This window comes from Homo sapiens, chromosome 10 (assembly GCF_000001405.40).
Source record: "Homo sapiens chromosome 10, GRCh38.p14 Primary Assembly".
NCBI lineage: Eukaryota > Metazoa > Chordata > Mammalia > Primates > Hominidae > Homo > Homo sapiens.
In genome coordinates, this window is record NC_000010.11 from 89804342 (window position 1) to 90092699 (window position 288358).

At 38.7% G+C, this 288358-nt stretch overlaps 4 long non-coding RNA genes and 2 pseudogenes across 5 annotated transcripts, besides 8 other annotated features; 3 read left to right on the forward strand and 3 right to left on the reverse strand.

Annotated features, from left to right (window-relative positions):
- Nucleotides 1–19178: 19178 nt before the first annotated feature.
- Nucleotides 19179–26480, reverse strand: LOC105378424 (uncharacterized). The gene is made up of 3 exons (XR_946196.3): nt 25691–26480; nt 20842–20981; nt 19179–19425 (listed from the first exon to the last, which is right to left on the reverse strand). It is a non-coding gene; the product is annotated as an uncharacterized LOC105378424 (long non-coding RNA).
- Nucleotides 25152–36520, forward strand: LINC00865 (long intergenic non-protein coding RNA 865). The gene is made up of 4 exons (NR_038382.1): nt 25152–25404; nt 25629–25963; nt 30860–30916; nt 32877–36520. It is a non-coding gene; the product is annotated as a long intergenic non-protein coding RNA 865 (long non-coding RNA).
- Nucleotides 33535–33594: a silencer, noted in NCBI's record as "silent region_2597". NCBI's record gives its function as "represses an Ori minimal core promoter by ATAC-STARR-seq in GM12878 lymphoblastoid cells {active_cell/tissue: GM12878}" and the evidence as "EXISTENCE:reporter gene assay evidence [ECO:0000049][PMID:35858748]".
- Nucleotides 34435–35000, reverse strand: MARK2P16 (MARK2 pseudogene 16; annotated as a pseudogene).
- Nucleotides 36521–49564: 13044 nt separating the features above from the next.
- LINC01374 (long intergenic non-protein coding RNA 1374) lies at nt 49565–110615 on the forward strand. Of its 2 annotated transcripts, none has more exons than NR_149080.1 (2): nt 49565–49666; nt 110295–110615. It is a non-coding gene; the product is annotated as a long intergenic non-protein coding RNA 1374 (long non-coding RNA). The 2 variants fall into 2 exon arrangements; NR_149079.1 differs by lacking the exon at nt 49565–49666 and adding an exon at nt 83793–83946.
- Nucleotides 68891–68960: a silencer, noted in NCBI's record as "silent region_2598". NCBI's record gives its function as "represses an Ori minimal core promoter by ATAC-STARR-seq in GM12878 lymphoblastoid cells {active_cell/tissue: GM12878}" and the evidence as "EXISTENCE:reporter gene assay evidence [ECO:0000049][PMID:35858748]".
- Nucleotides 110616–111147: 532 nt separating the features above from the next.
- On the reverse strand, nt 111148–153032 carry LINC01375 (long intergenic non-protein coding RNA 1375). Its single transcript, NR_110655.1, has 4 exons — nt 152808–153032; nt 151874–152096; nt 151534–151662; nt 111148–112430 (listed from the first exon to the last, which is right to left on the reverse strand). It is a non-coding gene; the product is annotated as a long intergenic non-protein coding RNA 1375 (long non-coding RNA).
- Nucleotides 116620–117819: an enhancer, noted in NCBI's record as "P300/CBP strongly-dependent group 1 enhancer chr10:91680718-91681917 (GRCh37/hg19 assembly coordinates)". NCBI's record gives its function as "activates an origin of replication core promoter dependent on BRD2, BRD4, P300/CBP, MED14 and CDK7 cofactors, with strong dependence on P300/CBP, by STARR-seq in HCT116 cells {active_cell/tissue: HCT116}" and the evidence as "EXISTENCE:reporter gene assay evidence [ECO:0000049][PMID:35650434]".
- On the forward strand, nt 174321–174827 carry SNRPD2P1 (small nuclear ribonucleoprotein D2 pseudogene 1; annotated as a pseudogene).
- Nucleotides 243156–243305: an enhancer, noted in NCBI's record as "active region_3753". NCBI's record gives its function as "activates an Ori minimal core promoter by ATAC-STARR-seq in GM12878 lymphoblastoid cells {active_cell/tissue: GM12878}" and the evidence as "EXISTENCE:reporter gene assay evidence [ECO:0000049][PMID:35858748]".
- Nucleotides 247183–247232: an enhancer, noted in NCBI's record as "active region_3754". NCBI's record gives its function as "activates an Ori minimal core promoter by ATAC-STARR-seq in GM12878 lymphoblastoid cells {active_cell/tissue: GM12878}" and the evidence as "EXISTENCE:reporter gene assay evidence [ECO:0000049][PMID:35858748]".
- Nucleotides 276691–277474: an enhancer, noted in NCBI's record as "OCT4-NANOG-H3K27ac hESC enhancer chr10:91840789-91841572 (GRCh37/hg19 assembly coordinates)". NCBI's record gives its function as "activates a minimal SCP1, AML or CMV promoter by ChIP-STARR-seq in naive H9 embryonic stem cells {active_cell/tissue: H9 hESC(naive)}" and the evidence as "EXISTENCE:reporter gene assay evidence [ECO:0000049][PMID:30033119]".
- Nucleotides 281991–282670: an enhancer, noted in NCBI's record as "OCT4-NANOG-H3K27ac hESC enhancer chr10:91846089-91846768 (GRCh37/hg19 assembly coordinates)". NCBI's record gives its function as "activates a minimal SCP1, AML or CMV promoter by ChIP-STARR-seq in naive H9 embryonic stem cells {active_cell/tissue: H9 hESC(naive)}" and the evidence as "EXISTENCE:reporter gene assay evidence [ECO:0000049][PMID:30033119]".
- Nucleotides 283051–283140: a silencer, noted in NCBI's record as "silent region_2599". NCBI's record gives its function as "represses an Ori minimal core promoter by ATAC-STARR-seq in GM12878 lymphoblastoid cells {active_cell/tissue: GM12878}" and the evidence as "EXISTENCE:reporter gene assay evidence [ECO:0000049][PMID:35858748]".

Sequence of the window (288358 nt, forward strand, 5' to 3'; positions counted from 1 at the left end):
AAATGCAGTATCTGTGAAGCACAATAAAGCAATGCACAATAAAACAAGATATACCTGTATATGTATACACACACATACAGACACTATTTATTAAGAATGTATTCATCCTTAAAAAAGAAGGAAATCTTGTCATTTGTGACAACATGGATGAACTTGAAGGACATTATACTAAGTGAAATAAGCCAGACACAAAAAGACAAATATCATATGATCTCACTTATAAGTGAAATATAAAAAAGTTGAACTCTTACAGTTACAGAGTAGAATGGTGGGTTACAAGGGCAGGCGATGGAGCAGAGGGGATTGGGGAAATGTTGGTCAAAGGATACAAAATTTCAGGTATGCAGGATGAATAAATTCTAAAGACCTATATACAGTGTGGTGACTATACTTAATAATATTGTATTGTGTCCTTGAAATTTCCTAAGAGAGTAGATAATTGTTTTCACTAGAAAAAAAGAAGAAAGGTAACTATGTGAGATGATGGATATGTTAATTAGCTTGGTTGTAGTAAACTTCGCTATGTTTTTGTGTATCAAAACATCATATTGTGCACCTTAAATAAGTACATGTACAATTTTAATTTTCCAATTATACCTCAATAGAGCTGAAAAAAATTTAAAAATTTTTATTTTTTCATGTATTACAAAATAATATATTAATTATAGAAATTTAAATATATATTAATTTTTTAAAAAGTAAAAGAAAGTAATCTGTAATCCTACCTCACCAGGGGGGCAGAAGAGAAGTAAAACATTTAAGGTATATCCTCTTGAAACTTTTCCTATACCTGAATATGTATTTTTTCCTTCAACAAAAATAGAAGCAAATGTACATACCAGTTTGCAGCTTACATTTTAATTTAACAATAAATAGTGATTATTTTTCCATTTTATTACATGTATTCCCACATAGTCTTTAATAACTATGTACTCTTCCATCATAGAGATGTACTATATAGTTTATTTACCCCGCCACATTTTTTGGTCATCTAGGTTTCCCAGGTTTACCCTATTAAAAACAACCCTCTACTGAACAGCATTAGAGCCACAGATTAACACACATCAGTGCTTTTCCCCTTAGAGTTAATTAATAGAGAAAATCTTTACATTTATTTATGAACCCACTTTTATAGCCAGGCTTTACTCTGTGTTTTGTTCAATGTTTCTCATGCTAAAACTAATCAATTCCTTGTTCTCTCCCTGTTAACCATCTAAGACCTGCTTTATCTCCATGGCAGTCCCGCTTTTCTCACTTTTAAACCACAGCTGTGCTAGCAGATTTTACTTGACGAATATGACTCATTTTTTCAATTCTATACGTGAAAGGAAAGAAGAGCTATTCATTCCTTTCTCTTTCCTATGTTAGTGTTACTTCAGTCTCTCTCTTAAGAGCAGAAGAGGATGAAACTAACCTCAGCATCACAGCACTTCATGGAGGTTGAAACCTCTGCAATCACTATATAACTGACTATACACCCACACACACACACCCCCCACAGAGACTCTCACACAGTCACATACAGAACTAAAGGAAGGAGAAAAGACTGAGAAAATGTCTGTGTGATGATTGTTACTATTTACATGGCCCAATCCCACTCACACTCACACCTCAGCTCCACTCACACCCCAGCTCCAAGTTGCCAATGATGCTTCCATATGGAGTTGAGTCTAGATCAAGCCCTATGAGGAGGCTAGTTCCTGTCTCTGGCTGTGAGAAGAAAGCTGGGCACTGAGCAGTGTCACTTCAGGAAGTCTCAAGGCTCATTTTATGTTATGATGTAAAAATTCTTTAGTGGAGGAAGAAGAAACTGAATTTTCAGAATGGACTCTGTGAAACCCTAGGATTCTACCTCATTATCTCAGGGGTTATTCTTTGTGGAGAGCAGCAGGCAATGATGCCTGAGGGAAATTGAGCTGGATCATCTTTTCTGCGGGCTAGAAAAGAAGGTATGAAGAGTGCCAGGAGGAAGCGAGGGGCCTTCTGAGGTGAGCACAGGCCTCTAGTCTCTCTCTCCTTTTCCCTTTTCTGAGGGGATCAGGGGACCTGGACCTGGCAGGGGCCCAAGGGAATCTGCCACGAGGCTGTGCATGAATTTGGAGGTTTGGATTGATTCTGCCTGGCACCTGGAACCTTGTGAGTACTGAGCATGGAGGACTGCAGAGGGGTGCACTTGAGAAGATGCAAGAGGGAGAAAAGGGAACAACTGCATCTCCACTGCAGCCCATAGTGGAGACACATGAGCTTGTGTCAGTCCCAGAATGAGCTGTAAAGTGAGTAGAGAGTGGGGACTGTCTTGTCCCGTTACCACTGCCAGAGGCCTGTGCTGTCCGTGGGGCAAGCCGGGATACTCTGACTTTGATAGGGGAGGAAACAGGGCTGCCTCTGGAGGTCATCCATGACAGCTCGTTGAGTGAGAGACAATTAGCAGAGGAACAAACAAGAATCTGATGAATAATGCTCTATCACCTCCGTGCCTCCAGATATTTGGATTTTTCTCCACAACACTATAGACTCGTGGCACTGTAGTGAAGTATAAGGTTTCCTGGACGTTTATAAACAAATGGTTAGGGCTCAGGTGGGTCAAGTGGAAAACTTGGGACTGCATGGTGACTCATAACAAGGATGACAATACTGAAGAAAATGACATTTAAACTTGAAATGATAGAAGGAGAATTACTAGGCTGGGCAGAGTTTTCCACATTGGCTTATATTTAGTTTTGTCATTGCTAAGAATGAACGAGTACTTGTAAAAGAGAAATCAAAATATTTATAAAAATAAAGTGAATGTTATGCTTGCATGTAGACTATTTATGATTATCCAAGTCACATCTGCTATTCTATTTTTTGGATGATAAATGGTGCCCAAAAAAGGAGAGTGATTTCTTTTATAGAAGGGTGGTTTATTCAAGGATTTAGTGTTACTGAGCAGCAGAGTTGTTTCTGGAACTTATTTACTCATTCACTCCATCAGTGCCTTCAGTGGGCAGCCACCAGGAACACACCTGAAGCCAAACAGAATTGGATTTATTGACTTACAGTGAGGGAGAATGAACACCATGGAGAAACACGGCAGAGGAAAGAAATGCTGTAGAGTGGACTTAACAGGTATTGGGCTTGTGAGTGATTTGAGGCAAGTTCAAGGGAGTGGGGCTTTGCTCTTAATTGGATGCTATCTGAAATAAGACATTGCTGTCAAAGACAGCAGATGATGTAGCTCAGGAAACAACTTACAGATCAAATATACTTTGAGGCATCTTCTGCTAACACAAGCAATCAGCTTGAATCAAATACACCCAAGTTAAAAAGAACAGCAGATAATTTACAGCAGATGTAATTTGATGTCATGGTTTCTCCTCATTTTGGGAGGAGAGGCTGGGATGCATTTTAGAAATTTGAACAATGTTTAAATTAAGAATTAGGTTTGACATCTAGCCTCCAACCTTAATATGTCATCACAGAGAGTAAACTATCCAAAACCAAGAGATCCAAACTACTTGTTTTTCCTCTATTTTGCCAATGGAGATGTTTTCTGCCTTTCTTCTCCATGGCCCTTAAAATATAAAAACCTGACAATCTCTGCTCCCTATCAGATTATAGAGTCCAGGACCTAGCCTGCACTGAAAAGAGACTGTTGAAATAAAGGGCTTGTACTTACATTTTATTTTTATTATAATCATGGTTATAATTAAGATTTAGGTTTTTTGGCCAGGCGCAGTGGCTGGTGCCTGCAATCCCAGCACTTTGGGAGGTCGAGGTGGGTGTATCGCTTGAGCCCAGGAGTTTGAGTCCAGCCTGGGCAACATAGTGAGACCTTGTCTTGACCAGACATTTTAAAAGTTAGCCAGACTTCGCGGTGTGCGCCCGTGGTTCCAGCTACTCAGGAGGCTGAGGTGGGAGGATCACCTAAACCTGAGGGGAAGGCTGCAGTGAGCCAGGATCACCCCATTGCACGCCAGCCTGGGTGACAGAGAGACATGTTCTCAAAAAAAAGGTTTATGTTTTCTACTGGGGATAGTAAGAGGGCACGCAGGGCTCCTCTTGGAAAGGCCATTTGCACTATACCTCAGCTCTATGGGGAAGAGGAATACGAAACATCGCAAGAGGACATGGAGACTTTTTCCAGGTTCCTTAGTTGGTATTTGAGTTTGGCTGGAGGAGAATGAGCTCCTTGGAGGCGATGTTAGTAAACCCTAAGTTTCAGAGTTGGAGGACCAAAAGCCTGCCATACAGAAAAACTAGGGAAAGCTTGTGGATGTGGTGTTTTGTGGGTTGGTATAGGCTTATTCCTGGGTAAGCTCTAGGACCCCAGTGAACAATATATAGCTTGAGAACCACAGGCAGACCAACCTACTTCTCCATACATCAGTCAGTTTATAAAGAAGCACCCTTTCTTCATAAGCCTTATTTATCAAAAGCAGGGGAATAATGGGTGGGGGACTCTTTAAGGAAATAACCTCAGGTGCCAAGGAAATATTTCAGAACCCCCTGGAAATGCCCAGCAGCCGAAATAGCTAGGAGGGCAGCTGGGACTGATGAGAGGAGCCTGGCATTGGCAAGAGGAAGATTGCCCATGAGAAAGGCAGTATTGAGTCCCTACCAGAGTCAGAAACCAGCAGGATAAAAATGAGCTGCTTCTGGGAGACAAAGTGGAGAGAGTGCCTGCATGCTGTCCAGCTGTCTGAGAATCCAGATGCTGCTCAGAGGAAGTGAGAGATCCTGAGAGTTCCTGTGACTGAGACTGGGTTTTAAAGATATACCCCCTTTCCTGCTTCATGTTAATTAAACTGAACATGAGCAAGGTGCTGGGACCCTGTGGGGAGACTCAGAGCATGCCCGGTGGAGGAGAAGCTGTTGCTTAGTCAGTGCAGACTGTTTCTAGGGGTTGGAGCTCTGCTCACATCTTTTAACTGTGTAGCCTTGAATGCTCTGCGCATTGAGTTCCTCATTTGTAAAAAGGAATTGTACATTCCTTCTTTCTAGGTTTGATTTGAGGATGAAGGGAGATTGGGCTTTTAAAATAGCTATGACAGGTCCTAACGCATAGATGGTTCTCAATGAATATTGGTTCATTTCTTCTTGCCTGAGCAGAAAGTGACACTTTCTCACTAGGCAACCATCAAGAATGGGGAATTGGACTCAACTTGGAGGGGAAGGGATTTCACACATAACCTTTTATAAAATACTTGCTGTAACACAGATTACAGGGAACAGAGCAGTTCTTTGCAGGAGGCCTACTATTTGGATCAGCTACAACCTTTCAAGCCACAGGACTGAAGACACATTATTCTTAATTATCTAAAGCCAGAAAAAGAAAGAGCTGATTGAGTTAATGGACAATGCTTAGGAATGTGGACACTGGTTTATTAATTATTCTCTACCTCCAAACAGCATTAGAGTCATGTATAACTTAGCATTTCTAAGTCATTGCAGTCAGTCAGTTAAATTGACAAGAGACTTTCAAATTTTATTTAATAGCCTTGTGACTGTTCTTGTTTCCATGGATCTGGGTGGAAGTTGGATGGATGAACACAAAGAAAGCTTAGAAATGATTGAGTAGAAGAAACCAGACCTCTAGGAAGGATTAACGATTTTTGTTTTTGGCCCTGATCCACTATTCTAACATCAAATACACAGCTGTTTATTGAAAGCCACGCTTCTTGCTAGGATGACACGCTCATTCTGGTCCACCTGGAGTTTTCCTGGAGTTGGCATTGAAAGTCCAAAGTTGCAGTAAATCTCTCTGTTTCAGACTCACGGGGATAGTTGGCTGCCCTACTGGAAAGGGCCAAGACAAATTGTAAAGGAAGACACAACTTTGATGAACTCTGGAGCTACAAGCCAGGGACAAGGCTGAGGGAAGCCCAGGTAAGGGTTTAGATAGCAGAAGTGGATCTCCAGAGTCACAAAGTAGAAATCTTCAATTATTGGAGAAATCCAGAAGATGGAGAGGTCACTTAGGCCACTTTCAATAACCAATAAGCAAAATATTCAAATGCCACAAAAACACATAAACAATCAAACAAAATTCATTCCCCATCCTAAGTTTAAATGTGGACTAGGATCAAAGATCTCCCTTGGGACTGGTGGCAGAGTAAATAAATTACCCTCTAAGGAACCAATCTGCAGAGCAGTATTCATCAAAATTACCTGGAGTGTTTATTAAATAATTTTCTGTAACTCACCCCAATCTACCAAACATGATTGCTAGAGGAGAGGACTGGGAATATGTCCTTTTAAAAGGCATCTTGGGTGACTCTAATGTGAAATTTTTTGCTCTAGGATGGTGATCCTCAAACACTTTTGATTATTGAGCCCTAGCAGTAAAAAATTTAAAAAAAGATCTTTAACATATGTATATGTACTTATCTATCTATCTATCTACCTATCTATCTATCTATCATCTATCTATCTATCTATCTATCTGTCTATCTATCTATCTATCTATATTACTCTTACTCACCCTTTAGGTTTTTCATTTAACACCTTTTAGACATGGTAAAATCTGCTTGGTTTATCTTACCGTACTTTGAATCTTTCTTTTCAGAATACACTCCAATCTGCTAGACTGGAGTTTCCTGAGGGCAAGGACTGTGTCTGTTTCATTTACCTTTGTATTCATAACAGCAAAATGCTTGGCCCAATAAAATATTGGTGTGAATTGAATTTAGGATTCCTCTTTAAATGACAGGTAGCTTGTTGTCTGGGGCAGTCCTGGTTAATGCTGGCATTGTTTGTCCAAACTGTTTCACGTTTCCATGGAAACAGAACCAGCAGTTCATGTAGGCACCACTACCTGTCAGTGCCAGGTACCCAAAGAGAGTTTAAAATCCCATTTCCTGGTCTCCAGTTGGTTTTCTCCTGCAGTGCCAGAACTTCTGCTGCAGGCGAAAGGACCCTCCATTGAAAGAGCAGCGGGAGCTGTCACTAAGAGGCTTTCAATCTAGACAAGTAAGAAGAAAAGGAGTGGAGCAGCTTCATGCATCAAACAATACCTCCCCTCAGGTGGCATGATCTTGGGGGAAGCCTCTTTGGACAGGGAGGGAGAGAACAAATCCACTTCATGCTCCCTGGGGCCTTATTGTTGAGTTCCAGCGATTGTTAACATCAATTATGCTGTAACTACTTAATAGCACCTTTGAAAACAGGGATTGCTGGCTTTGGAAAAACCCTGGAGCTTTCTTTATCTCCTGTTGGTGGAAAAGATCAACACTAAAATTAAGATTATAAGTCCAGGAGCAGTTTCATGGTTATATAACTGCTTCCAGGCATGAGAGGTAGATGCTGTACACATTTTAGGTAAATTGAAAAGCTGTGGGATGTTGCAGCTGAAGAGATCCTCAAGATTGTGACCCCCAGTCTGCATCATGGAGGCAGGTGTTGTGAAATGACCAAGCTAATTTCCTCATGTACAACTGTTAGGTCCTTTTTGGGAAATGTCTGTCGTCTCTAAGGATTAGAGGCTGGTGAAGGTTATGGGCCTTCTGCTCACAACTTTCTACTAGGTTATGATGGAAGTAAGTTTCAGGCCAAATTTTGCCATATATAGTGACATTTAGTAGCAAGCAGGCCCCCAGATGATCAGCTCTGATCTTTGAGGTTCTCTGACTATATTTGGTATGCAAGGTCCATGAGAGGAAAATGTGGCAATGTGTAGCTAATGTTATTTTTTTAAAAATTTTTTAATTTGTAACTTGCATAGTTATTTTTTGAAAAATAAAAATTATATGTATTTATTATGTGTAATATGATGTTTTCAAACATGTATATATTGTGGAATGGCTAAATCAGACTAATTAACATATGCATTACATCCACAGACGTCATTTTTAAATGGTGAGAATACTTAAATCTACTGTCTTAGCAATTTTCAAGAATATAATACATTGTTATTAACTATAGTCTCCATGTATATGATAGATCTCTTGAACTTATTCCTCCTAACTGCAATTTTGTACCCTTTGACCAATATATTCCCAATCAAACCCTCCCTTTCCTCAATAACCACCATTCTGTTCTCTCCTTCTTTTTTAGATTCCACATGTAAGTGAGATAATGTATTTATCTCTCTATTCCTAGCTTATTTCACTTAACATGATGTCCTCAGGTTCACCTATGTTGTTGCAAATGACTGGATTTCTTTCTTTTTAAAGGCTGAATTCCATTGTGTATATGTACCACGTTTTCTTTATCCATTTATTTATTAATGGGCATTTAGGTTGAATCCATATCTTGGCTATTATGAATAGTGCTGCAATGAACATGGGAGTACAGATATCTCTCTGATGTATTGATTTCATATTCCATGGATATATACCCAGTAGTGGGATTGCTGGATCATACTATTAGTACTATTTTTAATTGTTTGAGGAACGTTCATACTAGTTTCCATAATTGCTGTATCAATTTACATTCCCACCAACAGCACAAAGGGTTCCCTTTTCTCCACATCCTCACCAACGCTTGTTATCTTTTGTCTTATTGATATTAGCCATTTTAACAGGTGTGAGATCATATTTCATTGTGGTTTTTAATTTGTATTTTGCGATGATTAGTGATGTTGAGTACCTTTTCATACACCATTGGCCATTGGACATTTGTATGTCTTTGTTTAAGAAATGTTTATTCAGTTCCTTTACCTACTTTTAGCCAGTTGTTTCCTTGCTATTGAGTTCCTTATGTATTTTGTATATTAACCCCTTATCAGATATATGGTTTGCAATTTTTTCCCCCATTTTATAGGTTGTCTTTTCATGCTGTTGATTGTTTCCTTGGATGTGCAGAAGCATTTTACTTTGACGAAATTCCATTTGTCATTTTCACTTTTGTTGGCTGTTTGTTGGGGGTCATATCCAAAAAATCACTGCCAAAGCCAGTGTCTTAGAGGTGCCTATGTTTTCTTCCAGTAGTTTTACAATTTTAGGTCTTATGTTTGAGTCTGCAATCCATTTTGAGTTGATTTTTGTATATGGTGTGAGATAAGGGTCTAATTTTATTCTCTGCTTGTGGATATCTAGTTGTCCCAACGTCATTTATTGAAGAGACGGTCTTTTCCCCATTGTGTGTTCTTGGTACCTTTGTCAAAAATAAATTGTCTGTAAATGGGTGGATTCAGCTAACCTTATAGTTGGATAGAGACAGCAAGAATCCCCTGAATCAGTAGCTGTTCTGTCTGCAGTCAAGCATGGGGCACATTCCAAAAGATACAGACTAGTGCTCGTGCTAGATTTTTGGTTTTATCCTACTTGTGCAAAGAACAGAAAGAGCCTTTAAATACTTTAGCCAATGCACACATCTTGAAGACCATTTATCTCACTAGTGAAAAACCATTGCTGATGTAGGGTCTCAGAAAACGAAACCCCAAAATGAAGACCTCAGAAGCAGCTCTCTCTGACCTCCTGCCCACCTGTCTCTGGCCTCTCATTCTCCCCCGAGGCTAACCATAGAAACTAGAATCCCTCTTCCTTAAGGTGGGTCATAGAAACCAGAACTCTTTGCCCCCAAAGCCAGCCATAAAACCTAAAAATATTGCTCTAACTTCCTTCCTGTATTTTTGTATAAAAATTGGCATAGAGAAATCATCTGAACTACCTTGTTTGCCTGTGGGTCATAAGACCCCCATTCCAGAAAGGGTTCTACCCCACACCCAGAAGGGAGGAATGCTGTACAGAGAGGCCATGAAGCATGTAAACAGACAGGTCTTGCTGGGTTTCCCTGCTCAGTTTTCTAGCATTAGATTATACTCTCTTTGTTCAATCATAATTTCTACCTGCTGTCTGTACTTTGTCGAACCTAAGCATAAAAATGGAAAGTTACTTTGTATCTTTGGGTCTCCTTTCTGAAGGCTATTGTGTCACATAAAATTATAATCAAATAATGGTATGTCTTTCCTCTCATTAATCTCCATTCGTCAGTGATTTTCAGAGAAACTTCACAGGGCAAAGGGGAAGTTTTCTCTTGGCCCTTGCACTAACATTCATCATGTTCTTTATCCCAGGCTATGGGAGAGTGAGGCAGAAGAGCATGACAAGCCAAAGCTGTCTTGTTACGCAGATAAAAATCTCTCTTGTAATCTTGGAGCTGCCCTCAGATGGAATAGACAGAGTCACTGTTTCTCTGTCAGACCTTTAAAAGTGTCAGACCTTCTGAGTTAATCTTCACTAGACCTAGATAAGGGAGATGAAAGGGGCCTCAGAGAAAGCCTGTTTGCTTCTGCTGTTTGTTTCACTAATGTAGATTTTCTCTGCAGATCTTTGAACAGGACAGCTGTTCAAAGCTGTTCCTGTGGCCTGCAGCCTCTCTGACTAGCTATCTAAAAATATGCCAAAGAAGTATATTTTGAGGTAAAATAGTCTGATTTCCTTCGCTGGGATACATTGGGAGAACCCCTTTTTCAAAAATTTCCAGCCACGGACAAGCCACGGATGCTTGAAGTTCCACTGAAGGTAGCTCATTCTTCTGGTCTAGCTTTATTATCAAGCGCAGTCCACTTCAAAAACAAATCAGTGAATAAAATTGAGGCAAAGTGGGGAGAGAGCTCCACAAAGGTGGTCACCTCAAGGGAATTGGAAGGAGAAATTTTTGAAGGGAGTAACAGAAGATGGTTTTTAAACATTTTTGCAGTATTATCTTACCGAAAATTTAACTTCAACCTAGAGAAATCTATAACATCCGACTTTTGCCCACGCACTGGTGTATCCAGTCTACCTTTGTACCTATAGGCCTGTGAATGATGCTCAGCTCCTGGCGGTGGAGAGTCAGTGGCTTCTCCAAAGCTATTCTCAAGCTCCTTGAATCTGCTGATCAGGGTCACAGCACTTCTTGGGTAGGAGCCCATGCCTTGGCTTTTCTGATATGTGGAGGCAGTGAGTACTCCTCTGCAGGGCTGCTATGCTGCTCAGCCCCAGGGACCATGCCCTCTACAGTGCTCAAGGGCTTAAGAGGATGCTGTGCACTTAGAATACACCTGGACGCTGCCCCTCCCTTCCCTGGGAGCTGTTCCTGGCCAGGTTGACACCCTTCTCTTTTCTTTCAAAGGCTGCTTGAACTTTCCTCTCCTCTAGCCACTGGGTGTGTTTCCTGCATAGTCAGGAGTGTGTGGAGAGGCCTGTGCTGTCATAGCTTTCTCTCTCTGTCTCTTTTTTTTTTTGTCACCCAGGCTGGAGTGTAGTGGTGCAACTGTAGTTCACTATGCAGCCTTGAACTCCTGGCTCAAGCGATCCTCCCACCTCAGCCTCAGGAGTAGCTAGTGCACCACCATGCCCCACCATGCCTGGCTAATTTTTAAATTTTTCTGTAGAGAAGGGGTCTCCCTATGTTGCCCAGGCTGGTCTCAAACTCCTGGCCTCAGATGATCCTCCTGCCTTGGCCTCCTAAAAGTGCTAGGAGTATAGGCGTGAGCCACTGTGCCCAGCCCTGTCTTAGCTCTCTTGATCCCTGAAGTGGGGTTTCTTTCTGAACCCCAGGGACACCGTCCAAAGCTGTTTGAGGGGCCAGACTGGGCAAGAATCAAAAAAACAACACATTCTATTCAGGAAAACCCTCTCTGGAGCAGCTTGTTTTCCTCTACCTGGTAAACTTTTACTTATCCTTCATGACCCAGCTCAGGTGTTACCTTCCTCATGACATTTTTGACATTTCCACTGGCAGGGTTACAAGGCGAGGATCGTTCTGTTTTTTTCCGGGCATCCTTAGTGCACTGCTCGTTCTCTATAGAAGGAATAGTCACACTTATTGGTCACATCCTCTGTGTCAGGCATCTTCCCGGTGCTTACATGCATAATCTCATTTCATCAACTCCAGAATGCTCTGAGGTGATGTGATTTTTCAGGTGAGGACACAGCCTCAGGAAGGTCAGTTTGTCTGAGGTTACCCAGCCAGTAAGCAGTAGATCTAGGATTCAAACCCAAGCTAATCTGACTCCAGAAGACACAGACTGCTTTTTCTCTGTGCTACATGGACCCACTGTGGCTTCTGCATCACTCTACATTGTAACCTAGTAGTTGCAGTCAACACAAGACCAGATCTCTGAGGTTAGAAACCATGTTCACTATCTTTGAATCTCCAGAACTTAGCTTGCTGCTTGACCCACACAGAAGACACTGAGTAAATGCCCAAAGTGTCACTAATTAGGAATTCAACTGCATTAAGCGAATACCCAAGGGAAGGGTGTAGTCTGAGAGGGCCTACTAGTCTTCATTGAGTGTGGGATGACTTTCGTGTTGCTAAATCCAACTGCCAATGCTTCATCTCAACTTATTTGACCCATTTGCATTTAGAAACATTGATGGTTCCCTCCTCTTAATACTTTCTCTACTTGAAGTGTGCATGCCTTTTTTTGCCTCCTTCCTTGTCACTTCTTTGCCGACTTGCTGGCCCCATCTTCTCCCCTGTCCTACTGCTGGAGGGCCCTGGGCCCTGTCCTTGGTCGTCTCCTTGCTTGCTCACTCACTTGGGGATTTCAGTTTACCTTATGCCTTTAATAAACACCATTTGTCTGGCCAGCTGCGGTGGCTCACGCCTGTAATCCCAGCATTTTGGGAGGTCGAGGCAGGCAGATCATGAGGTCAGGAGATGGAGACCATCCAGGCTAACACGGTGAAACCCCGTCTCTACTAAAAATACAAAAAAATAGCCAGGTGTGGTGGTGGGTGTCTGTAGTCCCAGCTACTCGGGAGGCTGAGGTAGGAGAATGGCATGAACCCAGGAGGCGGAGCTTGCAGTGAGCTGAGATTGCCCCACTGCACTCTAGCCTGGGTGACAGAGCGAGACTCCATCTCAAAAACAAACAAACAAAAAACAACAAAAACAAAACAAAACAAAACAAAAACCCCACCATTTGTCTATAGAATTTATGTTTCCAGCCCCAATGTCTTTCCTGAATCGTGACACATATAACCAACTGCCTGGTACACATCTCCCCTCAGATGTCTAATAGCCATCTCAGTTACAACATGTTCAAAGCTGAATTTCTGATTCCACCTCCTGCTCCCTGCCCCTAGCCCCGGACAAAGAAAAACTGCTCCTTTGCTGACTCCCCAATTCCTGCAGTCTTTCTCAACTCTACTCTTTCTTCTGCACCTCTCATCTAATTCACTAGGAAATGCTAAAGAATCTGATCACTTCCCATTACTTCTCTGCCGCTAAGCTGCAATTATCTCTCACACGGGTTAGGAGAAGTTAGTTTTCTAAATGTTCTCCCCTTAGCTCACCACTCAAAACTCCATAAAGTTTTCTGAACACAGTAGCAAGAGTGATCTTTTAAAATATAAGTCAGAGCATGTTGTTTCTCTGTTCAAAATCCAGTTACACTAAAAGTAAAAGCTAAGGGGCTTACAATGGCCCACTGACACCCATCCTCATTGTTCTCCTTACCTCCCTGACCTCATCTTCTAGTGTCCCCATCTCTTTCCCAGCTACACGGGCCTCTCGCTTCTTCCCCAGTGCCAGTAGTGCCCTGGCCGTGAGTCTTTACCCTCACCATATCCTTTGCATTTCTTTACACCCAACATGTATACCTGGCCCAATCTCCCACCTTCTTTGTAACTTTTCTAGAATGTTACTTTCTCAATAAGGCTTACTGGGACCACCCACTTAATTTTGCCAACTACCTTCACACCTGCATTAATCCGTTTTCATGCTGCTGATAAAGACATACTCAAGATTGTGTAATTTATAAAGAAAAAGAGGTTTGATGGACCCACAGTTCCACGTGGCTGGGGAGGCCTCACAATCATGGCAGAAGGTGAAAGGCACATCTTACATGGTGGCAGGGAAGAGAGAGAATATGTGCAGGGGAACTCCCCTTTATAAAACCATCAGATCTTGTAAGACTTATTCACTGTCACAAGAATAGCATGGGAAAGACGTGATCTTATGATTCAATTACCTCCCATAGGGTCCCTCAAATGACACGTGGGAATTATCAGAGCTACAATTCAAGATGAGATTTAGATGGGGACACAGCCAAACCATATCATTCTGCCCTGGCCCCTCCCAAATCTCATGTCCTCGCATTTCAAAACCAATTATGCCTTCCCAACAGTCCCCCAAAGTCTTAACACATTTCAGCATTAACTCAAAAGTCCAAAGTCTCATCTGAGACAAGGCAAGTCCCTTCCACTTATGAGCCTGTAACATCAACAGCAAGTTAGTTACTTCCTAGATACAAGGGGGTACAGGCATTGGGTAAATATAGCTGTTCCAAATGGGAGAAACTGGCCAAAATGAAGTGGTTACTGGCCCCATGCAGATCTGAAATACAGCAGGGCAGTCAAATCTTAAAGCTCCAAAATGATCTCCTTTGACTCCATGTCTCACATCCAGGTCATGCTGATGCAAGAGGTGGACTTCCATAGTCTTGGGCACCTCTGCCCTCGTGGCTTTGCAGGTTATAGCCTCCCTCCTGGCTGCTTTCACAGGCTGATGTTGTCTGCAACTTTTCCCTGGGCATGGTGCAAGCTGTTGATGGATCTACCATTCTTGGGTCTGAAGGACCGTGGCCCTCTTCTCACAGCTCCACTAGACAGTGCCCCACTGGGGATTCTGTGTGGGGGCTCCAACCCCACATTTCTTTTCTGCACTGCCCTAGCAAAGGTTCTCCGTGAGGGCCCCACCCTGCAGCAAACTTCTGCCTTGGCATCTAGGCATTTCCATACATCTTCTGAAATCAGGCGGAAGTTCCCAAACTTCAATTCTTGACTTCTGTGTGCCCACAGGCTCAACACCACATGGAAGCTGCCAAGGCTTGGGGCTTTCACCCTCTGAAGGCCATGGCCCCTTTTAGCCATGGCTAGAGCAGCTTGGATGCAGGGCACCAAGTCCCTAGGCTGCACACAGCAGGGGGTCCTCGGCCTGGCCCCCAAAACCATTTTTTCCTCCTAGGCCTCTGGACCTGTGATGGGAAGGGCTGCCACAAAGGTGTCTGACATGCCCTGGAGACATTTTCCCCATTGTCTTGGTGATTAACATTTGGCTCCTCGTTACTTATGCAAATTTCTGCAGCTGGCTTGAATTTCTCCTCAGAAAATTTTTTTTTTTTCTATCACATCATCAGGCTGCAACTTTTCCAAACTTTTATGCTCTGTGTTTCTTTTAAAACTGAATGCTTTAAATAGCACCCAAATCACCTCTTGAATTCTTTGCCACTTAGAAATTTCTTCCACCAGATACCCTAAATTATCTCTCTTAAATTCAAAGTTCCACAGATCTCTAGGGCAGGGGCAAAATTCCACCAGTCTCTTTGATAAAACATAGCAAGAGTTACCTTTACTCCAGTTCTCAACAAGTTCCTCACCTCCATCTGAGACCACCTCAGCCTAGATTTCATTGACTATATCATTATCAGCATTTTGGTCAAAGCCATTCAACAAGTCTCTAGGAAGTTCCAAACTTTCCCACATTTTCCTGTCTTCTTCTGAGCCCTCCAAACTGTTCCAACCTCTGCCTGTTACCCAGTTCCAAAGTCACTTCCACATTTTGGGGTATCTTTACAGCAGTACCCCACTACCTGGTACCAATTTACTGTATTAGTCTGTTCTCATGCTGCTAATAGAGACATACCACAGACTGGGTAATTTATAAAGGGAAGAGGCTTAATTCGCTCACAGTTCCATGTGGCTGGGGAGGCCTCAAAATCATGGCAGAAGGTGAAAGGCACATCTTACGTGGCGTCAGGGAAGAGAGAGAATTTGTGCAGGGGAACTCTTCTTTACATAATTATCAGATCTCGTGAGACTTATTCACTGTCATGAGAACAGCAAGGGAAAGACCTGACCCCATGATTCAATTACCTCCCACTGGGTCCCTCCCACAACATGTGGAAATTATGGAAGCTACAATTCAAGATGAGATTTGAGTGGGGACACTGCCAAGCCATATCAACACCCCACCTTTAATCTCCCTTGCTTTTTGTTTTTTGTTTTTTCCAGAACACCTAAATATTTTTAACATATATCATTTCATGGCTCCTATTTCAAGTGGGGTGGTTACTGGGGATAGTCATTCACTTATACATTCATTCATTCACACATTTTTTCAAATATGTAGTAGGTACCTACTAGTCAGGCTCTAGTGATATAGAGATGAATACATTGTGATTCCTATCATAAAAAATGTTTTATTCTGGTTGTTAAGAAGTATATAAACAGGCCATGGGTGGTGGCTCATTCCTGTAATCCCAGCACTTTGGGAGGCTAAGGCAGGAGGATAACTTGAGCCCAGGAGTTTGAGATCAGCCTCGGCAACATAGTGAGACTCCATCTCTACAAAAACTAATAAAAGAATCAGGCAGGCATGGTGGCCTATGCCTATAGTCCAGCTACTTGGGAGGCTGAGGTGGGAGGATCACTTAAGCCTAGGAGGTCAAGGCTGCAATGAGCCATGATCACGCCACTGTACTCCAGCCTGGCAGCCAGGGTGACAGATCCTGTCTCTCTTAAAAAAAAAAAAAAAAGAAAAAGAAAAGTGTGTGGTCTGGGTGCGGTGGCTCATGCCTGTAATCCCAGCACTTTGGGAGGCTGAGGCAGGGGATCACATGAAGCCAGGAGTTCAAGACCACCTGGTCAATGTGGCAAAACCCCATCTCTAGTAAAAATACAAAAATTAGCCAGGTGTGGTGGTGCCTGCCTGTAGTCCCAGCTGCTTGGGAGGGTGAGGCAGGAGAATCACTTGAACCTGAGAGGTGGAGGTAGCAGTGAGCTGAGATCACATCACTGTACATCAGCCTGGGCGACAGAGTGAGACCTTGTTTAAAAAACAAACAAACAAACAAACAAACAAACAAAAAACTCTGAACAGGTAATTAGAGTCTGAGAAGTTTCCATTGTAGTGGAGATAGCAGAAAAGGCTCTGTACAAGAGTAGCTCTTGAGTATTCCTTAGTGAATACTGAAGAATTAACGAACACCAAATTTAGCACAGGTAGAAACTGAGCCAAAGAGTGTTTGTTTCCATTCATGTATATTAAAAGTCTTAAGTTCATGCAAAGCCTCCCAAAGTTTCTATAAAACAATGCTTGAAACCTCATTCCAAAAGAGGCAACATTCTTAAATGGACATATCTTCATGCTGAAGTCTTCAGAATTCTGAAACCTCATCTACTAAACTAAAAGCTGACATTATTTGAAATAAATACTCTTGTTGAAACTTGGGTTTGAAATATTCTGTTGCATCCCAGATCTGTTGATCATCTGTTGTGCCTGAATTTCTGTAGGGACAATATTTAACCTTTGTGTTAAGTGGTTCTTAAATGGCACTGTGAGGAGGGTAGTGTCACATCAGCACACTACAAAGTGCCTCTGTATCCCCGGTGACATTTTGTTCTTTGTGAGACCTCTGAAGTATTGCTTAATGGCAATTGTTGTCATCATAGGATGGGTAAAGGTATCTTGTCACAGATTTAGAACTGGCTTAGAGACAGGAAACAAAGTGAATCAGTAGAAATGCACATTTGTTTGGAAGGAAAAGGGTAAACACAGTGGGGTTCCTCAGGGATTGGTCTGGCTCAATCTTATTTAAAACATTTATAAATGATCCAGAGAAGGGCTCACACAGTGAAATCTCCAAAGTCTGCAGCTAATGCTGAACTACTCTGGATATGGAAAAGCTAAGTGGATGAGTACCAATGCAGGGAAAATTTAGGAGGCTGTTCTAATATGTAGGAAAGCAGTAAACATAGACTTTTATTTTTTTTTAGAAGAGTTTCACTCTGTCACCCAGGCTGGAGTGCAATGGCGCAGTCTTTACTCACTGCAACCTCCACCTCCCGGGTTCAAGTGATTCTGATTCCTCAGTCTCCCAAGTAGCTAGAAATACAGGCACGTGCCACCACTCCTGGCTAATTTTTGTATTTTTAGTAGAGACGGGGTTTTACCATGTTGGCCAGGCTGGTCTCGAACTCCTGACCTCAGGTGATCTGCTGCCTGGGCATCCCAAAGTGCTGGGATTACAGGCATGAGTCACTGTGCCTGGACGACATGGACCTCTTAAGTGTGGACATGTGCAGTGTAATGCATTTAGAACAGAAAAATTCAAAATATTTTAAAAGGATGATTCTAAAATATGACACAGGAAAAAGACTCCAGGGTGGAGCAAATCTGCCGTCACAGAGATTCGCCAATGTAATTGTTTTCTCCGTGAAGACAGAAAACCATGATAATCAGTATGACATTAGATTTTCCAAAACTTCAGCTCTTGGCCATGCATTCATTAAATTCATATAATTGAATTAAATTAAATTCATATAATTTATATGTTTATTAAATTAAACTCATATAATTAAAATTTATATAACTAAATAAATATATAATATAAGTAAGTTCATATAATTTATATGTTTGGAGAGCACCTACTATACAGGACAGCTTGGGCACTGTGATAGATACTGAAGAAGCCTCCAAGGGACATGACCTGAGAAGTAGGCAGTGAGAGTGATGGGAGGAGACAAGTGAGGGTCTTTGACATTTGGGAACCTAGCGGTCAGCCTGGAGTGAGAAGTGGGCAAGGATCTCAGACACTCCTGGGAGCAGCTGCCACCAGGAAACTTCTAGTGATTGTGTCCAGGGAAAGGTTGCCTTTTCTGTTTATTCTAAACCATTTTATCCAGCTAGAAGTGCCTATCATGCTATTGCGTGTTCTTAGTCTCTGTGCTTTATGCTTTACATATTTAATTTGGATAATGTTGCACTTTATCTGAGCCTTGTGTTTCTGGAAAGCAGCACCTGTTGAGAATTTTGCCCATTCTTTTGTATCCCGGGAAATGGTTAACTGCAAAAGAATACCTTGTCCTCGCATCTTGCCAAGGTAGGAACTGTCTCCATCCCTCCTCATGATTCAAGGATAGCTTCTTTGTCTACCCAACTCTATAAAAGCCCAGAACCCCTTCCCTTTCTTTCACAAAATGAACATTCTCCTCATTGCAACAGCCTAAATAAAATCATCTCCTTAATTGTCTGGTGAATTTTGTTTTTCACAATTTCAAGTAATCAATTATAATAGAATATTTATTTGATCACTTATACTTTGTGCTTTTGCCATCAGGCACTGTGCTGGGCTGCAGATGTAAAGCACTGAGCAAGGCAGACTCTCTCCCGGCCCCCCAGCTCACAGGCTAGTAGGAGCATCAGATGATCAAACAAGGAATTATGAAACAGTGGATTGACTGTTGTGATAGGTATACAGGTGAAGTAAATGAATTACTGATTGTAAAAAAAAAAAAGAATTTAACCCAGTATTGAAAAATGCAGTGTTTGAGTTGCCGTTAAATGTTTCTTTGACGTACATCTTGAAATACAGAAATTGCTTTTATTGAGGAACAATAGGACTCATTATATAAGGGCCTGACTCAGCTGTGGGGAGGCTGGGCCATGCTTCTGTTCTGGCTGCTCAGAGGACTCCCAGAATGGCTGGAAAATGGTCACATGGATTCCCTGGTTGAAGGTAGAAAAGGGAAGAATATGACTGACACATAAACCTGAGTTTATCTGAATTTTTGATGTTTGGCACAGGGCACTACGAACTTGCTAATGGTCTATTGAGAAGACAAAATTGCAAGCCAAGGCCTTGGAACAAGAAAGCATTAGAAATATTTTCTTCGATCCTATTTTGTCTGGTGGATTACCATGGCAATGGGCTACTGGGAAGAGACAGTTAGTTCTACTAACACATTATTTTGTATGTGAAAACTTTGCTCAGAATGGTATTTGGTCTAGGACTTTGCCTGACTTCCATAGTGTGGGGAACTTAGTGTTTGAATAACATTGCCTAACAGATTCTGGTGTTCAAGTGTTTTCTAAATTTTAAAACCTTACCTCAGGACCTTGAAATAGGCAATGATATGTGGAGATACAGATCCTGGCTGCTATGAGCACATAAAAATAATAAATATGTTTAAATAATAATGCTTTAAAATAATAACAAATATTTTTTATTATTAAGATGATGAATAAAAATGATTAATATAAAAGTGATCAATTGTAAAAATTCAGAGAAAATAAATAACAAGAATGAAATAGTATTTATTAGTATCTCCTCCCTAACAAGGTAGTTATTATTTTACCCTCATTTTACACATGAATCAGCTAATACTAAGGTTCACCACTCAGGTCCGTTTGACTGCAAAACTCACACTCTGCTATATTGTTTCCAATTCTTGACTGTCATATGAATTCTGGTCACTGCCTTGAAACTGACTACTATAAAAGAGAAGTTGCCCCAAACCTGGTGTGGGAAGGAATCTTTTTACATGATGTAATTTGCAACCTCATTCTGAGAAGAAATTAACATTCCTGACAAAATGCTTAAGTAATATTCTGGAAAACATTAATGGACCAAAGTCTTGTTCTAGGAAACCAGTCACCTATCTACCCCACTGAATGACATTCAACAATCTAGTGGCTTTTAACAAACATTCTCTTCTTTTTGTATTTTCCTATCAAATGTTCTTATGAAGAATGTATTAATATTTCTGATTGGCTTACTGGAGGCCTTTGTCCTTGAAGCAAGATTGTAACAAACTTTGACAGTGCCCATAACTAAAATGTCTGAAGGGTTTTTGTGAACACTCTAGACTGGTGTATTTGCTGTGGAATCAAACTTTCTTATCAATCCAGTGGATGTGGATCCCCTCACCTGCCTACTGCTTACCAACCTCCTCCCTGCTTCTTCGTCATTTCTTCCACCCCTCAGTATTTCTGTTCCTTGTTGATCTGGACTGGAGACATTGAGATGGCCTAGGCCCACCCAGTTGGAGCCCTGTTTTGGAGTATCTTTTTCCTTAGATGGTTGTGAGTCACTTCTCAAAGGCCAAGTGGAATTTTTCAGGAAAAATATCATGGGAAGGATACCTCATGAGGATAAGCTTAACTGTCCAAGATTTATCCTGAAGAGAGGGAAGGATGCACTGGGAGATAAACACCTGGCTGTTTTAAAAGGTCATTCATTCACAGTCTGATCTGGCTATCAATAGAGACCGTTTCACTGAATCCTGGAACACAAGAGAGAGTAGTTAGTTACCTTTGCAGCTTAAGAATGCTTAAGCCAAGTAAGAGAAAATACCACTTCCTCTGGTGGACAGTAAGTCAAGGGAAATATTATGAGTTTAAAAATGTTTTTATATATTCACAAATAAAAGAACCATGATTAAGAGACTCTGAAATGCTTGGAGAAACACTGTTCTTGTTAACATTATAGTTAGGGGCAAATCACCTCCCAAATGAATTGTTGAAGATGCTATTGGCCTGAATGGACCATTGATCCAATCCAGAAAATTATCATTTCTTTTTGTTTTGGCTGGAAGGCTTAGCTTTTAACATTTTGACAACAATTATAGAGAAAGAGCAATATTGCTTATTTAGCATCCTGCTGAATTTCCTTATTGTAGAATTTTCATCTAGAGTTTGGGTAACTCTAAAATGCTTCAGAGGTATTAACAACATTGCAGTCTTCACCAAGTGAGGAAAACCTACAAAAAATGTGTGTGTAGGTGCAATGAAAAATTTTCAAGTCAATGTAAATGTGTTATAAGAGTGGAGAACCTGGAATTTTTAGAAGTAACTCAGCCCTAATACTTTCTGTCAAAATATAGAAGGCCACAGCTTTAGAAAATAAATACAAAACCTCAAACTTCTGTCCCTTTGAAGAATAAGAAAATATGAAACATAAAAATAAAATATCTGGAAAATACAGAGACATTTTGTTTTGCATCTTCATTTTCTTATTATTGACAAATTGAAAATTCCTGTTTTGTATTAAGCACAATGTTTGCTGTCATAAAACGTTTAAGCAGTGTGATCTGGGTTTATTTTTTGGAGTTGCCATCAGGGAGGACAGATTGCTTTTTTAAAAGTTACATTTCATTTTTTAAACCTTGAGCTAAAAAGCCTTTGGAGAATTGGGGGCACTGTCAGTGAGGTGCCTAACTCCTAGGGAATAGAAATAGAATGGCCTGGATGAAATATTTTTGTAAACTTCTCAAAATTCAAAAGTGTAACTATATGAATTTACTTTCTATTTAGTCCAGTGGATAAAAAGTGAAAGTTTGCCTTAAGGTTCAGAGTCTTGTGCTAAATTTGTTCAAAATTTCATGTGAAATAGTTACCAAATGGATACTTCCACCACACTTATCTACTTATGGTATCTGGTATTAAAAATAAAACCAAAGGAAGAAAAAGGCTGCTAATAATGGCAATGAAAACAGCTCATTCATTGGCTTTATTCCTTAGGCAAGGATTTCCAGAGCACCTTGATAGGTCTTAAGGATGTCAGATAGTGGGCATAGAGTGATGAGGAAGACAGGCACCATCCTTACCCTCATGGAGACTCTAGTTTAGTAGGAGAGGCAGGCCAAATGTGCAAAGGCCTGCAGGAGGCAGGAAAGGGACCTAAATTTGTGAAATGGTGTGAATTGATGGGAAGTGTGACAAACCAAAAAGAGAATGCACTGATTAAAGCTTTTCAAAAGAAATACTGTGTGGACCATGGAATGCATCTGTAAGCAGATTAGTCCTACATACCATTTGAAACCTCTACATTAAAGGAATAATTGCACAAATAACCATGCTAACCATGCAGGAAATAAGGACTATAAGGCATAATCCAAGATGTCATGAGAAAGTATAGTCATGATTCCTGACTATAATTCCTGAGGAAGTTGCATTTTACCAGAGACCCGAAAGATTTGATTAGTAGACTTAGTAGGCAGTAGGGACTGGAGACAGAAGATTTAAGGTGAATCTAACAGTAGAGGGCACAGGATATCTGAAACTTCCATGTGATTGGAGCCCAGTGAGTGAGGGGGGGAAGCAGCGAGGGATGAGCTGAAGTTTTAGGAGCCAGACAATGTAAGATTGAATAGGCTATGTTGAGAATTTAAACTTACTCTAAAACTAATGGGAATTTCTTAAAGGATTGTAAAAAAAAGGGAGGATTCGATCATATATATATATATATATATATATACACACATATATATGTATATATACATATATATGTATATATACGTATATATACATATATATATTACAAGCATGTTCTTATTGAGGTGTGGAGAATTCAGCAGAGGAAGAGGTCAAGGTGGGATGTGGATAGAACAGTTAGGAAGCTGTTGCAGCAGTTCAGGTGAAATGGACTGGGCTTTGGTCAGGTGGTTGGCCATTGAAATACAGAGACATTTTATCATTTGGGATTTGGAGTAGCTGTAACTGAAACTCCAAATTACAGTGGCTTGGACAGATATTTATTCCTCTCTCGCATAACTGAAATCTGTACATAGCCTAGAATTCAATTGGTGGCTCCACCATTCTTAGGGACCAGATTCCTTCCATTTTGTCAATACGTGACTTCAACCTCCTCATTGACGGTGGCTGCTTTAATTCCAGTCATGTTGTTTTCATCCCAGACAACGTGAATGATGAAGGGAGGAAAAAAGATACATCCCTTTCCTGTAAGAGAATTTCTAGAAATTATACGTGATGCTTGCAGTTACAGCTCATTGGAAAGCACTCAGTAGCATGGCCCCATGTGATTACAATGGAAGATAGACAATAAAATGTTTACTCTAGGTTACTACAGGTCTAGTTGAAAATCAGGACGTCTATGACTAAGGTTGAAAGGAACAGAAAACGTTGATAAATAGCCAACATCTGTAATACAAGTAGATAAAGTTGAGACTTGTTTTGGAAATAAAGTTAGCAGGATTTGATAACTGATTTAATGGGGGTTGGGTGAGGACAAGAGAAGGAACAAATCTCATTTCTACTTTTCTGAGACAATCAATGGTAGTACCTTTTTGGAAATGAAAAAAATGAAAAAAGGGGCAGGTTTAGGGCAAAGAACAAAAATTAATTAGCTGTTGGGAGCTTCCTCAAAATTATAGAGGGAGCAATTTATCAATTTTTTGTTGTTGTTCCATTCTAGAGATGTTTTATGCCCATATAGGAATGTGGGTGTGCATACCTGATATGTGTGTATACACACATATTTTATTTTTACAAAAATGGTAGGGTTTAATTATACCATTATATACCTAAAATCCTTTACTTGATATATATTGGGGATCTTTCCATATAATTGCATGAAGAAGTGCCTTACTATTTTTAATCATCACAGAGTATTTCATTGTATGGCTTTGCCATAATTTATTTAACCAGTTCTTATCTGTACATTTGTTTCTGTTTTTTTCAGATTATAAAAAATGCTGCAATGAATGTCTACACTTTAAAGTAAAATTGTTGGGTTTAGGGGCACATTATTGAAAATTTTGGCTTGCGTATTTTTTTCATAGAGGTGTCAGCAATTTCTACTCCCACTGGCAATATATCGGGATGCCTGTTTTCCTTTACTCTTGTCAACTCAATGTGTCAAGCTTTCTGATGGTTAAAATAATATTAGATTTTTGTTTTAATTTGCTTTTTCTTAGCAGAAATGAAATAAAACACTTCACATGTTTAAAATGTTTTATTTCTTTTTCTAAACATGTCCTCATTTTTGCTATTGGATTCTTATTTTCTTATTTAATTGAAGGAACTGGTTATACGTTAGATTATCTGTTTTGCAAATATTTTCCTGTTTATCCTTTTTTGTCCTCATAGTAAATTTCTTTCTATAAATTCAACTTATTTACTATGAATAGCTTCTTGTTATTAAGTAGGTTTAATACAGTTACCACGTTGGTTTGCATGCTTTAAACTTTATTCTCCTCTGTAAAATACATCATTTTACAGAAATGAGCTCATACTGAATATATCTTTTAGGTTTCTGCTTTTATTCTCACTTAATAATAAAAATCTTTCTAAGTCATTCATTGTTTTAACAAATTATTTTTAATTGTTTCATACATTATTCTGTCATTTGGAGTTAACAATAATTTACTCAAGCAACCCTCCCGCTGTTGCATAATTAGGTTATTTTCATTTAAAAAAAAACCGATATAAGCTACAGCCATGGTAGTTTCACTATGATAAAGTCCTCAAAGTAAAATTTGGAGGTCATTGTGCAAAAGTACTCTCCTTGTGCTTCAATGCTTCCCGCAGCTAGACCAAGCTCCGCGGGCAGGAGCTGGAGTCCAAGCTAGGGGAAAGAAGGACCTTCCGGGCCCATAAGGCGGGAGGCAAGGAGGGCCCCTGGGCAGCCCCGCGCTTGCGCGCCAATCACGGCCGTTATGGATTTCGATACGTTACCAAACGGTCTCCTACAAAGGCAGAAACCGTTTAAATATTTCAGAAGGATTGATTTTCATTTTGCAAATATAATACTGGTTCATTTTCTTTCTCTTCCTCCATCCATTCTACTATTGAACATAAAACGTGTCAATAGTATTGTAGTTCAGCATGTATCTCAGGATATTAAAAGGGCAGTGTGACTCAGCTAGAAAAGGATGAACTTTCCCCAAAGATAAAGTGACCTATGCGGTAAGTCCTACGGGACTTCATATCCTCATTGGAGAGAGGTTTAGGGTGTTTCTAGTTGTAGCAGGGTTAGTTGCACCTTAGGTTGAAGCAAGATTTTGCTACTGGAAATTAAATATGGTAAAAGGAGGTGCTCTCGGCCGCCAATTTGACAAGGGATGGACCGTGCTGGTTTTGTATCAACTGGCCTAAGCTAGAACTTCATTTCCATTATGTCTCCATATCAGGTTTGGCCAAAAGATATATCTATGCCAGATTTGGGAAGCAGAAGTGAAAGAGTAACCGTTACTCTGTGTAGCTGGTGCGGAAGGAGAGAAGTGTAGATGTACTGCTTGTGGGCTCTAGCTTGTCCTCGCCTGCCTCTGTCTTGACTCCAGCTGGTGTCCTTTTCTGCCTGCCTTGCTGACCAACAGCAGCCCCAAACCCACAGTCAATGCAGAGGCAACAGCCTTCCATGCACTTCTTCGCCAGCTCCTGTTGTGGTCTCACTCTTGCAACTGGATGTTCCCAGTTCTCTATATGTAACCTGTGACTTTTCCTTCACTTGACTACTTCAGGAGAGGTGAATAGAGACTTTTCTCCAATTCTCCACCTTCCAACGGTGGCCTTACTTCCCCGTCTCCTCCCACTATTGTGCAAGGTCTAATTTTTTAATCCTTAGACTATAAACTCTGTGGAGGTAGCCACCTGTTTAGTTTACAGCTATAGTCCCAGCGCCTGGCACCCAGAAGACACTCATTAAATGTTTGAAGAATTATTAAAGCCCCCAATAATTGATAGCCCTTATTATTTATCCAGTACTTAGATTCTCAAATATGAAACACGAACAACTTGGTTTCATTATCTGGCTTAAAAAGCTTATCAGGGAAAAAGTTTTTAAAAATATATTTTGGGCAGCATTTGAGTCATTTCCCGCACCCCCAAACCTATGTCAGTCGATAGGAAGTCTGAAATTGCCTTGAGTTCTGTAGGCAGGACACTTCAGTGGGCTGAAAAGTGTTGGGCTTATACCTCACTGCTCACTGCTCATCATAACTCTTCCCCTCTTTGCTTGGATTTTTTTTCTTAAATATGCCATGGTCAGCAAAATTTTTATTTCCTTTCTTCTGTAAAGTGACTTCTTTAAAAACCCTAATTATCTTATACTACCTAAGTTTTAAATTGTCTGAGAGAAATATTTTCTTTTTGTTTTACCTAAGAGTGTCTTTTCAATTTTCTTTTATTATCTTTTCAAAACCATATCACTCAACCATCTACAGCTTAGTGTGCAGCATTGTGGTATGAATATGTGGCTGGAAAGTCAGGGATTTAAAAGAACTATGAAATATATATTTTGACTTTTGGGGATAATTTTCTGGGAACAGATTTTTAAATACCTCAAGCCTTTTTTATATACTAATATCCTACCAAATATATGCCATTTTAGCAGCTCATAATAGTTATTAATAAAATATTATGGTTGTTATTCTATTGTTTAACTCTTCCCCCATGTCTTCTCATGAAAAGCTCATATACATAATGTATATTGTATTCTTCCATACTGACTATAACATATTGACTGTTCCTGACCCTTCTGTTTAACCAGTTTTAGCATTTTTCACTTTCCTCATTTTCAGTCATTCTTCTCTTTTTGAAGTATTCCCTGTTCACTTCCATCAGGTTGGAATTTCACTTTGGCCTCACAGTCTACTCAATCTCTTTAATGTCCCATGAGCACATCTTTCATGGCATCTAAGTAGGCTACCATGTAATTCAATCATTTTTCACACTTCTTAAATGTTAAAAAAATTAATACATAAACACTTAGAAAAGTAGAAAATTCTTCATTTAATTATATTAACTCTCAACAATCCTTAAAGTTCTTTAATTGTAAATTTCATTAAGGTAACTTAGGTTCTTGTTCATAAAGTCAAAAAGTTGTATGTCATGTAATGCAAATTACACCATTATCCACTCTTCTCCATCTCTGATTCTCACTCTCCAAAGGCAACAACTTTCATCTCTTTTAACTGTTTTTTTTTCTATTGTTTACTGTCACAAGCCTATAATATACCTCTCATACTATTTATTTTTCAGTTTGGTTCTTATCTATTGCCTTTCTTCTACAAAAGATGAGGAGTTGGCTGTCTTACAACTGGGCATGTAGCTTCTTCTTTCATTTCTTAATCTTGCAATATCATATTTTTAAAAATCTTATCAGTGTTTAGTGTTTATTTTGACAATGTAAATATTATTCACAGATGAACTTGTAGTGTATTAGGTTTACTTCTTTTTTGTAGACCTTTGCTTTTGTTTTTCCTTGACTATGCATTGCCTTGATTTTTGTTTAGTTAGTTTTCTAAGTAGTTATTATCAGTTCATTCTGCCAAATTCTGACAAGTCTTAAGTGCCTTTTGATACATTCAAATGAAACTATCCAGTTTCTTTTATTTTCCTTTTTTTCCTGGAGGCCACGGTCCTAGGTACATTGCCTTCATGAGCTCCTTCCTCCATAAAAAATAAAAATTATTTTACAGCCACGTTGGTATAAAGGTAAATATGATCAGGGTGGATTTATTATCATATAGTCACTGTTATTATATTAATTTTATCTCCTAATTTTAAAGGAAATTAAAATGACGACATTTTTGTAAATTCCTAACAGCGTCATGGGCCCTCAAGCACTATGCCTACTCAGCCTAATGGATGAGTCGGCCCTACGGAAGGCATTCTTTGCTTCTGAACCCCTCTTTTCTCCTGTTCCAATCTGGACTACTTATTCTGTAGGCCCTGAGATGTTTTCTTACTGTTATCCTGACAATTCAATTTTTTTCTCTCATATATTGGATCCCCTATTTCTGTGAATATGTGGCTGGTTTTCTTTCTGGTAGTACGCCTTCATTTTGATAGAGTGCATCTTTCAGAAGGCTCTGCTATAGCATGTCTGGAGGTAAATATGAGGCCTTGCATGTGAGATAAATGTTTCAATCTACTCTCATAATTGGTTGTATAGAGGAAGAGTAATCATTTTCTTCAACAGTAAGTTCTTAGTTGAAATGAACTTCTGTAATACAAGACAGATCAACAAGAGAAAAACAGAAGTGTATTAACATGTGTATTTCATACATACACCAGAGACACCCAGGGAATGAGTAGTTCTCAGAATTGGCTTTGAATTCTGGCTGATATAGCATCTTCAATAATGAACAGCAAATTTCTGGAGAGGTAAAGGAAAAGAACTTTAGGAGTGGCAACTTGTGGGAAGGCAAATGCATAGCAAATAAAGGCTAGCTAGTAATGTTTGTTAATGGAGATTTCCCTGGTATCATCTCCAGGTGGTAACAGTTTAAAGTTGTCTTATGTGGTTATCTTTTGGTCTCCCTGGTAGAAGGGAGGCAGAATACTTTTAGTTTTTGTATGTCCTGCTTTTAGGCAAATAGAGGGATGGCAGAGAGCTTCTCTGCATCTGCTTCTTCTTAATTACCTGCAGCTCAATAATCCTTTATATTTTGGAGTAGCACAACAGATAGTTTGGCTGGATATAGAATTCTGGGTTGAAAATTATTCACCTCCTAGATTTTTTAAAACTGCGTACATCATATATGTTCATTGTAAAGAATGAAAAACATATAGAAAGAAGAAAATAAACCAAGCCTGAATGCTGCACCCTAAATTAGCCATCAATATTCTGGGATCCTTATCGATAAGGGGGTCAAATAGTCTGTTTGGAATGTACCCTGTCACTTGCTCCCTGGTTTTCAGAACAGTCTTACTGCCTTTAGGGCGACTCTGGTCCTAAAGTCCAGAGCTTTGCTGAATTGACATCTCTGGAGAATAAACCAGTTTACTGCCAGTGGGGAGTGGATATGGACTGCTAAGTATTGAGACTTCCAGTTCCCCTATTTTTCATCTTACCTGTTCCACCATTGGGCACATGCCACCTCCAATTCAGGGCTTTTGAGGGATTTGCAGCAGAAACTACTCTGTTTATATTTCTGCCACTGCTGGCTTAGGTTTTCGCTTTCTCATCTTTGCTAAAAACTGCTAATAAAACATCTGCATTGTTGCTTCCAAAATTGTATTGCTGTTGTCTCTTTGCCACTTCTATTCATTCTGTGGTTTGACCTTTTAAATTAATATCTTTAGGATCCTTATAGTGAGCTATGGGAGGGAGTAAAGGTATATGTCCATGTTCATTTTCTGATGATTAGTGGGAAGTGTCTCATAACATTCTTGTATACATTTATTTTTTATTTTTTTGAGATGGAGTCTGACTGTCACCCAGGCTGGAGTGCAGTGGCCCAATCTCTGCTCACTGCAACCTCTGCCTCCCGGGTGCAGGCAATTCTCATCCCTCAGTCTCCTGAGTAGCTAGAATTACATGGACACCACCCTGCCCAGCTAATTTTTGTATCTTTAGTAGAGATGTGTTTCTCCATGTTGGCCAGGCTTGTCTCAAACTCCTGACCTCATATACCTTGACCTCCCAACATGCTGGGACTATAGGCTTGAGCCACCGTGTCTGGCCTTATATACATTTTTATACACTATTTTAGTGCTCTAGAATCCTTAGGGCAAAGTAACTATGTGTGTGGTATGTCTGTGTTAAGGATAAGATGGTATCAGCCCTAGAGTCTGATGCATAGTTGAGCCTTAATTTTATGCTATTACTATATTTATTTAATCAAAAACTTATCTTCCTTACTCCTTTTCCTCACATATAAGTAGCTTAAGTGTTAAAATATATTCTTTCTTCACACAATGACATTAAATCTATGTCAAAACAATTACCTTTCCAGGAACAAATAGAACCTGTCTTGCTTGGAACTTAAAAATAATTTTTCAAAATCCAGCAGAACATCTCTCCTTTTTGTAAAGCATGATTATGTCCTACCTACACACATTAGGAGAAACTATACCTTAAAAATATAGAAAATTTATGTTGGGGTGTGGCGATTCATGCCTGTAATCCCAGCACTTTGGGAGGCCTAGGCGGGCAGATCACTTGAAGCCAGGAGTTCAAGATCCACTGACTAACATCATGAAACCCCATCTCTACCAAAAATACAAAAATTAGCTGGGCGTGGTGGCACATGCCTGTAATCCTAGCTACTTGGGAGGCTGAGGCATGAGAATCACTTGAATCTGGGAGGTGGAGGTTGCAGTGAGCCAAGATCATGCCATTGTACTCTAGCCTGGGTGATAGAGCAAGACTGTATCTCAAAAAAAAAAAAAAGAAACAAACAAACAACAACAACAAAAAACAAAAAAACTGTATATATAGAAATTTAAAATATAAAAATTTATCATAGCTGTAGACATAAAAGTTATAAAAATAAATCTACAATCATTTCAGTTTTTATTAACTCATTTACTTCTGATACTAATTAAAAATCTCTCATATAAGTCCATTTATAAGTCCAAATAGAATAAACAAATGTTAAGTATCAATAATATTTAAATTTTTTTTTTATTCCAGACTCTGTTGGGTACAAGTGACACAGAAAGTCATCTCAAACTAGCTGAAACACAAAAGGTAATTTATTTGTTTCAATACCTGGAAATTCCAAGAGTTTTTTTTAGCTCTAGTTATAGCTGGATCAAGATGAGTGTCAAATGATATAATGATATTGTCAGTGTTTGAGTGTCTTATCTATCATGTGTCTATCCATACATATCTATACCTACATATATACATATATCACACACGTTTTATAAAAAATTTATCATGTCGACAATAATATTTAAACAAATACCCAAATAAATATTAATCATTGAGTTTTCTCAGAAGGCTAAATCACTTACAAACAAAATGGAACATTTTTATATTTTTATAATTTCCTTCTGGTACTGTGGATCACAGCCACAGAAGGAAATCAGTCTAGTAATATTATAGATAGGACATTCACTGGTCCCAATCTGATTTACATTTTCTTATGGACATTTGTGAATTTTTAGCTCTGCTTAGCATCTAAAATCCAGTGTATGTTTGGAATCTTTTTCAACATTATTAGCCATAGTGTGGAGGAGAGACTGCCTCACCCAATGGGAGATGAAAATGCCAAACTCTTGCTTGCCTAGACTCCCTTGGAGCTAGGACATGACCAAGTGAGGTACATTCCACTAATCAGATTCAGCCATGGAAGCAGGAACCAGTAACTCAAAGAAGCAGGGACTGAGAGCCTCCATTCAGACTGAATTCCTAGTGCAGCTGTGGCAGCAGAGCTAGAGGCAGTGTCACAGTGCAGTAGTGGAGGGGTTGGTGGTGCAGGCTGTAGAGTCTTTTGCTTGTTAGTGTTGGTAGGGATGTCAACATTAGGTGAGCTGTGTCATGTCTTGGTGAGCCTGTGTTTCATAGAACCTGGCTCTTCATACATGCTGGCAATGTAATCCACCCAATATCATTATCACAAACACCTTTCCCATTGAAATTAACCTGAGTTGGTTTCTGTTGCTTGCAGCTGATGAATGGATGACCTTCTCTTCCTCTATGTCATCTCCTTTAGTTATGTATTTATTAACTTAAATCTCATATTACTCTCTTTGGCCTCTGCTACCTGAATCTTCTGGTATCAGCTGAAGAGGGAGTCTGGGAGGCACAGAACTGGAAGTAAGGCCATACTGGGCCTGGGAGGCAGAGAGAGTCCTACTGGAGGGCCCTCAGAAAGTGAATTCAGCAGGCACCAGCCTCCAGCCACAGGGTCCTATGCCCACACTTGCTTCCACAAGCCTGGTCCAGGCCACCATCATGTCGCCTGGACCATGGCCGTATTTCCTAGGGTCTGCCTACTCCTGTCCTTGTCCCTGTAAACACTTTATCAAACACAGGGATATTGTTAAAACATAATCAGATCATGTCAATTCTCTGTGAAAACCTCATTCTCTCAGAGTAAAAGTCCTTATAGAAGCCTAAAGGCCATACATGGTACCCGCTTCCTCCGAAAAATCGCATTCTCTTTATTACGCCTTCGATCCCTAGGAGAACCTAAGTTCAAGAGGAGATGCTGGGCAGGGAGGGGCCAGCCACTTGCTAGGGTGCCCCAGCCCCTGTCTGCTTCAAGAGCCAAGTCATTTTCTCCTGGACCCCTCTGAGCTGAAGACAGGAAGAGCCGGGGGAGGGGGATCTCTTGGTCTGCGCCTCAGTTTCTCAAGAACAGCAACAGCAGAAAAATAAATTGAGAGATGAAGGGGCTACCACCATCCAAGTGGCCACAACCATCCACTCCCATGCCGGCCTGGAGTTAGCAGACGGGCGCCACTTTGCTCTGCTTGTCCCACGCCCATGGAGGGGGGACACCGTCCGGAAGTGAAGGCCAGGAAAACAGAGGGGAGAGACAGCGGGGTGGGGTGGGAGCAGTCGCTGCTGTGAACTCGCTGGAGCCCAGACTCACGCAACTAAGGGGCAGCAGTGGGAAGAGAAACGGAGGGGTGGTGGGGGAGCTGGCGCTCTGAACGCCTGTTCCTTCTGTTCAGACTAGTCTTTGTTTATTTTGCAGCGCAGGAAGGCGGAAGGGAAGGCGGAGACCGGCAAGAGAGGGGAGAAGGCCCGGGGAAGACGCTCGGGACCAAGATGCGGGGCCCGGGTGCGAGCAGCTGAACCTCTCGGCCCCCAGGCGTGGTGACCTGGGTGGCGACGCTCGTGGAGGCCGAGGAGCTTCTGGACCGGCGCTTCGGGGGACCAAGTGGAGAGGCTGCTGGAGTTGTCGCCTGAGTCCTCCCTTAGTTCTTCGCGCCGGCCTCGCCCACGGCTCCGGGTCCCAGCCGCCACTGCAGTCTCCGCAGCACCGAGCGGGGCTCCACCGACTCGCGACCTCCAGCCTCCGCCTCAAGGGCAGGGAGCGCGGCTGGGTCTCTGGAAAGCCATTTTTAAATCACTGCCTCTGCTGCCCCCATGTGAGGTCGGAGTGTCCTCCCCCGTCTTTGCTTTCAGGTTCTTTCAGGTTCCTTTGGGCAAACCCGCAGCTAAGAGTCCAGCTTGTGAACTTGAACCTGAACTTGCTGAAGAAGCTCCCGGCGGCCCCCTGCTGTCTGCGGCCTTTGTTTGAGGGAGAGGCTGGGGTCACCCGGTTGGGCCGCATTTCCGGGGCCGTCACCTGTCGGGCTGCCAGGCCGCGCGTACCTTGTCCCATCGGGGGCTCTGCTCTGCCCCCTGCGCTGATGACGCGGGTGGAAGGGAGGTATCAGGGGCACTCTGGGGAGCTGTACCTGGCGGGCACCCCCCAGCTGCTCTCCGTGGGGTACGACACCGAGACCTGGTTGGGCTGCAAGGAGACCGACTGGGATTCCCGGGCTGGTGGCCGGGGAGACGAAGGCGGGGGGTGAGAGGCAGGAACCCAGGAGGCCCCAGGCCCAGCGCTGTGGGGCTGCTGTTGTCGTTCTGCGTGGAGGTCTGGCCAAACTGGCTTTTGCCCCGAGTGAGGAATTCCTGCTCTTTTTTGGTTTTGGTAAGAGGTCGCTATTCACAGAGGGGGCGGGGTTCGTCCCCTCCAGGCGAGTACGGGGCTGGCGGGCGCAGTGCTGCCTTTCTGCTCTGTCTCTTGATCCCGCTTAGGATCTTTGTGGCTCCTCTGAGTCTTCTTAGAGAGGCCGTGAAAGATGGGAAAGGCAGGTTGCTGAAACGCTGCTGCTCGGGGCTGGCAGAGACCCTGGTATAGGGAAGGCGCACCACTGTGGGTCAGATCAGCTGACAGTGGGGGTTTTAGGTGATGGGGTAACCTTACAGTTCGGATCTCTTAGAACCCAGAAGCAGGTAGGCGATCGCTGCTTCATCACACTTCACAGGGAGTCCTGGATCTTTCCTGTCCGTAACCCATGGACGCCATGATTCAGTATGGCGGAGGTCCGGGGCTTAAGTTCCTGTTCATGCTTCCTAATCATTCATGGATCCATCACAATGTGCTCTGAAGGGCCTCTCTTGCTGGGATTGAGAAGGATACATTTTTTGAGCAGGTTTTTATACTCAATGGACATGTAGAAGGGAATATATTCTACTCAGTTCCCCTCCTGCAGCTCCTTGAAATTCTGTCCATCAAAAGCAGGGATCTGCTGACCAGAGGTGACTGCCACAGAAGGTATCCAGTTTGTAAAAGCTGAATTTGTTGCTGAAGCCAGAATTTGCAATCTTGATGTTTGTGTTAACATCCAAGAGCGTGTTTTCTGCCTTTAAATCTCTGTGGACAATACGTTTCTGGTGACAGCTTGCACAGCAGACACTTTTGGTAGAATTTGCTTCAGTCCTTTTTTTTTCTTTCCTGCTGCCATGAGCAGGTATTCACAAACTTCTCCTCCTGGCTAGTGTGCTTCATGACAAAGCAAAGAGATTCCTCAATATCGATCACAGCAAATGTTTCACTATGTTGGGGTGATCCGAGCCTTCATGGTTCCTACTTTGTGGATGGTGTCTGGAGGAGATCTGCTGAGTCTCATCAATGAACTTCACAGCTGCTGCTTTCCCAGTTAAGAGGTCCCAGGCCAACCTTACCTTAGCCAGGTTGCCCTTGACGATGGTCTCAAGGATCCTAGCTGCCAGTAAGGGTCCCTTCTCAGCAGAGATGGCTGAGAGGCCCTGTGGCATGTGAGACTTACTGCTGGGCTTGGAGTCAAGGTGTCCCAGGTCAGCTTAATTTCGGGAAAAACTGGTAAGACGCTTGGTTCAAATCACTTGAAAAGAAAATCACTTGCATAGTTCACCTGAAGAATGGATCTCTATAATGGAATTAAAGCACAATGCTGGACAAAAAGTAAGAAAAAGCAACAAACTGAAAGGAAAAATTGAGTAAAAAGAATAAAGAACTAGAACTGGCAACCTCAGCCAAGCCAGGGAATTACATACATCTTGGAATTCCAAAGCAATGCTTCCTTATGAGGGCATAGGAAGAAATAAATCTAATAACAAGGCTGGGATTAATTCACGTGGTTTTCTCACATTTTGGTCTCAAGAACTTTTTACTCTAAAACTAATTATTGAGGACCCCAAAGAGCTTTTTATGTGGGTTATAGTTATCAGTATTTACTTTATTGGAAATTAAAACCTGTAGGATGTTTCAGTGGTCTTTTCTAGTTTGAAGGGTTTAATAATTTTTGGCTTTTAAAGAGCCCATAATCAATTAAAATATTTTATTTTCCTTTAAATTGTAAATGATTGGTGTCATAATGATGCTACAACTTAACTGGCATTACAATACTATACAAATACGTTCTATTGTATAAGTCACAATAAGGTACATTATTAACTCTATAACATTTAGGGGAAGATAGCTGTTATCATATTATTTAAAGTTTTGCCTAGTTTCTTTGTAGTAGACTTATCTTTTCCAGGAGCCAGAGAACCCGCTATATCAGTTTCAGTATCTTTAAATGTAGAGATTGCAGCTGTGTGTTGAGAAAGCACGTTTCACTTAGCATGGGATGGGGACTTCGAGGTACTGGATATGTCACTGGCACCTCAGGGGAGGAAACCAAGATGCCCCTATATGATTTTAAACATGGTTTATTAAAGCGTGATACAGAAAAGTGCACAAATTGTCCACCTACAGCTTGGTGACTGTTCACAAATTGAACTCATCTAACTAGCCTCCAGAATAAGAAACAGGCCTTTACACACCCCCACCAGCCTCCCAATCCCCTTTTCAGTCACCTTCTCTGCAGTGATAACCACTATTCTATATTCTGACAGCATAGTTTCACTTGTTTTTTAACTTCACATAAATGGGATCAGACAGTATTGAATCCTTTGTGTCTGCTTCCTTCACTCAATATTTTCCTGAGATTTTTCTATATTGTTTATTCTAAATGCCCATTGTACGACTGTAACACAATTTGTTTATCCATTTTACTGTTCTTGGGCATTTGGGTAGTTCTCACTGTGGATGCTAAGAAGAGTGTTGCTATAAACATTCAGGTCTTTTGGTAAGCATATACCTGGCTTTCTGTTGGCTATTTATACCTAGAAATAGAGTTGCTGGCTTATAAGGTATGCATATTTTTAGTTTTAGTAGACATTGCAGTTTGTACCAATTCACCCACCCACCAATGTGAATATCTAATATTGCCTGCCTGTCTGTACGTGTGTACTGGTATAGCATTGTGGTTTTAATTTGCATTTTCCAGTGCCTAATGAAATAAAGCACCTTTTAATATGCTTATTGGACATATTTTTTTTCTGTGTTGTGCCTATTCAGTATTTTGCCCATTTTTCTGTTGGGTTGCTGGTATTGTTCTTATTGGTTTATGGGTATTCTTTAAATATTTTAAGTATTCTTTATTTGATATGTCCCTGTATTTCCTCTCTCCTCCCTCATCCCTGTTAACTCTCTGATGTCACTTCCTGCTATTTTACCCATGGATCGTCCCTTTCTAGCTACTAGAGTTCTTATTCCTTGAACATGCCAGCCATATTCCTACTCCAGGGCTCTGCACTAGCTCCAACTTATGCCTGGAATGTTCTTTTCCACGGTCCACATACACAAAATTAGAAATATAAATACATAGGATATTAGTATAAAGGCCCTTCTTTGGGTATCTATCATCCGACACCAATAATTATCAACATTTTGCAATCTTATCCATAAATACTTCAGTATTCACCTTTAATAGATAAATATCTTTTTTAAACACAGACACCATGCCATCATCATATCTAACAATAGTACTGTATAAGACCAGTCCATATTCAAATTTCCCAGTTATCTCAAAGACGTCTTGTTACAGTTAACATGTTTGAGTAAAGGTGTAAACAAGTTGTACATGTTGCTTTTTTTTCTATAGCAATATCACCATTCAAAATACTGTATATTTTACTTATTAAATTTGCCTTAAAATTTTTTTATATTATTTTTGTTTTAGGTTCAGGGGGTACCTGCGCGTGTTTATTACATGGATATGTTGTATAATGGTGGGGTTTGGACTTCTAATGCACCCACCACTCAAATAGAGAATTTTTCAACCTTCACCCCTCTCTCACTCTCCCTGCTTTTGTAGTCTGTGTCTATTATTTCCATCTTTTATGTCCGTATGTGCCCATTGTTTAGCTCCAACTAATAAGTGAGAACATGTGATATTTGGCTTTCTGTTTCTGAGTTACTTCTCTTAGGATAATGGCCTCCAGTTCCACCCATGTTGCTGCAAAAGGCATGACTTTATTCTTTTTTAAAGCTGCATTATATTCCATGGTGGATATGTACCACATTTTCTTCAATCTGTTGATGGACACTTAGGTTGATTCCATGACTTTTCTATTGTGAAAAATGCTGTGATAAACATATACTTGCAGTTATTTTCTTATATATGTATTTTTTTTTTGAGACAGAGTTTCGCTCTTGTTGCCCAGGCTGGAGTGCAATGGCTCGATCTCAGCTCACCGCAAACTTCGCCTCCTAGGTTCAAGCGATTCTCCTGCCTTAGCCTCCCCAGTAGCTGGGATTACAGGCATGCACCACCACACCGGCTAATTTTGTATTTTTTAGTAGAGATGGGGTTTCTCCATGTTGGTCAGGCTGGTCTCGAACTCCCGACCTCAGGTGATCCACCCGCCTTAGCCTCCCAAAGTGCTGGGATTACAGGTGTGAGCCCCTGCACCTGGTGGCAGTTATCTTTTTTATGTAATGATTTCTTTTGGGTGGATACTCAGTAGTGGAATTACTGGGTCAAATGGTAGTTATATGTTTAGTTCTTTGAGAAATCGTCATACTGTTTTCCATAGAGGTTTTACTAATTTGCGTTCTCAACCAGAGTGTGTAAGTGTTCTCTTTTCTCCACATCCACACCAACATCTACTATTTTTTGACTTTTCAATAATAGCCATTTTGACTCGTGTAAGATGATGTCTCATTGTGGTTTTAATTTGCATTTCTCTGATGATTAGTGATGTTGAACATTTCTTCATATATTTGTTGGTTGCATGTATGTCTTCGAGAAATGTCTGTTCTTGTCCTTTGGCCACTTTTTGATAGGGTCATTTTTTTTTCTTGTAGAGGGGTCTGAGTTTCTTGTAGAGGCTGGATACTAGTCCTTTGTTGGAGCCATAATTTGCAAATTTTTCTCCTATTCTGTGGGTTATCTGTTTAATCTTTTTTTTTTCTATGCAGAAGCTTTTTAGTTTAGTTAAGCCCCATTTATCTGTTTTTGTTTTTGTTGCATTTGCTTTTGAGGCCTTAGTCATACATTCTTTGCCTAGGCCAGTGTCCAAAAGAGTATTTATTTTCTAGGTTTTCTTCTAGGATTTTTATAGTTCCAAGTCTTACATTTAAGTCTTTAGTTCATTTTGAGTAATTTTGTAGAAAATGAGAGATAGGAGTCCAATTTCATTATTTTGCATATGGCTAGCCAGTTTTCCCAGCACCTTTTATGGAATAGGGTGCCCTTTTCCCATTGCTTATTTTTGTTTACTTTGTCAAAGGTCAGCTGGTTGTGGGTATGTGGCTTTATTTCTGGTTCTCTATTTTGTTTCATTGATCTATGTGTCTATTTTTATACTAGTACCATGCTGTTTTGGTTACTACAGCCTTGTAGTATGATTTGAAGTCAGGTAATGTGATACCTCCAGCTTTTTTCTTTTGCTTAGGATTGCTTTGCTAATCTGGCTCTTTCCTGGTTCTGTATGAGTGTTAGAATTGTTTTTTCTTTTTCTGTGAAAAATGACGTTGGTAATTTGATAGGAACTGTACTGAACCACAGATTGCTTTGGGCAATAAATTATTGCCATATTAAAGATATTGATTCTTCACAATTCATGAGCATGGAATATTTTTCTTTTCTTTTTCTTTTTTTTTGAAACAGGGTCTCACTTTGTTAACCAGGCTGGAGTGCAGTGGCACAATCATAGCTCACTGAAGCCTCAACCTCCCAGACTCAAGCAATCCTCCTGCCTCAGCCTCCTAGGTAGCTGGGATTACAAGTGTTAGCCACCATGGCTGGCTAATTTTTAATTTTTTTGTAGAAACAAGGTCTCTCTATGTTGCCCACGTTGGTCTCAACCTCCTGGGCTCAATGGATCCTCCTGTCTTGGCCTCCCAAGGTGTTGGGATTACTGGCACGAGCCACTGTGCCCAGATGGGATGTTTTTCTGTTTGTGTCGTCTATGGTTTCTTTTATTGGTGTTTTGTATTTCTCCTTGTAGGAATCTTTAACCTCTCTGGTTAAATATATTCCTAGGTATTTAATTTTAGTTTTATTATATGTAGCTATCGTAAATGGAATTGAATTCTTGATTTGGTTTTCAGCTTGAGTGTTATTGGGGTATATAAATGCTACTGATTTTTGTACATTGGTTTTGTATTCTGAAACTTTACTGAACTTTACTGAAGTCATTTATTATGTCTAGGAGTATTTTTAAGGAATCTTTAGGGTTTTCTAGGTATAGGATCATGTCATCAGTGAAAAGAGATAATCTGACTTTTATTTTTTTTTCAGTTTGGATGCCTTTTATTTCTTTCTCTTGCCTGATTGTTCTGGCTAGGTCTTCCAGTACTATGTTGAATAGGAGAGGTGAGAGTAGACAGGCTTGTTCAGTTTCAGGTCATAGGGGAAATGCTTTTGGCTTTTCTCCTTTCAGTATGATGTTGGCCATGGGTTTGTAATGTGTGGCTTTTATTATTTGGAGGTATGTTCCTTCAATGTCTAGTTATATCATGAAGGGATGTTGGATTTTTATCAGATGCTTTTTCTGCATTTATTGAGATATGTTTTTTGTTCTTAATTTTCTTTATATGGTGAAACACATTTATTGATTTACATATGATTTACATATGTTGAACCATCCTTGCATCCCTGGAATAAAAACCACTGATCACTGTAATGAGATGAACAGGGTACCTCAGTTAGGAATGCAGAAATCATCCACCTTCTGCGTTGGTCTCACTGGGAGGTGCAGACTTGGGCTGTTCCTATTTGGCCATCTTGCCAGATCTCTCCCCCAATTCCCTGATTCTGTCAACAAAGACCCTGTGCTCAGATGGGAAGTGCCTTGTTTAAGGTTACACAAACATAACTTGAGCTTTAAGTAAGTGTGAGCCTTAGGAGAGGAGAGAGGAGAGAGGAAAGAGGAGAGAGGCCGGGTTTGGCAGGGGTGGTGGAGTGACTGTGGGAGAAGGCAAACACAATTTATGAAACAGAGTGTGTGTCATAGATTCAGGGAAGGAAGCAGGCCATTTATCTGAGGTGGATGGTTTGTGTAATGGAGTTAGCTGTGAGATGAGATGGGTAAGAGGTTGGGGCCAGATTATGGAAAGCCTATGTATGAAATGAGGAGCCATTGAAAATGTTTGAAAGGAATGCTAGGAGATCACAAGAAATAATAACTGAGAATTACAGCTGATCCTGAGGTTGCTCAGAGGTTTGCTCAGAGGTTGCTCAGAGGCTTTCATTCTACTTTAACCATAACTTAACAATAAAAAATACATTTTACACTGAATCAGCACATGCACACACACACACGCACACACACACAGAAACTTAAGCTTGACAAGACAAGGATTAACCTATGTGTGCTATACTCTATTTTCCACTTCATTCCACTAAACTCTAAGCCTCCCTTTTTTGGAGACTGAATTTATCCGGGGGAGGGGACTGGTGGACGGCATCCTAAGTGAAAGGCGTAGCGTGACAAACTCCGGGAGCTTTGAGGGCAAAGTGTGATCTGGGTAGGTTTCCAGATTTAGTAAATAAAAATAGAGAACACTCAGTTCAATTTGAATTTCAGATAAACAATATTCCATAGCTTGGGAAGAGCAAGACATTCTGTGTGGCTGGAACACAGGTGGGTGTGAGAAAATGGCAGAGGCGAGTCTGGCGTGTATTGGGATCATGTTGTGAATGCTTATGAGAGAATAACCATCTTTTCTGTAGCCTCTTGCTCATATTGAAGGATAATTTGAGAATAATTATTGAATGCTTGAAAAGAAATTTAAAAAATACACACAGAAAATATGTAACCCTTGAGTCCTTAGCTCATTAACAATAAAGGTGGAATCCTCGTGTGTGGGTGGAATGATTATTAATTATTAACCATTGCATCTGAGTAATTCTTTCTTTTATCCTGATGATTTTGTTTCTAAGATGCCTTTGTCCAGGTGTTTAGTTGAGAAGGGGGAATGAGCACATTTTGCCACATATACTTCTTATTATATTCCAGCCTGAAGCAAGAATTTAAGTTATTAACAGTAATGGAATTAATAACGTGTGTGTGATCAACTAAGCAAGTCTTTGCTCTGTTTAAGTAGTTTTCCAGATGTCATCAATGCAGGTTGTCTGTATTTCATCCTCTCTTCCCTGTTTGTGGACCCTGATCTTCACTATATCATAGACATGGCTCCTGGCAAGCCAGGGAAGCCACCTGACCCAAGCTGAACCAGACAGAATTCAGTCTCATTTGTGGTTTTACTGGTAACTCAGGAGCTCATGGTAGCCATGGGTTTTTTTTTTTTTTTGCCATATGCAAAATCAAAGAAAGCCAGTCAACACTATGGAATTCACTGAAGAAGCAATTCAGTGAAGGTGGGGGAGAGTATATGCACTTGTATTAGAGGAAAAGCATGCTAGAATTAGAGAATGAAAAGTGAAGACAAGCAAAGAAGGGAGAGAGAGAGAGTGACAAGAGGGGGGTGAAAAGGAGGCAAAAGGAAGGAGGGAGGAGGAAGGGGAAAAGGAGAAGGGAGAAGGAGGGAGGAAGGCTGAGAGCCAAGCCCTACTAGTTGTGCAATCCCTGGGTTCATTACTCTCCTAAAGTGACTTGGTTGCATTCTATCTGGTTTGTGAGATGACCTTTCACCTTCTGATGAATTGCCTTTATGCTTAGGATCACTACAGTGGGCTCTGTTACTTAAAACAAGAGTACTAATTAATAAATCAGATCACTGAAGTCATATTGACCCACTGTGATTGCTATGGTTTGGTGGTGATTATGAGAAGGGTATTTACTCAGCAGGTAGAACTTGGCCATAGAACTCCTTCATGGCAAATAGGAAGAAGCATGGCTTTTGTTAAACTGAGCACATACATTGCTGAGCATAACACAAACTACCCTGGTGCATAGTTTCCCTTTTCCATCTAGAGCTTGTTCTGGATTTGTTCTGGGAAAAGCCTATGGGTTTAATTTGGAGCTGGTTTATTTCAGTCAGTTGGGGAGTTGTTTTGTGGTACTTTTAACACTACTCAAACAAATGTTTCCCAAGGTGAATTCTCTGTTCAATGAAACTAGCAGTTACACAGTGGAAAAAAGAAAGAAGGTGGTTCTGTGGTCAGGCCATGTTTGGGTTAACTGCTTTGTAGTACCTCTCAAAGCCTTTACTATGCTAGTTTGCATTGTAAATTTCTAAGAGGCAAAGAGTTGATGTAGCATTTCCTGAGTTCACTTGACCACAAAGCGGGATATGTCACTGGACTAGTGTCTCCCAGGACACACTGGGGATAAGATAGATAGCTGAGCACATATGAGTGGATGGCCACCACTCCAGTGTGCAGGACTGACAGTGAGAAGGACCTGTCCAGTAGCTGCCTCTTACACATTGACCTTGATTTTAAGGTGACAAGAAAATGATCTGACTGCCAGTGATTCTCCAATACTCTTGACATTTCTAAAGAACAGGTTATTAAAAAAACATCTAACACTAAAAGGGAAGCTTGGCTCAGTTTATATTCAGATCAAAGAGACTATGGACAAGGGATCTGTGGAGAAAATTCAGGCAGTCTGTGAACTTGAATGGGAATAAAAATTGCATCTTTATTTTCATTAACTTCAGGCTGAAATTTAGCATTTCCTTCAGTTATTAATGTAGCAACAGACCCCATAGTTTGAGCAGCACCCATTATTTGTCAGTAATAGAAATCTCAAATGTATTCACATTACATCACAGTTCCTGCAAGTTTCTCTAAATATTTATGCTTCTTGTTACTTTGAAATTATAGTTAGGCCTACCACTAGGTCTTGTTACTCTTCTTCTTATTTTTTTGGATGTGGAGATGAGGTCTTGCTATGTTGTCCAGTCTGGTCTTGAACTCCTGGCCTCAAGCAATTCTTCTGCCTCAGCCTCCTTAGTAGTTGAGTTTATAAGCAAAAGCCACCATACCTGGCCAAACAAAATGTTTTTGATGATGGCCACACATTAAACACGGCGCCTGGCCCATGATAGTGCTTAATGAATATTAACTGATGTTGTTAATCAGTTAATCACGACCATCATCATCGAACTAAGCTCCCATATTTGTTGAGTGTCTTAATTTAGACCCAACATCAGGATATGAGGCAAAGTAGGCATTTTAAAAATAAATACTAGTGAAACTAGATAGAATTATCTTCCTTGTCACTTCTTTTGGGTATTAATTATATATCAGAAAATTTCAGGGCTGGGTGTGGTAGCTCATGCCTTTAATCCCAGCACTTTGGGAGGTTGAGGCATGAGGATCACTTGAGCCCAGGAGTTTGAGACCAGCCTGGGCAACACAGTGAGACTCTATCTCTTCAAAAAAAAAAAAAAAATTAGAGAAGCATGGTGGCACATGCCTATAGTCCCAGCTGCTTAGGAAGTTAAGGTGGGAGGATCTTTTGAGCCTGGAAAGTCAAGGGTACAGCAAGCCATGATCATGCCACTGCACTCCAGCCTGGGGGACACAGTGTGGCCCTGTCTTAAAAAAAAAAAAAAGAAAGTAAAGAAAATCTCAGGGCTTTATAAAAACCATTAATTTGTTTATTAATTTATGCATTCACTTGTCAAATATTTACCTGCTAGATACTCTATCTTGGTCTATTTCTTCAGGTGACTTATGCGGGGTTTGAGTGGAGGTGCAGGGGCCAGTAAATGGGAAGAAGTCTTTATAATCTGTTTGTTTAATCTTCATCTCTCCCAGTCCTCTCTGTTTACTCCATAAAATTAAAAGAAATGCTGCCATCTGTTTCTAGCACTGTGCTCTGTGCCTCAGGATGCTTAGAGAAGCTTAAAAACAGTTCAGGTGGCAAGGCGCAGTGGCTCACACCTGTAATCCCAGCACTTTGGGAGGCCAAGGCAGGTGGATCACGAGGTCAGGAAATCAAGACCATCCTGGCCAACATGGTGAAACCCTGTTTCTATTAAGAAACACACAAATTAGCTGGGCTTGGTGGTGCGTGCCTGTAGTCCCAGCTACTCGGGAGGCTGAGGCAGGAAAATCGCTTGAACCCAGGAGGCGAAGGTTGCAGTGAGCCGAGATTGCACCACTGCCTTCCAGCCTGGTGACAGAGCGAGACTCCATCTCAAAAAAACAAAAATAAAAACAAAAACAAAACAAAAACCCAGCACAGGCACTGTTTACAGTGTGCTTTTCACTTACCTCAAGAGACAGAGGTATCCTCTCTTTCAGGTTATTTGGGGGATCTAAGTGCCTTTGGTATAATCTTCCTTGTGCTGGTTGAAAGAGAAAGTGGAGGATCAGGTTAGGTGAGAATATATTCTCCAGGGTTTAGTAGAAAATACATTCTGTAGGGTGTAGGTCCTGAAAGATATGCTCCATTCCTAACCTCTACGCCACATGCCTGTGAATGTGACCTTATTTGGAAATAGTCTTTGCAGATATAATTAAGGTAAGGATCTTGAGATGAGATCATCCTGGATTTAGGGTGAGTCCTAAATCCAATGACATTGTCATTATGACAGAAAAGAAGACAAAGGGACCTAGGGAAGGAGGTCATCTGAAGGTGGAGGCAGAAAGTAGAGTAGTGCAGCCACAAGCCAAGGAACCCCAGGAGCCATCAGAAGCTGGAAGAAGCAAGGAAGGACTCTTCCCTGGAACCTCTGGAGGGAGAGTAGTCCTGATGAAACTTTAATTTTGGACATCTGGACTCTAGAATTTGAAAAGAATAAATTTCTACTATGTTTGTGGTAATAATTAGGAAACTAGTACATTTTCCTCAGTCAGCAACGAAGAGACAATACCAGTGCTCAGCCAATCTGATGCTTTGCAAGACAAACATTCAGTCAGAAGCAGCATCATCACGTTTTCTACTGATCCAGAGTCCAGCCCAAATCCTTTTGAGCTTCTTTTACCTACTTCTTCTAGCTTTCTTACCCCTTTTTTTCTACTTTTATGGTAGAGTCAAAGGCACCAAAATGCATTCAGAGGGTTGTGTCAATGAGTCGATCTTATTGGAGTGACAATTTCTATCTGATTTGATGCTGTATAAACAAATTTCCTTCCTACTGTGACAGCTTAGGAAGCTGGAATCTGGGGGGAGATCCATGCGATGTCAAGTCAAGAGTTGGAGATGGAAATAATTCATATAAGAGAAAAGTCAGTGTATGTGTGTGTGCACCTGTGTGTGTGTGCACCTGTGTGTATGTGTGTGTGTCTAGGAAAGAGGCAGGGTGGTGGCTTAAGAACCTAAGCTGTGCTAAGCTGTCTCTGACTCCACTAGGTTATGGGGGTATTCAAGGACAGTGTTGGTATCTGGCATTTAATCTGATTTTGTGAATCCTACAGAATTTTTAATGTTAGAAAAGAGAATTTTGTTCCCAGAAAAACATGTAGTTGAGAATTCATACAAACTTTTCTGTTTTCTGGGAACATGTGCAGTGTTTAACCTACACTAAAGAAACTAGTGTGTTTCACTGGGTCCCTGAAACGTACAGGGATAGTGTTTGGAGTGATAGCCTTTTGACACAAACTTTCGTGCCTTTGTCTCTGCTCAGGGTGGTAGTGGGTGGTCACAGATGGTGGCTGACTTTCTTTAGAACTAGGGAGGGAGACCCCTTCTTTCTCTGGGCATTATTCTACTTTCACTCCGGAGAATCTCACCCCTCCTTGTTCAGATCATTTTCCCTTACTGGCAGGAGAAAGGGGACTTTGATATGCAGCAGTTCAAGAAAGGAGGGCTTTCCATGGAGGGCATATTTCTGGGTTGCTCTGCTGCATGGAGTGGTGCCTTCCTGGGAGCCATTTATAGAAATGACTGGAAACCTCTTAGGAAGGAATTTAAGATAAGAAAGGAGAGAATGGGGGAACACAAATTTGGTCCAAGGAAAATGGCTCAGTGTGAAACGGGAGGGGTGGCTTTTGCACTGCCTTCCTACTGTTCCTAGAAACTTGTGCCAGAATCTTGAGTAGTGGAGATGGAAAGAAAAATACGTTGAAGCTCTTCTGTCACCGTAGTTTCCATATGTAGGAACTCAGCTACATTCAGAGGGTCAATGCAAAGCCCACATCCCTGGGGAGCAGAGAAGGCTGGCCAAGGCCCAGAGCAGCAGACAGCATGGAGCAGGGCGGGAGCCTGCTCCACAGAAGCAGGTGGAGCAGGGAGGAGAAATCCTACTGCACTCCAGGGGCCTCCCAGGGATATTTGGGAGGTGGGGTGGGCCAGGGCAGGGCTAGATTCTGCTATTGTGGGTGGGAAGCAGATCCAGGGAATCAGGGTTTTGTTTGTCTTACCTGTTTCTGTTATGGTGACCTTGATTTTGTATCTAGGCTGGAGAGACCTGGGAAACACTGGTTACATAGGATTATAAAGCCTGTCACATCACAGGGAGGGGAACATCACACACCAGCGCCTGTTGCCGGGTGTGGGGCTAGGGGAGGGATAGCATTAGGAGAAATATCTAATGTAGATGACAGGTTGATAGGTGCAGCAAACCACCATGGCACGTGTACACCTGTGTAACAAACCTGCACGTTCTGCACGTGTATCCCAGAACTTAAAGTATAATTACAAAAAAAAAAAAAAAAAAGAAAACACCTATCACATTTACTGAAAGCCTGTCATTGCTGGTACCCATTGAAAAACAACAAGCTCACTTTAAAAAGTCAGTAAGTCAATGAAAAGAACTTATGAGACTTGTGATTTAGTGAAATTGATTAATAAAAACAATTTACATAGATGTGAATAATAAACTTGAATCATGAAATAAATATTCAGAGTTAGGTCCCATTAAGGGCATCATTTTCTTTCTTCTATTCCCATGATAAACTTGCTGTCTTATGGCCAAAAGCTGCACCTGTAGCGACAAGATGGTTTGGTCCCACCCACCTGTGCTGCCTGGAACAGCTCAGTGATGAGGATGGGTAATGCTGGTAGACCAGAGTAGACTCAGTTCAGCCTCCTTCCTAATTCTTCGAGCCAAGGTAGTGCTCCAGAGAGCTTCCAGGAAATGTGAGTCTCTGTGGCCTTCTTTACTCTCGATCTCTCTCACCCATCTCAGATCTATTAGTCAGGAGGTTTCCAATATCTAGGGACATTTCAACATCTCCACTCAGGCCTCTACTGACCCTACGGCTGCTAACTTCCTGGAGCAGCTGAGAATACTGAAGATCAAGGACTCTCTCCTGGTGGCCTTTAATTGTGAGGAAATATCCTGCCTTTTTAATCCAGTCCTGCAGATACTGAGTTCCTCTGTGCTAGGCAGAGGAACCGAGGACTCCAACACGTATACCCTTAGGGGTATTGGGAAGATAAAATTTACACTGAAATCAAAAAGGACAGAAGAAAAAAACAGGAAGAACAGTGTCATGTGATGGCTAAGAGCTTGGGCTCTGGAGTCAAAGAAATTATATTCAAATCTTAGTTCCCAAAGAAACTTCGGAAAAGGTATCTTAACTTCATTATGCCTCTAATTTCTTATGTATGAAATGGCAGTCATAACAATATGACTGGTGTCATGGCACCTGGTTGACCCCATGCTTATGTAAAGGCACTGCCAGCCCAGTGGGTCCTAGGCACTTGTAGGGACCTAGTGAAGCCCAAGGAAGGAGCTTCAGAAAAGCACAGTTTCCCTGTGGTGAGGCACTGGGGCCTGGCCCTTCACCTGCCTGTGTCTGCTCCTAGGTTGATGTGAGGATGAAAGAGCTAAGTCATGAAAAGCATCCAGACAATAAGCACAGCAAGCACAGAAAAAACTCTCAGAAATGGTGCTGTTATTATTACCAATAGCAATAAGGCCCAGACTCCTGAGGATGGACAGTAGTTCCTGTGGGGATTTACTAGCAGCAGGAGATTTAGGGGAGCAAGAGGCTACTGGAGTGGATGTACCATTGGGCAGACAAACTGTGAGATGGCCTTGAAGATGCCATCAGGACATCACCAAGTGACTGGCCCTGGAACCGTGGGAGGCAACCTTCATTAAAGGAGTATGGGTTGAGTCCTGCAGCCAGACGAGAGTGGAAGATTTTTCAGTGTGCTGGTTTAAGGGCACGTGAAGTCTGGAGAAAGCCAGGCCCAAAGCCCAGAAAGGTCAGGGGGTGTTTGGGGAATGGTAAGTAAATTCCCTCCAATCCCAAGTTGGAGCAGAGAGACAAATGCGACAGAAGGGTTGATGCAAACTGTAAGATTGAAGACAGCAGTCTTAGGAGACTTTGGTGAGGGAAAAGAAAGCTAAGAGAAGAGAAGAGAAGGGCACTCCCTAGAGGCCAACAGGGAGCACAGGAAGGAAGCTCCCTGGACAATGGGGAGACGACAGAGGTCTTCCCAAAGCAGGACTCACCAGGTGAACTATTTGATATGGGTTGGCTCTGTGTCCCCACCCAAATCTCATCTCGAATTGTAATCCCCATGTATAGAGGGAGGGACCGGGCGGGAGATGATTGGATCATGGGGGTGGTTTCCCCCATGCTGTTCTCCTGACAGGGAGTTCTCATAAGAAATGGTTTTAAAAAGTCAGTTTCCCTTGAGCTCTTTCTCCTGCTGCCTTGTGAGGAAGGTGCCTGCTTTCCCTTCACCTTCTGCCATGATTGCAAGTGTCCTGTATCCTCCCGGCCATGTGGAACTGTGAGTCAATTAAATCTATTTTCTTTATAAATCACCCAGTCTCAGGTATTCTTTAGAACAGTGTGACATCGGACTAAAACACTATTTCTCCCAGCCCGAATGCTGGAGTGGGTGTATATGCAACTGATATCCCCAGTAACTGCGGGCTCCCTTTGGCTGCTAAGTGAATGGCAGGGAGGCTTGAGGCTGCGCTGTTCACTTTAGGAAACAGCGAGGTGTCTGAGCTAGGGAATCCTAAAAAGGATTACTGTCACAAATTGAATTGAAATTTAAGAAACACACAAACTGAAACAAGACCTTTTAATTTGTAGCCCCAAACAGGCAAACTGCTCTGTTGAAACAATTAAGCAGCTGTGATGAGGAGGGGCAGCAATACACAGCAGCTGCCCGGATTTCCAAGGAGGTTACAGAGAGTTCACGGACTTAGAACCACTCTAGCTCACCTGGCTCCACGTGGCGACTCAAGGCTCTGCACCCTTCCGGCCGCTAAGACAAGGCCTCAGACACGGGGTTCTGCCCTGTCTACTGTCAGCAGAGCCAAGCTGAGAAGGATGGGCACGAGAAAAGGTAATTGGCTTTAAAGGGTGGGGATGCAGGTGACCTTCGCAAGGGCAGCTTTTGCTGACCCTATAGGAGCAGGGGACGCACTCACCAGGCCGCGCCACTAGGGGACGCGGGGCAGACTCCCGGCCCTTCCTGAGCCCGGCTGTGGTGGGCGGCCCGCCCTTCACCCTCACAAGGTAGGGCTCTCACCAACACCATTTCCATTGTGTTTTTTATTTGTAAAGGAATACACGGAAAATTGGGTAACTACAGAAAACCACAAAGAAAAAAAAATTCCAGTCCCTAAGCGCTGGAATTCCTCTAACAGCCTTTTGGTGTGTAATGAGTGTTTCATCTTTTAATTTTTTAATTAAAAAAAATGTTTTTTAGAGTAACAGCTGGTATCAGAATTCCTTTTTGGGTGAAATTCCTTTTTTTCCCCCCTTTTTTCTTTTTGATAAAGATAAGCTGATACATTTTCTGGCTTTAGGATGGGACAATATACTGTCCCTTGGTACAGGAAGAAAAGGAGGGATGGGGCTGGGTGTCCTCTGGAAAAAGGGAGTCAGAGGTGGCTGGTGACACAGAGGAGGCATTTGTGGCATTTCATGGTGGATATTTTTGGGGTGCTGTGAAGAGGCATTAATGTTGAGTCTAGGTCAATGCAAGTAGCATAAATGTGTCAAGGAAGCAGGAGCTCAGGAGGAGGTGAGCACTGAAACCCGTGGGAAACTGCAGAAATCTTGGGGCAGGGTTTGGGATTTCCTAAACTGTGGCGAAATTATGGGAGTGAATCCACTATACCTGGAAATTTGGGGAAGGGAAGTCATCCCCCTGGGTTGTAAGTGTTCATGCTATAAATTTATTATTGGATTCATATTGGTATTTTATATATAAACTGCATATATATATATGCAATTTTTATCGTGTTATAATCTTTGCTGTATTTATGTATGTGTGTGTATATATATATATATTTCTTTTTTTTATCTTTTCTTCTTCTTTTCTTTCTTTCTTTCTTTTTTTTTTTTTGAGACTGGGTCTCTTGCTTTATTGCCCAGGCTAGAGTACAGTGGTGTGATCACAGCTCATGGCAGCCTCGACGTCCTTAGCTCAAGTGATCCTCCCACCTCCACCCCCCAGAGTAGCTGGGACTACGGGTGGACACCACTATGCCAGACTAATTTTTAATTTTTTTTTTTTTGTAGAGATGTGGTCTCATTATGTTACCCAGGCTAGTTCCTTATATTCTCAGAGAACATATGCATGTGCGTATATGTAAAAATATGTATGAAATTAAAAATACTTACTTAAACATTGTAATATTTTGTCATTTAGATGAAATGCTAATCCCTAAATTTGGATGTTGAGAGTGTTTCCATGTAAGTTACTATCAAAGAAAACTTCCCTTACCTGTTTTGAATTCAGGGGGACTGAACATTCACTTCAAAAATAACTTCCAGGCACATCGTTGACTGTTCTCGCATTGTGCTGGGCTTTTTAGTTGTGTGTTTCCATTTCCTCCATTACAAAGGGAACTCCATGAACTCAAGACACTTCTTATTTCATCTTCGCAGCATAGTGTCAAACATCTTATATGAGTTCAGTGCGTGTTTTTAAATAAACACGAGATTTTGAGTCAATGGGCAGACATATGCACCTGGTGAGGCAGTATTCTAAGCTGACAGTTAACTCTACACCCCACACTGCTCAGGGGAGCCCCGAGGGAGGGCTGTGTTCATGGTTCCTGCATCCAGGTAGCTGGATTTACACAGATTATTTTCTTGTTTGACACCTAATGGGTTTTTCCAATAATATTTTGTATTGCCCATAGTTCTGTTTTCTGAAGCTGAAAGTGAGTATGGGGAGGAGTGGAGGAGATGGGAGAAGGAAGGAGAAGGATCAAGCTCAAGCTGCCCACTGGCCTGCCTTGATATCCTATTATTATTTCAACTTTAGCAAGGTAGACACTTTAAGAATCAAATTTCAGTTCCAAAAAGAACGCTAGAGAAAAATGTGAGAACAAATACTTATGTCTTCCTGTTTTGAATTTGAATGGATACACAGTTTCACCTAGACTTTGAGTTTGTTGGCTTTGTTATTTCTAACATTTCAGATACCTGTAGATTTGAGCAGTTAACTGAAAAAAAGCCTCCTTTTTATTGGCAGTTGAGAAGAGAACTATCTTCCAGAACTAACAGATTCTTTGGGAAATAAGTGTTTCCTTTGCTTTTTTAAAAAGCAAATGTCTTCTGCTTTCTAATGTCTTCTGTTAAGAAAAGGTGAGTCCTGGTATATGTGTCAGGGCAGTCTCAATGGCAAGCACAATAAATGGAATGGCCCTAGGCAAAGTAATTCCTTTCTGTCTTCCTGGCCGACTTGCTGAGGATAATGCAATATATACAGTAAGCTCAGAGGAAAGGGAAACTACAGGTGCTTTTCAGAAATTTTCTTTCATCCCAAGTTGGCCTTTTCCAATTTTTTTTTTCTCTTTCACCTTTTAATGACTTTAACAAAATTTCAGTGAGTTAAGATACTCAAGACCAAATCAAAAGCATGGGCTCTTATACTTTCAACAAAATAAAAATGCAAACGTCAAGAACTCAGGAATAAATGATGTCTTCAACACAAACACATGTTCATCAGAGTACCTTATCAGATTAGCTCCGTGTGTCTTAGACATACTACCCACCCTATGAAGGAGTTTCCCGGATCATGCTTTGATAGGTGACTCAGGGTTTCTTCTCATATCTGCTTCCAACTTATCTCTCTAGCTCCAAACAGTTACATGCATCATGAAGTTGAGCCAAATGGAAGGATCTCTGGTCCCGAAATAAAGTCGCCATCCTTATTTTTGTATTGCTGTGTAAGTCTTTGGAAATCTCCAGCAGTGCTCCCGTCTTTAAGAATATTCCAGGCATTCCTCAATGAGTTCTTGAGATGGGCCTCTGCAGCAGTCTTCTAGACATTCATGCCTCCAAGAATTTCTTATGTGCACTTTTCATTTAAATCCTTACAACTCTGCACCATTTAATAAACCCTAGCAGGCGTTTTGCCACCAAAACTTTGTTTTCAATTTTAGTTTAAGCTGTTTTAAAATTTTATTCTTGGCCAACATTTTTGGGTTTCAGAACATCTGGATGAAATGTAATAAAGAGTCAGCTAATCTTTCCCACGTTGGCCCACCTAGTGCCAAAGAAGTCTGAAGTTTTTTCATTTTCCTAGATTTAGTTAGAATTTTATATTTTTCTCTTTAGTGTGAATTCATTTATCTTGTTTTCATTGCTCCAGTCAAACCTGTATCTTAGCAACTATTTTAGAAGCATTTTTCAGTAGAAGATGTTTTTGTGGGAAGGTAGAGATAACTATATCTTTCTCAGAGCATAAAAAATGTATAGCTACAGGCTCACTCACATGGTGATCATAAATTTCATGGCAGAAACTCACTGACATCTCCATAATATTATTAATCATGATAAAGTAGAAGTCAGGATAAGGCAAGTCTCTTCTAAGGATGCTCAGGTTATGGTTTACTGAAAAAATCCCACTGCATTATATGGCAGTCTCAGCCTTGGAAGCCTCGTGTCTAAATATTGCCTTATATTACAAGGAGCTTTCCACAAATGCAGGACTGTGGCATGAAAAACATTCTGAAAAATAACAACTCCCTTAACTTAAAAAAGAACCTCATCTACATTGTATGTGTCATGTAAACACAGACTTCCTTTGATAGTTACATGTCTGATTATTCTTATTAGTGCTAAATCATAGCTCTCTCAATTTCTTCCTTAGATTTAATGCTAATTTATTCCTCTTCAAGCTGTCAGCTTTGTCCTTTTCTGTCTTCAGTGAAACTGGCTCATGGCTAACTACCATTGTTTATGTGGTATTCTTTTATGGCTTGAAAATTTATAGTCACTTTCTACTCCTCTAACTGAAACAATTCCTATTCTTTTAATCTCTCCTTGGAAAGCCTGTTTAATTTCTGTTTTTGTTGCTCTCCTGTGGATCTTCTTTGAGTTCTCTAGATTTTGATACACTTTGTGTTGAACAGAGAAGTTTAGCAAAGATTGTTTCTCATTGTTCCAAGGTAGATTACTTGATGATACCCTGATGGGGAACTGATAGGTGACACTGCATGGGAAATTCCTTTGAGAACCCTAAAGTACCCCCAAATGAAAGAGAAGATTACTGCTTGGTTGTACATCTTGGGCAGTGTCTTTATTTCTGGAAGTAGAGTTTAAATATTTTTTTCTCTGTTCGGTCACTCATTCATTTTTTCAACAATAACCTTTTTTTTTTTTAATCAAATTTGAAGTGCTGGACAAAGCATTGAAAGTTTAGCAATATCTGTCTGTGGTAGATTTACTTGCTATTTCAGTTTTTATTCTCTAGTAAGAAAAATATGAATATAAGGAAATGTCCTCAGTTTGATAAAAAGCATCTATGAAAAGCCTACATCTGCCATTGTACTTAATAATGAATAGCTGAACACTTTTCCACTGAGACTGGGGACAAGGCAAGGATGTCTGCTCTCATCATCTTTTTTTCCTATACTGTCCTGGAGGTCTTAGCCAGTGTAATAAGGCACAAAAGGCATTCAGATTGGAAAAGAAGTAAAACTGGCTTTGTTCACATTTGGTGTGATTGTCTGCAATGAAAATTTTAAGGAATCTACCGAAAGTGAAAAAAAAAGTGAAAAATTGAACCAGTAAGTGAATGTAGCTAGGCCTCATGGTTCAAGATCATGATGCGTTTAATTGTACTTCTATATACTAGCAATGAACAACTGGAAAATAACCTTTAAAAACCACAACATTTGTAACAGCATAAAAAAGTACTGTAGGACAAATTTAATGAGAACTATGTAAGAGCCTTCTGCTAAAAAGTAAGAAATATTATAGAAAGACTTAAAGAAGGCCTAAATAAATGAAGAGATATTATAGCATGTTCATGAATCATAAAACACAATATTATTAAGATGTCCATTCTCCCCAAATTGATCAATGCAATCTCAATCAAAATATCAAGACTTTTCTTTTTAGAAATTAACAAGCTGACCTAAAAAATTATGTAGATATACAAAAGACCTAGCATAAACAAATTTTGAAAGATAACAGAAAAAAGTTATTTTAAAATTTACCATAAAGCTTACAGTAATCAAGACACTGTAATATTGATGTAGGGATAGGCAAATAAATCATGGAATGGATAGAAACCAGAAATAGACCTACATTAATATAGTCAACTAATTTCTGAATTACCAAAAGAATTAAATGGAAAATAGTGCTGGAAGAAATGACTATCTTTCAAGAAAACCAAAATGAACCTTGCTTCCTACCTCACTTATACCATCCACAAAAATTATTTCAAAATGGATCATAGGCCTAAATATGAAAACCAAATCTTTAAATTTCTAGAAGTAAACATAGGAGAAAATCTTCATGACTTGTGTTGACAAATATTTTCTAGAAAAGAAAAGTCACAGAAAGCAGAATCCAAAAAGGGCAAAATTGATAAAAATTGGACTTCAGAAAAATTTAAAACTTCTCTTTATCAAAAGACATCAATAATAGGAATAGATATGTCATTAACAGGGGAGAAAATAGTAAAAAATATTTAGTAAAAATCTTCTTTTGGGAATATATAAAGAACTTATACTTCTCAATATTAAAAAAAATAAAAACAACCCTCCCAAACTGCAAAAGTCTTGGCCAGAAAATTCATAGTAAAAAATATACAATGACCCATAAACACATGAAAAATTCTCAAATTATTAATCATCAAGGAAATAAAAATTAAAACCCCAATGGGGTATCACTACACATGTAATAGAGTGGCAGAAAGGAGAAACTGATGATGCCAATGTAATTAAGAGTGTGAAGCAACTGAAACTCTCAGTGTTGCTTGTGGAACCTTGAAATTGCATAACCTCCTTGGAAAAAGTGTGTCAGTTTCTTATAAAGTTAAGCATATACCTATCCTTCGGCTCTCCAAGGCATTTACCAAAATAAATGGGAGCACAAGGCAACAGAAATGCTTACAGAAGAATGTTTATAGTTGCTTTATTCATACTAAAAAAGTGTTAGCAACACAAATATTCTTCAAACAATAAGAAGAAATTGCAATATAATCATACAATGGAGTACTATTCAGCAATAAAAATGAAGGAGCTATTGATACATGTGACAACATAGACCTAGTGATAAATGTTTAACTAGCTTTAAATATATTGTTGATAACTTTAAAAAGTCCTTATTTGTAGTGTTTGCTGATTTCCATGGTGTAGTAACTCACACTGGCCCATTTCAACCTACCTATGAAACGTGGAATTGGAAAGAGGTGCTCAGTAGCATACCACTATACAGATAAAATGGTTGTAAGTAACTTCAAGAGAATATGTAATAAAATGTAGGAAATACTTAGGAAATAATGTCCTTTGATTATTATTTTTGTTTTTAAAATGTCATTTAATTGTAAGTTTATATAATTTAATTTTTGATGATAGTTTTTTTAACAACCAGCTCTCAGAGTTTCTGAAAATTTAGCATTCAGCTCTTGTGAACTGGTATGAGCCACTGGAAGAGTCTCACATAGTATGCTAAGTAAAAAAAAATGGTCACTAAAGAGTAAATACTGTATGATTTTGTTTACATGAAGCTCTATAGCAGGCAAAATGAATCTGTGGAGACAGAAATGCAGACTATTAGTTGTCTTTTGGCTTAGGGTAGGGGATGAGACCAGTTGGGGAGAGATATGAGGAAACTTTCTGGGGTGTTGGAAAAGTTTTGTCTTGATAGAGATGTATGTTTTTTAGCAGATGTTTTTGAGCTGCACACTTAAGTTTAGTGGATTTCTCTGCATGTAAACTCTATCCGAATAACAAAGAAAAGGAAAGTGAAACCAGCCATAGCAACAATAAGTTAATGAAACGGGGCCAATGTGTACACACACACACACACACACACACACACACACACACACACACACACAGACACACACTATCAGGCAAGCCAAAAGGGAAAACTGATCATGAGCAAAGAATATTGAGGTGTGAAAAAGTCCAAAATATTTGGTAAATCCTATTGGTTCTGTATGTCTGGAGCATAAGGTTTACTGAAGAGATGGCTAGAAAGGTAGGTTAGGGCCTGATCAGCAATAAATTTACATAGTGATCCATGATTGGGCCCCTGCTATCATGGTAAAGGACTAGATAGGAAATATGTTAGGCTTTGCAGGTCACATACAGACTCTGTCACATATTCTTTTTCTTTTTTCTCCTCCTCCTCTTCCTCTTCTTCCTTCTCCTTCCCCTTCTCCTTCTCTCTCTCCTTTTCCCTACTCCTCCTCTTCCCCCTCCTCCTCCTCTTCCCTCTCCTCTTCCTCTTCTTCCTCCTCCTCCTCCTCTTCCACTCCTCCTCCTCCTCTTCTCCCTCTTCCTCCTCCTCTTCCCCCTCCTCCTCCTCTTCCCCCTCCTCCTCCTTTTCCTCCTCTTCCTCCTTCCTCCTCCTCCTCCCCCTCCTTCTTCTTTCTTCTTCTGCCTTTCTTTTTTTCTTCTTTTTCCTCTTCTTCACAACTCTTTAAAAATATAAAGGCTATACTTAGTTCAAGGGCTATAGAGGAACGGTGGGCCAGATTTGGTCTGCACACTGCAGTTTGCCGACCCCTGTGCTATACTAAGCACTCTTGATGTATAAAAGAGGTCCCTCTAACCAGAACCAATACACAAGGGCTACAAGAGATATTTGGTGTGTTACAAACTGTTTTGAGAGCACACAGAAGATGAGAGTGACTCATTCCTCCTGGGGGATGTCTTCTCAGAAGAGGTGGCATTTGTGTTGGGTTTTGGAGGATGAGAAACAGTTCACAGGGAGAAAAGCAAGTTATAGAAAGAGCTGTGCCTAGCAAGAGTAAGGCTCTGGCATTTGGTAGTCATGTTATGTGGGGTAATGCTTGGCTGGTTCTGAGTTTATCTTTAGGATAGGTATTATTATAGCTATCCTTTTAACTTGGGAAGAAGTGCAGTGAAAGTTAAAAAAACGAAACAGAGCCCTACTTGAAAAAGTTTAAAGTGCCTTAAAATGTGATTGTTACCTCAGACTCTTCATCTTGCATGAGCTGGGATGACTCATGCCACTTATGTGTGCACAGTAATTGCTGAGATTACTGGGCTTATGGCAGGGTGTTTGGGGCCTAATTCTCAGCTCTCAAGAGGGGATGAAAGTGAGTCAGGAACAGACTTTGACTCCTTTTTAATTGTTATGTGAGTCATTTGCATATTAATCTAAAGCCTAATTTGTTCAGCTCCCTGCTTCTTAAAAGTACATGCCAAATGACTGTTTGGTGCTTTTTAGGGACAGTATCAGGGTCTGTTCCCAGGCATTGGGAGTTGAGAGAGGGAAAAGTTGAAATAGGACAAAATATAAACAACTAAGATAGAGTTTTTTTTCAATAGGCTGGAGGACCTCGTAGTAGCATCTCTGGGTGTGCTGTCCCCTTATCATTTCACAATGCCTGACATTCCAACACAATGGATTCAAGTCCTTCTTTTTAATTTTTATTTATTTGTTTAATTTCAATAGTTTTGGGGGTACAGGTGGCTTTTGGTTACGTGGATAAGTTCTTTAGTGATGATTTCTGAGGTTTTTCATGCACCCATCACCTGAGCAGTGAACACTGTACCCAATATGTAGTCTTTTATCCCTCACCCTCCTCCATCCTTCCCTGCCAAATCCTCAAAGTCCATTATATCCTTCTTATGCCATTGCCTCCTCATAGCTTAGCTCCCACTTTTAAGTGAGAACATATGGTATTTGGTTTTCCATTCCTGAGTTACATTACTTGGAATAAGGGCCTTCAACTCCATCCAAGTTGCTGCAAAGGCCATAGTTCCATTCAATTTTAAGGCTGAGTAGTATTCCATGGTGCATATATACCACATTTGTTTATCCACTCATTGGTTGATGGGCATTTACATTGGGTCCATATTTTGCAATTGCGAGTTATGCTGCTGTAAACATGTGTGTGCATGTGTCTTTTTCATATAATGACTTCTTTTCCTTTGGGTAGATATCCAGTAGTGGGACTGCTGGGTCGAATGGCAGCTCTACTTTCATTTCCTTAAGGAATCTCCATACTATTTTCCATAGTGGTTATACTCATTACATTCCCACCAGCAGTGTGAAAGTGTTCCCTTTTCTCTGCATCCATGCCAATATCTATTATTTTTTGATATCTAAATTATGACTATTCTTGCAGGTGTAAGGTGGTATCTCATTGTGGTTTTAATTTGTCTTTCCCTGATAATTAGTGATGTTGAGCATTTTTTCATATTTTTCTTGGCCATTTGTATATCTTCTTTTGAGAATTGTCTACTCATGTCCTTTGCCCACTATTTGATGGGATTATTATTATTTTTTCTTGCAGATTTGTTTGAGTTCCTTGTAGGTTCTGGATATTAGTTCTTAGTTAGATATATAGTTTGCAAATGTTTTCTCCTACTCTGTGGATTGTTTTTTTCACTCTGCTGGTTATTTCTTTTGCTGTGCAGAAGGCTTTTAAATCAAGTCGTTCTTTAAAATGAAAATAGCTTTTGAGGGGAAAGGGGTGGGAAGTGGGACACCATACACTAGTTTTTGGTCAGAAAAATGATTTAGTGTATCAGTTCCAGTAAACAATGATGGTGTAGACATTGGATACTGAGCAGATTACCTGAGTCCAAATTCTTTGTGCAAATTCTTTAGCCTTTATGTTTCTCCATTTATTATACTGACATGAGGATAATGATGATGCTATCTAGTAGTTGCCATTAGGATGTAATGCACAACAATATGTCAGGAACATAGTGTAGTGCCTGCCTGGTAGTAATAAATGTTAGCTATTATTATTATTTCTCATTAATGTCAAGTGGCAATGGAGGGATAATTTTATAGCTGGAGCTGAGAGTGGCGAGAGGGAAAAGTTGAGATAGGACTAAATATAAACATCTAAGTTACAGTTTTTGTGTTTTTTTTCCCACAGGCTAGACCTAGCATCACTGGGCATGCTATTTCTTACTGTGTGCCAGTGTTTCAGACCAGAATGATAGATGCCTCCTTCACCCCTCTCTGGACTAATGGGCGATAAAGATTTTGTAATGAGACATGGAGAGATTGTTCTGTTTCCTACCTACTGCATCTGGTGTTTGCTTAGTTGACTGTCTTTTTTTCTCCAGGCAGTAAGTTACTTGAGGACACGGACTTTGTTGTATCAATCTTTTAAATATTACCACTAGCACAGAACCACTGAGAATATATTTATTTCTAAATAAAATATTCCTTGAATGAACAAATAAATAAATCTTCATATTTAATTCTTGAGGAAATCAGTTGTCTATATGTGTAGGCAGATATATTTAGATATTTATGTTCACAGCTAAATTTTTAAATAATCAAGATGATGCTAAATTCTATGTGCAAACTTGAGCAGATTCCAGAAATACTTACTCTGTTACTGGTCAGTGAAATTCACTTCTCCTTCAATTCTAGAGAAAACAAAAATCCCAAGCAAAATGATACAAGCCATTTAAACTCTCAAAAGTCTCAAAAAGTAGAAATGTTACCCACTGGAGCATAAGATGAACCAATTGAGGATGAGGATTTGAGAAATAAAATGTTTCATTTTTATCGACAGCGAGCCAGTATGATATTAAGACAAAAGACAGCCCTTGATGAAAGAGGCAGTCAATTCTATCTTTGAGAATTCAGTTTTAAAAAAACCAGATTAACTGGTGATTTTCCTGAAGTGACCTGTCAATTTGTTCCGATAGGTTAATTTGGTAGAATCAGCCTCAGATTGGTTTTTCAGCGTGTACCTTAATTGTATTACTTTTCAGCAAAATATTTCTGTCAATCAGAAAATGTTTTTAGAATTAACCTGCTTGCAACGCTGAGGTCAAGGAGAGCGGATCCCAAGGACAGCAGGGATCTCTATATATTGTGCACTAGGGAGAGAGCACCCTATGTGGAAATGTGGGGCTTGAAAATTCAGGGACCATGTTGGGCAGTAAGTTCATATTGATATATTTTCTTTTAGGAGAAGTCCTGGTACATCTGGAAGTGTAAAAAGTCATCAGTTCTAGTCTTGGCTCCCCCAGTTTCTTTATTTTGAAGGTTTATGACCTGAGGCAAGACACATCTTCCTATATCACTTTCCTTGACTAGAAAGTGTAAGAGCTGACACGGGAGACCTTATTTAGCCCCAACCTTATGTGAGTATACAAATTATACTCCCAAATCCGTTCCTGAGACATTGGGAGCTTTTAATGGTTTCAGGGATGTTTACAAAGTCAGAGCTATTTAATGTTTTCAGGAGCAGAGCTGTTTCCAATCCAGGGGCTATCTAAGGTGCTGTATAAAACATCTAGCCTTGGGGATGGGGGAGCAGCCAGGAGACTCGGTAAAGATGCATGAGGGTAGATTAGAAGTCTTTCCCCTAGCTGTGGTGGGCCCATTCTGAGGTGACTATGTTAATGTTTATGCTGAGGAAAACCTATACCCAGAAGATAGTGAGAAGCAGGGAATGTTTTTTTTTTGTGTGTGGGGGGAGGGGGCTGAGTGGTAGAAGACTCTGGAAAGATTTCTGCTTGAGTGAAAGAGAGATACACAGATAGATCTCAGCCTGGGCCATAAGCACCTATTCAGTACCTAGTTTGTCATCAACACTCTGGATATATTTGATATCTGTCTAGAACAGATGAGGTTCCTGCTTTCATGGAGCCTGTACCCTGGGACGTGCAAAGGACCATGGGAGCACATAGGAGGGACATCTAACACAGGTTTAGGGAGCTTGGGAAGTTTTCTAGAGAAAGAGATGTTTAAGCAGAAACTAAAAATCATACAGGTAAGGAAAGTGAAGGAAATGTTTAAGGCAGTGCAACCAACATGCACAAAGGCCTGGAGGTGAGAGACAGCAGGACATGTTCAAGGATCTGAAAGTAGTTCAATATGGCTGAGGGTGGGAAAGGGGCAGAGAGGGAATGGGGGAGAGACCACTGAAGTGAGATTCTAGAGGCCTTCTCTAAGCCATGTGAAGGAATTTGGTCTTTAATTTAAATGCAGTGGGAGCTTCTGAGTGACTTCAAGCAGAACAGTGACCTGATCAGATGTGTGTTTAGAAAGATCCTCCTAGCTATAGAGTGGAGAAAGGGTTTTGGGGGTGGGAGGCAGGGGAAGTCTAGAGATGGGGAAAGGTAGGAGAGAGGAGTAGAAACTTTTGGAATCTAGGTGAAAGAGAATAGTGGTTTGGATTATGATGGTGGCATGAGATTGGAGAGAAGTGATAGATTCAAGAAATGTTTAGGAGGTAGACTAGGCAGAATTCAATGAATCATGTGATGTGAAAAGTAAGGGAAGGAAAATAATTCAGGATGGTGTCCAAAGTCTCTGTTTTGGACATCTGGGTGATGATGTTCCATTCTTTCTGATTTGTACGTGACATTGCAGTGGATGTGGCTGCCTGCTCTATGCTGGCTGTCAGAAACTCCAGCCCTAGACCTCTCACCTGGCTTCCTGTCCTCCCTTCTTCATCTTCATTGGGAAAGTGCTTTTGTGGGAAGGGTAGTGAAGCCAACCTGGCTTTCAAAGGCTGTAAGGTTGTTAGAGAAAGGCCATCCATTTTGACCTACTTCTCCCTCTGGGACATGATAAACGCTATTGCTACAAGAGGTTTTTTTTTTTTGTTTTTTTTGTTTTTTTTGATAAAAATCTTTCTAGAGATGATGAATCCCCATGGGAACTGGACCACTGAAGCAGTCTCTTATTTGGTTTTCTCACTTTTTTTCAAGCAATCAGCTTGTTGCCAGAGGGCTCTCCTCAAGTCACTCTGTTTTATGGTCTCCATTAGTTCACATTTCTGTTTTTAGCAAAATATCCTATAAATACCTCGGGGGTGGGAGTCAAAGAGGTTAAAGATGGATCTTTCACCGGCAATAATTCTTTTTTTTTTTAACTTTTTAAGTTTAAATTATCATGGGTACATAGTAGGTGTATATGTATATAGGTTACATGAGATATTTTGATCCAGGCATCCAATGCATAATAATCACATCAGGGTAAATAGAGTATCACCTCAAGCATTTATCTTTTGTGTTTCAGACAGTCCAATTATACTCTTAGTTACATAAAAATGTACAATTAAAATTTTTCTTTTTTCTTTTTTTTAACTATACTCACCCTGTTGTGCTAGCAACTACTAGGTCTTATTTATTATTTCTAACTTTTTTTTTTAGCCATTAACTATTTCCCTATCCCCTTGCCCACCCTGACTACACTTTTCAGCCTGTGGTGTCCATCCTTCTGCTCTTTTTAGCTACCACAGAGAAGTGAGAACATCCAGCAGTGGATTTATGAATTATTAGAAGGTACCTCCATGGGTACCTGTTCTCCAATCCACTGTTGATTCCAGGCAAAAATGCTCTTGGAAAAAGATCTTGCATCAAGTGTGAACTTGAACATGTTCCTTTTGCAAGGGGTGCTTTTATTATGTATTTTACTTGACAATGGAAGTATTTGCTCCTAGCTTAAGGGATCTCTCTCTTTTGGCAGGTTAGAAAACAATTTTTTTTTTTACTTTTTGTTTATTTTGGGTCTTTCTTTTTTATTATAATTATGCAAGAAATATCCATTTAATGTTGGGAAAGTGGAGAAGAGTTAAGTAAAAAGAAGAAAAAATGTAAAAATCACCTGTAATCCTACCTCTTAGAGGTAATAACTATTAACAATGAGCACGTGTCCTTGAGTCTTGTTTCTAAGTACATATTTTTTTCAGAGGCTTTTCTGAACCCCAGTATGCAGCTGTCTCCTGGGCTGGAACTAAGCTTAGTGTGGACTGCAACCATGTTCATCTTATTCACTGTCTGAAACCTGGCACCTAGCATAGATCCTGGCACATCAGAATTGTCAAGACAGTATTTGTAGAATAAATGAATTTGTGTATTTATGTTTGCATGTTGGTTTTTAGTTCACGGTTCCTGCAGTTTCCAGCTTGGGTCATATGATACTCCTCACCTTTGAGTCAGCAGGGAGGAGAAAGGGTGTTCACTCTGCAGTCAGAGGTGGTATGATAATTTTCACAGCGTAGCTTTACCAACTTGAGAGCCTGGTAAGTTCTCAATTAACACATGTTGAGGTACCTAGTGCACAGATTCTTTTGGAATTGCTTGTGCAGCTGAGAAGCTAATAAACATCTCTTTCTTAGGGAATTAGCCTTCTCTCTATTTCCTCCATGACTCATAAGGATATGTTTCCATGCTGCAATTTTTGTCCATGTGACCCTAGGTCTCTTGTTCTGGGTTGACTGAATGAAGTATAGAAACTTAACCTGATACAGATGGTCCCCAACTTATAATGCTTCTACTTAAGATTTTTTGACTTTATTATGGTGTAAGACTGCAGCAATTTTGACAAAATCTGCAGTATTCAATAAGTTACATGAGCTCTTCAACACTTTATTATAAAATAGGCTTTGTCTTAGATTATTTTTTCCACTGTAGGCTAATGTAAGTGTTATGAACATGTTTAAGGTAAGTTAAGCTAATGTTTGGTAGGTTAGGTGTATTAAATGCATTTTTGACTTAAAGATATTTTCAACTTATGATAGGTTTATCAGGATGTAACCCCTTCATAAGTCAAGGAACACTTGTATGGAAAAATCTCTTAGGAATTTAGAAATGGGACTGTTTACTTGGCTGGACCATTACTTGTTAACTTGGGAGCTGCAGGGTGGATATCTTTCTTACCATGGGGATTGGGAAGCAAAGAAACCCAGTGAACGGAGAGAATCATGAAGGTTGTACAAAGATCAGCACAAATGAGAGATGGAAAGAGAACCCTAATGCCCTTCCTGTCTTTCATCCAGTTCTTTCTTCAGACCCAGCTACACTATGGATTCCATGATATTCTCTTGTATCTCTTAGCAATGTCCCCTCATGTCTTTTTTTCTAGCTAGCTTGAGTTGGTTTCTGCTACTTGCACCCAAAGAGTCTAAGTAAAACACATAACACACTAGCTTCCTGGCAAAACAAAGATCCCAGCATAGTTTTCTTTAGACCCCGAGAATATAATTCTCTTTTTCATGCTCACTTGGGTGTGCCATTTTATACAGACGCTTTCTAGAGGTGATGTCCAATTAGCCTGGTGGTGGCTCTGGACAGCTATACTTTGGCCATTACTCACAGGGCAGCTTGCTTTCTTGGTAGGTATCAGAAAAAAGCTTAGAGATAATTGCATCCAGTTCCCTTCTGAACTAAATCTGTTATGACTTGGTATTGTGCCAAGCATAGCAGCTCAGCTCTGATGGATTCAATCCTTCTGAGAAACATATGACCAGAATCAGGAACACTGATAACATTTTATAACCTGCTGAGGGCAATGTTTTCCTACAATTAATGCTCATAAATATCTTACATTTTCTGTAAATCCAGCTCTGAACCCAAGATGTTTTGGCAAGAATTACAGAGCGTTTTGGGACTTTCGTCACATGCTGTTCTCTGAATTTAGTAACTGAGTGAATGCATTATGTACCAAATTCTTACTTGTTTAAAGACATAAAGGACTATGTTTTCAAATTGAAGTCATTTTAAGGTTTTGCATCTGTTAAATTGAAGAAAAAAGAAACCCAACCTAGCCATATTTGGGCTGAGTCTATATAGCAAAGGAAAGTCAGGAGTTGCGACAATTGACTGATCAAATGATTAAAAGGACTTAGAAGAGAACAAACTACTTCATGTTTAAGGGACGTGGCTTTTGAGTTAAAGGCATGTGGGTTGGAGCCTGGCCCTGTCCTTGTCTACCAGATGGCCCTGAGCACATTTTGTTACTTTTTTACACTCCAGACTTGTTCTCCATAAAATGGGATTGAAATAGTACCTACCTCAGAATGATTTGTGAAGATTAAATGAGATAGTGCACATAAAGCACCTGGTATAGTGATGGGACATGGTAAAAACTCATCAAATGTCAAATGATTATTTATATGTAGTGCTTGGGTAAGGCAGATTGAGGGTGAGTGTGTGCAGGATAGGATGGGCTGCTGTTAATTTAACAATTCTTTGGAAAAAGGTGCAGTAAAGTATACTCCTGAGAGCCAAATCTGGCTAGCAGCCAGTTTTTCTCTGGCCCACAATCTAAGAGTGATTTTAAGTCTTTAAAGGTGACAATGTGGAATGAACTTCACTTGAAACCCTCTTCTGGGCAAAAGCAAATATTAAACAATCTCTCCACGCTTTTGTCTTCTGAGGCGAATTGCAGATGACCAGCCTACTCTGAGATATTCCAAGATAACACCTGTTTCCACCCTTCCTCAAAACTACCGTAAAACTCGAGGATGATTCCTTTGTTTACCTTGTTTACCACAGGTCCCTTTCTCTCTCTCTCTCTTTTTTTTTTTTTGAGATGTTCTTCATGCAGTAACATTGACCTTATTCCAATAGCTTGAATGAAATCATTGCCTTAATTGTCTGGTGCATTTTGTTTTTGACACAGGGCCATTCTCAAACAAAAGCAAAAACAAAAATATATGCAACATAGACTGTATGTTGCCTTCAATGCCTAAAATATTTAGTATTTTGCTTTACAGAAAAATTTTGCTGACTCCCATGTCTGGAATGAAAGGGTCCCAGTCCAAAACTCTCTACCAGCCATAGACCCTCCTTTGTATACCTGTTGAACATGCTAGGTGATTCCCCTTCTAATTCAGATGCACCATAAGATGAGTGGTTCAATCAGAGCATTGGAACAGGAGGAAGGAGATTGTATAATTGGAAATTATAGCAGATGAAGAATGGCCAAAGGTATTTATGCTGTACATTTTTGTTATATTATCTCATTTAATTCTTCACAATCTTGCATTTATTTACCATCATTATTTAAATGATGAAGATAAATGATTATTTGTCATTTGGTATTATTACAATTTCACAGATTATATAATTGAGTTTATTGAAGTTAATTCATGTTCCCAAAGTCACAGAGCTAATAACTGAAATGTGAATCTTAAATGAATCTGACTCCAAAGCCACGCTTTTTTCTCCTAAAATTGCATTATGTTTAAGAATTTGAAGCTCTTTTGTGTAGAATAATGAGTACACTTAGGTGCTATACTAGGAAGATGGAACTAGGCAGATTTTCCAGCTCATTAAGCAGGAGAATGTTTAACAACTAGGGCTTCCCACCCAGGGGCCAAGTCTGTGTGACGTTTCCCATTTAGTACTTTGTATATTTAAAGATATGATTCCAAGATTTAAAAAAATCTATAATTCTTGCTATAATATGTTTTGGTATATACAGTTTGTTTTGCAGGATTTTGATCAGTGATTCTCAAGGGCAATTAGTATGTGAGAATAGGCCACCTAGGAGAAGGGCATATCAGAATCACTTGAGGAACTTTGTCATTCTAAATATTCTTATAGGTTTTAATACCTTTGAGATCCACTCTTACATTTGGAAGTGTGTCCTTAGGTTTAGACATAAAAAAATATTTGAGTACCACTGTTTAGATACTTGTGCCACAAGTGATAATTTACAAATGTCAAAACTCTAGGAGCATTTCGCATCCTAATTTAGAGTATTAATGGTACTGTTTTATTCCATTTAAGCATATTTAATTTTTTTTAACTTTACAACCCTGAAACCATTTTTGAGGTGGGCGATAATTTTTTTCTCTACCTGCTTAGCAGTTGCAAGGGAAATAACTGATTTGAATTTAATTACACTATTTCCCACCCCTGACAGCACCCCAGTGTAGGTTACCTTCAAGCATTTCAAATTCATGGAAAGGTTGACTTTTTTTCCTGTTTCTCTATGTAAATTATCTATATTTCTTGTTGTGACTTGCTGACCACCTCCACTGGGATTTAGGGGTAAACAATCTGCTTTCACTAGTCTTTGAAATTGGTGATTAGAAGTATGTCTTTGCAGAAATAGCATGCTGTTGGAATATTGGCTCTGAAGAACAGAATAATATCTTTTGTTTTTAAACATGAGAGTTTATTTTTGAAGTACAAGGTTAATGATTTATAATATTCTGAAAGCTTTTAATATGTGTGAAGGAATTATTTGGGTTTAAAATTATTCTACTTTAACATGTTAGAGGAGCGTCTGTTAATTTTAGGTAGCTGGTGCCTTATGCAGAGAAATTTCTTTGACATTCAAAGGCTGTTTAAAAACATTAGTTTGTCTTCTATGGATGTAACTTGACTGGAGTTACATTAGCTTAAAGAAGTTTCAATTTAAATAAAAATGACTGGAGATTAACACTCAACAAATGCCTGAAGGTTACAATTGGGAGCCACATTTGTCATTCTTTTGAGTGTTTTTCTTAAACAAGATTCTGGTTTTAGTGTAGTAAAACCCACGAAAAATATGAGTTAAAACACACAGAAACTTTACAAGGAACACACACACACACACATGCCCTGAAATAAATAGATTTTCTCTGTAAGTCTTTTACAAAACTCAATATAAGTAGCTTCCATTTATTTAACTAGTTGGATTTTTTTAGTATCTGCTATGTGCCAGACATTAAAAACTAAGTATATTTATATATATTGTCTCATTTCATTCTCTTAATAATTCTTTAACGTATGTCCTGTTACCTCCATTTTAGAGATAAAAAATGAAACACAACAAGGTTAAATAAATTGGCTAAAGTCATAGCTTTTTGCCTACTGGAAAAAGATGGCATTTGACAACAGTTCTGACCTGGGTGTTCCAGTTCTTTTGGCCACTAGTTAGCTGTCATCAAGGCCAATTAACATTATTTTATCAATATACATAGTGGACTAGCATGATGTTCTGTAGAAAGTAAAGATAATCGGCTGGGCGTGGTGGCTTATGCCTGTAATCCCAGCACTTTGGGAGGCCAAGGTGGAGAGATCACGAGGTTAGGAGATCGAGACCATCCTGGCTAACATGGTGAAATCGTGTCTCTACTAAAAATACAAAAAGTTAGCCAGGCTTGGTGGTGGGTGCCTGTATTCCCAGCTACTTAGGAGGCTGAGGCAGGAGAATCACTTGAACCCTGGAGGCGGAGGTTGCAGTGAGCCGAGATCATGCCACTGCACTCCAGCCTGCGACAGAGAGAGACTCTGTCTCAAAAAAAAAAAAAAATAAAATAAAGATAATCAATGTCCTTTTTGACTCTATTGAGGTAGGATAGGTAGTCAAGGAAGTAACCATGTCCTTGGGACAACCATGGTGACCTTACAGTGAACACAGTTGACCTCAGCATTTGCATTGTAGTCAAGCTCATTCAAGCAAAGCTATCTCCAGTAGGGAGTTTCCCCTGTAGAAAACACACACATTTTGATTTTACCTGTCCTCAAACGGACACTTTGCTCATTATAATCATGAAAAACACACCCCTGGGTGGAGATTTAAGATGTTAATGAGACATGCAATATATGAACATGCATGTACAGCTACTATGCATGTACACCCAGAGGACCACCCATAACATGCTTACTAGCAACACCTTTTCCCACCTCCTTATGAATAATTATGTAAGGCTCCCATAAAGGAGCCTTCCTAGTGCCAGTCTTTGCTGTCTCATCCTTATGAGCAGCCTCCCCTGAATCCTTTCTCAGGGTGTACTGTCAATTCTGCCATTAACTTTCAAAATATTCTTTCTCCTTTGCAATAAATTGCTCTATGCTTCATCTCCTTTGCTGTGTGTCTCTTGTTTAAATTCTTTTAAACTGATAAGATGTATTAGTCCATTTTCTTTTTCTTTTTCTTTTTTTTTGAGACAGAGTCTCATTCTGTCACCCAGGCTGGAGTGCAGTGGCATGATCTCAGCTAACTGCAATCTCTGCCTCCCAGGTTCAAGCAATTCTCATCTCAGCCTCCAGAGTAGCTGGGACTACAGGTGCATGCCACCACACCTGGCTAATTAGAGATGGGATTTCACCATATTGGTCAGGCTGGTCTTGAACTCTTGACCTTAGGTGATCCACCTGCCTTGGCCTTTCAAGGTGCTGGGATTATAGGTGTGAGCCACCATGCCCGGCAGTCCATTTTCATACTGCTATAAAGAACTGCCTGAGACTGTGTGATTTATAAAGGAAAGAGGTTTAATTGACTCACATTTTTGCATGGCTGGGGAGGCCTCAGGAAACTTACGATCATGGTGAAAGGCAAAGGGGAAGCAAGGCACCTTCTTCACAAGGAGGCAGGAGAGAGAAGTCCTGAGCAAAGGGGGAAGAGCCCCTTGTAAAACCATCAGATCTCATGAGAACTCACTCACTATCATGAGAACATCGTGGGGGAAACTGCCCCCATGATTCAATTACCTCAAACTGGTCTCTCTCTTGACACTTGGGGATTATGGGGATTATACGGATTAAAATTCAAGATGAGATTTGGGTGGGGACAGAAAGCCTAACCATATCAGAAGACAAGAACCAAGGTTTCACAATAGCCATCAACACTATTATGACAGTGTAGGGTTGACTTGCTTGGGGACAAGACAGTGAATGTACAGTGCTGTACTTTCCACCAAAAAGCAAAGCAATTTTGAATTCCATATCAACAGGGATTGACAGAAGCTCATATGCCACATCAAGAACTTCATAATAAGTTCCAGAATCCTTGTTGTTTTGTGCCAATTAGGATAATTCATTCCTCATGGCAGCTGTAATTGCAGGTACCACAATGTTCCACTGTCATTTAACATGATTCATTTTTTAAATGTGCTTTACAGTGAAGTTAAGTGGAGCTATCATGTGACTACCACCTTTGCATCCTTTAAATTTTGATGATGGCTTCAATCTCTGAAGGTACTCCTACAATATAGTATTGATTTTGATTTGGTATTTTGTCTGGGGAGAGCAATTACATGAGCTTCTGTTTGGCTCTTCCTAGCATGGTGGCCCTTATTTTACAAAACGAAAAACCAATGTGAACTTTCTGTTAGGCACTGGGTATATCTAGTTCCAACTATACCCTGAGGTATTGGAGAAATAGCCACAGGATGGGTCTAGACTCTCTGTGAGGAGGATTGGGTCAGAAAGTCATATATCACCTGGCTTCCATATGTGCCTACTCTAATAAGCAGGTCAGTGTATTTCAGGTCCCCTTGTGTGACCCAGATCTTGCATCCCAAATCCTGAAAAGGTCTCATTTCCCTTCCTGCCCCCACCACCATTCATTTACTCTGGTCACAGACCCACTGAGAAAGGATTGGAGGGATTTTTAGTGTGTCTACTTGTGTTGGCATTCCAGGGTTCTTCAAGGAGGTTCAGCTTCTTTTTCAATCAATATGCTCTGGATCTATCAATAGGAAAATGGGTGTGGTAACTTGATTTTTTAGTGACAGCTGATACCAACTTTCTGCTGGCCAGTTTCTGATTTTTTTTTTTTCAGTTGACAGACAACACCATAAAAAGCTGTCTATCTATCTTGCCCCTGGGAACACCATGACCTACTGGCCATTAACACAGACCTTGAAGGTCAAGGTACTGGCTGCCACTCTGACCTTGCTCTTCATAGTGGTAATAATGTTCACTTTTCCTCTTACATTTAGGTACTGCCACTGGGACCCTACCATTTTATAGTCCTGTCATTCCTATTGACACTAAGAAACATGATTCTATGACACCGTTTCCTACAGTGAACTTTATAAAGGATAGTTGTCACTGACCTCACTGGAAGTGAGCCCTTCTCACCAGTGCATTCTTTTCAATACTTTAAAGGTGTTACTCTACAGTCTTCTTGCTTCCATAGTTTTTCACATGAGGTCTGTTGTCCGTCTTTGTGTTTCGGTACATCTTCTGTCTTTGTGCTCTGGCTGCTTTTAAGATTTTCTCTTTGTCACTGGTTTTCAGAAATTGTATTATATAATATTTTTTTTTCCCTTCATGCTTCCCATTATGGTACTCCTAATATATATGTTACACTGCTTTATAATGTCCCAGTAACTGATGATCTATTTATTTCATTTTTTTCTATCTATGCTTTATTTTAAATTGTTTTCATTGCTCCGTTTTCTTTTTTAATAGCAGAATATATTTATATATGACTTCTTTATAGGGAAAGGCTTCATAAACAAGTAACAAAAAATCTCACAAAAGAGAGGAGAAATATATTGTATCACCTTTAACTATATAACTACTATACAGGATAATACACCATAAACATAGTTAAAAGATGAGCCACAGACTCAGAGAAGATATTTACAACAAAACAAAAAACTGGTATCCAGAATCTCTTTACTATATTTGTGAGATAGTATATACTTGTAATAATTTGCTAATATTGTTTTTTATGATTGTATAAAGTCTGTATAAAACAGAAATTCAAAGAAAAGTGGGTGATGTGAATTCACAGAAGAGGAAATCAGAATGGCCAATAAACATTAAAAGAGGCTTAGTCTCACTAGTAATCAGGGGAATGCAAATTAAAATCAGATACCTGATTTTTAGCCAATCAGATCAGAAATAACAAAAAGTTTAATCAGGTACTGGGGGTAACTTCTGTTTCATAAAATATAAACTTTTGGCCTGGCACATGGCTCATTCCTGTAATCCCAGAGCTCTGGGGGGCCAAGGTGGGAGGATCTCTTGAGGCCAGGAGATCTTGAGGCCAGTCTGGGCAAAATAGTGAGACCCCATCCCTACCAAAAAAAATTGAGAAAAGATAAACTTGTGATTGTATTAACTACACATGCATTCACTAACTAGACTATAAGTAATTTTCAATAAGCAAGCAATATCTTATCTATTCCACAAACCTAGTGCAATTCTGGGTGCACAGCAGACCACCAGTAATTATTTGTTGATTTAGGGGTTAATCCACAACAGCTGAAAAGGCATGTCAAATATTAGAAAACCTCAAAAAACTTTTAAAGATAAAAGAGATTACCACCTTTCAGATTATTATTGTGCCAATAATAATAGACCACCATCCTCAAAGAGGGAATTGGCATCTCAGTTATTAAGCACTGTAGCTTTACAGCACCAAAAGATGGCTGTCCCTTTCCTGCTGTCTGAATCCATTCACTGGCTGCATCTTTGTGTTATCTACAGGTGTTACAGCCTCAAAAGGGCTCTGTGGGCCAAAGCAACTACTTATCATTCAAACAAACTTAGCCTATTATTTTTAAATAAAGGGCTTCTCAGAGATTTTAATGTGTTAAGGTACATTCTCTGAGAAGATGATATAATATGCAATGATTTTCAAAATTATTTGAACCAAAAAACCTATTTTAATTTTCAGAGTCTCTGGCAGGACTTGTATTCCACACTTTGGGAAATCCTATTCTAGGAGAGCTTTGTATTTATTGAATTAAGGGACTAGTTTCTGTGCATTATTAAACAAATAAAAATTGTGGCAGTAGTTTCAAGTAAATACAAATTGGTTCAATTATTTTGGAAAACTTTTTAATGTTATTCATTAAGGCTGGACAGCAATCCTCTAGGTAGAACACTCAACATTAATGTGTATGTACATAAGGACATCAAGAAATGTACAAAGGAGGCCCAAATCCTTCTGATTGAGGCCCCACTTCAAAAAATATACAAGAAAGTTCATTACAATATACTTTTCATGACAGCTCCAACGTGGAAACAACCCAAATATCCACCCATGGTAGAAAGAAAAATTTATGTAACAGTACATTATTCAAAGTGAACAAACTACCACCTCATAGGACATCATGGAGAATCTCTCAAATCTCTCAACTATAGTGTTGAATGAAAGAATCCAGGCACAGAAAGAATAGACACTATGATTCCATTTACACAAAGTTGAAAAGTAGGAAAACTAATCTATGTTGTTGGAATTTAGGACATTAACTTCTAGAGAGAGGGAGGAAGTATAATTGGGAGGGGTTAAAGGGACTTTCCGGGTGCTGGCCATGTCCTGTTTCTTGACTAAGATGGTGGCTATAGGTGTGTATAGGTGTATTCACTCTGATAATTAATCTCAGAACTTACGCACTTTCCTTTTCATATGTCAGACTTCATTAAAAACATAAAAAACTCAGCAGTCCAGTCAGTCATTCCATGTATTTGTTATTGTGTGCACTCAGTATTCACTGGTGTCATGGTGATCCCAGGGTCCAGCTGTGGCAAGAGCAACAGTAACTGCTCCCAGTCACCAGCTCATGTAATCTTCATGAGAGCTCCACGAATTAAGCTGCTTTTAAAACACCTACTATCCCCTTTCAATAGGTGAGAAAACTAAGGCTTAGGGAAAATCAATTTTCACAAAGTCACAGACTCATAAATGGTGGTGACAAACTCAAATTGAACTCCAAATCTCACGCTCTTAGCTGCTAGATCCTAGGGAGTGTGCTGCCTGCCTGCTATGCTTCCTATGCTAAGGAGGAAGCCCTTCTGACCAGAGCTGCTTTGACTGGGTTTTAATTTCTCTGTTTTTGATTTTTAATTTTGGTGGGTACATAGTAGTATATATACCTATGGGGTACATGGAACATACTGATACAGGCATGTAATGTGAAACAATCACATCAAGGTAAATGGATCATCTATCATCCCAAGCATTCATCTCTTGCATTATGAACAATCCAATTATACACTTTCAGTTATTCTAAAATACAAGATTAAGTTATTATTGACTATAGTCACCCTGCTGTGCTATTAAACACTAGGTCTTACTCAGTCCTTCTATTTTTGCATACCCATTAACTATCCCCACTTAACCACTCCCCTCCCTGACTACTCTTCTCAGCCTCTGGTAATCACCCTTCTACTCTCTATCTCTATGAGTTCAATTGTTTTAAACTTTAGCTACCACAAGTAAGTGAGAACATGTGAAGTTTCTTTCCATGCCTGGCTTATTTCACTCAACATAATGATCTCCAGTTTCATCCATGTTGTTGCAAATGACAGGATCTCATTTTTTTCATGGCTGAATAGTACTCCATCATGGATATGTACCACATTTACTTTATCTGCTTATATTTTGATGAACATTTAGGTTGCTTCCAAACTTTTTTATTGTGAATAGTGCTGCAATAAATGTGGGTATGCAGATATCTCTTCCATATACTGATTTCCCTTCTTCTGGGTAAATACCTAATGCTAAATGACAAGTTAATGGGTGCAGCACACCAGCATGGCACATGTATACATATGTAACTAACCTGCACATTGTGCACATGTACCCTAAAATTTAAAGTATAATAATAATAAAAAAAATAAAATTCATGTTGAAACTTGAAAAAAAAATACCTAGTAGTAATGTTACTGGATCAAATGGTATCTCTATTTTAGTTTTCTGAGATAAAAACCACAAGAACCAAACTGTTCTTGTGGTTGTACTAGTTTGCATTCCCACCAACTCCTGTGTACAAGGGTTTCCTCTTCTCCACATTCTTGCAAGCATTTATTATTGCCTGTCTTTTGGATAAAAGCCATTTTAACTGGAGTGAGATAATATCTCATTGTAGTTTTGATTTGCAGTACTCTGATGATCAGTGATGTTGAACATCTTTTTATGTGCCTGTTTGGCATTTGTATGTCATCTTCTGAGAAATGTCTATTAAGATCTTTTGCCCATTTTTTAATTGGATTATTAGATTTTTTTTTCTATAGAGTTGTTTGAGCTTCTTATATATTCTGTTTCTTAATCCCTTGTCAGGTGGAGGGTTTGGAAATATTTTCTCCCACTTGGTGGTTTGTCTTTTCACTGCATTGATTGTTTCCTTTGCTGTGCAGAAGCTTTTTAACTCTAGTTGATCCCATTTGTCCACTTTTGCTTTGGTTGACTGTATTCGTGTGGTATCGCTCAAGAAATTTTTGCTCAAACCAATGTTCTGCAGATTTTCCTCAACGTTTTCTTGTAGTAGTTTCATAGTTTGAGGTCTTAGACTTAAGCCTTTTATCTGTTTGATTTTTTAAAATTAATATATGGTGAGAAATAGGGGTCTAGTTTCAGTCTTCCACATATGGGTATCTAGTTTTCTCAGCATAGTTTGTTGAAGAGATTGTCCTTCCCCAGTGTATGTTCTGGCACCTTTGTCAAAAATGAGTTCACTGTAGAGGTAAAGATATGTTTCTGGGTTCTGTATTCTGTTATATTGGTCTATATGCCTGTTTTTTTTTTTCTTTTGCCAGTGCCATGCCATTTTGGTTACTGTAGTTCAGTACTATAATTTAAAGTCAGGTAATATGATTCAAGTTTTGTTCTTTTTGCTTAGGATAGCTTTGGCTATTCTGGGTCTTTTGTGGTCCATATGAATTGTAGGATTGTTTTTTCTACTTCTATGAAGAATGTCATTAGTATTTTGATAGGGATTATATTGAATCTGTAGATTGCTTTGGGTAGTATGAAAGTTTTAACAATATTGATTCTTCCAATCCATGAACAGGTAATATTTTTCCATTTTTTTGGTGTCCTTTTCAAATTCTTTCATTAGTGTTTTATAGTTTTCATTGTGGAGATCTTTCACTTCTTTGGTTAATAACTGGATATTGAATTTTATTTGTAACTGTTATAAATGGGATTACTTTCTTGATTTCTTTTTCATATTGTTTGCTGTGGCATATGTAAATGCTACTGGTTTTTGTATATTGATTTTATATCCTGCAACTTTACTGACTTTACTGACTATTAGAACTATTACAGTTCTAATAGTTTTTTTTTGTGTGGAGTTTTTAGGTTTTTCCAAAGATAAGATCATATCATAAAAACAATGTTAATTTGACTTCTTCCTTTCTGATTTTGATGCCCTTTATTTCTTTCTCTTGTTTGATTGCTCTAGCTAAGACTTCCAGTAATATGTAGAATATCAGTGGTGAAAGTGGGCAACCTTGTATACCATATCTTAGAGGAAAGGCTTTCAGTTTATCCTCATTCTGTATAATACTAGATGTGGATCTGTTGTATGTGACTTTTATTATGTTTAGGTGTGTTCCTTCTATACTCAGTGTTTTGAGAGTTTTTATCTTGCGGGATGACAAATTTTATTAAATACTTTTCCAGCGTCAGTTGGAATGATCATATGGTTTTTGTCCTTCATTCTGTGATGTGATGTATCACGTTTATGGCTTTGTGTATGTTGAACCATCCTTGCATCCCTGGGATAAATTCCACTTGGTCCTAATAGGTTATCTTTTAAATGTGTTGTTGAATTTGGTTTGCTGGCATTTTGTTGAGGATTTTTGCATAGGGATATTGGCCTTTACTTTTCTTTTTCGGATATGACTCTGGTTTTGGTATTAAGGTAATACTGGTGTCATACAATGAGTTTAGAAGTATTCACTCTTCCTCTATTTTTTGGAATAGTTTGAGTAGAATTGGTATTAGTTCTTTTTCTTTACTGGGAGACTACTTATTACAGCTTTGATCTCATTACTTGTTATTGGTCTATTCAGGTTTTGGATTCCTTTATGGTTCAATCTTGGTAGGTTTCATGTGTGTAGGAATTGATTCATTTTTTTTCAAGGTTTTCCAATTTATTGTCATATAATTGCTTATAGTAGCCTCTGGTGATCCTTTGAATTTCTGTGGTATTGGTTGTAATGTCTCCTTTTTCATCTCTGATTTTATTTATTTCAATGTCCTCTCTTTTTTCTTAGCTATGCTAGCCAAAGGTCTGTCAATTTTTCTTTTCAAAAAAGCAACTTCTTGTTTTGTTGATATTTTGTATGGTTTTCTTTATTTATTTCTACTCAGATCTTTATTATTTCTTTTCATCCACTAACTTTGCATTTGGCTTGCTCTTCTGGTTCTTTCAGATGCATCATTAGGTTGTTTATGTAAAATTTTTCTTCCTTTTTGATGTAGGCACTTATAGCTCATTACTGCCTTCACTGTATTCCATAGGTTTTGGTATGTTGTTTTTCCATTATCACTTGTTTCAAGAAATTTTAAAATTTCCTTCTTAATCTCTTCACTAGATTACTGGTCATTCAGGAGCATATTGTTTAATTTCCATGTGTTTGTATAGTTTCCAAAATTCCTCTTATTATTGGTTTCTAGTTTTATTGTACTGTGGTGAAAGAGGATTCTTGATATGATTTCAATTTTTGAATGTTTTAAGACTTGTTTTGTGGCCTAAAATAGGGTCTCTCCTTGATAATGATCCATGTCCTGAGGAGAATGTGTATTCTGCAGCCATTGGATGAAATGTTCTGTAAATATCTATTAGGTCCATTTGGTCTATAGTACATAATGAGTCCAATATTTCTTTGTCGATTTTCTCTCTGGATGATCTGTCCAACGCCAAAGGTGGGGTGTTGAAGTCTACAGTTATTTTTGTACTGAGGTCTCTCTCTCTCTTTAGCTCTAATAATATTTCCTTTATATGTCTGGGTGCTCCTTTGTTGGGTGCATATATATTTAAAATTGTTATGTCCTCTTGCTGAATTGACTGCTTTTTCACTATATGACCTTCTTTGTCTGTTTTTATAGTTTTTCTATTGAAAGCTATGTAGTCTAATATAATATAAGTATAATTACTCTTGTTTTTTTTTTTTGTTTGTTTGTTTTCCATTTGCATGGACTATCTTTTCCCATCCCCCTTAATTTCAGTCCATGTGTGTCTTTACAGGTGAAGTCTGTTTTTTGTAGGCAAAAAGTCACTGGGTTCATTGGGTCTTTTTTTTCTTTTTGATTCATTCAGCCAGTCTGTGTCTTTTGTTTTGAGAGTTTAGACCATTTACATTCAATGTTACTGTTGATGAGTAAGGACTTACTCCTGCATTTTGTTGTTTTCTGGTTGTTTTGTTGTCTTCTCTTCATTTTTCCTTCCTTCCTATCTTCCTTTTAGTGAAGGTCATTTTTTTCTGGTGGTATGTTTTAATGTCTTGCTTTTTATTTTTTTGTGTATCCATTGTCTGTTTTTAGATTTGAGGTTACCATGAGGCTTGGAAGAGAAAAGATGACTTTATCTTGTAACTTGAATACAATTCTTTGTATCTCTTTGACCATATTCATGTTTTCCTTTATATTTCTGATTATATGGAACATGTTTATAATAGCTGTTTTACTATCCTATTACTAAATTCTGCCATTTCTGAGTGTTTTCTATTGGTTGATTTTTCTTATTGTTATGGGTCATGTTTCCTGCTTCTTTACATGCCTTGTGTGTTGGTCACTGAACACTGTAAATTTCATATTGTTAGGTATTAAATTTTATTGTATTTCTTTAAAGAGTATCAGGCTTCGTTCAGTCAATTTACTTAGGATCAGTTTAACTCTTTAGTGGTTTGTTTGTAAGCTCTGTTAGGGTGGGTCCAGACAAGCTTCAGTCAGGGCTAACTTAGAGTCACTGCTAAGGTAATACTCTTCTCACAAGGCTTCCCAGTGCTCAATGTATTACAAGGTCTCTTCAGTCTGGCTGATGGGGTGGTGATATCTCTCCACTCTTGCTGTAGTTTCCAGGAATTATTCATCCTACTTCTGTCCGGTGTTTCTTTCTCTAGCCTTGTGAGGTGTCACCACAAAAAGGTACTGATCAGTACTCAGCCAAAGACTCAAAGGGATCACTCTGTGGAAGTCCAGAGGTCTCCCTCTGTGAAGCTCTTACCTCTTCAGTATTTTGTCCTACACATTTTAGTTGTCTTAATTTCCCTAAAGTTTAGTTTCTATTTGTTCAATTCAAGGAGACTCCTGGGCTCTATTTGGGTACTCTTCCCTGTGCTGTAACCTGGAAACTGCTTCTAGCAATAAGCTGGATCAGTTGTAGGGCGCAATTCACTTGTAGGGATTATAGTTTTATGCTGCTGTTCCCATATCTGAAAATAAATAATGCATTCTTTAATGTCCTCTGGATCCTTCTGGAGAACAGAATCATGTGGGGGGGTTCTTAGGCTCTCATAAATATATTGTAACACTTCCACTTCCATAAGCCTTTTGACCATTTCCTCAAAATACAGTAACACAGTTTCAGCATCCCCATATATTTTATTCTAGGACATTGCCATGTCAAGCCTATCCCAGCAGCGTATTATGACCAGTTACAAAGGCTTTGTATGATATTAAGCCTTGAATCATAGAAAAGTACTCCTATGTTAATACACTTGCTTCTATCCAAACTTATATTCTATCTTCCTTGTCCAACATCCCTCAGCTCTATCTCCCACATTTTCCTCTAAATCCTGCCAGTATGTAGTAGCATTAGGGGTTTATGTTGAGGGGAAAAGAGGGTGAATATTGGGAAGGACAAATATCTGATGACATTTTTATAAGATCTCCCTCCAAGGAGGAGGAAGCTTTTCTTCTCTTACAAGGGGAAGGGATTTGATTCTGTCACCTCAGAGGTCTCAGGACATTCTGGTGCTTTACAATTCTCATCTGTGTCTATCCAGATGTTTCTAAGGTATCAAGATGCCTCTTTGGTTTTTTCTATTAGGACTTGAATTGCTACAAGCATATAATCTATACTGCAGGTATTTCATATAGGCATTAAGTGATTCAGAACCAACTAATTTTTAGCATCATAAAATTAGGGTTTCACCGGCTTGTAGTTTGACAGGATACTTATTTATAAAATGATTTTCACAACAATCTTTAAAGGTAGGTATGATCTCGATTCAACCTTGGAGGAAACTGAAGCTCAGTAAAATTAAGTGACTAGCCCAAGGATGCACAGTGATCAATTGCAAAGAATGAACTCTATTTTGTCTCTGAAGTATGTGCACTGCCCATTATGTTACATAACCTTTCTTTATAGCTCCTATCAAGTCATTCTACATAAGAAACATCTTATGTGGGAAACACTTCAATCTAGCAACTGGTTACTGTAATGAAAAGATATAGTGAAACTAGATACTTGAATTGACCAGTTTATATATTAATAATTTTGTGATGGATTCAATTAAAGATTTTATGAAAACCTTGGAAGAGTATGAAATAATTATACAGTGTTTATTATTTTAGCTCTCATTTATCTATTTTGGATACCTGAACTTATATGTTAAAGAACATTAAGTACATATAGTTAGGTTGGAACTCAGCTGGGATTCAACTTGTTTGCTGAAACTTCAGATACTATAAACTAGTATCCTGTGTAGTCAGAATTATATTATCTTGACTCATTAACTTTATTTAGCATCTATTTTATACTACATACTGATTTTATTAACTTCTAATCACTCTTGTTTCACTTGTTTGAGATAGGTAAAGCAGAATTTATCTGGAGTTTAAGATTAAGGCTGACAGATTAAATCTGCTTCTGTTATTGTTTGTTTCTGATATTAAAAGAGACTTCTTATTATGACCCCAGTCCATCCAAATTGTATACTATAATGGATTCTATATGAATAAATTAAGGGATCTAGATTTTAATAGTAAAACCATTTTATAGCAGCAGTAGTTTTATAAATGGATATTTTACCTCTTAAACAAAATGTAATTGGAAAATAAAATACACTGTCATTCAAATAACATCTCACGTTATAAATAATCAGTTTGGATGCAGCTACAAGATTTTTCTGGCACAGAAGTAAATTAAACACTTTAGTAAATTGTCAAACTGATGAAAATCCTAACCCTGTGCATGTTGTTTTAATGGTGTAAGAATATGGACAACAAGATGTTTTTGTTCTTTTATTTTTATCAGAGTAAATGGAAGAATAGTGTCACAGACAAAGGTTCTAGGATTTTCCTGGGAAAAGGAGGTTATAGCAGTTAGAAACGCCAGCAGTAGCTTACACCAATAATTTATTAAGATTTTTGTTTTTACATTATTGGCATTCCAGGGGTAGGTGGTTACTGTTGTAGGCTCATCTTCTCAACTCTCCCATCAGGGACCCAGTTACTTTCTATCATTCTGAACTGTTATTCTTCGCGTGTACACCTTCATTCTCCTGTTGGTTGCCTCACGGCTACGAGATGGCTGCTATAGGTCCAGCCATCAGGAAAAATGGGGAAGGAGCAGGACATGTAAGATCCTTTATCAGGCCACCTTCACATATATTTTCTAGACAAGGATTATATCACCGGGCCATATTTAGTTGCAAGGAGACTGGGAAAGTGAGGAACAGAATTGATTTGGCTAATCACAACTCATCTCCAGAGAATAGGCAATTTCTGCTTCCAAATAAAGTTGGATACTGTTCAGGAAGAACAGGCTGGATATAAACCGTTTGTGTTTTGGTCAGCAATATGTTCTGGTTTTGGTTTGGTGGGAAACAGGAAGCTTACTGAGGAAGGGAGACACCTGGAAGTAGTCTTAATCTGGCCATAAGGACCATGACACTCTAATATTATTTGATGGTGTGTGGGTTTCTTTTTTTCCAGAGACATCTATAAACATGGCTTTGTTACTAAGCCAAAGCCAATTATCTTTCAAAGTGATCTTCAGTTTGCTATTAGCTTCCCAGAAAGAACAGTATGATTATTAATAAGATTGAGACTAATAAACTACTGATGAGCACCAGTGAGCTAATTTGTAACCTCATTTTTATAAATGACATAAGCTTTTCACCCTAAGAAAAAGAGATATATTGAGAAGACAAACAAACAAAAAATCCAAAACTAATCTTCTTCCTCCAGACAGAATCTCTTCCTTCTTTTCTTCTAACATGAAATATTGTTGTTAACCAAATATTTTTCTTTTAAAATTCTAGGAATCACTTTTTGGAAATCTAGAATTAGTGAACTCAAATGGTTGTTAATGTTTTATTATTGAAATAGTGAAGCAAACTAAAATAATTAAAACTGATATGGATTACCATATTTATTAGCATATATTTCCTACATAATAAATAGTTTGCAGTTGATATGAGAAGAGAGGAAGCTGTGAGATTACCTGACTGGATGGACCTTTGCAGCACTGACACCTGCTGCTGAATTTCCAGAAATTTCTCCTGGCAAATCTCTGTGCTGAGAAAGGAGTAAACCAATTTAGAGAAGAGGCTTACGAGTCCAAACAGGAGCAGATGATGAAGAATCAGATAAACATTAACGCCTCAACCTACTTAAGCAACTAAGATTCAATTAAACCCAGTTCATACCTCTTTGGTAAGTCTGAAGTTTCAGAACACTTGCTCTAAAATTCAAATTACTGAGCTGTACAAATTATTTTTCCTCCAATTGTGTGATGAAATATGGGAAAGACAGAAAAAGACACAAATGCATATGGTAATCCAGAAAAGATTCCCCCTCCCTATTTTCTTTTGAGTTAGATAAAAGCTAGAGCACCTAACAGAATAAGATACCGAGAGAACCAGTGTAGTCATCCAAAACAATGAAACAACTATTTTAATTCATAAAAAAGCATCATTGTAGTAGCCTTCATTAGGTATTCCTTCTAAAGTCACTTTAAAGGAAAAAGAATATGTTCAGACATAGCAAAAGAAAAAAAACACGAAGGCAAAATTCCTTCAGATCAGGTTTTGGAGATTTTTTTTATATTAAACCCATTTTGTAAATAGGTTTTCCACCTGATTTAAACCAATCGTTTTGTTATTCAAAAGTCTAGGTTGTTGTTTTGCATTTTAAAATACAGCCATTCCCCAGGGAACTGTCTCTGCGATTAGAGGGAGAATTTTAAATTCCCCTTTCCACAGATAGATGTGTACAGGAAAGAACACCAAACTGAAAGAGCAGCTTGGCTCTGCCACCTATCAAATTAGGTAAATCTGTCTCCCTCTGGGTTTCACTCTCTCCTCTGTAATATGATAAGTACCTAGATTGGACTAGATGATCTTTCAGTTTCCCTCTCTGAGTCCGTTTGGGGGCTGCTATAATAAATACCATAGACTGGGTGACTTAAACAACAAACATTTATTTTGCACAGTTCTGGAGGCTGGGAAGCTCAAGATCAAGGTGTTGTTGATTTGGCTCCTGGTGGGGACGTGCTAGTTTTGGATACGGCTTGTTTATCCCTGGCAAATCTTATGTTAAAACTTGTGGTGGTGTTGGGAGGGAAAACCTAGTGGGAGATGCTTAGGTCATCATCAATGGCTTGGTGCAGTTCTTTCAGCAGTAAATTCTTGCTCTAGTGGGACAGGATTAGTACTCATGAGACTGAATTAGTTCCTGATACAGTGAGTTGTTATAAAACCAAGACAACCATTGTGAAACTGCCTTTGCAAAGATTATGACGTGAGAGAAGTCTGGCATGGCCGCCTCCGTCTTGCCTCTAGCATCACAGGCTGGCTGTCTCCGCTCATTCCTGGGCATGGACGAAGCTAACCATGAGAAGAATTTAGTTTACAGTTTAATTGTGAAGCAAGGATAATAATAGTCGCTTCCTAAAACTGATCCGCTCCTTGTTTGGAGACTGAAACAGTCTTTGTAAGACAATGAAAGGTCACAAGATTAGTATTCTGAGAGGGGCCTGAATTCTGCTAAAATGTAAGTATAGTTAAATGATAAACAGCTGTTGTTTCCTAGCTTGTTTTCCTATAATCCCTTACTGCTCAGGAGTCATGAAGCAGAGGCCACAGACTTGTAATTTCACCAATTGCTCCTACAGGTAACATCACTATCGCAGAATGTAAGATTGGTCTTTTGAGATTGTTTAGATTTTTGTATTCTGGTGACAAATTGATTTCACCTAGACCCATGCCTGATGACTCAATTGGTCCTGTGACCCCCTTCCAGAGGCTGACTCAGTGCACAAGAACCATTTTCCATACCTCTATAATTTCATCCCTAACCAATCAGTAGCACCTGATTTCTTATCCTAGCCCCCCCCCACCCCCCCCTACCCCCCCACCCCCCACAAGTTATCCATAAGAACCTTAGACTGAGTTCTTGGGGAGGCTGATTTGAGTAATAAGCTTCATCTTGGTTAGCCCTGTGTTAATCATAAGTCCTTTGCCACAAAAACCTGCTGTTAGTGCAATAGCTTTTTTGGGCAGTGGGCAAGATGAACCCATATGCTTGGGTTTGTTTCCTCTTTGTGTATGTTCACTTCTCCTTTAACCTTCTATGTTATATTTAGACCTAGCATATGACCCTCACCAGAAACTGAGCAGATGCTGACACCAGAACAGATGAAAAACTGACTTTTGAGGGAGAGGTTTGCATCTGTGGAGGAAATGAAGTGAAGTAAACAACAGATAGAAACAGGCTTTCTTTGAAGCCCCCCTTGTTGGGACCTGGGAAAGATGAATTGAGAGTCTGACAATTTAAAGCTCTGACAGAAATATTTACTGCTGGCTACGATTTATTTTTTTCTGAAGGCTGCTACCTGTGAGGTTTCATCTGCATAGTAAGACCCCTTTGCTAGTAAGGTGTTTCCTCTTCTCTTCCTTCCATAACCTGTTTTGCTACCATAACCTATTTTGCCATGCTCTAGAGCCCTCATTTCTTCTGTAACCTCAAGATGGTATAAAAGTGTCAACCCTCTTACATTTCTTTGAGTTTTAATATTTTATATGACTCTTGTGCACATATATGTATGTCATAAAATTTGAATGCCTTTTTCCTACTAATCTGTCTAGTATCAGATTGTTTTATAGACTCAAATTATTGAATCTTAAGGGGAAAAATGTAAATTTCCCTATAGGTTTATAGCTAGAAGGAACTTGCCTTGAGTCTCAAATGAGATGTTGGACTTTGGACTTTTGACTTGATACTGGGACTAGTGAACACTTTTGGAACTATTAGAAGAGAAAATTGTCTAATTGTGTTTTGAATGTGAGAAGGACATGAATTTTGGGGGGCCAGGGGCAGAATGCTATGGCTTGGTTATGGCTTGTTTGTTCCCACCAAATCTCATGTTGAAATTTGATCCTCAATGTGGCAGTGTGGGGAGGTGGGGCCTGTTGGGAAGTGTTTGGGCCATGGGGGAGGATCTGTCATGAATGGCTTATTGTTGTTCTCCTGGTAGTGAGTTCTCGCTCTAGTAAGATGGAATTAGTTCTTGCAGAAACAGATTAGTTCCTGAGAGAGTGAGTTGTTGTAAGGCCAGAATACTTCTTGATTTTAGTTCTGCTTTGCATGTGTCTACTTTTCCTTTGACTTTCTCTGCCATTTTTTGACGTAATATGTGGCCCTCACCAGAAGCTGAGCAGGTGCCTATGCCATGTTTCTTGTACAGCCTGCAGGATTATGAGATAAATAAACCTCTTTTCCCTGCAAACTACCCAGTCTCAAGTATTCTCTTATATCAACACTAAATGGACTAAGACAGGGCTCTTTTCCTGGTTTGAAGATAGTCATCTTCTTGCTTATCCTCACATGAGAAAAGGAGGGAGAGTTCATCTCTTTTGTCTCTTTTTATAAGAGGACTAATCCCATTCATGAGGGCTCTACTTTTATGACCTGATTACCTTTCAAAGGCCCCACCTCCAAATACCATCACATTGGGAATTAGGGTTTCAACATGTGAATTTGAGAGGACACACAGACATTCAATCCATAGCACTTTTTCAGCCTCAGTATTCTGTGTTTTCCAGTCTCTGTGACAGAGGCCTGTATGGTCTAGGCAGGCAACTTAATGGAAGAAAATGGGCAGGTTCAACTTAAGGCAAACTGAGGAGAGTGTGCCCAGGCTAAGGGACACAGCTACTACTCAGCTCAAGCCCACAGGTGTGAGCAAGATTGCAAGGCTCATGTTGTAATATCTTATTTTTCAGGGGAGACTGCTCAGAAGTCAATCTTTTTGCCCTTAAGTCTATTCTTCCACTCCCACCGCTTAGCTTTAAATTGTGCAGACTGACTCCTATAGGCTGCGGTTTCCAGATTCCATTTCAGCTGGCTTCTGTCTGGGTCCTACCAATGGGAGGCACTGGTGGGAGATGGGGGTGAGGAAAAAGGGAGAAACTTGGTTGTTTCTAACCCTGCCTCTCAGCCTTGAACAATGCCTCCAGCAACAGAAATATCTCCAAAATGACGCTAGCTTTTGAGAGACAGGCCTATTACAACTCCGGCTTCCACTGAGTGACCTTAGTTCTCTCCTCATCCCTTCCTTCACACCCTATATCTGCCTCCTCCTCTCTCTCCCGTTTCGATGTGACAGTGGCTTCCTTTTGTTGCTAATCTCTATGCTCCCTCACAATTCCCTGTTTATCAGTTCTCGCTTCACCTATATGACCAATTTTCTCCATTATGTACTTCGTGTGTCAAAGATTCAGAGTTATTTCTTTTCTCTGAGGTTGGACTCTGACTGATGTAGGCTAGAAATATAAATTCTTGCCTGAAATCTTCCCATTTTTAAATGCTGGTAGATTAGTCAGAATTCTCCAGAGAAACAGAATAAACAGGATATTAATTAATTAATTAATTTCTAAGGTATTTGCTCACATGACTATCGAGGCTGACAAGTCTATAATCTGCAGGGTGAGCTGGCAGACTGGAGATCCAGGAAAGCTGACATTCTACTTTCAGTCTAAAGGCAGTCTTCTCCAGAACCCAGAAGAGCCAATGTTGCAGATGAAGTCTGAAAGCAGTCTGTTGGGGAATTCTCTCTTCCTGGGGAATACTGGTCTTTCTGAAGGAGCTTACTCACATGGGGGAAACTTCCTTTACTCAAACTCTGCTCAAGGTTTCTCTTGCTCAAAAATACCCTCATAGAAACACCCAGAATAATGTTTGACCAGATATCTGGGCACAACATAGCCCAGCCAAGTTGACACATAAAATAAACCGTCACAACTGGCAAACAATTAAAAACACCCACTGGGTCAAAGAAAACATGACTTCAGCTTCCAGGTACATTTGTAACCTCTGTTCTCTAAATGTACATGATCAAACAAATAGACAAAGACAGATTTTGGCAAGCTTATAGAATTTCATGTCATAAGAAGTGTTCAATGTTGTATTCTCCCTAGGATAATTGATGCCAAGGAGTATTTGAGGAATATAAGCTGTGTGAGAAGAAGAGCCTCTGTTGTTGCAATCCTAGCACAGTGCCAGGCACTTAGTAAATGTACAATATATATCTGTTGAATGAATAAATAAAAGGAGTTAAATTTAATTGGATAGTTATTTAATTATCACCTGCTAGAGGCGAGGCACTGCATTAGGTGCTGTTGGAAATTCAAAGATGTGTAAGACACACCTTTGTCCAAATGCACTTGCAGTTTGATAATGCATGTAAGGCTAAGTGATAAAAAATTTTTGTTTCTCTTGAGAAAAAAATGAACAATGGATATATTATGGGCAATAGGTATTATATACTTAACCACATTTCCTTTTGATTTTGCTGTCTGGAAACACAGAGCTAAATTTCCTGTTCAAACCTGGCCGGAATACAGTAGCATCCTAGAGCCAGCTTACCTGTGCTTTTGTCCTTCTCAATAGTCCTTCTCCCTTCTGCTTACCCACCTGTTCTAATGCACATACCCCTAGGATTTTACTTGAAAAATAAACCTTTTATAGTTTTGTTGATTGGAGTCTCTGTAAGCTGACCCAGATCCTTTGTGGAATCAGGTAACCTGAAGTTTCTCGTGATTCAAAGGAGAAGTGACTCTGGCTCTTTGGATTAGGGAAGTGTTTATCCAAAGGTGGCATCTCATAATTTTAATTTCCATTTCCCTGATGATTAGTGATGTGGAGCATTTTTCTTACATTTCTTTGCCATTTGTATATCATCTTTTGTGAAATGTCTATTCATGTCATTTGCCCACTGTTTGCTAGGATTATTTATTTTTTCTTGCTGATTTGTTTGAGTTCTTTGTAGATTCTGGATATTAGTCCTTTGTTGGATGCAAATCCATTCTGGGGTTGTCTGTTTACTCTATTATTATTATTATCATTATTATTATTATTTTTGCTGTGCAGAAACTTTTTAGTTGAATTAAATCCCATTTTTTTGTTGTTGTTGTTGCATTTGCTTTTGGGGTTTTAGGCATAAATTCTTTGCTTAGGCCAATGTCCAGAAGAGTTTTCCCTAGTTTTTCTTCTAGAATTTTTATGTTTTCTGGTCTTATATTGAAGTCTTTAATCTATTTTGAGCTGATTTTTGTATGTGGTGAGAGATAGGGATCCAGTTTTATTTTCTTACATGTGGCCATTCAGTTTTACCAGTACAATTTATTGAATAGGGTGCCTTTTGTATACTTTGTCAAAGATTAGTTGGTTGTAAGTATTTGGATTCATTTCTGGGCTCTTTTTTTTTGTTCCATTGATCTATGTGTCTACATTTATACCAGTACCATGCTGTTTGGGTTACTACAGCCTTGTAGCATAATTTGAAGTCAGGTAATGTGATGCCTTGGTATTTCTTCTTTTTGCTTAGGATTACTTTGCCTATTCAGGCTCTTTTTTTGGTTCTGTGTGAATTTTAGGATTATTTTCTCTAATTCAGTGAAAAATGATATTGATATTTTGATAGAGATTGCATTGAATATGTAGATTGCTTTGGCAGTATGGTCATTTTCATGATATTGATTCTTCCAATCCGTGAACATGAGATGTATTTCCATTTGTTTGTGTCATCCATGATTTCTTTCAGCAGTATTTTGGAGTTGTTGTAGAGGTCTTTCACCTCCTTGGTTAAGTATATTCCTAGGTATTTTATTTTATGTATTTTTCGTCTGTGCAAAAGGGATAGATTGACTTCTTTATTTGATTTTAGCTTGGTTGCTGTTGGTGTATAGCAGTGCTACTTTGTGTACATTGATTTTGTAACCCGAAACTTTGCTGAATTTGTTTATCAGGTCTAGGAGTCTTTTGGAAGAGTCTTTAGTGTTTCCTAGGTATACAATCATATCATTGGTGAACAGTGATAATTTGACTTTGTCTTTTCCAATTTTGATGCCTTTTATATATTTCTCTTGCCTGGTTTCTCTGGCTAGGACTTCTAGTACTATGTTGAATACAAGTGGTGAAAGTAGGCATCCATGTCTTTTTCCAGTCCTCAGAGGGAGTGCTTTCAACTTTTCCTCATTCAGCATGATGTTGGCTGTGGGTCTGTCACATATAGCTTTTATTATTTTGAGGCATGTTCCTTATATGACTAGTACATTGAGGAATTTTATCAGAAAGGATGCTGGATTTTATTGAATGATTTTTCTGCATTTATTGAGATGATCATATGGTTTTCATTTTTAATTCTGTTTATGTGATAAATCACATTTATTGACTTGCATATGTTGAACCATACCTGCATCCCTGGGATGAAACCCACTTGATCATAGTATATCATCTTTTTGATGTGCTATTTCCTAGTATTTTCTTGAGGATTTAGCATCTATGTTCATCCAGGATATTGGTCTGTAATTTTCTGTTTTTGGATGTCCCTTCCTGGCTTTGGTATCAGGGTGATATTGGCTTCATAGAATGAGTTAGGGAGGATTTTTCTCTTTCTCAATCATTTGGAATAGTTTCAGTAGGACTGTACCAATTTTTCTTTGAATGTCTGGTAGAATTTGGCTCTGAATCCATCTGGCCCTGGGCTTTTTTTTGTTGGTGGTGAATTTTTTGTTCATGATTCAATCTCACTGCTTGTTATTGGTCTGTTCAGGATTTCTATTTTTTCCTTATTCAAGCTAAGAGGATTGTATATTTCCAAGAATTTGTCTATTTCCTCTAGGTTTTCTAATTCATGTGCGTAGAAGTGTTCATAGTAGTCTCAAATAATCTTTTGTATTTTTGTGGTGTTGGTTGTAATATCTCCATTTTCATTTCTAGTTAAGCTTAAACTAGCTAATGGTTCTATCAATTTTGTTTATCCTTAGAAGAACCAAGTTTTCATTTAATTAATCATATATATATTATATATATATAATATATATATTATATATATAATATATATTATATATATATATTATATATATATATAATATATATATAATATATATATATAACTAGTTTGTTGAGGAATTTTATCAGAAAGAGATGCTGGATTTTATTGACTGCTTTTTCTGCATCTATTGAGATGATCATATGTTGGTTTCAATTTTATTTAGTTCTTCTCTGATCCTTGTTATTTCTTCTGATAACTTTGGTTTGGTTTATACTTGTTTCTCTAGTTCCTTGAGGTGTGATATTAGGTTGTCAATTTGTGATTTTTCAGACTTTTTGATGTAGGCATTTAGTGTCATAAGCTTTTTCCTTAGAACTGCTTTTGCTGTATCCCAGAGGTTTTGACAAATTGTGTCACTGTTATTATTCATTTTGAAGAACTTTTTAATTTCCATCTTGATTTTATTGTTAACTCCAAAATCACTCAGGAGCAAACTGTGTAATTTCCATGTATTTGTACAGTTTTGAGGGTTCCTTTGAAATTGATTTCTAGTTTTATTCCACTGTGGTCTGGGAAGATATTTGATATGACTTTCATTTTTAAAAATTTATTAAGATTTGTTTTGTGCCTATCATATGGTCTATCTTGGAGAATGTTTCATGTGTTCATGAGAAGAATGTATATTCTGCAATTCTTGGGTAGAATGTTCTGTAAATATTTGTTAGGTACATTTGTTCTAGGGCACAATTCAAATCCAGTATTTATTTGTTGACTTTGTGTCTTGATGATCTGTTTAGTGCTGTCAGTGGAGTACTGAAGTCCCCCACTATTATTGTGTTGTTGTCTGTCTGTTTTCTGAGGTCTAGTAGTAATTGTCTTATGCATCTGGGAGTTCCAGAGTTAGGTCATATATACTTAGAATTGTAAAATCTTCTTCTTGGATTGATTGTTTTATCATTATATAATGACCTTCTTTGTCTCTTTTTTAAATGGTTGTTGCTTTAGTTGTTGCTTTAAAGTCTGTTTTACCTGATAGCTACTATTGCTCACTTTTGGTTTCCATTTATGTGGAGTATCTTTTACCTTGTGTCTATAAGAATCCCTTAATTGTTAGGTATGTCTCTTGAAGACAGCAGATATTTGTTTGACCATTTTTTTAAATCCATTCTGCCAATCTGCATCTTTTAAGTGGAGCATTTGGTTCATTTATATTCAACATTAATATTGAGACATGTGGTATTGTTCCAGTCATCATGTTGATTGTTACCTAGTTACTTTGTTTTCTTCATTATGGTACTGTTTTATAGGTCCTGTGAGTTTTGTGCTTTCAAGAAGTTCTATTCTGGTGCATACCGACCTTTGTTTCAAGATTTAGAACTCCTTTTAGCATTTCTTATAGGACTAGTCTGGTAGTGCCAAATTCCCTTAGTATTTGCTTGTCTGAAATAGGCTTTATTTGTCCTTCATTTATAAATCTTACTTTTGCTGGACGCAAAATTCCTGGCTGAGAAGTTATTCTGTTTAAGGAGGCCAAAGATAGAAACCCAATTCCTTGTAGCTTGTAAGGTTTCTGCTGGGAAGTTTGCCGTTAGTCTGATAGGTTTTCTTCTATAACTTACCTGTTTTTGTCTCTCTATTCTTAGAATTCTTTCCTTCATGTTGAATTTAGATAGCCTGATGACTAGATGCCTTGGTGATGTCTTTTTTTGCAATGAATCTCTTAGGATTTTTTTCAGTTTGCTGTTTTTGGATGTCTAAACTTCTAGCAAGGGTAGAGCAATTTTCCTCAATTATTCCCCTAAATAAGTTTTTCAAACATTTTGCTTTTTCTTCTCTTTCAGGAGCACCAAGGTTTGTCCATTTTACATAATCCCATATTTCTTAGAGACTTTGTTCATTTTTTAAAATTCTTTTTTATTTTTGTCTTATTGCATTATTTCAAAACCCTTGTTTTGAAATTTCCAGCTCTGAAATTCTTTCTTCCTACTTGGTCTAGTCTATTGTTAAAACTTTCCACTGCATTTTGCAATTCCCTAAATGTGTCTTTCATTTCTAAAAGTTCTAACTGTTTTTTCTTTAAATCTCTATCGCTTTAGAAAATTTTTCATTCATATTCTGAATTGTTTTCTTAATATCTTTATGTTGGTTTTCGCCTTTCTCTTTCATCTCCCTGAGTAACTTAATAATCAACCCTTTGAATTCTTTCTCTGGTGTTTCAAAGATTTTATCTTGGTTTAGATCCATTGCTGGAGAGCTGGTGTGATATTTTGGGGATGTAATAGAACCATATTTTTCTGGTTTATTTTCATTTAGATAGACTATTTCTTCTAATTATTTTTAAATTTATTTTTTATTCCATGGTGGAGGTTTTTATTTCTTTTTTTCCTCTTGACGATGTGACTTTAACGTTTATAGTGGATTGTAACCTAATTCAGCTCTGAGTGCTTTTAGAGGTGAAGACTTCATATGAGTTCCTTGGCTACAGGCAGTTTTTGTATGACGCCTTTCTCAGATGTTGACTGTAGTAGTGATGTGCTTGGTGTGTAAGCAGGTTCATTGTCTCCTGTGGGGCTTGAATGGCAGAGGTCTCATGGAGCTTTTCTCATTCCCCAGTGGTGTGTATTCATTTATTTATTTATTTTTTCCAAGTATTTTATTCACTGGGTTGAGCAGTTTAGGCTTCAGGCCAGTAGGACGTATCCGTGGGTATAAACCAGCTGTGGCTAACGCACGTAGGTAAATGTAATGCTCAATGGTGGGCAAGGGTGGCAGCCTTGACAGAGGAGGCTGGGGGAGCTCTCAGTGAAATGCACTGAGATCTTTTCAGTGGGAAGGGAAGGAGCCACCTCAGCTCCCCTGCCAGGCCAGCAGGAAAGCAAGCTATCTTTCAGTCACACTCCTGACCCACAGTGTTCTAGCTATTCAGATCAGACAGGCACTTCTTTTCATCTGCAGGAATGCTGATTTTCCATGTAGAGAGGGATTGTGACACTACCTCTTGTGCAAACCTGAACCTGGAGGGCACTCCTGTGGGGATGCAGTCACCCTGAAGCATTCCAGAAAGGCTGTCTACAGGGGTACTCGCACCCAGCTCCCATGAGAGAAGCCCAAGCTGTGTCTACAGCGGTGGGCAAGAGGAGAAAAACTCTTGTTCTGCAAGACCCTTCATGAGCACCAGTGCTGTCTTCCTGTTAGGATAGAGCTGCAGACTTTTCCCACTGAGCTCAGCTCTGCACTTGTGCCTCTGCTGAAGTAAACTTCTTACAAGCATAAAGTTCTGGGACTCAAGGCCTGTCATCTGGATTGTCCCACATCTTTTGTTCCACAGGGTGCTTCCTTGATGCGGTGAACTCTCCCTACCCCTAACAGTAGGAGTCCCTAAGGGCCAGACTACTGTGAATCCTGCTGCTCCTCTGGGTCTAGCCACCCAGTGGGGCTGCCACACTCCAGGCTGGTGCTGGGGAATGGCTGCAAGGAATCCAGTGATGTGACCTATCCTCTAGTATTTCAGCAATGGGTTCCAGTACCACTTCTGATGGGAGTGGCAGGGGAATGATAGACTCTGTGAGATTTCTTTGGTTATAAATATCCTTTCTGTGTTGGCTTTCTCAAATGCCAATTGTAGTGGTGATGAACTGGTCATGGGGACAGACTCAGGACCTCCTGGTTAGCCAGGGTAACATAGGAAATGGTAATAGCTGAGATCATACAGAAGTTTTCTCCTTCCTGGATGCTGTTGTTATGCCTGCAGGTGTTGTCATGGACCGTGTTACTTGTCTTCTAGCCAGGAGGTTGTGTTTGCAAAAGAGCACCAGCCGTGATGGTAGTGGTAGGATTTGTGCTTGTCTTATTACTCAGGGGAGGTGCTCTGGTGTCTCAAACAATGGGTGGGGCCATAGATCTCCCCAAAATACCTGTCTTTTGCATTAAACTACCAGGGTGGGTAGAGGGGCAAAGTTAGGTGGGGGCTGGGTTAGGCAAGTCCACATCAAGCTTGGCCTCTGGGCACAAGCAGCAGCTCCAGTGGGGATTGGATGACAGTTTTCTGACCACTGAAGTAATGTTCCAGGGAGGAGTGCAGCCGTCTCTGCTGCACAGAAGAGTCCACATGGGAGTGGGGAGCAGCAGGCAGCAGTGAGCCCTACCCAGCTCCCACACACTTGGCAAAGCAGGTCTCATACATGCAGTGTTCCACTAGCAGCAGCTAGCTCGGTTCCAGGGAGTCTGCACTCAGAACTCAAAACTGCCCCAGGCCTTAAGCCTTCCTCAGTGAGACAGAAACCCTGCCCTTCAGGCCACATCCCTACTGGTCCATCTGTGAAGGTGGGGCATCCAGCTCCTATGCTCATGCATACAGCATACTTCCCATTTACCCCTTGGCCCTAGCCAAAGGGCTTCATCTTCACTTGAGATTATATTGCCAATCTCAGTTGGGAGCTTCTCTCAACCTGTGACCACCACCTGAGTTAGCTGGAAGACTTCTATGAAGTCTCCTGCGATGTAGGATGAGAAATGGTTTCCCTCTATTCCCACTGGAGTCTGGGTGTGCATGCAAAGCACCTCCCGATATTGTTCCTTCTCATATACTTCCCTCACTCACTAACTCAGCTCTAGTGCTGGGTAGGGTTAAGGCCTTCCCCCGTGGCCTGGATTGCCAGGTTCCCCAGTGGGAGTGTACAGGCAGTTTCTGCCTGCTCACACTCTAGGGACTTATGGTTTTCTTCCTGGCTCACAGTGTAGGCTGCAGCCCACTGTTTCCTTCAAAGGGTCTGTGGTTGTTTTCAGTTTTCCTGTTAAGTTCCTGTGTTGCTTTTTGGAAAAAAAGTTTACAGCATGAATCTCTACACATAATTTTGTCTTTCCAAGTGGAAGAGGTGTGCTAACCATGCCTCCAATACACCATCTTGGAAAAAACAAACAAACTCCAAAACAAACAAACAAAAAACCTTATGCTTATTTTATGGATGAAAACAAACTTCTCTGTTTGAAAACATTTGCTGGCTTCCCACTGCTTATAGAACAATGTCCACATTCCTTGGCTTGATGCAGAAGTCTCTATTATTTTCTATTTATTCTCTTGTACCCTTTAGGCTTCCTCTAATTCGGACTCATTCATTCAGCAAATATTTGTTGAGCACCCACTGTGGACCAGGCACCATGTTGTGATCAGCATAGAGTGAGGAATCAGAGAACATTCCGTGTCCACTCCACTGCTAACACTCTCTTTTCCAGAAATTCCCTGGGATTGTGTCTTTTTTCTTTTTTTCCCCTGCCTGCAGTGTCTTCCCTTCATCCTCTCATGAGAAAATGATCACTCATCCCTTATGGCCATCTCCTCTGAAGTTAACCTTGATTCTTCCTTCCCCATGTATTTCTATTGTAATTATCAAATTGTATCCTGTATTCTAGCCAGTTTTTAAAACTCAAATTAGTCAATATACTCAACTATAACCACCCCATCAACAGGGATCATATCTTATTCACCTTTTAATTCTTGCTGCCTGGCAGAGTGCCTGGCATGGTGTAGGAATGAACAGAGATCATTGGACTGATAGGGGGAATGACAGTCTTTGGCCTCCTGGTCCAGTGATCAACCTCCTCCACATTATTTTCTCTCATTTATAGTGTGTAATGTGTCCACCAAGTCCAAGAAAACATCCACTGCCAATGATGTGAAAGCCTTAGAATAGCTTGAATAGAAGTCAATCTGTGAGAGTTTCCTCACATTCAGTGAATCATTTACTGAGAAACATGGGATTAATTTTACTCTCCATTTTTGTGTGTGTTCATTTGTTAATGTTTATTAGTATTTTATTTACTTATTTTGAGAAGAAATATTGGTTATTTTAATTTCTGTTTATGTTTATTTTAAGCTTTCAGCCACTGAGGAGAATGAAAGTAACTTATTTTCTTTCTAGAGAGTAAGTGAATATCACGTACAGAATAATTGCTGAAGTGTATTGCTCATGTGGCTGTAAAATGACCTAGCTATTAATGCAGAATGGATCCTTTTCATTTCAAAAACTGTTGATTGAACCTAATTGATTGTAGTGCTAGCAAAATATATGAATACTAATTACCATGAATGCTATCATTTAAAAAGGTGAGGTATTTATTTCTGTTTCAGTCTTGCATTGAGCAAAGGTATGTATTTGTATTAGTCAGTTTTCTATTGCTATAACAGGATACCGCAGAATGATTAATTTATGAAGAACAGACATTTACTCTGTGTATGAGTCTAGAGGCTGGGATGTCCAAGAGTGTGGTGCTGGAATCTGCTGAGGGCTTTCTTGCTCCATTATAATATGGCAGAAAGGCAAGTGACTACATAAGACAGAAAGAAAGAGAGGGAGGGGCCAAAATCATCATTTTTATCCTTTTTATTTTGTTTGTTATCTTAGGAGTATTTTTAGCAGGTTACTACTCCTAAGATAACAAACACACTACCTTAGAAAGCTACTCCTAAGATGACAAACATACTGCCATACAATGGCATTAATCTATTGACCTCTTAAAGGCCCCACCTCTCAACAGTGTTACAATGGCAATTAAATTTCAACCTGAGGTTTGGAGGAAAGATTCAAGCCGTAGCAGCCTTCCTGTTGGGTTTTTCCTTGAAAAAACCGTGGTTGAAAATTTACTTTCAGATGTTATTTCAACTGTGAATTACATGGAAGCTTCTTTACTTGCACATATTTAGAATTTTGGGGATTGAAGCTTAAAACTAAAATCATATCTATATCTATATATCTCTGTATCTATTAATATCTATCTATCACCTTTTCTAAAAGAATAAGAAGCAGTAGGATGTGTCCTGTTTATTTTAGGCTATAGTGTATGGTTGAATTTGTTCACCAAGTTTTGTTTTATAATCTAGAATTTTGATATAACTCAATGTTTCTAATTTTTGAGAAATTACAGAAAATGGAATAGATTTCAAAATAGTGGAGCAAATTTCTGGGCAAACTTGATTCTTTCACAAAGGAAAAAGGAGAATGAAGTCTGCACACCACAGACTGGTGTCCTTGAGACTAATATTGGGAAAGACTGTAGAATAAATTACTGAAAGATAATTACTAAATATTTAGCTAAAGAAAGTGTATTCGCTAAAAGATAATAATAAATTTGTAAAACTCATGATTGTCCAAGTATTTCACTGTACTGTATCATAGAGTATCTTTACTCTTAAGGTTATGTCTATTGTTCCTATAAGATAGAAATACTGTATAATGGTATGCTACTGCCATGCTTTCCTTCTCAATGCTGTGTTCATTAAGTCAACTTGGCAGCTTGAAATTGGTCTTGGTGGGAATATTTATACCAGGAAAATCAGCAAATGCTATAAGTCAGATCTGGATTTTTTTGTTGTTGACTGTCTAGACTTAAGAAAGTGATGAAGCAAATGTAAATAATACAAATAGACACAATAGTATGTTGTGTCTATAGCCATTACACTGTGAATAGCATATAACATTAAGAAAATATTTTTGCAGTATTTGAAAACTGTTTGCCAATTCAGCAAATAAATCATTCACATCATTGACAGATAAACAAAGTTCCAACATAGGTCCCTGCTGTTTTGCTTTTGTCCTTACTTGTTAACATGAATGAAAGTATCAACCAAAATTCATGTCATAAATAAGCTCATTCATTGTTTGCAACCATAGGTTGAATACAGATACAAGATTCAGCAAAAATCGGCAAAAGCATTCTGTGAGAATCAATTTCTACATGAAATTTACAATAAAGAGAGTGGTGTATTTTATTATTATTTGTAAATTTTGAGTTATAATTCTTTATATCAGTAAAATTTGTAATAAGCTTTTATCAATACAATTTTGTGTGTATGTATATATGTGTGTGTGTATATATATGTGTGTACATGTGTGTATATATATACATATGTACATATCTATACATACATATACATGTATATACATATACATATATATACATGTGTATATATATACACACACACACATATATACATACACACACACACACACACACACATATATATATATATATATTTTTTTTCCCCTCCCTCAAATGACTGGTTGTTAAACATTTACCAACACACCGTGGCCTAAACTTATCCCTAAATCCCATCCTGCTTATTTTCTCCTGTTGAGATACTGAGTACTATTCCCTCAATTATTCTTTCTTTGATTTCCTATGTAATGTGTAGAATGTCCCATTATATTTGGGCATGTATTTCTCTTCTATAATACTTAACTTTGAGTTTCAGTCACTGGTCATCCTATTGGCAACTCTCTGGGAAAACATGTCTTCTCCCTCTCTTTGTGACATGCATTATGGCCTTAGCTTATAGCCCATTATTCTATCATCAGGTCCTGAAAATGGAAATTGATTTTACAGCACATCTTGTAGCCATTTGTTCACTTCCCACTTTTTCCTTTCTCATCCAAATTACAACTCTCAACTCTAATGATGTTGAAATATATGAAGTCCCACTTAAGCTTGCAAGTCCTCCAGCTTCCCTCCATGGACTTCATAGTCCTGGGAGATGTTTTCTAGGCCTCTATGGCAGAATTCGCAGTCTCCACATGTCAGTAGAAGCAGGGAGAAGGTAACTGTCATGGCCTCCATATTCTCCATAGATGGGTCTGCTACTAGGAGGACATGTCAGGCTTATGAGAATCAAATCTCTGTTATGCCAAGGAAGTTGACATTGAAGACTGAGTGCTTTTTACTGCAGGCCAAGAAACAGGCTTCTTGGAGCTTTCAAGAACTACTCTTCTTGTTATAGGAGGTAAAAATAACCACTTCTCTGATAAGTGACAATTCTTCCTGTGTACCTGTGAAGAAACTGCCTCAGACTATTGTAAGGCCTTATTGCTCCAGTCTCCTCTCATCATCATCTTCTTGGTCATTTTCTTCCACGCACTAGTGTCTCCTCAGGCTTCTTGTTGTCATCACCTTCTTGGTTATTTGAGGTTTCAGCTTAGAGGTCTCCTCCAAGAAGCCTTCCCTGCGTGGTAGGGCTCCTAGGTACCCCTGCAGCACTCTGCACTCTGACTGCAGAAGTGGTGGCATTGCTACATAACTGCCTTACTTCTAAACTGTTTCTCACACTGCTCTGTGAGAACAGAGACCATGTCTCTTTTCTCTATGACTTTATCTTCAGCCCCAGTGTAGTGCCTAATAAAAGGCAGGCACTCAATATATGTGCACTGAATGAAGCAATGAATGAATCATTGAGTGTTTTCTTTCACATATTATTTCCTTCATTTTCTCTTTAGCTCCTCATTGTGAATATAAATAGAGAGTCCTCCACTTCTTATGCAGGAAGAGGAACCATTATGCAGGGAGACCACTCATATTTGACACATATAGCAGTAATTGCTTATGGAAAAAATTCAAGTGCAACACAGTTCCACCATTTTGTCATCTTATTTTAATGTAAGAACAGAGCCTCTTGGAAAGAAGAGATTCATATAAAAATCTGGCATCTATTTTCCAGATGCTGGAGACAAAGCCTTCATATAGCCTTAGTTTAGCTTTTTATATACCAAAAAAGTTATTTTATCATCTGGTTTGGATGCTGACCAGTGATGATTACTGGGTTGGAAACAGCTTACTATACTTAGCCATCTATCAATAAATGCAATCACCAGCTGTGATAAATTAGGATTATAGAAGACTTAGGTGAGAATTTCAAAAAATGGTTCCTATTTCTGTATCTTTGCTGTACTTTAATCACCTGGCTTTGTGGCTGACAATTGGACATTACAAACCATTTGCCCTAATCTAAAAGCAATAATTTCTCAAATATGGGGAACACTTATATCAGAATATCTTGGGACTCTTATGATAGTGGGGATTTCTGTCTCTGTCTCAGAAATCCTAACTCAGAATCTTGGAAACACAGCTTAGGAATCCGCATTTTAAGTAAGCCTGTGTAACAGAAACTGTCAGTGCTCCATCCAGATCCTCACGAATCCTATTAACTGCTTCTGTGTCTGACCCCTGACTTTTTGATATGCTTTTACAATGGACTCTACCTGTCACTTGTCTTCAGCATGAGGGTCAAGGTTGGGAGGAATGTCTGGGAGTTTATCAGCTTCCCATCTCCCTTTTGGCCAACACTAACTGGTGCTGAAGTTTGAAAGCCCTCACCTTAAATAGGAGAAAATATCTGAGGCATAACTTATACTCTAGATATTCCTAAAGGATCAGGCTGAAGATACTCCTATGCCACTTTGCCCAAATCATATCCTTGCTTGTCAGATTTCTTAGAGACAAAGGCTAATGCTGAGATTTTTGTTCAAGTGATTTGTTGAGGGAGTTCTCTCAGGATGTGGTTTTGATTGGAGACTTGCGTCAGCCTGGCTCTATGATAGAACTCGGGAGGATGAATAACCCCATAGAGTTGGTCTCGGCTCAGTCAGTCATTGCTCATTGTTAGTTGGGGGACAGGCCTGGGCTGCGGAGTGAGGCATATCTTCTTAGGTGAGATTGCTTCCATTAGATTGAGGGCAGCTAACACTCAAACACACTCACAGCAGCTGGCTTGTGAAGCAGAACTGAGTGGGCCACTGTGGGTTAATTTTATCTGTCAAGTTGGCTAGGCTATGATGCCCAGATATTTGGTCAAACACCAGTCTTTGCAGTGATGTTGCTGCAAAGGTAGTTTTTAGTTGTGATTAATCAGTGAACTTTGAATAAAGCAGATTATCCTTCACAATGTGAATCAGCCTCATCCAGTCAGTTGAAGGCCTTAAGTGAAAATACCAAGGTCTTCTGAGGAAGAAGGAATTCTGCCTCTGGACTGTCTTCAGACTTGAGATGGAAACATCAGCTCTTCTCTGGGTCTTTAGCCTGCTAGCATGCCCTAAGAATTTTGGATTTGCTAGGCCAACAATCTCGTGAGCGAATTCCTTAAAACTAATCCCTCTCTCACTCTTTGTGTATACACACACACACACACACACACACACACACACACACACACACACACATATACACACACACACACACCACACCCTGTTGGTTCTGTTCCTGTTGAAGAACCCTGAGTGATACAGCCACTAACAGCATCTACTACACTTAATTTTTTTCCTCTTCCATATCCTATTTTTCCACTCCTTTACTAGTTCATCCTAGAAGTATTTCTTTAATAAATTACTTGCATGTAAATCCTTGTTTCAGGGTATGTCTCTAGAAAACCTGACCCAGGAAAGCATGCTTAGTAATTCTTTTTTTTTTTAAGTTTATTTTAAGTTCAGAGGTACATGTGCAGGTTTGTAATATAGGTAAACTTGTGTCATAAGGGTTTGTTGTACAGATTTCATCACCCAGGGATTAAACCTAGTATCTATTAGTTATTTTTCCTAATTCTCTCCTTCATCCTACCCTCCACCCTCTGATAGGTCCCAGTATCTGCTGTTCCCCTCTATGTGTCCATGTGTTCTCATAATTTAGCTCCCACTTGTAAGTGAGAACATGCAGTATTTGGTTTTCTGTTCCTGTGTTAGTTTGCTAAGGATAATGTTCTCCAGTTCCATACATATCCCTGCAAAGAACATGATCTTGTTCTTTTTTATGGTTGCATTGTATTCTATGGTGCATATATACCACATTTTCTTTTTCCAGTCTACCATTGATGGGTATTTAGGTTGATTACATGTCTTTGCTGTTGTGAATAGTGCTGCAATGAACATATGTGTGCATGCGTCTTTATGACAGAATGATTTATATTCCTTTGGGTATATACCCAGTAATGGGATTCCTGGGTAAAATGGTAGCTCTATTTTTAGCTCTTTGAGGAATTGCCACACTGTTTTCCACAATGGTTGAATAAATTTACATTCCCACCAACAGTGTTATAAGCATTCCTTTTTCTCTGCAACCTTGCCAGTACCTATTATTTTCTGACCTTTTAATAATAGCTATTTGCTATTTGGACTGGTGTGAGATGGTATCTCATTGTGGTTTTGATTTGCATTTCTCTAATGACTAGTGATGTTGAGCTTTTTTTCACATGCTTGTTAGCTACATGTATGTCTTCTTTTAAAAAATGTCAGTTCATGTCCTTTGCCCATTTTTTAATGGGATTTTTTTTCTTATAAATTTGTTTAAGTTCCCTTTAGAGGCTGGATATTATACCTTCGTCAGATGAATAGCTTGCAAAAAATTTTCTCCCATCCTGTAGTTTGCCTGTTTACTCTGTTGATAGTTTATTTTGATGTCAGAAGCTCTTTAGTTTAATTAGATCCCATTTGTCAATTTTTGCTTTTGTTGCGACTGCTTTTAGCATCTTCATCATGAAATCTTTGCCCGTTCCTGTGTCCAGAATGTTATTGCCTAGGTTGTCTTCCAGGGTTTTTATAGTTTTGTGTTTTACATTTAAGTCTTCAATTCATCCTGAGTTCATTTTTGTATATGGCATAAGGAAGGGGTCCAGTTTCAATCTTCTGCCTATGTCTAGCCTGTTATCCCAGCACCATTTTATCAAATAGGGAGTACTTTCCTCATTGCTTGTTTTTGTCAGCTTTGTCAAAGATCAGATGGTTATAGGTGTGTGGCCTTATTTATGGGCTCTATATTCTGTTACACTCCTCAATGTGTCTGTTTTTGTACCAGTACCATGCTGCTTTGGTTACTGTGATCCTGTAGTATAGTTTAAAGTCACATAGCATGATGCTTCCAGCTTTGTTCTTTTTGCTTAGGATTGCTTTGGCTATTTGGGCACTTTTTGGTTCCACATGAATTTAAAAATAGTTTCTTTTCCTAGTTCTGTGAAGAATATCATTGGTAGTTTGATAGGAATGGCATTGAATCTGTAGGTTGCTTTGGGCAGTATGATCATTTTGACAATATTGATTCTTCCTATCCATGAGCATGGAATATTTTTCCATTTGTTTGTGTCATTTCTGATTTATTTGAACAGTGTTTTGCAGTTCTCATTGTAGAGATCTTTCACCTCCTTGGTTAGCTGTATTCCTAGGTATTTCATTCTTTTGTGGCAATTGTGAATGAGATTGCATTCTTGATTTGGCTCTCAGTTTGACTGTTGTTGGTATATACGAATGCTAACGATTTTTGCACATTGATTTTGTATTCTGAAACTTTGCTGAAGGTTATTAGCTTAGAAGCTGTTGGGCTGAGACGATGGGTTTTCCTGAATATAGGATCATGTCATCTGCAAACAGTGACAGTTTGATTTCCTTGTTTCCTATTTGGATGTCCTTTATTTCTTTCTCTTGCCTGATTTCTCTGGCCAGGACTTCCAGTACTATGTTGAATAGGAGTTGTGAGAAAGGGCATACTCATATTGTGCCAGTTTTCAAAGGGAATGCTTCCAGCTTTTTCCCATTCAGTATGATGTTGGCTGTGGGTTTGTCAGAGATGACTTTTATTATTTTGAGGTATGTTCCTTCAATATCTAGTTTATTGAGAGTTTTTAATGTGAAATGGTGTTGAATTTTATCAAAAGCCTCTGCATGTTTTGAGATAATCATGTGATTTTTGTTTTTAGTTTTATTTAAATGATGATTCACCTTTATTGACCTGCATAGGTTGAACCAACCTTATATCCCAGGGATAAAGCCTATTTGACTATGATAAATTTTTAGATGTGCTGCCGCATTTGATTTGCCAGTATTTTGTTGAGGATTTTTGCATCTACCTTTCTCAAGAGTATTGGCATGAAGTTTTCTTTTTGTGTGTGTCTCTGCCAGGTTTTGGTATCAGGATGATGCTGGCCTCATAGAATGAGTAGGGAGGAGTTCCCCACTCCTCAATATTTTGGAGTAGTCTCAGTAGGAATGGTCCCATCTCTTTGTACATCTTGGTGCATTGGTAGGTTATTTATTACTGATTCAATTTTGGAGCCCATTATTGGCCTGTTTTGGGATTCAATTTCTTTCTGGCTCAGTCTTGGGAGAGTGTACGTGTTTAGGAATTTATCAGTTTCATCTAGATCTTCTAGTTCGTGTGCTTAGAGGTGTTCATAATAGACTCTGATGGTTATTTGTATTTCTGTGTAGTCAGTGGCAATATCCCCTTTGTCATTTCTAACTGTGTCTATTTGGATCTTCTCTCTTTTCTTCTTTATTAGTCTAGCTAGTGGTCTATCTATTTTATTAGTTTTTTAAAGAAACCATCTCCTGGGTTTGTTGATCTTTTGATTTTTTTTTTTGTGTGTGTGTGTGTCTCAATCTCCTTCAGTTCAGCTCTGATTTTGATTATTTCTCGTCTTCTGCTAGCTTTGGGGTTGGTTTGCTCTTGGTTCTCTAGTTAGAGTATGTGCCATATGGTAAGGAGGAAAATGTATAATCTATTGTTTTTGGGTGGAGAGCTCTGTAGCTGACTATGAGTTCTATTTGATCCAGTGCTGAGTTCAGGTCCTGAATATCATTGTTAATTTTCTGTCTCAATGCTCTGTCTAATACTGTCAGTGGTACATTGAAGTCCTCCACTATTAGTTTTTTGGGATCTATGTTTCTTTGAAGGTCTCTAAGAAATTGCTTTATAAATCTTTGTGCTCCTGCATTGCATGCATATATATTTAGCATAGTTAGGTCTTCTTGTTGAATTCAACCTTTTACCATTATGTAATGCCCTTCTTTGTCTTTTTTGATCTTTGTTGGTTTAAAGTCTGTTTTGTCTGAAATTATGATTGCAACCCCTGCTTTTTTGTTTTCCATTTGCTTGGTAGATTTTTCTCCATTCCTTTATTTTGAGCCTATAGGTGTCATTGCATGTGAGACGAGTCTCTTGAAGACAGTATACCAATGGGTTTTGGTTCTTTATCCAGCTTGCCATTCTGTGTCTTTTAATTGGGGGCCCTTAGCCCATTTACATTCAAGGTTAGTAGTGATATATGTGAATTTGATCCTATCATCATGATGTCAGCTGGGTACTATGCAGACTTGTTTAGGTGGTTGCTTTATAGTGTCACTGGTCTGTGTATTTAAGTGTGTTTTTATAGTGGCTGATAATGGTATTTTCTGTCCATATTTAGGGCTTCCTTCAGGAGCTCTTGTAAGGCAAGTCTGGTGGTAATGAAGTCCCTCAGCATTTGCTTGTCTGAAAAGGATTTTATTTCTCATTTTCTTATGGAGTTTAGTTTGGCCGGATATAAAATTCTTGGTTGGAATTCCTTTGCTTTAAGAATGTTGAATATTGGCTGTGAATCTCTTCTGGCTTGTAGTGTTTCTGCTGAGAAGTCTGCTGTTTGCCTGATGGGCTTCCCTTGGTAAATGACCTTTTTCTCTGGCTGCCTTTAATATTTTTTAAATTCATTCCAACCTTGGAGAATCTGATGATTATGTGTCTTGAGGATGATTTTCTTGTGAGGTATCTTACTGAGGTTCTCTGCATTTCCTCAATTTGAACGTTGGCCTCTCTAGCTAGATTGGGGAAGTTCTCATGGACAATATCCTGAAATATGTTTTTCAAGTTGCTTACAGTCTCATCTCTTTCAGGGACAACAATGAGTCGTAGATTTTATCTTTTTACATAATCCCATATTCCTCGGAGGTTTTGTTTGTTCCTTTTCATTCTTTTTTCTCTATTCTTGGCTGCTTGTCTCTTTTCAGAAAACCAGTCTGAGCTTTGAGATTCTTTTCTCAGCTTGATTAGTCTGCTGTTAATACTTGTGATTGCATTATGAAATTCTTTCAGTGTGTTTTTCAGCTCAGTCAGGTCAGTTAAGTTCTTTTCTACACTGGCTATTTTGTATGTCAGCTCCTATATCGTTTTATTGTGATTCTCAACTTCCTTAGATTAGGTTCAATGTACTCCTGCATCTCAATGGCCTTCATTCCTATCCGTATCCTGAATTCTATTTCTGTCATTTTAGCTTTCTCAGCCTGGTTCAGAACACTTGCTGGAGAGATAGTGCAGAGGTTTGGAGGAAAGAAGGCACTCTGGTTTTTTGAATTGTTAGAGTTCTTGCACTGGTTCTTCCTCATCTTTGTGGGCTGATGTTTCTTCAGTCTTTGAAGTTAGTGACCTTTGAATGGATTTTTTTTTTCTTTTATACTATTTGATGACCTTGAGTGTTTGATTGTGGCATATGGAGCGGTTAAGACAGCTGGCTTCACTTCTGGAAAATTTTATGGGGCCAACACTCAGCTCCCAACTCCTGGACTGCATGCTCTAATTCTGGGGGGTTTTTATTGGGCCCTGACTTTGTTCTCTGGCTACTTGAGGTTAGAAATCCACTGCATTGTGAGGGCGCAGAGGTGCTCCCAGACCACTAGTCACTATACTGTTATGGGTGGTGTCAAACGAAGCATTTTGTAGTGTGGTGGCAGTGGGTCTGTCCTTGTTTCCACGTGTCAGCAGCAGCAGCAGCAGCAGCAGTGGCAGCATGGTGGGGTGCATGTTCTTCAGCTGTGGCATGTTGCTAGTGGGTGCATGGGCACCTCTCTCCCTGTGGGTGTTCACCACAGTGGTGGCGGTAGCATGGCTGGGGGTGGGGACTTGGGCCCCTGCTGACAACTGTCATGCTGGTGGTGGTATTAGCCAGGAACAGGGTGCTGCTAGGCCAGGTCTGTGTGTACTCTCTGTGTGTGGCAGACAGGCATGGTCACTCAGGGAAGGGGAGAGTCTGCTGTTCTCTGTGCCAACTTTCACTCCAGGAGCAGTGTTGGCGCTAGAGCAGGTGCTGGTGGAGGTAGGGCTGGCTCTCTCTGTGCTCAGCTAGGCTCTGACTGCAATGGTGGTCTGGCGGGAGGACATGGGTGGCGTGCACTCCCACTGCAGCAGTGGAAGGGCACTAACAGGACAAGGAAGACAAAACCTGCCTGTGCACACATGTGCCAGCAAGGTGATGTGGGGGTTGCTGTGGGCCCTGCAGGAAGCTGCAGTGTGGGGAGAGAGCAGGCAAATTTGTGCATGACCATGGGGGCCACCTCGCTGGAGCTCTCTGCCAGTCAGGCACAGTCTGCCAGTGCAGGAAATATGATGTAGGTCCCCAGGACACTCAAGGCTGCCCTGCAAGCAGGCATGGCCACAGCATGCCTGGTCATTCTTATCCACACTAAAATTTGAGAAACACTGCTTTAAAGGTTGTATCAGGTAGTTACTGCTCTGCAACAAAACTGCCCCAAAACTCAGTGACCTAAAGAAATAATCTTTATTTTTGTAGGTTTTAGGTCAACTGGTTATATGATCTAGACTGGGCTCAAAGGAAGGGGAAGGTGGCTCTGCCTAAGATCTCTCTCATTTTCTCCTTGGATCTGGGGACTAGACCAGAATGTTCTTCTTATGGTAATAATGGTAGAAAGATAAGAAAGCAGGTAGAAATATGCAAGTGTTTAGCCTTTTTCCTGTTCAGAGAAAACTGGGGACTCACAAACCTTTTCACAACCTGAGCACAGTCTATCTCTTTGAGTTCAGGCTGGTAGTGCTTCTACCAACACAGTTCTCTAGACATTTGTGGGTTTTCTATATATTTCATTTTCATTCATACTATGTGACAGAGGCCATACGAACAATTTTTTTTTTTGGTTAGTTTTACCTCTCTAGACTTAATTACTCCTATTTAGGTCATGACTGGTTGCTGGGGGATCATCCTCCCTTAGCTTTATGGAAGCCCTTCTGTGCAGCTGAGAAAATGCCTTATTTCTTACAGATGTCTTAAGGGATGTACAACCAAACTCTTACTTTAATCTTTACTCTGAGGGCATGTCTTACTGCAGTGCCCGTAATCTTTGTTCCCAGGAATTATCTTAATTTGAGAATCTTTTACTGGTTGAAAAGTCTAAATATGAGAATGCATTTTACTTTGAGTAACAGCTTCCTGCATTTCTGAGCCATGTTCCCTCTCAGTTCTGTTTTCAAATTTGCTAGTTCATGCTTGAGTTTATCTCTCTTTTATAGTAACTTCTGCTCATAGACAGCTAAAAACAAGCTGATGCTTCCAATATTCTGTCTGAAGATTTACTTGGACAAATTCAAAAGTTTATTAGATACATTTTCTATCTTCCAAGTTACCATAAATGACAGTTCAACCAAATATTTCACATCTATATAATACAAGCCTCCTGTAAGTTTTCTTACTATGTCTCTAGCCTCCTGTAAGTTTTCTAACCATTTTTCCAGCTTTAACACTTTTCTTGCCATTTTCTCAGCCTCATGCACCATCTAGTTCTAAAGCCAGTGTCTCATAATTTAAGTTTTTGTTACAGCAGCATCCACTTTCCAGCACCAATTTCTGTATCACTTCACTATTGCTATAACAAACTATCCCCAAACTCAATGCCTAAAATAACAATCAGGCCAGGCGCGGTGGCTCACGTCTGTAATCCTAGCATGTTGGGAGGCCAACCAAGGCAGGTGGGTTGCCTGAGTCTGGGAGTTCAAGACCAGCCTGAGAAACGTGGGGAAACCCTGTCTCTACAAAAAATACAAAAATCAGCTGGGCTGGTGGTGCATGCCTGTAGTCCAGGCTACTAAAGATGGTGAGGTGGTAGGATCACCTGAACCCGAGAGGTCAAGGTTGCAGTGAGCTGTGAACATGCCACTGCACTCCAGCCTGGGTGACAGAGCAAGACCCCCATCTCAAAAAATAAGATAAAGTAAAATAAAATAAAATAAAATAAAAGCAGTCATTTATTATGTTTTGATAATAGATGGCTCTGATCTACAGGATAAGAGAATAGATACAGAGGGGTGTGTAGTATTGCTATTAATACAATCTATCACAAAGATTAAGACTTTTTACCTTGGAATGGTAGAGAATACATTTTTATTTGTCTGTTGGATAATGATGTTATTTTCTTTTCACACTTAAAAAATGCTTTGATAAAACTGTACTGTTTTCTTCCAAAAAAAATCAATGACAGGTTTTTAAGTCTGCAAAACATCAGTAAATGAAGGAAGCTGCTGCTTTAAAGTTGCAAATCCAAGTTTGAAGCAACCAAAATTTCTACAAGCTCTCACTTCAAAGGGTAGAGAACTGAGCAGGGCAGCTGGATAGAAGAAAGTCTTCTCTTTATTGGCAGAGTCACTCTAGGAGCCAATATGTTTTCTGTATTCCAAGGCCCATGGAAGGAACATATAGAGCTTTGAAGTCAGTTGAACTGAAGTATTTGGGGAAAATTACTCAATAAGGCAGAGGGTGAGAATGCAAAAACTGGACGTGGTGGGAAGAGCTGAAGACCAGTATGACCTTAGGACCTGGGGCACTGCAGCACCTCTGTATGCCTGCAGAGAGAATGCAGTTTGCCGCATTCTGCTGTGACTTTATCTTGATGGTACCTATCAAAACTACATTCTCTTGTTTAGGTATATCTCCTCTACATACAGGGCTCTTCTTTGCTTCCCCTTACAAAAGCTTCTTCTCTCATCGAAATTAGCATTTATTTACGCCTTCATTCAACAAACATCTGAGCGAGTGAAAAAAGTGTCTGTTGAGGACTCTATCCTTTGGTGCTTTGTGAAACAGAAAGGGAAGGTTGGGTTCATAATAGCAAGAAGGGTAATAAGTATAATCTACATGATTGAATTAAAAAATCTTGCTCGCATATTAATTTTGTAAATACGGTAATTGGCTAATATTTGCATACTATGAAATGCTTTTACCAAAATATGACTGGAAAACAAATATGCTCCATTCTTTGTAATGTAGTGAATTAGTCAGGGAAGACTAATTGCTGTAGCAAAACTTCCCCAAACTCAGTGGTTTAACATAATCAAAATTTATTTCTTACTCATAACAGAGTCTCATGTGGATGGGAGACACTACTCCAAGAGGTCACTCAAGAATCTGGGCTCCTTCCATCTCGATGCTTCCCCATATTATATTATATAATTCCTTGTAGTTCACCCTATTTACCTGTCTGATGGTGATGAAGAATATGATGGTTTTAAAATGATCACGTATTATCTGTGACCTTTCTATGTGTGCATACCTCATATGCACTTGCGGAGATCGAACCTTATTTCCTTCCCTTTTAGTGTGGATGTACTTAGCGACTTGCCTCTACTGAATAGAAAAAAAATGGAAGAACAATCTTTGGAGACTAGATCCTAAAAAGCTTCCTGCTTTCTCTCTCTCTCTCTCTCTCTCTCTCTTTCTTTGTCTCAGGTTGCTAACTTTGGAGGAAGCCAGCTGCCATGTCACAAAAAGATTCAGGAAGCCATGTGGAGAGGCCCACATCATGAGGAACTGAGGTCTTTGCCAATTACCAGCAAGGAAATGAGGCCTCCTGCCAACAGCCACGTGAGTATCCTACCTTGGAAATGGACCCTCTAACTTCAATCAGCCTTCAAATAACTGCAGCCCCAGTTGATGGCTTGACTGCAACCTTAGGAGAAACCCTGAGCCAAAAACATTGAGGAAAAACACCCCCAGATTCCTATCAGAAATTGTGTAAGATAATAAATGTTTGTTGTTTTAAGCTGCTAAGTTTTAGGGTGATTTGTTATACAGAAGTAGATAACTAATACAGAGACAGAAGAATTACTTTTGGGAGGGTTTGATCATTCTGGGCCTGCAAGAAGCCTAAACTGCTTCCTACCCCTTTGTACTGATGAGAGCTGAGGCACATGGTCACACCTAAGAAGCTAACTGCAAGAGCACCTGGGAAATACAGTCTAGCCAAGTGCCCAGGAGGAAGGAAACACTTTGATAAATAGCTGGCCAGTCTTGGCCACATTCAGTGAGTTTATATTTGGGAATGTTTGGACCACAAGAATCTGGTGACTATTTATTCCAATTCAGACAAGATTCTTAGAGGAAATAGGTAAAGTCTTTGACATAGTCTCTTTTCGAGAATGATGCCAAAAATGGCTGGAGTTTGTCTATGTCTTTGGTTTGTCTAATTTAGTAGTGCTGTCATAACAACAGCAGCAGCAGCACCGCTACTGACAACTAACATTCATTGAACACCCAGGCATTGTAAGAAGCATTCAATTAATCATCACAACAGCAGAGTGAAGTAGGTACAATTGTCTCAATTTTACAAATGGGGACAATGAGACACAGAGAGGTTAGACAACATGCTCAACGTTTCAGGAACATCTGTGTAAGCCAGAGATCCAGCTCTTTAGCCTAAGTCTGTATTTCTTTAGGGCACTGGATTTCCTAACCTGCAAGAAGATCAGCAGTGTTAGCAGAATGTTGAAAGCAGAGATTTAGCTGTTCCAGAACTTTTTTCAGTGGATGGTGCGGGAGGAACCCTGACCTGCCCTACAGTGTGGAGAAATGTGGGTTGGGGATGCCCTTCACTGTGGGAAGTAGCTTGAAGATGCTTTAGGCACAGGTGTCATCCTACAAGCAGGTAGGAAGACATAAGGCAGAGCAGTAAAACTCCAATTTGGCTAAATAAATTTATGTTTGTTTTTCTTTAGCACAACTCTAGATAGGTGTGCTTCAGTTTCTTCTTCTGTGTACTAGGAATAAAAATACCTTCCAAATGGGCTTGTTATATGACAAGCTTGAATGACATGATATATGCAAAAACATCTGGAATATTTCTGGGTCTACAATCAAAAATTTTTTTTGGGGGGGGTATACCAATGCCTTTATATTCTACTGAATAGAGGCCATATCTTATTTATCATTATATCCTAAGTGCCTAGTACAGTATCTTGCACAAAGTGATTGCACAATACATTTTTGTTGAAGGTACACATGAATAAATGGTACAATCATTTCTTTTTCATTCTTTTTGGGAATGAGGAGCTCAGTCTGAGATGTGCAGTCTAATCATCATCTGCTCCATTTGGGGGCTGCTTAAGAGTTCCAAAAGTGCTTCCACATGCAATATCCTATGCCAGTGCCCCATCAGGACATTACCTTTGCCTGTTCCTGGAGCAGTGGGAGGCAACCCTTATTAAAGTACTTTGTCCAATTCAAGATTGAATAAAGTCTAACAAACTTAGTGAGTGCTCAGAGGAGAGCAATAAAAATGGATTAAATAGACCTTCTAAAGAAAGGTTAAGAGAATTGAGATTACTTCAGCTAGAGCTGCTGATGGGGGGAATAATAAATTTTCAAGAAACAAAAGAATATCTTGCAAAACTTGGTGGTTAGCAGTGGGCTGTTTCCCTGGAGGGCAGAAGAGAAAGAATTTTGATGACTTTCCTGTTTGGCATTAACAAGCAGCCTCTCTTGCCCTCTCTACCCATGGAATTGTAGCAGTCACTTGCTCTCTGAAAATTCTTTATTGCATTAGGACATCCTCTCCAGAGTGTTGTGCCTCTGAGTACTGTGAGGTCACTAGGGCAAAGCAGAAAAAAGACATATCAACTAAAAGGTTAGAATGTATTCATCTCTTGACTTGGCAGTTTGAAAGGAGAGGACCGTAAGCCCAATTAACCAGAGGCTCCAAAGACATTTATAGACATTACATCTCCCTTCTTTGACTTCCTAAGACTTCTAAGGTAGAATTCTTATAAATCTGCTACATTCCATAATATGTGTGTGCACAGCATACTCACTTTACTCTTGCTCAATTACCCCATAAATTTTATGGATAGGGGAAGGTTTCCTGGGAGAATGAGAGCTTGGAAATGGGTATTAGCAGTGCCACTAAATGTATGGTGTTCCTTGCTGAGCCCTGAAGTTAACTTACATTAACTTTATATAGCTTATAACCTAACAGATGTTTTTTGAGTGCTTTCTATGTGCCAGGCATTGTGTTAAGCACTAGGTATACAATGGTGAAATGTATGTATGTGGCCCTTGCCAATATAAGGCCCTAACACAGGACCTAAAGGCCAGTGAGGGATACAGACAGATCAAGAGGCAACCAAAATATAGTAAGATATGTGCTATATAAGATAATAAGAGAAACCAACCCAACCCAGAGTTAGCGGGTCAGGGAGAGCTTTTTGGATAATATGATGCCTAAGTGATCCATGAAAGATGAATAAACATTAACAATTATCATTAATTCCTTCTTTGGCCACACTATTAGTTCAGATATCTCTTATTTTGGAAATAGATGTCATTACCTAGCTCACTCAGTCACATTCCCTTTCCTCCCCAATTATTATTTTTCATCTTATTTTTAAATTATTAACAGCATAATCTAGCCATCATTTGCATCATTTAGGGGGGAAGAAAGTCTCCAGGTGTAGTTAGCTCAGGTGAGAGTAATACATACAGGTAGCACATATGTCACTGCAGTTCTGTTCATGAGGATCATCTAGAAAAGGATCTCTATTCACTTGAACTAGACAGAGCAGAAGCCCCACTAACATACATTTATACAGGAAGCCAGGGCACTTTCCTGGTATTGGTGTACCATTACAGTTTTTATTAATTATTTTTTGTTTATTAATAATCAATGAGGCCACCATGTAATGATAAAACTTATTAGAATTAAATATCAGCTGCTCGGTGTTAAATAATTAATTACAATCAGCCTCGTAGCAAAATACAAAGGAGTAACTGCCCAATTCAAGTGTTTCTCTCCTTTCTTGGGACAGTGCCCACACCGAGGGGATGGCCTTCGGTGGCTGTGTATCTACACTGGCTACAGCTGACTGATCCAGGGTTAGATTCCTGGCCCATTTTGGGCCAACTGGATGACATCTTAGGAATTTTTGAATTGGGTCAAGAAAAAATGTGAATTATTCTCTCTTGGTGGTGGCCATTGCAAGATATATTCTTGGGCACTGATAATGGCTATGTGCCTTCCTCTGGTCTGCAGTAGGAGGATGTGAAGAGAGAGACCTAGCCAAAACCAGAGAGAGGGAGAGAGGAGAGGAAAGGAGAGAGAGAGAGAGAGAGAGAGAAATAGAGTGGGAGTATGCATTTTAATGGCATCTATTTCTCTGGCTTTCACAGTTCCCAAGGCCCAGTTATTTCTGCGCCTGTGCTGCAGTTTGCTGATGTGAGAAAGATCAGTGCTCTTTTAATAAATTCCTTTGGTTCTGCCTAAGCTACATCAAGGTGGGATTTTGTCTCCTGCAACCAAGAGTCCTAATGAAGATAGGCCTTTAGTATAGTCAGAAACCTGCTTATTCACTACTTGGTGGTAGAGGGTTATGGCACAGAGCATAAAACTCACTGGTATCCTCCTTTGTGAGCTTGCACATCAGGACATCTTTTGAGGTACAGATAATTTTAGGAGGATGAATATTTGGCTCAGATCCCAAGGTTCTATTCTACACCTGCATTTGCAACCTCCATACCAGGTTGCAGGCTTCTAGCCCATCAGCTCTCATTGCTGTTTCCAGAGGGTCCTCTAGGTGGGAGGTCTTGTGCAGTAGCTGCCCCCACCAGGTTCTGGAGTAGGACAAAGCCAGGTTGGGATTTTAAATTTACTTCTGTGGGTAGCTGTGTAGCTTAGGAAATTACTCACTCCTTTGAGCCTTGGTTTTCTCTTCTATAAAATGGAAGCCTATACCAGAAGCAGTGGCTCATGGTGGTAATCACAGCACTTTGGGAGGCCGAGGCAGGTGGATCGCTTGAGCGCAGGAGTTCAAGACAGCCTGGGTAACATGGCGAAACCCCTGTCTTCACAAAAAATAATAATAAAAAATTAGCCAGGCACAATGGTGTGTGCCTGTAGTCCCAGCTACTCAGGAGGCTGAGATGTGAGAATCACCTCAGCCTGGGGAGGTTGAGGCTGCAGTGAGCCATGATAATCATGTCACTGCTCTCGAGCCTGGGCAACAGAGCAAGACTCTGTCTGGGAAAAAAAAAAAAGTAATCATTGAGTGTTGTTAGGATTAAAGGAGGCATTATGTATAAATTATTAGGAAGAACAGTTGGCACATAATAAGTGCTCAATAAATATTAGCAATCATTTTAATACAAACCAAGTCTACAAATAGGAAAGGAATGTGTTTTCCCACTCAATTGTTATAAGGCAATGGATGAGGTCAATTTTTAAGATGCAGAGAATTACTCTAATCCTGCTATAAAATAATGCAGGGACAGTGCTTTAATGCCTCAGAAGAGATCTAAACAAGATAAGGGCAAATTATGATTGAATTTCTGCTTGTGACATAATCTGACAGTTTTCGTTCTTCCTCACTCCCCAGTTGGAAAAAACTGCAACAAAAAACTGTCGAAACCATGCAGTGGACTTTCTATATTATGCCTCACTTCATCCTGAAATCCCATAGACCCTCTCCAGGGGGTTTAATTACCTGAACTATCCAAAGAAACTAATTACGACAACCCAAGGTTGCCCTGAAGTTGCATTTATGCTCAACAAAAAAGGTCATAAAATCTTCTCTGCTTATAGCTCCTGTTTATTTTTTCAGTTTGAGATAAATAAAGCTGATTGTAAGAAGAGTTTAAGGTCAGCCAAATTTGTTTCTGGCACTTTTTATTTTCTTTCTCTTCTCTGAGGTCCCTCTCTGCCCTTACTGCAAATTTCTCTCTTTTTGCCACCCCCCCCCCCTACCAAATTAATAAAATATTTGAGGCAATATAATTGTTGACAGTGCTTTACAGTCAGACATATGTAAATTTCAATTTCAGCTCCAAATTGGTGGCAATAACATGCACCTCTTTTATGAGTGCATATGTGCTCAATAAATGAGAATTATTGACAATTATTATTGAAACTAATTTATATTAAAACATCAAAGTAATGGTTCTTGAAATATGGTCTGGAATAACTTTCATCAGAACAACCTGGAGCTGTTATGAAAAATGTCAATTCCTAGGTCTCATTCTGAAGCTACTGACCTCTGGGAGTGAGACTCAGGAATTGGCATTTCTTAACAAGCTCCTAGTTAGTTCTTATGCACATTAAATTTTGTGAGTCACTGAGATTATACTTGAAGATGACAGAAGTCAAGTCAATGTGTTACCTTTCTCAGTCATATTTATATTTTGGCCTGACTTATAACAGTGGGGTAAAAGAATTTGGGACTATGTCACAGCGATCAATAAGCAGTAGTAGAAAGGCTTTTCTGAACTCCAGGGATGCTTAGTCTCTGGAAATCACACTGAATCCACATCTCAAGCTGACTCCAAGGGTCATTATGCTTTTGCTGTTTGAGCCCTTAGCTTCTTAGTAGCTGTACTAAATTGTGGATAGTACTGACACACCTTGGGCATTTGCAGTGTGGGGGGCTTTTTCAGTTACAGTGACTGAGTGGGTCCAGAGATGCAAATGTCCTGCCTTGCATAAGGTAGTTCTGCACAGTGAAGAAGTGTCCTGCCTTGGAAACCATAATATTTCTGCTGAGGGCCAAGGCAAAAGGAGCAGTTTCCTATCACTGCTCGTCTGTGAAGTTGGAGGCACATTTCCCAGAGCACCTAGTAGTAGAAGACCAGTGACAGATCCCCAGGTTTTTGTCTGCTGTGCTATGTGAGACCTATCCTGCTCCTGCACAGGAATGTCTCCAGCCCTTCCTTGCCTGGATACCTTCCACCTGCAGATAACGCCTTCCTTCTGTATTATAGTACAAGAGGCTGCAGCTGGAATTGTCTTCAAAGCAGAGGCAGAGTGACCATAAAGCTAATGAAGCTTGAGCTTCTGAGCTCTTCTCTTGCCTAGACCCTTGTGAGTGCTGGGAGCTGTAGAGTGGGAGAGGGAAAGTCAGGCTCCCCCAGGAAGCTTCAATGTAAGCGTTTCTGACTGATTGTCCAGAGGGTCTCATGGGAAAGGCACCTGGATCTCCAAAGTGCCAGTAACTTGTCGTGACTTATTTTGTCATCTTAAACAAACATTTGTTTAGTTTTGCATTTGTTTTTAAAAAGCCCCTACTCTCCAAATTATATAAACTGCAGACTCCATAAAACCTGGATCTTCCCATGCTTCTGATTGGGTTTTTTTTGCTTTCTGAACATATTTGTGTGGGGCTTAATAGATTTTCATATGAATATAAAATGATGAGCCTATAGTGGTGTCTTGGGGCCAGAGGTGAACTGAATTTGTGTTCCATATTTCTTTGGCCAAAGGTAGTTTATGGTAGCAAATTCCCTACATTTCCAAACTGCTGACTCGAGGTGTTCTCAGGTTATACCTGTGCAGAGATGACCGAAGCATGTAGGGCTAGTCAATATAGCAGTGGCTGGAAGAACAGGTAGGGTTGAGCCAGCCGATGTGACACACAAGGGCTAGCTGATAAATGCATTCCTACATAACCATCGCAGCACAGTTAATCAGATAATTCTCCACAGTATCATTCCACTGAAGGGTTAGTCCTATTGAAGAAGATTCCAGTTTATAAGAGTCATTGAAAGAATCAATAATACCTGGTGGATGACGCATTCATCTGTAATCTAGACTTGGCTGCTACTGAGTAGCTTGTAAGTCTTTGGCAGATAATTCTATCTATGGACAAAAAGGGGGAATGAATTAATTTGCTCCTCTCGAGGGAAAACTATGTGTTGAATATACTGACCCAATTACCTTTGAATTTTATTAAATATGAGAAGCTATTTGGCATAGAATTTAATATCCACTCTGCTTTTTTCAGATCTCCATTGAAATAACTAATTTTCTGAGAAGCTCTGTTCAACTCTTTGTTGAGGTTATCTTCACCTCTTTTCAAAAGACTTCCATTCTCCTTCTACCTATGTGTACCACAAACAAACTTACCTTGATCAACCCTGTCTGCGCTTCAGCATATTTTTATGCTAAATCTAGGCCAGATCAGTGTTTCTTAGACTTTAATGTGCACCAGAGTCACCTGAAGGGCTTGTTAACACAGATTTCTGGTCCCACTCTCCAGGGTTTTGGATTCAGCAGGTCTAGGATGGGGCTGAGAATTTGCAAGTCTAACAAGCTCTCAGGTGATGCTACTGCTGCTGGTCTACGACTGCACTTGAGAACCACTGGGCTGGACAAATAGACCCAAACTCTGGCTGATTATCAAAATCATCTGGGGTAATTATGACCAGAAAGGATGCCTGAGGCCCATACCTGAATGCATGAGAATCTCTGGGAGTCTGGGTCAGGATGGAAGTGAGGTGGATAGGGCACCCTGAGAGCAAATGTTTTCTTAAATTTTGCATCCTGAGCACCTCACTCTAGTCCTGGCCCTGCCACCAATTTGCACTTAATGCATCAGACTAGCTGCAGCATAGAAATCTCTCTAAAGCTTGCTGGAGTAAATAACAAGAGTGTGAAGTAGCCTCTTAACCATTTATAGATTGGGCTACTTTTTTTAACAAGGGATGCTAGTGCAGCGATATTTTTAGAGCTAAAAATTCACAGGTCGTGAGCTTACTAACTGGTTTCAGCTAAATTCCTTCCTTGGTATGGAACCTTTAAGTTACTCAACCTGTTGAAGGTTAACTGCTAATGAACCACTGACCTATATACTAGGAAAATATAAAATGCAATGGAGCGCATATTGGGATTAGAGCTGGGAGATGTTGATGGTGGTTGCTTCTCTTTCCTTGTCAATCATATGTATGCTTGCAAATAATATTTAGTGATTAGCATGTCACAGTAGCAAAAGTACTTTTCTCTCTAAGAATAATTTATTTTGAAATAATTTCAAACTCACAGAAAACTTGCCAGAAGTTTTACAAAGAACTCCTATATCCCCATCATCAGACTCCCCAACTGATAACATTTTATTGCATTTTCTCTATTGCACTGGATTCTTTTCTCACCCATGTCCCTCACCCAGCTCACTCTCTCTCCCACCTCCCCCACCTTGCTCGCTCTCTCTCCTCTTCTCTCTCTCTCTCTCTGTCTCTCCCCCACCTTCTTTTCTTCTCTGGTCTAGGATCCCATCAGGGCACATAAAGGACATTTGATTTTCAGGCCTCCTCCAGTCTGAAAAAGTTCCTTGGGGTTTCTTTTTTCCGTGTTCTTGATGGGTTTAAAGTATGAAGCCCTTTCATTTCAAAGGGTGCTCTCAGCTGTCTGATGTTTTCTTGCCACCATTCTTAGGTCATGTTTTCTTGCAGGAACATGACAGAAATAATGCCCTTCTCAGGGTATCACCTCAGGGGGCACTCTCTTGATGCATCCCACCACTAATGACATGAACCTTCATCACCTGGTTATGTTGGCATCTGTCAAGTTTCTCCACCAGTTTTTCTTTTGTGCTTAGTTATAATTTTGTGGGAGGTATTCCAAGATTATGCCAATATCCTTTTGCTTCTATGATGACTGCCAAATGATGACTCTCCATTTTCAGCACTTTTTCTACATTTTTTAGTTGCCATTTTATTGTAAAGCAAGGTTTAATATCATGTAATCATAGATTTCTATTTTATTTAATGAGTTGTCATTTGACACTTTCATTCTTCATTTGATGCTCAATTTTTCTACAGTTTAAATGGTGGTAGCCCCTTCATGACATTTTCCCATCATTCATTGACTATTTTCTTATTTTCTGGCACAAGGAAAAGATGCCCCAGGCTCATCTTGTTCTTTCTGTGACTCAGCCCAGGAATGAGCCATTTCCTCAGGGAGACACTTAGAATCCCCAAACTCCCACCAAATAGCATTTATAATTGAGAATTACATGTTAAGAATTCAGTTAGCTTTCTAAATTTAAGCATATGCATATCAACAAATGTTAAAAACTCAAAACACAATGTATACGTTGAAGGAATAGATAAAAATGGGAAGATAGACCAGTGAAAAGTTTTTATGGTCATGGTCTTTGTTTATTTCTTCTTGAGTTATACCATCAGCTGAAAAATGTACATACCTCCCAACATTTTATTTGCAGTCTAAGTCTCTTCAGTGTTAACTTGCATCTAGTTAGTCGGTTTCCTTTCTCTGTGGCTGGTTTGGTGGCTTAGATGGACCAAAAGAGTTTTGGCTGTTGACCTTGCAATATATCCCCATGAAGATTTACTGAATGGGACAGGGTGTAGAGTTCAATCCAGTTTGCAGTTTGAGCATAAGAAAGATTCTGGAAAAGACCTGCTTATTGTATGTAGTTTGTACAAACCAAAGATGGTGTCCTGGGAAAGAAATCTGCTGATAACATAATTCTAGTGGTGTTCTTAGAAGGTCAAATTGTTTCCTGCTGAGTTTCCTTGCCAAAATAATTGACTTGCAACCTGGAAACAGCAGCAAGAAGGGTGAAGGGAGAATGAAGGCATTATTGCTTCCTGTGAATTTTTGCTTTCCTGAAAAGATTCAGGTTTTCCAAAGTTCTCTGCTATTTTAAAATTCTAATAAGAAGCAGACCTGGCATCTTGTAATGGTTGAGTTCGTATGGTAATTGCATTACAATAAATAGCTGAAGTGCTAGGCCCATAAAAGTGACCCAAGACCCTCTGTTCTCTTGCAATAGGGGACTCTTTAATAGCCACAGATTTTAAAGGGTCAGTGTCCCTTTGGACCATTTCTTCCAAGCAGAAATAAGCAAAAGTCTACCTTAAGGGCACTGTGTTAGGTGTGAGTAATTTTATGTCTTTGCTAAGTTAAATGGTATTATTAGCCAGAGAAAGTTATGCTGACACAATTTAGGCAGAAATGATATAGGAGATTGTTGGAAAAATCAAACCTTTTGTTTTTCCAAACAAGAAATTAAGCTATTTTGGTGTTATTGGGAGGAAAATAAACTGAAAATTGTAGTATTAAAGAACACATTTGTCTTTAGGATGTGGAATAAGAATACCAGAATCTCCAGGTTTATAAATTAGATATATGAATATGTATTTCATATTCCTTTTCTCCTAATTTCCATTATTCATGGAATTATAAGCATAGAGGAGAAAAAAATAAACTATTTCTAGGACCGACTTCACTGCATTCAGATCTTCATGTTTAGGCTATGGTGCTCAATGGAATGAGGGATGGGAAAGATGTATGAAACCTAGATGTGCCTGTGAGTAGCTCATGATTATGCAGGGGATCGGGGGATTGTATAAGTGTTGCTATGAGTGCAACACAAAGCTCAGTGTGAAATAAACCCTAGGAGTGGCAAAACTAAATGTGATCTAGGTTAAGGAAGAAAGATGTATTTAGATGAAACTATTTGGAGTGTGTGTGTGTGTGTGAGAGAGAGAGAGATAGAAACAGAGAGAGAGAGAGGTACACAGAGAGAAAGAATAATGCAGATGTTTCTAAATGGAAAGGGCACAGTTATACTCGGCACATCAAAACAAGAGGACTAGCAGGTTGCCCATATGGGTATTCACACTATGACATTTACCTTGGTAAATTCACTAGTGTCCTAGAGACTGGCTTACAGTATTTCAGTTTCAAAAACTGAGGTCTCAGTGTACCAGAGTTGATTTGGCTCAGTGATGTTGACTCAGTGTAGCAAAGCTTACATGGGTTTAATGTACAATTTATTAATCCACAATGGGAATTACAATCCTCACTGAGCAGAACATTTATGTTAGCATGCGCACAGTATTCTTGTAGGCCTACATGAGCAGTTTACCTGCAGTTGTGAAATCAGAATCTGGAGGATTGGCTGTTTGATTTCAAAATGAAATGGCATCAAGCTTAACGGACTGTTGTGTCCATTTCCTACGTGAGGGTACCCTTGGTCATAGGACCCATCAGATACATCTTTGAGCCATGATAAAACGTTTTCCCCTGGACATTGCTCAGACTAGCACTGCTCACGGTGGGCTCTGATGCTCTTCCTTGTCTTTTTCCACAGGTGACTAAAGATCCTGTTTGGTTTGACCCATTCTATCCCCTCTACTCTGCAGAGATTAAAAGCAGAAGATGGTGGATTAAACAACAGAATTGGCTAAACTAAAAAATGGTTTAAAATGATGCATACACACTTACATTTTTAAAAATTAATAGTTTTCGATGTAAATTCATCCACTAATCTTTTGATATAGAACCACCATATCACATTTTCATTGATTCTTAGTTTGGATTTCATAAATTATACCCATTATGTAATCTTTACGACTTCCAGGGATGTGTGCGTTACAATCATTTAAGGTGACTTATAAAGCAATCTGAGGGCAGAGTTTTCCCAGATTTTTGTGATTTCCCCCTCGCTTCAGGCTTTTCTTATTTGCACTTAATTTGATAGCAGTTTACTTTCATCCCAATCAACTTTTTTAGTTTTTCCAAAACTTTAAATTCAATAGAAACAACTATTTTTAACACTCATATTTCATCGGTTTACTGAGTAATTAAATCACTTAATTTAAATATTTTGAAAAAAACATAATTGACTTCTAGAAACTTAAACTCAACATATGTATGTTAGAGGGTAGTTACCCAGAAATGAACATGTATCAGACACATCATAGCAGCATTAGGGAGGTTTGGTGAATTCAGGAAGTTTGTAGTGTGTATTGATCACTTCAGTTACAAGTAAGTCTTGCTGGCCCAGAAGTCCTTTCTCCTTTGGCTTTGCATTTCTCTTTCTTGGTCCCTTATATGCTAATGAAGAATCAGAGGGCAGCATATGCCTCAAGAGATTAGTTTTTTCCCTTTTCTTTCTAGTGGGAGGGGTGCCAGGAAAATCATTTTGGAATCACTAATGGCAGCCACACTCCACCCCACACACAAGAAGGGAAGAGGTGACTAACCCTGACTGATGGGAAGCTTCCAACAGGAGTCAATGTAGCACATATAGCTCTATTATCCAGGGAAATGGAGTAGCCTGATCTTTTGAGTTGAAAAGAAAAGCGACTCGCTTCCTTGGATTAATTTTTGGGAGGATCAAAAGGCAAAGGTTCCAGGTTTATGAGATGTGATGCTAGAACTAATCCTGACACAATGTTCCTTGGGTGCGCTGGTTCTCTGAATGGGGATGGGAATGTAAAGAGGAAAAGATGAGCTGTTAAGAATTTGGGATCCTGAGCATGGGGTTCTCTGGACTGAGGTCAGCCCTAAGGGGCTGGATTTTCATGCCTGTGAATCTGTGCGGTTTGTGCAGGGCTCTGGGTCAGCCACACACCTATTGACAAATGTCTGAAACTCGGATTTAAAGAGAGGAAAGCATGGTCTTTCAATGTTATGTTAGAGCATTGCTTAGGAGGGCCACCCAAGGTTACTTCATTATCTAGGGGAGTAGACTTTGTTTTAATTTGCTAATCTTCTACCAGTTAAGGCCCAGATTCTGTGAAATTTTACTTTCATTGGTATATGTTTTGTTTGGTACAGATTCAAATGGGTTTGTCTTGTAGAAAAGGTAACCCTAGAGGTTATGTGATGATACCCTGTAGGACAGCCATCCCCGACCTTTTTGGCACCAGAGACTGGTTTTGTGGAAGACAATTTTTCCGTGGATAAGGGAAGGAGGAATGTTTTTGGGATGAAACAGTGCCACCTCAGATCATCAGGTATGAGTTAGATTCTCCTAAGGAGCATGCGGTCTAGATCTCTTGCATGTGCAGTTCATAATAGGGTTCATGCTCCTATGAGAATCTAATGCTGCCGCTGATCTGACAGGAGGTGGAGCTCAGGTGGTAATGCTGGCTCATTCACTGTTCACCTCCTGCTGTGCAGCCTGGTGGCCAATAGGCCATGGATCAGTATCCATCTGTGGCCAAGGTCGGGGGGCAGTGTTGGGTACCCCAGCTCTAGGACATTACCAGTTTTGTATCCAACCTAGGGCCTTATTCTAACATTCAAAATGTCAAATCCCAAGCATCCCACATTTCTCAGATGACCTTGTAACCAGCTTACTCATTAATGAATTGAATGAGGCTTTGACACTGTTGATTTTTTATTTGCATGATAGCCTCTGTCAGGATGATTTCAGATCTGTTTCTATCAGTGATCCCATGGGAGAGAGAAGCAAAAGCATCATGGACTCCTTGGAGTCCCCATTTCACCTTGGTGGGATAGGCAGTTTAGCTAGACTTGTTTCAATTCAAGAAGAGGAGGGTATCCCTAAGTTTTTCTTCTCTGAGTAAAGGAGGTGGGGTCAGGTGGTTAGTGGTGATGATAGTGAGGGTGGAGCTCCAGAGATTAATTGGATAAATAAAAGTGATGTGATTATAATTCCATTTTAAGTTTGTGGAGCAGTTTGTATCAGGCATTTATAGCAGTGCATTCATTTTTGAATGACTGAGGTAAAACCAATTCTCATCTCTTTGTATTTCTGACAGTGGCATTTGAAACCCTATCCTGAAACTGCAAAGATGAGGCAGTGGGACATAGCATTTTGAGTATTTTAGTGCTCAAATAGAAATATACTTACTGGGAGTTACAGTTCATAAGTGTTGTTCAGTTTGGATCATTTTGATGGAGCTATATGGTATGATTTTTTTTCAGAATTAGACGAGAAAATAAATGTGGCCGCCTCTACTTTTGTATTGTTTATCTTGCTCAGACTCATCTGGTTGGCAGTCAGATGCCAAATCTAGCACTGGAAATGATGTACACATTATGATATATTGTTCTTAACATTTTCTGAACATTTTCTGTCACCAGGTACTCTTAAACACCTATCATAATTCATTTTCATAATGAAAAGGGACCAAATTATGTCCTATTTTTGTTCTAACATGATGGCAGTTGTAGGTCAGGTTCCCCAGGAAGCAGACTCTAAGAGAGAGATGTGTGTGCAGAAGGTTAAATGGGGATTGCTCTTGGAGTCAACATCTCTTAGGAGTGAAGGAAGCAGGACGGGTCTGTGGAGAAGTTGAGTTGAAATAGAGTCACAGCAAAGACCTCAGCTGATCCCACAGGATGCTCTGGGCTTTGGAATCCCCACATTGACTAGTTTTTGGTTGCAAGCTGATCCCCTACCAGAGGTTCTGAACTTGGTCAGAGGGGCATTCCTCCGCAAAGAGCAATCACTGATGTTCTACCACCTAGATTTTGCTTCACACCAATTCATCTCTTTCTTTCTATTTTCACTTCTGCAGCATAGGTTTAGGCTCTCATTGTTTCTTCAGTGGATTTTTTAATGGTCTTCTAGCAACTCATTTCCCAGGTCCCACTACTGTCTTCTCCAATTAGGATGACATATAATTTGTCAACGAAACCAGGACACTTTTGAGAGTGGAACAGGATATTATTAAACATTACATTTAGAAAGCAGGCATCAACAAGGACCCAGGCAAACTGGGACATATGGACACCGCTCTAATTTATCCTGCATAGCTGTCAGAATTTGCTTTCTGAAACTCTTGTCTAACCCTGTCACTTGCCCTGTTATATAATGTGTCTAAGGGGAAGCATGTACTGTTCTAATGACTGCAGCGTTCTGCTCTGCTTGGCTGGGTTTCTCGTTATAAATCAACCAATTAGTTGTCTGCATCTCTTGTAGTTTGGGATAAATTCTAGTAAGTAGAAGTTTTCCCAGGGTTGTATCACTTTTGGGTATCATAACAAAGCAAACTTTGAGATTATTCACACTGAGAAGCATTCCCTGGAATGTGCCAACTCGATACAAGCTTGTCCAACACAGTTCTGACCCACTGATCAGTGGTGCCCCGGAAGACAACATAGCCACACAGCCTTCAGCCTCAGCATGACCTCTCCACTGCTGTAGGATCAGTGGTTGAATGGATCAAGTGGGCTATTTAATAAATGGCTGAACAAGACAGAAAGTGGTCAGCGATCCTCATCAGACATATCAGTGTTTTCCAAACCTTTCTGCTTTTCAGGGAAGTAGTAAAAGAAAACGTTTTTCCTGATAAGAATTCATTTACTTTTCATTCACTGATGAAAGGAATTCTTTCTTAGAACTTTTCTGAGGAAACTAGCTATCCTTTTGTTATTTCTAATGTGTCTTAAATATTAAAATTTTCATTACATGAGAAATTTGTATGCATTGATGAAAAATTAGAAAATACAGAATAGCAAAAGGAAAAGTAATTCCTGTGCCAGGGGGCAGGGCTGCTTCCACCTCAATTTCAAAGGGTAGGAACCAACACCCAGCTGAGCTGTGGGGGCAGAGGTGCAGAACGCTTTAAGTGTGACAAACAGTAATGGCATGGGGAGGGCTGCTGCAAAGAGCCAGGGTGTGGGCAGTGTGTCCCCTAATGTTGTCACCCCAGTCTCTCTGATAGGCAGAACTTCTTCCCAAGAGGGGTTGGAGAGCAGAGTATGGCACCAAAGAGGATTAGTCTTAAGCTTTAAAATCTCATGCAATTTGCCTTGCTAGGTTTGGACTTGCTTGGAACCCATCACCCCTTCCTTCTTTCCTATTTCTCTCTTTTGGAATGGAAATGTCTTGCCTATGCCTGTCCCACCACTGTATTTTGGAAGCACAAAACTTGTTTAATTTCACAAGCTCACAGCTGGAGAGGAATTTTGCCTCAAAATAAGTCATACATTGAGTTTCACCCATATCTGATTTAGATGAGATTTGGGTGGGAAATTGGATTTTAGACTTTAGAGTTGATGCTAGAACACTTTTGCAGTTGCTGGGATGGGATAAATATATTTTGCATGCAAGAAGGACATGATTTTTGGAGGGTTGGGGCAGAATGTTATGGACTAAGTATTTGTGTGCCCACCCCCTTCCCCACCACCCAGTAAATTTATGTGTTGAAATCATAACCCCTAATGTGATGGTATTAAGAAAGTGGAGACTTTGGGAGGTAATTAGGTCTTGGGGGTGAGGCCCTCCTGAATGGAATTAGTGTCCTTATAAAACAGAGTCCAGAGTGCGTTCTCTCTCTCCTTCCACCATGTGAGGACACAGCAAGAAGATGGCAGGATGCAACTCAGAAGAGGACCGTCACCAAGAATCTGATCCTTCTGGAACCCTGATCTTGGGCTTCCAAAATAAATTCCTGCTGTTTATTAGCCACCCGGTCTCTGGTACTTTGATACAGCAGTCTGAATGGACAAAACCACTCTTTCTACCTTGTACATAAGGTTGTATTAATTTTGTATACATTTTTCTGTTGTGTTCTGTGTGAATGTGTCTATAAACACTCACACACATAACAAAAGTATGAGCATCCTAAGCAAGTGGAACTAACTTTTTTCACTTAGTAATAAAAAATTCTTTCTACATTAATAGGTATATCTCTGCATCATTATTTGTAATGGCTGCACTGTATTCAATTTTATGATTGCTCCATACTTTATATAACAATCCCTTATTTTCTAGCATTAAGGAAGTTTCTAACTTTGTTGTTATTTAAGAAAATATTCACTGCATATCCTTGTATATATGTATTTTCCCATTTTGATTTTTTTAGAATTTTTTTATTATACTTTAAGTTCTAGGGTACATGTACACAACATGCAGGTTTGTTACATATGTATACATGTGCCATGTTGGTGTGCTGCACCCATTAACTCGTCATTTACATTAGGTATATCTCCTGATGCTATCCCTCCCCCATCTCCCCACCCCACGACAGGCCCCAGTGTGTGATGTTCCCCATCCTGTGTCCAAGTGTTCTCATTGTTCAATTCCCACCTATGAGTGAGAACATGCGGTATTTGGTTTTCGGTCCTAGTGATAGTTTGCTCAGAATGATGGTTTCCAGTTTCACCCATGTCCCTACAAAGGACATGAACTCATCCTTTTTTATGGCTGCATAGTATTCCATGGTGTATATGTGCCACATTTTCTTAATCCAGTCTATCATTGATGGACATTTGGGTTGGTTCCAAGTCTTTGCTATTGTGAATAGTGCCGCAATAAACATACGTGTGCATGTGTCTTTATAGCAGCATGATTTATAATCCTTTGGGTATATAGCCAGTAATGGGATGGCTGGGTCAAATGGCATTTCTAGTTCTAGATCCTTGAGGAATCGCCACACTGTCTTCCACAATGGTTGAACTAGTTTACAGTCCCACCAACAGTGTAAAAGTTTTCCCATTTCTCCACATCCTCTCCAGCACCTGTTGTTTCCTGACTTTTTAATGATTGCCATTCTAACTGGTGTGAGATGATATCTCATTGTGGTTTTGATTTGCATTTCTCTGATGGCCAGTGATGATGAGCATTTTTTCATGTGTCTTTTGGCTGCATAAATGTCTTCTTTTGAGAAGTGTCTGTTCACATCCTTCGCCCACTTTTTGATGGGGTTGTTTGATTTTTTTCTTGTAAATTTGTTTAAGTTCTTTGCAGATTCTGGATATTAGCCCTTTATCAGATGAGTAGATTGTAAAAATTTTCTCCCATTCTGTAGGTTGCCTGTTCACTCTGATGGTAGTTTCTTTTGCTGTGCAGAAGCTCTTTAGTTTAATTAAATCCCATTTGTCAATTTTGCCTTTTGTTGCCATTGCTTTTGGTGTTTTAGACATGAAGTCCTTGCCCATGCCTATGTCCTGAATGGTATTGCCTAGGATTTCTTCTAGGGTTTTTATGGTTTTAGGTCTAACATTTAAGTCTTTGATTCATCTTGAATTAATTTTTGTATAAGGCGTAAGGAAGGGATCCAATTTCAGCATTCTACATATGTCTAGCCAGTTTTCCCAGCACCATTTATTAAATAGGGAATCCTTTCCCCATTGCTTGTTTTTGTCAGGTTTGTCAAAGATCAGATGGTTGTAGATGTGTGGTATTATTTCTGAGGGCTCTGTTCTGTTCCATTGGTCTATATCTCTGTTTTGGTACCAGTACCATGCTGTTTTGGTTACTGTAGCCTTGTAGTATAATTTGAAGTCAGGTAGCGTGATGCCTCCAGCTTTGTTCTTTTGGCTTGGGATTGTCTTGGCAATGTGGGCTCTTTTTGGTTCCATATGAACTTTAAAGTAGTTTTTTCCAATTCTATGAAGAAAGCCATTGGTAGGTTGATGGGGATGGCATTGAATCTATAAATTACCTTGGGCAGTATGGCCATTTTCATTATATTGATTCTTCCTATCCATGAGAATGGAATGTTCTTCCATTTGCTTGTATCCTCTTTTATTTCATTGAGCAGTGGTTTGTAGTTCTCCTTGAAGAGGTCCTTCACATCCCTTGTAAGTTGGATTCTTAGGTATTTTATTCTCTTTGAAGCAATTGTGAATGGGAGTTTACTCTTGGTTTGGCTCTCTGTTTTCTCTGTTATTGGTGTATAGGAATGCTTGTGATTTTTGCACATTGATTTTGTATCCTGAGACTTTGCTGAAGCTGCTTATCAGCTTAAGAAGATTTTGGGCTGAGATGGTGGGGTTTTCTAAATATACAATCATGTCATCTGCAGACAGAGACAATTTGACTTCCTGTTTTCCTAATTGAATACCCTTTATTTCTTTCTCCTGCCTGATTGCCCTGGCCAGAACTTCCAACACTATGTTGAATAGGAGTTGTGAGAGAGGGCATCTCTGTCTTGTGCCAGTTTTCAAAGGGAATGCTTCCAGTTTTTGCCCATTCAGAATGATATTGGCTGTGGGTTTGTCATAAATAGCTCTTATTATTTTGAGATATGTCCCATCACTACCTAGTTTATTGAGAGTTTTTAGCATGAAGGGTTGTTGAATTTTGTCGAAGGCCTTTTCTGCATCTATTGAGATAATCATGTGGTTTTTGTCTTTGGTTCTGTTTATATGCTGGATTACGTTTATTGATTTGCATATGTTGAAATAGCCTTGCATCCCAGGGATGAAGCCCACTTGATCATGGTGGATAAGCTTTTTGATGTGCTGCTGGATTCGGTTTGCCAGTATTTTATTGAGGATTTTTGCATTGATGTTCATCAGGGATATTGGTCTAAAATTCTCTTTTTTTGTTGTGCTCTGCCAGGCTTTGGTATCAGGATGATGCTGGCCTCATAAAATGAGTTAGGGAGGATTCCCTCTTTTTCTATTGATTGGAATAGTTTCAGAAGGAATGATACCAGCTCCTCTTTGTACCTCTGTTGGAATTTGGCTGTGAATCCATCTGGTCCTGGTCTTTTTTTGGTTGGTAAGCTACTAATTATTGCCTCAATTTCAGAGCCTGTTATTGGTCTATTCAGGGATTGAACTTCTTCCTGGTTTAGTCTTGGGAGGGTGTATGTGTCCAGGAATTTATCAATTTCTTCTAGATTTTCTAGTTTATTTGTGTAGAGGTGTTTATAGTATTCTCTGATGGTAGTTTGTATTTCTGTGAGATTGGTGGTGATATCCCCTTTATCATTTTTATTGTCTATTTGATTGTTGTCTCTTTTCTTCTTTATTAGTCTTGCTAGCGGTCTATCAATTTTGTTGATCTTTTCAAAAAACCAGCTCCTGGATTCATTGATTTTTTGAAGGGTTTTTTTTGTGTCTCTATCTCCTTCAGTTGTGCTCTGATCATAGTAATTTCTTGCCTTCTGCTAGCTTTTGAATGTGTTTGCTGTTGCTTCTCTAGTTCTTTTAATTGTTATGTTACATTGTCAATTTTAGATCTTTCCTGCTTTCTCTTGTGGGCATTTAGTGCTATAAATTTCCCTCTACACACTGCTTTAAATATGTCCCAGAAATTCTGGTATGTTGTGTCTTTGTTCTCATTAGTTTCCATGAGCATCTTTATTTCTGCCTTCATTTCCTTATGCTCCCAGTAGTTATTCAGGAATAGGTTGTTCAGTTTCTATGTAGTTGAGTGGTTTTGAGTGAGTTTCTTAATCCTCAGGCCTAGTTTGATTGCACTGGGGTCTGAGAGACAGTTTGCTTTAATTTCTGTTCTTTTACATTTGCTAAGGAGTGCTTTACTTCCAACTATTTGGTCAATTTTGGAATAAGTGCGATGTGGTGCTGAGAAGAAGGTATATTCTGTTGATTTGAGGTGGAGAGTTCTGTAGATGTCTGTTAGTTCTGCTTGGTGCAGAGCTGAGTTCAATTCCTGGATATCCTTGTTAACTTTCTGTCTCGTCAATCTGTCTAACGTTGGCAGGGGGCGTTAAATTCTCCTGTTATTATTGTTTTGGAGTCTAAGTCTCTTTGTAGGTCTCTAAGGACTTGCTTTATGAATCTGGGTGCTCCTGTATTGGGTGCATATATATTTAGGATAGTTAGCTCTTCTTGTTGAATTGATTCCTTTACCATTATGTAATGGTTATCTTTGTCTCTGTTGATCTTTGTGGGTTTAAAGTCTGTTTTATCAGAGACTAGGATTGCAACCCCTGCCTTTTTTTGTTTTCCATTTTCTGGGTAGATCTTCCTCCATCCCTTTATTTTGAGCCTATGTGTGTCTCTGTACATAAGATGTATCTCCTGAATACAGCACACTGATGGGTCTTGACTCTTTTTCCAATTTGTCAGTCTGTGTCTTTTAATTGGAGTATTTAGCCCATTTACCTTTAAGGTTAATATTATTATGTGTGAATTTGATCCTGTCCTTATGATGTTAGCTGGTTATTTTGCTCATTAGTTGATGCAGTTTCTTCCTAGCATCGATGGTTGTTACAATTTGGCATGTTTTTGCGGTGGGTGGTACTGGTTGTTCCTTTCCATGTTTAGTGCTTCCTTCAGGAGCTCTTGTAAAGCAGGCCTGGTGGTGACAAAATCTCTCAGCATTTGCTTGTCTGTGAAGGGTTTTGTTTCTTCTTCATTTATGAAGCTTTGTTTCACTGGATATGAAATTCTGGGTTGAAAATTCTTTTCTTTAAGAATGTTGAATATTGGCCCTCACTCTCTTCTGGCTTGTAGTGTTTCTGCCGAGAGATCCGCTGTTAGTCTGACGGACTTCCCTTTGTGAGTAACCCGACCTTTCTCTCTGGCTGCCCTTAACATTTTTTCCTTCATTTCAACCTTGGTGAATCTGACAATTATGTGTCTCGGAGTTGCTCTTCTCGAGGAGTATCTTTGTGGCATTCTCTGTATTTCCTGAATTTGAATGTTGGCCTGCCTTGCTAGATTGGGGAAGTTTTCCTGGATAATATCCTGAAGAGTGTTTTCCAACTTGGTTCAATTCTCCCCATCACTTTCAGGTACACCAATCAGATGTAGATTTGGTCTTTTCACATATTTCCGTATTTCTTGGAGGCTTTGTTCATTTCTTTTTACTCTTTTTTCTCTAAACTTCTCTTCTCACTTCATTTCATTCATTTGATCTTCAATCACTGATATCCTTTCTTCCACTTGATCGAATTGGCTACTGAAGCTTGTGTATGCGTCATGTAGTTCTCGTGCCGTGCTTTTCAGCTCCATCAGGTCATTTAAGGTCTTCTCTATGCTGTTTGTTCTAATTAACCATTTGTCTAATCTTTTTTCAAGGTTTTAACTTCTTTGCAATGGGTTTGAACATCCTCCTTTAGCTCGGAGGAGTTTGTTATTATTGATCGTCTGAAGCTTTCTTCTCTCAACTCATCAAAGTCATTGTCTGTCCAGCTTTGTTCCATTGCTGTTGAGAAGCTGTGTTCCTTTGGAGGAGAAGAGGTGCTCTGATTTTTAGAATTTTCAGCTTTTCTGCTCTGGTTTCTCCCCATCTTTGTGGTTTTATCTACCTTTGGTCTTTAATGATGGTGACGTACAGATGGGGTTTTGGTGTGGATGTCCTTTCTGTTTATTAGTTTTCCTTCTAACAGTCAGGACCCTCAGCTGCAGGTCTGTTGGAGTTTGCTGGAGGTCCACTCCAGACCCTGTTTGCCTGCGTATCACCAGTGGAGGCTGCAGAATGGCATATGTTGCTGCTGGATCCTTGCTCTGGAAGTTTCATCTCAGAGGGGCACCTGGCTGTATGAGGTGTCAGTCGGCCCCTACTGGGAGCTACCTCCCAGTTAGGCTACTCGGGGGTCAGGGACCCACTTGAGGAGGCAGTCTGTCTATTCTCAGATCTCAACCTCTGTGCTGGGAGAACCACTACTCTCTTCAAAGCTGTTAGACAGGGACATTTAAGTCTGCAGAGGTTTCTGCTGCCTTTTGTTCAGCTATGCCCTCCCCCAGAGGTGGAGTCTACAGAGGTGGGCAGGCCTCCTTTAGCTGCAGTGGGCTCCACCCAGATCGAGCTTCCTGGCCACTTTGTTTACCTACTCAAGCCTCAGCAATGATGGATGCCCCTCCCCCAGCCTCGCTGCCACCTTGCAGTTCAATCTCAGACTGCTGTGCTAGCAGTGAGCAAGGCTCCATGGGTGTGGGACCCTCCAAGCTAGGTGCGGGATATAATATCCTGCTGTGTCGTTTGCTAAGACTGTTGGAAAAGCACAGTATTAGGGTGGGAGAGTCCCGATTTTCCAGGTACCATCTGTCATGACTTCCCTCGGCTAGGAAAGGGAATTCCCCTACCTCTTGTGCTTCCAGGGTGAGGCGATGCCCCGCTCTGCTTTGGCTCACACTCCGTGGGCTGCACCCACTGTCCAACAAGCCCCAGCAAGATGAACCTGATACGTCAGTTGGAAATGCAGAAATCACCCATCTTCTGCATCACTCACGCTGGGAGCTTTAGACTGGAGCTGTTCCTATTTGGCCATCTTTGAGCCTCCTCCCTTTCATTCAGGATTAATTTTTATGTGCAGATTTGCTCAATCACCTTTAGGCTCTTGAGCAGTCTGGCCAACTTGATGGGTTGGCATTTGTGTGTGTGTTGCTAAGCCTCACAGCTGCCTGATTGGGCAGCTTTACTGGTGGAGTGTCAGATTCCTTGGTTGCCTATTAGAAAATGATGAGTCTTAAGCATAAAGAAATCCATTTAAAAAAAAAACACCATATAATCCTTTGGATATTTGTACAGGCAAGCTGAAATGGGACATGATCTATAAAAAAATTGAAACTCAATATATATATTTTTTCTCAAAAGTATTTTTGTTGCAGTTTCCTCCTCAGTGTTGTGTTACTGGGAAATAATAGCTTCGCTTTCTTTCTAGTTTATTTGGCTAATTTAGGCTCAGTCTAATGATTCTCCATTTCTATGGAAAATAAGAAAAGACATATTTAACGTATTTCTAATTTTGAGTAGGTCTTTGCCGAATACAAGCATTTTGAATTAGCCAGAAAAAAATATTCAGAATATGACGTAAAATTGAGCTCTGATATTTCATTCTTCCAAAAGTTCTTTTACTGTTTGATAGTTTTCTGGACTTAACTGAAAGTGTAGTTTGTGTCAGAGTCTTTAGTGATTGATGACAGGTAAAAGTTGGCAGCATGACCTGGAATTTTAATGGATCATGGAGGATTGACTCCTTGAGAGAAAAATTGTCAGATGATGCTCAGTGATGACAGTATTCAGAAGACTATACGTATTCTCAATTTTAAAAGATAATGTCAAATTGAAAGTCAACTTTCTCTAGGTATTTTATTGGTGATTGTCACCTTGATCTTTCACATTCTACATTACTTTTCTCTCCCTGACTCAACAATATATATATTTTTTGCTAGAGAAATGTGCATCCAAGTTCACGTTAACACTTTCTTCATTCACAGGAGTCTTCCTTTACCTTAAATCTTTCAACATAGGTAGGGGTGTGGCAGCATGGGCAATGGGAGTTGAAGTATTGTTTGCAACTGGGATGGATTCTTGCTCTCTGAATTCTGAAACTCTAAAAGCATTAACTTCCTGCAGGCCAGGAAGTATGAGAGATGAATCAGCCTCTTCTCCCTCCAGCATCAATTTTTTGAATCTATAAACAGTGGCTTTATTGTGGTATACAATTATGGCAAAGGCCTTCACCAATGGAGCACGTTATTGATGGCAGATGTAATAGCTAGCTAATCCTATAATCATGTCAGTAGAATTAGGAGACCATTAGAGCTTCCCAGTTAAGCACTGGGTATTTGGAGATGTTGCTGCTCCAGTATTCAGCAGTGTTTTTGATCACTGCCATTCTGCAATAGACAATCTATGGGTCACAAGCTTCCATTTATCTATTGTATCTATAGAAACTCTCCTGTCTCTAGACTCTATGAAGTATGGGCATTTTCTCCCAAACAAATGAAGCTGAGAATATGAGAGGACCCTGAGTCCAAAGATATCCCAAAAGCCTATATTCTTAAGTAGAGGCTGAAGGTACCAAGAGCTAGGAAGTCAGTGAGTTGTCTTTTCTTAGGATAAACAGTGAGATTTGCAGCAGTCAATCCACTTCTTTCTCTGGATAATAGTTGATATGGTTTGGATGTTTGTCCTCTCCAAATCTCATGTGGAAATGTGACTTCCAATGTTGGATGTGGGGTCTAGTGAAAGGTATTGGTTCATGAGGAGAGATCCCTCATGAATGTCTTAGCACCATCCCCTTGGTGATGAGTGAGTTCTTGCTCTAGGTTCATGTGAGATCTGGCTGTTTAAGAGTATGGCACCTCTCTCCTCTCTGTCTCTTGCTCCTGCACTCACCATATGACAGGCTGGCTCCCCTTTGCCTTCCACCATGATTGTAAGCTTCCTGAGGCCTCACCAGAAGCAGATGCTGGCACCACACTTCTTTTACAGCCTACAGAAACTTAAGCCAAAATAAACCAATTTTCTTTATTAATTATCCAGTCTCAGGTATTCCTTTATAGCAATGTAAGACTAGACTAACACAATAACCTTTTCATCCTTTGAGCAGAAGTTACAGATGGGTGGTAAGAGGGGATAGAAATGGAACAAGACAGCAAAAATGTATGTTGGGGGAAGGGGTCTTTGAGATATACATAAATCCAGGTTAATGTGCACATTTTATGCAGACTTAAGGCACATTTCCTACTCTTGCCTTTTAAGAAGACAGAAGGGCTTGAATCATAAAAAGGGAGGTCTTGGCAATCAAAATAATATACAAGTGATTGATGCTGCCATCTTCTTAAGCAGGCACAAACTACTCTCAAACCCTTTGCAAACTTACTGCCTTTTTTCCCCTTCTTTTGCCAATTTTCTATGCAACTGCCAAGAATTTCATCAGCCTGGACTTCATGTTGGCATACTCACTAATATTTTTATTTCCTTTCATTTTTGTGGCTCTGCATGCTTTTGAAGTCTTACTCAGCTTCCCTGAAACACCCTTGGTATATTTTAAAGGCTTCTTTCCAAACTTGAACTTTACCTGTGTGATACCTCCTTCCTGCACCTTGGCTGGATCCAGTCTTAATGTTGTGATTCTGTGTTCAAACATGCTTATGACTATTGGCAGGTCCACAGGCCTCATGGCAACAAGGGCTGCATGCCAGCCTTGCCTTACTCCCCTGGTGACCTTAGTTGCTTTCAACCACAATCTCATGAGTGTAGGAACAATCGCTGGCCTTATTGCATTGGAGTATACCAGCTTTCATGTTTTAGGGCTTATCTGCCCTGATATATACTTGCATGACCTGCAAGAAGACATTTTTAAATCATTCTCTACTTCTGGATCCAAACAGAAGAAATGCTTTTCTCTTTTCCATCTTTTTGTTCTCTCATGCTTTCCAGTTCCTCAGCTCTTTCCACATCCTTTTAGGCACATGGAATTTATCCCTTTAGGCACTGTTGGTAGAATACTCTGTTATTTTCGTTTGCTTTCACAACTAAGATTTCTACAAAAATCTTGTCATCAGTGTTTAGGAATGTAGGTGACCCCCACTTTCAAATATCTGATGTTTTAAATCTATTTGTTTTTTGAGTTGGACATTTCATTTTTCACTCATTTAATGATGCAAAACAATAACCACAGGCTTTGATCACAGAAGTTCTGCTTTTACCTAGCTTTCCTAATTAAAAAAGATATTCCTAAGATTTTATTTCATAAAAGGATTATGATTTTTTTGTTGTGTGAAAAATTTGGCTGGACGTTGGTTTCAGTTTCTGAGAGGAAGCCTTTAAACCCTGGGATTTCTGAAGAGATAGGAGTGTTTTTGTTATTTGTGGTGGGCCCCTTGAAACACACCTGGGTTTACGTTAGTGAGGTAACTACTAGTGGGTCCCTATCCTATTTGATTTCAGAATGGAGACTGGCCATGACAGAAAGACCAACCATGATTTAGAGGCTTGGGGCTTTGAGCCATGTGATATCAGCCTGACATCCCAATCTCTGGAGTTGGGTGGAGAAGTGTTGAAGATTCAATTAAATCATGCTGGCATAATGAAACACTAATAAAAACTCTGGATACTTGGAGTTTGGTCAGCTTTCTGGCTGGTGGTGCACACTGATATGCCGGGAGGGTAATATACCCTGACCCCATGAGGAGAGGACATGGAAATCCTGCATCTGAGACCCTCCTAGATCGTGCCCTATGTGTCTCTTATTTTCACTGGCTAGTTTTGATTTGCATCCTTTTTTGCTGTAATGAAACAGCAGTTGCAAGTACAACACTTTCTTGAGTTCCGTGAATTGTTATAATGACTTATTGAACGTGAGAGGGTAGTCGAAACCCCTGGATTTATAACTAGTTGATCAGAAGTGCAGGTGGCCTGGCAACCCCTGAGCCTATGGGTGGTGTCTGAAGTGAGGGCAGACTAGGAGGGACTGTGCCCTTAACTGATGAAGTTTATTTAACCTAACTCCAGGTGGTTAGCATCAGAAGTCAACTGCAGTACTGAAAGTCATTGGGAAACCACGGAAATAATAGGCTTTGCATGGAATTATTGCACAAAAGTGTTAGTAAACAGGACAAAGTCATATTCTATTCTAAAATGCAATGAAATGGATAATTTCTACAATTTTGCAGCATCTAAATATTATGGCCACATATTCAAAACAATCACAGAGACAACTTATTCAACAAGTTTTTTCTTGAAAAACATCTGTTAAAGAACAGGTACTATGAATGAAGTTAAAAAGACAAACCTGTGAAAATATCTGGGATAAAATATTTAATTCACTATCAAGAAAATTAGGATTGAGAATATCACCACTGAACATAATTTACTCTTAACTTACCGAATATTCCCCAGTACCTCCGAATATATTCTCAGTTGGAACTATTATAGTTCTAAGAAAGAGTTGATGGAAGATGTCAAGAACTTTTAATTTATAAACCATTAAGTGAAGCTTTCAAGAAGACTGTGGGCAATTTTAGAAATACTTACAAATAATAAAACTATATTGAAAATAATCTTCAGTAAAGTATTGGTGACATGATATGAAAGGCAGATGTGGCTAAGAAACCAGATAACTTAGGTGACTATATGCTATTTCACCCAGAATAAATCCCAGTAGACGCTAGGGTGGTCTGTGAGACTCTCCTAAGGCTATTGACTTTCCCTTCCTCTGTGGTCTCTTCTAACCTCTCTCCTGGACCACTTTCCTCCCACCACACCCTGTCTGCATTCTAGTTGCTATTCAGACTCTCTAGCCACACTCTGTTGGCCATAGTAAAAATGGGTGGTTAGACCACAAAACCAGAAAACATGTCTCAAGTACCCAGTGTTCTGAATGAGCCTGTACTACTGTGCTGCTGATTATTGGCAATAAAGTAATTTATTACTTCCTTTTAATTGGTTTGAACCATATGAAATTGCCAAGTAATAGTGACATAGAAAACAGGAAGTAATTAAATTAATCCCCAAATTGTATAGTCCCGATATCTCCAAATTAAATGGACAACGTCAAGTAAAATCAAAGAGAATGCAATAAAGTAAGAAAATATGAATGGACACTGAATAGAAATATTTATATATCAATACAGGAAGCTGCATCTGTTTGTTCATTTGTTGACAGGTGTTGTTAAATCCACAGGTTTATTGTAATTAACCTGGTTACTAAGGGGCTAATCATCTAATCTAGTTTTCTTAAGAGGTTTGCTTACATTGTCTTCTCCTCTCCTTCCGTCTCCATCTCCTTTCATCCCTTCTTTGATGCCTTACTCCGGCCCCCAGTCATGTTTACTTTCAAAATTTACTAGTGACTTCTAAGCTTCCAGACTAAATAGCCTTTTCCAAGTCTTCACTCAGTTGTGTCTGAATGGCTTTTAATAGTCAACCACCCATCAGTTCTAGTTTTACCCACTTTGGGTTTCTGTGACACATGCTTTCTCCCCTGCAGCTCTACTACCCTTCTGATGACCACCTCTTCTGTATTTATTGGTTTCTGTCTACTAACAGAATCTATCTTCGGCCTTCCATCCTTTGCACTCACTCCTCATGTGAGCTCATTCACCCTTATGATTTTTTACCTCTGTAGTACTGACTGCCTAATTTCTAAGCTCACCCCAACCCCTCATTGGCTCCTCTGTGTTGCATTTATAGTCACTCACTGAAGGTACTTGCATTTAAATTATCACCATGTTCTCACAATCACTTCCAGACCACTTCCCTTTACCAATCATCTCATTTCTATCTTGGACATGATTTAAGTCTCCCAGGAAACAAGTCTTCAATACAAAAGATAAATTTTGGGAATAGGAAACTAAAGTCATTATCTTTCTTCCAAAGAAGTTTCTGCTTTCAGCTCCTTGCGGTCTTCAATGGACATGTCCTGTCCTTGCATTATGCTGTGGTCCAATAACACCCTTCCACTTCTTATTCTCCAAATGCACTCTACCTTCCCTGAGCCTTTTCCCACACTATTCCCTTTACTTAGTTTCCATGCCACTCATCTCCACCAAGAAATCCTACCTGGTCTTCAAGGCCCAGTTATTATCCTCAGCCTCCAGCCAGAATGACTTTCACTGGACACTCATCTGTACCCATTTAGCATCTAAGAATCTTCAGTGGATGGAGATAGTTCTATACATCTCTCTCTCTCTAGTGCTAGGAAGTCAGTCCCCAGGCAACTGAATCCTTATCTGATTCTCATATTTTTAAACCCCTCACAGTACCCAGATTATGCTCATTAATTGTTGTTTTAATTGAATGGCATGGACTCTCCTAGGCATGGGGGTACAAAATAATCAGACTGGTTCTTATTTAAGCATTTGGGAGTCTTTTCCTACTTATTACCTGCAATTAAATGTTAATGAAGAATTACTGAAAAAATTAAAATGCATAAAGCACAGCTAATATTGTAAGAGGGATGACAGCCTGGCTAGAGACCTAGGCACGCATGCACATCATATTAACTAGTTATGTAACTACCCTTTTATTTATCCTCTGGATTACTGGTCACATAGAAAGACTGAACACCAAAATTACTGGACACACTGAAGAAAGTTACACAGCAAGAACTTACCATCACAAAAAAGACAGTATCTGACTAAACTGACAGGTTTAGTTAGAACCAATATCTACTGCAAGGTATTTGTTCACTTTTCCAGATCACTTGCAGGAGGGCCTCTGATGACAGATTACAACACATGTCTTAGCTGTCATTATGAAAGGCATGACTGATGAGTGTGCCAAGCCCTAGATTCTGCAAAGGAATTCTCTGACACTGTTATCTGGAGGGTTGGCCTGAAGTTAAACTGTGGAGTCAGTTGCTTTCTTCTCCCATCCTCAGGGCCGTCCAAGTTCCTTGTTATCCATTTCCTCTCCTGCCCTTCTCCTCAAACCTACACAAGATGCCTTTCTCACCAATTGTTAAAAAAAGATTGGGGATGGAGGGTGGAGAAATTGGAAAGTGCTAGTTTTTGAATCTATATAATACACATACATTTTTTAAGTCAAAGAGTATTTCAAGGTCAAAAACAGAAAAGAGCGTTCATCTGCCCCTTTTCTTTCTTCCTCATCTGCTTATGCCATACAGGCACCACCACTTTCAACCATTTTAGCAGTTGTTTCAGGCATTTATCTCCTTATTTATAAATAATCCATTTATTCATCTATTTATTTTGCTTCTTGGTTTTAAATATGATCATTTATTTTTCTGTTTAATTTAATAAGCTTAGAACCTCCTCTCCCCTTGCACACCCAAGTACAAAATGGTTCTATCACAATCATAACTGGGAGGCAAAAAAAGTCAATGTTTTCACTATATATATGTGTGTGTGGGTGTGTATATATAGTGAATATAATAAACATAATATTTCTTGTAGCTTAATCTTATGGTGTGTTATATTTCCTTATAGTGTGTTATGACATTTTCTTTCTTGTTCAACTTTTTGTTTTTTACAAATTCATAAACACCTCATTTTAAATGCTTACTTTTAAACCCCTAACTAAATCAGCCTCACACTTCTCAAAATAATATTTTACAATGTAAGTAACACATCATTTATTAGTAACTTTTTTCTTTGTCGGAAACATCTCTGAAGACTCCTGCATCATTGAATCTGGACTAATTGCTCTTGACACTAACTATTCTGAGTCTGCCCTCACTCTCCTTCTAAGAAATTTCTTTGCTCTCTTCTATGTTGGATTCCCTATATCCTGGATTCTTTGTTTTACTCTTTCTTGGGTTTTGCTCTCATTTTTGGAGAGGAATGCCTTCCAGTAGCTTCCTGAGAAAGAAGATGCATAGGAGGTAAATTTCTTAAAAGCTTGTTTGTCTTAAAGTGTCTTTTTTTTTTTTTTCCTGAGATAGAGTCTTATTCTGTCATCCAGGCTGGAATGCAGTGGCACAATCATGGCTTGCTGAAGCCTCACCTCCTCAGGCTTAGGTGATTGTCCCACCTCAGCCTCCTGCGTAGATGGAACTACAGGCGTGCAGTACCACATCTGGCTAACTTTTTGTAGAGGCAGGATTTTGCCATGTTGCCCAGGTTGGTCTCGAACTCCTGACCTCAAGCGATCTGCCTGCCTCAGCCTCCCAAAGAATTATGTTGCTTTTGAGGAGTTCATTGCTTTTGGTTAGCTGTCTTTGGTATGTGAGCTGCTTTTTTACTCTCCTCCCCAGGGTTGCATCAATTTTCTTCCCCTAAGTCAAGATACTTCAAAGAGCAATTATAGAATTTCAAAAATAAATCTATATCACTTGGCCCCTTGCTTAAACTGTCTCATTATTTTTTTTAATAAGAATGAACACAAGAATTCATTCCTTGTGTTAGTAGAACACAAGGATAAGCTAACAAGGATGCCTTTTAAGGATAAACTTGTCTTTATGCTTGCAAGATTTGCTTTCAATAATTGCAGTTTGATAAAAGCTTCAAAACCAGAAGTTTTTGGCACTTAATACATGGCATATTACCTCCTAAAATTAGTAGAACTAAGGATACTTCATTTTAGCACCGCATGTGCTGTCCTCAAAAGGGTCTGGAGAAGGTCAGGAATAGAGAGAGGGTGATTGCCGGTTATCTTCCAGACTTAACTACAAGTTAAAGTGAGAAGTCTATTTACTGCAAATGCATCTGACATACTACTAAATGAGACCATAACAGAGGCTGGAAACTGAAAGTGAAAGTCAACCAATCCTAACCATGCCTATTTTAAGTCTACTACTACTACTAATAATAACACTTTATTACAAATGAAAATAAAATCAGAAAAAATGCTAAGCTGGATAACATTTCAGTGCAGTTGTTATAAAATTCCAAGGCAAATAAATGTCAAGTCTCATGAAATGTAACGATTCCAGGCAAACTAAGATGCATGACCACCCCAGATACAGGGCATCTTTAATATTAAAAAAAGATTCATTTCAGAATTTGTGGAAGGAAAAGTCCAGGACCTGATAGCTTCACTGCTGAATTCTACCAAACACTTAAAGAACTAATACCAATTCCACTTAATCTATTCTGAAAAATAGAAAAGGAGGAAATACTTCCAAACTCATTGTATGAGGCCGGTATTACCCTGATGCCATGAAAGACACATCAAAAAGGAAAACGACAGGCCAATATCTCTGATAAATATTGACGCAAAAATCTTCAACAAAATACTAGCAAACCAAATTCAACAATACTTTAGAAAGATCATTCATCATGATCAAGTAGCATTTATCCCTGCCATGCCAGGATGGCTCAACGTATGCAAATCAATCAATATGGTACATCATATCAACAGAATGAAGGACAAAACCATATGATTATTTCAATTGATGCTGAAAAAGCATTTGATAAAATTCAACATCACTTCATGATAAAACTCTTAAAAATCTGGGTATATAAGGGCCACACCTAAACATAAAAAAACATATATTACAGACCCACAGCTAGTATCATACTGAATGGGGAAAATCTGAAGCTTTTCCTCTAAGATCTGGAACATGGCAAGGAGGCCCACTTTCACCACTGTTATTCAACATAGTACTGAAAGTTCTAGCTAGAGAAATCAGACAGGAGAAATAAAGGGCATGCAATTTGGAATGGAAGTAGTCAAATTATCCTTGTTTGCAGATGATATGATCTTGTATTTGGAAAAACCTAAAGACTCCACAAAAAACCTATTAGAACTGATAAACAAATTCAGTAAAGTTGTAGGATACAAAACCAATATGCAAAAATCATATGCCAATAGTGAACAATCTAAAAAATAAATTTAAAAAGTAACCTCACTTACAAGAACCATGAATAAAATTAAATACCTAGAAATCAACTTAGCCAAAGAAATGAAAGATCTCTGTGATAAAATTCTAAAACACTAATGAAAAAAGTGGAAGAGGACACCAGAAAATGGAAAAATATTCCACGTTCACAGATTGGAAGAATCAATATTGTTAAAATGTCCACACTACCCAAAGCAATCTACAGTTTCAATGCAATCTCTATTAAAATACCAATGACATTCTTCACAGAAATAGAAAAAACAATCCTACAATTTATATGGAACCACAAAAGACCCAGAATAGCCAAAGCTATCCTAAGCAAAAAGAACAAAACTGGAGGAATCACATTACCTAACTTCAAATCATACTATAGAGCTAGAGTAACCAAAATGGCATGGTACTGGCATAAACACGGACACATAGAGCAATGGGACAGAATAGAGAACTCAGAAACAAATGCATACATCTACAGTGAGCTCATTTTTGACAAAGGCATCAAGAAACTACATTGTGGAAAGGACAGTCTTTTCAATAAATGGTGCTGGGAAAATGGGATATCCATATGCAGAAGAATGAAGCTAGATCCCTATCTCTTGCCATATATAAAATTAAATCAAAACAGATTAAAGACATAAATCTAAAACCTCAAACTATAAAACTACTAGAAGAAAACTTTGAGAGAATTCTCCATGACATTGGTCTGGGCAAAAATTTATTGAGCAATACCTTACAAACACAGGCAACCAAAGCAAAAATGAATGAATGGGATCACACAAAGTTAAAAATCTTCTGCGCAGCAAAGGAAGCAATCAATAAAGTGAAGAAACAACCCACAGAATGGGAGAAAATACTTGCAACTACCTAGCTGACAAGGGTTTAGTAACCAGAATATATAAGCATCTCAAACAACTCAATAAGAAAACATCTAACAATCTGATCAAAAATGAGCAAAAGATTTGAATAGACATTTCCCAAAAGAAGACATACAAGTGACAAATAGGTATATGAAAAGTTGCTCATATCATTGATCACTGGAGAAATGTCAATTAAAATTACAATGAGATATCTTCTCACTACAGTTAAAATGGCTTATATTCAAAAGTCAGGCAATAACAAATACTGGTGAGGATGTGGAGAAAAGGGGAACCTTACACATTGTTGACAGGAGTATAAATTAGTACAATCACTAAGGAGAACAGTTCGGAGGTTCCTCAAAAAACTAAACATTGAGCTGCCTTACTATCCAGCAATCTCCCTGCTGGGTATATACTCAAAAGAAAGGAAATCAATACACCAAAGAGATATCTTCACTCCCGTGTTTGTTGTAGCACTGTTCACAATAGCTAAGATTTGGAAGCAACCTAAGTGTTCATCAACAGATGAATGGATAAAGAAAATGTGGTACATATATTCAATGAGTACTATTCAGCCATTAAAAAGAATGAGATCCTGTCATTTGCAATAACATGAACGGAACTGGAGATTGTTATGTTAAGTGAAATAAGCCAGGCACAGCAAGACAAGCACCTCATGTTCTCGTTTATGCATGGAGTCCAAAAATCAAAACAATTCAACTTCTAGACATTTAGAGTAGAAGGATGGTTACAGGAGGCTAGGAAGGGTAGTAGGGGCCTGGGTGGGAGGTGGGGATGGTTAATGAGTACAAAAAATAGAAAGAATGAATAAGACCTACTATTTGATAGCACAACAGGGTGACTATAGTCAATAATAATTTAATTGCACATTTAAAAATACCTAAAAGAGTGTAATTGAATTGTTCGTAATGCAAGGGATAAATGCTTGAGGGGATGGATACCCCATTCTCCATAATGGGCTTATTTCACATTGCATGTCTGTATCAAAACATCTCATGTACCCTATAAATATATACACCTACTATGTACCCAGAAAAATTAAAAATAAAGAAAAACATAAAAAAGAGTTTGTGGAAGGAGGTTATATTCTAGAGTATGAATTTGATATTGCGTTAAATTGCTTTGGCCTGGACATTCTGATAAAGCACAAAACAAGAATTTGTAAGGGAAGAGGAGAGTCTCTTCGTTAGCAGAGGAGAGAATGCAGACAGTAATATAGATTGAGTTTGCCTAAAAGTAATATGTCATGAATTCATCTTTTTTAATGACTTGAATATAATCCAATCATAATTTTGGGATTACATACCCCTTTGGTGTTACAAACAGATGTCCCAGTTGGATGAAGTCTCAGAAAACAGCAGATTTAATGAAATTTCAACTTTCAAATGCCATTTTTAGTTTGCATGGAGTCAAAGTTGCTTGTTAAGTTGGCAACTTCCAAAATAATACTTGATTTGAAGAGTTAGAAATGTTGTGAACCTTATGCTAGGCCCACTGGGCTCTCTGACATTGACACACAGTGCTTTTCTGAGACAGCCAAGACTGACTTTGTGTTTGTCAAGGACAGCTGTCTATCTGAGGTAAAGGGAAAGCTTAACAAAAAGGTTCCATTCTGGTGACTTCTGTTAAAAAAAAAAAAGAAAGAAAATATGTTCAGTTGAACTGAGCTCAGAAATGGGCATTTGTAAAATTGGGGAATTGTTTTAAGACTATTTATCTACCCACTTAAATACATACTACGTATGTGCCCATTGTGTGCCAGACACCATGCTTGCAGCTGGTCAACAAAGCAGACATGGTTCCTTTCTCCATAGAGCTTTTCAATGAAGGAAAGGAAATATTTATTTAAGTCAAAGTAATTCTAAGGTATTCATTACCTGTCCTTCTGCCCTTCCAACAAGTTGTGCATTTCAAATTATAGATTGTTACCAAGGAGAACAGATTTTTGACAGTGCATTATATTAGAATAAGAAATAAAGGATGTTTGAAGAGTACATTACACATCAGATAGATCTAATGGAAGTAAAAATTTAACTCACTGATGCAAAAGACTAATAGTTATAGTAACAATAATAATAAACGGGTGTTTTCCATGTGCCAGACACTGTGCTAGGAGCTCTCCATAAATTATTTCATTTACTCTTCCCAACAATCCTATATAGTAGGCATCATTTTTATCTCCATTTTTTAAAAAAGGAAAGTGACTTATTAAAAGGTTAGGTGACATACTTGCCCAAGGTTGTTTATAATGTATAGATGAGCCAAGGGTCAAACTTAGTGAGTTTGACTCTGAAATGTCAGACTTAACCCTGAAGATCTCCTGCTTTCACCAGATTCCGTATAAGTGGCACGTATTTATGTGGTCACTATGGACCAGTCTACATAGTCACCCTTTTCATCTGTAGGCTGTGGGGTGAAAGGATTGTTAAAAGCTCTGAGAAGTCCAGTACTGCCATTCAAAACATCACCTTTCATCTCCCACTGTTATCTGATCTTTGGGGTGTTGCTTTTCTGGCTGGAAACTTCTGTGGCTGGTGACATCTTTGCCCAAGTTTTGCCTGAGCCCACTGGTCTCATTCTGCCCACTTGGCCTGGGAGGCTGCACTTGGCTTATGCTACTGGCGTGGTTCCCATGCCTGCCAAATAAGGCTGCATGGAGTGGCGACGGGTGTGTGAGTGAGTGTGGGGTCTGGCCACTGTGCAATCAGGCATGTCAGCTGATGTAGTAGGGTGGGCAGCTCCAGGTGCCAGCATGGGCACCAGCTCTCTGCGAGCCTGCAGCTGGACCAGGTGCCCTGCAAACAGCTTCCACAGCTGGCACTGAGGAATATAATGCTTCCCAGAAGCTTGGAGATGCCAGGAACCACAGGGCCTCAAAGAGGGAGTCACGGGCTTAACTCAAGGAGCTCCCGTGTCTGGGGTCCCTGAAGGGCTGCAGCATTTCTTTCCTTCTCTTCACCTGCGACATGGTGAACAATGGGGCATATCTCATCTCTGTTTGTGTTACAGCTCTTTTAGCCTTATTCAGCAGATCCTGAGTTCTTGTCCTGTGCCCAGGAAGAATGAGGTAGGCAGATAAGTGGAGAGTGAGCATGATGAGGAGGAGCTCTACTGAGTGATAGAACAACTGAGGGGAAACCCACAGGGGGATGCTCCTTGCTGCAGCCAGGGTGTCCTGATGAGTGTTCAGCTCCTAGCAGAGAGGGTAGCTCCTCTCTGCTAGGCAAGTCATCTCAACAAGTGTCCAGCTATCAGCAGAGAGGGTAGCTCCTCTCTGCAGCTGGTTGTCCCATCATCTGAGCAGCTGCCAGCAGAGAGGAGGCCCTAGAGTGGGTGGCTCGTCTCTGCTGGCAGGTCATCCTGTTATCTCTCCATTCTCTCTCTGTTGTCTCTGCAGTTCTCAGCAGAAAGGAGGCCCTAGAGTGAGTTGCTCCTCTCTGCAGCTGATTGTCCCAATGTCTGCTCAGCTCTGGCTGAGTCCAGGGCTTTTATGGACCTCAAAGGGGAGGAAGTATGTGTTTATTGGTCCATGGGCACCCATGGAAGGCCTGGAAAAGGCGTCACAAGATTCTACTCTGGTCTGTGGGACTGGCAGCCCAGCACCCAGCCTTCAGGCCCTCCCTTGCTTGAAAGCAGCACCTTACTGGGGACCCATTCCCTCCTTTCCAGGAACCTCGCTGCTTCCTACTGTCATTCATGGCACCCAGGCTGTAGGTGCCAAGAGCTGCCCTCAGCCACCCCTGCTCAGCTTCCCTACTATGCTCATTAGCCCCTAAAGTCCAGAGGGGGCCAAGGTGGCAGGGGGCTAACATGTCAGCACTGCCCCAAGCATGTGCACACCTCACTGGGCCATGTCAGTGCCTGGGTTCAGCCCTGACTTTGCTCTGAGATCGGAATGGGCACCAAGAGCAGGCAGAAGCCAGCAAGAGCAGCGGGAGCAAGCACTTCCCACTTCTGAGCTTGTGAGGGCAAGGAGGGCCTTCCTTGGTCCCCAAAAGTACAGGGATACCTGAGTCCACAGCTGTGGTTTGGGCAGTTGCAGCTGCACCCAGAAGAGTGGGGTTCCCACCTGCTTCTGGGTCCTGAGAGCACAGGGATGCCCAGGTTTGCAGCCATAGCTTGGTTGGCTGCAGTGGTACCCAGGGAGCCTCTGCCTCAATTTGGAAGGGGCAGGGCTCTCACTTGTCCCTGGCTCCTGCTGGCTCCCTGGAGTGTGCAGCCCCAGCGCTGTCTCCCTGCAGCAGCCAGTGTGATGACAGCAGCTGCTTTAGATGGCCTGCCACTGTCATTACCACTGTCCTTACTCATGGCACAAGGATGTAATTTCTATATCTTGTCAATGCCTCTCAGTGAAAACTCTGTTTAAGAGTCCTGGCATCTGGACTGGGCATATACCTACTAAAGAGTACCTAGTTAGAAGAAGAAAACTTGCAACTCCAATTTGCATTCACATCAAGCAAATATCCAAAGAGATAGAAGTTGTCTTGTAAATGGCAAAACACTAAATATAGCTTAAAAAACACCAGGGCATGCTCAAAGTAAAGAACAGCTGAGATGTAACAGCTTACAACTCCTTTTTTTTGTGTGTGTGTGTAATTGTGTGAGTCAAGCTAGTGTCACAAATATTAAATTATTCAATTAGCAGCACAAGATTAAGCCCATAAAATGTGTTAATGTGACACATCATTTCACAAATGGGATTTTAGAATGGCTTCCTGGGATTCTCCAACATGACAAAAATACCCATTAACTTTTACTGCAGCCTGTCTTAAGATCAAGGCAGAAATCAACTCACAGTACAAGGAAGAATGGGAAGAGGTGGTTGATAGTCAATGTTCTTGAGCAGTGGTTTTGCTTTTGTAAATTGCTTTGTTACTTTCTAAATTCTTTTCAGATATACAAATAAGCTGTGTCAGTTACTTAACCACTTGACAATAATGTCTACTATTTACTGAGTTCTATTCTGGTGGACAAACCGTTATAAAAAAGTTAGTTTTATGCAATGTGTTATTTATTATATATTATTTGTCATATGCCATTCATTATTCATATGTCATTCATTGTTTAGTAAACATTGGAAACAATCCACCTACTGAACAGCTTGGAAATGGGTTAAGTAAACTAGGATGTGTCCACCTAATAAAATAGCATCTGGCTATTACAGTGATATTAACAAAGAGTTTGTAAAAACAAATGAAATAATTATTACACTGAATGAATAAATTAAATTATAAAATCTTATTTTTATAAAATATTAATAGAGAAAAAGACTGGAAGGAAGCATTCCAAAAGGTTTACATTATTTGCCTCTGGGTTGTGAGATATGAGGATTAGTTGTTTTTCTTCTTTTTTCCTTGGTTCCTTCTGTGTTATTCACATTATCTGCCATGAGTGTTATTTTCATAATCTCCAACCAAACTAAAAATCTTATTTAGGAGGCATTTGAATTATTCATAAGTACCAATGGAAACTTCAGTTAGCATAGATAGGTACCATTATGTTTGGGTATTCAAATAAAGTGCAACATCATGCAATTTTAGTATTTTCAGTAAAAGTGATTTGTTCAAAGTATAAAAAAGTATGACTTAATTATGGTCTTTATCCAAGTTCCATTTACAGCACAAGAATTAAGAGTGCCTGAATTGCATATTGACTTACTGTCGTGCTTCCACTGTGTGAGTGTAATGTCTGGGAGCAGAGCCTTAGGAGACACTCTTCTGCTTGCTGCTCAGGTGCTTTTCCTGGAATCCCTATGCTGCCCTCCTGCACCCAGCTCAGTCCCACTCCCACTCCCACTCCCACTCTTTCATGACTCCTCTTAAAGGTCCTTCCTTTAGAGATGTCTTCCCTCACTCCCCTTCTCACTCAACGCTTAGGTGCCAAAGGAAGGTCATCCAACTAAACACCCTGCCAGCACTCTGCATTTTTCCCAGCTGCTCTTTCCACAATGAGTTTGTATCATGATCCATGTAATTTATGTGTCTGTCCTCCTGCTGTACTTTAAGCTCCATGAAAGGAAGGACTGTGTCTGTTTGGTTCCCTGCTGCATTCCCATTACCTAGCACAGAGTCTAACGCATGAGTTCAGTAACTATTTGTTGCATGAATGAGTGAATCCATCACATTTTAGAGATACCATATGTGAATTTCGAATATGTAAACATCCCCATGCAATTAAAATCTTGCTTGAAGGAGAAGCCTGGGAATTGGAACATGATAAGAGTTGGTTGTAGAGTGGAAATGTGAGGTTGCACCTCCCTTCAAACACATTAGCATTTGTGTGTGAGTGTGTGTGTGTGTGCATGTGTGTTAGTCTATTAACCATATTCTATAGTCACAACCGAGGTTTAGTAGAGGCATAGAATTCTGGATGAGTGTGAAGGCAATGGACTAGACTAATTGGGTTTGAAAACCAGTCAGATATTTACTAGATCTCTGAATATGGCATGTCATTTAATACCACTAAGTTTTGGTTTCTTCATTTGCATAACTGCGCTGCGGTACCTATTTAGGTTGTTGTATAGATAAAACAAGATAATGAACATAAAATGCTGAACATAGAGCTCTGAAGAATTGTAGGTGTTCAATAAGTCTCTTCAGCAACAGCAGTTATTGTTATTCCTACTACTTTGTTATTAACAATTTCTAAAGTTAACAATTTTCTGAAACAAAAATTTCTCAGTGACCACTAGATGGCATTAAGGTTAATTTAAAATATAGACAGTATAGCCATTATTCATATCAGTAAAAACTTGTGGTGAAAAGTAATTTCATACATTTTGCTTTAAGTTGTGGACTTAATAAGTTGTGATTTTGCATTATTTTATGTAGAAAAATCCTATAAGAGATTATATTTGTTTCAGCTTTGTTTCCATCAAGGATTCCTCATGCTGCTTCTCTTTATCTTTTTTGAAGTAGGAAAGTTATTGCTGAAAGTTCTGAATGATGCTGCAAAGTAAATGGCCCTGTGGGTGCACTGAGAACAAAATTACTGTTTTGTAGTTGCTGTATGATGTACTGAGGGTCAACAGCATGCCAAACTCAATGGTGACCTGGAGGGAAAGACTCTGTGGGTTTCCCAAGCTGGGAGCTGAAGACAACAGGATAGTGACTATTTCTGAAACAGATGAGTGAATAAAAAAGTGCCTGGGTAAACCCAGGAGAAAACCCAGTCACTCTGCACCCTTCTCAAGAATGCTGCACTGTGAGGAAGGTATCTGTTGTTTCTTAAACTTTGCAGAATGAAATAAATGAGCAACAAAATGCTAATACAAATATTCTCTTCAAAGACACTGGTGGACTGAAAAATTTAGTATTGCTGAGTTTCTTGTTGTGTTGTATCCATTAATTGTGGATATATCATCAAAGTTGTAGAAGAACTATATATTTAGGGTATTGTTAGAAAAAAACTAACTTAGATAACAAGTAGATTTTGATGAGTTGCATGGCTTCCTATAGGCAAAGAGGTACCATGAAACTTTACTGAAATGGAAAGATTAGTTTGTCATGATGGAAATGAACCTGAGTTGGGGAACGGTCAATTTGGCAATTGTGTTCAATCTGTGAGGTAGATTGCCAAATGGTTCAGCTTACCTCCAACTGTGAACTCCATGAGAGTGTCAGAGGCATGTGCATGTCACTTCTGAATCTCCAAAGCTGAACCTGCAGATAGCATATCTCCAAAGATGCCTACACCATCATATTGTGCTCAATAAACCTTGACTGAAAAATAAATGATAAAATATCTAGTCAGTTAGACCAGATAAAGGAATCCCATTGGGTATCAGCAAAGGGGTTCTTAGTCAAGATGGTATAGCATGTTCATAACAGGACACTCCCCTTCTCTTTCAAATACATAAAAGAATATACAACATAAATAAAAACATAAAGAGGGATAAAAAGGCAAAGTCAAGTTAAAAAATAAGGTAAATACCTATATGAACCAGAAATGGAACCCAAGCACAAAGTAGAGAGTGAAGCTGAAGACATCGAATGCTTGGCTGTCCGTTTGAAAACAAAGCAGTAGAGTTGGGAGTTTTGCTCTTCTGGATACACAAAGTAAATGCACTCTTTGTGGGATGTGGAAATGGGCCCAGGCCCACCGCTTGCATGTAACTCCCAGAGATCTTCACCAGAAGAGTGATTCAGAGTGCCCTCTAACAAGAAGAAAAGTGAACCCACCACAATCTAAATGTCTAGGTATTAGTCTTATAGGCTTAGAAAAGTGATTTCTTTTCTAATATAGAAGCAAGTTTTTCTATTTCTAAGAAGTAAGAGCTATAAAATATATGAGTCAGATTTATATACAGCACAGTAGTGTTGTTTAGTATATGCTCATTTATGAACCAGTTAAAATTATTATTCCCAGAATAGTTAATTACTATTTTTGGGAGAAACTGAGAGTAAACCTGAATTTCATAATGAAAACAAACTGAACAATAGATGACAGAAGTGTTCAAAACAAACTGTAAAAATTCTATTGGATTCTAATAATAAGCAGAAATTATAACAATAGCTTGTTATAACTGTGGCAAACAATACCAGCTTCCTAAAGATAAATGGCATCAGCATTTAAATGGTCTTTAGAAAATCCAACATTTTGAAACAGTTAATACTTTGTCTACAACTTCATTTTTAAGTATGCTGTTCCTTTTGTCTTGAATGTCTGACACTGCTATTCATACTTCATGACCTAGTTCATTAGTTTCTTTTATATGTATCACTAGAAAAGTGATTTTTTTTTTAAAAAAAGCAAATTTAGAAAGAAATCATCATTCGGATGATTCAGATAAGGCAAGCTCCCAGACATTACGTTAAAAACCTCCAAAACCCTAGAATGCAAATACAGCTAGAAATAACCAACACACTTTCAAGGGGCTCTCTCCTTTGTTGGTAGATCGAGTGTCCCTTATCTGAAATGCTTGAGACCAGAGATGTTTCAGACTTTTTCAGATTTTGGAATATTTACAGTAATATTACTAGCTGAGCATCACTAATCTGAAAATTTGAAATTCAAAATGCTCCAATGAGCATTTCTTTTAAAAGTCATGTTGATGCCCAAAAAGTTTTGCACTTTAGAGCATTTTGGATTTCAGAATTTGGAGTTTGGAATGTTCAGCTGTACTACCCAGGAAACCAATTATAATCAGAAGTTTGCTTGGCTAGTGTGGAATCAGAGCAAGGGGAATTAGTTATATAATTGAAAAGCTTTATGGCAAGCGTTGGCAAACTTCTTCTGTAAAGGGCTGGGCAGTAAATATTTCAGGCTTTGTGGGCCATATAACCTTTGTCAAGACTACTCAACTCTGATAGTGTAGTGCAAAAGCAGCCATAGATGATGTGTAAACAAATGGATGCACCTGTGGTACCAATAAAACTTTATTTAAAAGAATGGGATTCAGCCAGATTTGGCCCATGGACAGTAGTTTGCCAGCCCCTGTTTTGTGGCATTAGGTACTAAATGTCTGACATTTCCACTATGGTGAAATCAGATGTTGTCTATGTAGGTGAATCTCCTCACGTTCTTGAATCAGGACTCTCTCTCTCTTAGTTGTACAGTGTCAAAATTAGTCTCTGCGATTAGTCTTTTTGAGGTCTCTGTTTTCTTTAGGTGGGATAATTTTCCCATTTAGATTAGAGTCAAATGTTATTGGTTTAGGAGGCTTTCTGTCTTAAGGTAACTTTGCACATCTGTGTTTCAGTTCCCTTAGAGCTTAACTCTCAGAGGAAATCTTATGTCCCAATTCCATACTGGTCCTTGGTTCCCCTTATTTCACCGTTCTCCAGAGGTTTCTTATTATTGCCCAACATTAATCCTGCTGTAATAACTTACGGTATGGATCTAGCGAAAAGAGAATGCTGAGGCATGGGTGTCAGTTGGTGTTCAATCTGATTATTTCTCCCAGGTGTGTAGTTCCAGGAAAACTGCCTCAAACTTTTTAGCCCCTAGAGCCCTCTCAGTCAGTCTGGAACACAGAAATACCTTCAGCTGACCACACATTTTAAATAAATCACATGTAAAGATTTTTTTTTCACAATAACTGCTTAAATGTTTGTTCTGATTGGTAGCCTCTGGTTGCTGTCAATGTGTTACCTTAGTTAATTATGTAAGAGGGGCCATTTCTCATCTCAGATGGTACCATGGTTTATTTTAGCAACTTGCAGTCGAAGTCTGGCTGGGTCTACAGCAGCCTCAGCCTCACCTAGGAGCAGGTCAGAAATGCAGACTCTCAGGGCCCCAGACCTACTGAATCAGATCTGGATCTATCTTAACAAGATTTCCAGATGATTCACAATTATTAACGTTTGGAGGTCCTGCTCTGACTTATAGTGCATCTTAATGTTAATTCTTAATGTTAGTTAAAAAAAAAAAAAGACATCTCTGAGTGGCAGAATCAGGAAATGGCTATAAGGTTTAAGGATAATAGGTTTAATTTCTCCCATATTCTTGTGCTCTTGCATAGGGCATGAGAATATATAATGCCCCTGATTGGCATCGTCATCCCCATGCCAATTTGGACCCCAAATTGATGAGATAGGGGTTTGAGAGAACTAAAAGTGAAATTCCAGTTCATCAACAACCTTGTTTTTCAAAGATTTCTTAAAAAACTTTTTTCATTGGTAGCTTGTGAAATTCTTTCTCCATCATCTCTTTTACATAAAATATTGACAAACTGATAATAAGTCTTATTCCTTTCAGTTCCTTGAAAATCTGGGCTTTTACCTTCTAATTCTGAGTGTGGTAAAACTCACATGCACAGACTTTTAAATACTCACACAGCAATCCCACCAGAGTGTACCTTGACTAGCCTTCACATGTGACACAACATGGATCACATAAGATATAGATGAATGTCCTTTGTGAAGCAATGTCTGACTGTAGGATGTAGAATGGTTTGGCTGAGTTTGGAGACAGGAACTAGAGATCTGATTCTTGGTTTTGCCATATTAAGGCTGTGTGTCTTATGACAAACCAGTTTTCCCCTCAAATTAGTAATTTATAACAAATTAATCTACTGTGCTTTTGAGGTGGGCAAGAATTTTTTAATTTAATTAAATTATTTTTTTTAAAAAAAGCTTCCTAAGTGACTGTACTGCTCAGCCAGTCTTGAAAACAATAAACAAAGTCTTTGAGCTTCAATTTCTTCATTTATGCATTAGGAACATTAATGATTTCTTCAGCACATGAAATTATACGTGAAATTCTCAAGTGCAGAGCAGTCTGGAGATGTAGTATAGTGGCAGTTTTAATTGTGTGACCCATGTGTCACACAGATAAGATTTCGGTAGTGGGCATAGAAATAAAGGAAGTGTAAATGAGAGTAGAGACCTAGGTAACAGAACTGAAAACAAATGGAAGCCACCTCTGTTTTCCACAGCTGAGAATTCTTATAACGTGCCATCTGTGAGAGGTTAGTCCTGTGAATAGCCCTACACATAAAGCCAGATTTCTACTGAAGAATGGAGCTTACATCCTATGAGGTCTATATAATCCTGTATTCCTCCCTTATATTTTATGTTGCCTGTCTTGGCTCAAGTAATTGCAGGCCATTTGAGGTCAGGGTTTGAGTCTTTCCTTTCTCATAGGCACTCCTATTATTGTTCTGATTACAGAGAAAATTCTCAGCAAATGTTGATTGATGATTGGTTACGATTCTTGGACTTCTTCCTATTATGAGTAATTGATGCCCTCGAATGACTCAGCATTAGATTGGGGCTAATTAAGGATATCTTTCTGTGACGATCTCTGCCCTGTCACAAGTTATTATAGTTTTCTTATATCGCCTGAAAAAACTCACCACATTCTCTCTGAACACCAAGATTGTACCCATTCCTACATAAGGCATACGGAGCTACTTTTAGGGGAGGATAGGGTTCAAATCTATGCTGCTTTTTCTTGTTTTCAAATAAACTCATCATTTCACTGAACAAAGCCAAGTCACTTTCAAGCTGTGCCTTCTTATTGTCAAAAGCAGCCATCCCAGTTAACTTAGTGAAAAACAATAAACTGGTTGATCTGGCAAGACAAAGACAAGGCTTCATCTGATGGGTACGTTTTCCAACTTGTTAATTCACTGCTGTTTAGACATCGTCTTTGACAGAGTCTGTGACTGTTCAGAAGAATGACTCCCAAAAGTTAATAATGTGGGGAGCAGGGGAAAGAGATCAGTCTAGTAATCTACTCACCTACTTCATCTATGCTGTGCATGGCTGATAGCGGGAGGGATAAGTAGTTGGCTACATTTTTCTTTCTTTCTTTCCTTTACTCAAAATATTATCCCAGGAGATGTAGACATAAAGAAATGTATAGGCCGGGCACGGTGGCTCACGCCTGTAATCCCAGCACTTTGGGAGGCCGAGACGGGCGGATCACGAGGTCAGGAGATCAAGACCATTCTGGCTAACACGGTGAAACCCCGTCTCTACTAAAAATACAAAAATTAGCCGGGCATGGTGGCGCGCGCCTGTAGTCCCAGCTACACGGGAGGCTGAGGCAGGAGAATGGCGTGAACCCGGGAGGCGGAGCTTGCAGTGAGTCGAGATCGCGCCACTGCACTCCAGCCTGGGCGACAGAGTGAAACTCCGTCTCAAAAAAAAAAAAAAAAAAAAAAGAAATGTATAATCTTCAGGAGTGTGTCTGTACTTGTCTTCTTATCAAAAAAGTCCTTGAATTCTGCCCAGGCTGGGGTTCCTGAGTGTGGAGCTGGCCCTCAGCTGAGGGTAGAAGAAAGGAGAATTGAGTTAAGAAACCAAAGTAATGGCTGGAGAACCAAAGGATGTTCCCAGGCATCAAATCCAAAGGGCCCAGCAATGAAGCTTGATCCGATCCAAACAAAAGAATAAATACTTGGGTCAGACAAGACTGAAGTAGGAGATTTGAGTGATTGAGGGAAGAGAAAGAGGACAGTGTAAGGGGGTGCTAGAGAGGGAGATTTAAGAGCTTGCTGTGGCCTTGCCTATGGCTAATAGGTCGGGGTGATATCGAGGGTATTGGGCTGCTTCTAAGAAAAGAGGCGTCCACAGACAGCCAGACAGAACCCATTCAAAGTTGTACCTTCAAAATCAACTTCAGGCCTCACGGAACCTAGCATGCTGGTTCCTTGTATAACCCCCTCAGTTATGTCTGTAATATCTAGAGGAGCAAACAGGTACAGGTGCTTAAATGAAAGAAGAGAATCATATTTCCAACAAGTTGATAGCATACTTAGAATCTGAAGAATGGTGCAATACGTGCGTGTGTGTTAACTTTTCCTGTAAAGTTGCCATAAACTTTTTTTTTTTTTTTTTTTTTTGTGGTGGAGTCTCACTCTGTCACCAGGCTGGAGTGCAGTGGTGCAATCTCGGCTCACTGCAACCTCTGCCTACTGGGTTCAAGTGATTCTCCTGCCTCAGCCTCCTGAGTAGCTGGGGCTACAGGCACGCACCACCACGCCCAGCTAGTTTTTGTATTTTTAGTAGAGACAAGGTTTCACCATGTTGGCCAGGATGGTCTTGATCTCTTGACCTCATGATCTGCCCACCTTGGCCTCCCAAGCCATAAACTTTTTAAAGAATCTGCCACTGCTGCATATCAGACAGTCCCTTCTGTTGCTGTTTCCCACCTTTTGTCTGCCCCTTTCGTATTTTCCACCTCTTTTTACATTTCTGTGCACTCTCCTTCCAACTCTGATGCCCAGGCTTCATCTTAGAGATGGCCATATGCTTCCATCTGTGGCTGTCTGTCAGAGTAGTCTTTAGTCATTCAGAGTCTTCAGAGAGGAGCAGCTACAAGAGAAATAAAACTTGCTCTTGATATGTTCTCATTGCTTAACCTTGATGAGTTGATCTACTCTATTAGTATCTTTCTCTTCACTATCTCTCATCAAGGATCCCCTCTCCACCAGGAATAAGGGAAGGTAAGACATGGGGAGGAAACATGCAATCATTTTTTGCATCTTTATTTTGCTGACAAATGGCTATTTATGAAGGAAGGAGAATTATTGTCTGATTTAGACCATGAAAGGTCAAAAGAATAGTGTTTCCCTCAAATATGGAGCACGTTACAAATTAAATTGGTGTCCCACTACTTTGGCCACTTAGCTCTTTTACTGGATTGCTTAAAACCTATTGAAATAAAAATTGTATCTTTTAAAAAAGTCTTATGAATTTTCTCTGGGGTTCAAATTTATGGAAACTTGCCCTTTAAGAGGAACTCAGAGATAGGCTGAAATAAACTCCAGACTGATGCTGAAGTGAAATAAAGCTTTGGGTTAGGAGGAATTATTTATAAGCTTCATAATTGACAACCTTGTACGAGATAATGACACATCATTTTAGAAACTTGTTGTGACTTGATCGAATTTAAGTTGGGTTCCAGCTTCAGGCTAAGGATATGCAGAATATATAATGTTGTCTGAAATAAAAGCTGAATAAATCTGGGGTAAAATTTTGAAAGTCAAAAGCTGTGGTCATTGAATAGGTACAGACATAGGGGTTATTCCAGGACAAAATGATCCTCACATATGCTGGTCCCTAAATTTTATAAAAATTCTCCTACAGAAGCAAAAGATGAACTGAATAGGGAAATTCTCATTGAAATATCAGAAGAGTATAGATTAAGGCTATCAAATACTCAGAATGACCATTGCTTCTTTCCTTCCACCTGCACCCCTAGCTGACATTGCTAATTGATCAAGGCTCACCTTTTCACTGGGCCTGCCGTTAGTCTCATGATCATTAGTACAATGTTCCAATTAGCTAGTGACAATTATGCAACCATCACAACTCATTTTCCATTCATCTTTCCTGCCCTAATACTCAGGAAGTTAATTTCTAGAAGAGGGAAGAGGGGAAGGTGTATAAAAGGTGAGGCATTTTGAGCCTCTCAACCTATAAGTCTAACATGCAATGGGAACAAAGAGGAAGTTTTGAATGGGATATAAAATCAAATTTGATTTACAATTTTACAATTTAATATCTGAGGTACAGCCTACTTGCTGCCCTTGGTTTGGTTTAAGTTGCTAAAGAAGCCTCTTTGGCAGAGAAAGACTCCTTTATCCAAGTATCAGAGGAGCACTCTAAAAGGTCACAGGAGGAGGAAGAGAAGATCAGGTACAAAGAAAATCTTACTGTAATTGGATGTGATATTTTACATGGCCATTTAAATATTATTTATGCTTAACTTCTCCTGGAGTCATTAAGTTGTAGCCAGGGCCAAAATGGAAAAGCAAGGATGCTAAGTACCCCCATGTTGTAGAGAGAGCTGTAAATGAATAGCCCAGAACTGGAGTTGGAAACATTCTTATAGGGTTTGTTTATTAAAAGGTGGTCAAATCCCACTGCTGCTAATCACCATTGCCTTCTTTGTCTATAAAAGAAGCCTGGAGAGAGGAAATGTGTCATCCCACTCCTCTGGGATTCTGAGGCAACTTTCCTTCTCCTCCCCACAAGGGAAGAGATGATTCTCACCAAGAGAATCATCTGTGAAAATACTAGGTGTTTTCAAGAAGGGAAAACTGGATTACTTTTGCTCTCCATTTTGACAACTTGCTTTTATGTCTCTGTACCTGTTTGAGGAGGGAGAAGGAGAACAGAGAAAGAAGATGGGTCAGAGATGTGGGACATCTGTGGAGTACCTATATACTGACATTTGTCATGCCGAGGATGGGTGAACACAACATGAGGTAGCGTGGGTCAGTTTCCTATTCCCACTCAAGAGGGAAGTTTTCTGAGTATAAGAACCTCAACAGCAAAAGGCTGTGGCATTGCCTGCTTGTGGGAGATCCTGGGGAAATCATGAAAGAGGGTAGTAGGCTCTGCAGGGGGAGGCCTTACAGGACCCCCCAGAGAACCCATGTATGGACTCTCCAAGATACCAAGATACTCCTCCTTACTGCCTACTACACAGAAGACTCCAATGGTTAGAGAATGTTAGCATAAGAAGAGAAGATCAACAAGAAGACAAGTGAAAGATCTTTCTCAGATGACTAAGGAGACATTTGCCTTTTCCAATAATAGTAACCAGCCTCCAGGATAATGCACAGTAATGGTCACCCCCTAGTGATCATGGTCTTGTGCAGTTCCTTTCCACAATGAAACAGGGCTCATCTGTGTGACCAGTAGAATACTGTGGAAGAAACAATGTGAGACCTGCTAGAAAAGTATGTCATAAAATGCACTTGGCTTCCACTTTGGCTTCTTGGATGGGTTGCCTTGGGGAGAGCCAGATATAGGCTGTGAGGGCATTCAAGTAGCCCTATGATGAAGCACATGTAAAGAGAAACTAAGGCCTCCTGCCAACAACCAGCACTAACATGCTAGTCATGTGAGCGGGCCACCTCGAAAGCAGATCCTCCAGCCCCAATCTAGCCTTGCAATGACTCCAGCTCAAGTTAACATCTGACTGCCACCTCTTCGTGATGCTGAGCCAGAAACACCCAGCTGAACTGCTCCTGAATTCTTGTCCCACATGAGCTAAGAAAGATAGTATATAATTATTAGTGTTTAAAATCACTATGTTTTCAGGATAATTTGTTATGCAACCATCACAACTCACTTTCCATTCCTCTTTCCTGCCCTAATACTCAGGAAGTTAGTTCCTAGAAGAGGGAAGAGGGGAAGGTGTATAAAAGGTGAGGCATTTTGAGCCTCTCAACCTGTAAGTCTAACATGCAATGGGAACAAAGAGAAAGTTTTGAATGGGATATCAAATTAAATTTGATTAGAGACTTATGGACTTTTCCTAAAATAACATTATTGGATAAAAAATAGGAATTTTACGTAATATAATTGGGAAAATTATTTGGGAAAAAATTGAAGCTTGTCATGTATATACTCCAAGGAAACTTGTCTTGTATATACTCCAAGGAAACTCAGCAAACCACTAATAGATTAATTAATAGAGGTTTTTAAAAGCATAATTTAAAACCATAATTTCTCTGTCCTCCATGATTCAGCCAGCCATGGACCAGGGTTCATAACTCCTATACGCTGAGCTGCAGAACTAGTCCTGCAGAGTAAAGAAATCATGAAGTATTAGTTCTACAAACCCAAACCTATGACATTGCAAATGTCAGAGGAGTTATTTATAAAAAGATAACTTTTTAATGGACCTGTCACATGTGAGAGCTATAGAAATATGGAAAGCTGATACTGATTTGTAGAAACTTTTCTGTGTTGTGAAGATCTCTGGCATTGTTTTGATCATTCCAACCAATGTGAGAGATGGTGATAAATGGCATGAACGTCTGCATGATGTTCTGGGTAGCTAATTCGGTTCTCACACAAGTCAGTTTAGTCCTGCTATCAAAGTCAAGGGGACATTGGCCAATATGATATGGATATGCATAAGCTTAATATTTACCTTTCAGAAAATATGATGGATTCTCTGTAGTTACTACATCACTGAGAGGAACAATGTAGAGTAACTGGCCTTTTAAGATAAACTTCTAGAGATTACTTGAGACAAGTTAGGAGAAGGTGGCAGCCTGCAATAAAGATTTCAATCTGTGTTGAGTTATGACAGTGTTAGGGTTGTTCTATTCATTTGTAAACAACATAAAATCTTACTCCTTTCTTCCAGCCTGTCACTGTGTTTCAGTGCCTCCTGAAACAAATGACCTCAGGGACTTCCCATATGGTGATACCAAGAGATTTCCCCTGATGTGAACCATGCCCAATATCTGTACACCATGGATATACTGGTGCCACAGAGGTATGGGAGATTACAGTTCTGCAGAACAGATGGCATCTTCAAGGCAGAGATGAGCCCTGGACATTAATTACTATTACACTCGGGGCCCAGAATAGAAGTGAGTCGGTGTGGCTGACTCCTGGCCTACCCAACCTGTGTTCACAAGAAGATTTCATATATGCTAGCTGTGATATTGTTATATAATAAGACATATATATTTGGTCTCTGCCCCTAGTTCCTGACACAGAGCTCCTAAAACCCTTGTAAATAGGGTGCTAGGAGAATCTTTTGTTTTAACCTTTGGTCTTTGACCCTAATTTCTGACACAGAGCTCCCAAGGCTTTTGCAATGTCCTGAGTGATAGAAGCATCTGACACAGAGCATCTAAATCCCTGGGAATTTCCTGAGTGAGAGGAGCATCTTTTGTTCTAATGAGGATGCTCTTGGTGGGCTCCAGGAGAGCCTCAGGATGAGGGCTGGTTGCCATGGGAACTAAGCTTGTGATTAGAGAGTTAGCACTTTCAGCGTCACTCCCACTTCTCAGGAGGTTCCATTGATCCCAGTGGCCAATGATTTAATCAGTCATGACTATGAAATGAAGCCTCCATAAAAGCACAAAAAGATGGGGTTCAGAGAGCTTCCTCACTGCTGAACACACGGAGGTATGTGGAGGGTGGTATACCCAGAGAGGGAAAGGAAGCTCTATGCCCCTTCCCACATACCTTGCCTTACTCATCTCTTCCATCTTTCTGTTCATTTGTCCCCTTTATTATATCCTTTATTAATATAATAAATATATAAATGTGTTTTCCTTGATCTGTGAGCCATCCTAGAAATTAACCAAATCTGAGGAGAGGGTCATAGGAATTCTAATTTATAGGTGGTGAGTCAGAAATATAGGTGACGACTTACTGCTTGTGATTGGCGTATGAAGTTGGGGACAATTTTGCAGGACACAGCTTTAAACTTGTAGGATCTGATGCTATCTCCAGGTGACAGTGTCAGAATTCAATTGAATTATAGGACACCCAGTTGGCATCTGCTGAAAAATTGGTTGTTGGTGGGGAGAAATTCCCACACATTTTGGTGACCAGAGGTAAATTATTCTATATTGGGAATTAGAGTAGGAAAAATAATTTGTTTTTTTCTATCTCTTACACTAGTTTATTGATTTTTACAAAAAACAAAAACAACAACTGTGGCACTGGGAAGAAAAGAAGCTGAAGTGCATAGATAATAGCTGACATGCCCAAGGTCTGCTCGTTAGAAGAAGAATCTAGTTTCAAGTCCAGGCCTTTTGATTCACCCAACATCTCAGCATTGCTTCTTTCCTTCCTCGGGTTGTGTTTGTATACAGATCTGAGCATACAAGTGGTGAATGAGAGGATACCTGTAGATGGTGGCACATGATTCAGATGATTTTGAAGGTTACTTTTTCTTTTCTTTTCTTTTTTTTTTAGCAAGGAGGAGCTGTTAGTTTCTCTTGGGAGTCAAGACTAAGTGTCTTTACTTGGGATCCCAAAGAATTTTCTGTGACCACTCTCTCTGGGTGATGAGGAGAACAAATATTTCCTGTTCTCCTTTGGGCTATGTTCTTCTGTAAACTCCCTGGATTTTTCCTCCTCTCTGTCCCCTGCCCCCTCGCTACTCTCTACCTATGTTCCTCTTTCCTTCCTTGGCCTAAGGCATAGTAAGAAATCTCGTTCTAGGATGAAGCCATAGTTTCCAGGAAGATCAACTTGGGAAACAATCATAGCTATGGCAATACTAGGAAAAAATATCTCTTGATGCTTGAATTTCTACCATTAATAATTATTTCCTTGGTGTTAACTCCAGTCTCTTTTCTTCTTCTTTTGTTCTTCTTCTCCTGCTCCTCCTTCCTCTTCCTCCTTCTTTCCTCTTTTTCCTCTTCCTTTTCCTCTTTTTCCTCTTTCCTTTTCCTCTTTTTCTTTTTTTGAGACAGAGTATCACTCTGTCACCCAGGCTGGAGTACAGCAGCATGATCTCTGCTCACTGCAACCTCCGCCTCCCAGGTTCAAGTGATTCGCCTGCCTCAGCCTCCTGAGTAGTTGGGACTACAGGCACACACTACCACACCCAGCTAATTTTTGTATTTTTAGTAGAGACTAAAAATACTTTGTCATGTTGGCCAGGCTGGTATCGAACTCCTGGCTTCAAGTGAACCATCTGCCTCAGCCTCCCAAAGTGCTGGAATTACAGGCATGCGAGCCACCGAGCCCTGCCTTCTCTTCCTCTTCTTCCTCCCAAGGTAGATACTCATTTAAAATACTAAATAATAATATAATAAAATAAAAATTCTAATTATTCTTGTTAAAAGTAACATGATAAATTGTCATCTTACAAGAGGATAAGTTCCTGGAGGTCAGGTCTGTATTTTGTTAATTTATTGTTTCTAGCCTCAGGGCTGAGCCCTGTGCTGGTATGGTGAATTAGAAATGGGCATATAACCTGATCCTGGACCATGAGATCTAAAGGGGACTCTTCTGGGGAAATTGTACAAAAGACGCAGCAGAAATGACCATGCTACTGTACTCCAGCCTGGTTGACATGTGGGTATGGCCATATCTGAAGTCATATTTGGATCTGCTGTGGCCATTTTGTTCTATTAAATGGAGCCAACCTTAAGGATGGCAGACTCAAAAGACAGAAAGTGCCTAGATCCTTGATGGCATCATGAAGCTGTTGGGCCACTCATACCTAGAGGCTGCCCTATGATTGCTTCCTTTGTTATATGAGATGACAAATTTCCAAGTTGTTTAAGTCAGTTTGATTTGGTGTTGTTGGTTATTTATAATAAACAAAAGCACCTTGAATGATAGAGAAAAGTTAGTTTCATTTTTACCCAGTGCAAAGCCTGGTTTCCACCATCACGCATTATACCCAGAAAGCTTCCTTTTTAAAATTTTTATTTTTATTTTTGCTGATATGGAAAGAGATCCAAAATAAAATAAGTAAAAAAGAAACAAAAATGTTCTACTAGAAAAAATATCTGTGTAAATATATATGGACAAGCAGATAAAGAGGGAGATGTTTGGTTTTTGACAAAGTAATCTATTGCTGCTAATAACCAACTACAAAACCCTTATTATTAATAAGGATTTGCTTCATTCACCTGTCTGTGGGCAGCTCCAGAATGTGGATGGGGTCCAGGTGTACTCCCTATGTCTCTTGTCCTTCTTGGACAGGGGAGTCATTTTTATCATAAGATGACAGAGGTGCAAGAAGCTAAGAAGAAAATGAAGGACATTTTTAGGTTAGGCTCTGTATGGCCACACTGTTACCTCCACCCTCATGTGCTTGACCAGCGCAGTTCCTGTGGCTGAGCCCAAAGCCAAAGGGTGGCGATTACACTGGCTTCCAGGGAAAGACTTCAAAGCCATATAACATAAGGGTGCAGTATTGGGCCAATAATTCAGCCTGCCATACTTCTCAACCCATATAGTTTGGTATGATCTGAATCTCCCACGATCTCCATATACTTCACATTAATGATATTTATTAAAAGAGAAAGATTTCTCTGGGGCCAAGGCCTTGTGGAGGATGGTTTGAAGGAGGAGAGACCAGAGACTGAGAATCAAAGAGAAGACTGGTGAAATTATTTAGTTAGAGCAGAGTGAGTTCTGAGCTGAGAAGGGGCTGAAGGAATAAAAAGAAGGTGAAGGCCAGTCTGATAAAGATTTAGGAGATAGTCTGTGTCTGATTTGGGGCTGGGAGATGTGATCAACAAAAAAAGGGAAAGGGTTGCTTTGATGCCCAGATTCTTGGCTTACAGTGATAGTGGGAATCAGAGAAGAGCATCAGATTTGGGGAAAAAGAGTTTAGTGTTGGAGGTGGTGAATGTGAGGGCCTGTGAGATCTTCAGAAGGGACACCCATGAAGCATTTGGACCTTCAGATCTGAAGCTCAGGGGACAGGTTTGTGTAGGAAACAAAGATTTGAGCGCTATCAACTTGGAGTAAATAATGTCCTTTAAGTAGATGAAATTGTCCAGGAGACCTATGTGTAGAAAAAAGAAGCCAACACTCACTGATTTTAAAAAGATAAGCAGAGGAAACGAAACTACAAAAGAGATCATAAGAATGTAAAAGAACAAAAAGTCTTAGTATGGTTGAACTTCAGAAATGCCAGGGTGAAACAAATTGCCATTTAGGGCTCCCTTTCCCCCGAGTTGAGAATTCTCCTCCAGGCGAATGCCTGTGCCCTACCCCACTCTGCCCATTTTGTGATGGCAGTACATGGGTCAAGGCAAGGGGGTAAGCATATCATCTTTCTAGTCCTTGTGGGCAAAGAAGAACTACATAGGTACATCATAATTCATTTTTGCTCTTCTTCAAACAAAAATAAGACTGGCTGGGCCCTAAAGTCCTTCACAATTAATCTTGACTTGTTTTCAGGTTTTAATCCATTGCAGGCAAAAGGCTTTATCATATTGGCTTGAACCACTTACGTAAGTGGATAGTTAATTCAATTATTTGTGATCTTTGTATCCACCCATTAAATTGATAAAAGAATGACCAAGTTGCCTTTATTTTGTCTGTTTTTTTAGTCAGTATTTATAAGTAGGGGATCAATTTGGATGAAAACAATGCCACTGGAGAAAACTTGCACATGTCAATAATTTTGTTTTCTTTTCTTGTTTTAAATTTTAACACAGGGTCTCACTTTGTCACCCACATTGGAGTGCAGTGGTGTGATCACAGTGCACTACAGTTTTGATTTCCTGGCCTCAGGTGATTCTTCCACCTCACCCTCCAAAGTAGCTGGGGCTATAGTCACATGCCATCACACCCAGCTGATTTTTTGAAGAGACAGGGTTTTGCCATGTTGCCCACGCTGGTCTCGTACTCTTGTGCTCAAACGATCTGCCCACCCTGGCCTCCCAAAGTGCCGGGTTTACAGGCATGAGCCACTGCACCCAGCCAATAATTTTCAAAGAAACTTTGTATCATCAGAAGAGTTGCTTTCCTTTGAACTATCTGAATTACACTTGGGATGCCTGGCTCACGTCTGAGTGCTGCTTGAGGTGAACCCAAGTCTGCTATTTTTTCAGAAGCATTTACTAATAAGGGACCTTACTGAAGAGGCAATGAAACTGTTCATCATTCCCAAACACTTTCCACCAGGCATGAAGACCCTTACAGAAACACATGCTGGGCTTGGTGTGATGCTTTGTTTTTAGTGTCCTTGAGGCTGGTCCTACTGAGCCAGAGACATAGGGAGTAGAGGCAAGTCCCCGAAATGAACAAGACCAAAATGTTCTCTTGTAAAAGTATGTTGACATTATTACTTTTACTTTTTCTGGGTGATCCAGGCCTAGTGTCTACATGAAAGGATTTCAGCTTCTTGCTTCCCTGGCTGAATGTCAGCCTATCAATGCTCCTCTTGTAGCATAGGATTAGAATGGAATGTGAACTTCCAGTGACCATGGCTGGTCAAGCCAGGATCATAACACCATTCATTCTGAAGCCTGCAAGTCTGTCAGTGCATTTTTCTGGGTCTCAGCCATACCTGGGTTTGAGTCCCATCTCTACCACTTCCTGTGTGAATTACTTAACTTCTAGGAGACTCTGTTTTCTTTTACGTAAAATGGAAAAAGCAATATCTTAAAATAGCACCCATCTTGTAAGGACATCAGGAGGGTTAAATAAGTTAATGCATGTAACATGCCTGACAGACAGTCCATGTTCACTGAACAAAACCATTCATCAAATGATGAGTTTGGAGTCATCTGTGGGTCTCAAATTGAATGTGCACATAATCTGGGGAGATTGTTAAAATGAAGGATTTGGTTTTTTTTTGTTTTTTTTTTTTTTTTTTCACAAGATTCTGATGTAATCTGAGGTGAGGTCCAGGAATTCACACTTCTAGCCAATTCCCCAAGTGATTCCAATGCAGGTGTTTGCAGGTACACTGTGAGAATTACTGAGGCAAACACGTGATCTTCCAGAGAAATCTTAGAGCTCTGAGGCTTTCCAGTCTAAGGTATAGAAAAGAGGAAATTCGCTTGTGATTAAAGATGATCTCCAGGCAATGTTTCAAAGGCAGAAGGATTGTGGTTTGATGGAGAAGTAGAGATGGGGAGGCAGGAGCATGTCACAGGCAGGGGGATGGCAGGTGCAATGATTCAGAGGTTGGAAGAGGAAGGAAGTGTGACCAGGAAGAAGGGAGTTCTGCATAACGGAATAGGAGAGTGGGAGTCAGAAAGTAGGAGGTGAAATAAGTTAGCTGAGGAGACTGGGAGTATGTGTAAAGAGGGCCCCCCACAAAGGCAGTGGTTGGGAAGATTTTTATCGAGGTATTGTGGATGGCAGCCCAGAGGTTGGCATGCTTAATAGGGGGCACCTGGCAAGCTTCAGGCCTGGTCTTATTAGGACTTGCATTAGGGTGACAGCCGTCAGAACAGAAAACCAGCAACAACGCCTCTAGGGAGTTTTGAGATTCTTTCTCTGCATTTTAAAAAATGTTTAAGTCCAGCTCTGGGAAATTGAATGGGGTCAAAGCTGCTATAAACAGACATTTCACCACCAGATAGTGAATAAAAACTTAATCTCAGAGCAACAAAACATAAAGTGTGCAAGAACTGGTAACAATTGAAAAATTGTGTAAATATTTAAGGACAGCCCTTTTACCTTTCCAGTGCTGGAAGGCACACTTGGACCCCAGCCACAAGATTCTGTATTTGTTCTTCTTCTCCCATGCTCTGTTTTTGACTTCAAAATCTTTGCCTAACACAATCTAAACATTGAAACAATGGGAGCAGAGAGGAGAAGGTCATCAGATATGGTATGAGGTGCCCTGCCTGTGTGTGCCTTTTGCCGCAGCTTACTGGGGAGTGTCTGCAGGGTGGATGATGCTGAAGCCTCAGTGCCTTCAGTCTGTTGTCTGGATGGGCTACTGCTTCCAACCTGGGAGTGAAGACCTGAGCGTCTGTGAGACACAGGGTGCTTAATAATATCTTTTTCTCCGGGATTTGTTCTCAGGTGTGGTATGGAAGCGGATGGAGAAAATCCATATGGGCAAATGGATTTTTAAAAAGGAAGATAGATACTGCCAGTAATGCCAGCATTTTGGGAAGCCGAGATGGGCAGATCACTTGAGGTCAGAGTCTGAGATCAGCCTGGCCAACATGGTGAAACTCCATCTCTACTAAAAATACAAAAGTTAGCTGGGTGTGGCGGCACATGCCTGTAGTCCCACCTACTTGGGAGGCTGAGGCAGGATAATTGCTGGAACCCGGGAGATGGAGGTTGCAGTGAGCCGAGATCGCACCACTGCCCTCCAGCCTGGGCGACAGGGACTCTGTCTCAACAAAAGCGAAAAAAAAAAAAAAAAAGAGGAAGATAGATACTAAGTTTTGACTGCTATGATGGCAGTTTTTTAACTGACCCTTGGAACAAGCTGTCCTTAAATAACAGCGGGAATATATTGATATGAATTTCTTATTCCAACAAGGCTTTACAACTCTATAATTTCTCTTAAGTGGTTTCTCTTGTTCCATCATGGCCAAAACGTTCAGAAAGCATTATTGTAACTTGTGACTCATATTTTCCAATTTTAAATGAATTTGTCTTTAATCTGGCCAGAACTTCTTCAAGCCAGCTTAGTTGCTGCTTTGTAGCAAACTTCTGTGTAATGCCTCCCTTGTACTTTAATCCTCTCTTCCCTCCTTTTCAATTTGTGATGTGTTGCTAAGCATATGTCACTTTCTGGTTGGATTTTTGCCTTCTACTTTTATTATTCTTGTTTTGTAGGAAAGAAATCTTGGAGTAGGGGAAACTTTAGTGGAAGAGTAGAGTCAGGTAATGCAGAAAATCACTTTTAAACTTGGCTTTGTAAAGCAGAGACACATGGGCCTTCCTTTATTGTGATTTTTAAATTTTGTCTTTGAAATGTAAGTGATAATTCCAAATTTTGACACTCACAAATGTAAAGTTATAGTTCTCCATAAAGAGAACTCAATAAATGCTAGTCATGTGCAAAGCCATGTAATAAATAGTTTGTATGCTTTATCTGATTGATTCCTTCAAAAACTTTGTGAGGTAGCTATTATCTCCTTTTAATAAGAAAAGAAACAGGCTCAGAAAAGCTAGGTATCTTGTCTAAAGTAAGTGGCAAAACAGTAGTATCTTATCTCACATTAGATTTGTACACTATTATGAAAGGACTTTAATGAGCTGTGAAATACATATTATTGATTCTGTGTATTTTTCTGTAGAATTAAGGAGCTGAAAGAGACCAAAGGATGTAATGTATTCTTTTATGCGAGTGTAAATTAGGTGGTGGTGACCAGATAATAATGCTGGGTCCCCAGTGTTTCCAGGAAAGCCTTGCTAGATAACTGCAAATGCTGAAACTAAGGCATTGATCTCAGATTTGAAGATACCACATATGTGGAAATGTCCAAGTATAACTTGGAGAACAACCTGGAATTATATTTTTATAAGTGCCATGCTGATCTTGAGTCTTAAAGAAATACATAGCATGGCTGTGCATATACAGTTTGGCTTTAAGATTGAATTGGCCAGAGCTAGGGCAAGATAAGATTTTAGGAAGATCTACAGTTGGGCCAAGCTGTGGTCAGCTGGGAGGGCCACAAAGAAATAATGAGGAGGCTGGTCTGAGCTCTAGGAAGGGCAACATGGACCTAGATAGAGGGTCCTAGCCCAGCAAAATATGGTGGTCTGCTCGCTCAGCAGTACCTGGTGGATGCTTAAAGAATATGTGGAATTAATTACAGAGCTGTCCCACTTTGCCTGCTTGAATCTTATCTTGTCTTTTATTTTTCTGTTTTCAATCCCATTTCATATCGAATCTTTCATCTGACTCTTTCTTTTCCCAGGATATTTTTGGCTTTTGAATTTTGGCTTCGAAAATCTTCTCTTTACTATAGCAAATAATTTTTATTAATTAGCCCTATTTGTTATAGATCTAGACCTTCCACAAGCATTTATGTCTTTCTCATACAAGCCCAAGAAGATGAACTTAATTCTGTAAATGGACTTCGGAAAGATAATAGTTGCTAATAATTGTGCTTTTGAACAATTTTATGATCTCTAGTCCATGCCTATCTTAAGTATATTAGAGCAGCATTTTCCAGAGTATGGTACATGGAACACTAGTCCCTGGGGATGTTCTGTTAAAAGGGTGTGGCCATACATGTTTGGGAAGTGGCACGTGTTATATCCTGTTCTTTGAGACATATATCATGAATGTTATCCTACTAAAAGTGTTGAGAAGTCTTATAGTAAATGAAACTTCAAAACCAAAAGTGTTTCTCAAACTTCTTGATGTAATACCTATAAAAATTCTGCAGGAAAGTGTTTCAAAGAACAAATCTGGGTAAATGCAGTCACAGAGCATAGTTTATGTCAGGCTTTCTGTTTAAGTTGTTAGGCTCAGTGAGAGACTGATAGTCATAAAGTCTAGCTGGAAATAACGTGTGCTTTACAAACAAACATTTTCTCTTGATACTGCACTCCTACAACTCACAAAATCCCTCTTGCATCTGTATCAAAGATTTCTTAAAGTTTTATTTATGATTTCCTCACATTGAGAGAATAAATGAAAGCAGTTACTAATGTATAGTAATTTTCCTCCAGAAAATTATTCAGATATAATTTTGTCTTGGGAAAGGAGAATTAAAACATGTATTGAATATATTTTAATCAGAAATGCACATTAAAATAGAATAACTTTGTCCTGGTTAGCATGACCTGGTCATAAAAATGTTGATTCTTAGAACTGGTAAATTTCTCATGAAGAAAGATACAGCTGTTTAGCCAGTAATCTATCCATTGTTTATTAAAAAGTAATGAAAAGTAAGCACCTGTTTCCTGTCTTATAATCTCAGGGAAGAGAGATTCTTGGAAGCTCCAATGGGCACATTATTATGTGGAGGACAAGGAGAGAACTATAAAATGACTGAGCCATATACACAAATCTGGGACTGCTGGTTGTTATGGAGCAAAGTTTAAGCCTATAAGCCATAAGCTTTTAAGCATATAAACCATAGATATTCAAACAAACTCAGTAGGCAAAATAAAAGAAGGCGGAAGTGAAACACAGGAGAAACATAATTTTATAGTGCTGGTGATTTTGCTGCCTGCTGCAGTCAGCAAGTGTGTGCCCTGGAGAAAGAATGAATGGGAGGTGTGAATCTGCTTTTCCCTGATTCCCTGAGTGCATCTTATAGCGTGAGCATGTCACTGTGTGAAGGTGATTCAAGTGTTCAGGGTTTTGCATACCACATACAGTGTGGCCTCTAAACATCAACCAGCCATTTCAACTGGACCTTGACTGCAGAATCAGTGATTTGTTCCTTTAGACTTATTAAGATATGGTATATCAACAAGGTAGTGCCTTTCCAAGGGATTTTTAAGGATAATTTGGCTATAAGTAATTTTTACCCTGTGCACAGGCTTCAGAGCTAACCTCTACAGGAACTGAATCACTGCTGAACTCAGGCATTTTGTTTTCTTAATGCATCTAGCTGCCATCCTATTCTTCTGATTCCCTTTTTAAGGTAGCAGCCTTGGTGGGAAACTGAGTCAAGTTAAAACTTGACTCAAGGTCATAATAGCTGCATTTATCAGCAGCAGCCACATCCATCCTAAGGAAGAAAATGTCCTGGCTACACAGGTACCCTTTCCTGAATCTGGGATGGGATTATGGTAAGCATGGGAAGTTGGTACCACTTTTTTGTGTCTATTACACACAACATTATTTATTAACTGCTTGATTCAGCCACATGGCTTGGATTGGGAGACCTTGTGGTGAACTGTTTCCACCAACATAATTGTAGTTAACTTAAGTGCCATTATACAAGAGCTGGCAGTGTTTTTTGTGCAGAACTCTATGGAAACTGAAATGAAATTTTAATTCTATTAATAAAAAACAACAAGTGATAACATATTTGACTAACACATCAAATTGATTCATAGCTATAACCTTACTGTAATTCACCCTGGTGGTATCTGCTTATAATAGTAAAACAGATAACAGCAACTCTGAAATCAGTGGTTTTATGTGTGTACAATCACTGGCTGTGGGCACAGATTATTGTATCATTGTGTATCATACGCAGTCATTTGTTTTGATTAAGTACTTTAAAATGTCAAGTTTCTCTGCACAGATGCACATGGAGCTGTTGTTATTTCTGGGATGAGGATCTAAGATTTGGGGAAACGTTACATTTTTTTTTATCACATGCATCTACCCCTAGTTAAAATAATTGACAATAAAAGAGCTACAAGTAAGGCCACCCTTTCCTTGGTGCTAAGCCACTAGGAGGGAATGGGGAAGGTCCAGGAGCTAGAAGGCCAGACAGAAGATTCCTAGAGAAACAGACCCACCCTACCATGGCTGTTGGAGCCTCAGAGAAGCTCACCTGGGCCAGAGGCTCGGGATGCCAAGAAGCTTACAAACGGTAGGTAACATAAGTCCATTCCTGAACCCCACCAAGTAGATGATCTGAGGGATGCCAAGAAGGAAGCTCCTTTCTCCTTGGTTTTGGCTTTGTTTTGGAAACAGAAAGCAGTGAAATGCACGTTTAGGTCTATGACTAACTGTCATTAAGCACTTGAACTTCATTATTCCTCTTATCCTCCCTTTCCTTTCCTTGCACTTTTTGTGTTGGAGTTACTGGGCAGTGCAATGGGCTTTGTGTAGTATGGGAGGGGACAGAAAGTGGAGTAGCAAGAGGCACAGATTCTCTTTGAACTGAGGGAGCTGAACGACTCCTTGGATGGACAGTAGCTCTCTCTGCAAGTCTGCTTTTATTCGGCGCTGCTGGCAGAATAGAGTCTTGTTCAGTTTTCACCTTGATAGATTTTTCTTTCTGCTGTCTCTGCATGTCTCTCTTCACTGAAGGTCTATGATATTAGCTCTATTATTTCTTCAGACATATTTTTTCCCCCAAGACTTCAGGTAGAAATTCAGGCAGCTGCAATCCTGTCTCTGTCATTTCTGATGATTGATTGAACTTGTCTTCACTTTCCACCTTTGGTTTCTACCTATTTTCTTCAGACTTATTCTACTTATTCTCTTCCCTTCAAACAGATATTGAGGGCTTTGTGACCATGCCAAGGAGAAGAGGATGAAAGATGTGCCTACATATGCTGTGGTCTAAATTGTATCCCTCCCAACCCTGCCCCAATTCATGTTGAACCCCTAACCCTCAGTGTGACTATATTTTGGAGACAGGGCTTTTAAGAGACAACTATAGTTAAATGAAGCCAAGGGGGGTTTGGGGAGGCATTGTTTTAATCAGATAGGATTGGTGGCCTTACAAAAAGAGGAAATGAGAGATCTCTCTCCACATGCACTCACTGAGGAAAACCCGTGTAAGCCCTCAGGAAGAAAGTTCTGTCTGCAAGCCAGGAAGAGGGCCTTCACCAGAAACTGACCATGCTGGCACCCTAATCTCAGACTTCTAGCTTCCAGAACTAAGAGAAAATAAATTTTTGTTATTTAAGTCACCCTGTCTGTGGTATTTGTTTCAGAAGCCTGAGCTGACTAAAACAACATAAAACTCACATTCATGAAAATTGTGGACTCCATTCCTAGCTGTTGATTTTTCACCTACATAGATCAGTAGTGGGTCATCATTACCCTGGGCGGCTGCATCTTCAAATCCAAAACATTTGAAAAGAGAGGCAGCATGAGTTTTCATTATGAAAATAGATAGTATTCAGGCAGCAGCAACGCGGAGGAAACGGGAATGAACCGAGAGCGTAGTGACCATCATGAGCCTCCTTAACAAGTCCAAGAGTGAGATGACCCCAGAGGAGCTGCAGAAGCGAGAGGAGGAGGAATTTAACACGGGTCCACTTTCTGTGCTCACACAGTCAGTCAAGAACAACACGCAAGTGCTCATCAACTGTCGCCACAACACGAAACTCCTGGGCCACGTGAAGGCCTTCCACAGGCACTGCAACATGGTGCTGGAGAACGTGAAGGAGACGTGGACTGAGGTACCCAAGAGCGGCAAGGGCAAGAAGTCCAAGCCAGTCAACAAAGACTGCTATATCTCCAGGATGTTCCTGCACGGGGACTTGGTCATCGTGGTCCTGCGGAACCCACTCATCGCCAGCAAGTAGGGGCCACCTATCTGTCGACAGAACTCACTCCGCTGGCCTATGAAGACCGCTGCCATTGGTGTTGAGAATAATAGAGCTCTGTGTTTTTTTTCTAGTGGAAAAAAAAAAAAGGAAAGAAAATAGATAGTATTTTGAGTAGAAATGTGGCTTTCGAGACAGGCTATTTCTTTACAACAATTTTAATTCTAGTTCTGACTCCACTATATACAAACGATGTGACCTTAGTAAGTTACTTAATCTGTTTAATTCTCAGATAATTATTCTGTGAAATGGGAATAATTGAGTATCTAATACATAGAGTAGTGGTGAGCATTAAGTAAATTAATTCACATAAATCACTGAACACAGTACTTGACACATAATAAGTACACATTAATATTTATTTTTATTTATAGGAGTAGCTAAACAGAGATGTTGATACCTACCCTACAGGGTTGATTTTTAGTTTGGTAGATCACTTGCTCGTACAGTCTTCATTAATCTGTGTTGAAGAAAAATTGCACTGGATGCCTGGCAAGAATGGAAAGACAGATTTTATTTGGGTTACTGCGGTAAAAGAGAGATTTTAGTATAGAACTGAGCTCAACTTCACTGAAATAAAAGGTGGGCAGATTTTTAAGCCCAAATATGAACTAGCAGAAAAGCACTGGAGAACATTAGGTGGTAAGTTGGTGAATGTAATTTGGCAATTTGTCTTTGCTAATTGGCACTTACTGAAGTTAGGCTCTGTGATGGTACTCAAACATTATTCTGGTTGTTTCTATGAGGGTGTTTTTGGATGAGATTAACATTTAAATCAGCAGACTGAGTAAAGCAGATTGTCCTCCATGTAGGTGGGCCTCATCCAATCAGTTGAAGGCCTGAATAGAACCAAAGGCTGACTTTCCTCAAAGAAGGAAAGAATTCTCCTGCCTAGTGGTCTTTAAATTGGATCAGTGGCTCTTCTCTGAAGGTCTTCCAACTGGGACGTTGACTCTTCTTGCTTTTACAGCAGAGTCTAGCCTTCAGGTTCAAACATTGGCTCTGCAGATTTTGAACTTAACTGTCCTCCATAAACATATGAGTTAATTCTTTATAATATGCCCCCTCTCTGCCCAACGCTTTTTCCCATTCTGTTTTCCTGGAGAACCCTGATTAATATAGGCTCCTACTTTTTCACAGAGACTGTGAGATAGGAACGCTATCTTTTTTGAAGATTTCATTTCAAAGGGATAGCTCTCAGGTTCTTGAGAAAGACATTCTTGGATAAATCTGGCAAAAGGCTGGGAGATGATTTACATCTCAAAAGGGCAGGAAAATAATTTACAATTGAAAGCTTTCTAAAGTAAATGCTCTAAGGAAAGGAAAGTCAGGGGTCTATAGTCAGGAGGAAATCAGTCTTAATTTCAGTTAAGCTGAGGAGAATGTTAAGGTTGTCTTGTCATGTGCAAGGCACTGTTCTGCACATAGAGTTTCAGAACTATATTTGGGTATCAGAATATGGAGGGTATATAATTTTCATATATTTTAAAAAGATTTTATATTTTAAAAATTTGTTACACATTCCCATGAACAAAAACTTAGTTTTTCCTTAGCGAGAATAATTAGCTAAAATGAAAAGATAAAGCATTTTTTTAACACCCACTTGCAAACCAGGCCTTGCTTATAAAACCGGTTTGAGTGGCCATTTTGTGGCACTTGCCCTGGGTGTCAACATTCCAGTTTATGGCTCTGCAGAGGATATGTTAGTTGAATAAGTCAAATGAGATACATGGTCTTGGCCAGGTGTGGTGGCTCACTCCTGTAATCCCAGCACTTTGGGAGGCCGAGGTGGGTGGGGTGGATCACCTGAGGTCAGGAATTTGAGACCAGCCTGACCAACGTGGAGAAACCCCGTCTCTACCAAAAATACAAAAAATTAGCCGGGCGTGTTTGTGCATGCCTGTAATCCCAGCTACTCAGGAGGCTGAGGCAGGAGAATCACTTGAACCTGCGAGGTGGAGGTTGCGGTGAGCCAAGATTGTGCCATTGCACTCCAGCCTGGGCAACAAGAGCAAAACTCCATCTCAAAAAAAAAAAAAAAAAAAAAGATACATGGTCTCCTAGTAGGATTTATGACATAGTGAATACGAAAGCATCTGGAAGTGTCTAATATGAGATGTCCCAGATAATGTCATTTAAAGTAGAAATTGAACTTGTTCCCATTTCTAGGTCCTAGGCCAACTGCTTGGCAGTACTTTACCTCTTGGGTATTGCTGCTGTAGGCTTATAATCCCTGTGTTCTTCCTCTGAGCATCTTAAGATGAGAAGCTGCTGTTCCTTCTGTGTCATCAGATCTTCAGGTGTTACTATCCAGAAATTCCATATTTTACTGGGAGGAACTCAAGGACATTTGGTGATCCTTGGAAACTGATGAGCAGGCGAGGAGATATGTGAGGGAGTAATGGAACCAAGGATCAGCAGAAGGTATAATGGCAAAAGTTGCAAGGAGTAGGGAAGGGAAGAGAACAGCATTAGACAGTCACTCATCAAACATGCAGCGCTAGCTGCTGCGTCTAATTGTCTAATGGCATGGGGGTCAGGGGAGCGTTGAATCCTCTCATTGCAGCCAGGGGAGGACCAAGTGCCATGGAAATCAAAGAAGGAAATCCTTTGACTATTCCGGTTTACATAATGTTTAAAAGCAGGGGCTCTTGGGAGTCTGGTTAAAACCATTTATTTTTGTTTTGATTCTATTAACTGGCTGTGTGATCTTGGACATATCACTAAACCTCAGTTCCATTCATGAAAAGAGGATAATTAGATATACCTCATTTGGGAGAATTAAATGAGATGATGTGGGTAACTCACTGAGCACAGTGGCAGGTACAGTTATTGAGCCAAAACCAAACTACTAGAAGCAGATAGGGAAAAGGAAACCCTAATACTCCCTCTCCAGGTTTTCAGAGTACTTCCCTGCCATAATTTATGCTACCACGACTTAAGCTTTCTGCACTAAGAATAGAGTTCATTAAAGCAAATTCTCTTGTGAGGAGTGGATAGAGAAGAGTGTTGGGAACCAGCCAGTTGACAGTGTTATGAGAAAGCAGGAAGTGTGGGCTTGCTTCAGCCAAGCAACTGGCTGAGGATTTGTTTTGTACGTCTGATTATTCATTTTCTGTGATACGGAAATTGCCTAAATGTTTTAATTATGTTCCTTTCATTGTATTTTAATGAGCTAATGAATTCTTTCACCCACTCCTTATCCTACAACAGGCCAATAATTATAAAACCCAGAAAAATCTTTTTAAATTGCCAGGAATAAAAAATTCAATGGAGCTCTTTCTTGGGTAATAAAATGAATGTTCTAATTTTGTTAGTTAACAGGCATCTTTGAACACCCACTGTGCAGTGAGCCCCACACAGAATGAGAGAAAAGTGGGATACAAAAAAAAAAAAAAACCAGAAGACTACCTTAGTTTTACTTCAGAATGGAAGCAAACCGTCTTATCTCATCTCATCTCATTTTTTCATGCATTAGTTTACTCAGTAATCATCGGTGGAGCACATAGTGTATGACCAGCACTATGCCAGGCATATTGTGATTGGATGCGGCCGGAGTATGAAATGAGAGGCAGCAATCAGAGAGACATGAGCTTGAGGTAAATGGGGCCAGATCACTGAGACTTTATATAGAATAGGGTGAAGGGCAGCCACAAATGGTTTTAAACAGAGAGTGACACTGTCAGATTTACATGTTCCATAAATAACTTTGTAATGAGAAAATGGATTAGAGGAAGAGTTACTGGTTATGATGAGATTATCATGGTTTCTCAGGAGAAAACAAAGGCAATGGAAGTAAAGATGAACACTGAACACCTGAGGATTCCTCTCTTCCTTATTTCACTTTTCTAAGAGGCTTAGATTTCAGTGAGATCTATGTGTTTCTGTGGAAGCTAATTTCACCTGTAGCTCCAAAGGGGTAGAGTCCCCTTCTATGGACTGTTAGTTACACTGGGTTTAGGAGGATGAAGTGTACTGATTAGCATAGACAAAGTCACATGCCTTACCTATAGAACTGGGGATTGGTTTAGAGGTGAACATGTTAGCTAAAGGAGTCCAATCACAGTGAATGCCAGCTTTTCTGGGGATTCTGTGACCAGATGCTCTCCCTGACTCTGGAAAGGCTAATGCAGATATGAGATGAGACTCACTGCAGATTTGGAAAGCAAGAGAGAAGAGGTCATTGTTTTCCAGAGTCAATTGCAGATAGATGCAGGAGCAGATGTCAGGTTCGAAGATGCTTCCAGGAGAGCCCTCAAAAACTACCAGCTTAGGTCAAGATAATTGAAATGGCTACTGAGAATACTGGTGGCAGTTCCCACAACCTTCACTACTCTGAATTCTTCAAGGTTTGGTGTTCCCTATATTTAAACTCTTCATATCTGGCATATATAAAATGATTTTTTTTTCCCTAACCAAAGCCAGACTGATACAAGGTGGTAGTTGAGTCCATGAGTGAGAATGCTATTGCTTAAGAAAATAAAGTTGGGCGGAAACCTTGAGGAATAACAATATTTGGGCATCCAGTGGAGGAAGACTAGAAAGGGGACCAAAAAATTGTCTGAAACAAAGAAAGAGAACCAGTGGAGTATGGTATCATGGAAACCAAAATGGAAAAAAACTTTCAAGAATGAGGAGGAATTACCAAAATAAAGTAAGGGACTTAGCAAGACAATATGCAAAGATTAGCCAGAAGGTTTGGGGAAGCTAAGGTCAAGCAAGACCTTAGAAAGAATAGTTTCAGTAAAGTGGTGCAAGCTCAAGCCATATTGTAGGGTCAACTGAGAGAAATGGCCCAGTCTGTTCACTCGTGTAAAATGAAAGCATGAGTTTTGGCTGCATAACATTTAAAAAAATATTTGTACATCTGGGAAAATTTTCTCATCTATCTCCATGTCTGAAGGTGGAAATGAGACACTCACTTCTTCCTCAACTTTCCTTGCTGCTATAACACAGAACGTAACTTGGACTTTGTCAACCAATGACACCTGTTTGAGAGTTTGATTCAGAAGACACTGATCTGAAGAAGAAAGCCCAGTGCAACTCCAGCAAAGGTGGTTAAGTCCCCCATTGAAAATGTTTACAGTACTGTATCTTAAGAGCCTTAAGATATCCCTAGCCTTTGGTCCAGTCTCACTGCCAAAAATCAAAAATAATTATCACAAACAAAAAAGTTATACTTGCTTCTGAAGATGATCATGGCAGCATTATATGTAAAAGGAAAAATTGGAAACAAACTAAATGTTCATCCCCTTAGTGGAATGGTCAAGTAACCATGATATAGCTACTTGATAAAATATTATTCAATTTGTAGCTTTAACATTAGAGCCTATAACATCGTAGGTATTTAATAAAAGAATAAATTATAAAAGTGAAAATGATGGAGACCGTGCATGGAAAAAATATGATTTGTTGTGATAATGTTAAGTAAAAGAGAAACTGAATTATATGTATATGATTATAGCTGTGAAAAGTAAGAGTGCACGAGTGCATGGACTCTAAGAAAACTGGAAAATGAAAATAGTTGTGGTAGGGTAGTTGGTATGTGGGTGGTTTTTTTCCTTACCCCTTAACATTGTATCTTAGTCTGTTCGAGCGGCTATAACAAAATACCGTAGACTGGGTGGCTGGTAAACAGCAGAAATTTATTTCTCACAGTTATGGAGACTAGGAAGTCCAAAACCAAGGCGTTGGCAGATTTGGTGTCTTGTGAAGTCCCACTTATTAGTTCATAGGTGGCCATCTTTTTGCCATATTCTCACACTGTTGAGGGGGGATGGAGCTCTTTGGAGTCCCTTTAATAAGGGTACTAATCCCATTATTGAGGACTCCATCGTCATAACCTAATCATTTCTCAAAGGCCCCGCCTCCACATAACATCACATTAAGGATCAGTTTTCAACATACGCATTTTGGGGGAAAACAGACATTCAGTCTACAGGACATTGTTACTATACTTGTTATTTATAAGTTAACTTAAAACAACGACAACAACAACAGCAATAACAAAAAGTCAGATAAGTCCAGTGCAATTCCTGCCTTGCCCTGGGCTCTGACTATCCATAGGCAATTCTGCCATCTTAGTCAATTCTATCAAACAGCTTCAAAAGGAAAGCTTCTATTGATTAGCTCACCAAGCCAGAAAAATTATGACTTAGAAAGTTGGTGCTTCTATGACAATGCAATCCATCAGCACTTCTCTGGAGACTCCCACCTCCATGTACCTTCACAGAGAAATGTGAAAGAACATTGAAAAGGGGGACCCTCTCCTGGGAGCTATTCTCTCCTTTCCTGACAGCCTAAATTGGGTGTCTGAGAAGCAACAAGACCTAGAAAAGAGAAGAGGCTTTGGAGCCTCTATTAGCTGAGTTGTGTTTAGGTATGTGCAATAGTAAATCTTACTTGAGTGGCTTAAATATTTTTAAACACTTTTATTTTCCTCACTTAACAAGAAGTCTGGAGGTAGATAGTCCCAGCTGGCTTGGCGCTCATGGAGAAGATCGGTGATCCAGGCTTTTTCTAGCCTTCATTGTCTGTGCGTGGCTTGTATGCTCCTTGATTTAAGAAGGCTGTAGCACGCCTACATTCCTGGCAGAAAGATGAGCTGCCTGCAGATTTTTACGTACAGCTCCTTGGCCAGAACTGTGTCGCAGAACCACCCTTTGCTCCAAGAAACGCTGGAACATTGTTTTTTATTCTCTATTTTAGATTCTTTATTCTCTTATCTGAAAGGGGAAGTGCAATGAACATCCTCATATGATTGTTGTGAGGCTCCAATATATGAATACAAGTAAGCATCTAGCCCAGCACCTGGAACACTAAGTAGGCTCACAAACTAGACAAAGCTGGACTCCAAGGAGCCAAAAAGTGAAATCACATTCAAATGAGATACACGTATGATTCCAAAAATATTAAAGAATAATATATATATTTTATTTTTAAAATTAAATTTTTGTTTCTTTTTAAATCAGTGCACGTACATATTTTAGAGACAAATAGTTCTATAAGACATAATGAAACCAGTAGTCTCTTATCCTCCACACTTCCCTCAATTCCCAGAATGTGGTTCTTCAGGGGCAATTGCTATGAGATTTTTTGGGAGCATGTCTTCTGAAATTTATCTCCTGATTTCTAAATAACATGTTTCTTTTGATATCTACTGATATCTACCAATATTTCCATTTTAGTATCTATTGGAAAAATACTATAAAAAGTGAGGATTTTTGCTGACTTATAGCCTATTTCTCACTAAACACATATCGTCGTTTTGGTTAAATCATTATTTACTGTTTACCTTATTATTCAGAGCCACATCTTGTAGTGTCTGTGATGATTAAACTTTGTTTTGACTTACATTAATAACTGCCTCTTTTATTTTTCTGAGTTTTTAATGTACCTATCAATAATTCATGCCAAACTTTCTACCGGAAGTGTATATCTTCTCTCTATATGTTAAAATTACTCAACTAGCTCAGGGTTATCTTTTTCCTCCTGGAGGTCTCTGTCCCCGTTTGAATCTAGGCTGCTGCATAGTATTCATCCTTATTCTTCATTGGCCTGGAAATTCCGTTTACTCCCTTGCTTGGTAGAGTTCCTGTTTTCTGGATCCCCTGTCTTTTTTCTTCTTGGATTATACCTTCATTTTGGGGTCTCATATTTTGCATTACTTTCTTGAGAAAGAATTCTTGGGAGGTAAATTATTTAAGAACTTGCACATGCGAAAATATTTCATTTCCTACCTTTACCCTCAATTAATAGTTTGGCTGTATATAGAAATCTATTGTGCCTCTTGTCCCCAAAAACTTTGAAACCATTGCTCCCTTTTATTCTAGTGTCATTCTGCAGCCTAGCTTCTTACATTGTGATTATGAAATTTGGTGAGATTCTGATCACGTATTCTTTTATGTAACTATTTTCCCCTGTCTGAAAGATCTTAGAATCTGCTATTCACCCCAAAGTTATTCAGTCTTTATTAAATCTGCTCGTTCATTTTCATAGCCTCCTTTTCTTGTTCTATGAAGACAAAATCTTCTCTTTTGCATATTAAATATAAGTGTGTTGGGATAAGTTTTCTTCTGCTTTATGTTTTGTCTCTCAGGCAAGTTTTTTCCTATTTATTTTAATGTCTACCTTTCATGTGGAGGAGTTTCTTAAATGTCTTATAATTCTTAGCTCTTTTTTTTTTACATGTTTAAGTTAGATGTTCTACAAAGCTGTAGAAGCAGTGCATGTGTGGAGGGTGCTGGTGAGTAGTTGGCTTTACTGTAGGATTATTGCTCTTTGTTGCGGATTCTCAAATATCAGCATCTATAGGTTTTCATTCTTAGGCTGGCCATTTTGCAGAGGGCTTCTCCGACTTAGGCCTGGAGGTCTGAACCTGGCTGCAAGCATTCTGTGAGCATGTATGGTAGAGGCACTTAGGATTTCACCATTCAGTCACATTCATCCCCTTTTAGATCATCCCCTTCCTCACCTGTATCTTGTGTCACTTGTTCAGCCTTTTCAGTTGAGTAAATTCCCAGTTGTCTGTAGGGTGGAGGAGGTATGATTGGTTGTCTGGTTGATAGGCTGGGAAAGGTGTTCTAGGAGCTTGTCCTTAAAACTTTTAATGAAGTATTTAGGAGATTCAAAAGCATATAGAAAAGAGTTAAACTCCCAGAAACATGGTCATCTGTTAATTAGAAAAATGCCCTATTAAATACATCAATAAAAATAAGCTAGAACCCTCTTCCCCCCAAACTTACTCACACCCACCTTTCAAAATTAATGGCTGAGCTGACTTGAATGTAGTGGAAACACCCAGAGGCCAAATTGGAGCAACAAGGTGAATAGAGAGAGATAAGCAAGTGTTGGAGCAATTCCTAATCGCTGATGACCTAAGCTTTCGATTTAAAGGTCACTTAGCCACACTTGACAAAGCCCCAAGTCTTTGTATGTAGTCAGCTAAGCTGTGTTCTCAGTTAAAATGTGAGCTGGAAACATTCTCTTCTGAAAAAGAGACAGGCAAAAAAATTCAAATCTCCCCATGAAGACCTAAAATCATTCTTTTCTTCTCTGCATGTACCATATTTCAAGGGTCCCTGGAACTTCCAATTTCTGAGACTTTTGGAATTATATATCACAAACTATCTTGCTTCTTTTTTATTATTATTATTATACTTTAAGTTCGGGGACACATGTGCAGAACCTGCAGGTTTCGTACATAGGTATACACGTGCCATGGTGGTTTGCTGCACCCATCAACCCGTCATTTACATTAGGTATTTCTCCTAATGCTATCCCTTCCCTAGCCTGCCACTCCCCAACAGGCCCTGGTTTGTGATGTTCCCCTCCCTGTGTCCATGTGTTCTCATTGTTCAGCTCCCATTTATGAGTGAGAACATGTGGTGTTTGGTTTTCTGTTCCTGTGTTAGTTTGCTGAGAATGATGGTTTCCAGTTTCATCTATGTCCCTGCAAAAGACATGAACTCATCCTTTTTTATGGCTGCATAGTATTCCATGGTGTATATGTGCCACATTTTCTTTATCCAGTCTATCATTGATGGGCATTTGGGTTGGTTCCAAGTTTAACATTTCTCTCTCATGCAGTTAGCATTCTGTTCTTTATAATTTGCTAAGATAGCTACCATATTTCTATGTATTTTGAAATTCTGAAACTGATATGTTTGCTGATGTTTTGTGTTATTTTTATTTTTATCATCAAAAGTATACTTTATCACTTTTTTGGAATGCTGTGGTGTTTTATGAAAAAAGAGAGGTAAATGTGGGTAATCTATAATCACTTTAAACAGAACTTCCAACATGTAAACCATTACTAGAGACTTCATAGTCCATATCATAGTAAAGTTTCTTAAAAAGACTGCAAACATTTATTTCTTTGCCCACAATTTTCCACTCATAGCAGCTGGTAAATTTTCTCTTATTTCCCACCAGCACACATTGTTTTTTCACTGCCTCTTTGCATCACATCATATTCCATCTCATTCTCAGTCTGAACACTGGAATTTTAAAAAGCATTCCAAAGCTGACGAATCTTTAGCTAGACTAAGAAAAAAAGAGAGAAGACTTGAATAAACAAGTCAGAAATTAAATAGGAGACATTACAAATGATACCACAAAACTAGAAAGAACCATAAAAGACTACTATGAATAATTATCACCAACAAATTGGATAACCTAGGATAAATGGATAAATTTCTAGAAACAAAGAACCTACCAAGATTGAATCATGAAGAAATAGAAAATCTGAATAGACCTATGCATCGGAAGGAGATTTAACCAGTAATAAAATATCTACCAATAAAAAAAGCTCAGAACCAAATGGCTTCACTGGTGAACTCTGCTAAACATTTAAAGAAGAATTAATGGCAATTATTCTCAAACTCTTAAAAAAAATGGAAGAGGAGAGAACATTTACAAATTCACTTTAGAAGGCTATTATTACTATAATATCAAAGCCAGACAAGGACATTACAAAAAAAAATTATAGGCCAATATCGCTGATTAATATAGATGCAAAAATCATCAATGAAATACTAGAAAACCAAATTTAACATCCCACTAAAAGGATTACCATTTAACACTTAACCATGATCAAGTGGGATGTATATCTGGAATAAAAAAAATGGTTCACCATATACAAATCAACAAATGTGATACAACACATTACTAGAATAAAGGATAAAAATCATATGATCACCTCAATAAATATGGGAAAGGCAATTGACAAATTTCAATATGCTTTCATGATTAAAAACTCAACAAGTTAGGTATAGGAGGAATGTACCTCAAAATAATAAAAGTCATATATGTCTAGCTCACAGCCAACACCATACTCAATGGAAAAAAGCTGAAAGCTTTTTCTCTAAGATCAGGAACAAAATAAGGATGTCTGCTATTGCTCTTTCTATTCAACATGGCACTGGAAATTCACTAAAGCAATGATGCAGGAAAGGAAAGGGCATCCAAGGTGGAAAGGAAGAAGTTAAATTGTCCCTGTTTGCAGTTGACAAAATTTCCTATATACAAAACCTCAAAGATTCAACTAGAAAACCTGTTAAACTAATAAATTCAGAAAAGTTGCAGGACACAGAATCAACATATGAAAGTTAGCTGCGTCTATATACTAACAGCAAACTATTTGAAGAGAAATTAAAACATCATTTACAATAATATCAAAAAGAATAAAATACTTAGGAATAAATTTAACCATGATGGTAAAAAATTTTGTACACCAAAAATTGTATAACATTGGTAAAAAAAAAAAGTTGAAGAAGACTCAAATAAAGGAAAAATATTTTATGTTCTATAATTAGAAGAATTAATGTTGTCAAAATGTTTACACTACCTCCAAACTGTAGATTCAGTGCAATTTCTTTCTCTCTTTCTTTTTCTTTCTTTCTTTCTTTCTTTCTTTCTTTCTTTCTTTCTTTCTTTCTTTCTTTCTTTCTTTCTTTCTCTTTCTTTCTTTCTCTTTCTTTCTCTCCCTTCCTTCCTTCCTTCCTTCCTTCCTTCCTTCCTTCCTTCCTTCCTTCCTTTCTTTCTTTCTTTCTTTTTCTTTCTTTTTTCTTTCTTTTTCCTTCCTTCCTTCCTTCTTTCTTTTCTTTTTTTTTTTTTTTTTTTTGAGACAGAGTCTCACTCTGTCACCGAGGCTGGAGTGCTGTGGCATGATCTTGGCTCACTGCAACCTCCACCCCTGGGGTTCAAGCAATTCTCCTGCCTCAGCCTCCTGAGTAGCTGGGATTACAGGCATATGCCACCATGCCCAGCTAATTTTTGTATTTTTAGTAGAGATGGAGTTTCACCATGTTGGTCAGGCTGATCTCGAACTCCTGACTTCATGATCTGCCTGCCTTGGCCTCCCAAAGTGTTGGGATTACAGGTGTGAGTGACTGTGCCCGGCCTCAGTGCAATTTCTTATTAAAATTTCAATAGCATTTTTCATAGAAATATCAAAATAATCCTAAAATTTGTATGGAATTACGAAGAATCCCAATGAATCAAAACAATTTTAAAAAAAGAAGAACAAAGTTGAAGGCACCATCCTTAGTAATTTCAAAGTGTATTACAAAGCTATAGTGATCAAAACAATATGGTCCTACTTGAAAACAGATACATAGACTAATGAAAAAGAATGGATAGCCCAGAAATAAACTTATACATAAATGGTTTATTAATCTTTGACAAAGGTGCCAAGAATACATGAGGAAAGAACTATCCTCTTTAATAAATGGTGTTGGAAAAAATGGGTTTCCACTTGCAAAAATTACCCAAACTGGACCCCTGTCTTTGTCTGTTTTGTGTTGCTATAGCAGAGTACCTGAGGCTGGGTAATTTATAAAGAAAAGTAATTTATTTAGCTCTTGGTTCTGCAGGCTTGGAAATTCAGGAAACATAGCATCAGCATCTGCTTGGCTTCTGGTGAACACCTCATGCTCTTTCCACTCATGACAGAAAGTGGAGGGGGAGTGGGTATGTGCAAAGATTTGACATGGTGAGAGAGGTTGTGAGAGAGAGAGGAAAACTGAGGAAGCGGACTCTTTTATAACAATATGCTCTTGTGGGAAATAACTCATTCCCAATAGAGCAAGAACTCATTTACCCACGAGGGAGGACATTAATCTATTCAAAGGGATCCACCCCCATGATCCAAACATCACTCACTAGGCCTCACTTCCCAATACTGGCATATAGGGAGCCAAATGTCAACATGAGTTTTGGTGAAGACAAACCACATTCAAATCATAGGCAATTCATATCTTTAACGACTTATAAAAACTAACTTGAAATGGATTAAAAACCTAAATTTAGGTCCTAATGCCATAAAACTACTATAAAAAACATAGGGGAAAAGCTCCTTAACATTTGTCTCGGCAATAATTTTTTGGATATGAGACTAGAAGCACAACCAACAAAAATAAAATAACAAATGAGACTACATCAAAGTAAAAATCTTTTGCACAGTAGAGGAAACAATCAGCAAAATGAAAAGGCAACCTGTGGTATGGGAGAGAATATTTCCAAACCATATATCTGATAAGGGTTACTATTTAAATTTATAAGAAACACATACAACTCAATATCAAAAAAACCCAAATAATCAAATTAAATAATGGTCAAAGGGCCTGAATAGACATTTTTCTAAAGAAGATATTCAGATAGCCAACAGGTACATGGAAAAGTAATCAACACCACTAATTATCAGGAAAATGAGATGTAGAGGAAAGGCAATCCTTGTACACTGTTGGTGATAATGTAAATTGTTATAGCCATTATAAAAAACAGTACATATGTTTCTCAAAAAATTAAATTTAGAACTATCATATGATCCAACAGTCTCACTATTGGGTGTATATCTGAAGGAAAAAACCCAGTATCTGGAGGAGATAGCTGTATTCCAAGGTTTGTTGCACTATTATTCACAGTAGCCAAGATATGGACATAACCTAGGGGTCTGTTAATGGATGAATCAAAAAAGAAAAGATGGTATATTATACAATGGAATTTTTTGAGCCATAAAAACAAAGAAAATTCTACCATTTGGGACAATGTGGATGAAACTGGAGGGCATTATGTTTAGTAAAATAAGCCAAACAAAAAAAGACAAATAGTGTTGCTCTCAGTTATGTGTGGAAATCTTCTAAAAAAAGGAACTCACAGAAATAGATTGTTGCGAGATCTGAGGGTGAGTAAAATGAGAAAATATTGGTCAAAATGTACAAACTTTCAGTTATAAGATGAACAAGTTCTGAGGATCTAATTTACAGCATGTTTAGTATGGTTAATAATACCTCTTGTATAATTGAAGTTTGTTGAGAGTAGATCTTAATTTAAGCATTCTCACAAAAAATAATAAATAAAAAGGTAATTATGTGAAGTGAATGTGTTGATTAACTTAATTATGGTAATCATTTTATGATGTGTACACATATTAAATCATCACACTGTACATTAAATATATATAATTTTATTTGTTAATTTTACCTCAAAAAGCTGAAAGAAAAGAATGACACATAAGGTGGACTTTTGCATTAACTTCAGTGAATATTTAGTACATGTCTCTTTGGTAAAGTTTAGTATTGAAGGTGATGTGAGGAACATAGAGTTGAAAAAGACTTTTTTGTTTTTTTACTTTAAGGAACATACAATCTAACAGAGAATTTACAATCTAGTTTTCTAAGAGCTTTTATCAAAAATAAGTGTTGAATATATTTTATCTTTATTTATTTGTTTGTTTTTTAAATTTAGGTTTTATTCCAATAGGTTTTTAGGGAGCAGGTGGTGTTTGGTTATATGAATAAGTTCTTTAGTGGTAATTTCTGAGATTTTGGTGCATTCATCAACCGAGCAGTGTACACTGTACCCAATGTGTAGTCTTTTATCCCTCACCATTCTCCCACCCTTTCCCCTGAGTCCCCAAAATCCAATATGTCATTCTTATGCCTTTGAGTCCTCATAGCTTAGCTCCTACTTATGAGTGGGAACGTAGGATGTTTGGTTTTCCATTCCTGAGTTACTTCACTTAGAATAATGGTCTCCAATTCCATCCAGGTAGCTGCAAATGCCATTATTTCATTCTTTTTTATGGCTGAGTAGTATTCCACAGTATCTATATACCACTGAATATTTTTTATTTTTGCTATCTATTGAGAATTTCTTTCTTGACTCTATTAGTGTGGTGAATTTGATGGACTGATTTTTAGACTGTTACCAACCTTGTTTTCCTGAAGTAAACCCTCTTGGTCATGATGTATTACCGTTTTTTTTTTTTTTAATGTCACTGGATATATCGATTTACTAGTATTTTATTTAGGATTTTTACAGGTCTTTGCATGAGGAAGATTTTCCTTTCTTTTAATGTCATTATCAGGTTTTTCTTTTTAAACTGAAGTAATGCTCATAAAACGAGTTGTGAAATGCTCCCTATTTTTCTATTATCTGAAAGAGTTTGTGTAAGGTGGTTATATCTCTTCCTAAATGTTTGGAATAATTCACCAGTGCCATCTGGGTTGGGATTTTTCTTTAGGAAGGTTTTAAACTATAGATTCAATTTCTTTTATAAAGAATTATGCAGGTTTCCTGTTTCTTCTTGAGTCAGTTTTGATTAAGTTGTATTTTTTAAGAAATTTAGGCTGGGTGTGGTGGCTCACGCCTGTAATCCCAGCACTTTGGGAGGCCAAGGCTGGCGGATCATGAGGTCAGTAGTTCAATACCAGCCTGACCAACATGGTGAAACCCCATCTCTACTAAAAATACAAAAATTAGCCGGGCATGGTGGCATGCACCTGTAATCCCAGCTACTCAAGAGGCTGAGGCAGAAGAATCACTTGAACCTGGGAGGCGGAGGTTGCAGTGAGCCAAGATTGCGCCACCGCGCTTGAGCCTGGGCGACAGAGCAAGACTCCATCTAAAAAAAAAGAAATTTAGATATTTTAATCTAAATTTTCAAAATAAAATGTTCTTCTTTTTTGTAGATATACAATCCTAAGTGATATCCCCTTTTTGATTTGTGTAATTGACCCTATCTTTATTTCTTTTTACTTTCTTGATCTATCTTACCAGTGGTTTGTTGATGTTCTTAGTCTTGACAAAAAACCAACAGTTGCCTCTGTTTATCCACTCTTTTGCATCTGTTTACTTACTTTATTTTATTGTCTTTATTGTTTCCTTCTTTATGATTCTTTTGGGGTTTAATTTTCTCTTCTTTTACTAACTTTTGTAATATACATGCAGATAATGATTTTAAGAATTTCTTCTTTTCTAAATATGCATCTGATGTAAGTTTTTCTCTGAGAGTGTCTTTCAGTACTACCTTCAAGTTGTCATATGTCATATTTTTATTATTGTTTGATTAAAAGTATTTTACAAATTTTTATTATGATTTTTCTCCTTAATACTACATAAGTAATTTATAAGTCATTTTCTTAATTCCCAAATCTTTGGAAATTTTAGAGTTACATTTTCTTATTTATTTTCTGCTTAATATCATTGTCATCAAAAGACATGATTTGTGTAATTTCAATAATTTGGAATTTGTAGAGAGTTGTTTTCTGGATAAGCATGTGATCAATTTCATTGTGTCCATATGCAGTTGAAAAGAATGCGTTGTTGGGTATAGAAATATATATCAATTAGATTAATTTATCATATTGTTCAATTTTTTTTTTCAGACGGAGCCTCACTTTGTTGCCAGGCAGGAGTGCAGTGGCACAATCTTGGCTTACTGCAGCCTCCATCTCCCAAGTTCAAGCGATTCTCCTGCCTCAGCCTCCCGAGTAGCTGGGACTACAGGCGTGTGCCACCCCGCATAGCTAATTTTTTGTATTTTTAGTAGAGACGGGTTTTCACCGTGTTAGCCAGGATAGTCTCGATCTCCTGACCTCATGATCTGCCCACCTCAGCCTCCCAAAATGCTGGGATTATAGGTGTGAGCCACCGCGCTCGGCCCATATTGTTCAATTTTTTATATGCTTTAAAAAAATCTGATTTTTTTCTCTTTTTTTTGGTCACTCAAGCTGGAGTGCAGTGGCGTGATCAAATTCACTGCAGTCTTTAACTCCTGGGCTCAAATGATTCTCCTGCTTCAGCCTCCTGAGTAGCTGGGACTAAGGCACATGCCACCATGCCTGGCTACTTTTTAAGTTTTTTGTAGGAGTGGGTCTCACTTTGTTGTCTAGGCTGGTCTTAAATTCTTGGCTTCAAGAAATCCTCCCACCTTGGCCTCTAAACGTGTTGGGATTATAGATGTGAACTACTGCACCTAGACAGAATTTTTTTCAATTACTGAGAGAAGTATATTAAGATCTTCCATTATGATTGCAGATTTTTCCATCTATTCTTTTGATGTTTACTGCCTTTATGTATTTTGAGGCTCTATTATTGAGTGCATACATATTTAAATTGTTATTTCTTCTTGTTGGATTCACCCCTTTGTCAGTACTAAACTTCTCACTTTATCTCAAGTAATGCTTCTTACTTTAAAGAATAGTTTCTGTGTTTTCTTGTGGTTAGAGTTTTCATAATATATCTTTCCTTTTTTTTTTAACCTTCAACCATTTGATGTCATTTTATTTAAAGGGTTTTCCTGTAAGCAGAATACAGTTGGATTTTGTTACTTTTATCCAGCCTGTGAGCCTTTGTCTTTAAATGGAAAATTAAGTCCATTTACATTTAATATAACTCCTGAAGCATTTGAATTTAAACATATTTTATTATTTGCTCGTCATTTCTCCCACCTTGTTTCTATTATATATGTATCTATATATATGTAGATATAGACACAGATATCTAGATATATATGCCACCTGGTTTCTATTATATATATAGATACATATATCCATATATCTATCTATCTACATCTATCAATCTAGCTATATATATCAATATATATCTATATATCGATATATAATAGAAACCAGGTGGGAGAAATAAAGAGCAAATAATAAAAAATAGATATCAGGTGGGAGCTATATAGATATATATCTGTATCTATATATCTATGTATCCATATCTATATATCTCCCATGTGGTTTCTATTATAGATATATATAGAATCTATATTATAGATATATATATTATAGATATATATCTATAGATAAATAGATAGATATAGATATAGATATATAATAGAAACCAGGTGGGAGATACATAGAGATACATATATATCTATATAGAGAGATATATGTATAGATATATAGAGAGAGCTATATAGAGAGAGATATATATTTCTATATACAGATATATAGAGAGATATATATTTCCATATAGAGATCTATAGAGAGAGATATATATAGAGATATATATTTCTATATAGAGATATATAGAGATATATATTTCTATATAGAGATATATAGAGATATATATAGAGAGCTATATATATCTCTATATAGAGAGATTTGTAGAGCTATATATACAGAGAGATATATATAGGGAGATATAGAGAGATACATATATCTCTATTTATCTCCATATCTCTCTATAGAGAGATATATCTGTATATATCTCCCACCTGGTTTCTATTATATATCTATATCTATATTTATCTATCTATATATCTATATCTATCTATATATATAGATATCTATATATCTATACCTATATATCTGTATATCTATAGATATATATCCATATCTATGTACCTACAGATATATATCCATATCTATCTATGTACCTACAGATATATATCCATATCTATGTACCTACAGATATATATCCATATCTATGTACCTACAGATACATATCCATATCTATCCGTGTACCTACAGATATATATCCATATCTATCCGTGTACCTACAGATATATATCCATATCTATCCGTGTACCTACAGATATATATCCATATCTATCCGTGTACCTACAGATATATATCCATATCTATCCGTGTACCTACAGATATATATCCATATCTATCCGTGTACCTACAGATATATATCCATATCTATCCGTGTACCTACAGATATATATCCATATCTATCCGTGTATCTACAGTTATATATCCATATCCGTGTATCTATAGATATATATCTATATCTATCTATGTATCTATAGATATATATCTGTATCTGTCTATCTATAATATAGATTCTATATATATCTATAATAGAAACCAGGTGGGAGATATATAGATATATAGATATAGATATAGATATATATAGCTCCCACCTGGTATCTATTTTTTATTATTTGCTCTTTATTTCTCCCACCTGGTTTCTATTATATATAGATATCTAGATATATATTGATATATATAGCTAGATTGATAGAGATCTATTTATCTATCTATCTATCTATCTACCTATCTATCTATCTATCTGTCTATCTCTATCTCTATCTATCAATATATCTCCCACCTGGTTTCTATTAACATCTATATATCTATCTATCTATATAATATGTATATCTATAATATAGATTCTATATATATCTATAATAGAAACCAGGTGAGATATATAGAGATATATATAATATCTGTATATATCTATATCTATATATATCCCACCTGGTTTCGGGTATAGATATATATCTAGCTATATCTTATATATATCTATAGTATATCTTACATATATCTATATCTAGATATATATCTAGATCTATGTATCTATATATAGATATAGATATCTAGATATCTATGTTTCTATATATAGATATAGATATCTAGATATCTATGTTTCTATATATAGATATAGATATCTAGATATCTATGTTTCTATATCTAGATATATATTTAGATATAGAGATATAGATATAGATGGATATAGATATCTATAGATATCTTGATATCTATATCTAGATATAGATATCTATAGATATCTTGATATCTATATCTAGATATAGATATCTATAGATATCTTGATATCTATATCTAGATATAGATATCTTGATATAGATTTATCAATATAGATATCTATATATAGATATCTATAGATATATCCATATAGAGATCGATATATATCAATGTTGATATATCTCTATCTAGATATCTATATATATATCTATATACCTATATCTATATATATATCTGCTTTTCACCAGTTTTACAATGGTGTGTGAAGTTTTGCTTTCTTTTTTTATTATCCTGCTTGAGTTCATAGTGGGTTCTGAATTTTTGACTTGATGTCTTTAATCAGATTTGGAAAAAAAAATCAGCCATCACCTCTTCATTAGTTGCTTTCATTCTGTTTTTTAATTTCTTTTTGAACTGTAGTTACACACTGATTAGGACTTTTTATTATGGTCTATCTGCCTCTTACCTGTTGGTATTTTCTATGCTTTTGTTTCACTTTTCGTTAGTCTGACTATTTTCTTCTGATGTATCTTTCGGTTCACTAATTTTTTTTCCTTTAGCTGCTGAGTTTAATATCCTGTTAAAAACATCTGTTGACTTCTTAATTTCCATTATTATGTTTCCTGTTTTACAAATTTCAATTTGAAATAAAATTTTTATGGTTTTTGCCATCTTTTATTTCTTTGTACATATTAAGCATAATAATTTGAAATCCCAAGGCAGAGAATTCCATTATCTGGATGACTTGTGGGTCTATTTCTAATTTTTGTTGTTGCCTTCAGTTGAATGCTTTTTTGCTTGTTTATTTTTTTAATTCTTGCTGGAATTTGGTGCATAAAATTTGTAGAAATAATATGGGACTCTGAAAGATGTTGTCTCCCTGCAGAGAGAATTTAATTTTTCTTTTGACAAGTGGTTGGGATAGGAAAGATAAACTTAATTCAGTTAGGGATTGAACTATTTAAAATTGGGCTTCAGACTTTTTGAGAGTTGATCTATTTCTGCTTCTGCCTTACTCTTAGAATAAGAGTTGGAGGTTGCAAATGAAAGTGCGGAATGTTTAATAGAACCTCACCTTCCTGACAGACCCTTAGCTCCAACCCCCACCTATGAGATGTTTCTGAAAGTCTGTTAAATTTCTCAATTGCTCAAGCTGCCACTTTGTGCACAGCGTTATAGTCTCTTAGCTACTCTTTTTAAATCAGCAAATGCCTTGGTAGAAAAAGTGTTTGTGGATTTCAGGCTTACCTCTCTGAAATTCCTTCTGTCTGGAAGTTTTTTTTTTTTTTTTTTTTTTTGCCAGAGCCTCGCACTGTCGCCCGAGCTGGAGTGCAATGGCATGATCTCGGCTCACTGCAACCTCTGCCTCCTGGTTTCAAGCGATTCGCCTGCCTCAGCCTCCCAAGTAGCTGGGATTATAGGTGCCCGCCACCATGCTTGGCTAATTTTTTGTATTTTTAGTAGAGACAGGGTTTCACTATGTTGGCCAGGCCGGTCTCGAACTCCTGACCTCGTGAACCACCTGCCTCAGCCTCCCAAAGTGCTGGATTACAGGCATGAGCCACTGCGCCCGGCCATGTCTGGAATCTTAATTCCCCAAACGCTCATGGCCTTGGTAGCTCTCAGATGCTTTTAATAGGTTAAAAACCAATTTTGTTCAGGTTTTCTAAATGTTCTAAGTGGGGTGGGAGGATTTTATCTGAAACAAGCTAGTCTGTCATTTTTGTGTAAAATCTTTCCTTAGTGTTTTCCCCACCCTACCTTACCTGATGTTATAGCTTCCTTTCTTCTTCCCTGTTCCTCTCACACCCTGGTCTCTGGGCCTCAACCTCTGTGAGCTTGTTTCTTCCCGCCTAGGACCTTTGTACTTATTGTTCCTTTGCCTGGAATTCTTTCTCTCTTCATCTCTCTTTCCTTGCCTGTTAAATACCTTTTTAGCTTGAAAATCTAAGATCAAAATTTAGTCCCCCAAATGAGATATTCTAAGACTGTGTCTCTCTTTTGTAAACTCTCATTACAATTTACTTAATCTTCTTAGCACTTATCACAGTTGTGTTAAATTATAATTAGTAGTTTAATGCCTCCCAGTTTATTAGTTTTTTTTTATGGCTGCTGTAACAAACTACTACAAACTTAGTGGTTTAAAACAACACACATTTCTTTTTTTAAGTTCTGAAGGCCAGAAGTCTGAAATCCATTTTTGGGGGCTAAAGTCAAGGTGCTGGCAGGGCTGGTTCCTTCTGGAGACTTTAGGGTAGCATTAATTGCCTTGTTTTTTTTTTGTTTTTGTTGTTTTTTGGTTTTTGTTTTTTTTTTCTTCTAGCTGTTGGAGGCTACTTGCATTCTGTGGCTCTTGACCCTTTCCTTGAGCAATTTCATTCATAACATTCATAAATTCTGGGGATTTGGATGTAAGTATTTTTGCCTTTATTCAGCCTACCATGGAAATATAAACTTCACAAGGGTTGGAATTATTTCTTTCTTGTTCACAATTGAATCCCTAGTGTACAGTCCATAGTGGTGCTTAAGTATTTGTGGAATGAGCATTTCATCTGTAGGCCAGCAAGACACTTATTGCATGTTGTCACAGAGGTTTACTCAGTAAGTGTCGTTTTAGAAGGAAGAAAAGTGACTGAACAAAACATGATAGGAACTAACTGAGCACCTAAAATGCACTAGGCATTGAACCAGGAGTTTTACATTATTCTTTTCTTTAGTTTTCACAAAAACCTTCAGAAGTGCATATTCTCATAATCATTTTGTAGATGAAGAAACTGATGTTCAGAGAGAATGGCAGACACTTTCACAAGTTCATAAAACTGGTTCATGGAAAAGTTAGAATTTAAATGCAGGCTCATCTGAGCCCAGAGTTTATTGTCCTTTCATTATTTCATGCCAATAAAGGAAATGGCTGAAACATAAGAGCTTCTGTTAGAGAGAAGGCTCTCCTTATATTAGCTAAAAGATACATTATTCTTTGAGTCTGTGACTATTTCATATTTTTTGAGACCATGTGTTGGTTTATATTTTTTCTTTTTTTCCCGCCCCGAGATGGAGTCTTGCTCTGCCTCCCAGGCTGGAGTGCAGTGGTGCAATCTTGGCTAACTGCAACCTCCGCCTCCCAGGTTCAAGCAATTCTCCTGCCTCAGCCTCCCGAGTAGCTGGGACTACGCGCCACCATGACTGGCTAATTTTTGTATTTTTAGTAGAGACGGGGATTCACCATATTGGCCAGGCTGATCTCGAACCCCTGACCTCAGGTGATCCACCCGCCTCGGCCTCCCATACTGCTGGGATTACAGTCATGAGCCACCACGCCTGGCCAATTTATATTTTTTCAAAGTCAAAAGAACAGACTTCATTCCTGGTCCTTTCTGCTTTTAAGTTTTGTGGTGTTTATGAGTGTAATCCTGATTTGAGAACGCTTGTTTCAAAGGAACTATAAATGTCTAAATTTTTCTATCAAATGATGTTCCTTTAGCAGAAATGTTCCCAGGTGGTTTGCATTTGGGAAACTAAAAGACTTTTTCGTGCAGATCAGCAAGGCAGTCATGAATGGATCATTGAGGAACAGATGGTAGGAGCCTAGTTCAATACCCTTGTCATGTGCGAGTACTGCCTTTTGTAAGAACAGTGACAATATCCCATCTGCTTGCCTGACAGCCACAACTCAAATGAGACCCCTCTCGGAACCCTGCCTGTTTGGTCAAGCACCTTTCTAACAAATAAGAGCACCCTCTGACTCCTCAGGGAAAAAAAAAAAGAGCGAGAGAGAGAGAGAGAGAGAGTTGCCAAAACATCCCCCCAGAGTTTTTAAATTTAAAATATTTTCATTTTAAAATAGCATGTTTTCTCTGATTATAAGAGTAGAACATGTTCATTATTAAGAGAATTAGAATATAGTTGTTTAATATCCTGGTAAACAGTTTTCTTAATTTTTTCCTACATATACAGAAACATACATCCATATAGAATTTTCATAAAAATGAGATACTACTCTTCATAGTGAGTTTGAAACTTGCTTTTTATTTAACAATATATAGTCATATCTATCTAAGTAGGTTTATATAGATTTGTTGTAAATTTTTGATAGTATGGATGTACTATAACTTATTTATCCTTTCCCTATTGTGAGCACTTTGCTTCCATTGTTTTCATTAAATAAACATAATAATCAATCTCCTTTTACATAGATCTTTCTACAGATGGTCTTTCAAATCAAGTCAGCAAATATTTCTTTATTCCAGATGATGGAGGTATGTGCATGATTAAGAGAGACCATGTCGCTGTCCCAATAGGCTTAGAGGAGAGGGATGAAATTAGCTGTTAAATAAGTAATTAAAAGCATGATGAAGTAATTAAAAGGATGATGAAAGAAAAATTAAAAGTGACATGGGAATGTATAGTGAATAGATTTTGCTTCATGCTGGGGAGGGGCCGAGTGGGGGGCGGTCAGCCTGTCATAGGACAAGTTGTTTAAACAGACATTTGAAGGATTAGCGAAGGTTTGTAGATGAAGTTAATCTAGGGGAATTGGATTCTTCAGGTAGAATGAACAGCTTGTCAAAGGCCAGAATCAGAGAAGGCATGACATGTTATAACTGCAATGAAGGCTAGCATGTAGTGAGTAGGGAGAGGCACAGAATGATGCTTACAAGTTAGGGACAGACTAGATTTTGTGAAGGGACTATTAGGGGTATAGTAAAGGATTTTTTTTTGAAATTATCTTATTTCCTTTGCTCCTTAAAATTCTGTTGAACTCTGCCCTCTAATAATTTTTCATAGGTTTTAGATAACCCTAAATACAATCTTTAGACTTTGTGCCCAAGTACAAAAGGAATCATAGATGCAGATTATAAATGAATGTAAAATAAGTTACAGTTTTTATAATTTTATACTGTCTTGTTGGACAAAGGGGGTTGATTACTGATGTAATCAATTGTTGATGCTTACTAATATGATGTATACGATTTCTGAACAAGATGGCAAAAGATGTAAGAACCTAAAAAATATTATGTATAGATTTTATACGAATGTATACACATAAAAGTACAAGTCATGAATAGAAAACACATGTTGTCATAATAATAGTTACCATTAAAGAGTAACTGCTAGGTGCCTGGAACTTTATTTAACAAATTTTTCTTTCTTTTTTTTTTAATTTATAGAATCTTATTTTATTTTTGACATATTTAATCATCCTTTGGCAACATTTCTTACCAAGTATAAAAGTGAAAAGTTCTGTTTATTTGCATTATTGAAATCCAGTGGCTTTCAAATATGGAATAGTTCAATAACTTCCAGAATTCTAGAATTGGAGGTGATATAAAGAAGTTTGAAAAAGGAAATTCGGCCAGCTGCAGTGGCTCATGCCTGTAATCGGAGCACTTTGGGAGGCCAAGGTGGGCAGATCTCTTGAGTGTAGGAGTTCGAGACCTGCCTGGGCAAAATGGCAAAATCCCGTCTCTACAAAAAAAAACAAAAATCATCCAGGGGCTAGACGTAGTGTCTCATGCCTGAAATCCCAGCACTTTGGGAGGCCAAGGCAGGCAGATCACTTGAGATCAGGAGTTAGAGACCAGCGTGGCCCTGTTCACGGTTAGTAGAGACCATGGCGAAACTCCGTCTCTACTAAACGTACAAAAAAAATAGCCAGGCGTGGTGGTGCACACCTGTAATCCCAGCTACTTGGGAGGCTGAGACGTGAGAATCGCTTGAACCTGGGAGGTGGAGGTTGCAGTGAGCTGAGATTGCACCACTGCACTCCAGCCTGGGAGACAGAGCAAGACCCTGTTTCAAAAGAAAAAATTATCCAGGTGTGGTTGTAGGTACCTGTAGTCCCAGCTACTCAGGAGGCTGTGGTGGGAGGATAGCTTGAGCCCAGGAAGTTGAGGCTACTGTGAGCTGTGATTGTGCCACTGCACTCCAGCCTGAACAACAGAGTGAGACTTGTCTCAAGAAAGAAAGAGAGACAGAGAGAGAGAGAATGAAGATTAAACACAGAGCAACTCTGGTCCTGATAGCTTTCCATTTTCCATGATGTCCATTGGAATTCTGGCTTCAGTCTTTGACTTCTGTGAGATTTATATACTTTTTTAAAAAAAAAATATATATATATATATATTTATTATACTTTAAGTTCTAAGGTACATGTGCACAACGTACAGGTTTGTTACATATGTATACATGTGCCATGTTGGTGTGCTGCACCCATTAACTCATCATTTACATTAGGTATATTTCCTAATGCTATCCCTCCCCCCTCCCCCCACCCCACAACAGGCCCCGGTGTGTGATGTTCCCCTTCCTGTGTCCAAGTGTTCTCATTGTTCAATTCCCACCTATGAGTGAGAACATGTGGTGTTTGGTTGTTTGTCCTTGTGATAGTTTGCTCAGAATTATGGTTTCCAGCTTCATCCTTGTCCCTACAAAGGACATGAACTCATCATTTTTTATGGCTGCATAGTATTTGATATTAAAGGATTTTAAGCAGAGGAATAACATGGTCACTCTGAATTTAAAATTTTACTTATGAAATTGATAGTAATCGATGATTAGTTGTTGAGCATGAAAGAGAAGGAAGAATCAAGTGAGAATCTCAAATTTCTGGTGCAAGCAATGAAGTGCCATTCACTCTGTTTCTTGGTAGAGAAGTTGCTTTGAGGGGGGAAGTTGTTATCAGTTTAGGACATGTTGATTTTGAGTTACTTCTAGGTCTCAAAATGGAGATGTCTATAGATAGTAAAACATATAGCTTGGCAGCTCATGTGAGATGACTGACCTAGAGTTACAGCTTTTTGAGTCATAAACATATAGATGGTAACTAAAACCATGGGAGAAAATGGGATCACTTAAAAACCGTAGGATGAGGACCAGGTCAGACAGCCGAGAAATTCCTATAATGGAAGATGGTAAAGGGGAGATGAGTTGGTACTGAGGAAAAGTACTTTAAAAAACAGGAGCAAAACTAGAGAATGTGGGTCACAGAAAGCAAGAGAAAAAATATTGCTCTGGATGGAGAAAGTGGTGAATTTTGTTAAAATGCCAATGCAAGTTAAATGATGTTGGAAGTGAGAAGTGTGAATTTAGTGTCATGGAGACCATTGGTGACCTTAGAGAGAATAGTTTTGGAGGAGTTCCACGGATGGCAGGGGGCAATAGAATAAGGAGGTTAAAAATGTGGGGAAGGTGTATGATACACTCTTTAGGTTGTAATTCAAGTAGTGGAATTGACAGGTCAAAGTTATGTAATAAAAATTTTTAAATATTTTGCCTACTTGCCTTTCAGAAAGTTTTTTTTAAAATAAATTTATAGTCTTCCCTACAGTTTTGGAAGTACTATATTTTCATGCTCCCTTGCCAGCCTTTTAAAATATTATCACAAATTAAATAAGAAAATAAGATAGACCAGGCACGGTGGCTCATGCCTGTAATCCCAGCACTTTGGGAGGCCGAGGTGGGTGGATCACCTGAGGTCAGGAGTTCCAGACCAGCCTGGACAACATGGTGAAACCCCGTCTCTACTAAAAATACAAAAAATAAATAAATAAATAAATAAGTTAGCCTGGCATGGTGATGCATGCCTGTAATCCCAGCTACTCAGGAGGCTGAGGCAGGAGAATCGCTTGAACCTGGGAGGCGGAGGTTGCAGTGAGCCGATATCGCACCATTGCACTCCAGCTTGGGCAACAAGAGCGAAACTCCATCTCAAAATAAAATAAAATAAAATAAAATAAATAAGATAAATCTAATTGATATTTAATTTGTATTTGTTTGTTAGTGAGGCTGAACATCTTTTCATGTTTTTTGACTACATTTAGTCCTTTTATGAATAATTCTTCATATACCTTGTCCATTTTTCTGTTGTGGCTTAGATTTTTAATAAATTGATTCATAAGATCTTTATGTCTTGATGTTTTTAATTTGATGTTTTCATATATGATAATATTTTTTCCTGTTAATCTTTTTTCTCTGTTCTTTTTCATATATAAGTTTTTTAAAGTTTCATGTATAAAATCTAATTATATTTTTCATTATGCTTTCTGTCTTTGATGTTTTGTTTAGAATGGCCTTTCCACTTCTAGTCTATATACATATTCATTAAATTTTCATCTTTTATGTTTTTTTATTTTTTATTCTAATTTTTAATTCACATGGAACTCACTTTGTTGTAACATCTTAGATGGGAATTCAGTTTTATTTGTTTCTAGTAACTAGCTGATTATCTCAACATGTTCCATACTAATTTAGAGTTGGAGTCTGAAGAATTAATAGAATTTTGTAGGTGAAAGGATTGGAATGAGAAGATTATTTCAGGTAGAGAAAATAGTATGTGCAAATGCCCTGAGGTGGGAGAGTGCATGGTGATGTCAAGAGTTTCTAAAAAGAGAGTAGTGTTATATGAAATTCGAAAAGTGGGTGTGGAGCTGGTATTTTAGGCCCTATTAAAAATTTAATTTTTGTTCCAGGACAGCAGAAAGTCATTGAAAATGAAGAGAGTTAATAAAACAAAAGAAAAGAGGACAGATGGTGGGATGCTTGGTTAATGATTGAGTGGTAGAATAGTTTTTATGATAACAAAGTCTCATGGTAATGAAACTAATTGGCTAAGGTTTGAGAAAAGTTGTTGAGGATGAAAAGATTAAAGAATAAGGGCACTGGATACGTTGTACAAGTGCGTATCATAGGCAATCAGGATTCTAAAAGGACTTGATTTGGGGAAGAAGGCACTGAGCCAGGTGTGTTTTGTAGTATATTACATTGTTATGTTAATTATACTAAAATATACTATATTAAGCAGAGGAAAATAGCCAAATGTTATAGTTTTAAAACTTTACTCACCAATGAGAAAGAAACAACTATTTTGCTCATGTCATGGAATTCTCATTATGCTCAGGGACTTGTCAACTCTGGAAGAAAGAATATGTTGCCGTTCACCTGAAGGAGACAGTGTAGTATTGACAACAGTAGACTGTGGAATAAGACAAGTCTGGATTTGAATGCTGATGACATGGGGTAATTAACCTCACCCCTTTAAGCCTCAAGTTTTGAATCATTCACATAGGATTTCTAATGCCAATTTTATGAAAGTGCAGTCAGGATGAAATCAGATAAAATGTGTGACACATCAACCATAGTGCCTGGCATTTAACATGTGCTAAATAAATTGAAATTCTTCTCCTGTGAGAAATCCTATCTAGGGAAATACCAGTTGTAAGTAGGAACCTGTGAGCTGTCCCATTGGGTTTTGGTCGAAAAAACAGTTTTTCAAATTATAATTTTTTTGCAACGGAACAAGCAAATGAATAGTTTGTCAAAGATGGCAAGATGCTTTACTTCTTAAATTCCTTTATAATATGGAAACTTAATTCCATTCTGTGGTGATTATAGTTCAGTCTCTGAAGATAATTGCACCTAATTGTGATCTTGTTACGAATAACTTTGTAGAGAGAAATGCAGCTAAACAATGAGGTTGATTACCTGAGGTTTACAGCATTCAGAGAAATGACAAAAATAGGGCAGAGTCCTTGGCTGAATATTGATTAGTGAATAAAAACTAGGGTATTCTTTGAGATTTAAGAAGTGTACTTTTCTTTCAGCTCCTGTGAGAACTAGGCAAATTAGTGGCAATCTTGCCCACTTGGGGGTAGACAATATTGTTTTTACTAGTTAGTAATGTTAAGTACAATTTATTGTGTGTCTACTATGTCCCAGAAGCTTTCCAAGCACTGAACAAATTTATAATTGCTTTTTTCCCCCCATTCTCCAGATGAAAAAGCTGAGGCTGGGAGAAATAAAGTGATTCATCCACGGTTAATGGCAGAGTCGGAATTTGAACCCATGTTGGTCTTTAAAGCCTGAGTCTACCTCCTGTGTTATTCTGCCTCCAGGCAAAGCTCTGGGAGGCGTAGGTGTTACATTTCTGGACTATTCTAAAAGGAACATAGATAACAAAATGTCTTAGGAAGCTGATTTACTTAGGGTTCTGAAAAGAACTGAACCAAGAGGTTTATTATAAGGAATTAGCTTACACAATTACAAAGGCTGGCACGTCCCAAATCTGCTTTGTGGGCTGGCAAACTGGATACCCAGAAAAGCTATGCAGCAGATGAAGCCTGAGGTAGTTTGCTGGAGAATTCCCTCTTGCTCAGGGATATTGGGTTTTTTGTTCTATTCAGGCCTTCAACTGATTGGATGAGACCCACTCACATTATGGAAGGCAATCTGCTGTTCAAAGTCCATGGACTAATATGTTAATCTCATCCCAAAACACCCACCAAGTTGACACATAGAATTAAACATCACAGAAACTTTGAAGAGTCTGCATTTAAAAGTCAGTTCTCCAGAAGGTGGAATTTAACAGGCAATTACATAGTTTTCTACCTTAATAATTAGCAGAGCCCACTTAATGGAACTGAAGGAAGAGTACAGTATGTTAGATGATGCTATAACTGTTAAGGATAAACTGTAATTCCTAGATTCATAGCAGATAAAATTCTAACTATAAAAATCCAACCTCTGAGCTTTGGTTTGAAAAACTACCACTCTAGGTATAGCAACTGTCACTGCAGGCTTATCTTTGTAATAATGATAATAATGATACATAGTGGTAGTAACAATAGTTAACAGTTATTGGCTGCTTCTTGTAAGCCAGACATAGCTTCTGTTGTTTTCATGTGTTACTCTTGTTTAATTGTCTCAGCACTAGGAAGAAGGGACTATTACTACTCTTATATGCCTTCTATTCTATGTATGGAAACAGAGTCTCAGAGAGGTTAGAAAGTTAGCCACAGTAAGGCAGACAGTAAACAGCGGATCCAGAATTCAAAGAAATACAGAATGTTTTCAGCACATGCTACACATAACGGAGATTTGGGGCACCAAAGTCCATTTGCCCTCAAATCTCTCACCATTACTTGTCACAGTGTCTGAAGTTGTCACCATTAGAAGGATCAAATAATTGGAAAACCAAATCATCAACACTAATTGTGTGTCAGCACTCATGAAGTTTCTTGGGGGTATAGAAAGAATGATGAACTGGACTCCTTACCTTGAAAGAACTAGCAGTCTTGTTGGAGAACCTTGAATAGACCCAAAAGGAAGAAATACTTGGGGCTGAATTGCCTCCACACATTTGATATATTGTTTTCTTGTATTTAGGGGGTGGGAATTCTTACTTTTTGTTTGTTTTGTTCTTTAGCTTAACTTAGTTTTGTTTTTTGTTTTTAACTGTGGTAAGGATGCTTAATATGAGATCTTAACAGATTTTTAATTGTATAATATACTATTGTTAACTTAGATACAATATTGTACAGCAAATGTCTAGAATTTATTCATCTTGCATAACTGATACATTATACCCATCACTGCCTCCCTAGTATCCTTTTCTTCCAGGACTTGACAATCACCATTCAACTCTCTGTTTCTATGGATTTGACTATTTTAGAGACCTCATATAACTAGAATTATACAATATTTGTCCTGTGACTAGCTTATTTCACTTAGCATAAGTCCTCAAGGTTCATCATGTTAAATATTACAGAATTTCCTTCTTTTAAAGGCTGAATAATATTCCATTGTATGTATTTATCACATTTTATTTATTCATTCATCCACTGGTGGACATTTAAGTTGTTTCTACATCTTGGCTGTAGTAAATAATGCTGCAATGTACATGGGTGTGCAGATGTCTTGTCAAGATCCTGATGTCAATTCTTAGTAAATTCCCAGAAATGGGATTGCTGGAGCATATGGTACTTCTGTTTTTAAGTTAAGTTTTTGAGGAATCTCCACACTGTTTTCCATAGCAGATGCACTGTTTTACATTTCCACTTATGTTGTGCAAGAGTTCCAATTCCTCCACATCCTTGCCAATATTCTTTGTCTTTTGTATTTTTGATAATAGCTATTCTAACAGGTATGAAGTGATATCTCATTGTGGTTTAGATTTATATTTTTTGGATTGGTGAAATATCTTTTTAGATACCTGTTGTCCATTTGTATGTCTTCTTTGGAGAAATGTCTATTTAAGTATTTACCCTATTTTAAAATCGGTTTATTAGTTTTTTTTTTTTTTTTTGCTAATGAATTGCAAACATATAAGTTTCTCATATATTTTGGAAATTAACTCTTTATCATATACATCATTTACAAATATTTTCTCCTATTCCATAGGTTACATTTTCACTCTGTTGCTAGTTGTCTTTCGGTATAGAAGTTTTTTCATTGGACAAAAGTCTTACTTGTCAATTTTTGCTTTTGTTGCCTGTGTTTTGGTGTCATATACATGAACTCATTTCTCAGACCAATGTCATGAAGCTTTCACTGTATGTTTTCTTCTAAGAATTTTACAGTTTCAGGTCTTAAGTCATTAATCTATTATGAGTCAACTTTTGTGTATAAGATAAAGGCCCAATTTCATTCTTTTGCATGTGGATGTCCAGTTTTTCCAGCATCATATGTTAAAGAGGCTATCTTTTGTCTATTGTGCTTTCTTGATGAAGATCAGTTGACTATATATGTGTGTATTTACCTCTGAGCTCTCTATTTTGTTCCATTGGTCCTTATGTCTGTCTTTATGCCAGTATCATACTGTTTTAATTATTGTAGCTTTGTAGTATATTTTGAAATCAGGACGTATGATGCTTTTAGTTTTGTTCTTCATTCTTAAGATTTTCTTTGAACGGAGGAGCCAAGATGGCCGAATAGGAACAGCTCCGGTCTACAGCTCCCAGCATGAGCGATGCAGAAGACAGGTGATTTCTGCATTTCCATCTGAGGTACCGGGTTCATCTCACTAGGGAGTGCCAGACAGTGGGCGCAGGTCAGTGGGTGCACGCACCGTGTGCGAGCCGAAGCAGGGCGAGGCATTGCCTCACTCGGGAAGCACAAGGGGTCAGGGAGTTCCCTTTCCTAGTCAAAGAAAGGGATGAGAGACGGCACCTGGAAAATCGGGTCACTCCCACCCAAATACTGCGCTTTTCTGATGGGCTTAAAAAACGGTGCACCACGAGATTATATCCTGCACCTGGCTCAGAGGGTCCTACGCCCACGGAGTCTCGCTGATTGCTAGCACAGCAGTCTGAGATCAAACTGCAAGGCGGCAGCGAGGCTCGGGGAGGGGCGCCCGCCATTGACCAGGCTTGCTTAGGTAAACAAAGCAGCAGGGAAGCTCGAACTGGGTGGAGCCCACCACAGCTCAAGGAGGCCTGCCTGCCTCTGTAGGCTCCACCTCTGGGGGCAGGGCACAGACAAACAAAAAGACAGCAGTAACCTCTGCAGACTTAAATGTCCCTGTCTGACAGCTTTGAAGAGAGCAGTGGTTCTCCCAGCAGGCAGCTGGAGATCTGAGAACGGGCAGACTGCCTCCTCAAGTGGGTCCCTGACCCCTGACCCCCGAGCAGCCTAACTGGGAGGCACCCCCAGCAGGGGCACACTGACACGTCACAAGGCAGGATATTCCAACAGACCTGCAGCTGAGGGTCCTGTCTGTTAGAAGGAAAACTAACAAACAGAAAGGACATCCACACCAAAAACCCATCTGTACATCACCATCATCAAAGACCAAAAGTAGATAAAACCACAAAGATGGGGAAAAAACAGAACAGAAAAACTGGAAACTCTAAAACGCAGAGCACCTCTCCTCCTCTGAAGGAATGCAGTTCCTCACCAGCAACGGAACAAAGCTGGATGGAGAATGACTTTGACGAGCTGAGAGAAGAAGGCTTCAGACGATCAAATTACTCTGAGCTACAGGAGGACATTCAAACCAAAGGCAAAGAAGTTGAAAACTTTGAAAAAAATTTAGAAGAATGTATAACTAGAATAACAGTTTGTTATAATCTCTGTTATAACTGTCTCTCAGACCACAGTGCAATCAAACTAGAACTCAGGATTAAGAATCTCACTCAAAACCACTCAACTACATGGAAATTGAACAACCTGCTCCTGAATGACTACTGGATACATAACAAAATGAAGGCAGAAATAAAGATGTTCTTTGAAACCAACGAGAACAAAGACACAACATACCAGAATCCCTGGGACGCATTCAAAGCAGTGTGTAGAGGGAAATTTATAGCACTAAATGCCCACAAGAGAAAGCAGGAAAGATCCAAAATTGACACCCTAACATCACAATTAAAAGAGCTAGAAAAGCAAGAGCAAACACATTCAAAAGCTAGCAGAAGGCAAGAAATAACTAAAATCAGAGCAGAACTGAAGGAAATAGAGACACAAAAAACCCTTCAAAAAATTAATGAATCCAGGAGCTGGTTTTTTGAAAGGATCAACAAAGTAGATAGGCTGCTAGCAAGACTAATAAAGAAAAAAAGAGAGAAGAATCAAATAGACACAATAAAAAATGATAAAGGGGATATCACCACTGATCCCACAGAAATACAAACTACCATCAGAGAATACTACAAACACCTCTATGCAAATAAACTAGAAAATCTAGAAGAAATGGATAAATTCCTGGACACATACACTCTCCCAAGACTAAACCAGGAAGAAGTTGAATCTCTGAATAGACCAATAACAGGATCTGAAATTGTGGCAATAATCAATAGTTTACCAACAAAAAGAGTCCAGGACCAGATGGATTCACAGCCGAATTCTACCAGAGGTACAAGGAGGAACTGGTACCATTCCTTCTGAAACTATTCCAATCAATAGAAAAAGAGGGAATCCTCCCTAACTCGTTTTATGAGGCCAGCATCATTCTGATACCAAAGCCGGGCAGAGACACAACCAAAAAAGAGAATTTTAGACCAATATCCTTGATGAACATTGATGCAAAAATCCTCAATAAAATACTGGCAAACCGAATCCAGCAGCACATCAAAAAGCTTATCCACCATGATCAAGTGGGCTTCATCCCTGGGATGCAAGGCTGTTTCAATATACGCAAATCAATAAATGTAATCCAGCATATAAACAGAGCCAAAGACAAAAACCACATGATTATCTCAATAGATGCAGAAAAGGCCTTTGACAAAATTCAACAAGCCTTCATGCTAAAAACTCTCAATAAATTAGGTATTGATGGGACGTATTTCAAAATAATAAGAGCTATCTATGACAAACCCACAGCCAAAATCATACTGAATGGGCAAAAACTGGAAGCATTCCCTTTGAAAACTGGCACAAGACAGGGATGCCCTCTCTCACCACTCCTATTCAACATAGTGTTGGAAGTTCTGGCCAGCGCAATTAGGCAGGAGAAGGAAATAAACAGTATTCAATTAGGAAAAGAGGAAGTCAAATTGTCCCTGTTTGCAGATGACATGATTGTATATCTAGAAAACCCCATTGTTTCAGCCCAAAATCTCCTTAAGCTGATAAGCAACTTCAGCAAAGTCTCAGGATAAAAAATCAATGTACAAAAATCACAAGCATTCTTATACACCAACAACAGACAAACAGAGAGCCAAATCATGAGTGAACTCCCATTCACAATTGCTTCAAAGAGAATAAAATACCTAGGAATCCAACTTACAAGGGATGTGAAGGACCTCTTCAAGGAGAACTACAAACCACTGCTCAAGGAAATAAAAGAGGATACAAACAAATGGAAGAACATTCCATGCTCATGGGTAGGAAGAATCACTATCGTGAAAATGGCCATACTGCCCAAGGTAATTTACAGATTCAATGCCATCCCCATAAAGCTACCAATGACTTTCTTCACAAAATTGGAAAAAACTACTTTAAAGTTCATATGGAACCAAAAAAGAGCCCGCATCGCCAAGGCAATCCTAAGCCAAAAGAACAAAGCTGGAGGCATCACACTACCTGGCTTCAAACTATACTACAAGGCTACAGTAACCAAAACAGCATGGTACTGGTACCAAAACAGAGATATAGATCAATGGAACAGAACAGAGCCCTCAGAAATAACGCCGCATATCTACAACTATCTGATCTTTGACAAACCTGAGAAAAACAAGAAATGGGGAAAGGATTCCCTATTTAATAAATGGTGCTGGGAAAACTGGCTAGCCATATGTAGAAAGCTGAAACTGGATCCCTTCCTTACACCTTATACAAAAATCAATTCAAGATGGATTAAAGACTTAAACGTTAGACCTAAAACCATAAAAACACTAGAAGAAAACCTAGGCATTACCATTCAGGACATAGGCATGGGCAAGGATTTCATGTCCAAAACACCAAAAGCAATGGCAACAAAAGCCAAAATTGACAAATGGGACCTAATTAAACTAAAGAGCTTCTGCACAGCAAAAGAAACTACCATCAGAGTGAACAGGCAACCTACAAAATGGGAGAAAATTTTCGCAACCTACTCATCTGACAATGGGCTAATATCCAGAATCTACAATGAACTCAAACAAATTTACAAGAAAAAAACAAACAACCCCATCAAAAAGTGGGTGAAGGATATGAACAGACACTTCTCAAAAGAAGACATTTATGCAGCCAACAGACACATGAAAAAATGCTCATCATCACTGGCCATCAGAGAAATGCAAATCAAAACCATAATGAGATACCATCTCACACCAGTTAGAATGGCAATCATTAAAAAGTCAGGAAACAACAGGTGCTGGAGAGGATGTGGAGAAATAGGAACACTTTTACACTGTTGGTGGGACTGTAAACTAGTTCAACCATTGTGGAAGTCAGTGTGGCGATTCCTCAGGGATCTAGAACTAGAAATACCATTTGACCCAGGCTTCCCATTACTGGGTATATACCCAAAGGACTATAAATCATGCTGCTATAAAGACACATGCACACATATGTTTATTGTGGCATTATTCACAATAGCAAAGACTTGGAACCAACCCAAATGTCCAACAATGATAGACTGGATGAAGAAAATGTGGCACATATACACCATGGAATACTATGCAGCCATAAAAAATGATGAGTTCATGTCCTTTGTAGGGACATGGATGAAATTGGAAATCATCATTCTCAGTAAACTATCGCAAGAACAGAAAACCAAACACTGCATATTCTCACTCATAGGTGGGAATTGAACACTGAGATCACATGGACACAGGAAGGGGAACATCACACTCTGGGGACTGTTGTGGGGTAGCGGGGAGGGATAGCACTGGGAGATATACCTAATGCTAGATGACAAGTTAGTGGGTGCAGCGCACCAGCATGGCATATGTATACATATGTAACTAACCTGCACAATGTGCACATGTACCCTAAAACTTAAAGTATAATAATAAAAGAGAAAAAACCTTAAAAAAAAAAAGAAATAATAATGGTAAAAAAAAAAAGATTTTCTTTGCTGTTCCAAGTCCTTTGTAGTTATATATAAATTTCAGGTTTTTTTTTCTATTTCTGTAAAAAAAAAAAAAACAATAAGGATGCACTGAATCTGTAATTTGCTTTGGGCAGTAGGGACATTTTCACAATATTAATTCTTCCAGTCCACGAACATGGGTTGTCTTCCTATTTGTGTCTTCTTTATTTTCAGATTTTTTTGTTAGTGTATACTAATGCAATGTTGATTTTCTATCTTGCAACTTTATGGACTTGTTTGTTAGTTCTAACAGGATTTTTATTTTTTTTTTGAAGTCTAGGGTTTTCTATATATACAATCAGGTCATTTGTAAACAGGAACAATTTTACTTCTTCCTGTCTAATTTGATGCCTTTTACTTCCTTTTCTTGCCTAGTTGCTCTGGCTAGGACTTCCAGTATTACACTGAATGTAGTGAGAATGGGTATCTTTGTCTTATTCTTGCTCTTGGAGGAAAGGCTTTCAGGTTTTCACCATTAAGTGTGAGCTTTTCACATATGACCTTTATTATATTCAGTTCCTAGTTCGTTGAGAGTTTTTGTCATGAAAGTGTGTAGAAGTTTGTCAGTGCTTCTGCTGCATCTATTGAGATGATCATGTGGTTTTCACCCTTTATTTTGTTAATGTAGTACATCACATTGATTGATTTTAGTATGTTAAAACATTCTTGTAACCGAGGGATAAATCCCATGTGGTCACAGTGAGTAATTCATTTAATGTGCTATTGGATTTGATTTGCTAGTATTTTGCTGAGGACTTTCAAGTCTATATTCATCAGGGATATTGGCCTGCAGCTTTCTTTTCTTGTGGTGTCTTTGTCTGGCTATGGCATCATGATAATTCTGGCCTCATAAAGTGGGTTTAAAAGTGTTCCTTCCTCTTCAATTTTTTTGAAGAGGTTGAGAAGACTTTATGTTAATTCTTTACATGTTTAGTAGAATTCACTAGTGAAGACGTGTGGTCCTGGCCTTTCCTTTGTTGAGAAGTTAATTGATTACTGGTTCAATCTCCTTACTAGGTATAGCTATATTCAGACTTTTGACTTCTTTATAAGTTAATATTGGTAGGTTGCATGTTTTTAAAGATTTATCCATTTATTCTGTGTTATACAATTTGTTGGACTATAATTGTTCCTAGTAGTCTCTTACAATTGCTTTTATTTCTGTGGCATCACTTGTAATGTTTCCTCTTTCGTTTATGATATTATTCGAGTCTTTCTTTTTTCTTAGTCTAGCTAAAATTTTATCAGTTTTTTCTTCTGAAAAAAAACAACTCTTAGTTTTGTTGATTTTTATCTATTCTCTATTTGTTTATTTTTGCTTTGATCTTCATTGTTTTCTTTCTTCTGCTAACTTTGGGCTTAGTGTGTTCTCTTTCTAGTTTCTTGATATGTAAAGTTAGGTTGTTTATTTGAGATCTTTTAAATTTAGCATTTATCACTAAATTTTACTCTTATTACTGTTTTTACTGCATTACATAAGTTTTGGTATGTTGTGGTTTTGTTTTCATTTGTCTCAAGATATTTTTTATTTTCTTCTGTAATCCATTGATTTTTCAAAAGTGTGTTGCTTAATTTCCACGTATTTGTAAATGTTCCAGTTTTCCTTCTGATATTGATTTCTAGTTTCATTCCATGGTGATTAAAAATATACTTGGTATGATTTCAGTCTTCTTAAATTTGATAAGGCTTGTTTTATAACTGAATATGTCTTCTACTCTGAAGAGTGTTTCATCTGTGCTTGAGAAGAATGTATATTTTGTTGTCGTTGAGTAGAATGTTTCTATGCATGTTTATTAGGTTCATTTGATCTATTGTATTTTTGTTCAATTCTGCTGTTTCTTAGTTGTCTTATCTGTTATTGAAAGTGGGATATAAAGGTATATTATGATTAATTTCTATATAATCCTTTTATTTCAGGTAATTCTTAATTGGGAAGAGTTTACTATTAGTAATTGTTTTCTGTTGGTCATATAGTTCTTTTGCCCCTATTTCTCTCTTCCTTTGTGTTTCATTGACATTTTTTGTTTTTGTATTGGTATGCTTTGATTTCTTTCTCTCTTTTGTATATAACTTTCGTAAGTATTTTCTTTGTGGTTCCCATAGGGCTTATATAAAGTATCTTATAGCAGTCTATTTTGAGCTGATAACAACTTAACTTCAATTGTTTAACTTCAATTGTTACTACACTTTTACTCTCTATTCCTATGATATGTTATTAATGTCACAATTTATATCTTCTTATGCTGTGTATCCATGAACATATTTTTTAAATTATAGTTATTTTTTAATACTTTTGTCTTAAACTCTTATAGTATAATGAAAAGTGATTTACCCACCACCATTACAATAAAACAATATTCTATATTTGTTTATATAGTTATCTTTACCAATGCATTTTATATTTCCTTATGCTATCATATTTCTTTTTGGCATCTTTTCATTTCAACTGGAAGAACCCCAGTTAGCATTACTTGTAAGGCAGGTAGTGGCAGTAAACTCCCTCAGCTCATGTTTGTCTGGGAAAGTATTTCTCTTTCATCTTTGAAGGACAGATTTGCTGGATATAGTATTCCTGAATCCTTTGAATTGATCATACCAGTCCCTTCTGGACTGCACGGCTTTTGCAGAAAAACATGCTCATAGTCTTATAGGGATATGCCCTTGCATGTGATGAGTCACTTTTCTCTTGATGTTTTCAAAATTCTGTCTTTGACTTTTGACAATTCGATAAATATATGTCTTTGTGTGGAGTTCTTTGGGTTTATCCAATTTGGGATCCTTTGGGCTTCTGGATCTGGATGTTCCTTTCCTTCCCCAGATATGGGAATTTTTCAGCCATTATTTCTTTGAATAACTTTCTGGTTTTTCTCTTTCTCTTTTCTTTTTGGGACTTTTATAATCTGTATATTGGTTTACTTGATGGTGTCCCATAAGTTTCTCAAGGGTTACATTGGACTACATAGATCTTGCACAACTTCTGGTGTATGGAAGCGCTCTGTGTGTGCTTATCTACAAATTGGTTGATTGGTAGTGATGAGTGCTGACTCTAGGAAGAAGTGAGTGCCAGCTCCAGTGTGCATACATGCATGTGGCTTAAGTTATACTAGATTTTATATAAAAGTCAGAAATAAAATCGCACACCTTGTGAATAAACCTAAAAAGTTTTTATTTTGACAGTCTGAATACATGGATTAGGCACTGTCAGTTTTCTGTGATGAGAGGGCATCCACTGAAGTAAATATTTAGTTAGAACCCTCTTCCCAGCCTCCTGTGAGTCGGAGGTAATTAGGTCTTGAGGCAAAAACCATATTTTACAATATTTCAAAAGTTTACTTTTGCTTTCATATATAGCTCTTTAAAAATATTATCCTGAAACTGAAATTTGAAAGCTGACCCTGCTAACTTTGGATTCCCAAATCTCTTTGAAGCCGCAGAACACTCTGAACACAAAGCATTTATTTTTGTTCCTGTGACAGAAAAATAAACATACATCCCTCCTGAAGGGAGACCCCAGCCTCAGAGCTTCAGAGTGGGGTCTCCCAAATAGAGAAGGCTGACGTGTCCAGGGTCTTACCTCCTTCAGGATTGCTCCAGGACTTCTTTTATCCTTGGTTAGCTTTTTCAAAAAACCACTGGAATCCCCTTAACACACATGTACATCTCCTTACAAATAGCACACATGAAAAATTCTCTGAATTGGACTTACGAATAGAGAACTGTGATCTAGCAGGATATTAACCAGAAACACATTATTGTTCTTACTGCCAACAGATGAACTATAGACAAAGGAAATCATATAACTACAACACTGTGTTGTTTTTCCTCCTTATATGTTCAGCAACTGAGCAAAGATCCAGTCACATATTGATGTGCTAAATGGTGTTGAATGAATGAATGAATGCTATGAGTTCTACTCTCTTGCTCTCAGACTTGCAGGCGGAAAGGGAAGAGGGATCTATTGCTAGGGATTGCCCCCTCTATAGAACACACGTGCAGCAAATTCTCATGAAAAACAACACATTTCCAATACAGTTTGTTATAAAAGAAAGGAGAAAGGAAAACATGGCCAGAGAGGTGAGGTGAGGTTGGAGACTTTTACATAGTTTAAAATTAAGACAGTTCTGAAGGTAAACTGGGTACTTCCTAGGAGCTAAGTATCACTTTATTTCCCAGAGTGGACCTTGAAGATTGTCTGATTGCAACCAGAACCACCCAAGAGGCAGTGAAGGCCCTAGAACTGGAGCAAGCATGAAGAGAAAACCGAATTGATCAAAGCTGTGTCTGCACCTATGCTGTATAATAGACTTCTGTGGGTTAACTTCAATGATTTGCAGTTCATTTTTTAAATCTATCTCTAGCTCATCTTCATGATTAAATTTACCCAAGCATCCTTTAAGCCAATGTACTTACAAAACAGAAAAGAATATCATTTACTGGAAACAGAAAAGTAAAGATAGGAATGACAACAATGTCTTAAATAGCTTCATTCTATTACCTCTCAGCCTAGTGTACAAGGCTCTCACAGGTCTGAGCATACTTATTCTTGCAAAGGACGTAGGCTACAGTGGTTATAATGTCAATTATTCCTCTAGAAGAGTGGGTGCTCATCTTTCCAATCATTGGTCCTAGATCATAACTCTGATAGGATGTATGCAACAGTGACTACAGAACCAACAATATTCCCTACCCTACCTTCGGTAGCTCCAGCCTCAAATTGTCCCACTCGTCTAAGGTTGCCGCATCAGAAAAAGATGTGTAGGTGTGTTTTGTGTGTGTGTATGTGTCTGTGTGTCTGTGTGCGTGTATGCATGGGTTTTATTTTCCACTAGCTTATTTCCTCTTAAGACCCAGACAGACAAGGGTGTCTGATCACTTTTCATTCATATGGATTGCTTGACAGTGGGGATATATTTTGAGAAATGCATTGTTAGGTAATTTCATCATTGTGCAAACATCACAGAAACATCATAGAGTGTGCTATCAAACATCGTAGAGTGTGCTTACACAAAACAAATGGTATATCCTACTGCATACCTGGGCTATATTTTATTGCCTATTGTTCTTAGGCAATAAACCTGTGCAGCATGTTACTGTACTGAGTACTATAGGCAATTGCAATACAATTGCAATAAGTATTTCTGTATCTAAATATATGTAAGCATAGAAAAGGTACAGTAAAAATACAGTATAAAGATAAAAGCTCATATACCTGTGTATTACACTTTCCACGAATGGAATTTGCAGGACTGGAAGTAGCTCTGGGTGAGTCAGTGAGTGGTGAGTGAAAGAGAAGGCCTAGGACATTACTGTATGCTACTACAGACTTATAAACACTTTACAGTTAGGCTACAACAAATTTATAAAAATATTTTTCTTTCTTCAGTAATAAATTAAACTTACCTTACTGTAACATTTTTACTTTATACACTTTTTACTTTTTTAACTCTGACTCTTTTGTAATTCTACAGGTTTGCAAAAATATTTTCTTTCTTTTTATTTTTATTCTATAATCTTTTTTCTATTCTTTTTTTTTTTACTTTTTAAACTCTTTTTTGTTAGAAACTAAAACCCAAACACATACATTAGCCTAAGTCTGCATGGGATCAAGATCATCAACATCACTGCCTTTCACCTGTGTCTTGTTCCACTGGAAAATCATCAGGCATTATAACATGCATGGAGCTGTCATTTCCTATGATAACAGTGCCTTCTTCTGGGATACCTCCTGAATGACCCACCTGAGGCTGTTTTACAGTTAACTTTCATTTTTTTTAAGTAGAAAAAATATACTCTAAAGCAACAATATACGTATAGTGTGGTAAATACATAACCAGTAACACGGTTGCTTATTATCATTATCAGATATTATACATTATACATAATTGTATGTGCTATATTTTTATACTACTGGCAGCACAGTAGTATACACCAGCATCACAGGAGTGATGTGTTTCACTATGATCTTATGATGGCTATGACATCACTGAGTGAAAAGAATTTTTTGCCACTACAATGCAGTGGTGAAGTCATTCCTTTCAATAACTGAGGTAGGTCAATTGGATATCCCTATAGGAAAAAAAACACGGACATCCTATACCTCATACCATATGTTAAAATTGTTTCCATATTATTGTTCACTTAAATATGAAGGGAAAACCATAGCATTTCTAGAAGAAAACATGGGAAAAAATTCTATGGCATGGGAAAAGATAATTCATTCTATTCATTAAATAGAATACAAAGCATCAACCATAAAACACATTTTTACTAAAATCATGATTTTTTCTAAAATAATTTTTTTTAAATATGAAAAGATAAACTACTCTCTGGAGAAAAGATATTTTCATTACAGAAATAGACAAGTAATTTAGATCCATAATTTATAAAGAACTCCTACAAGTCAGTAAGAAAAAGTAAGACAGCCCAATATAAAATAAGCCAGGGATTTGTGCAAGTGCTTCATAGAAATAGGGGAATAAATAGACAATATGCATATGAAAATATGGTAATTATTATCAATCATTAGGGAATGCAAATGAAAATCACAATGATATACCACTATGCACCCACCAGAATGGCTAAAATGAGAACTGACATATCAAGTATTAGTATGAATGTAGAGGAACTGGAATTCTTGCGCATTGCTGAAGGGGGAGTAAATTTATACAGCTACTTTGAAAAATTGCTTGGCAGTTTCCTCCAAAACTATATATATGCCTACACTATAATTCAGTATTTTTACTCCCTGGTGTATACACAAAAGAAATGACTTACTGTGTCCACTAATAAAAGTTACAAGAATGATCATGGAATCTTTATTAATAATATACAAACTTCAAACAATTTAAATATTCAATAGTGGATAGGCAATTTCTGGTATATTAAAACCATGAAATTCCACACCACAATAAGAAGTAATGAACTATTGATATATGCAACAACACAAACGAATCTCAAAACACTTGGTTGAACAAAAGAAGCCAGAATCAAAAGAATAAATATAATACAATTTTATTTATATAAAATTTAAGAAAAGTCAAAACTATTCTACGGCAACAGAAGCTTAATAATGATTGACTTTGGGGCACACTGCCTGAAAGAGGGCACCATAAATCTTGTTAGGGTGCTATCTTGATCTGAGTGTTAATAGACGCTTCTATTTATACTAAGGGCAAAAACGGGCAAAGCTGATCTATGGTGATTTGAGTCAGAAAAGTGCTTACTCTTGGGGGATACTGACTGGGAATGGACATGAGAGAGCCTTCAAGGGTTCCGGAAAGGGGGATGACATGAGTATATATGTATAAAAAATCAGAGGTATGCAGTTGGGTTTTGTGCACTTTATTGTATGTAAGTTTTACCTCAATAGAAGTAACACAGAATCAAAATTTTGACATTAAAAAAAGAGAATATTTTAGGTCCATTATAATCTTATGGAACCACTATTTTATATGAGCTCCATTGTTGACTGAAGTGTTATTATGTGACTGTCTATCACAGTCCAAATAGACTGAAAAAAACTAAATAGAAGTATGTCTTAGAATTCTCCTTCCTTCATTTTTTCTTTCCTTTGTATCTCATTTGTAGAGAAAAATTTGCATGTACAGTCTCAAATACACCATCTTTAAATCCTAACTCCCCAGGTTTGATAATAAAAAAAACTCGAATACATACACAATATAAGAAAAAATAAAATGTTTGGCCAGTTTGTTAAAGCCAGATGGTAGGAAATAGAGAATGAAATCAGGTTTAGGAGTTGAGTATGGTTGGAATATAATAGCTTTTGCAAGTATTCATGAGTAGAATCACTTACATTAGGGATATATATAACTATGAAGTGTGGGCCAAGTCCAGAGTATAAGTTTTTTATGCAACTCTAAGAAGAACAGGCGATAAATGGATTTCAACTAAGCCAAATGAAAAGAATAACCAAAAGGCAGATTTGGGGCAGAAGGAGGTCAGGAAAATTTTCCTGGAATCAATGAAGGTGAGTAGGGACACATAAGATAGAAAAAGAGGGTAAAGCAGTTTCCTGCTTCCTGTTTTGTTTATGTATGTCCTGCTGGGTGCAGGCAGATAAGTGTTGGCAGGTGTGTGATAAAATCGCAGAGGAAGGCTTACTGGTAAATAAGCCTTCTTTTTGGCTCCTGAAAGCTGACAATTTATTTGTCCCAGTTTTTTTCCATTGTAATCATAAAATTGGCTGAAATTCCATCTATTTAAAAACTCCAAAGTTTTGGTAGGAAATTAAATATTTGGATTAGGTATTCTAAGGTTGACATTTAAAATATTTTTCCTAAAATTAGAGGCTTCAATAACATTGAGGTGGACAAATTTGATTTATCTTTTCAATGGTATTTATACTGGGCTTATTTTGCTAAGTGCTTGGCTGCTGTATTACATCATTACCATTGCCAGATTACCATTTATTTATTTATGGTTCAGAAATTGAGAACAGCTCTCTCTTATCACATACTAAGTGAGTAAAAATGGCAAATGCTGTAATGAGGTGATTTCACATGATTCAAAAAGATCCAGTAAAGGAGTCATGTTTCATTGTATTGACAGAAGAAGGTATTCTTGAAATCAGGTCAAGAATCTGCTGGCCATGCTTTTTTTGAGATGGAGTCTCATTCTGTTGCCAGGCTGGGCCAGTCTGGAGTGCAGTGGCGTGATCTTGGCTCACTGCAACCTCTGCCTCCTGGGTTCAAGCGATTCTCCTGCCTCAGACTCCCGAGTAGCTGGGATTACAGGCGCGCACCACCACGCCCAGCTAATTTTTGTATTTTTAGTAGAGACAGGGTTTCACCATGGGGGCCAGGATGGTCTTGATCTCTTGACCTTGTGATCTGCCTGCCTCAGCCTCCCAAAGGGCTGGGATTACAGGCGCGAGCCACTGCACCCGGCCGGCCATGCTTCTTAATCACTTAAGGCAAGCCTTGCCCTCATGGGACTGGCACCAGCAACTTCTCAGCAAGTAATTTTTGTATTTGTATTATTTTAGTGGTTCTACTTAATTTATAAAAATATTAAACTTCAACTATACAAAATTGGATTACTTGCAATTCTGAGTTTGCAGAAAGCTATCATATATCCATGTATGTTTCTCTTTCTATGCATTTTCTTTTCTTTTACTAATCATCCCTGGTCTCAAATTTTACCCATGCTTGTGCCATTTAACTTACATACATATTGTCATGTTAAACATTTATTCTGCTTATTACTTTCTTTTTACATTCAGTATTATTACCCCATCACTTGTATATACCATATTTTGATTTCTATTTACTATTGGGAAACCCCAGGTAGTTTTGAACTCTTCCTTTTACAAAGAGTGCTGTGGTAAATATTTTCATTCATGTGTCCTTGTGTATACGTATTTTTTCTATAAAATATTATCAGCCACAGGATGTGTACATACTGTCTTTTGCCAAATATTTTCAGACTGGTCCTCAAAATAAGCAGACAGTCTTCCTCCAACATTTAAAAAAGATCCAGTAAAGGAGTTGTGTTCCATTATATTGACAGAAGAAAGTATTCTTGAAACAGGAATCTTGTAAGTTATCTCAAACTGCCAACCCTGTCCACAAAATACAGAAATGTAGTAGTCTTCATTTAAAGAAAGCTTCTAGAAAAAGAAAACATAATGTTAGAATCAACATATTTTAGCAGATAAAAATTACCTCTCTAAATGAAAACATGCAGCAGAAGAAGACTGAAAAAAAAATTGACAAGCATTACAGGAAATTAAAAAATACATAGACTTAAAACTAAAATTGGCCAAAAAAGGAAAAAAGAGACAAATTAAGTAAGAGTGGATTGAAAAATTCAGGGAAGAAATAGAGGAAAAAGAAAAAATATCTTAGAAACAAAGGTTAAATTATAAGGTGCCTTCCTCTTAAATAAACTCAAATGGAAAATTAAGACAAACAATTGAAGAAAAGCAGAGTGAATGAACACAAGATAAATGCAGAGTGAATGAACAGCAAAGTGAATGAACTCAAATGGAAAATTAATACAAACAATTGAAGAAAAGCAGAGTAAATGAACACAAGATAAAAGCAGAGTGAATGAACAGCAAAGTGAATGAACACAAGATAAATGGATGAGTTATAAGGGTCAGAGAGAGTGAGTGCAATGGAAATTAGGCAAAGAAGGTCTAATGCACATGTTGCATAATTTGCTTGCCTAAAAAGAAAAACAAGATAACTAAAATTTGAAACAATGATTCAAGAAAAATTCCTGAAAAACAGAATAAATCCACATATGAAACGGTTCACTCTCTGAAAATTCATTCAGAACAATGAACTCTGATACATATCTTGGTAAATCTATCAGACTTTAAACAGAAAGAAAAAGTCCTTAGGTTCTCAGGGCAAAAAAAATCAAGTTAACTTACAAGAATAAGAGTTACACTGGAATTTGATTTCTCAAAAATAACATACAGTTTGATATGTATTTACAAAGTTAAACATAAATAGCTGGGTGTGGTGGCTCATGGTTGTAATCCCAGCACTTTGAGAGGCTGAGGCAGCAGGCAGATCTCTTGAGCCCGGGAGTTTGAGACTAGCTCAGGCAACACGGTGAAACTCTCTTAAAAAAAAAAAAAAAAAAAAAAAAAATATATATATATATATATATATATATATATATACACACACACACACACACACACACACATATACATATATATATACACACACACACACATATATACATATATATACGGAGGTGTGTGGGCACATGTCTGTGGTCCCAGCTATTCAGGAGTCTGAGGTGGGAGGATTACCTGAGCCCAGGGAGGTTGAGGCTGCAGTGAACTGTGAGTACACCACTGCACTCCAGCCTGGGCAAAAGAATGAGATCTCATTTCAATAATAATAATAAAAATAATAATAATAAATAAGCATAAACTTATTATATAACCCAGAAATTTTATTCCTAGGTATGTGTTCTTGAGAAATAAAAACATATGTTCATACAAAACCTTCACGTAAATATTTGAAGCAACTGTATTCATAATAGTTAGAAACTAGAAGCAACACAACTATCAATCAACTGGTAAATAAATAAAAAATCATGTTGTAGCTATAGTTAGTATGTTGAAACCATTGAGTGTTGCTAGAACATGGATAAATCACAAAAGTATTATGCTAAAAGACACAAAAGACTATAAAGTATATGAATCTATTTATATAAAATTTTAGGAAAGGCAGAATTACAGGAACAGAAAGTAGATTAGTGTTTTCCAGGGCCTCTGGATGCAAAGAGTGTGTTGATTATAAAAGGGGAGGAGAAAACTTTTTGGGGACGTGGAAATATATTTATTATGGTGGTTGGTGGTGGTTTATATATTTTTATTTTGGTGGTTGTTACATGACCTTATATATTTTCTGAAACTCATCAAACTGCACCCATTAAAAGGGTAAGTTTTACTGTACGTAAAATTTACCTCCATAAGCTTGACTTAAAAAATAAATGCATGAAGGAAAGCAATAGTGTAACAGCACTGGAAAAAATCTAAAGGAGAGAAATTATGAAACAAAGATGTTATGTCTAGCCAAACTATTCTTCAAATAGTAAGAATACATAAAAACCATTTTAATGATTGAAGAATTTAAGGACTATTATATCCACAAGCCCTGCTTAAGGAATCTACCAGAGGATAAGCATCTAACCAAGAGACTATTGGGGAAACTGTAGAAAAGAGGTTATTGTGAGTATTAATTGTAGATTTATCAAACGCAAAGATGAGGGAGGAAGAATACTATATAATTTTTATTTGTCTTCATAAGGTAGAAATAGTGCAACTAAAAAGTGGAAGGAGAAGGAAGAGACAAAGAAGAAAATGGTCTAATGTTAGTGAAATCAGCACATACCAGTATCTATGAGGTAAGTTTAAAGTTGTAATCAGATAAAAATATTTAGCCTAAAACAAATATGTCTGGTATTTTTTCAAAATGAAACATATGAAGGATAAATAGAAACTAATGAGTTTGATTACCTATAGGATATGGGTGAGAATGGGGTTGAATGGATGAAGAGTTAGCACTTCTCTCAGTATTTCTATTTTTTGCATAGTTTTAAATTTTGGTATTATATTAATGTTTTACTTACCTAAAATATAAAATAATATCAAAAAGGATAGGTAAAATATCCTAAAATGGAATATAATCAAGAAAAAAATGAGCCTATCTCTAATAAATAACATAATCAGACTGAAGTGTGGGTGAAGGATGGGAGAATAAACCAATTTACCTTTATACACAGTATTTTATTTATACTGTGAAAGCATAATTTCTACCTTGTGAAGACAAAATACACTTATAGTCCTTAAGTACTGATTTCACAGTATTTTATTTATACTGTCTTTAAAGGTGTAAGAATTAAAGAAAGAGGAAGGAAACATGAAAAGCAGCTTCACTGTTAAAGATAGGTTTATTTTGGAAAATAAACCTGAGTGGGGCTTCTGGCTGAGTTAGGTCAGAGGCACTCTCTTTTACAGACTAAGAGTTTTTAAGGATTCAGGGCAGGAGAGTTTATCAGAGGCTTGGATTACTTCTGTGTCTCTTTGTTGTGCTTATCTGGGAGGGAGAGTTTTGTGTCTGTTCCCATACATCTTCATGCAGCTGCAGGCATACCCACCGAGTCTGCTTTTAGCTCCTATCTATCTTAGCGCACCTGAAGGGAAAGGAATGTGCTTATTATGGCCCAGTGTTTTACTGGGGCCCACTGTATGAAGGTGAAGTTTGGCAGTTACCCAAGAGACTTCCCCCCTGCTCCCTCTGTGCCTGAGTTGTCTTATCTGTGTTTTACTGTCTGCCCTTTCTGGCTGCTTGTTGTTAAAAGAGAAATGATAGGGTAGTGAAAGTCTCTCTTCACTATGCACTTTCTAGACTCCTGACTACAGGTATGTGTAACTATAACAAAACGGTTGTTGTTTTATGCCTCTAATCTTGGAGTGTTTTGCTATGTGGCAATAGGGCCAGGACAGGGGAATAAAGACAAGCTCTTCTTCAGAGTAGAATGCCAACTAAGAAATATAGACAGAAAGGTAGAGTTAGAAAATCAGCATTTGGCAGTCTATAGACCCTACAAAGCAACCACACAATAGAAACTACAGAGCAATTAGCTAGTAACTTCATGATAGAACCAAAGCTCACATATTAATATTAACCCTAAATGCAAATGGTCTAAACATCCCCACTTAAAAGGCACAGACCATATAGTTGGATTAAAAAAAAAAAGACCTATCTGTTTGCTTTGTTCAAGAGAGCCATCTCACATGTAATGAGACCAATAGGCTTAAAGTAAAGAGCTGGAGAGAGATCTACTAAGCTAATGGAAAACAAAAAAGAGCAGGGATTGCTATTCTTATATCAAAAAAACCAGACTTTAAGCCAACAACAGTTAAAAAGGACAAAGAAGGAAACTATATAATGATAAAAGGTTCAATTCAACCGGAAGATTTAATTGCCCTAAATATATACATACCCAACATTGGAGCACCAGATTCTTAAAACAACTACTTATAGAATTATAAAAAGACTTAGACAAATGCACAATATTAATGGGGGACTTCAATACCCCACTGACACCATTAGACAGATCATCGAGGCAGAAAACCTACATGTATATTCTGGACATAAGTTTGACACATGACCAATTGAACCTAACAGATATCTATAGAATACTCCACACCCATCAACCGCAGAATATACATTCTTGCCATCTGTACATAGAATACTCTAAAATCAACCACATGCTCAGCCATACAGCATGTGTCAATAAATTCAAAAAAATCAAAATCATATCAAGCATACTCTTGGACCACAGTGAAATAAAAACACTAATCAATACCAAGAGGATCTCTTAAAACCCCAAAATTACATGGAAATTAAACAACTTACTCCTGAAGGCAATAAAGTTAAGGCAGGAATAAAAAAATTCTTTGAAATAAATGAAAACAGAGACAAAACATAAAAATCTCTGCGATGCAGTAAAAGCAGTGTTAAGAGGAAAGTTTATAGTACTAAACACCTACCTAGGAAACTTAGATCTCAAATAAATCATCTAACATCACACCTAGAGGAGCTAGAAAAACAGGAACAAATGAACCCCAAAGCTAGCAGAAGAAAAGAAATAACTAAAATCAGAGTAGAACTCAATGAAACTTAGATCCGAACATCCATACAAAGAATCAACAAAACCCAAAGTTGGTTCTTTAAAAGGTTAAACAAGATTGACAGACTGATAGCTAGTTTAACAAAGGAAAAAGAGGAGATCCAAATAAGCACAATCAGATATGACAAAGGTGACATTGCAACCAATCCCACAGAAATACAAAAGATTCCTAGAGACTATTATGAACACTTCTATGCACACAGGCTAGAAAATCTAGAGGAGATAGATAAATTCCTGGAAACAAAACATTCCAGGATAAAATCAGAAAGAAATTAAAACCCTGACCAGACCAACATGAAGTTCTGAAATTGAATAATTAATACAAAACCTACTAACCAAAGAAAGCCATGGACCAGATGGATTTACAACCACATTTTACCAGATGTATGAATAAAAACTGGTACCAATTCTACTGAAACTATTCCAAAAAACCAAGAAGGAGGGACTCCTCTCTAACTCATTTTATGAAGCAATCATCACCTTCATACCGAAACCTGGCAAAGACACAATGAAAAAAGAAAACTACAGGCCAATATCCCTAACACAGGGATAGATACAAAAATTCTCTACAAAATACTAGCAAACCAAATCCTGCAGCACATCAAAAAGTTAATTCACCAGCTGGGTGCGGTGGCTCATACCTGTAATCCCAGCATTTTGGGAGGCTGAGGCAGGTGGATCACAAGGTCAAGAGATCAAGACCATCCTGGTCAACATGGTGAAACCCCTTCTCTACTAAATATTCAAAAATTAGCTGGACGTGGTGGCACATGCGTGTAGTCTCAGCTACTTGGGAGGCTGAGGCAGGAGAATTGCTTGAACCCAGGAGGTGGAGGTCACAGTGAGCCGAGATGGTGCCACTGCACTCCAGCCTGGTGACAAAGCAAGACTCTGTCTCAAAAAAAAAAAAAAAAAAAAAAAGTTAGTTCACCACAATCAAGTAGGCTTCATTCCTGGGATACAAGATTGGCTCAACATACACAATAAATATGATTCACCACATAAACAGACTTAAAAGCCAAAACCATATGATCATCTCAATAGACACAGAAAAATATTTTGAAAAAATCCAACATCTCTTTATGATAAAAACCCTCAAGAGACTATGTATCAAAGGAGCATACCTCAAAATAATTACAGCTATCTACGACAAACCCACAGCCAATGTGATGCTAATGGGGCAAAAGTTGGAAGCATCCCCCTTGAGAACTGTAACAAGAAAATGATGCCCAGTCTCACCCCTCCTATTTAACTTAATACTAGAAGTGCCAGCCAGAGCAATCAGGCAAGAGAAATAAATAAAAGGCATCTAAAATAGGAAAAGAAGAAGTTGAACTATCTCTTTTCACTGATAATATAATTCTTTTTTTTTGGAGATAGAGTCTCGCTCTGTCGCCAGGCTGAGTGCAGTAGTGCAATCTCGGCTCACTGCAACTTCTGCCTTCTGGGTTCAAATGATTATTTTCATCAGCCTCCCAAGTACCTGGGACTACAGGTGCATGCCACCATGCCCAGCATGCATAACTTTTGTGTTTTTAGTAGAGATGGGGTTTCACCATGTTGGCCAGGATGGTCTCGATTTCCTGACCTCGTGATCTGTCCACCTTGGCCTCCCAAACTGCTGGAATTACAGGTGTGAGCCACCATGTCCGGCCTGATAATATAATTCTATACTTAGAAATCCGCTGGAACTGATAAACAACTTCAGTAAAGTTTCAGGATACCAAATCAATGTACAAGAATCAGTAGCATTTCTATACACTAATAATGCTCAATCTGAGAGCCAAATCAAGAACACAGTCTCATTTACAATAGACACACATACACACACACACACTCACACCAAGGAATATCTCTAACAAAGGAAGTGAAAGATTTCTACAAGGAGAACTACAAAACACTGCTGAAATAAATCATAGATGACACACAACAACAACAACAAAAAACATTCCATGGCTCATATAGAAAGAATTAATTTCATTAAAATGGCCATCTTGCCTAAAGCAGTCTACATATTCAATGCCATTCCTATTAAATTACAAATGTTATTTTTCACAGAATTAGAAAAAGCTATTCTGAAATTCATATGGAACCAATAAAAAGCCTAAATAGCCAAAGCATTCTTAAGCAAAAATAATAAAGCCGGAGGCATCACATTACCCAACTTCAAACTAACCAGTAAGGCTACAATAACCAAAATAACATGACACTGTTATAAAAACAGACAACACATAGACCAATGGAAGAGAATAGAGAACACAGAAATAAAACCACAAATATACAGCCATATGATCTTTGATAAAGTTGACAAAAATAAGCAAGGGGGAAGGACTCCTTATTCAATAAACAGTGCTGGGATAGCTGGCTAGCCATATGCAGAAGAATGAAACGGGGACCCCACCTTTCACTTTATACAAAGTTAACTCAAGATGGATTAAAGATTTAAATGTAAGACCTCAAACTGTAAGAACCCTAGAATAAAACCTAGGTCTGGACTTTGGGCTTGGCAAAAAATTTATGACTAAGTCCTCAAAGGCAACTGCAACAAAAACAAAAGTTGACAAGTAACCCAATTAAACTAAAGAGCTTCTGCACAGCAAAAGAAATTATCAACAGAATAAAGAGACAACCTATAGAATGAGAGAAAATATTTGGGAAGCATGCATCCAACAAAGGTCCAATACCCAGAATCTATAAGGAAGTTAAACAATACAAGCCCAAAACAAATAACCCCATTAAAAATGGGTGAAAGATATGCACAGACACTTACCAAAAGAAGACATACAAGTAGCTGACAAACATATGAAAAATGCTCAGCATCACCAGTCATCAGAGAAATGTAAATCAAAACCACAATGAGATACCATCTTATACCAGATAGAATGGCTACTAGCAAAAAGCCAAAAAACAACAGATGCTGGCAAGGCTGTGGAAAAAAAGGGAACTCTTATACACTGCTGGTGGAATGTTAAGTTAGTTCAGCCACTGTGGAAAGCAGTTTGAAGATTTCTGAACTCTTATACACTGCTGGTGGAATGTAAGTTAGTTCAGCCACTGTGGAAAGCAGTTTGAAGATTTCTCAAAGAACTTAGAACTACCATTCGACCCAGCAATCCCATTACTGGGTATATATCCAGAATAAAACAAATTATTCTACAACATGCATTTGTATGTTCATTGCGGCACTATTCACAATATCAAAGACATGGGATCAATCTAGGTACTCATCAATGTTCAGTTGGATGAAGAAAATGTGGAACATATAAACCATGGAATACTACATAGCCATAAAAAATCATGTTCTTTGCAGCAACATGGATAACATTGGATGACATTAGGGTAACATTAATTATCCTATGCAAATAACTTCAGGAACAAAACACCAAATACTGCATATTCTCACTCATAAGTGGGAGCTAAACATTGGGTACTTATGGACATAAAGATGCACTAATAAATAGATACTGGGGACGTCTAGAGGCAGAGGGAGGAAAGGAGTCAAAGGTTGAAAAACTATTGGGCATTATGCTCAGTACCTGGGTGATGAGAGCATTGCTAAACCAAACACCAGCATCAGGTGATATACCCATGTAACAAACCTGCACGTGTACCCCTTAAATCTAAAATAAAAGTTGAAAGGGAAAAATATTTTGATACTGCCAAATTGCCTCCAAAAAGTTTTTATCTATGTTATAGCTGTAGCAGTAAAGATGTAGTTATGAAAGTATAAAAACACAAAGATTTTCTGTTTTTGAAAATCCTGCCACAGAATGTTATTATTCTTTTTCTTTGCAAATTTGCTTGATGAAAACATATGCTTCATTGTTTTAATTTGGACGTTTTCAATTAGGAGAGAGCTAGAATTTTTTGGTGAAGTTATTGGTCCTTTGTAAGTCTTACTTTCTTAATTGTTATTCAATCTCTTTGGCTATTTTTCTTCAATCCATTATATTCTAAAGAAATATAGGTAAGTATTGAATGCCAATAAACTTTTCATACATCAAAAATATATATTTAGAAAGCACCAGAAACATAAATGATTCAGGATTGCATTATCACAGGATGCTAAAACCAGTAAGGGAACGTTTGTTAATACCTCCCCCTACCTCCACACATACCCTAGTATCTCCCTACAAAATACTTAGTAACTACAGAGAAAAATAGTAACTTTAGGAGGAGAATACTGGCATATATCATCTTAACCATGCAATTAAAGTTAACATTACAGGTAATGGAACAACCCAATATCATGAACCCTTAACATGATGTACTGAAGAGGACATAACATAATTTTTGTAGCATTTTTGCCAAAAATATGTAAACTGAATATGATCATGAGGAAACATCAGACAGACCCTTACTTTGGCACCTTCTGCAAAACAGCTGATTGGTACTCCTAATATCATTATAAAAAACAAAAAAGACTGCGGGACTTCTGATTAAAAACACAAACCAGGCTGGGCGCAGTGGCTCACGCCTGTAATCCTAGCACTTTGGGAGGCCTAGACGGGCGGATCACGAGGTCAGGAGATCGAGACCATCCTGGCTAACATGGTGAAACCCCGTCTCTACTAAAAATACAAAAAAATTAGCCGGGCGTAGTGGTGGGCGCCTGTAGTCCCAGCTACTTGGGAGGCTGAGGCAGGAAAATGGCGTGAACCCAGGAGGCGGAGCTTGCAGTGAGCCGAGATCGCACCACTGCACTCTAGCCTGGGCAACTGAGTGAGACTAAGTCTAAAAAAAAAAAAAAAAAAAAAAAAAAAAACCAACTAAATGCAATACATGATTCTGAGTCAGAAAATAATTTAAACCATTTCTGAAGTTAAAAACAGCACAAGACTGAAGTAGTAGAAAATATTACATGGCTTATTCAACAACAGTGGTTTTGTATTCATTGAAAATACACCTTAAAAATTTAAAAATCAACATATAGTAAAACCGTAAGAAGAAATTAATATAGATACTAAGTAGGAGATTTTGAAATTGAGAGACCAAAACTAAAGGCTATAGAAGTTTTGAATAACATAATTAACAATTATTATTTAATAATAAACATACCGAACCCTGAACCCAACATATGGACACACACACGCGTATGTTTACTGCAGCACTATTCACAATAGCAAAGACTTGGAATCAACCCAAATGTCCATCAATGATAGACTGGATTAAGAAAATGTGTCACATATACACCACGGAATACTATGCAGCCATAAAAAAGGATGAGTTCATGTCCTTTGCAGGGACATGGATGAAGCTGGAAACCATCATTCTCAGCAAACTATCACAAGGACAGAAAAACAAACACCACATGTTCTCACTCATAGATGGGAATTGAACAATGAGATCACTTAGACACAGGGCAGGGAACATCACATAACACGGTCTGTCAGGGGGTGGGGGGCATGGGGAGGGATAGCATTAGTAGAAATACCTAATGTAAATGATGAGTTGATGGGTGCAGCACACCAACATGGCACATTTATACCTATGTATCAAACCTGCACATTGTGCACATGTACCCTAGAACTTAAGGTATAATTTAAAAACACAAAAAGAAAATTCACATCTTTTTAAGCAAACATAAAACAGGTGTTGAAAAATTGGTAACATTCTAGGCAATAAAGGAAGTCTCAACAAATTCCAAAGCATATTACACTAATAACAATTTTTAAACACAATGTAATAAATCAGAAATTAATTTTTAAAAATAGCCCAAGTAATAACTTCCCCCAGAGCCAAATATTGGAAACTGAGGAACACAATTCTAAATACTTAATGGGTTAAAGAAGAAAGCTTAATGGAAGTTATGAAATATTTAACACGGACTAGAAATGAGAACGCAGCTTAAATGAGAATGTAGCTGGAAAGGTATTTGTGGAGGATCTTTATAGATTTAAAACACATATATGAAAACAAGAAAAACTGAAAATTCAGAAACTAAGCATTCAACTGAAAGAAGACTGTGAATAACAATAAAATATCCTCGGAAAGAAAGAAGTGTAGAAAAGCATGAAATGAAACTCACAGAAATGTGGAGAGGGTTGGGATTAACTTCAGTTGTATCAAGGGGGCTCAAGCCATGTTTAGCCAAATTGATGGATGAGGATGTGTGTTGACATCTGTTTTATTTAATAATAATATCTATTGAGACATTTTCTGTGCTTGACTAGATAGTGAGCTTTGTGATTACACCTGCCGGGCAAGGGCACTACAGCTCATTCCCTTGGTCAGAGCCCTGAAAAACCGTGCTTTTCCCCACTCTGCTAGCTTGCTATTGCATAATTTTATCCATCATTTCTTACTGTTTCCTATGAGTGTGTTGACTCTGGACTTCGATATAAAAGTAGATTTTTACCTTCTCTGAATAATGTGTTCTGAAAATTTACCATTAGATTTTCTCCAAATGAATGTTTATACGTCCATGACCAACCGTATGTAAACTCAAACATATGAGGCTAAATTGATGCTCCTATAAATTTTGCCACCAGAGACCAAGAATATCCCTTGCCATTTAGAATTCTTGATTTACAAACCTATCTTGTGACAAATCTACTGTCTTTAAAATAATGAATATTTAGATTTTATATTATAATTTAAACTGAGTAGCATTTGCTTTTGCAGCTGAGAGCATTATTGTAATAAAAGTAATTTGTTTCCAAAAGTTTATTTCAGCATTGGATTTCTCTGTAATTTCAGTGACTGAGGGAATACATCAAACCAGATGTTATGTTCCAGTCAGTTATTACCTTTTATAGGTAACTGTTTCTAGTACATAAAGAATGAATAAATCAACCAAATCAATATATATTTATTTACCAGGGCTATGTTTTCACTACTGTTCAAAAATGTATTATCTAGCACTTTTGCCTAAGACTCTGAGAATATTGTTTCCCTCTGTGTTTTCTGATATCATCTGGAAAAATAAAAACCAGAAGCAAACATAATTCTGTCATTCTATTTTTGTTGGAAGCAAGGCAGTTATTATTTGGTTTGGGGAAAATAAAGGCAGCATTTCAGATTTGGAAAATATCCCAGACTTAAAAATAATGTTTGATAGTGTGAAGAGCAGTGCCAGTGTGGCATCTTCTCCTGTCTAGGCAGAATGAGCCAGATCATTTGCAGTTAGACTTTCTCTCCTCATGTAGTCAAATAAATCCTATACATTTGTGGAGGTAATTGTAAAGACATTGAAAACTAATGACAGAAAAAAACCACATTTTGACTGTATGCTGTTAGAAATGAACTCTTTAAAAGAATCAGTATGGTATGGTGAGTGGTTAAAAGTTCGCCTTCCAAATCAGGCACTTGAATTTGAATCCATCTCCGATTCTTAACAGCTCAATGACGTTACTTTGCAAATCTCTAAAATGGGAGTGATAATAGTATCCAAGTGATTTGCATGTTGTGAAAATTTAATGAGACAAATATAATTTATAAGACTTTGAGCTCTGCGCCTGACTCACGAGTGAACTCCTCTCTTCCCTAAAGAAAAGACTAGCACAGAAATTAAAAAAGAAAAAATAGAATTGTTTTACAATTTATGTAAAGAATCCAGGATTTGAAAATTATTGGCAAGTTTGAAAAAAAAAAAAAAAAGCAATCAAGTTGCTACCAGGGGCAGCATAGGGACTAGCGGTGTTTGGCTTTGAGAAAAAAAAAAAAAGTCACTGAAGGGAGTCATTGAAGGGAATCAGAGACATCTATGTATAGCCAAATGTTGAAAATGACTATGGTCTCCTATGGGCCATTGCCATGAAGGGTGTTCTGTGTATCTGAATTAAGCCCCAGCTCCTCCTTCCTTGCCTTGATATGCAAGGCTCCCATATGTAAGACCAGCTTAGACGTTGCACTATCACCACGGCTTCTGCATATAACCAAAGCTATTGGTACACTGGAGTCACAAGTAGACTGCCCTGAAAAGATCTCACACTTTCTGGTCTGTGTTCCTGCTGTGCCCTTGAGTTTTTTGCTTCCTTTCTTTCCATTCTCTTGAGAATTCCAACCATCCTCCATGTTCCATCTAAAAGCTACCTTCTCCTTTCCAGATTCTGACAATAAGATGTTTTTTAATTCCTGTAGCACTTTCTTGGTACTTCTTTCATAGCACCTAAGTTATTCATCTTGGATTATACCTATTGAAATTGTCTCATCGCTCCTTCTGAAATCGTAAGCAACTTGTAGGCAGAGATGGTCTTACTTATTTTTGTTTCCCCCAGCATGGTACCCCACACATAGTAGACACTAAATAAACAGTTGTTGATAGGACAATCGTACCACAGATGTATTTATGAATGGACCACTAATGTGATCCAGCATGGCCTTTTTTATGATTACATAACAATAAAAGCTACATCAAATGTTTATTAAGTATTTACATGTACCAGGCATGGGCTAGATTCTGCGAACAAGATTGGCTTCATTCTTTCTCTCCTGTGGTTTACAGTCTAATAGGGAAAACAGATTTTAGACAATTCATTAGAACTGATGTGTTAGGAATGAGGTAGGAAGAGAAAGGCTCTAATTAAATAGCTCATTTCTCAGAAAGAAACTATTGTTCCTACTGAAAAGTTAAATGGATTAGTTTCCAAATCCTGAAAGTCCTAGAACTGTGACTGATTTAGGTGTGAAGCCACAATATGCCATAGGGGCCAGGGAAGCTGCTCTGTGCATTAGGAGAAAGAGGTTGCCTGTAAATTCAGATTCACTAATGAAAGAGATGGGTTGAAAAGTAAGGATCGTTAGCTGGCTGAAGCAATGCACTAATGCAGTGTAAAATATACTGAGGTCTGCCAGTTATGATCCCCTTGGCTGGCATAAAGCTGGCATAAAGCTTGAGTTATTGTCTGTGACAAAAAGGGTAAAGTGATGTAGTAGCATTATATATGTTGTATACAAACATCGGCATATACACCCTGAATATATAGACAGATGTCTCCATTTTATCTCATTCGTTTAATTTAACTTGATGTAAGTTTGTAGGACTTAAAGCACAGTAAATCATTTGAATGGTTTCAGGACAATTCTCTCAGAGCAATGTTATCTGTTTGGCTTAAAGCCACTCTGATTACTCCCAATACTTGGTAGAAAAAAATACTTAGCCAAATGTTCCTTATTCTCTTGAGATTCATTTTTCTGAAAGTAGACGGCAGAAAAACAGACTTTGAATAATATAATGGTACTTCAAGATTTTAATATTTAATTTCAATAGTTCTTCTAAATGGGGCAAGAATTTGGCCTGTGAACAAGAATTTGGCCTTTTGAATTTTCTTTCTATTTTACCTGAATTTATATTGACCCGCAAAAACCTGGAACATCCTCTGGGCAAGGTAAGATCTTGCTTTTATTTTTTAGTAGACATTAAAGCAAACATGATTAAGCAGCTAAAGTGCCAACTCAACTCATGTAGTTTTCCTTTCTGGAAGCTACTAAAATATCTATACAAAACTGCGGAAGCTTCTTTATATGCACAATTTGAAACAATAAAATGATGGAAGCATTTTGTCTATGTTACCCAGCTACCTTGAGTACAGTATAAAGTAGTAGCTAAATACCCAAGTTCTGGAGTGAGAAAGATTTGCCTTCTAATTCTCCTCTACTGTTTATGAATTCTGTGAATTTGAGTAATTTGAGTTCAAGAAACTCAAAACCTCAGTTTCCTTGTTTGTAAAATGTAAGTGGTATTACTTACTTGATGGAGTTGTGAGGATTTAAAAGATCCAATGCATGAAAGTGCTTAGCATAGAGCCTCATACACAGTCAGTTCTCAACAAATGATAATGGCTATTATTATTAATCTCATCTTTATTAGCCTCTACTTCTCCCCCAGGAGGGTGCATTGAGTATACATTTAACAATGAAGAATAGTGAGAACACACACACTTTCTGTTCTCCAGAGTTCTAGAAGCAGTCAAATCACTAAAGAGTAATAGATATATCCATCAGGATATTTTTGGTGACAGAAACCCAATTTAATCTACCTAAAGCAAAAATGGGATTTATTGGAAGGGCTATGAGTAGCTTGTATAACTCAAGAAAGTACTATGGAAAACATTTACATCAGAAAATAAAACTGGAGTCTTGAAAATCACCAGGTACATCTCTGCCTATCTCTCATCTCTGTTTGTTAGCCTAATTTTTTCTATTATTGAGTAACCTTTTCCTTGCAGCGTAGATCATGGCCAGCGGAACTGTAGTCTAACAGCTTAGAAACCACCGAGGAAACAGAATATCTCTCTCTCAGCTTCTACTTGAAAAATTCTGGGGAAGGACTCTGGAATTGGCCAAGTTATCTCTTCTTGGACCAATCACTATAATTAGCGGTTGGGGTACTGTGATTGAGCTAACCAGGACCATGTGCCCATCTCTGTTACCTGAACCAGGTGTGCTATGTGCTTGCTCAGAGGTGGGATGGAGGAGGAGTTAAGGGTGGAATCTCTATAGCACAGATGTGACCAGTTGAGGAAAGGAAGGTACAGATAATTTTTCCAAAATCTTTATAGACAAAAAACTGGAATGCAGAGACAACCAGACACTATTCAATGTTAGCTGGGCATGGCCCTTCATGATGAGATGTTCTCAGCTGATTCACAAATGCTTAGCTTCAAGTAGTCATTGGTGGAATGTAATCAGACAAAAGGATTCAAAATACTTTAAGGGTCCAGCAGCACTCCAGGAGAGAGTTTTTTTCATTGGATTCTCTATGTTTGAAGAGGGAGATGAAGCACAATAGGGTGGGTAAGGATAAAGACATTGTGATTTTCACCCCTTGGAACTTGTATTTTCTTCTAATTCTAATCAAACACTCGAATTGGATTTGTTTGTGAGAACAAGCCTTGTAAGCATAGGAGATTTTTTTGTGAATATGGGAGATATTATTGGTCTTCATAGCAGTATCCATCATGTCTAAATGGAAGCTGAGAGAAAATTTCTCATATTTTTTCCAGGAGAGGACCATGACTAAAGAAAACAGGGATAATTTCACTTACAAATTTGCTTCTGAGTTCCTCTATTTTTTATCTTCTAGGTCCCCATAGGATTCTGCCAGCTTGTGAGTGGCCTGGTCTTGTTTCTCAACTGGTCATCAGGGTCCACCCTGAGGAACCCTGGGAGATGTGCCAGGGGATGTTTAGGAAAGTGTGAGGAGCCACAGCATAAACCAAGAACTTTTTCTAGGTTTAGAAACTAAAAATATGACTTATGATTAAGATAGACTTCCAAATGGAATAGAATGGAATTTAAATAGTATGCCAATGATTAAGATGAGTCAGATTTTAGAGTCATTTTGATTTTGTTGTCAGTGTCATGGCCCTGTCCTTGATTTTCTAGGGGCAGGTTTTCATTCTTGTCAATTACCAGGGGTACCTTAAGTGGAAAGTTTGAGAAGCACTGGGGAACTGGTTTTAACCAGAGTTTAGCTCTGAAGTCTATAGAAGAAAATCTTTATACTTAGAATTAGGCTCTTTACTGGCCTTACAAGCTTCAGAAAGCCTGTTCCTGGCCGGGCACGGTGGCTCATGCCTGTAATCCTAGCACTTTGGGAGGCCGAGGTGGGCAGATTACCTGAAGTTGGGAGTTCAAGACCAGCCTGGCCAACAAGGTGAAACCCCATCTCTACTACAAAATACAAAAAATTAGCTAGGTGCAGTGGCGTGCGCCTGTAATTCCAGATACTTGGGAGGAGTAGGCAGGAGGCAGGAGAATAGCTTGAACCAGAGGCGGAGGTTGCAGTGAGCCAAGATAGCACCACTGCACTCTAGCCTGGGCTACAGAGCGAGACTTTGTCTCAAAACAACAATAACAACAACAACAACAACCAAAAAATACTTAGGAGGAGCATGCAGATGGGCAGGTCATGGGGAGAGTGGGCTCTGAACTCCCAGCAGTATCTAGGGTTGAGTGTTTACACTTCCTGAAACACCTACCTCAGTGGGTATGTGTTACAGTGTGCTCTTTCAGCTTAGCCATCTGCAGGCGGCTTGTGTTAATCAGCTCACTTAGACTCTCTGCCTTATCACAAGGACAGAGGAGCTTTCTGTATCCTGGGGTTCTTGCCCTAATGTACTAGAAAAATTGGATCACACATGGGCGTGGAGAATGAGTACAAGGTTTTATTGAGTGGTGGAAATAGCTCTCGGCAGATGGATGGGAGCCAGAATGGGGATGGAGTGTGAAGGTGGTCTTCCCCTGGAGTTGGGCCACTCCGTGGCCAAACACTCCTCCGACCACCCCTGGCTGAATTCCACATCGTTTGTGTCATTCTGCCATTGATGGTCTGCCGGAGTCTGTCAATGCATTCTTCTGCTGGTGTGTTCCTCTTGACATGCAGCTGCTCGTGTGTGTGCCCGCCAGGGTCTCAGGGTTTTTACAGGCACAGGATTGGGGGCATGCTGGGCCAGAGTGGCCTTGGAAAATGCAACACATGGGCGCAAAAACAGGAGTGCCTGTCCTCACCTGGGTCCGTGGGCACAGGCCCCAGTGTGGAGCCCTTGCCAGGGACTCTGCCCTTCTCTACCCAGGACTTCCCTGCACCCGCTTCCATATCAACATCATCCAGGCCTGGAGTGTTTTGGTAGGAGAGATTTTACAATCATCCTTAATTACTTTGATGGAAACTGGCCTGTCTGTAAGTTCTGTCTTTAATGGGATTTGTTTCACTTATGGTATACACAGTATGCGTCAATAGTTATATCTTTTTTGTCACTTATTATTTTATACATTCTTCATTTCACCTCTTAAAAAATTAGGTCAGGTACTGTTTTATGTGTTTGGTTGATTTATTCCCCATAATTTATTTATTTATTTACTGATTATTTTTGTTTACTGACATTAAATTCCTTTATATGTATTAATCGCTTCTTTCTGCTGTCTTGTGTTATAGTTTGCTATTCTACATCTAGCTTTTTGAATTATATGTTTAGCTTTCTTATTTTTAAAATTGTATTTAATGCTAGGAATTTTCACCTGAAGAATTTTTTTAAAGCTGTATCTCACAGATTCTAATGTGTTTTGCTTTCATTATTGTTTTCTAGATTTCTAGAAAATTTTGTTTTGTATTCTTCATTGTCCCAAGGGTCGTTTAATATATACTAGTGTGTGTCTGTCTAGCTGTTTTTATGTATTTTCAATTATAAAAAGCTTTTTAGTTTTTAAACATTTCTGAATTATTTTATTTGATGTATGTTTCTGTATATAGCACTGAGTTGGATTTCTTTAACTTGTCTAACAACATTATTTCTGCATAGATGATTGAAATCCATTTATATGTATGAATATGATTTATTTGTTTCTGGTTTGTCATATTGCTTTATACTTTGTGTATTATATAAATGCATATTTTATATATACCCAGTAAGTTTTTCGCTAGATGAGCTACTTTATTTTCTCACTCTCTAGTATTTAGGAAGATATATGATACGGTTTGGGTCTGTCCCCACCCAAATCTCATCTTGAATTGTAGCTCCTATAATTCTCACATGTCATAAGAGGGACCTGGTGGAAGGTAATTAAATCATGGGGGCAGATCTTTCCCATGCTGTTCTCATGATGGTGAATAAGTCTTATGAGATCTGATGGTTTTATAAAGGCAAGTTCCCCTAAACATGCTCTCTTGCCTGCTGCCACATAAGGCGTGACTTTGCTCCTCATTCACCTTCTGCCATGATTGTGAGGACTCCCCAGCCATGCAGAACTGTGAGTCAATTCAACCTCTTTCCTTAATAAATTACCCAGTCTTGGGTATGTCTTTATTAGCAGCATGCGAACAGACTAATACAGTGTATATTTTTGTTCTAGTGATTATCACTAAATGAATACCTTTATAATATAACACCTTTAGCTATCTCTTTACTTAGATATTTAGATATTATCTGTTAGTTTGCTAATATAAGCTGTAGTAAAATTAGTTATTAATTATTTATTTTCCTCTCCCTCCCCTCTGTCTACTAATTGTTGCTCAGGGTTTTATACTTATGATCGGAAATAAACATCTGTCACTTGCTTTTTCAGTTTCAAGTTATATCATTTTATTCTCACATAATAACCAGAGGCAATCAAAGACCTTATTCTATTTTATACCTACTGTCTTTCTATTCTCCCATTTTCAGTTAGTTGTGTTAAAAGAAACACTTTCGACAAATTAAATTTAGCAAAATTTAACTGAGTAAAGAACAATTTGCAAATAAGGCACACACACCCGCCCTCCCTACTGGCCCTCAATTAGAATGGGTTTAGAGCAACTCTGGTGCTTGTCTATGGTTAGAAAGGGTTTATAGACAGAAAAAAGAGAGTGATGTAGACAAAATAGAAGTGAAATACAGAAACAGTTGGATTGGTGACAACTTGGTGTTTGCCTTATTTGAACCTGCTTTCAGCAGTTGGACCATGTTTGATTGGCTGAAACTTGGTGATTGGTAAAAGAGTAGGTTACAATCTATTTACCATCCGGTTAGGTTTCAGTTCATTATGTAGAGAGAAACCTTTAGGCTAAATTTAAAATATGTAAGGAGGCGGCTTTAAGCTAAACTGAATTTAATAGTTGAATTATTTCTACATTGTCAGAGCACGTAGCACTTATAGCTTTGTCTTCCATCTTTTAATTTTAGTTCTTCAGTTACCTACATTTAATATTGACCTCTAAATTTATGCTGAAGGTTTCATGACAATTTTGTAGTTTCCTGAAATGTGGTCTGTGATAGATTCCTGCATGTTCATAACTGGTTGCCTGTGGCCTTTATACTTGAAGAATAGTTTAGCTAAAGATAAAATCCTTCACTCAAATTTCTCCATGAGAATGTTGCCTCAGTTAAAATACTACTTAAAGAATGCTGATGATAATATGATTCTTGTTTGCATTTCTTTGACATACAGAATGGACTTTTTGTTATGTTCAAAGAATATTTTCCTTATATTTTATAGCCCAATTATTGTATTAAAATATTTGTCAGTATTGAACATTTTAAGTCAACTTTTCAAATTAGAGAATGCCCTCTCAAAATATTAAAATGCACATATATATGGCTTTTTTTTCAAGTCTTTTATGACAGCAACATTTCCTTGAAATATAGTTTTAAATATTGTTTCATTGCTTCAGTTTTCTTTCCTGGGGACTCCAATAAAATGTGTATCAGCTCTCCCTTGCCTTGGTCCTTTATCACCTTCTCCAGAAGACTTTTGTTTCTTTTAGTTTCTTTTTTCCCATAGAAAATAACAATTTTATTTATTTATTTAATAGTTTCCAATTTTATTTTAGATTCTGGAGAACATGTGCAGGTTTGTTATATGAGTATGATGCTGAGGTTGGGGATACAAATGATCCCATCACCCTGATAGTGAGCATAGTTTCCAACAGTTAGGTTTTCAACCCTTGCCACCTTCACTACTTTCGACCTCTATTAGTCCTCAGTGTCTACTGTTGCCATCTTTATGTCCATGAGAACCAAATATTTAGCTCCTATTTATAAGAGAGAACATATGGTATTCAGTTTTCTATTCCTGTACAATTAGCTTAGGATAATGGCCTCCAGTTCCACCCATGTTGCTGCAAAGGACATGATTTTATTATTTTTTAATGGCTGTGTGGTATTCCACAATGTATATGTACCATATTTTCCTTATCAAATCGATTTTTGATAGGTATCTAGATTGATTCCTTGTCTTTGCTATTGTGAATAGTCTTGGAATGAAGATACAAGTGCATATGTTTTTGTGGTAGAATAATAGATTTTCTTTTGGATATATACTCCATAATGGAGTTGTTGGGTCAAATGGTGGTTCCATTTTAAGTTATTGAGAAACCCCCAAACTGCTTTTCACAGTGGCTGAACTAATTTATATCCCCACCAACAGCATATGTGTTCCCTCTTCTCCACAGCATCACCAGCATCTGTCAATTTTTGACTTTTTAATAATAGCCATTCTGATTGGTGTAAGATGGTATCTCATTGTGGTTTTAATTTGCATTTCTTTGATAATTAGTGATACTGAGCATTTTTTCATGTTTCTTGTCCACTTCTTCGTCTTTTTTGAGAAGTGTCTGTTCATGCCATTTGCTTACTTTTTAATGGGGTTGTTTTTGTCTTGTTGTGTTGTTTAAGTTCCTTATAGATTCTGGATATTAGACTTTTGTTGGGTGCATAGTTTGCAAATATTTTCTCCCATTCTGTAGGTTGTCTGTTTACTATATTGATAATTTCTTCTGTTATGCAGAAGCTCTTTAGTTTAATTAGGTCACACTTTCAATTTTGATTTTGTTGCAATGGCTTTTGAGGACTTAGTCATAAATTTTTTCCTGAGACCAATGTCCAGAATAGTGTTTACTAGATTTTCTTCTAGGATTCTTATGATTTGAGGTCTTACATTTAAATCTTTAATTCATCTTATTTTTGTATATGGTGAAAGGTAGGGGTCCAGTTTTATTCTTCTGCATATGGTTAGCCAGCTATCACTGTACAATTTATTGAATAGGGAATCTTTTCCCCATTGTTTATTTTTGTCAACTTTGTTGAAGATCAGATGGCTGTATAAATGCAGCTTTATTTCAGGGTTCTTTGTTATTTTCCGTTGGTCTGTGGGTTTGTTTTTGTACCACTATTGTGTTATTTTGGTTACTGTATAGCCTTATAGTATAGTTTGAACTTAAGTAATGTGATGCCTCCAGTTTTGTTGTTTTTGCTTGGATTGCTTTTGCTATTTTGGCTCTTTCTTTTTATTCCATATAAATTTTAGGATGTTTTTCTAACTCTGTGAAAACTGAAATTTGTAGTTTGATAGAAATAGTGTTGAATCTCTAGATTGCTTTGGCCAGTATGGCCATTTTAATAATATTGAGTCTTCCATTTCATGAGCCTGGACTAGTTTTCCATTTGTTCGTGTCACTATGATTTTTTTCGGTGTTTTCCATCTATGATATGTTTGCAGTGTTTTGTTTTTCTCCTTGCAGAAATCTTTCACCTCCTTGGTTAGATACATTCCTAGGCATTTTACATTTTGTCTGTGGCTATTGTAAATTGCATTGCATTCTTGATTATACTCTCAGCTTGAGCATTATTGGTGTACAGAAATGCTACTCAGTTTTGTACATTGATTTTGTATCCTGAAACTTTACTGAAGTTGTCTGTCAGTTCCAGGAGCCCTTTGGCTTAGTCTTTATGGTTTTCTAGGTATAAAGTCATATCATCAGTGAAAAGAGGTAGCTTGGCTTCTTTTTCTATTAGAATGCTCTTCATTTCTTTCAGTTAATTGCTCTGGCAAGGACTTCCAGTACTATGTTGAACAGGAGTGGTAAGAAGAGATATACTTGTCTTGTTAACAGTTCTCAAGGGGAATGCTTCCAGCTTTTGCCCCTTCAATATAATGTTGGCTGTGGGTTTGTCATAGATGACTCTTACTATTTTGAGATATGTTCCTTTGATGCCTATTTTGTTGACAGTTCTTGTCATGAAGGGATGCTGGATTTTATTGGAGGCTTTTTCTGTGTCTGTTAAGATGATGATATGGTTTCGGGTTTCAATTCTGCTTTTGTGGTGAGTCACATTTATTGATTTGTGTATGTTGAACCAAACTTGCATACCAGGCATGAAGCCTACTTAATTGTGGTGAATTAACTTTTTTATGTGCTGCAGGATTCAGTTTGCTAGTATTGTGTAGAGGATATTTTTGTCTATGTTCACCAGAGGTATTGGCCTGTAGTTTTCTTTTTTTTGTTGTTGTGTCTTTTCCAGGTTTTGGTATCAGGGTGATGTTGGCTTCATTGAATGAGATAGTGAAGAGTCTCTCTTCCTCAATTTTTTAGAATAGTTTCACTTGAATTGGTATCAGTTCTTCTTTGTACACGTGGTAGAATTCGGCTGTGAGTCCATTTTGTTTGAGGCTTTTTTGTGTTTGTAGGTTTTTTATTAATGATTAAACTTCAGAACTTAATATCAGTTGCTTCAAGGTTTCAATTTCTTCCTGATTCAATCTTGAGATGTGTGTTTCCAGAAATTTATCCATTTCCTCTAGATTTTCTAGTTTGTGTGCACAGATGTGTTCATAATAGTCTCTGAGGATCTTTTGTATTTTTGTGGTATTAGTTGTAATGTCACCTTTGTCATTTTTGATTGTGCTTATTTGGACCTTCTCTCTTTTTCTCTTTTATTAATCTAGCTGGAAGTCTATCAGCCTTGTTTATCCTTTTCAGGAATTAACTTGGGTTTTGTCAATTCTTTGTATGGATTTTTGGATCTGAATTTCATTCAGTTCTGCTCTGATTTTAGTTATTTTGTGTGTGTGTGTGTGCTAGCTTTGGGGTCAATTTGTTCTTGTGTTTTCTAGTTACTCTAGGCGTGATGTTAAATCATTAATTTGAAATTTTTCTAATTTTTTGAGGTTGGTGTGTTAGCCCTATAAACTTTCCTCTTAACACTGCTTTTGCTGCATCCCAGAGATTTTGATATGTTTTGCCTCTGTTTTCATTTGTTTCAAAGAATAATTTGATGTCTGACTTAATTTCATTGTTTATCCAAAAGTGATTTATGAGCAATTTGTTAAATTCCTATGTAATTTTGTGGTTTTGAGGGATCTTCTTGATATTGATTTTAATATTTATTCCACTGTATTCTGAGAATATGGTTGGTATGATTTCACTTTTTTTAAATTTATTGAGACTTGCTTTATGGTTGAGCATGTGGTCAGTTTTAGAGTATGTTCTGTGTACTATTGAGACAAATGTGTTTAATGGGTGAAACATTCTGTAGATGTTTATTAGATCCAATGGTCAAGTGTCAAATTTAGGTCCAGAAGTTCTTTGTTAGTTGTCTGCCTCAATTGATCTGTCTAAGAGCATCAGTGAGGGGTTGAAGTTCTGCACTATTATTTTCTTGGTGTCTAAGTCTTTCTGTAGGTCTAGAAGTAGTTGCTTTAAGAATCTGGTGTTCCAATGTTGGGTATATATATTTAAAGTAGTTAACTCTTCTTGACTTAACTTGAATTGAACCCTTTGTTGTTATGTAATGCCCTTCTTTGTCATTTTTTGCTGTTGTTGGTTTAAAGTCTGTTATTTCTGATATAAAAACAGAAACTTTTGCTCTATTTTGTTTTCTAAATATTTGTGTGATTTGTTTTTCTCCAACACTTTACTTTGATCCGATGGGTGTTGTTATGTGTGAGATGGGTTTCTTCAAGAGACCCATCTAGAAGGGTCTTATTTTTTTACCCAACTTTCAGCTCTATACCTTTTAAGTGGGGCATTTAGATCATTTAAATTCAAGGTTAACATTGATATGTGAGGCTTTGATCCTCTTGTGAAGTTGTTAGTTGGATGCTTTATAGTCTTCATTGTCTAGTTGCTTTATAGGGTCTGTGAGCTATGTACTTAAGTGTGATTTTGTGGTAGCAGATACTGTTCTTTCATTTTCATGTTTAGAATTCACTTAAGAATCTCTTGTAAGGCTAGTCTAGTGGTAACAAGTCCCCTTAGTGCTTGCTTGTCAGAAAAAAAAATCTTTTTTCTCCTTTGCTTATGGAGCTTAGTTGGCAAGATAGAAATTCTTGCTTGGAATTATCTTTTCTTTAAGAATGCTGAAAATTGCTGAGTTCAGTGGCTCATCCTTCCAATCCCAATACTTTGGCAGCTTGAGGTGGGAGGATTGCTTGAGCCTCCAGGAGTTCAAGACCACCCTGGGCAATATAGTGAGACCTTGTCTCTACAAGTAATAATAAAAATTAGCTGCGTGTGGTGGCATGTGGCTGTTGTCCCAGCTGCTCAGGAGGCTGAGGTGGGAGGTTCACTTGATACTGGGAGGTTGAGGCTGCAGAGAGATGTGATCGTTCCACTCTATTCCATCTGAGGCAACAGAGTAAAACCAAGTCTCAAAAATAATGATAATGATGATGATGATGATGATAATAATAATCATATAATGCTGAAAATAGGTCTCCAGTTTCTCCTGGCTTGTAAGCTTTCTGCTGAGAAGCCTGCTGTTAGGCTGAAGGAGTTCCCTTTGTACATCATCTAACCTTTTTCTCTAGCTGCCTTTAAGATTTTTTCTTTATTGTTGACCTTGGTGGCTATATGTCCTGGTGATGTTCATCTTGTACAGTATCTCATCTTGTATAGTGTCTTGTATGTACAAGTCTTTTCTGGATTTCTTGTATCTGGATGTCTACCTCTCTAGCAAGATTAGGCAAGTTTTCTTGAATTATTTCCTCAAATATGTTTTCCAGGTTGTTTACTTTTTCTTCTTGTCAGTTAAGAATGCCAATAATTTATAGATTTGGTCACTTTACATGATCCCATATTTCTTGAAGACTTGTTTATATTTCTATTTGTTAAAAATTTTTTTTGGGCCGGGCGCGGTGGCTCACGCCTGTAATCCCAGCACTTTGGGAGGCCGAGGCGGGCGGATCACGAGGTCAGGAGATTGAGACCATCCCGGCTAAAACGGTGAAACCCCATCTCTACTAAAAATACAAAAAATTAGCCGGGCGTAGTGGCGGGCGCCTGTAGTCCCAGCTACTTGGGAGGCTGAGGCAGGAGAATGGCATGAACCCGGGAGGCGGAGCTTGCAGTGAGCCGAGATCCTGCCACTGCACTCCAGCCTGGGCGACAGAGCGAGACTCCGTCTCAAAAAAAAAAAAAAAAAAAATTTTTTTTGTCTGACTTGCTTAGTTTGAAAGATTAGTCTTCTAGCTCGGAAATTTTTTCTTCTTCTTGGTCCAGACTATTGATTAAAACTTTCAGTTGTATTTTGAAATTCCTTAAGTGAGTTTTTCAATTCCAGAAGCTCTGATTTGTTCCTTTTAACACACTCATCTTTTCCTTCATTTCCTGGATTGCTTTAGAAGTTTCTTCATGTTGATTTTCAACTTGTCTTGCATCTCATTGAGCTTCCTTGCAATCCATGCTTTTAATTCTTTATCTGTCATTTATGAGTTTCTATTTTGGTTAGGAAACATTGCTGAAGAGCTAGTGTAATCCTTTGGTGGTGTCACTACATTCAGATTTTTCATGTTGTCAGAATTCTTGTGGTGGTTTCTTCTCATCCGGAGATGCTGGTATTGCTAATTTTTTGTAATTATTTTCATGTGAGTAGAATTTTTTTCTTTTTCTTTCTTTCCCTATAACATGATTTTTTTTTCCCTTTTATTCCCCTAGTCCTCCCTCCTTGGGGTGTGTGATTGTACAGAATGTTGGGTAGGGTTGTTTGGCTTTACTTCTATAACTCTATGCATTTCTTTCAGCAGATTTTATATTGGGATGTGTGGTTCAATCTACAAGGCAATACATAGCACTTATGGGTAAGAACCAGCTGTGGCCAATGTGTCTGTGTACATACTTGACTCTTGTTTACTAGGAGAAGCTCTCATTACCTCAGGCAATGGGCTGATCTGTGGAGTGCACAGTAGTCTGAGATCCCTGCTCAGCCTTGGGAAAACATGGGAACATCATCAGCAGGTCCAGACTGGGCAGACCTATTTATAGGTCCCCCAATGGCAGACATGTGCACCAGTGCTGAGGAAGAATCAAGTGGGTGACCACCAAGTACTCAGAGGTGTGCCCAGATGTGGAGCTGAGAAACCTCCTCAGCTCCAAGTTATCTGCATGGGTATGGGGGTGGCCTAAACCCCTAATCCAGGAGAGTGGGTGCTTCAGGTGCCTGGAGACCTGCCTGGCTGTGCAGATGGCCCTGCTACACCACAATCCCTGCCCAGGAAGGGTAGGGCAGCTCAGGCTGGTAACAGATGCTCTGACTGCTGGAAAATATGCCTGGATGTGGAGAAGAGAGGGCCATGTTTCACCATGGTCTCTGCACAGGAGGGGTGAGCTGGCTCAGGCTTCTGTTTCAGGTGAGTGGGTGTTCTGAGTGCCTGGAGATCTGCCTGGGCATGAAGTGGAGAGGCCCTGCTTTACCACAATCTCTGCACAGGAAGGGTGGGGAAGCTCAGGCTGCTATTCTGGGTAAGTGGGTGCTTGGATTCCTTGGAGATGTGCCTAGGCATCAAACAGAGAAAGCCCTGCTGCACCACAATCTTTTTTATCAGCTGAATGCTGTCACGGGGCTGTTTGCCTCCCTGGGATCTGTGATAGCCTTCAGGATTCTGGTAGATTCCCGTTTTCTGAATTAAAGCTCAGAGAGTTGATCTTTATGCACTATCTTGCTATTTTCAAGTGGCTGAGGCATATTAAAAGCTTCTAGTCTGTCATCTTGCAAAAAAAAAGGGAAATATCTATGTGAATTTTCTTTTACTTATCTATTTTCTGTAATTTATTTCCTTTCGTTGCTATAGATTGTATTTACTTCCTCTTGTGTTTGTGTTTGTTTTGTATTTCTTGTAATTTGATCTTAATCTGAAATATATTTTTAATACTCTTGAAAATTTCAGTAATTATCCTTTACCTTATTCCTGTTGTCTAGAGATGTCATTTTTGAACTATTCTCTTTCTGATTTTTGCTGATTTTTAAAGATTCAATTATTTTCTTTATTTTAGCTCATTAAAAAATAGGTAAGAGGTTTTCATCTGCTTTAAAGTCATACTTATTGTTGGTATGTTCTTATTGCCTTGTGAAACATTATGAGATTTTCAACTTTTTATGCCTTTTAATAACTTCATAAAGTGTTCGATCATATCCCTTTTTCTTTTTCATGTTTGAATGGAATGGGTTTTCCTGGGCTACTATGAGAAGGTTCCTCTGGGAGGGGTAAGAGGTCAGGGTGGTTTTCACAGCTTCATATTGAGGATTCTCTCCTCTCTTATTAGCTTGAAAGACTCAATTCATGACTCTCTGTAGCCACTTCTTAGTCTCTTAACATTACGTCTGATTCAGATAATTGTTCTGCCTCAGCCTGTGCTGTTTGTCCCTAACACTATATTCTCTGCGATGTGACTTTGAGACTTTCTAGGATCTGTGTTCTCTGGGCTTCTACCCCTCTGAGGAAGCCTTCTCTCTTTTTTAGTCCCCAGTGTTCTGATCCTGCTCAGTTAGGCTGCTGTTTACTGTCATCTTTCCTTAGGCTAGAGCCCTGTCTTTTGGATGGGAATATTTTATGGATATTTCTGAATTTCTTAAGAGCTTAATCTAGGAAAAAACCACTGATTTCATTACATATCCAAATAATAAATACCTTTTTTCAGTCACTTCCAAATTGAAGCCTCTGAGAATGTTTTCCAGTTTTGCTAATCAGTCTCAGATCCTTCAACCCAGGGCTCTACCTAAAGAGGTGTTCTCCACTTTTGAGAAGAAATAATTGTGTAGTTTTTTCCATTTCTGCATCTATCCTGATGACCTCGGTTGTCCCTTTTAATTTCATGCCACTCACGACCCTCAAATCTTGAATTTGTGTAGCTCCTACTGCACTTGGTGTTCTGGATACCCTCAGTCATATTCTGGGGTTCACAAAGTGCCCCATCACCAGGTGGTATTGACAAAGTTATCTACACATTTTTTTGAAGATATAAAATTTCATGTCCTGTTTGAATTTTAGGAAACCTTTTGGGGAGATCAAATATTAAACTAAATCCATGATAACATTATGAGAAATTCTAATCTAGAATTAGAATAATATAATCAGCATTGTTATCAAAACCTTTTAATTTTAATTAATTTTAAACTACTGTTTATAGTATAAATATATATTTCCACAAAGTTTTAAATTGCCTATTTATCTACACACACACACACACACACACACACACACACACACACATAATTTTATGTTTTGGAATGTGGGCTTGGTAGGGCATTTTTCTGGCAATGCATGCATACAAGTGTGTGCCTGTGTTTAGCACTATGGTTATTAACCAGATATTCCATAAACTGAGTCTATATTGTTTCCCTTGTCCCTCTCCTTATTATACTCAATACAATGTAGTTTTCCATGTTCTACTGTTATCATTCTGTACTTTTCATTTTCGACATTTGTCAAAAATTATAATTATATTGCAGTTTTTGTGCTGTGTTAGTTTCCTAGCGCTGCTATAACAAATTACTACAACCTCAGTGGCTTAAAACAAGAATTTATTCTCTCGCAGTTCTGTAATCAATGAGTTGGCAAGGCCACAGTCCCTCTGGAGATTTTGTGGGAGAGTCCGTTCTTTACTCCTTCCAGTTGCTGGTGGTTGCAGGCATTCCTTTGTGTCCTGTGGCTAATGGCTGTGTCACTCCAATTGCTGCCTCCGTTTTCATGTCACCTTCTCCTATGCTTGTCTGTGTAATCTTCCTCTGCCCCTCTCTTATAATAATGGATGTGATTGAATTTCAGGTCAACCCAGATAAGTCAGGATAAGTGCCTCCTCTCAAGAGTCTTTAACTTAATCATATCTTTTGCCATGTAAGGTAATAGTCACACCTTCTGGGGATTAGGATATGAACATATTTTAGGGACCACTATTTAGCCCATTACATATGCTATTCATTTTTACCAAATATCTGGCTTCTTTACTCGTTTCTAAGCTCCATGAGGTCAAGATCATGTCCTTTTGTCTCCTGATGTAGCTCTAGTTCCCAGTAGAGTACCCAATTCATAGTAGTTAATATACAGTCATTGAATAAACAAGTCTATGAATTTATGTAATTGAATTTCTTTTTAGAGTTAATCTGAGGCCTTAGCCTCAAACAATATGCTCTACCTGTAATTGATTTGGGAATTATAAACTCTAAAGGATTAGACCAACATTTATATATAAATATGGTATAATAAACGGAGTAACTCCTATTGAACTGCTTTAAGTGTTTTCTAGAATTCTGGAAGCATTTCTTCTTTCACTACACTTGGGATCTCTCATGTATTAACCTCTTACATGACTTATACCAACAATTTGAGTGTCCTATTGTATCCATTCCTCTTATATGTTCGGGTCCATGGAGTTATATTAAGACAAGCATTGCTTCAGGATTGATAGAGTGATGATCTTAGTGGCCAGCTCATTCTGCTACTTTTGTTCAGCATTTCTTTAAATAATTAGTGTATATCCTACCCACTTCCAATGCAATTTTGAATAACTTCTACACTTAATCCAAACAAACAAGACAGCAAATCTTTTTTTAAATACCATAAATAAAGTAGAAAGAGGAGAGGCATATATGTATTAGTACTCACAATGAGATAATTATTGTAATCATATTCTAACTTAAGCAATGATATAACTGATGATTGAAAATGAAAGAAAAATTAATTAATAACTTTAAAAATACATTCATTAAGGGATGAAAAGTTTTTTCTAACACCGGGTTCTAAAAGGAAGAATTTAGTTTATGTATATATTTTACTTACAAAGTGTCATTGGCTGTTAATCAAATTCATTAACTCTCCTGCCTCACCACCTATGCTCTTTCTGAATCTACTCTCAACTGCAAATTTCTCTGTGGCTTTGTGGAAATGTATGGGAGCCATAGGGAGGATGAATGGTGAATAGTAGCAAGGTGCATTAATACTTTTCCCCAAATCCATTTGCTTCTGAATACTGTGAACTTAATAATCAGTGAGTTTTAAAATTTTTATAATCAAGAATGAGAAGTCCTTTGAAAAGTTCAGAAATTGATGTGCTCACTTCACCATTGGTAGAAATCACTAGCCTGTAGTACACTGCTATAGCACTTGGCCCATAGTTGGCATGTATCCATATTGAATGAGTAAATAACTGAATGAAATTTAGGGCATGATATGGTTTGGATCTCTGTCCTCACATGTTCAACTGTGGTCCCCAGTGTTGGAGGTGGGGCCTGGAGGGAGGTGATTAGGGGGTGCATCCTTCATGAATGGTCAGGCACCATCCCTTTGGTGCTGTTCTGTGAGAGTTATCATGAGATCTGGTTGTTTAAAAGTGTGTGAACCTCGCTCACCCTGTCTCTTGCTTCTGCCTTGCAAGATGCCTGCCCTCACTTTGCCTTCCGCCAGGAGGGAAAGCTCCCTGAGGCCTCCTCAGAAGCACATGATGCCACACTTCCTGTACAGCCTGTGCAACCATGAGCCAATTAAATCTCTCTTCTTTAGAAATTACCCGTCTCGGGTATTTCTTTATAGCAGTGTGAGAACAGATTAATACAGGGCACTTAGAGCTATAATGCAGCTCTACATTTTTTCCACTATTTTACTTAGTTTGAGGCAATCAGGCCCTAGGCATAATTTTCCAATGCTCCCCTCTCTGTTCACAGGCTTCTTTTTATCTTACACAGCCTTTCCTCTTTACTTGGTGTGTTACTGAAGATGTTTCTCTCCTTTCTTAAGACCAATCCCTCCACCTTGCTATGGATCATGTCCTTTTGATCTCATAAGGAACTTGGTTCTAACCACCATCTCTTCCCTTTTCGTAATCTCAACTGCACTCTCTATTAGGTCTTTACTTTCTGTATGTAAACATGCTCAAATATATTTCATCTTGATGAATACAATTTTTAAAAAACTCTTCACAATTAAGCTTCTTTAAGATAATCTTACTCTCTTCTTTCACTCACTTACTCATTCACCACTCTTGCATTCATTTACTTATTTGTTGAACAAATATTGATTGACTCCTAAGGATTAGGATAGAGCAATGACTGAGCACTAATCCTACCCCCAAAGTGATTATAGTATAACTGTATAGATGCTCAAGTAAACAGGTTATTATAATACAAAATAACAAGATTTTTGATAGGTGTAAAGTAAAACATTACAAGTTCTTTGCTATTTCTTCATTAAGAGGTAGAGTCTCAACATCACTAATGATCAGGAAAATGCAAATCTAAACTATAATGCAATACCACCTTACTCCTGCAAGAATGGCCATCATAAAAAAAAAGTAGATGTTGGGGGCAATGTGGTGAAAAGGGAACACTTTTACACTGATGGTGGGAATGTAAGCTAGTACAACCACCGGGGAAAACAGTGTGGAGATTCCTTAAAGAAGTAAAAGTAGAACTACCATTTGATCCATCAATCCCACTACTGGTTATCTACCCAGGGGAAAATAAGTCATTATATGATACTTGCACATGCATGTTTATAGCAGCATAATTTGCAATTGCAAAAATACAGAATCAGCTCAAATGCCTATCAATCAACAAATGGATAAAAAAATTGTGAGATATATATCTATGTCTATATACACATCACAGAATACTACTCAGCCATAAAAAGGAGCAAAATAATGGCAGTCACAGCAACCTGGATGGAACTGTAGACCATTATTCTAAGTGAAGTAACTCAGGAATGGAAAAGCAAGCATTGTATGTTCTCACTTGTAAGTGGGAGCTAAGCTATGAGGATGCAAAGGCATAAGAATGATACAATGGACTTTGGGGACTCAGGGGAAAAGGTGGGAGGAAGGCAAGGGATAAAAGACTACAAACTGGGTACAGTGTATACTTCTCAGGTGATGGGTGCACCAAACTCTCAGAAATAACCACTAAAGAACTTGCTCATGTAACCAAACACCACATGTTCCCTGAAAATCTGTGGAAATAATAATAAAAAAAAAAAGAGGTAGAGTCTAATTCCTCTTCCCTTGGATATAGGCTGGCCTTAGTGACTTGCTTGATCAATAGAATATAGTGGGAGTGCAGTTCTGGGATTTCCAAGCCTAGGTTCTAAGAAACCTTGCAGCTGCTGGCTGAATTTTTTGGAATTCTTGCTTTTAAGATGTTCTCAGATCTCTCAGCCACCATCTTATTAGAAACCCAAGTCAACTGAAGAAACTACAGTTAGGTACTCTGGCTGACAGCTCTAGTTGAGTTTCCAAATGACAATAAGCATCAACTTCCAGCCAATTAAGTGCATAATTTTTGACCTCCATCCCAGTCAAGCCTTCAAATGACTCCAGCACCAGCTGCTATGTGACTGCAACAGCATGACAAATCTGAAGAAAATTCTGCCCAGCTGAACCCAGTAAACCCACATAATCTTAAGAGATAACATTAAGTTGTTTTTCAGATCCAAAATTTTATGATGGGTTGTTATTTAACAATAGATAACTAGAATAGCTGCACATGTGGGGCAGTACCTTTCCCATACCTGGCTTCTCATTTGGGCTGGCTTCCCAGGAGATGTGACCTGGTAACATTTTGGGCCCTTGGGATTTCACATTGCAAAAAATGTGATCCACATTTGCCATGAGCTTATGCACTAACACCACAGTCAAGGGTCTGTAAAAAATGATGAGGGCAATGATAACATAGGCATGTTGCACCAATTGCAGTGTTTCCCCAGTTGGCATCCTTTAGAATATTGTATACAAGAATACTAGTTAATAAGTGTGTGTTAAAAATTGTTTCATGCTCAAATAAGTTTGGGAAATTATGTTAATCAATGTAAAATGCAGTTTGTTTATTGCAGGACTTCTCAGAACCTTTAGTATGTTGAGGTTCTTTATTAATCTCTAAGATGTGGCAATTAACCAATAAACTCATCTTTTCTTCATTCATTAACTGTGCCATGGTATGTCACTGTGTAAAATACTGTTCTATGTGTTTCCATATTTTATTATAACTTGAGAGAAAGTAAGAGAATTTTGAAGGAACATGGCTTGCTGTTTCTCCTTCCCAGAGAGGTAATGTGACATAGTAGGAAGTATACAGATTCCGGGAATTAGCAGACAAAGAAGCGAATCTTGCTCTTTCCTTTTAACTGTTTAATTGACATTGGATTCTTTCCATTTTCTGAGCCACGAAGTTTTCATTTAAAAAGGGAATGCTTTCATTTGGACTATAGATTTTTAAATATAGATTTTATAGAGCTCCTAGTTCCATGAATCCCTTGAAATTACACAAACATAGATTTCCTGGGGAAGGGATCCATAGCTCCTATTAGATTCTCAAAGGGGTCCCTGATCCAAAGAAGACAACTACTAGACTAGATTATTTCTAAGCCTATTCCAGATGAATGTTAATCCAGTACAATTTCAAAAAAGAAAAGTGGTACTTTGGTCTTTATCTTACTAGTTGATTTTTAAACTACATGCTTGTACTAGCTTAAATGAATGGTTCAATTGAAAGGAAATATTTTATTACTTTCTTAATAAAATTTAAGAAAGCCAAAATTTGTTTTCTTTTTCATGCTGGAAAACTCTCAACAGGTTTGATATGAATTGCAGAGTAACAGGAATCCCAAAGCTCAAACAATTATCTAAATGGGTGCAGAATTTATATTGAATTCTCAAATTGGAATTGAGATTGCATTAAAAATACTTTGAAAGTAATTCTACTCTTGAGTTTTTAAGTGATTTCATTTTAGGTTTGTTTAAGAAGAATACTGAGTTGAGTGAATGAAGAATTTCCCCAATTCAAAAACATTCACAGCGTGGCTGGAAAGCAAAGGATTGAAGCCATTATGTAAATATTAAGGTCTAGTTTAAGCTATTTAAACACTTGTGTTAGTTACCCACTAGACCTCTTATTCTTTAGGAGCTTGATTGTCTAGACGGGTTGTGTCCTCATTAAATTAAAGATGTTTGTTCTCTACCTTATTCTTCTGTGGCAATGACCAAGACATGTATTTTTACAGTTGTTTCTTCTAGATATTTACAAATAAGCTACGTTACATGGATGGAGAAAAGTTTCTTTTTTAAAACTTAATTTCTTCCTTTCTTAGGCTGTGGCCAGATAAGTTCTTTTTGGAGGCTTCTCCCTGCTACCTCCTAGAGCAAGCAAACTGTCTGAGTGTCCATGTACAAGACAGGGTTGTGGTTTGGGATGTATTCCTGGCATGACTGCTTGTTATTTCTTCAATTGGGTCCTCGACTCCTTCCTTGAACCCTGCATTTCACTAAACCAGTAGCAGTTGTTAATGTCTCTTTCAATAAAGGTATAGAGGCTCTTATTCTCATTGATTGCCTAGAGAATAGCCTGCATTTATTCCTGCAGAGGCCCGACAGAAGCCTCTGAGATAATGGTCACCTGGGTCATGTTTCCTAGGTGGCTGAGGCAGTCAGGTGAGAATGAACCCAAGTCTAGTTCTGAAAGGTAAGCATCCACATCCCAGGGCACTCTACTACCTAATTATCTTATTTTAGGAGCCAGAGACATTCCAGTGGTTTTCAGAAGGGCACCTGCTGGTAATGCCAGTACCAGTTTTATATTGCTAGACGTACATGGTCCCATCCCAGGATCCTGAAGGGGACAACTGGCCATCTGAAGAGCTTATCTGACAAACTAGAGGTGGTGACTCTTCAGCAGTGTTGGGAGTTCACATAGTGCGTTTTCTCATGAGACGGCTTCTTCATGATGGTGATTTTATTATCCTGCTGGAGAGAGAAAATCATGTTTAGACATAAGAGAACGGATGGTAATGACCTGGACCATCCAAATGCTGAGATCTAGAAGGATGCCTTGAACAATAGGCTGCTCAGCCACATTAATGCCAAGAGGGAATTTGTTCCCTAAGGGAGCATAGAGTTGGAGTTTTCCTTTAACTACTACTTAAAGGTCACCTCAATGAAGCTTACCCCAACCATCTTACTTAAAATCGAACCCTTGGATGCTCCTGCTCCTCCTCTACTTTACCTTTTCCATAGCCCTTATCCTTTTTATATAATACAACTAAGTCATGTTTGATTTTACAATCTGTTCCCCCTCTAGAATGTAAGCGCCACACTGGCAGAGATTGATTCATGAAAATTAAGTCAAACCATATAAAATAAAATTTCTATTTTGGGGTATTAATACAATGCTATGTCTCAAGAATTTAAAATGATGCCCAGTACATATTTTAATATTTATTGAATAAATGGTAGAGAAGCAGCACTAATTCTGCATATCAACCAGACAGCAAGAAAAATGTTGTGGGAAATATTTTCATTCAGAGTTCAAATATTCCTCATGAACTCTAAGCAAGCTCTTCCTGAAAAATGACTCAAAATATTCATTCATCAGTAAATATTTTTTGGATGCTAATGTGCATAAAAGAGTAGGGGAAGGATTGACAGCAGCTACCTGCACCCCTGCCAAAAGTCTTTTCAAGCATCCCACTCTGACCTCCAGCCCGTCACCTCCCTTACTCTGGAACTCCCACACCAGCAGGGAACTGGAGGACTCCACTCCTATCACTCTGCAAGCCTTTTCCTTATCCATTTACCCATTAAGAGCCTCAGTTCCATTTTTACTCTTCATGTCACATCACGATGATGGCTCCTTTGTAAACACCCTCACTCATTTGTCCACTCCCCCTTCATCACACCTTCCTGGCAAACCATCATCACTGCCCAGGAACAATTCTCTAATTTCACCTGAGAAATTGAATCAAGTCTTTTTTTTCAGATAAGAAAACCAAAACTTAGAATGAAGAGATTTGTTCAAGGCACACACAGCTAATAATGATAGTAATTTTCATGACCACCAATATTTATTAAACAAATGCTTTGTGTCAGGCATCGACACTAACATGAGCTCACTTAATTTTTGTGACAACCCTCCCCCCATGTAAATTAATATGTTGAGGTTCAGGGAGGTCAAATAAGTAACCCAAGTTTACCCTGCTGGTCAATAGCCTACATTTAATCAGACAACAACTTTTTATTGAACTCATAATCTCTGCAAGCAGAGCTGTACTGAGGACTAGCTCTGCAGTGGGGAACAGAACAGACACAGTCTTTGCTTTAATGACATAGTAGAGACCAATATTTATAAAGTTTTTACTAGGTCCCAGGCATTGTTTTATTTCACTCTCACCGCAACTCTGTGACTTATTATTGTTATTACATGTAATTTTCAGATGGGAAATTGAATCTTAAAGAAGGACCTTCTAAAGGCCAGTTTGCTGGTAGATGAGCTGATGAGGTTGGTGTATGAACCCATGAAACCTGGCTTCAAAGTTCATTCTTATCACTATGCTATGCTTCTCCCTAGAGATTAAAGCCAGGTGGATCAGACGTACACTAACAGTAAAACACAAATACACACCGAGACCTTCAGACTGTCTTCCAGACCCATCAGAAAGACAATCTAGTGCCAATGGACCTCTTATTGCCCTTCACATAACATCACCCTTTCCTGGCCTGCCAGGTCTATGGGGCTGTGGAACTGTGTGGATTGATGTTTGCCAAGTTGTTCATTCTTATAATTTGCATGATATTAAGCAAACCCAATGTTTATATAATGATTTTTATTGAATGCAAAAAAGCCTGTCAAGTTAAAGAGAAAGGAAATGCTTATAAACATTCCAAACATTTGTTTTGTGTTGGCTGGAGTTGGAGTCTAAATGAAAGCTGCAAGTGTGACTAATAATTATAATCTAATTTAGTGCACTGGATTGGAAAGGAGTAATTACTACATAGGACTTTTTGGAGTAAATGATTTATGGTTGACCTACAGTAGATTATTAATTTGGAAAAGAGAAGAATTATAATGCAAATTAATTAAGTTTGGAGCCCTTTCTGATTAGGCTGATAGAACAGTGGAAAATTCCAGGGCCTCACATTATTTGGCTGAACTTGGATTTGGGATATGGCATAAATATTTGGCTGGAGTCTGCAGGGCTTAGGTGTAAAGATATAGACTTCATGCTGATCCCAGAGCCTTTTCGATCTGATCAAGGAAGAGCCCTGAAGGAGGAACTAAATCTTCTATTCCACAAGGAAAATGTATCCTCATAGAATGTTTATGTACTCCAAAATTTATTCTTTTCAATTTGATGATCTCTAAGGTCAACCATAACCACCATCATCACCTCACCACAGTTTACTCAATACTTTCAGTAAGCCAGATGTTACATCCAGGGATTTCCAATCTCTGCAAGATTGACATTTTGTTGTAAAATGTTGTTCTATGCATGTAGGATGATGAGCATCATCCCTCGCCTGTATTCACTAGAAGCCAGTAGCATCCTCCTCCTTTTGTGAAAACCCAAAATGCCCTCAGACACTGCTGAGTATCCCCTGAGAAGGATGGGCAAGATTTCCCCATGTGAGAATCCTTTATGTGCATTATCTAGTTCATTTCTTACAACACTCTGTGAGGCTGGTATATTAGTACACTTAGTGCCCATTTCACAGGTGCAAACTCTGAGGCTTAGAGAGGTTGTATTTAATCGGAGTCACATGGCTAATACATGTTGAGGCCAGGATTCAAACACAGATCTGTAGTTATTCCAAACTCTGTTTTTAGATGAATGATGTTTTTGAGATTAAGTCATTCTTGATAAATAAACAAAAGTCAGGTGGTGGAGTGATTTGGCCAAAATCATACCACTGGGTTACTGGCTGTAACCGAGACATTCTTAAGCCAGTTGGTTATAGAAGGTGGTGATTCAGTGGATAAGTCAAAAGTACATTCACAGTGACCTTGGCTATGCTGTTGGTCTTACTTTTTTTCCTCTTTTTCAAATGTTACTCTTTTATTCTTACAGCTTAGATTTTGAGTACAGAGGGGTCTTTTGAATCTGCATCCGTTAACTCTAAAACAAACTGAGATTGTAAAATCTATTTCTCAGCATTGGAAAGAAACAGACCCCAGGGTTGTTGCTGCTTTACAATTATGTATAAAAGCTTTTCAACCCACACAAATGTTTTAACAGCCCATCTTTCCACCAGCAAGTAGAGAGAAGCCAAATAATCCAGTGAGTATTCTGTTCTATTACTGGAGACTCTGGTACTGCTGGTGGGCCAGTGGGTAGTGGGGGAAATAGCTGTAAGGCTATAATAAAACAGCAGCAGACAGCTTTAGATTAGAACTTTATGATGGCCACTCCAGCCAGCATTATTATTCAATTCCATGTGTAACACAGTGGGGCTGATCTGAAATCTCTGCCCAGTGGGTGCCTAACCACAGAAATCAATGTTTTCTCTACAGTTGATAGGCAAGTATTTTCAGAATCTGTTAAGCTGAAGAATCTAATAGAGAAATCTGCATAATTAGCTCTTTGACTAATCTTGCTTTTGCCTTAGGGTAAGAGGCAGTTTAGGATGCAAAAGCAGTTCCAATATTTGAACTGTAAGGAAAAAAGTTGGGCGTTAGTGGATTTTTCAGATGTAGGGCAAGAAACTTACTCTTCAAATAAAATGTCTCTGAAAGGTGTTCAGCTGTTTGGAATATAGCAATTTCCTGGTTGCAAATATATTTCTTAAAATGATACCCTGAGATGCTGCTGGGGTTTAATGATTGCGTGCTCAAGGATTATCTGACGCTAGAAATCTCGACCACAGATGTAGTTAGTGAGCAGGCCTGGACCAAAGGGGAGAAGTCAGTAGGACAGAGTGAGGACTAGCGTCAGCCAGCCAACAATACCTACCTGGTGATGCTAGAAGATGGGAAAAAACAACAACAACAACAACAACAACAACAACAAAACCCATCATTTCAAGATTCAAAAATGCAGTATAGTGTATTTTTTAGACTTCCAGGTTGACTGGGCTAGAAATAAACCACTATAGACATAGAATGTAGAGTTCAAAAGCCCACCTGTGGAATCAGATCATCTGGGTTCTAATCCTAGTTCTCTCACTAACTGGCTGTGTGACCTAGGGTGAGTTGTTGAATTTCTATGTGCTTTGTTGTCCTTATCATAGAACAAGTTTATAATAAAACTGGCCTAATAGAGTTGTCTATAAGGCTTAACTGAGGCAATATCAATAAAGATTTAGATCTGAGCATGACACATAGCATTTAGTGAATGCTAACCATTATATACAGTTTATCTCCCTCACTTACTAATGGGGTAACTAGGGCTCAGAATAAGTAGCAGCATAGCTGGAATCTTATCTTCTCCAGCCCTAGCATCAAAGGACTTTCATATGACTCACTTATAGCCCATCCTCACAATACCTCAGCAGGGCAGGGAAATGAAATGACAGAGTGAGTCTGGCACAAGTGAAATTAGCTTTCAAAGATCCTGAAAAACAATACAAACCCCTTCCCATCTGAAGAACTTGCTTCTTCAACACAACGACATCTGGGAATATAAGCCATTGCCATTAAACAGAAACATAAAGATTGATACACACCTTACTTTTTCCGATTCAGGATGCTATTGTGTACACAAATGCCTGGTTTAAGTTTTAGAATAAGGCAGAAGATCCTAAGTGTCTACAGGGGAATATTTCCGTCAAATTGTTGAAATTATCACACTTTGAGGAAAGGTTAAATGAGACCCCTAATGGCATATGATTAGGTATAGATGTTGAGTATATCTTGATTGGTAAAAGTCCTCTTTGAGTATACAGAGTAAATGCAGATTTTAACTGGTCAACATGTTATGACCATAAATGCTTTAAGTTTCACTGTTAATAAACTTCGTCTTTCTAATCAAGTTTAAAGCAATTGAACTAATCATCACTGGGTTTTCTTTGAACAGTCACTGAGTAATTAAGACAGTGAGGAGTGAACCTCTATTTCTCATACAACGTTGGTGGTGATGCACAAGGGAAATTAGGCCTTCTCTGATGGAAAGATCCAGTGGGGCAGTGTGGAACTCACCATGAATGGTGTACACAGCAGTCACAAAGTGTGCCTTGGAGGTCAATCAAATCAATTTGCTGATTTCCTGAGATGGATCAAAATTCTTCCACCTTTTCTCTAACCAAGTGCTTTGTCAGGAAGGGCTCAACACATCTTAATCGCAACCTACTGCATCTATCGGCAGCCATCTTTATCTTTAGATCTAGAAAACCTGGCCGGCAGGGTGGCTCATGCCTGTAATCCCAGCACTTTGGGAGGCCGAGGTGGGTGGATCACCTGAGGTCAGGGGTTTGAGACCAGCCTGGCCAAAATGGCGAAACCCCATCTCCACTAAAAATACAAAAATTAGCCGGGTGTGGTGGCTCATGCCTGTAATCCCAGCTACTCAGGAGGCTGAGGCAGGAGAATCGCTTGAACCCGGGAGGCGGAGGTTGCAGTGAGCTGAGATGGCGCCATTGCACTCCAGCCTGGGCACAAGAGAGAAACTCCATCTCAAAAAAAAAAAAAACAAAAAAAAAACTAAACAAAAAAACAACAACAACAAAGAAAAGAAAAGAAAAGAAAAGAAAAGAAAAGAGAGAAAAAGAAATAGAAAACCTGACTAATTGGCATTTTTTGTCCTGAGATTTTGGTAGAAGAATGAGAGAAATGGACTATTGGTGTTTCTCTTTCCTCTACCCACTTTCCTCTTTTAAAATGCACAATTTTATCAGACCATGTTGAGATAAGGAGGGGTTTGGAGGTTTTTAGAGATCAGCGGTATTTATGGATGAAGTGACGATTTAACTCCAGGAGACTGGGATTTGGAAAAATTATGTCATTTTTTTTTCTGACAGCCAGGACAGCACTTGAGGACTTCAAACATCTCTGATGGAACGGCCTGGTACTTTGATAAAAAGAAGGATGGTTTATTTGTGTTTTTAACCTTTTTGACTTTGTATTTTATCCTTCTGACTTTAGGTTAATGACTTTCTTTCTTCAGCATTGTGGATGAATTAGGTTTTGTCATGGGGAAAAACATGATCTGCAAATTCATCATTTTTTGAGACTGTGAATATCAGCAAAACTATCAACTTTCAGGAAAATGGAAAGTAAGAATATGATTTATGTTATATAAACACTTTGAGTATATATACTTCTGAGTTGTTCTTAATGTTAAGAAAGCAAGTTAAAGGTTTTTCAGAACTTAAAGACAGTTTATACAATTTAAATTTTGTTAAAATGGAATTGATTTCTTCCTCAAAATTTTTGAGGCACTTTATCATTGATCATGTAGAAACTACTAAATATCATGAACAATCTTTAAAGTACAGAAATCCCATGGACCTTCATGTTAGTGAAAGAAGTAAAATGTTGATTTATTTCTTAATTCAGTCATGATACATTTGCTAACCTCAAGAAAAAAAGAAGATGATTTATTAGGAAGTAAGACTATAAAGATAACCAAATTAGAAAATTTCATTAGAAGAACACATTACTTTCAATGCAATAAAGCCAATCCTGGTTCTGGTATTTACAAGCTATGTGACCTTGGGCAAAAGGTCGAGCCTCTTTGTGCTCCACTTTTCTCATCTGAAATATATTGCTGGGAGGCTTAATTGAGATAACGTTATAAAGTATCTGGCATTGTGCCTGTCACAGAGTAACTACCCTATACATATTGGTTATTATTTTTTCTTTCTTGCAATTTATGTCATCTTGTTCAATTTTACATGGCCATAAGCCACCTTTAAATCTTTTTGGAACTAGTGAGAGTAAATTATAAATTAATATGTTCAGTACATGTAGCTTCAGAAGTGGAGAATAGTCCTTGGGCATAGAATTGCCTATCGCCTTGGAAAATGTCACTGGAGTTCAAGGCCTAGTTCTTAGCTGTGCATATTTGGAAATTGAATTTTCCAACAGGTCTCTCAGAGATGAAGACTGAATACAGTGGAGAGAGAACTTCTGGATTCAAGGACATTGAAAATAATAGCTAGTAAGTGTCAAGCACTGTTTTAGGCACTTTGGATAAGTTTTTTTGATCTTTTTTATTTCAAAAGCATAGAATATGAGGCAGTTTTCTTGGGGCATGACCAGTTTTAATCATGTAACCTAAGATGTTTAGGATTATGGATCAGGCCCTGCCCAGGCTTAGCACAGGATATCCCTGTAAGAGAGGTGTCTATGTATTCTATTAAAAATGGATATATTTTATGTTTGTGACCTGTAAGGTCATTTAAAACATGGAGCTCTAGGCCAGGATCCCTCTTGCTCAGGTGTAGGGATGGTATTAGACTTAAATAATATAAGCAATAAAATATCCCTATTTACAGATAAAATTGTTAGGTCACAGTGAGATTAAGATTCTTTTTTTTTTTTTTTTTTTTTTTTTGAGATGGAGTCTCACTCTGTCGCCCAGGCTGGTGTACAGTGGCACAGTCTCCGCTTACTGTAATCTCCACCAGCCAGGTTCAAGCAATTCTCCTGCCTCAGCCTCCTGAGTAGCTGGGACTACTATAAGTGCGTGCCACCATGCCTGGCTAATTTTTTGTATTTTCAGTAGAGACGGGGCTTCACCATGCTGGGTAGGCTGGTCTCGAACTTCTGACCTCAGGATCTACCCGCCTCGGCCTCCCAAAGTGCTGGGATTAAAGGTGTGAGCCACCATGCCTGGCCCGGAGATTAAGATTCTTATACAGGGAGATGCAGCTAGTTAATTACACATAGGGTTTAGATAAAGACTGTCTTATCCAGAAGGTTGTGCTTTTAACCACTACACAGTAGTCCTTACTTATGTGTTCCTGAATTGGTATTACTGTACCCTATATCCCTGTTTTACATATTTTTGGGGCCACAGAGAGCTCCAGGAGGCCACAGACATGGGTGAAACTTATGCGTGTCCAAGACAATTCTCCTATGAACTCATGTGTCCATTCTCTACTTCTCTTCTGACACATACCATACATTATCAATATTCATTTATTTTTTTCTTAATTTGGATATATTAAAGCTAGAGATATGAACAAAAAGGTCATGATATGAACAAGCCATTTCTTTGGGTCCACTTGAGTGCCTGTGCCTTGGAAAAGGACATTGGAATTCAGGGTCTCTTGTTCAGGGTCTGGAGTTCAGGGTCTGTCACAGGGTCATTCATTGATTTTTTTTTTTAAATTTGAATTTCAGTTATATAAAGAAGTATTTTTTTCTCTCTTTCTTTCTTTTCTTTCTTTCTCTCTCTCTCTTTCTTTCTTTCTTCTTTCTCTCTCTCTCTCCCTCCCTCCCTTCCTCCCTCCCTCCTTCCCTCCCTCCTTCCTTCCCTCCCTCCTTCCCTCCCTCCCTCCCTCCCTCCCTCCTTCCCTCCCTCTCTCTTCTCTTTTTTTCCTTCCTTCCTTCTTTTCTTCTTTCTTTCTTTCCTCTTTCTCTCTTTATTTCTTTGCAAGAATGTCCCAATTATTGCTAAATCCGACAACCCTATTACTTAGGCCATTTCTCTTTTTTTCTATGTAATCCATTTCTCTTATTTGAGAGAATGACCCTCTTCTTTTTCTCATTTTTAATTTTTAATTTTTGTGGGTACATAGAAGATGTATATGTTTATGAGGTAGATGAGATATTTTGATACAGGTAGAATCACATCAGGGTAAATGGGATATCCATACCTCGAGCCTTTATCCTTTCTTTGTGTTACAAAGAATCCAGTTATATTCTTTTAGTTATTTAAAAATATGAAAATAAATTATTTTTTACTATAGTCATCCTGTTGCCCTGTTGTGCTAGCTAGCAAATACTAGATCTTATTCATTGTATCTAACTACATTATTGTATCCACTAACCATCCCCACTCCACCTACCCCCTCACTACTCTTCCTAGTCCCTGGTAACCATCCTTCTACTCTTTATGAGTTCAATTATTTTAATTATTTTCTGACTCCTACAAATAAGTGAGAACATGTGAATTTTATCATTCTATGCCTGGCTTATTTCACTTAACCTAATGACCTCTGGTTCCATCCATGTTGTTGTAAATGACAGGATCTTTTTTTTTTATGGCTGAATAGTAAAGTACCGTATTTTCCTTATCCATTCATCTGTTGATGGATACTTAGGTTGCTTCCAAATCTTTGTGAATAATGCTGCAATAAACATGGGAGTACAGATATCTCTTTGATATACTGGTTTCTTTTCTTCGGGGTATTCCCAAACAGTGAGATTGCTGGATCATATGATAGCTTTATCTATAGTTTTTTGAGGAAACTCCAAACTGTTCTCCATAGTGGTTGTACTAACTTAAATTCTCATCAACAGTGTACAAGGGTTCCTTTTTCTCCAAATCCTTGCCAGCATTTGTTATTGCTTGACTTTTGGGTAAAAGCCATTTTAACTGGAGTGAGGGGATATCTCATTGTAGTTTTTGATTTGCATTTTTCTGATGATCAATGATGTTGATTACCTTTTCATATACCTGTTTGCCATTTACATGTCTTGTTTAAAAATGTCTATTGAGATCTTTAGTCCATTTTTAAATAAGATTATTTTTCCTATAGAGTTTTTCCTATAGGGTTGTTTGAACTCCTTATATATTCTGATTATTAATCCTTTTTCAGATGGATGCTTTGCAAATATATTCTCCCATTCTGCAGATTGTCACTTCACTTTGTTGATTGTTTCCTTTACTGTGAAGAAGCTTCTTAACTTGATGTGATCCCATTTGTCCATTTTGCTTTGTGGGGTATTACTCAAGAAATCTTTGCCAAGACCAATGTCCTAGAGACTCTCTTCAATTTTTTTTAGTAGTTTTGTAGTTTGAGGTCCTATATTTAAGTCTTTAATCCATTTTGATTTGATTTTTGCATATAGTGAGAGATGGGGGTCAAGTTTCATTCTTTTGTATATGGATACCCAGTTTTCCCAGCATCATTAACTGCAGAGACTGTCCTTTCCACAATACATATTCATGGCAACTTTGTCAAAAATGAGCTCACTGTAGATGTGTGGATTTATTTTTGTGTTCTGTATCCTGTTCCATTGGTCTGTGTGTTTTTTATGCCAGTACTACGCTGTTTTGTTTACTCTAGCTTTGTAGTATAATTTGAAATTAAGTAACGTGATCCCTCCAGTTTTGTTCTTTTTGCTCAGGATGGCTTTGGCCATTCTAGGTATTTTGTGGCTCTGTATAAATTTTAGGGTTATTTTTTCTATTTCTATAAGGAATGCCATTGTTATTTTGATAGGGATTGCACTGAATCTGTAGATTCCTTTGGGTAGTATGGGCATTTTAACAATATTGATTCTTCCAATCCATGAACATAGAATAACTCAACTTTTTTGTGTCCTCTTTAATTTCTTGCATCAGTGTCTTATAGTTTTCATTGTAAAGATTGTTAACTTCTTTGGTTAATTCCTAAATGTTTTATTTCATTTGTAGCTATTGTAAATAGACTTTCTTTTTTTTTTTTTTTTTCAGATTGTTCACTGTTGGCATATAGAAATGTTAACTTATTTTTAATGTTGATTTTTCATCCTGCAACTTTACTGAATTTGTTTATCAGTTCTAATAGTTTTTTGATGGTCTTTAGGCTTTTCCAAATATAAGATTATATCATTTGCAGGCAAAGATAATTTGACTTTTTCCTTTCTAGTTTGGATGCTCTTTATTTCTTTCTCTTGTCTGATTGTTCTAACTAGGACTTCTAGTACTGTGTTGAATAACAGTGGTGAAAGTAAGTATTCTTGTCTTGTTCCAGATCTTAGAGGAAAGGCTTTCAGTTTTTCCCCCTTCAGTATGATACCAGCTGTGTGTCTTTTTTATTATGCTGAGGTAGGTTCCTTCTATACCCAGGTTTTCTTTTCTTCTTCTTCTTTTTTTTTTTTTTTTTTTTTTTTTTTTTAAGACAGAGTTTCGCTCTTGTCATTCAGGCTGGAGTGCAGCTGGTGCGAGCTCCACTCACTGCAACCTCTGCCTTCTGGGTGGAAGCGATTCTCCTATCTCAGCCTCCCAAGTTGCTGGGATTACAGGTGTGCACCACCATGCCTGTCTAATTTTTGTATTTTTAGTAGAAACGAGAGTTTCACCATGTGGCCAGGCTGATCTCGAACTCCTGACCTTAGGTGATCTGCCCACCTCGGCCTCTCAAAGTGCTGGGATTACAGGTGTAAGCCACCATGTCTGACCCATTCCCAGGTTTTTGAGGGTTTTTTATCATGAAGGCATGTTAAATTTTATCAAATGCTTTTTCAGGATTTTTTTTTTTTTTTTTTGAGACAGAGTCTCACCTTGTCCCCCAGGTTGGAGCACAGTAGAATGATCTCGGCTCACTGCAACCTCCACCATCCAGGTTCAAGTGATTTTTCTGCCTCAGCCTCCAGAGTAGCTGGGATTACAGGCACCCTCCAGCACCTTCCACCATACCCAGCTAATTTTTTTTTTGTATTTTTAGTAGAGATGGGGTTTCACCATGTCAGCCAGGTTGGTCTCAAACTCCTGAGTTCAAGTGATCCACCCACCTTGGCTTCCCAAAGTGCTGGGATTATAGGCATGAGCCACTGTGCCTGGCCCATTTTTCAGCATTAATTGACATGCTCATATGGTTTTTGTCCTTCATTCTGCTGATATGATGCATCACATTGATTGATTTGTGTATGTTGAACCATTCTTGCATCCTTGGGATAAATCCCATTTAGTCATAATGAATGACCTTTTTAATGTTTTGTTTAATTACGGTTGCTAGTATTTTGTTGGGGATTTTTGCGTCAATATTCATCAGAGTTATTGGCTGGTAGTTTTCTTTTTTTGACGTGTCTTTGGTTTTGGTATCAGGATAATGCTGGTCTCAGAATGAGTTTTGAAGTATTTCTTTGTTTTTTATTTTTTGAAATGGTTTCCCTAGGATTGGTATTACTTCTTTAAATATTTGGTAGAATACAGTAGTGATGCCATCAGGTCCCAAGCTTTTTTGCAGGGTGACTTTTTTTTTTTTTTTTTGAGATGGGGTCTTTGCTCTGTCGCCAAGCTGGAGTGCAGTGGCACGATCTCGTTTCACTACAACCTCCGCCTTGCAGGGAGGGCTTTTATTATGGTTTCAACATTATTGTTTTCAGTCTGTTTAGGTTTTGGATTTCTTCATATGTGTCCGGGAGTTCATTCATTTCCTCTAGGTTTCCAATGTATTGGCCTATAGTTGCTCATAGTAGTCTCTAATGATCTTTTGAATTTCTGTGGTATCTGTTGTAATGTCTATTTTTTCATCTTTGATTTTATTTATTTGGATCTTCTTTCTTTTTTTCTTAGTTTGGCTAAAGTTTTGTAAAGTTTGTTTGTCTCTTCAAAAATAATGCTTTTTTTGTTTTGTTGATCTTTTTATTGTTTTTGTTTAAATTTCATTTATTTCAGCTCTGAGTTTTGTTATTTCTTTACTTCTACTTAATTTTGGGTTTGATTTGCACTTGCTTTTTTAGTTCTTTAAAATGTATAGTTAACTTGTTTATTTTAAGTTTTTCCTACCTTTTTGGTGTAGGTGCTTATTGTTATAAACTTTCATCTTAATACGGCCTTCACGGTATCCCATAGGTTTTGGTATAGTTGTGTTTCTGTATTTCTTCATTTCTAAAAATTTTTAGATTTCCTTCTTATTTTTTTCAATGACTAACTGGTCATTCAGGAGCATGTTATTTAATATTCATGTGTTTGTATACTTTCCAAAATTCCTCTTGTTATTGATTTCTAATTTGATTCCACTGTGGTCAGAGAAGATACTTGATACTATTTCAACTTTTTGTCGTGTCTTGTTTTGTGGCTTAAAATATGGTCTATCCTTGACAATGATCCATGTGCTGAGGAGAAGAATGTGTATTGTGAAGCTATTGGATGAAATGTTCTGTAAATATCTATTAGGTCCATTTGGTCTATAGCACAGATTAAGCCAAATGTTTCTTTGTTGATTTTCTCTCTGGATGATTGGTCTAAAGCTGAAAGTGGGGTGTTGAAGTCTGTAGCTATTATTCTATTAGAGATTATCTCTCTCTTTAATTCTAATAATATTTGCTTTATATATCTGGATGTTCCAGTGTTGGGTGCACTCAGATATATAAAGCAAATATTATTAGAGTTTATAATTTTTATAATTTATATATGTTTACAATTATCATATCCTTTTGTTGAATTGGCCCAGTTATCATTATATTCTGACTTTTTGTCTCCTTTTATAGTTTTTGTCTTGACATCTATTTTGTCTAATGTAAGTGTAGCTACTCCTGCTCTTTTTTGGGTTTCCATTAGCATAGAATGTCTTTTTCCACTTCTTTATTTTCAGTCTATGTGTGTCTTTATAGGTGAAATGTGTTTCTTACAGGCAATAAATTGTTGGGTCTTTTTTATTTTTCATTCAGCCACACTATGAATTTTTATTGGAGAGTCAGTCCATCTATATCCAACGTTATGATAAGTGAGGACCTACTTCTGACATTTTGTTTTTCTTTTTTTAGTTTTTTGTGGTCTTCTCTTGTTTCCTTCCTTCCTGTCTTCCGTTTATGAAGGTGATTTTCTTTGCTGGTATGTTTTAATTTCTTCCTTTTTATTTTTTTGTGTAACTCTTGTATGTTTCTTGATTTGAGATTACTATGAGGCTTACAAATAATATCATATAGTCTGTTATTTTAATCTGATGACAACACAACACTGAATACACAAACTAATAAACAAGCAAAGAGAAAACTAATGAAAACCCTACCTTCTTCACCCCACTTTTCAATTCTTTGTTGTTTCTATTTTTGTCTTTATACTATGTCTTGAAAAATAATGTAGTTATTATTTTTGATAGGTCCATCTTTTATTCTTTCTACTCATGATATAAGTTGTATACACACCCCAGCAACACTGTTAAAATATTCTGTGCTTTTCTGTGTACTTAGTGAATTTTGTACCTTCAGATGATTTTCTATTGCTTGTTAATGTCTTTTTATTTCAGATTGAAGAACTCCCTTTAGCATTTCTTGTAGGACAGATCTGGTGTTGATGAAATGCCTCAGCTTTTGTTTCCCTGGGAAAGTCTTTATTTCTCCTTCATGTTTGAAGTATATTTTCACTTATATACTTTTCTAGGATGAAAGTTGTTCCCCCCTCCACCCCCAGCACTTTAAATATGTCATGCCACTCTCTCATGGCCTGTGAGGTTTCCACTAAAAATTCTGCTGCCAGATGTATTGGAGCTCCATTGTATGTTATTTGCTTATTTTCTCTTGCTGTTTTTAAGACCCTTTCTTTATCCTTGACATTTGGGTCAAGGATTATTAAATGTCTTGAGATAGTCTTATTTGGGTTAAATCTGCTTGGCATTTTATTACCTTCTTGTACTTGGATATTGATATCTTTCTGTAGGTTTGGAAAATTCTCTGTTCTTATCCATTTAAATAAACTTTCCATCCCAATCTTTCTCTCTCTCTACCTCCTCTTTAAAGCCAATAACTCTTAGATTTGCCATTTTGGGGCTATTTTCTACATCTCGTGGATGTGCTTTATTCTTTCTTATTCTTTTGTCTTCTCTGACTGAATTTTCAAATAGCCTGTCTTCAAGCTCATTAACTATTTCTTCTGCTTGATCAACTGTACTGTAAAGAGAGTCTGGTGCATTCTTCAGTATGTCAATTGCATTTTTCAGCTCTAGAATTTCTGCTTGATTTAAAAAAATTTCAATATCTTTGTTAAATATATCTGATAGAAGTTTGAATTTCTTTTCTGCGCTATCTTTAATTTCATTGAGTTTTCTCAAAACAGCTCTTTTTAATTCTCTATCTGAAAGGTCACATATCTCTGTCTCTCCAGGATTGGTCACTAATGCCTCATTTAGTTTGTTTTGTGAGGTCATGTTTTCCTGAATAGTCTTGAGCTTATGAATGTTCATTTGTGTCTGGGCATTAAAGAGCTAGATATTTATTGTAGTCTTTGCAGTCTGTGCTTGTTTGTGCTTGTTCTTCTTGGGAAGGCTTTCCATATATTCAAAGAAACTTGGTTGTTGTAATCTAAGTCTTTGGTCACTATAGCCATCTCTATGTTAGGGGGCATCCTAAGCCCAGTAATTCTGTGGCTCTGGAAGACTCATAGAGGTATATCTTGGTGGTCTTGGGTAAGATCCAGGAGAATTCCCTGGCTCACCGGGAAGAGACTCTTGTTATCTTCCTTTACTTTTTCCCAAGCAAATGGAATCTTTCTCTCTGTACTGAGCTGCCTGAGGTTGGAAGAAGGATGACACAGGCACTCTTGTGATCAACTCCACTGGGACCATGCTGGGTCAGACCTGCAGCCAGAATTTGGTCTTGCCCAAGGCTCACAGTGACCACTGATGACTACTACCTATATTCATTGAAGGCCCATGTTCTCTATAATTAGCAGGTGGCAAATCCAGCCAGGCTTATGTCCTTCCCTTCAGGGTGGTGAGTTCAGCCACAGGTTGGTCCAGAGATGCCTTTTGGGAGGCTGGGCCTAGAGTCGAGAACCTTAGGAAGTCTACCTTGTGCTCTATTTTACTGTGGCTGAGCTGGCATCCTAGCCAAGAGAGAAAGTCCTTCTCACTCTTCCCCCTCCTTTCCTCAAGCAGAGGATTTTCTCTCCATGGCAACCATCACCCCAGGCCCGCAGCAAGTGCTGCCTGGCTACTGCTGATGTTCACTCATGGCCCAAGAGCTCTTCCGTCAGGTTGTGGTAAATGCTTCAGGCCTGGGACTACTCCTTCAGGGCAGTGGGCTTCCTTCTGGTCCAGGGCAGATCCAGAAATGCCATTCAGGAACCAAGGCCTGGGATTAGGGGCTTCAGGAGCCTGCTTGGTGCTTTACTCTGCTGAGGCCAAGCTGGTGCCTGAACTTCAAGACAAAGTCCCCTTTACCTTTCCTTCTCCTTTTTCCTCAAGCAGAAGGAGTCTCTCCCCACAGCCACCACAGCTGGGAATGTGCTGGGTCACACCTGAAGCCAGCATGTCTTAGAATCTCACCCAAGGCCTGTGGCAAATACTGCCTGGCTACAGCTTCTGATGATTCAGGGCCCAAGGACTGTTTAGTCAATAGGTGACGAATCCTTCCAGGAGTAGGTTCTTCCCTTCAAGACAGCAGGTTTTCTTCTGGACCAGAGTATGTCTAGGAATGTTGCCTTGGAAATAGAACCTGGAATGGGGGCTTCGGAACTCTACTAGATGCCCTATTGTACTGTAGCTAAGCTGATATCTAAGTTTTAAGGCAAAGGTCTCTTTACTCTCCCTTCTCCTCTCTTGAAGGAGTACAGGAGAAAGAAGGAGTCTCTCCTGGAGCTGTGAGCTTCACTATCTGTGGGTGGTGGAGAGGTGGTGCAAGCAGTCCCTTGGCTGCCCTGGCTGGTGTCTCACTAGGCCACTCACATTCCAAGTCCAGGTGTGCTGGCTTCGAGCTTAGCACAGCACTGATGCTTGCCCAGGGACTGCAGTCCTTGTGTCATAGATTGCTTTTCAAGTTTATTTAGTATCCCAAGCACTTTAGTTCACAGTGGTGAGCTTGCTGAAACTCAAGTTCCAACCACTGGGGTGGGCAATTCCCCTCTGGCTGGGACTCATCTAGATGCTTTGTGAATGCCGACTGAGTTCTGCCCTATGTTGCTTTCCACTGTGACAGAGCAGCATTGAGTTCCAATGTGAAGTCTCACAATAAGTGCACTCTCCTTGCCCCAAATGCACAGATTCTCTCACCATGCTAAGTGGCCACTGCTGCTTCAAGCTTGTCTTTTCTACCCTCTTCAGTGCCTCTTTCCTTAATATGATGTTAAAAGCAGGTACTGTGATCACTCACCTGATCATAGGTTCTTATGAAGTTGATTTTCTTCATAGTTGTTCAATTTGGTGTTCCTGTTCGGGGGATGATTGCTGTGGGCTTCTATTCAGTCACTTTGTTCTGCCTACCCTTCATCATTCATTAATTTAACACAAGGTAAATATGCATCTACTATGTCCCAGGGACTCTTCTAAGTTTTGGGGAAGTTAACAGTGCATATAGAAACAAAATAACTGCTCTCAAAAAGTTTACATTATTGGAGGGAAATAGAGAATAAAAACATATGGTATAAACAGGTCACTGGTTTTGAAACATTATTGTTTATCAGAGGAACCCTGATCTTAGGCAAAAATTTCCTAGAATACCAATATATAAAACAGCAAAAAGAATACTTTCTGGTAGATGCAACATTCAGAGGTCACTCATGTTGCAATCCTCTTCTGCCTTTCTCTCCTACAGCAGTCTGGTAGACACTTCTAGAAAGGTTTGAAAACTACCAATTTAGAATACCCATTGTTGTGGAAATATAATTAAAAAAAAAATCTTCTTCCAACCCACACTACCTCTCCACAAAATAGTAGAGAAAGTAAAAGTAAATAGTTTTATTATTAATAAGTAAAAGACCAGAATGTAATCTGGCAACATGGGCAATTCATCCAGAGATGGCAGACTGAATGAAAGCTCACGTTTAAAAAAAGCCAAATAGGGCTGGGCGCGGTGGCTCACACCTGTAATCACAGCACTTTGGGAGGCCGAGGCATGTGGATCATGAGGTCAAGAGATCGAGACCATCCTGGCCAACATGGTGAAACCCTGTCTCTACTAAAAACACAAAAAATTAGCTGGGCGTGGTGGCATGCACCCGTAGTCCCAGCTACTCGGGAGGCTGAGGCAGAAGAATCGCTTGAACCCAGGAGACAGAGGTTGGAGCGAGCCGATATCATGCTTCGCATTCCAACCTGGTGACAAAGTGAGACTCCATCTCAAAAAAAAAAAAAAAAAAAAAAAAAAGAGCCAAACAGATACAACCCATTACAGACATGCTTTCACAATAAACAATACTGTGTTCTCAAGTAAAAGAACTTGAGTGCACCATTTGTCACACATAGTTCGTCTTAAATTCACCTGGTAATTGGGGTGACCATCTGTGGTAGCTAATTGGCTTTCTTTAGAGGAAAAACAAATTCCTTTATCTTTATTGCCAGAGGTAGTTTTAATACTTGGAGCAAGGGGCTACTGAAGTTAGGCCCCTACACTCTCACAGAAACTGGGAGTTAGGGGTTCTATTTCCTTTGATTTCAAAGGGATGGCTTTCAGGTGATAAAGCTGACAAAGGAACTTGCAACTACATGTTTTCTGAAGAAAATTTAAAAAAAGGAAAGTGGAAGAACTCTATTTCCTTATTTTCAACTGGGAGAATTAAGCTTCTTATTTTTAATTTGTATTTATTCATAAGCCATTCAGATATAAGGCAGCTGATTCTGGAAATAAATACAAAAACAAAACAAAACCATGTTATCCTAATTAGAATGTGTGACTTGATAATTTTGGAGAGATAGGCTTGCTGAAAATACCCTCATGATTTCAGTTTACATCCATGAGAGTAAACTAGATTTTTCTGACCCCAGAGTCAGTCTATGATAAGCCTGATTTAAATCTTTGGCTAAAAGTTTTCAAAAGCATTACCCAAAGAGTGAAACCTCTTCTTTCTCTGGCTCTGAAGGACTCAAGCTTTAGGCTGATAGGCAAGTGCTTAGAAGTGTTACCATATCCCATGGAACTAAAATAGTCCAAAAATGGTGAAGTCAACTTAGAATCATAGACTGTTGAAGCTCAAATTTCCCTGGAAGTTATACAGTTCGATATTCACTTAAAGGCACACTGATACCCAGGCAAGGTAAATTAATGTCTAGAATAGACTGGTAGATTATTCCCTGTCCTAGAGAGAAGCTCTGTGCCCATATACCCAGTCTGTTTTCTCTACTGACTGTGGAATCTAGGAAAAGGCACAGTAATGTCATGCCAGACCGGGTGCACTTGGAATTCAGGTTTCTCTCAGCTGTGCATTAACTGCTTCCTTGCCTACCATTAAATAAAGCAAGCACAATGAAGAAATTTTGCTTCATTGTCATGCTTACAAAATATAGTGACATCAAAGAAGAGATTAAGTCTGAATTTCAAAGGGCTAACAAAAAGAGAATTGAAATGAAACTAGAGAAATAAACCTCTATAGAAATAAAAACCTGGAAATGCCTGAGAAACATTATTGATCTATCACTTTTTTTTTTTAAGAAAGGGTTTCTCTCTGTCACTCAGGCTGGAGTGCAGTGGTGCAATCATGGCTCACTGCAGCTTTGGTCTCCCGGGCTCAAGAGATCCTCCCACCTCAGCCTCCTGAGTAGCTGGGACTGCAGTCATGAACTACTATGCCTGGTTAATTTAAAAAAATGTAGTAGACACAAAGTGTCATTATGTTGCCCAGGCTGGTCTCCACCACTCTTGTTTTACAGGTGGGAAAATGAATGGAGAGAGAACTATTTCTCCCTGCCCCTGTGAGGGATAGTACCTGAATTGTATTTGTTTTCTTTTTGGTTCAGCTGTCCACTTTCAGGTGAAGTTGAGCATGGATGATATGATGTTTGTGAGCCTGATCATGTTGTACCCCTATTATATGCTATGCCACTGCAGCGATCAAGCTTGTCTAAAACCACCCCTGCCTTCATACCACTCAAGGAGAAGACAAATATAGTTGGTTATTGGAAGAACCAACAGGATTTTACAGGATAAGTAGACATTTCATAGAGCTCTTGAAACCTGAAAATGATTGACATTGCTGTGTGAAAGGAAAATATCTTGGGCCCCCAAAATCACTAAGTTAAAGGGAAAATTCAAGCTGGAAACTGCTTAGGGTAAACCTGCCTCCCATTCTATTAAAAGTCATCCTTCTGCTCACTGAGATAAATGCATGTCTAATTGCCTCCTTTGAAAGGCTAATCAGAAACTCAGAAGAATGCAACCATTTGTCTCTCACCAACCTGTGACCTGGACCCTCCCCGCTTTGAGTTGTCCCACTTTTGTTTTGAGTTGTCCCGCCTTTCCAGACTGAACCATTGTTATATATGTTGATTGATGTCTCCTGTCTCCCTAAAATGTATAAAACCAAGCTGTGCTCTGACTACTTTGAGCACATGTTGTCAGGACCTCCTGAGGCTGTGTCACAGGCATGCATCCTCAACTTTGGCAAAATAAACTTTCTAAATTAACTGAGACCTGTCTCAAATTTTGGGGGTTCACATTTGGTAACCATGGAGGGATTCTGAGTGGAGATGCCCCTGACTTCTGACAAATCTCCTATCGGTTCTTCGTACCAGCATGAGCTAACTTTATAGCTCAAACCAATAGGACAATTTGCTGAGGTCAGGGAGCAACCCTTCCAGAGAATCCCTGATCTCCAAAAATTTGGTCAAGATCTAAAGTTTATTTTGCTGTATACTCCTTTTGTTTTTCTTGCTTCCAACAAGGAAGGCAAGATTTCCTGTTTCCAAGACAATGGAAAGCAGGTAACTCCTTTATGGAGTTTGAGCTCGCTCCCAGCTGGGAAGACGAGTTGGAGTATTTTTCCTGCTTCTACAATGGTAGAAAGCAGTCTTCAGCCTAAGATCCATCTCTGGGTAAGTAGCTGAATTGTGGTTTTGTCTTGGCTAAAGTTCAACAACCAGCTTATCATTGGAGCACTCAGTGATCATATTGTTGGGCTTTGTTGTTGTTGTTTGTTCCAGTCTTTCTCCCATCAGATTTCATCAACTCTATCTGACTTGGACAAATCCAAGTGAGAATTGCAAATGATGGGTAACAAGCCCTCTCTAATTTGGCTAAAATTCCTCATAGCTGCAAAATTAAACAAAGAGAGAAAACAAGAAAACCATGTGTTTGGTTTCTGTGTTCGCTTCCTTTCTTTAAAAAAAAAAAAATTGTTCTTTTGTTTACTTTTCTTCCACCCTATACCTCCTTCCCCCTTTGCCATCTGAAGTATCAAAAATTCTAGAGAAAGCTTCTAATGACTTTCATACACGTCCGTGTGAAGAGGTCACTAAACAGGCTTTGTGTGAGCAACATGGCTGTTTATTTCACCTGGGTGCAGGCAGGCTGAGTCCAAAAAGAGAGTCAGTGAAGGGAGATAAGGGTGGGGCCGTTTTATAGGATTTGGGTAGGTAAAGGAAAATTACAGTTAAAGGGGGTTTGTTCTCTGGCAGGCAGGAGTGGGGGGTCGCAAGGTGCTCAGTGGGGGTGCTTTTTGAGCCAGGATGAGCCAGGAAAAGGACTTTCACAAGGTAATGTCATCAGTTAAGGCAAGGACCGGCCATTTACACTTCTTTTGTGGTGGACTGTCATCAGTTAATGTGGGGCAGGGCATATTCACTTCTTTTGTGATTCTTCAGTTACTTCAGGCCATCTGGGCATACATGTGCAAGTCACAGGGGATGCGATGGCTTGGCTTGGGCTCAGAGGCCTGACATTCCTGCCTTCTTATATTAATAAGAAAAATAAAACAAAATAGTGTTGAAGTGTTGGGGCGGTGAAAATTTTTGGGGGGTGGTATGGAGAGAGAATGGGCGGTGTTTCTCAGGGCTGCTTCAAGCGGGATTAGGGGCGGTGTGGGAACCTAGAGTGGGAGAGATTAAGCTGAAAGGAGGTCTTGTGGTAAGGGGTGATATTGTGGGGATGTTAGAAGAAACGTTTGTTGTATAGAATGATTGGTGATGGCCTAGATACGGTTTTGGATGAATTAAGAAACTAAATGGAATAACAGAAGGAGAAAAACAGGTATAAAAGGTCTAAGAATTGGGACGACTCAGGATATCTGATTAGAGAGTGCCTAAGGTGATTCAGCATATTCCTGCCAGCAAAGATTATTTATTTACTTCAAGAGTTAAGAGTGGCAGTTTGGGGATAGCACCAGGAGATATCAGCTGTGATGGCTTGGAGAAGCAGTGTAAACCGGCAGTGTAAACAAGAGCAGGGCATGTATGAGTAGTTGAGAACGGTGAATAGGAGTATGACTAGACAGAAGATAGTAGGGATGACAAGTTTTTTGGGGCACAGTCTAAGTTGGTCTGGTGTCTGGAATGAGACTGGGGCCTAATAAAAAGGAGCGTCTATACAGGAGCTTAAATGGGCTGTACCCTGTAGCATTCCGAGGACAGGCCTGAATTCTGAGAAGGGAAATTGGTAAAAGTATTGTCCAGTCCTTTTTAAGTTGGTGGCTGAGCTTGGTGAGGTGTGTTTTTAAAAGACCTTTAGTCCATTCTACTTTTCTTGAAGTCAGAGAACCATAAGAGATATAAAGGTTTCACTGAATACTAAGAGCCTGAAAAACTGCTTGGCTGATTTGACTAATAAAGGCTCGTTTGTTATCAGACTGTATTGAGGTGGGAAGGCTAAACTGAGGAATTATGTCTGACAGAACAGAAGAAATGACTGCGGTGGCCTTCTCAGACCCTGTAGGAAAGGCCTCTACCTATCCAGTGAAAGTATCTACCTAGACTAAGAGGTATTTTAGTTATCTGACTCAGGGCATGTTGAGTAAAGCTAATTTGCCAGTCCTGGGTGGGGGCAAATCCTGGAGCTTCATGTGTAGGGAAGGGAGGGGGCCTGAATAATCCCCGAGGAGTAGTAGAATAGCAGATGGAACACCGAGAAGTTATTTCCTTGAGGATAGATTTCCACGATGGAAAGGAAATGAGGGGTTCTAAGAGGCGGGCTAGTGGCTAGTACTATAGTATAACCTGCCTTTGCTGGTGTGTGGCGATTAGGCCTGGTAGAACTGCCATCAATAAATCAAGCGTGATCAGGGTGAGGAACAGGAAAGAAGGATATTTGGGGAAATGAGGTGAATGTCAGGTGGATCAGAGAGATACAGTCATGGGGGTCAGGTGTGGTATCAGGAATAATGTGGGAGGCCGGATTGAAGTCTGGGCCAGGAACAACGGTAATTTTAGGAGACTCAACAAAGAGTGAGTACAGCTGAAGGAGCCGGGGAGCAGAAAGTATATGCATCAGGTATGAGGAAGAAAATAGATTTTGGAAGTCACGAGAACTGTAGAGAGTGAGTTGAGTATAGTTTGTGATTTTGAGGGCCTCTAAAAGTATCAAAGCAGCGGCAGACGCTGCATGCAGACATGAGGGCTAGGCTAAAACAGTAAGGTCAAGTTGTTTGGACAGAAAGGCTACAGGGTGTGGTCCTGGCTCTTGTGTAAGAATTCTGACTGTGCTAACCATGCCTAGGAAGGAAAGGAGTTGTTGTTTTGTAGAAGGTGCTTGGGTTTGAGAGATCATTCAGACATGATTGGCAGGGAGAGCACTTGTGTTTTTATGAGAATTATGCCGAGATAGGTAACAGATGAGGAAGAAATCTGGGCTTGATTGAAGTAATGGGGGCTGTCTGTGAAGCTTTGCGGCAGAACAGCCTAGGTAATTTGCTGAGCTTGATGGGTGTCAGGGTCAGTCTAAGTGAAAGCAAAGAGAGGCTGGGACAAGAGGTGCAGGGGAATAGTGAAAAAAGCATCTTTAAGGTCAAGCACAGAATAGTGAATTGTGGAGGAAGGTATTGAGGACAAAAGAGTGTATGGGTTGGCACCACGGGGTGGATAGGCAAAACAATTTGGTTGATAAGGTGCAGATCCTGAACTAACTTGTAAGGCTTGTCTGGTTTTAGGACAGGTAAAATGGGGGAATTGTAAGGAGAGTTTATAGGCTTTAAAAGGCCATGCTGTAGCAGACGAGTGATAACAGGCTTTAATCTTTTTAAAGCGTGCTGCGGGATGGGATATTGGCGTTCAGTGGGGTAAGGGTGATTAGGTTTTAATGAGATGGTAATGGGTACATGATCAGTCACCAAGGAGGGCGTAGAGGTATCTTATACTTGTGGGTTAAGGTGGGAGGATACAAGAGGAGGATGCAAAGGAGGCTTTCGATTGGGAAGAAGGGCGGCAATGAGATATAGCTGTAGTCCAGGAATAGTCAGGGAAGCAGGTAATTTAGTTAAAGTGTCTCAGCCTAATAAGGGAACTGGGCAGGTGGGGATAACTAAAAAGGAGTGCTTAAAAGAGTATTGTCTAAGTTAGCACCAGAGTTGGGGAGTTTTAAGAGGTTTAGAAGCCTGGCCGTCAATACCCACAACAGTTATGGAGGCAAGGGAAACAGGCCCTTGAAAAGAAGGTAATGCGGAGTGTGTAGCCTCTGTATTGATTAAGAAGGGGACGGGCTTACCTTCCACTGTGAGAGTTACCCGAAGCTCGGCATCCGTGATGCTCTAGGGGGCTTCCAAGGCAATCGGGCAGTTTCAGTCTTCAGCCGCTAAGCCGAGAAGATCTGGGAAGGAGTCAGTCAGAGAGCCTTGGGCCAGAGTTCCAGGGGCTCTGGGAGTGGCTGCCAGGTGAGTTGAACAGTCCGACTTTCAGTGGGGTCTTACACAGATGGGACGCGGCTTAGGAGGAATCCTGGGCTGCGGGCATTCCTTGGCCCAGTGGCCAGATTTCTGGCACATGTAGCAAGCTCCTGTGGGAGGAGGTTCTGGAGGAACGCCTGGCCGCTGCGGTTCAGGCGTTTGGAAGTTCTTGTGTGCTGGAGATGTGGCTGGGGTTTGTCTCACAGTGGAGGCAAGGAATTGCAACTTTTTTCTGTTATTGTACACCTTGAAGGTGAGGTTAATTAAGTCCTGTTGTGGGGTTTGAGGGCCAGATTCCAATTTTTGGAGTTTTATTTAATGTCGGGAGCAGATTGAGTAATAAAATGTATAGTGAGAATAAGACGGCCTTTTGACCTTTTAGGGTCTAGGGCTGTAAAGCATCTCAGGGTTGCTGCCAAACGAGCCATGAACTGGGCTGGATTTTTATATTTGATGAAAAAGAGCCTAAACGCTTCTGATATGGGATAAAGAAAAAGGAGCATTAACCTTGACTATGCCTTTGGCTCCAGCCACCTTTTTAAGAGTAAATTGCTGGGCAGGTTGGGGAGGGCTAGTCACGGAACGAAACTGTAAGCCAGAGCAGGTGTGAGGAGGGGAGGTGATAAAAAGATTATAGGGTGGAGGAGCAGAGGCTGAGGAAGAATTGGGACCTAGCTCGGCCTGGCGAGGAGCAGCCTGGGGAGGAAGGGAGAGGTCAGATGGGTGTGTAGAAAAGGAAGATTAGAAAGACTCATCGATGCTTGGGGTTGGTACTGAGGGGACAGGCGGGAGGGAAAGAAGGAAGATTTGGGACGAGTTGCACTGGGCACAGAGACTAGGAAGGGACTGATGTGTAAAAGAATGCCTGGACGTCAGGCACCTCAGACCGTTTGCCTATTTTATGACAAGAATTATTTAGATCTTGCAGGATGGAAAAATTCAAAGTGCCATTTTCTGGCTATTTGGAACTACTGTCGAGTTTGTATTGGGGTCAAGCGGCATTGCAGAAGAAAATAAGGCATTTAGGTTTTAGGTCAGGTGTGAGTTGAAGAGGTTTTAAGTTTTTGAGAACACAGGCCAAGGGAGTAGAAGGAGGAATGGAGGGTAGAAGGTTGCCTATAATGAAGGAAGCAAGCCTAGAGAAAAGAGAGAGTAGAGAAACAGAGGGAAGGGGTTCGGAGGTTCTTACCTTCCAGAAAAGTGGGAAAAGGGGTTGGGGTGCAGAGATAAGAGGTTGGGGTGCAAAAATAAGGGATGGGGTGCAGAAATAAGGGGTAGGGGCATGGAAATAAGGGGTCGGGGCACTGAAATAAGGGATTGGGGCACAGAGATACGAGGTTGGGGTACTTGCCCTCCTCTAGAAAAGCGGGACTTGCCGCTAAGAGTGAAGGAGAAGGGGTTGAGGGGTACTTGCCCCTGCCCCAGGAAAGCAGAGAAGGGGTAGAGACAAGGAGAGAAGGGGTTGGGGTACTTGCCCCTTCCCCAGAAAAGCGGGACTTGCTGCTAAGGGTGAAGGACCAAGGCTGGCATCCCTGCGTGGTCTGACACCTTTGAAACGTGGGTGAATAATCAGAGAGGTGTCCCTCCAATGATTAAACACCAAGGGAAGGCTGCCTTCCCAGCCCGTGACCGGCACTGGAGTTTTGGGTGCACAGATAAAACGTATCTCCTTTGTCTCTCCCAGAAAATGAAAGGAATTGAAATTAAGAGAAGGGAGAGATTGACGAGTGGAAAGAAGAAAGTGGTTGAGGGACAGTGAGAGAGGTTGGAGAAGAGAGAAGAGGCCGCTTACCTGATTTAAAATTGGTGAGATATTCCTTGGGCTGGTCGATCTGAGGACCTGAGGTCATAGGTGGATCTTTCTCACAGAGCAAAGAACAGGAGGACAGGGGATTGATCTCCCAAGGGAGGTCCCCTGATCCGAGTCACGGCACCAAATTTCATGCGTGTCCATGTGAAGAGACCACCAAACAGGCTTTGTGTGAGCAACATGGCTGTTTATTTCACCTGGGTGCAGGCAGGCTGAGTCCGAAAAGAGTCAGTGAAGGGAGATAAGGGTGGGGCCGTTTTATAGGATTTGGGTAGGTAAAGGAAAATTACAGTCAAAGGGGGTTTGTTCTCTGGTGGGCCGGAATGGGGGGTGGCAAGGTGCTCAGTGGGGGTGCTTTTTGAGCCAGGATGAGCCAGGAAAAGGACTTTCACAAGGTAATGTCATCAGTTAAGGCAAGGACCGGCCATTTACACTTCTTTTGTGGTGGAATGTCATTAGTTAAGGTGGGGCAGGGCATATTCACTTCTTTTGTGATTCTTCAGTTACTTCAGGCCATCTGGGCATATCCAGATGCAAGTCACAGGGGATGCGATGGCTTGGCTTGGGCTCAGAGGCCTGACAATGACTTGAACCCCTTTAAAGAATTTAGGACAAAGTCACCACTCACCCCCTTTTGGGGTGTTTTGTTTTCTTTGTGGAGTTTCAAGAGTCATGGGCAAATTCTTTTTAGGTCTAAAGCTCTGTTTTCCTATATTGCATGATTTGACCTCTTTGGCTTTTGGAGTGCCAGAGATGACTTTTCACTGTGAGGGAATTTGACCTTGGCATGTATAATGGTGGATGAGAATTAGGATGAGAACAGGAAGTGGTCTTGGCTGTTTTGTTTTTCTTTTCTCTTTTAGGAAGTTGTTGTTTATGGATTCTAATTCTAGTTCAGAGATGCATTCTAAAGGGCCTTCTCTATTGCTTTTTCTTCCAAAATTAATCTTAATTTGATTTGTCTGTGAGCATTTGCATGAGGAACTCAACTGTTGTTTTCATGGGTTAATGAGAGACTGAGTTTTCCCAGTGCTAAAGAAAAAGGGCATTTGCTCCTTCCAGCCAAAAGGTACCCCTGGGTGACCAGGGGTCTTGTGGGAAAGTCTGGGGTGTTGATCCCCTACTACATGCTGTGATCCTGCAGGAAAATCCCCAACAAAAATTGATTTTAGAAAGTGAATCATCCAGGAAACGCATATAAGTTCTGAGACATGTAAGAAGGTGTAAATGACTCAGTGGTGACACACTGTGGAGCCTTGCCCACAAAAAGCACATATCAATCCACCACATGAAAACCATAGGCCATAGCTCAGTTCCTCCTTTTAAGGAAAAAAAAAAAAAAAAAAAAAAAAAAGAAAGAAAAAGAGCAGGAAACAAATAATCAAATAATGAGGAGAAAACAAGGGGAATGACCCCCTTTTGATCACTCTGTAGGTTTTATGGCACCTCTACTTGCCAGAGAAAAATGGAAGTAATATGGTCTTTGTGCACATTTACATTAGGGAAAAAGAGCCTTAAGGTTGACCCACACATTAAGAGTTCCTAGGTTTCCCTTTTCTCTCTTTTCTTTTCTGCCTGCTTTAAATCTGCTGTTACTTTTCTACTGAAATAAAAACCACTGTTTGGACTTAACAGTTTTTTTTTTTTTTTTTTGCAAGCTGACAAATTTGCATTTATCTGATGACTAAAGTACTGAAGTAAAAACAATAGAATCTTTGTGTGTATGTGTGTATGTATATGTGTACGTGTATATATTTGAAGGCCTTTATAAAAGACTTCTATAATTGTATGTTCAATTGGCAATTAAATTTGTTTTAATTTCCCGCTAGCCCACCAGACTTTCTACCTTATGATGCAAATTTTGCTATCTTATTTTTCACCCAGTTGTTTCCTTTAATATGCAAATTTAAGGCTATTAAGCTGACAACTGCCTAGGGTAAGATTTTTAAAAAAGGGAAAAAAAGAGGTCTTTGTGAATCTGTAAGACGCGCTTCTATCAGCATGCCTAATGCATCGGTATATTTATGTGTTGTGTACACAATGTTTCACTACTAAAATTATATAAAAGAGCTCTAATTAATTGGCTTAACAAATAATAAAAGTGCTTAAATCAGATACTAAAGAAAAAAGAGAACTTTTTCAAGTTCACCTGATTTAAGTAAAATCTTTAATAAATAAGCTGACTTTAAATTATTGGTAAAATAATATTAGAAATGTCTTAAGAATTTGCCAACATACTTTTTTTTGCATTTATTAATCACCCAATTTCATACTTATCCCTGCCAAACACTGTAAGGTGTCAAAATTTGGCATAGGGATTACAAAACTATACACCCAACCCAAAACAGAATGATCTTTGCTTGTGTAATCTTTAATAGATAAGACATTGATATTAGTTTAATAAAACTTGTTACATCTTTAATTTAGTAAGATTATCATAATTTTTTTTTTTTTTTGAGATGGAGTCTCAGTCACCCAGGCTGAAGTGCAGTGGTGCAATCTTGGCTCACTGCAACCTCTGCCTCCTGGGTTCAAGTGATTCTTGTGCCTCAGCCACCTGAGTAGCTGGGACTACAGGCACCCACCACCACACCTGGCTAATTTTTGTATTTTTAGTAGAGACAGGGTTTCACCATGTTGGTCAGGCTGGTTTTGAACTCCTGACCTCAAGTGACCCACCCACTTTGGCCTCCCAAAGTGCTGGGATTACAGACATGAGCTACCACTTTCAGCCGATTACTATAACTTTTAATCTTGTAGCTTTAGGCAGTCTAGTCCAAAGGCAATAAGGTTTGCTGTCATCTTTGTTACAAAGCTGAACTGTAAACTAAGTTCCTCCCAAAGTTAGTTCGGCCCGCACCCAGGAATGAACAAGGACAGCTTGGAGGTTAAAAGCAAGATGAAGTCAGCTAGGTCAAATCTTTTTTACTGTCTCAGTTATAATTTTGTAATGGTGGTTTCATAACTTAAAATAATGACTATCATAGTTTTCACAAATAATCTAGGTAAACAAAAGAAAACTGTGTAAATGTAATAGGATAAATACTTGTAGAGAAATTCATCATAATATTTGGGTATTTGCTAATGAAAATATAATTGTAGAAAAACATTCTAAAAAATAAAAAGTTGTGTCCTTTTAAAAATGGTGAACAATCTTTGTCTAATTCAAAGCTTATTTAAAGATCATGTATAAAACAAGGTAAAAGAAACCAGAAAATAAAAAAAAATGTAAAGAAAGTCATAAAAATAAACAGGTTTTTTTTTCTTTTCTTTTTTTTTTTTTTAGTAAGAAAGCTTAAAGATAAATAATTTCATTAAGAAAGAATCTTGTATAGTAAATTTAGTCCTAGAGTAAAATGACTGGCTGTTTTAGAAGGAGGGATGTTTAGGATAAACCAGAAAGTCCAGGCATGAATAGTCTGTGTAAGTCCCAACAAAAGGATTTATATATTTTTTTAAAAAACAAACTTTTATACGATCAAGTTGTCACATTACTATTAAGTTTTAGTTTGCTCAGAAAAAAACTAAGATTAAAAAATTTTTAAATTAAGATGATTACATCTGAGTATCTCTCTGTATGCACTTCTAAAGTACTTGTGACATTGAGTTACAGGGCTTTGACTCCTGGGTGTAAAATGATGCCAGGTTCTGCTAAATTTTAAACACCGAAAGCAATTAAAGCCTCATATTCCGGCCTAGTAGAAGATGCCAATCAAAATAAACTGCATTCCTGAAACACAGGCCAGAAATTAAAGCTATTTAACTCCTCAAGGCCCAGGGACTATCTCAGAAGAGGTGGTTGTGTGAGATTGCAAAGGCCAATTTTGAGAGATAAAATATATTGTTTCTCCATAAATTACTCATTAATGTCAAAGGCACACTGAGGCAAGACCATCATATAGGACCATGCCAGATTAGCAAGGTTTTCCTGAAGCATTAGCTGACTTCTAAATAAAGGTTATAAAGGTTATGAAAGGCTAATGGAAGTTTTATCTTATGGTCAAGATTAAAATTTTATAGACTGTTTATAAAATTTTGAAAAAAAATGTAGTTGGCTTCATGCTGTTTTTATTAAGGCTTATTGTTTGGAAAATTAAGTCTCCTCTCTCAAAGAATGAAAGTTTTTGCCTTTAAAAAAAAAATCCTTGAGTTATCACTTTGGTCAACTGAATGACTTATTTTACAATGAACTGTGATATTAAGTATTTTAAACCTTTGATATTTGATAACCTTTCCAAAATCAAATTATAAATTATGTCTATTTTGATCTAATTAATCCTTTAAGATATTTGGTTCCCTAAAGTCCAAGAATGACATAATTTGGCTTATTTAGCATAAAAATTACACAGGAAACATTGTCAAATATGAAATGGTGTTTGGTTTTCTTTAGGCTATATTTGTATAAATATGTTATTGGTATGTGTTCCAAAAGTGTGGGACACTCCTATAACTCTGATACAACTTAGTGTACATTATCAGTAATAATTGGGTAACAAATTTCCTTGTCAATTTTATCTATGGCTGCCCTAAAACGTTCTGTCATCCACAGACAATTCTTGTCTTGTTTCGGTCCTCCTTAGAAGGTGGTTTTATAATCAGCTATAGAACCCTAATACGTGTTCTTAAATGCAGGTTTCTGGTAACTTTGGAGATTGTGACGTTAGAATAGAGGAAAAAACTTTCAGGACTCTCATGGAGAGCTGAAATGTTCAGGAATATAAAGCAGAACAGGAGTTAACTGCATGAACTGAACTGATAGAAGACTAATCCTTTTAAATTTTTGCTTAAGACATTGCTGATCCTTTGTTTTGTTTTTCAGAGTCAGGAAAACTTTAAGCAACTTTCAACAGTTGAGTAAAGTATACTTCTATGAATAAAATTTGAGCATATTTGTTTGTCTCTACTGATTTTCTCAAGAATTTGGAAACTATTTGTGAATATTCTTAACTATGACAATACAGTTATTTGCATAAGTGCAATAAGAACCTGTTTTCATCTGTAACAGGACACAATAGGAGAAACTGGTTTTTACCAAGGCTTTGACTGGAAAGGTGTGCTTTCCTTTAAGGAATACAGCTTGACTTATAGAGCCAGTAAAAACCATTTGGAAAAACTAGCCTCATGCCTTTGTCTACAGAGCCTCTGTACAGGGGTCCTGTCCTGTGATAGGTAAAGAATGTCACTTTCTGACAGGCTCAGAAGCCCCAAGTTTATCTTGGAACCTCAAGAAGAGAAAATTACCCAACTCATAGGTATTTGGTGGCACAAACCCATGGCTTGGGTTGGCTTTAGAAAAGTCTTATCTAACATTCTTCCTGTGGAACACAGTTCCATCACAGCCAACTTAAAAGCCTATGTAAAAAATACTTTTTCTTGCTGCACTGTATACAAATTATTAGGCCAAGCATAATAAAGCAAATCAGCCCTACCATGATTTGTCTTTAGTAAAAATGGGAAACCGGAGAAAGAAAAATTATGTTTCAAAAACTATAGTACACCTGTTGTTAGATTCTAGTCTTCCCTAGTGTTTTTCAGTTTTTATTATTTTCTACATTTTGAAATGAATTCTAATTTTTCTTGGCTGCAGGTCTTCAAAATAATGTTTTCAATTTTTTTAATTTCTTTTTAAAATTTTTTCCTAATTTGGAAAAATTGGAGTAACTGAAAACTAAGCTGTGCTTTTGTAAAGCCTTGCAAACTGAAGCTAGCAACTTAAACTTCAGAAGAAAATAACAGCAACCTATTTACATACATAAGCCACTTTTATACTTGCCTACTAATATATGGAATTCAGGGTAATGTGGACTATATCTATTTTCCACGATTGTTCTTTTGTTTGTTGTTGTTTTTCTCCCTTCCTCCCCCTATTTTCTTTTTGTAGGACATGAGACTTAACAGCCTTCTAAAAGTGAGATTTCCTAATAACTGAGGACCTACTCCTAGCCATGAGAGATCAGACAAAACCTGGGACCAGAGACTTATTTTCTTCTAAAATGCTTTCTCTGAAAGATTTTTAAAAGGAAAAAGGGGGAAATGTGAAAGGAAAATATCTTTGGCCCCTAAAATCCCTAAAATAAAAGGAAAATTCAAGGTGCTTAGGGCAAACTTGCCTCCCATTCTATTCAAAGTCATCTCTTTGCCTACTGAGATGAATACAAATCTGATTGCCTCATTTGGAAAGGCTAATCAGAAACTCAGAAGAATGCAACCATTTGTCTCTGGAATGGTTGTGACCTGGAAGACCCCTCCATGCTTTGAGTTGTCCCACTTTTGTTTTGAGTTGCCTTGCCTTTTTGGAATGAACCAATGTTTGTTTTACATATGTTGATTGATGCCTCATGTCTCCCTAAAACATATAAAACCAAGCTGTGCTCTGACCACCTTGGGCACATGTCCTCAGGACCTCCTGAGGCAGTACAAGGGCACACATCCTCAACCATGGCAAATGAAACTTTCTAAATTAACTGAGACTTGTCTTCAATTTTCAGG